This window comes from Phascolarctos cinereus, unplaced genomic scaffold, assembly GCF_003287225.1.
Source record: "Phascolarctos cinereus isolate Bilbo 61053 unplaced genomic scaffold, phaCin_HiC Scaffold_5;HRSCAF=322, whole genome shotgun sequence".
Taxonomy (NCBI): domain Eukaryota; kingdom Metazoa; phylum Chordata; class Mammalia; order Diprotodontia; family Phascolarctidae; genus Phascolarctos; species Phascolarctos cinereus.
In genome coordinates this window covers 178,648,030-178,936,387 of record NW_027555958.1, presented here as the reverse complement: position 1 = coordinate 178,936,387, position 288,358 = coordinate 178,648,030, and the positions used below count along the sequence as shown (strand labels likewise).

General features: G+C 37.7%; 3 protein-coding genes, 1 long non-coding RNA gene and 1 pseudogene across 5 annotated transcripts; 1 reads left to right on the top strand and 4 right to left on the bottom strand.

Moving 5' to 3' along the window:
• Window positions 1-65,083: 65,083 nt before the first annotated feature.
• On the bottom strand, window positions 65,084-87,229 carry CGA (glycoprotein hormones, alpha polypeptide). The gene is made up of 4 exons (XM_020976296.2): window positions 87,021-87,229; window positions 68,472-68,578; window positions 67,004-67,188; window positions 65,084-65,439 (listed from the first exon to the last, which is right to left on the bottom strand). The coding sequence occupies exons 1-4, from the start codon at window positions 87,128-87,130 to the stop codon at window positions 65,362-65,364; spliced, it is 480 nt and encodes a 159-aa protein (XP_020831955.1). The 5' UTR covers window positions 87,131-87,229; the 3' UTR covers window positions 65,084-65,361.
• Window positions 87,230-138,196: 50,967 nt separating this feature from the next.
• Window positions 138,197-250,822, top strand: ZNF292 (zinc finger protein 292). 2 transcript variants are annotated; one of them, XM_020976310.2, is made up of 8 exons: window positions 138,197-138,414; window positions 214,928-215,082; window positions 215,248-215,326; window positions 217,707-217,842; window positions 227,101-227,303; window positions 236,543-236,679; window positions 239,726-239,867; window positions 242,596-250,822. In XM_020976310.2, the coding sequence occupies exons 1-8, from the start codon at window positions 138,247-138,249 to the stop codon at window positions 249,859-249,861; spliced, it is 8,286 nt and encodes a 2,761-aa protein (XP_020831969.1). In that variant the 5' UTR covers window positions 138,197-138,246; the 3' UTR covers window positions 249,862-250,822. The 2 variants fall into 2 exon arrangements, 1 of the variants encoding a protein (XP_020831969.1); XR_002322331.2 differs by lacking the exons at window positions 214,928-215,082; window positions 215,248-215,326; window positions 217,707-217,842; ... (2 more) ...; window positions 239,726-239,867; window positions 242,596-250,822 and adding exons at window positions 183,186-183,257; window positions 186,191-186,770 and having other exon boundaries at window positions 138,323-138,414.
• Window positions 169,159-170,570, bottom strand: LOC110200903 (elongation factor 1-alpha 1 pseudogene; annotated as a pseudogene).
• LOC144457571 (uncharacterized) lies at window positions 236,790-287,915 on the bottom strand. Its single transcript, XR_013486993.1, has 3 exons — window positions 287,811-287,915; window positions 238,839-238,917; window positions 236,790-237,114 (listed from the first exon to the last, which is right to left on the bottom strand). It is a non-coding gene; the product is annotated as an uncharacterized LOC144457571 (long non-coding RNA).
• Window positions 269,373-270,236, bottom strand: GJB7 (gap junction protein beta 7). Its single transcript, XM_020976289.2, is given in 1 exon segment — window positions 269,373-270,236. A coding segment is annotated over 1 exon segment (864 nt).
• Window positions 287,916-288,358: the final 443 nt, after the last annotated feature.

Sequence of the window (288,358 nt, the reverse complement as noted above, 5' to 3'; positions counted from 1 at the left end):
TCATTCATGCTGCCTCCTTCTACCCTTCAAAAGAGTATTCATACTAACTATACTTGATATGACAAAAAAATGCCCATCTAAGCAGGGGCACTGATTCTAAACAGAGGCTTGTTAGCTATGGGACCACTCCTCAGGAATATTTGTAGAGGGATTCCTTCATCAAGAGAATACTTGTTATAATAGATGACCTCTTCATTCAGTCTTTCAACAAATATTTATATCTACTTTGTGTAGAGAGCACCATGGTAGAAATTGGGAGTGATACAAAATTTAGGTAAGACATGGTATCTACTTGAATAGAACTCATAGCCTAGGAGCACATAAGACATAAACACTGATAGCCTTAACAGAAAATACTTACAACTCCAAGATTCTGGGGTTTTATTAACCAGGATGCTAATTTACATCACTGGTGCATTGCTGTAAGATTTAAAATAGCCACAAAACATTGACTCAATTGTATAAGAGATCTTTACATAGTGGAAAGAAAAGAGTGATAGATGTGGAGTCCAGAAAAACTAGTTTTAAATCTTGCATCTGATATTTACTATGTGTGAGTTTTTCTTAGAGTCTGTTCCGCCCCCCCTGTAAAATAAAGATTAATGTTTTTATATATATTTATATATATATATATATATATATATATATATATATATATATATATATATATATATATGTATGTATATAAACACCTAACTTACTAAGACTCAAATCAATCAATCAACATTTATTAAGCACCTACAAAGTGCCAGGCACTGTGTTAAATTCTGGGGATACAAAAAGGGTCAAAAGATAGTTCTCATATCAATAACCATTTATTGCATTAGGACTAAGGTGTTCCCCTCTTCTGTTTTCTTATTCCATGTAAGCTATTCAGTCAGGCTCTGAAAGTCAGAGATGACAAAAAGATGAAATCTTGGGCAGATGTACCCCACTAGGAAAATTCAGATCTGATCAAAAGATAAAGAAATTTTAGTTTAGGTGAACTGGTGGGTTCCAGCCCAGTGTGTTTTAGTCAGACAGGTCTTAATGGAAATGGATTCCCCCTTTTGCCTAGATTGCCCTAAACTGGGGTGGTATAGGAAGAGATAAGTCTCCTCCAAGACTGAGTGATTAGAGTCCTATCCCCCAGGCCTTCATTGGAATAAGTCCATCTCTCGTTATAATATTCATTTTCTCTTACTTGTTAACCAAGCAGAGTTGATTTCCATCCTCAGGGACACTCACTCTTCCAAGGGCATATAAATGTTGAGTGGGTTCCATGAGATGTCTTTGGCATTCAAGAGTGCCAATGATTAGTTATCCAGAAACTATGTCTCTCAAACTTTTTATACATCACACTAATGAGTTAATAGTATAAAACACTTTGCAGTTTTGAAGCACTCTATAAACACAAGGAGAGCAGCTTGATGGACAGTAAATAGAGTGTTGGGCCTGAAGTCAGGAAGACTTATCTTCCTGAGTTTAAATCTGGCCTCAGACAGCTGTGTGACCCTGGGCAAGTCACTTAACCCTGTTTGCCTCAGTTCTTCATCTGTAAAATCAGCCAGAGAAGGAAATGGCAAAACCACTCCAGTGTCTTTGCCAAGAAAACCCAATATGGTGTCACAAAGAGTACGACACAAATGAAACTACAGAATGATAACAAGAACAACAAATACGAAGCATTATTTATTATCAAGAGTTAGAAGAGCTAGGTCCCAATCCCAACTCTAGGCCAGACTTACCAAAGAGTGGCACTAACTGGGTTAATTTCCTAAACACTGAAGATTGATCCCAGAGACTTCTCTTTTTCCTAAGATTCAATGAGAATAGAAACACTATACTTCCTAAGTCTAAACATGTTCATGCAGACCAAATGAATCTGGATACAGAATCCCACAGGTTATGGCAAGTAACTGAGTAAGAAGTAGGAACAATTTTCAATATCCTCAGTTGGACACCACTGAACTACAAAAAGATTTAGAGCTAAGATAATTCACACCTCATCCAACCCTCTCATTTTACAGTCAAGGGAACTGAGGCCCAGAAAGGTTAAATAATTTGCCCAAGGTCACCCAGGTAGTAAGTGACAAAGGTGTTGAACTTAATTCCTCTGACTAAAGATCCATGTTACCTGCCCCTGAGAATGATTCATAGTATCCTAGAGAGCTATTAAAAGTCATATAGTACTACTCTCTCATTTTACACATGAGGAAATTTAAGTCCAGAGAGATAAAGAATCAAAGGTCACATTGTAGCAGAGGCAGGGTTTGAATTTTTGTTTTTGTTCAGTCATTTTTAGTCATGTCTGACTCTTCGCAAACCCATTTGGGGTTTTCTTGGCAAAGATACTAGAGTGGTTTGCTGTTTCCTTCTCCAGCTCATCTTACAGATGAGGAAACTGAGGCAAACAGGGTTAGGTGACTTGCTCGGGGATACACAGTTAATCAGTGTCTCAGGCCAGATCTGAACTCAAGTCTTCCTGACTCCAGGCCCAGCACTCTATCCACTGGGCCACTTAGCTGCCCTATTTGAATTTTGAATTACAAGATTTTAATCTTGTAAATACAGGTCTTTAGTCTCCAAAGGCAGGGCTCTTTCTACTGTATAATACTGCCTGTCTGGGGCTTTCTAACATAAATTGTGATTGGAGAATAGAACATTCTTTAAAAATAAGATAACAAAGAAAGTACAGGATGGCCTTACAGCCTTAATACCAATCCAGAAAAACCATTACCAATTAATTTGGGGTACTTGAGTCTCTGTATTCAACTAAAATGGACAGAGCATGAGAGGCCCCAGTTGTAATCACCTTGCTAGATTGGGGTTATAACCTAAAGCAGCCTTCTAAAGCCCCTTTGATGAAGCTATTGTTTGTTCCTAGAGAAGACTTAAAGATGTCCTGTGACTCTTCCCACCAATTCTCCCGTTAAAGGACATTTTAGCTGAAAAGAAATAAAGTATTGGATGATATAAGTAATAGTGATGGCAAAGACAGAATCAGGCTAGAGTTGAATAAAGGAAGGGCAACTCTCAGAAGATGGAAGCAATAGAATTCATTTGGGTTTTCATGTTTCAGTGGATCTATGATCATGTAAATGTAGGTCCCCCTTCCATGAGAACAAGCCACAAACCTTCCAGCACACCTTATCTTGTCCAGATCTTATCCACAAGTGTTCTACCCAATGTACTAATGGCCTTTGTAAATAAAGACAGATAGGTAAATAGACTGATACACAATAGCAAGATAGATGATAAACAGACATTGATTAGATAGACTGGTAGAGAGAAAGATTAGATAGATGATGGATATAGATACATGATAGAAAGATTAGATAGAAAGAAAGAATAGCGTGAGGCAAATTAAATAACAAATAGGTGTTAGATTAGATAGATGATACACTAATTAACAGAAAGATTAGACAGATGATAAATATACTGATAGACTAGAGATAGGAGAGAGGGAGGGGAGAGAGAGAGAGAGAGAGAGAGAGAATGCATCATTAAGCACCTACTATGTTCCAAGTCTCTAAAAGTTGTCTTTGTGGAGGTGAAAGGGAGCAAGACAGTTGGAGAGGAGGTTGAACAGATGATGGAGTAAGCAGGAAGTGAAAAGAACAGTATGGCTGGAGTTCTTCATGATATGGTGGTCTTGGCCAAGAACTAACCAATCCAACCAATGAAGACTCCTTAGAACCAAATCATCCTTAACTCAACAAGGCAGCTGCCTTGGAGGTGGAGCAGATTGGAGAATGAGCAGGAAGTGAAATGGCTTCTCTGTTATTGTTGGGTTTGGTTTTTGGGGGTTTTTTTAGTAACTATACCATAGGGACGAGTGCAGCAATGAGATCTCCATCTGTTATTCCTCACACGATTAGCCCATTTCCATTTCTAGTCATATATATCTTTTGAGAATGTCCTTTATGCCACTTTGAGCACATAAAGCATCATTAGTGATATATCACTGTCTTCTTACCTGGGCTTCTTGCCATTGAACTTTGTTTGGGTCAGCTGAAATTCTGATTTCTTCTGATATCATGATGTTCAATAATTCCCAACAATTTAGAATCTCTGAAAAACCTGAGTTGGAGAGGGATGTAGGGCAATGTTGATGGATCCTATAATTTCACTGATACAGGCAATTCTCAAGGAGACAATTTCCTCTCCAAAATATCCCCTACCCTCAAGCAGCTTACATTCTACCAATGTGCATATACAAGTATACTGGACGGTTTGGCACATGTGAATGCATCAATTTTAGTAAATTGCTGGCCCCCATTACAGAATTATGCACAAAGTATATATATATATACATATATATAAAATATAATAAGTAGGCAACTGGCCTGCTCTATAATTAAAAGCAGTAGATGGTAAAGTGGATAAAGCTAGGCCTTCAGTCAGAAAGACCTGAGTTCAAATCTGGCCTCAGGCACTACAGACAATTCTCACTATGGAGATGGAGAAGGGAGAAAAGGAGGGTAGAAAGGAGGAAGGGGGTTGTGGGCCAGTGGAGGAAGGAGGCAGGCACACTGGTTCAAGAACACATGGAGGCCAGGGAAACAGAAGTGAGATTAGAAGGAGGAACAGGTTATGGCAGGGCCAGCCTCTTGAAGGCCTGGCCAGAACTGAGGGACAAGAAACATGAGGGGGCTGGGGACAGACATGCCACACAGAACCTATGGATAGAGAAGACAGAACACACAGATGGGTAGGCAGAGCAGGACAAAGGTCTCCTCTCTCACCAGTGGAGGTCTCAAAGCAAGCCCCCAATCTGGCAACTTGGTCTCTCTAGGCCTTTGTTCTGCTGCGTTCACTTGGAGTCTTTCCTTAAAGCGGTTTTTTCTTTTTTAAGTTGCTTGGGTTTTGTTTGTTTTTTGGTTTTTTTGGAGGGGGTGTGTGGCAGTACTAAATGATTTCATATTGCTGGTTTTTGTCCTGGTTTGGTTTTAAGTCTGGGATTTTGTGTTTTTGCAGATGTTTTTTGATCTCTTTCTTTTCTGCAAGACTTTTTTTTTAACGCTTGTTACCAACTTAAGGTGCTGGACACAGGGCCTATGGTGAAAGGATATAGCTGGATCAATGCAAATCTATCCTCACAATGGGAAAAATCACAACCTGCCAGTGGGGCCTGGAGTCATCTTTTAGATAAAGAGGTATGGCAGGAAGAATATGCATGCTAGCCAGGGCTCTATCCAACAACATTCATGCAAAAAACGCCTGAACAAAGTACAAAAAAAGCAAATAACCATGCTTGTTAAGAGTAGGAGCATCTGGGCAAAGTGAGTTTTAATGAAATCTGATCTAACGTTTCAGTAAATGTCTGTGTTGTGTGGTGGATTTTTTTTTTCATTTTTATTTTTTTAAGGTCAGGCTGTTTGTCTGAAGGTCATCATTACATAGCAACTGTCAGCTTAATTTGTCTCATTCAGAGAAAGTGTCAGTAATCTGGTCTTCCTAGACACAAGTGTTTTGGTTTGGTTTTTCGTTGGTTTTTTTAGGGGGGAGGGCTTTCTTTTCTAGTTCTCATATCTATCAGTCATTCTTAATTAAATTCACATTTCTGAAAGGTGAAAGCATTTGTTCTGGTTTGGTCTTGCATTTCTATCTCTTTCTGAAATTTTAAAAAATGAATGAGAAGTTTCCACATGTAGAAATTGAGAGCAGTGGTGTCAAACTCCAAGAGGAACGGGGGCCATTAAACTGTACAGAAGGATCCCTTCTTCTTCTTCTTCTTCTTCTTCTTCTTCTTCTTCTTCTTCTTCTTCTTCTTCTTCTTCTTCTTCTTCTTCTACTTCTCCTTCTTCTTCTTTTTCTTCTTCTTCTTGTTATTGTTGTTGTTCAGGCATTTTTCAGTCACATCTGATTATTCGTGAGCCCATTTGGGGTTTTTTTGGCAAAGATACTGGAGTGGTTTGCCAATTCCTTCTCCAGCTCATTTTACAGATGAGGAAATTGAGGCAAACAGGGTTAAGTGACTTGCCCAGGGTCACACAGCTAGTAAGTGCCTGAGGCCAGATTTGGTCTCAGGAAGATAAGTATTCCTGATTCCAGGCCCAACACTCTACTGCACCACCTATAGGTTGCATATTGGCTTAGTTTTAAAATGTAAAGTCTCTTTTCATCGTACTTTAAATTTACATCATTAAAATTTCCCAATTACATTTTAATCTGGTTCTGCCACACTCAGATGTGTTGTTGGCTACACAAGCAGCCATCTGGGCCATGTGTTCAACACCTCTGATACCCCTAATCCACTCCCAAGGTTTTAGCCTCCTTTTGGTTTATGTTTTGCCCCCATTAGATTGTAGTTCCTTGAGGGCAGGGACTGTCTCTTTTTCTTTTTTGTATCTTCAGCATTTAGCACAGTGACTAGCACATAGCAGATACTTCATAATTGTTAATCAAATTGAATTAAATCTGATATAGTGGAAAGAATATTGGATTTGCAGTTAAAGGACCTGGCTTCAGATCCTCATTTTGCCACTTATTATGTAAGCAAACACCTTCACACTTTGGGGCTCAGATTCCTTATCTGCAAAATGAAAGGATTAAATTAGAAGACCTCTGAGTTGTCTTCTAGATCTAAATTCATGACCCTGTGACTATAAGTTGTTAGCAGTTTGAAAATACCGTGTGCCAACTCACACATAGATAGCAGTTCCTTACAGTTTACAAAACACTTTCACATTCATTATCTCCTTTTATCCTTTCTCAGAGAAATCACAAAATGTTAGAACTGGAAGGCACCATAGAAATTACTTATTCCAAATCCCTCACTTTACAGACAAAAAAACTGAGCCTCTGAAAGGTTAAATAAAATATATCTTTGCATAGCAGAAAAATAATTTAATTTAGAGTCCAGAGCCTAGGACTGAGTCCCAGGTTTTCTACATACTCTTAGTATGAGGCAGCTAGTGGATAGAGTCAGGAAGACATGGGTTCAACTCTTAGACATTTAACTAGCTGTAAGTCACTTAATTTATGTTTGCCTCAGTTTCCTCATCTTTAAAATGGGGATAATAATAGAACCTACTTCCCAGGGTTGTTATGAGGATCAAATGAAATAATATTTATAAAGTACCTGGCACATAGTAGGCACTATATAAATTCTAGCTTTTAACAGTATGACCTCATGGCGGAGCCAAGATGGCGGAGTGAAAGCAGTGACTTGCTTGAGCTCACCCCCAAACCCTTCCAAATACCTATAAAAATGGCTCTAAACAAATTCTAAAGCAGCAGAACCCACAAAAAGACAAAGTGAAACAAATTTCCAGCCCAAGACAGCCTGGAGGGTTGATCGGAAAGGCATATCGCGCTGGGCGGGTAAAGGAGCACAGTTCGGCATGGGCGTGCAGGCCACAGGGAACCTGGAGTAGGCCTCAGAGGAATGAATCACAGGCAGCTGTGGCAGTTTCCAGACTCCTCAATCTACTCACACTGAAGACAACTTAGAAGGTCAGTGGGAAAAGTCTGTTTCTGTGGTACTGAGAGAGGAGCTAGGTCAAAGCTAGCTCTAGAGGGCAGAGCACAGGCGCCGGGGCAGTGGCTACATTCTGAGCTTCCTGCCCACAGACTGAGGGGGAATCAAGTGGCTGATCAGAGGGGGACTGCAGGGATCTCTTTGCTGGTGCTGAGGCAGGAATCTATTGCTTTACCCGTGCTTGGATCTGGGTCACAGTTATAGGTGGCGGTCCTGGGGCAAGGAGGAGCGCTGGCACAGTAGAAAAGAGGAAACACCTCGACCCTTATCATATCACCTTGGAAGAACTGAAAATTTACAGGTCCCTACAAGTATCTCTGAAAACAGCTATACAAACCCCCGAAGTTTGGGACAGTAAGTTCTCCACATTGGAAGCAGACTCTTACCTTAGCAAAGAGTTTAAAACTCAAGGAGTTTGCTGGGATCATGAGCAAACCTCGCAAAAAGAGTCAGACTATATTATCTTACTTTGGTGACAAAGAAGATCAAAACATACAACCAGAGGAAGACAACAAAGTCAAAGCTCCCACATCCAAAGCCTCCAAGAAAAATATGAATCCCTTCCAGGCCTTGGAAGAGCTCAAAAGGGATTTTGAGAAGCAAGTAAGAGAAGTAGAGGTAAAACTGGGAAGAGAAATGAAAGTGATGCAAGAAAATCATGAAAAACAAGTCAACAGCTTGCTAAAGGAGACCCAAAAAATACTGAAGAAAATAACACCTTAAAAAATAGCCTAACCCAAATGGCAAAAGAGGTCCAAAAAGCCAATGAGGAGAAGAATGCCCTAAAAGAAAAATTAGCCAAATGGAAAAGGGAGTCCAAAAGCTTACTGAAGAAAATACTTCCTTAAAAATTAGAATAGAGCAATTGGAAGATAGTGACTTTATGAGAAATCAACACAGTAGAACAAATCCAAAAGAATGAAAAATTAGAAAACAATGTGAAATATCTCATTGGAAAAACAACTGACCTGGAAAATAGATCCAGGAGAGAGAATTTAAAAATTATTGGACTATCTGAAAGCCATGATCAAAAAAAGAGCCTAGACATCATCTTTCAAGAAATTATCAAGGAAAACTGCCCTGATATTTTAGAACCAGAGGGCAAAATAGAAATTGAAAGAATCCAATCTCCTCTGAAAGAGATCCCCAAAGGAAAACTCCTAGGAATATTGTAGCCAAATTCCAGAGTTCCCAGGTCAAGGAGAAAATATTGCAAGCAGCCAGAAAGAAACAATTCAAGTATGGTGGAAACACAATCAGGATAACACAAGATTTAGCAGCTTCTACATTAAGGGACCGCAGGGCATGGAATATAATATTCCAGAGGGCAAAGGAGATAGGATTACAACCAAGAATCACCTACCCAGCAAAACTGAGTATAATCCTTCAGGGGAAAAAATGGTCATTCAGTGAAATAGAGGACTTTCAAGCATTCTTGATGAAAAGACCAGAGCTGAATAGAAAATTTGACTTTCAAATACAAGACTCAAGTGGAACATGAAGAGGTAAACAGGAAAGAGAAATCATAAGAGACTTATTAAGGTTGAACTGTTTACATTCCTGCATGGAAAGATGATATTTATAACTCATGAGACCTTTGTCAGTATTAGGGTAGTGGGAGGGGAAAAATTATATGTATGTATAGATAGATAGATAGATAGATAGATAGATAGATAGATAGATAGATAGAGGGCACAGGGTGAGTTGAAGATGAAGGGTGATATCTGGAGAATAAAATTAAGGGGTGAGAGAGGATTATACTAGGAGAAGGAGAAAGGGAGAGGTAGAATGGGTACATTATCTGCAAAAAACAGACAAGAAAAGGTTCTTACAGTAGAGGGGAAACAGGAGAAGGTGAGAGGAAATGAGGGAATCTTATTCTCATGGGATTTGGCTTAAGGAGGGAACAACATACACATTCAATTGGGTACGGAAATCTGTCTTACCCTACAGGAAAATAGGGGGAGAAGGGGACAAGAGAGCAGGGGGATGATAGAAGGGTAGATTGGGAAAGGGGTAATCAGAAGGAAGTACTTCTGAGGAGGGACAGAGTCAAAAGAAAGAATAGAATAAGGACTAAGGGAAATAGAGTTAGTTTTTCACAACATGTCTATTATGGAAGTGTTTTGCATAACTGCACACGTATGGCCTGTATTAACTTGCTTGCCTTTTCAATGAGGGTGGGTGGGGTGGGAGGAAGGGAGAAAATTTGGAACCCAAAGTTTTAAAAACACATTAAAAAAAATACATTTCCACATGCAGCTGGGAAATAAGAAATACAGGAAATGAGGTACAGAAATCTATCCTGCCCTACAGGAAAATAGAAGGGGAAGGGGATAAGAGAAGGGGGGGAGATAGAAGGGAGGGCAGACTAGGGGAAAGGGTATTCAGAATGCATGCCATCTTGGGTGGGGGAGGGCAAGATGGGGTGAAAATTTGGAATTCAAAATCTTGTGTAAATAAATGTTGAAAACTAAAAATAAATAAATTTAAATAAAATAAATAAATAAATGAATGAATGAATAAAAACCAAAAAAAAAAACAGTATGACCTCATGCACATCACTCTTTATTTATAAAATGAAGGAGCTGGCCCTCGGTAGTCTGCAAAGTCCCTTCCAGTATTAAATCCTGTCACTGCACTAAGACATCATAGAGCTGGGAAGTAGCAAAACCATCGTTTGAAAGCATTTGAACACTCCTTCCACTACCCTACATTATTCACAAGAACCTTATGGATTAAGCTAAGCATTTTTACAAATGAAGAAACTGAGGCCTGGAAGGATTAGGTAACTTGCCCAGGGTTACACAGGTAGTAAGTTGCCTTTAGGACTCTTAAACAAGGAGTATTCAGGTAAATGTTTAACAACTGACTTTGGGGGTGAAATTGGGGGTTGCTCTATGTCCACTCGTTAATTATTAGACAAAGATCTCTCATACAAGGAATCAGCAGTCAGTGTGTCAACCAGTAAATACTTACTAAGCATCTACTATGTGATATTGAATGCAAATTGAATACAAAGACCTTTTTGTTTTTGAAACCCCACATACTGTTACATAGAAGTACATAGTGCCTGGCACATAGAAGTTGCTGAGTAAATGTTCGTTGAATTGAATTTCTTCTGATCTTAATCGGCATAGGAGGAATGAAGGTGGGGAGAATATTTTCTGGGAAGACCAGACCTGCAATTTCATTGGCATAAGAAACTCTCAATAAGGAAATTCTCTGTACCAATGTAGATCAGAACCTGCTCTGCTACTTATGAATGAAAAATGATGAGTGATGAAGCATTTAAGTGCTTACTTTGTGTGTTATGCTACATTGAGTATTGTAGTTAAAAATATCAAAAGACAGCCCCAGTCCTCAAGGAGTTTACATTTTAATGGAGAAGACAACACATAAAGAGAGGTTGAAAAGGGGGGGGAAGGGTCCAAGTTTCAGGAGAAAAAGGATGAAGAGGATGAGGATAAATGGCTGGGCTGTTGGCTCCAGAGGTCTGATTGTGGGCAACATAAGGCAAAAGCTTACCTTCCATATCCTAGGATGGTTCCAGGAGCAGAGTCTAAGTTTCCAGTGAGAGGAGAGTGAGGATAATTAAGAAAATGGGTGAAGAGCTGGAAATGTGATTTGGCAATGGTGGCCAGGAAGTTTATGAGCCTGATCGTCTTAGAGAGTTGGCTGAGGCGTTGAGAGGTTAAATTACTTGCCCTGGGTCATTCCAGCAGAACATGCCAGAAGTACCACTTGAACCCATGGTTTTCCTGACTCTGAGGCAATCTCACTAGTCACTACTTCCCTGCTGCCCCTAGGAAGGATACACAAATTGAATTGTTACCAGATTACCTAGAAACGAGTTCAGACATGGCCAGGAACAAGTGAGAAGTCCTAACTATACCATAGTGTAGAAGGGTTATGCTAGAAGGTCTTTTTCTAACAAGGCTAGCTCACCCTAAGTCAAGGGCATATAAAAGGATATATCTCCTGTCTCAGTATATAGCAGAAAGAAACCTATGGGGAGTTGGAAGTGTGATCTTGGGTGACATCGTGAAGGTTTACTCTAAGGTCCTAAAATAGTTGCTTTTTAAAAGGAACCATACAAGCCCCTGGTTGTTACTGAATGGGATCAACAGGAACTCAGGTGATTGGTTGGTTGTTATCCTTCATTCTCGAAGAGTACCAAAACGACATCACTATGCTAGAGTCAAGTTACAGTGTGTCCAACTGTGGCTGACCAGACCAGTACGAGCTTGGAATGCTATACCACAGGTCAGGCACTGTGTTCTAGAATCAATCAACACACACAAATTTCAGTACCTACTGTTTTCCAAGCAGTGTGGATTTAAAAAAAGAAATCCCTGCCCTCAGAGAATTTACTTCTTATAGGGGAAACAACACTTACACAAATAAGTAAATAGCAAATATATGCAGTCATTTCAGAAGGGGCACTAGCCACTGGAGGGAATCAGGAAAAGCTTCATGTAGGAGGTAACAGTTTAGCTAACCCTGGAAGGGAGCTCAGGAGTCTAAGAAGTAGAGATGAAGGGGGTACATGTGGCAGCCAAGTGACATGGTGGATAAAGCACAGAACTTAGGGTCAGGAAGACTTGAGTTCAAAATCCATCTCAGATATTACTAGCTGTAAGCTAATCGCTTCTCAAAGTTTGTTTCCTCACCTATAAAACAGGTATAATGATAGAGCCTACTTCAGGGAATTGTTGTGAGGATCAATGAGATAACGCATGCAAATGCTTTGCAAACTGTAAAGTGTTAGAAAAATGTTCATTATTGTTGTTGTTGTTGTTGTTGTTGTTGTTGTTGTTATATTCCAGGCATGGTGGATAGCCCAGGAGAAGGCAAGAAGTCAGGAGAATTCAGGAAGAGGAATTGTGTAACTAGTCTGGAAACGTTGGCTGGAATCACAAGCTATCTCCAAGTCAAATGTGGAAGAGAGAGTTATTCAGAAGATCAACCAGTAGCATTCTGGAAGAGCAGCTAAAAGTTTAGGGATCACAACCAGCAGATTCTAAAAATGTTGCTAATGCCCAGGACCCCAGAAGCACTGGTAAGAGCCCCTAAGAAAATGCCAGGCTGAGGGCTTTCCTAATTTTACACCTCCAAAACCCTATATCTCTTCCACGACACCTTTTTTGGGGGTGGAGGTGGGGGTGGACAGCATGGGCACAGAGAGGAAGCAAGAATTAAAACTGTTTTTATCCAAGAAAGTTCTATAAGGCAGAGAGAATATTGATTTACCACCAGGTGATGTGATAGGATTGCAATCTCAGAAATCTTTGATAAGGGTTGTTGCAAACCTGGCCCCCAGGTTCCCAAAGGAAGCAGGTTGTAGGTTGGGAATTAGAACCATGTTTGAGTGCTCTGAGGCAAGTCTGACTCCTGTGGTTTTTTTTTAATAAAAACTTAAAAATTATTAACATAAATAATTTATTATCAACCAGAGAAAAAAGAGGATTGCATATGTAACTGTAAAGTTCTTCCCTTTTTTTTTTTTGCATATCTATCACAACCAACTCCCCCCTCTGAAGTCTTACCTTATTAAAAAAAAAAAAAGGTAAGTATAGTCATCCAAAATGAATCAAAACACTGGCCACATCTGAAAATGTGGCTAAGTTGGCACCTCTAATCCATCATTTCTGCATGAGGTGAGTGGCTTGTTTCATTATCGGGCCTGATAAAGCAGGTCACTTTGCCCTCTTTCTGGTTCATCCGTCTGTTACAAAGAGATGATAGTATCTTAGAGGCAGCTATTTTGCAGCCCAGTGTTTATAAAACACATGGACCTTGAAGAATAATATAAACTTGGAATGGACCTGCCAGACCGCATACTTCAATATTTCAAGGAGATGTAATTTCATCAGTGTGGGTACTCCCTCTGCTGATTCAGATCAAAGCCCTTCTATAAATTAAGGAGTAAGTCTTCTAGAGTGGCTACCCCCACCAAAGAAAAAAAAAAAGTGTCACCCTGTGGCCAACAAGGTGGTGAAACTCTCTAAACAGATAAGCAGATTTAGTAACAAGCATACTATCCATCGCCAGGATGAAACTCAAAGCCTATCCAGTTAGAATTCCTGTGGGTCAAGGGTCACCTCCATGCCTTGGTGAGGGATCTGTATAATAACAATAATAGTTTAAAATTTATAGAACACTTCAAGGTCTGCAAAAAAGCTTTATGTATATTATTTTATTTGATCTTCATAACAATAACATAACATAGGAGGTAGATACTACAGTTATCCCCATTTTACAAATGAGGGAACTGAGACTGAAAGAGATTAAATGCCTTCTCTAGCTAATATACATCTGAGGCAAGAGTCAAACTCAGATCTCCCTGACTCCAAAACAATCTCTATTTCATCATCTGGCTGCCTCCTAAGACATTAGTCAAGGCCAGAGCACATAAAGATAAGAAAAATGAGAGAAAATATTCTCTTCTCCAAACCCCACCTTTTCCTACTCAACAAGGACCTATCCTTATTCAACAAGACGGGGGTAGGGAGAGAATGGCGCTTTCTTGTCATCAGTTCGGTATTAACATTTCAGATATGACTAATGAAGTAAGACACAAAGTTGAATCTTACATCCGGAATCAGTAAGATAGGAAGAAAGGAGGGGTCATGGAGGAGAGGTTATTCTTTGATAGAGTTACAGATGTGTTTTGTTTGGAAAGTTCAACCCAGGAAAGGGTGATATAACCAGAGAATATATGGTCATGCCTAGAATGAACGACAGCTTAGAACCCACCTGGAAATTCTTTGAGGAAGAGAAAATGGAACACTCATTATTTAATGAGTAAATATGGTTCTCAATGAACAAATGGGAGGGGTGGCATGAAAAAACTACATCAGAATAGAAAAAGGAAGAGAAAGGAAAAGTTTAAAAATTGAGAGAAATTAAATGAGAAGCTGATAGAAGTCAGTGAATACATTGCTTGCTTTGAAGTCAGGAAGATCTGAGTTCAAATCCTACCTCAGATACTTCCTAACAATATGGCCCTCGATAAGTCATTTAACCTTTCTCAGCTTCAGCTCCCTTCTCTGTAAAAAGGGGATAGTAATAGCACCTACTTCACAGAACTATTATGTGATTAAAAAAAAGTAACATATGTAAACTGCTTTGTAAATTTTAAAGCACTATATAAAGGCTAGCTATTATTATTACCCTTGCTATGATTATTATGCCAGACTTTCAGAAGAGACAAGAAGAAACAGGTGAAATAGAAAGAATGCTAGATTTGGAATCAGAGGACCTGAATTCAAACCTCAACTTTGTATAAATATATCCCTAGGCATCTGCAAAATGAAGGGATTAGACTACACATGAACTCTAAGATCTCTTGCAGCACTAAATACAATAATCATCCTGTGATCTGTCCATTTTAAGAGAGGCTAGTTAGCTCAGGAACCTGTGCTTATCACTTGGCTCCTTTAGGACTATCTTAGGATAAGATTCCAATGTTTGGTAAACTCAGGGCTCTATACTCTGAAAGTTTGTTTTCATTGACCTTATTCCACTTGGTTGCTAGTAAAATCCTTTTTTTTAAAAAAAAAAGCAAATCTCTGTCTTGGGAGCATTTCAGAGAACAAAGAAGTGGCCAAGGGTAGGTGAGCAACAGAGAACCAGAAGGGGGTCACTATCCCAACAGCTTTGGGATACCAGCTTATATGTATGAGTATACGTACAGGAAAGTCCCCTCCCACATGGGATAGATTTGCTCACTGGGACTTGGCCTAAGAGATGAAAGAGAAAATAGCAGTCCATGCTATACATCCCCAATCCTTATAGAGTACCCTTGTCCTTTCCCAAGTTGAATACGGGGATATAATGGGTGATGGTTGTTGTTTGTCCTTCATTCTCAAAGAGGACCACAACATCAGGGAGGTGATGCTGTGACATGCAAATGAATTGGATTTAAGTGAGAGAGGGATAGGCTAAGTCACCAGCCTCACTTTCTCCTCCAAAGCCGTCTGGGTCCAATGGGGAGGTATAGATCAGGATGATTGGAGATGGCCCTGGATGCAGTGGAAGAGCACAATGGGATATAGACTGGGAAGGGAAGCAAATGAAAGAATACCAGGGTGATAGAAAAATTAGGCAGGGCCAAATAGCTGGAGGTCAGATGAGAATGAAGAACACTTTCAATGGGCATGAGAAAGTGGGAGAATTGTAAAGTTAAGAGCTGGGGTCTGAGAAGGTGCTCCAGCAACCAACAAATATCTTTTCATACCCATAGCAAGTATGTTACAGGAAAAAGAGCATTGACTCTGGTTCAAAATCTCTATCTACTATTTACTGTCATTATGGTCTAGGACAAGTCACTTAATTTCCCTGGGCCTCAGTTTCCTCATCTGTAAAATAAAGAGGTTGGACTAGACGGCCCTAAGGTCCCTTCCAATCTATGGTCCTATCATCTCCATACCTCCCTGACTGGAGGTTAGACGTGTTCAGTGAGGGGTAATTAACAACTCATATTTCTTTATCAATTTAAGGTTGACAAATGTGATAAATAGCTCAGAGAGTTCCTTATATGCAGATGAGGAGATTAAGACTGAGAGCAGTCATGGAGTTAGGAAGTTGCAGAGCCTGTACTCAAGACTAAGTCTTTTGACACCGAGCCCAGAGTTCTTTCCTCTTTCTCAATTATGCAATTAAGAAGTTAACTGAGTCAGCTGGCATTCCTTCTTTCTATAACTCATAATTAACTCAAGCCTAAATCACAGAGTTTTATTCATCAAATTTTACAGCTATTTGTAAACAATCTCTTTCTGCAAATTCCTTATAATTTTCGGTGTTGCAATGTCAAAGACCCATAATCTTCTGATTAAGAATGGGCCAGGGGGAAGGAAGAGGGAATAACAAATAAACAAAAAACTTAATGGAAGTCACAATTAGCTCACTCCTGCAACTAAAGCAATTGTAATGGGACTGTTGGCATCATGAGACAGTTTCTGATAGCCTTGTAGCATAGTCATAACTAGACTTGTAGTATATTTTGTACCATATCTAGTCATACCTAGATAACTAGCATGGAGCAATAAGGGTTTTGCCCAAAGTCATCAAAATTCAGAGGGAGATGCTAGCACTTAAAGGCCTTCAGAAGCATAGACAAATAAGCTTAGAATTTAATTTTCAAGATTAGAGATAGGGACCAGATCAGTGATTCCTTTAATATAGTGAATTCCCTAATTAGGAAACTTTCTGTCTACCTCCAGAGAGAGACTTGATGAACTCTGAATGCAGATTGAAGCATTCTTTTTTTTAAACTTTCTTTATTTTTATGTTTTCTTGTGGTTGTGTCTTCTTTTGTAACATGGCTAGTATGGAATGTTTTTGCATGACTTCACATGTATAATTGATATCAAAGTACTTGCCTTCTCAAGGAGGGAGGAGAGACAAGAGGGAGGGAGAGTTTGGAACTCAAAATTTTTAAAAATGATTGTTAAAAAAATTTTTCATATGTAATTGGGAAATATTTAACAAAATAAATAAAAATAATTTTTAAAAAGAAAATCAATGGTAGAGCTAGGATGGCCACAGTCAACTGAATCCTAGAGTTTCTTCTGTCATATTACTTTGTCACTCCAGTAGAGAAATGGAGTTACAGTATAATAATAATGATGATATTAGTAGTAATTACAGTAACAGTAACATGCATCTTTCAAAGTAGTACTTTAAGGCTTGCAAAACACTTTACATATGTTAACTCATCTGATCTTCACAAAAATCCTTTGAATTAGGTGTTACTATTATTTCCATTTTACAATTAAAGAAACTGAGCCACAGAGAAATTAAGTGACTCGCCCAGGTCCATACATCTATGGGAAGCCAAGTCTTCTTGATTCCAACTCCCAAACCTAGCTGGAATAGCAAATATGGTTGGAAAAACTCACTGAAACACTAGAAGGATTACTTAAAGGTAAAGGTCACCGTAGATCACAAGAAGGTGATATACTGACAGAGCTATAATTAATAATTTTGGCACCTGGGACAAGTTTTGCAAACTATTCCTTGGCCTAACAGTTCTCTGAGAATGAAGATCAGCAATTCATCTGGGCCTTATAGTCACAAAGAGTTGCCTGGGGAATTGAGGGTGAAGTGATTTGTCCATGGTCACATAGCTAGTAGATGTTATAATCAGGACTTGAACCCTGGTTGTCCTGACTTCGAGGCTGGCCCTCTGTTCTATGACACTACCTCTCAGTTGATCCTTATTTCCATTTTGAGAATGAAGGATAACAACCAATTATTCTTGCTGATAAGAGGAACAACAAAGCACAGTGGTAAAAACCTGGCCTCAAAACCAAGAAGATCTGAGTTCAATTCTTACCTTTGACACATTGATTCAGTGACCCTGGACAAGTCTCTTAACCTGTCAGTGTGCTAGGCAAAATTACAAGTTTCAGAGAAGGTGTTCTTCCTTGAGTACCTCTGTAATGTGAGATAATTTTCCCTATTCTTTCTTTCCCTTGCCTTTTCTCCCAAGGCATCTCTCCCACCCGTCCATTTTTTCTTTTTTTTGCATTACCTCAACATAGTCAACTCACTCACTCCTGTACCTTCTTTCTATATAGGATCCTTCTAACTGCCCTAATAATGGTGAAGTTCTTAGAAGACACATGTATCATCTCCCCATATAGAAAGGTAAATAGTTTAACCTTATTGAGTTCCTTATGATTTCTCTTTCATATTTCTCTTTTTATGTTTCTCTTGAGTCTTATATTTCAAAATCAGATTTTCTATTCAGCTCTTCTCTTTTCGTCATGAATGTTTGAAGGTCCTCTATTTCATTAAATACCTATTTTTCCCCTTTCAAGGATTAGACTCAGTTTTATTTAGGTAGATTATTCTTGGTTGTAATCCTAGCTCCTTTGCTGTCTTTCCAACCTCCTGTGTTGTCTTGGACTGGAAGAATGTTTCACTCTGACCTTTTGTTGGCTCTGCCATTCCAAAATTTAATTTGAGGCATTATTTTAAAGTTATTTGGAGGGGGAATGTTGGTAGAGTTCAGCTGAGCACTTTCTCTTCTCTGCCAGGTTGCTCTACATTGATTTTCTACATGTCCCTGGGCAACCAACTTTACCTGTCTAGACCTCATTTTCCTTACCTGTAAAGTAAAGAGGAAGAACTAGATGATTTCCAAGGTTCGTCTATCTCTACATTGACATTTTGATTCTGTTTTTAATAATGAATCTAAAAGCCAGGAAGATGATTTTTATAGTTTTGTGATCAAAGGTTACTAGATGATTATTTTTTTTAAAAAGGATATAACCAGGGGTATTATGAGGCTCAAATGAGATAATTAATGTAAAGCATTTAAAGCACTATATAAATGCCAGTTATTGTGATTATCATTAGCCTAGAATCCAGCCTGGTGATGATATAATTCCTGAGCCTTCTATACTCCTACCGAACTCAAGCAATGTTTATAAAGCAGTATAGGAGTCTGCTGGTAAATGCTTAACAATTTGACTCTCAGCACACACTTTTAAATTCAATCTGCATTATTAACACTTTCTTAAGTCTAGACAATCATAAAAACAATCAATCAAGCCTTGATTTGTAACATTTGCTGATTTTTTAAGTATAAATGCTCATGCTAAAAATTGACCAATGGAGCTCTCCCAAGTAGATTGCAATTGACTCCACCACACCCTTAGATAACATCAAGGAGGTTAGATAATGTGAATTTACAATGGGCTCAAGCAGAAAATATATGACTGCAAGAATACAATTTTAAAAAGAGCTCTAAAATAAAGCCAAATATTGAGTAATTGTAATGACACATCTTAGGCTCAGAGAAGAGATGAGAAAGCATCTTCCTCAGCACAGAGATGGGAGACTACAGGTGCATAATGCTGCAGTCATTGTTAAATCCTGGAGTATCAATTGGTTTTACTTAATGATTTGTCTTTGTCACAAAGAAGGGCTTGGGGCAGGAAAGGGTGGGGGTTGGAGCAGGGCATATATCTAGAAATTACTGTGATTTTTTTTAAAAAGCACTCAAAAAACTACCTTTTTAAAAAAATGTTAAATATTATTTCAAAACTCCAGGGAAGCTGTAATGAAAGCCTGAATTATTATGATGGCAATGATTACTTCAAAATAATAGGATATTGGAGCTGACAAAGACCTTCAAGATCCAAAATGCCAAAGCGTAAATTGTTTTCAAAGGTTCAAGCCTTAAATAAACAAAAGGCATAGATTTTTCTTTGCCTTTGGGGGTAAATTTAGGCAAACTCAATATAGCTATGCCTTAATTTCTCTATTTGCAAAACAGAAATACTGAGGGATCAGCTGTCCTTAACCCTCCCACCAATTCTATAGGGATTAATTATGAAGCAAACTATAAGCTTGGAGTCAAAAGTCACTAAAGGAAACATCAGTTCCATTATAGTCCAGCATAAAATATGAAACAAAAGACATGTTCTTACATCCTGAAAAAGAGCCAGTGGGTAGTCCTTAAAAAAAAAATTCTAAATAACTCATTTTGCATAACAGCTACAGGACTCAAGAACAATAAAACATTGAACAAAATGTATTTTTAAAAACTCAGTCATCAGCAATAATGAACAAGATCCATTAAAATAACATGAGGGAAAATCACTCCACCACTCTAAGCCTCAGTTTCCTCATTAGTAAAACAAGAAGGTTGGACCAGAAAAGACAAAGTCCTTTCTTTGACTAATACTGACTCTGATAACTTGGAAGCATAGATCTATACCTGGAAGGCACCTCAAAGGCCAACTGGTCCAGTCCCCTAATTTTACAGATGAGGAAACTGAGGCCCAAGAAAGATAAGTGACACTTAAGGTTATGCAAGTGATAAGTTTCAGCAAAACTACATGCTTCCAGACCCTCTGACTCCACAGCCAATATGTGATTTTTCCATCACATGTGATTCTTTAGCTTCTTTTTCCAACGAATAGCTAAATGACAGCTTTTCTTATAAGCTTCTCTCAGTATCCTTTGACAACTAAAAGAAAACAATCGTCCTTCCAGTTTGGTTTTCCTGTGACTAAGTCTCACCTTGACCACTAGATGGTGCTCCAAACCTGTGAAAGCACCACTACAATGATAGGTCTGAGTACATGAAGAACCTTGTTTTCAATGGTACAGAGAATATTTTAAATATTTCCCCTCTAGTATTTACATGTAAAAAAAGCACAAACACAGGAGAGATGGAAGTGGCCATCTTTAAAAAGAGAGGCGTGGCCATCTGTAGAAAGACAGCATCTTTCTTCTTCTGAGGAAGAACAACGTACAACCCTGGAACAGATAACCAAAGCTGTTTTTCAGGGATCAATAATTTGCCATTTTCCTTTGTGGAGGGTGTGATTACCGATTCGCAGCAGTGAACTGAGGTCAGAGGGCTTGGCACGATGGGATTTTGTTTCGGTTTAGAGCTTTCTTTGATTGTAAGTGGCTGCTTGCCTTTCCAACATATAAGGAAAGAGTGACAAGGAGAAAAAATCAGTCTATGTCTCTATCTACAATGCTACCTTTTCATCTTCATCTCTATGTATTTCTTTTTCTAGTTCCCTATCTTTCCATCTCTATTTCTCACTGCCTCCATCTTTATCTCCATTCCCTGACTCCATTTCTCCCTCTAAATGACCATCTGTATCTCTCCCTCTCTCCTCAAATGTGTGTATTTATGTGCGTATATTTCTATCCTTACCTATCTCTAATTCTCTTTCTCTATCTCTAGTTCTATCTTTAGCTCAATCTCTTCATCTTCATTTTTCTCCCTTCGTCTTTTTTCTCTTTGTGTTTGTTTCCATTTATATCCCTAGCCCCATTTCTATATCATCCCCCTCCCAAAACATTTGCCTGACCAGGAAGCCAGAGTCCAGGCTTACAATTAGAGACCAGCAACCCACCCCCTAGGGAAATCAGATACCAAATGTCCATCAGAACACTAATTATTTCCCTGATTGGAATAAGGCCCCTTGAATTTTTGCCCCCTTTGACAAGTTCCTGAAAGGTTAGGAAAGCACTGCAAAGCAGAGTAATGAGCTTTTCATTATCTGTAGAGACTGTGCTAACAGCCCCTTCACAAAGAGAAAAGTAACACAGGGTGTATCTGCACTAGCCCTAAACTGAAAGACTTTTTTTTTCCTATCCAGCTTTATTAGCATTTTTCCCATGTGCAGGTTCTTTTACAAACCACAGCTTATAAAAATGAATATTTAACAGTAAAATGTACTGACATGGCTGTATAAAGACATGAGGGAATTTAAGTGAGCTCTTAGGGAGCTAGAAACAGAACTATTCAAGGAAATCATTATTGCAGGAAGCATCTGAATTACCAGCCATTTTTCTTCAGGCCATTGCTGAGTTGACAAAGAAGAAATATCACCCTACTACTAAAAAAATAGTCAATAGCTCCTTGTTTCATCTAAGATAACATACAAAATCCTGCATCTGGCCTCCACAGTTTGGTTCTCATCTATCATCTAAACCTAATTTCATATTATTCCCCTTCATATAGTCTCCTCTGTTGTAGTCAAATTGGCCAGCTCATTGTTCACAACATCCCACCTCCCACCTCTGTGTCTTTGCATGTGACCAGAATGAAATTCTTCCTTACCTCTGCCTCTTGGAGTCCTAGCTTTCTTCAAGATATAGCTCAGATGCTCCCTACTACAGAGGCCTTTCCTAAATATCCATTGTTAACATTTTCCCTCCTGCAATTACATACACACACACACACACACACACACACACACACACACACACATATACATATATGCCAAATATATGTACCATATACATACATATATACATATATAAATACATACATACATATAATTTACTTCTCTAGGCATATATTATATACCCCAACCTCAGTACATTATAAGTACATTGAGGGCAGGGATTGTTTCATTTTTATATCCTCATCAAATAGCATAGGATTTTACAAGTACTAGTTACCTAATAAATGTTTGCTGAATTAAATTCAATTAAGTTTCCTAATACTGATCTGTAGATCTATCACATTTCCAAAGCATCTGATTTCCCAAAGTCAGAGACTTAGCGACTAAGAAAATAGAGAGAAAAGATGTGTGTGTGTGTATATATGTGTGTATATATACATATATATGTATATATACATATACATATATATGTATATATACACACATATATATATATATATATATATATACATATATATGTATATGTATTTGAGAGAAAGAGACAGAGAAAGATGGAGAGACAGTCACACATGAGGTTATCTGCTCCAAAGATAGAGGACAAAGCAAGGGAATTCTAATTTCACTCCCAAAATTTCTGACTTCTCTTTCTTTAACAAACTTTATTCATACCATCTAAAAAAATCAGCTCCTAACTTCTCAAAGGGACTCCATCTGACTCTGCACCAGACACAATGGGGAGGAGAGACTTTGTCTCCTGCAGAGATAGCATTGAGATTCTTGAAAAAATGTAAAGCAAGTATGTGCAAAATCCTCTACCTACCCTTCCCTCTCTCACTCTCTCTCTCTCTCTCTCTCTCTCTCTCTCTCTCTCTCTCTCTCTCTCTCTCTCTCTCTCTCTCTTTCTCTCTCTATCTATCTCTGTCTCTGTCTCTGTCTCTGTCTCTCCAGCTGAGACGTCTTGTTCTTCAATCCACTCATCCCAGGGATCAACTAGGTATGGAAAAGGAAGAGTCTGCTCCCAGTTTAAAAGATTATTGTACTTCAGTTCATATTTTATCTTCTCAATAAATATCCCTGTGTAAAAACTAATTAATGCCTCTGCTTCCTCCCACTGCCAAAGACCTCTCATGCTGGGGAAACAAGATGTTACCCATGGTATCTTGAAGAAGAAGTAGCTAGCTGAGCTCTAATGGTCCAACCTGTTAGCCCAAGTACAGTTTGAGAGAGCACAGAACATATGTTCTGGATATGTAAAAAGTTTTGTAAGCACTAAAATTCTATACAAATGTTAACTCTTATTACCATGAATTTATGTTTTGATATGATTCTTGTCCTTCCTACTTTGAATTACTGAATTATTTAATTCAATTCAACAAATATTTATCAAACCCTTATGACATAACAGGTACATAGGTCCATCTAGCAAATGGGAAAACAAAGACAAAAAAACTCTGCCCTCAAGGAACTTACATGGGTGAGGAGGGTATCCAATATATAGATAGATAGTACCATTCAACTTCCATTTAACTCCCTAATAAGCCTAGAACCTGTGATCAGCCACTTCAGTGCTCTCTTCACTAATACCATAGTCTTACTCACCTCAATCTTCTAGACTGTTTGTACTAATCCCCAACATTGCATCACTCTCATTATCTGCTTTTATTCTTCTCAAGTTGCAGTGTTAGAAAGCCATGTAGCCATCTTGACTAAACCCACTACTAATTCACTAATTCCCACCAAATCCTTACTGTTGCATAACGGTGCCTAAAATCTTTTCTTACTGATCTCCTACTATACTCTCCACATAAGGTTATTTTAATCCTTGTCCACTCACACAACCTACCTCACTCACATTCTCAGCAAATGTTTCTTAATTTACTGAGAAGATTATGTTATGATGGTCATACAAAGTTATAATGAAGAGTAAGCATACCCGGACAGGAATCCGCTCAAACCCAAGGATGCAAAAATCTAATAAAAGCATCCAAGGAATCTGTGAGGACTGTTCTTCAATTCTCTTCCCAGCTTTCAAGGAACTTGTATTCTATTGTAATCTGGAAATTTTGTTCTTAAGCAAAAACATATTCTCTACCCCTGCTGGGCTCTTAAAAATGTGCTGCTCTGTTAGCTTTATCCTCATTGCACATCAATATACACATGTCTTTCACGTGTGTGAGAGAGAAGAATGTGAGAAACTGCACTATATTAGAAATGTAACTGACTGTCTTCAAATGATATTTTCATCACAAATTCAACCTTTAATGGAATATTGACACCTACATGAACAATGCATAAGACAAGACACCAGGCGTATGGAGAGGGACACACAGGCACACAAACTCTCCCTGAAAGTTAGTGAACAACAAAAAAGACATAGAGACTTATTTATATCAAGAAAATTTCTCCTTGAGAAATCCAGAGAAAAGGCAGCATGATACAATAGAAAAGAACTCTAAATTTGGAGTTAAAGGATGTATGTAAAGGATATAATAACAGCTAACATTTAGATAGTGCTTTAAAGCTTGCGCTTTACTTAGGACTATAGATCTGGAGCTGAAAGGGTCCTCAGAGACCATATAGTCCAACTCCACCATTTTATTTTGATGAAGAACCAGAGAGACAGTGGGAGGCAATGTGACTTGACCAAGGTCATATAGGTAGCAAGAATCAGCAGTAGTATCTGAGCCCAGGTCTTTTGACTCCAGAGCCAGTGTTCTTTCCATGGTACCTAGTGATTCCCTACAAATTGTCTCATTTTATTTGATCCTCACAACAGCCTTATGAAACAGGTACTATATTTTACAAATGAAGAAACTGAAACTGAGAGGTCAAATGATTTTCCCAGGTCACACAGTTACTAAATGTCTGAAGTAAGATTCTAACTCAGGTCTTCTTAAATTCCAAATATTAACACTCAAACTGCTATCCCACCTAGATGCCTCAAACACTGCCTCTATCAGCTTGTGACCTTCCCCTAATCTGTCTCAGACTCAGATTTTTCATCTATATAATGAAGGGTTTGCACTACATGGTCTCCAAGCTCCCTTTCAGTTTTTTATCTGTGAGCCTATTGGTAGCAACCCTTCCCACACCCTCAAAGCTAATCTCTATTCTGATCTTCCTCTGTGAACAATTCAGAGTCCTAAAAGGCACAAGAATGAGGTTCCTTAATAAACTTCACGCCTTTCTTCTGCCTTATCTATCCCAGTAACATTGTTCTCTGTAAGTCAAGCAAAGGTACAATGATGCAGTCTCTCAGAAGCAAGGTGCTTGGTACTGTCCATGTCCTCAGTGCTGAACCACTCAGAACTACTGTTTTACTGCCTCCACTGCAAGTTCTCCTGTAGAGGAACCCAGGGACTGCAATACTGCTTTGGGAATGCCACAAGGCCAGCTATGCCCTGAGGAGCATTCACAGACTTTCAGAAAACAAACTAGTGGTTCAGAAGGTGAATGGGGTCAGCTTCCTGGTCTACCAAGAAAGCATTTAGTTCCCAGATTCTTTCATCCATGAAGTAGAAGACACATCAAGGTAACTACCTCAATACTAATTGTTGAAGGACTTCCATCCCATGCTTATGGATGCCCCATAACCTAAGGTAGCTTTTCTGGTGGTATAAGCTTCCACCTGGACCACTCTCAACCTCACCAACCCCCTACTAGGCAACACGAAGGAATTTATTCATTTGACATGCCCCTGGCCTGGAATTGACAACTTATGTATTTATCACCTCTTGCAGAGGCAAGGAACTATGGAAGAATATATCAACCCTTTCTGGAATCTGTCAAGATTTTGTATAAGATATACCTGCCCTGATTGACCAATTTTTGGAGGGTTTGTCTATGTTTTTGTGTGATGAATTAGCACAAATAGAGGTTTCCATCAACCTGCCTGAGGTTTTCCAGGAATATGATCACAAGTCTAGATCTACAATCCAGGAAACCAAAACTCTGAGGGTCTTAGTGGGAAATTAAAGCAAATACTCGGCCTGTAAATAACTATCTCAACAACAATAACAACAACACTATGATACTAGAACTCTGGCATTTTGTAATGTCAAGGAATGGGACTCTGAAAAGGACATATTCTACTTCAGCACTGTGGGAAGCATTATATAGAGGTAAATGGTTGCTATATGCAGCCATAAATGTTTGTCCAGCTCCAACTATAGCACTTCTCACCCCTACTAGCAGGACTATCAAAATAGGTCTTGAGTGGCTGAGACTGAGAATTTATCCACACTTATGCAATTAATTGACTTAGGGGCACACAAAATTCTACTTGCTGGCTCTAATGACTAACTACTGTTCTATCTTTCACTTTGCTTCCCCTGAATTGTATATAATAGGAGCTTAATAAATACAAGTTTAATTGCATTGAATCAAATTGACCAAGCCAAAGATGGTGACTTCATAAAAATAGTCTAGGGAAAAAAACCTTCACCTCCCCTACCATAGCCCCTGTAGTATTTGCGAAGAAGAATAGGAGTTATTGCTTTACTGTGACCACAGAGCCCTGAATTGAACCATAATCCTGGACCAGTTTCCTTGCCAATTTATGCCATCTAAAACATTTTGTTCTGTTCCTGGCATTACAGTTTCAGAAGGGAATTTACAAACAAGAATATCCACAGTAGGACAACCAAGATGGCAAATGGTAAAGGGCCTTAATTACATGTCAAATGAGAATTAATTGAAGGAAATGATGGCGGTTAACTGGAAAGAGAAATTTGAGAGGAGAGACATGGTAGCTATACTCAAGTACTTGAAAGATGGTCATGTGAAATAGAGATTAGACTTTTTCTTCTGGAGCCAGAGAGTAGAAATAGAAGCAGAAGTTACAAAAAGGTAAATCTAGATTTGATGTCAGGAAAAACTTCCTAAAAATTCAATCTATCCATAAGCAAAATGAGCTACCTTATAAGGTATTGGATTTCTTCTCAGTAGAGCTCTTCAAACAGGTATGTTACAGTGGGGTTCCCTTTTTGAATATAGGTTGTGCTAGTGGTCCATATATGTCCCTTCCAACTTTGAAATTTCATAATTTTATGATATGCAACATGATATACCCAAAGGCAATAAGACATTAGCCATTCCAGCTGGCCCTCCTACAGATCTTATTCTTTGTCAAAATTCAGTTTTATTTTTTTCAGGTCATCTTATTTTTTCCACTTAATAGAGACTTTTTTTTTTTTGGCTAGGCAATGGGGTTAAGTGACTTACCCAGGGTCACACAGCTAGTAAGTGTTATGTGTCTGAGGTCCGATTTGAACTCAGGTCCTCCTGAATCCAGGGCCAGTGCTCTATCCACTGAGCCACCTAGCTGCCCCTGCTTAATAGAGATTTTAATCAGACCTTCTTGACCTGATCTACCAGAAGAAGGCAGGCTAGTTGGGGTGACAAAGACTGAACGTGACTGAACATGACTGCAAAAATTGAACAACAACAAAGATTGCCTTCACATAATTCATCACTTCCTATCTTATGGACAAACAGAATATTCAAACTGGACTCTTAAATAGTATCTCGTGTTATAAATTTCCTATCCTCAAAATTGCTGGGCCTGCCAATCACTTCAGAATCTTGCTATAATAATTTGGTTCACTTAATCGATCTTAAATAAGTTCTTTAACTCAAACAGTGGTTTCTATTCCTCATTTTTTCACATATACATCCCATGTACCACCATCCTTGAAGGCACTGACTACCTGGGCAAACTGAAGATTTAAGAACTGAAGAACTAAGCCAGTTTGCTTTGTTATAGAAAAACAAACAGGCAAAGAAACACTTGAATACTGGGATCACACTCCATTCTAAAACTTCTTTTCTCCATACTAACAATCCTCCTTTCTACTAACAATACTCATATGACATGAACCCAAGGCCCTTTATCATTCTGGTTGTCTTCCTTTACACACTTACAGTTTTTCAGTGTCCTTCCTAAAATATGCTTTCTGAAGGAAGGCTGAACACAATATTTCAGTGTACCTCCTCAGTTCTGGACACTATGCCTTTTTAAATGCCAACTCAGATTATATTGACTTGTATAGACGCCATATCACACTATTTACACATATTGAGCTTGTACTAAAACCCCCAGATTTTGTTCAGACAAATTGTTGTCTACCCATGCCTCCCCCACGTGCTGCTGTTTCACTAGCAAAGTTGATCTTTAAAGTATAAGGCTTTACGTTCATTCCTACTAAATTTTGTTTTGTTTAATTTTGCCAAGCATTTAGGATGTCCAATTCTTTTTGGATCATTTCTCTGTCATCTTGTGTTACTTATCTCCTCCAACATTGTGTCATCTGCAAATGTGATGAGCTCATTATCTATGCCTTAAAATAGGATTAAAAGAAAATTGACCCAGAAAAAAATATGCAAAGATAGCCTAAAATTCCCAGAGCAAATTTGCAGTAGGTTCCCATAGGTGTTTTCCCTACACAGCCCTTCCATAGCAAATTAAGCTGTTCCTTGATGAAGATACTGAAGTGCTCCCATCTAATTTAGAGAAAAGAAACAAAATACTTGAAGGACAGACTTATAGAGAAAGAGACATGATAGAATAAAGTACACATCCATAAATTCCCACATGGGAAAACAAGAAATACTAATGATAACTATGTATTATTCAACAGTTTGAAAAAACATATGTAGTCTGTAAATTAAAAAGTTTCTCTCTCTCTTTATCTCTCTCTCTCTGTGTCTCTCTCTACCTCTTTCTCTCCATCTCCCTCTCTCCATCCCTCCCCTCCTCTCCTTTCCATTCCCCTCTGTCCTCCTTCCCTCTCTAATTCTGTCTCTCTTTCTTTCCCTGTCTTTGTCTGTTTCTGTATTTCTGTATCTGTCTCTCTCTCTTCCTCCCTTTCTCCCCCTCTCTCTGTCTCTGTCTCTCTCTCTGTCTCTGTCTCTCTCTCTCTCTCTCTCTCTCTCTCTCTCTCTCTCTCTCCCTCTTTCTCTCTCCCCTTGCCCTCTACTCACCACCTTTTTTCTCACTCAGAGCCTCTTGCTTATCCTAATAACTTAGATGTTCAGAAACTGTCTTGGCTTTTCAGCTTACCAGGTATCTCCAATGCAACACAGCAAAAAAAAAAAAAAAAGGTCCAATGAGACACTGGTAAAGATATTATTGTTCTATGCTGTCTTCCCATCAGTACTTCTATTATAGATTGTAGCTTCCAGTTTTATCCCCTATATACTATCTATGCCTGTGTTTGTGTATATTTTCTTCTTCTCATTAACTTTAACCCTATTCATTGCACGTCTGTGTATGTGTCTATTCTGCTTGACTAAAGTGAGTATAATTTACTATGAGAAGTTGTTAAAGCTAAGTTTCTAACACAAAAGTGTTAGCTGATTGAGCAAATTCTCTTTTTCATGAAAAACAATTTGCATGTTTTGTGAGCTAAAATTTCTCTCGATGTGACAAGTGTACATTTGAATTCTGTATGCCTCGTAAGAGGAGCAGACTATTATTGTTCAAATTGGACAGTAGTTTATCTATTTTATTGTTTTATCTTTAAATGGCTTCTAATTTTATTTTAATTTTTTTGCTTTTAATTTTCTTAATTTCTCCTTTGATTCTTAGAATTTCTATTTTAATATTTAATTAAAGGTTTTCAAATGGTGTTTTATAGTAAGATTTATATAGCCCCTGAATCAATTTTAAGACATGTTCCCAAGTATTTTATAGCTTCCATTTTGTTTAAGCAATTTATCAGGTTTACTTTCCAGCATAATATTCATAGAATATCCAAGTACTATAATGGGAAAGATGTAGTATGTTTGCTTTTACTAATTCCATTTAAATACTTAAAATCTAAAATTTTTATAACCAGGATTTACAGAGCTGATAGGAATTTGATTCCTACAAAGCAAGTATTTCTTTACTATTATCATTAATCCAGTCAACAGTATGACTGATGACCAATAATGCTAAGCAACATTTTAATTAAATTTTTAAAAGACACTTTAAATAATACATTTTGTCAGTCAATCTGAAAGTGTAGTTTTATTGTGCTGTGCAAAATTTCTTCCTTCTGGTTCTGGTTCAGGAGAATTGGGGGCCATATAGTGCAACCAGATTAAAATATAATTAGGAAATATTTAACAAAATAAATGAAAATACAATAAAACAGGTAATATAAATGTATGGGTTTTTAAGTCAATATATCTACATGGATCCTTATGTATGTTTTAGTGGCCCCCATTTATATTTGAGTTCAATGAACCATTATAAGTGATATGTTAGATGTTTTGCTCATACAAATTGTATTTTTCTCTGCTGGACTCACACGATTAAAGCAGATAAACTTGAACTAAGGTTCCTTTTCAGATCCTGATATTCTTTTGTTGATGTTGTATTGTTCACAAATGTCAGATGTTAATATTCTAGATTGTTCAATAATGCCTCCTCCCTAACCACTTCTTTTTGCAAGCTCATCCACTTATTAGCTGTCACTTTTGTATATATGATTCCCAAATCTATATCTTCCACCTAGATATTCTACCATTGCTTTGCACACAGAACATGTAAAACTGAATTCATCTCCCTCCTAAAACCAGGGCCTCAGGCTTACCTCCATTCCTCCGTTTCTCAAACTCAGAATCTTTGAGCCAATCAATCAGTCAATAAGCATTTATTAAGTACATATTATGTTCCAGGCACTATGCTAAGTATTAAGGCACAAAAACAAAAGACAAAAATGAGACAGTTCCTATCTTCAAGAAGCTTATATTCAATCAGGGAGACAACAAATATACATAAAACTGTATGCAAAATATATGCAACAAACATACAATGTAATTTGGAGGACTCACTAGCAGTTAGGTGGATCGGAAAGGGTTCATGTAGGAGGTGGCCTCTGAGTTGAGCTTTGGAGAAAACTAGGACTTCTAAGAAAATGGAAAGGCAGGACAACATCTTAGGCATGGAGAATAGCCAGGCTAAGTTATGAAATGGGAGTCTGAATGTTCTGTGTGAGGAACAGAACAGATTGGTTGAATCATATAATGTGGGAAAGCGTAATGATGTAATTAAGGCTGGAACAGGAGGTCGAAGCCAAGTTAAGAAAGGCTTCAAATAGCAAATAGAGTAGTGTGCACTTGATCTTTTAGGTAATAAGGAGCCATTTAAGCATATTGAGCAGGAGAGTGACCCTATACCTTAGGAAAAACCACTTCTATAGGAGTGGATTGCTTGGAGAGGAGGAACTTTTAAGACAAAGAGACCAATTAAGAGGCTATTGCAACAGCCCAAGAAAGAGGTGATAATAGCCTCAGCTAGGTTGGTGGTCATGAAAGTAAAGGGAAGAGAATGAGTGGTAGCGATGGTATGAAAGTAGAAATGGCAATATTTGGCAACAGATTGAATTGAGGAACAGAAATTACTCCAAGATAATAACTTGTGTGTCATTCCACTTCTCCCTCTGCCTTGCAACTCCAAATCCTGTTCTTCATCATATTTAACAAAATATGTTTTTTAAGGAATCCTCCAATCACGCGTCCCTTCAGTTCTTTTCCATGACATTATTTCTCCATTAGCTATGCCCTTCTCCTTTTCCCATCTTGACCCCTTGGTGAACCAGTTCAACTCTTCACTCTCTTCTCTTGACTCTGTTATCATATTGGCAATCTTGCCTTGCCTTGCACTGACAAGCCTTAGCTTAGAATCACCCCTACCATCTGCTATTTTGGCAAAAAATACAGTATCTCTTCCAAAGCATTCTACGCCTCCTCAAATCTCCAATGGCTCCCCATTCTGCCACTATTTCCTCCTTCACGCCTATCTCAAATGAAGAGGTAGCTCTTCTCCTTGCCTAGGCAAACACTTCTGCATGTACAAGCTATTCCATTTCATCCCATTTCTGTGAGAGATTGCTACCTCTATAGTCCCCTCTCTCTCACTTACCTTCAATCTCTGTCTGCCTACTGAATACTTCTCTACTTCCTACAGACATGCCCTTGCCTCTTCCATTCTCAAAAAATCTCCACTTAATTCATCTATCCTCACTAGCTACTTTCCCATATCTCTCCTCCCTTTTTTGGCTAAGCTCCTTGAAAAGCCTATCTATGATAAGGGGCCTGCTATTTTCTCAACTCTCCACAGTCAGTTTCAGACCATCATGCAACTGAAAGTGTTCTCTGTAAAGTTGCTAATAATTGCAAAATTGTAAAATCAGATAGTCTTTCCTCGATACTCGTACTTTGTGACTTCTCTGCAGCCTTTGACGCTGTTATCATCCTCTTCTCTTTGATAGTATTTTCTTTCTAGGATTTCAATGCACTATTCTCTCCTGGTTCTCTTTCTACCTCTCTAGCTGCCCCTTCACAGCCTCATTTGCTAGATCTTCACCCAGGTCACACCCCCTAACCATGGGTATCCCATAGATCTACGTCCTAGGCCCTCTTTTCTTCTTCCTCTATGCTGTTTCATTCAGTGATCTCATGAGGTCCCATGGATTCAATTATCATCTAAATGCTGGTGATTCTCAAATATACTTATCTAGCCCACATCCTATTTATCCAGAGGCAACTAGTTGGTCCAGTGAATAGAGTGCTTAACTTGAAGTCAGGAAGACCTGAGTTCAAATCTTGCTTCAGATGCTTCCTAGTTATGTGACTCTGAGCAAGTCTCTTAACTTGCTTCCTTCAATTTCCTCAGCTGTAAAATGGAGATCATAATAGCACCTATCTCCGTGGGTTGCCATGAGGATCAAATGATATAATATTTGCAAAGCACTTAGTGCAGCATCTGGCATATTACAGGAGGCTAATAAATACTTATTTTCTTCCTTCCTAGCCTTTCTGATGACCTCCAGTCCCACATCTCCAACTGCCTATTAGTTATCTCCTACTGGATGCCCTGTAGACATCTTAAACTCAGCATGTCCAAAATTGAACTCATTATCTTTCCCCAAAAACTCTCTGCCTCTTCCAAAATTCCCTATTACTGCTGAGGGCACCACCACCACCCTCCCAGTCACCCAGGCTCATAACCTAGGTGTCATCCTCAACTTCTCACTCCCTCACTCCCATATTCAATCTGTTGCTAAGACCTATTGATTTTATCTTTGTAACATCTCTTACATAGTCCACCCTCTCTCTTCTGATGCTGTCTCACTGCCCTGGTAGAGGCCCTAATTATCTCACACCTGAACTATAGCCTGCTGCTTGGTTTCCCTGATGCAAGTCTCTCCCTCCTCCAGAACAACCTCCACTCACCAGCTGAGAAAATCAAATATTGATTTAGTATTTTATATTTGATTCTATTCTGTAACTGCCTAAGCCATGTTTCTTTGTCTCTGTGTTAAATTCAGAAGTTCTGAAGTCCAGAAGTTCAGTTTTCCTCTCTGCATTAAGTTTAAAAGTTGTTTCCCTGTAAATCACTTTAATTGAAAGAAAACTGTTATCACCGTCCACTAGCTGCCCTCCAACAATTAGGAGAAATCTGTTATGCTTGAAGGGTACAGGTGGATGCCAAGGAGTCTTGCCTATTATCTCTGCAACACTGACTATCCTTCAAGAAAGTCTGGTCTGGTATCACCATGACACTAACTAGCCATGCAGGTGGACACCACCAATGAGCTTTCCCTAACAACAAGATGGAAGGAGGGTTGCTGCTAGTCCTGTGTCCTGGACTTTAATCCAATCAAATTGTTTTCCATCTATGATACTTCCTGTTCTTCATTCTTTTGTATTTCCCAAAACTATATGAAGGCTAGTAAGTCCCCACCTCATGGTCTTTTTTGGCTTACTGAGGAGCTGAGAGACCTCATTTGTTGGTAATTGCTAGCCTTACCAATATATTAATAGTGCTGGAACTTTGTGCCTCGGTCTACCTTATTTTCAGTTGTGACGCTGTCAAAGATTTCTTCCAAAAGCACAAGTCTGACCCCGTCATCCTCCTATTCAATAAATTCCAGTGGTTCCCTATCACCTCCAGGATCAAATATAAAATCCTCTGTTTGGCTTTCAAATCTTTTCATAAACTATCCCTCCTCTACCTTTCCAATCATCTTAACACCTCACATCTTAATTCCTGTCACATATTCTATAATCCAGTAGCCCTGGTCTCCTTGCTGTTCTATGAACAAGACATTCCAACTCCTGTCATCCTGAATTTTTACTGGCTGTCCCTCATGCCCAGAATGTTCTTCCTCCTTATCTTCACATTCTGGTTTCCCTGGCTTCCTTTAAGTCCTAGCTAAAAGCCCACCTTCTACAGAAAATCTTTCTTGATCCTTTTTAATCCTAGTGCCTTCCCTCTGGTGATCATTTACCTTGTATGTAGTTTGTTTGTACATGGATGTTTGCATGTTGCATCCCCCATTAGTTTGTGAACTCCTTGAAAGCAGGGACTAGCATCCCTGTCTCCTATCTTCCTCCATCCTCCAATTCATTTTGCATACTGCCACTTGCTTTTCTACAAAAAAAAAAACCACCTTATCAATTTACCCTTCTGCTCAGAAACCTTCACTAATTCCTTGTTAGCTATAGGACAAAGCCTGAACTCCTGAGTCTGACATTCCATCCATAATCATTACTCATATCTTTAATTTTAACTTCCACTACTCCCCACCTCAAATTCTCAGTTTCAACAAAGGAATTTACTTCACATTCCCTGAGCATACTTTGTACTTTAGTGCTGCTGTCCTTCACTCAGATCATCCCATCTCTTTCTTCTCCATCTGTGCAGGTGGTATACATTCTTGAAGATCCTACTCCCTTCATAAAGGCTTCTCTGACACATTGTCATTGTTTCAGGCATATCTGATGCTTCATGACCCTATTTAGGGTTTTCCTGGCAAAGATACTGGAGTGCTTTACCATTCCTTTCACCAGCTCATTTGACAGATGAGGAAACTGAGGCAAACAGGGTTAAGTGGCTTGCCCAGGGTCACATAGCTTGTAAGTGTTTGAGGTCAGATTTGAACTCGGGAAGATGAGTCTTCCTGACTCCAGGCCTAGCACTCTGTCCATTGTACCTTAATTTCCACTTCTTATCTCCTCCTTATTGGTCAGAATCAGGTCTGGAGTAGTAATACCTTTCCTGTCTTCCTCTCCCTCAAAGTTGAAATCATCAACGAGCCAAGAATTGCTTTTTAAGACCCTACAGCTTTATACAAACATAAAAAAGACTATCTTGAGTAGAAAGAAAGAAAAGCTTAGTGAAGCAGCGACTTGACATCATCCATAAAGAATCTCAGTATAGCCACTCTGGAATATGTGATCTTAAAACTTCACCCTGATGAGCCATCCAAATTCAGTTAGCTTAAAATGACCCCCAAAAGGAACTAAATTAATTTACCTAGAAAATAATGTCTAATATTTACCTAGCAACTTAACCTTTATATATGTATATATTTATAGCTAGAAGGCACCCTGTAGGCAATTTAGCCCAACCTTTTTTTTTTACAGATGAGGAAACTGAGGCCCAGAGTTAAGTGACTTGCTGAAGGTCACACAAGGATTAGGGGAGATTTGGGCCCTGGTCCTCTAACTCTAAATCTATTTCTCTTTCCACTATACCACACTGCCTTCTGTTGTATGGGGTTACTTGAGTGTCCTTTTTCTTCATTTAACTCTTCATTTTCTTCATTTAATTAACAAATATTTAATTATTCATAATACTCATTTAAAAAAGCTGTATCATATGCTGTAGTGGATATACCAAGAACTGAGTCATGGTTTCCCCTCCCCAAAAAAGGTTCTAGTCTAGTCAAAAAGAAAAAATATACATGCAAGTAAACTCTGATCCAGCATGTGAAAGGTTGATATTTGATGAGAGATTCACAAGAAAGTGAAATACGAGATACACAAATAAAATGTTGTGGTAGTCCTGAGGAGGGAGAGGTCGCTCCTTGCTCAAATGAAGTGAAAAGAGAGATACGGTTAATGAAGGATGAATATGATTTCCACAGAGAAGGCATTTCTGGCAAAGAGAATGGCATGAGAAAAGACATGGAGGTATGAAGGCATGTGACATGTTTAGGAAACATCAAATAGCCCAGTTTGACTGGAGTATAGGATGCATGAGGGGAAATTGCTTAAGGACAGAAAGGCTTTGTATTGTCACCCTTGGGTCCCCATTGCACTGCTATCCCTCTCCCTTGTCATCCCATTCTAGGATCCAAAGCAAGTTCAATTGGGTAGCAATTGAGGATGGCCCAGTGTATAACTCACCCTCAGTAAAATAAAATATATCTTTTACAGGTTAGTAAAAAAAAAAAACCTTATTAACTCATCTCCATTCTCTAGTCTAACCCACATATTGTTCTTAAATTAATGTGCCTAAAGCATAGATCTGATCATGTAATTTATCTGCCTTTAAAAAAAATCTTTTAATGGCTCCCCATTCCTACTGAATAAAACTCAAACTCTTTACAACTCTGATATAGCAGGTGAAAGTACAGTATTTAATAAGATACATAAAAGGGAAAGTTTAATGAAAGAGACACAACCATGAGAGTACAGAAAAGGGAGAGGAAACTTTCTTCTGTGGGGAAGAAGAAAAATCAGAGCAGATTAAAAAACTAGGAAAAGGAATCTGGGTTTTATTCAGTAGGAAATGGGGAGCTATTAAAAGTTTAAGGGGTTTTTTTAATCGAATAAGTGACATCAGATCTATGCTTGAAGAAAATTAATTTGATAACACTACATAGAATAGACTAGAGAAAGAAAACCAATTGGTAGGCTATTGTCTTAGAACCCCCTGTCTAGGGATATGTTGGAGCCAACTTGAATCAGTAGAGCCAATACTGATTTTTTTGGGTGAGCGTTTGTACCTTAAAAACTGGCAAATGTTTCAAATAAGGGCTTTATTTATTGTTTTGTTATTGTTTAGGAAAGTGATTAATAAAATTCTAATAATGGAGAATAAATTTAAAAGTATGCCATGCATACATTCCTCCACTCCCCCCAGAGTTCCAGTTGTTAAGCATTTACCAGCACACCCCTAATCTGCTGACTATATTTTTGCAATGTCTTTTGCATTCATCCTCTTCCTTTCCATTTTCACTACTACAAACCTACTTCATACCCTACTCATTTTTGAGACAGTTCTAAATTGCTTTCCAGAATAGCTGGATCAGTTCATAGTTTGATCAACACTACATTAATATACCTGCTTTCCTATAGTCCCTCCAACATTTGTAATTTGCCTTTTTTTTTTTTTGCCAACTTTGCAACTCTGATGGGTATAAGGTAGAATCTTAGAGTTGCATTAATATGCATTTCTCTAATTATAAGTTATATGGAGAATGTTTTTAATTTGTTTTTGTTACTCAATCATGTCTGACTCTTTTCCCATTTGGGATTTTCTTGGCACACTTACTAAAGTGGTTTGCCATTTGCCTCTCCACCTCATTTTGCAGATGAGGAAACTGAGGGAAACGGTTAAGTGACATGCCGAGGGTCACACAACTAGTAGTTGTATTTGAGGTAGAATTTGAACTCAGGTCTTCCTGACTCCAGGCCTGTACCACCTAGAGACCTTATGCTAATATGCATAAAAAATGTCTTCTAAAAATTGAAAACATTAACAGGAACCCAAAAGTTGTAAAGGATAAAGAGTGAGCCTTAAAGTCAGAAACATCTGGGTTCTAGCTCCAATTTCTGATATATACTGGCTGGATAACACTGGGCAGATCAATTAATCTCAGTGTCTCCAGGGAAATTAAGGCTATAATCTGCAGAGTGCCTGCTGACCTATATTGATAGAGGGAGTTTCCTCAATGGAAGTTACTAACACCAATGAAATTACGAGTCTGTCCCATCTTTCCCCCAACCAAAAAAAGAAATCAACAAAATGAGAAAGGTGCAAGGTACACAATCATTCCTGCAGAGAAGAATGCATAGGAAATCCATATCAAGCAAAAAGAAATCCTTATCCTTCCTAGGCCCAGGTGGATCTCAGATATACAGGGGTTTTAATTGCCCAAACTGCAAGAAAAACCACTGAGGCAGAGCGTTAAGCCAATGGTACTTTATTAAAGGGCCCATGGTCCCTTCTAATGAAGTAGACCTCAGATCTTCCTCATGGGCCTTATTTTTATAAAGTTTTAACCAGATTTGATACCTGAACACTCTAGAGGGGCTACACAAAATACAGAATCCCATTGGTTGATAGACCTTGCTTTAAGGGCCAAAAGTTAAGATGGCAAGGTCAGAGTCATCTCCAGTGACTTATGAGATGGCTATAAGTTGGTCACCTGCTCACGTTAAACAAGAGAGGGTGGTCTAAAGGCTCAAAAATATGTGGGGGTATCAGACTGGCTAATACAACAGAAAAGGAAAAATGATAAATGTTGGAGAAGATGTGGGAAAATTGGTACACTAATGCATTGTTCATGGAGTTGTGAACTGATCCATCCATTCCGGAGAACAATTTGGAACTATGCCCAAAGGGCAATCAAAATGTGCATACTCTTTGATCCAGCAATATCACTACTAGATCTGTAAACCAAAGAAATCATAAAAAAAGGGGGAAAGGGCTTACATGTACAAAAATATTTATAGTAGCTCTTTTTGTGGTGGCAAAGAATTGGAAATTGAGTGGATGCCCATCAATTGGGGAATGGCTGAGCAAGTTGTGGTACATGAATATAATGGAATACTACTGGGCTATTAGAAATGATCAGCAGGTGGATTTCAGAAAAACTTGGAAAGAAGTATATGAACTGATGTTGAATGAAGTGAGCAGAACCAGAAGAACATTGTACACAGTAATAGCAATATTGTGCAATGATCAACTATTTTGGCTTAGCTATTCTTAGCAATACAATGATCCAAGACAATTCCAAAAGACTGAGGCTGCACACATCCAGAGAAAGAACTATAAAGGCTGAATGCAGATTAAAGCATACTATTTTGGTTTTTGGTTTTTGGTTTTTGTAGCTTTTCCCTTTTGTTCTGTTTCTTCCTTCACAACATCACTAATATTTTCACATGATTGCACATGTGTAACCTATATTAGACAGTTCGTCATCTTGGGGAGGGAGAATAGGAGAGGAGGGAGAAAAAATTTGAAACTCAAAATCTTATAAAAGATTCATGTTGAAAACTATCTTTACATGTAATTGGAAAAAACAAAATACTATTTCCCCCCTAAAAATTTTAATTATATAATATCATTATAAGAATATTGAGGCTAAAAAGATGATGTTTTGTTTCACAAATGATGATTGAAAATAGTTAGAAATAGTACAATTTCTAACTAAAATTCATTGGCTTTGTAATGTGTTCAGAAGCAGCAAGAACATTATTTCATGGGGATACTTGGACATCTTATTTTAAATTACTTACGATGTATGACTTTTAAATGTCATAAAGTTAATTGTGGCTCATACAAAATAAAAATCTGTTGAAGAAAGAAAAAAATAAGTTAGGGAACTTCCCAAAGTATCAAGGCATCCCACCACACTGGGTTTGGACATGGAATTTGAGCAAAACAGGGTGGAGATATCTTTGTTATCATTCTTGTGGTTGTGCAAGTGAGCTCCATAACTGGTAAACAAGTAGTGAACATTACATTAAAGTTTGAGGTCTACCATATGACTTTATCTTATCTAATTGTTCCTATATATTTATGTAAAGTATCAACCTGATTAATAGTAATTAGAATAAAGTAGAGGTCCTAATGAATCATAACTCACACCATCAAAGAAAACCTGAAGAAGAAAGGACAGGAGTACTACCATCAGCATTGCTTTGTCTGACTCCATGCCTATCCTTCCACATGCACAGTTAGGGAGAGAAAGAAAGAAGACAGTTGTTGCCAGCAAGTAATATAGTAAGAAGAAAGAACTCAGAAGCCTTGTCCATCTTTATGCAGGCACTTCCTATTACATCCAGTCTTATTAATTCCTATGTACTCATCCTCCATTTTACTATCCTCCCCCTACTCCTTAGTAAATCCTTGGGTCTGGAGGCAAAATCACACCTTCTGCTTTCCCATATCTACGGCAGATCTGAGGGTCACTGAATGTACCACTCCCTTTCAAAGGGCAATTCAGCTCTGAATTATGGTCTTTCTCTGTTGAGTCAAAGGTTGATGAAAGATCAGTGAATGTTATGGAAAGCCTTAAATTCTTTTCAGCTGTTTTATTAGCAAGCTAACAGAAGGCAGGATAGTGTTCAGTAGTTGAATAATTGTTCCTGAAATCTTCTTACTCCTGATTCAATCTGTTAGCTTCTAAAATTTTACCCTATGTTTTATTGAGGTGCAAAGGGAGGGAAGAAAAGCAGTTACATAGACTTTTAAAGGAATATCCAAAAGATTGATGGATCTATAATCTGTATGAGGAGACTACTGCCTGCTTAGCCATTCTTGGCAGTTTTGTAATTACCAACTCGCGCCTAATTAATCACCTTATTTTGTTGTTCAGTTGTCTTTCAGTGGTATCTGACTCTTCATGACTCCATTTGGGGTTTTCGTGGCAAAGATAGTGGAGTGGTTTACCATTTCCTTCTCCAGCTCATTTTACAGATGAGGAACTGAGGCAAACAGGGTTAAGCGGCTTGCCTGGGGTAACACAGCTAAATAAGTGTCTGAAGCCAGATTTGAACTCATGAAAATGAATCTTCCTAACTCTAAGCCTAGTGCTCTATCCACTGTACCAACCAGCTGACTGAATTACCTTATAGAAGTTTGGAATTAGGGGGAAGGGTATAATGACTCACCCTTCCCTAACTGGGTTGTCACAATAATAGTACTCAGGAAAGTAAGCCCCAGGAGTCATGTGATTCCTTTGAAAAGGCAACTTTCTATTTTTTTTGTAAGCCAGCAATCAATTTATTTGTTTGTTTTTAAATAATATTTTATTTTCCCCCAATTACATATTAAAATAATTTTTAAACTTTTTTCTAAGTTTTGAGTTCCAAATTCTATTCTTACTTCCCTCCCTCCCCTCCCCCCTCCTGAGAAGGTAAGCAATCTGATATAGGTTATATATGTGTAAACATGCAAAACATTTCCATATTAGTCATTTTGTACAAGAAGATGAAAGAAAAAGAGAGAGAGAGAAATAACATGCTTCAGTCTGTGTTCAGACACTATCAGTTCTTTCTCTGGAGGTGGATAGCATGTTTCATCATGAATTCTTTCGGATTGTCTTGGATCTTTGTATTACTGAGAATAACTAAGTAATTCACATTTCTTCATCGTACAGTATTGTTATTACTGTATACAACATTCTCCTGGTTCTGTTCACTTCACTTGCGTCAGTTCATGTAAGTCTTTCCAGATTTTTCTGAAATCATCTGCTTGTCTTTTCCTATAGCACAATAATATTCTATCACAATCATACACTACCACTTGTTCATCCATTCCCCAGTTGATAGGCATCCCTTCAATGTCCAATCCTTAGCCACTACAAAAAGAGCTGTTATAAATATTTTTGTACAAGTAGGTCCTTTTCCCTTTTTTAAAAAAATCTCTTTGGATCCCAAAGAGATCATGCAAATGGGAAAAGGACCCACATGTACAAAAATATTCATAGCAGCTCTTTTTGTGGTGGCAAAGAATTGGAAATTGAGAGGATGCCCATCAATTGGGGAATGGCTGAGCAAGTTGTGGTATATGAATGTAATGGAATACTATTGTGCTATAAGAAATGATGAACAGACTGACTTCAGAAAAACCTGGAAAGACTTGTATAGTCTGATGCTGAGTGAAGTGAGCAGAACCAAGAGAACGTTGTACACAATAACAGCCAAGTTGTGCAATGACTAATATTGATAAACTTAACCTTTCCCAGCTATACAAGGATCTAAGACATCTCCAGAGGCCTTGTGATGGAAAATGCTATCCACATCCAAAGAAAGAACTATGGAAGTTGAATTGCTATTTCTTTTCTCTTCTGTTGAGTTTTGTTTCCTCTTTCTGATGGTTCCTCCTATTGGTTTTAATTTTTACTTACAACATCATTAATGTGAAAATACGTTTAATAGTATTGTAAATGTATAGCCTATATCAGATTGTGTGCCCTCTTGGGGAGGGTGGGGGGGAGGAACGGGCAGAAAAATTTTAAACTCAAAAGCATATGGAAGTGATTATTGACAAATCAAAATAAATTAATAAATTTTTTTTTAAATCTCTTTGGGATATAAACCTAGCAGTGGTATTGCTGGATCAAAGGATATGCACAATTTTATAGTCCTTTGGTGATAGTTCCAAATTGCTCACCAGAATGGATGGATCAAGTCACAACTCTACCAATAATGCATTAGTATCTCAGCAACTTTCTATTATTAAGAGAGTTGAACCTCTACGATCAAAAATGACCCTTAAATAAAGGATAGAATATACCCCATTCAGTTTTAGCCAAAAAACAGAGGGCCTCAAGTTTTTTGCTGCTAATAGGGCAGGATCTGCTTGATTTAAAAACGACTTGCCTGTGTGAGGTGGGAGAAGAAACTGTCTCTGTTGGCCCTCAAAACTCGAAATATATGGTTTTTCCAGTGCTTAACACAGTACCTGGCACATAGAAAGTATTTAATACATGCTTGTTAACTGACATTGGGTTTGCTTCCAACCAAGAAGACCTGGGTTCTCTAGCAAGCAACTTAGAATGGAAGGAGACTAAGAATTGTCTTGAGAGGACTCTGGTCTCTTCTAATCTCTCTGCTTCTCCTTAGATGAAGGAGCAATTCTTGCCTCATTTGATTGTTTCAGATGGCTGCACAAGTGTACTGTTGCACCTAGGACAGGTTATTGATTAGTATTCCCCTTTCTATTCTCTTTCTCAGAAATTTTTATATTTCACATATTTTAGGAGTTACTCTTATGTATTAAATTCTTAATCTATGGAACTAATTTTTATGGGCTTATATATTCATTACTAAGACTGAAATTTCCTGGTGCTTGATAATCCAAATTAAATCTCAATCTCAATATCTCTCTCCCTCTCTTTTTCACCTCCCCACCTTGCCCTGGCTTTTTTTTTTTCAACAATCTGGTGGAGGCTGCAAGGACAGAATTTATTAAATATCTCCCATCTCTTGTTGCTCAGAATGTCTTAAGGAGAAAAAGAGATTTTTCATTTGAAAGACTAAATTATGCTTTGTGTTCATCCTGAAGGAACCTGTAAAGTTAATTGCAGCAAATAGTTTAGCAAATATCAGGGTCTACTTCCCAGCAAGAGCAACAATTATTCTTCTCCTGGAGCTTTTTTTTATTTTAAGTGATTTATCAAATATTGTAGGGTGGATCTTGGCTTCCATAAAATTTGAAGAGATCGTAGAGGTAAGGAATATAACTTGGCAGTTATAGTTTCCTTTTCACTGACTACAAGGGAGGAAATAATCTCAGCTGACCTTTTCAGGTGTGTGTAAATAAGCCAAGTCTGGCATGAGGGCATGCTCGCTTCTCTGAAAACAGATCTTAAGAACTGAAACAGGAGGAGTCCCAGAAAACTCATTATCAGCCATGTGTTCACTGGAAGAGTCTGAAATTTGTTTCATCACCACCCAAGTAAATCATGGCTAACTCCAAGTAGTCCCTAGAATTTCCCTTTGACCACAAATTAATGCAGACCAACAGACCCTCAAACAGAGTATTCAGGGCAGGTGGAATGATAAATAGTGGGAAAAGTAAGGGCTCTTGGGGCAGCTAGGTGGCACAGTGGATAGAGCACTGGCCCTGAAACCAGGAGGACCTGAGTTCAAATCTGGCCTTAGACACATAACACTCACTAGCTGTGTGACTCTGGGCAAGTCACTTAACCCCAATTGCCTCACCCAAAAAAAAGAAAAGTATAGGCTCTGGTGTCAGAAGACCTGTATTTAAATTCCAGTTCTTCCACTTCTGGCCTCATGACCTTCATTTCTCCATACCTCAGTTTCTTCATCTATAAAATGAGGGAGTTAGATTAAATGGCTTTTTAAGTCTATTTTAGCTTTAAGCCTAGGAACTTTGAATTAAAATCTTAACTGAGGCCAGTATGAGTAGCATGGGTCACTATGGCGATACACATAAGGGCCAGAAGAAAAGAGCGCTCCTTGACACTTTAAGCAACAGAGATTACCCAAGGGCTGTCTTTTATAATGATTTCCCCACAAGCCGAACTCACATCAGTCACACAGCAAATAACTCCCCAGAGAGTGGCCAAACTGATCACATGATAACCATGAAAAGAAAGGTTCTCAGCTGGCATTTGGACATCCAAGACATGTGTAAATAAGTGAGAGAGATGACAGCTACCCTAAACTGTTGTATGCTTGCATTTCTCTCTCTCTGTCTCTCTCTCTCTCTCTCTCTCTCTCTCTCTCTCTCTCTCTCTCTCTCTCTCTCTCTCTCTCTGTTTCTCTCTCCCTCCCCCTTCTGTCTGCCATTTCTGATTATGAAATTAAGCAAGATTTGCCGTTGCTCCATTTATGGGTCTGCCCTTCCCAGTCCCAGTAACTGCTGGAATGGATCTATTATGAGATAATTTCCATAATGATTGTAACCAATGCAGGTCTCCCATCTAGCTTACATCCACAACCCACAGATCCTCTAGGGGTATAATTACCATTATTTGACACACCAGTCTGCTGACATGCATTTTTCCGTACCTCTATACTCAGTCACATTGACAAGTCCTAAGCTTATTCACCATTTCTAACTCTATCTGCAGCTCTGTTTTCTGACATTTTCAGTCACAAACATAATTTTCATGTGATCACAGGATTTAAAGATGGTAGGAAATTTAATGATCAAATAGTACCACCTCCTTATTTTATAGATGAGAAAATTCAGTCCCAGAGAACTTAAGTGACTTGCCCAAGATTACACAAGTAATAAATAGCCAGGATTTGAACCTGGTTCAAATGCTTGCACTGACATAATGACTCTTGAAAAAGCCACATCTTAGAAAACAACATCTCCAAAGCTGAGCCCCAAATCTTCAACTGGTATCTTTTGTCATCCAGAATTTTGTTATTAGTGGAGATTAGTTTTTGACTGTTTTTTCCCCTAAACGGATCCAGTCCATTAGAAATAAATGTCTGAAGAAGCTCTTATTGGCCAAGGAACAATGGAAAGCTTCATGGAGGAGGTGACATTTGAGCTGAAACAACTAGGAATTTTTCAGATAAAGAGGGATAAGGGGGCATAGTGAACAATCAATCAATAAACAAATAGATGGATATGAAAAATAGGAGTTTCAAATTCAAATCCTTATCCTCTATTGGAGATGAACTTGACTTCTGTCAGTAATTATTTTAATACCCCAATGGATCTGTGATCTCATCAGTGTTGCTATTCCCTCCAATTTGCTGATTGCAACCCACTCCCACATGCTGGCCTATCCTGTGCAAATCTTGCCCTTGTCATTTTATAAGTACAGGGGTGGGAGAGAGGTCTAAACTAGATAAGAGGGGCTTCCTCAAGTAATCTAAATGTCAATAGGAAATCAATGGAGCACATGGGCTATCCATTTGGTACCCCTCATTTTAATAATATGACCAGCCTGTCTTCTGTTTTAATAGCATATGTATTTGATGAAATACTTTTCAACCTCTTCTGCCAAATAATTTTTTTTATTTCTTATATGTTAGAGCCTGTTCACACCTACCTTAAACATCTCTATTGTCCTTGGCAAAATTCTCAAATTAAATTCTTCAGAAACTGAAGCATTCTGTGACCATGGGTAATACCTGATGAGGAAGCTCTCTCTAGCTATTCAAATCAACATCTGTTTCACAGTTTATGATTTTAGAGTTGCCTGGGGCATTGAGAGGCTAGGTGAGTTGTCCAGTACATGCCAGAGGAAAGATTTGAACTCAGGTCTTCCTGACTCTAAGACTGGCTCACTATCAGCTGTGCCACATAGGCATTTAATTAATATTAAAGGGAGGGAGAGAAGGGAGGAGGGAGGGAGAGAGAGAGAGAGAGAGAGAGAGAGAGAGAGAGAGAGAGAGAGAGAGAGAGAGAGAGAGAGAGAGAGAGGCAGAAAGACACAGAGAGAGACAGAGACACAGAGAGAGACAGAAAGAGACAAAGAGAGACAGAGAGAGAGAGAGAGAAGAAGAAGGGAGAAATTTCTAAAAGTGACTTCCAAATTCAGGAAAGTCAGAATAGGATCAGAGAAGTAATCACCCAAGGGAGTAGTAGGAGTAGACAAAATGATGCTTTTTTTCCTCATATTTCTCCATCAAAGATGGACCCCTTTTATGTTGCAGGCATTATAGCTATGTCCTCTCCTCATTCTCTGTCAAAGGCATTATGTTGGTTTGCTCTTCAAGAAGGTGTTTAAGTGATGTCAGCTCCCTTGAATTTGCCATACTGTCTTGACCACTAAGTCAGGTAGATTTGTGGGTTTGTTTTTGGGGTTTGCTTTTAAAAAACCTTTATTAAATGAAGATATAGAATTATCAGTTCTTTCTCTGCCCAGGCTAAAAACAGTCAAAGCAGGCCTCAGACTGTTTACTAATCACTGGTACCCGGTTAAAGGAAAAGCATTTCCCAAAATATAATGTGATCTACAGTCTATAAAATCCTTGTGTCTCAGAGATTAATCAAGGAATTGGAGAGATCATCACCTTACCTTTTCTAGTTCTGTTTGTAAAGACTCAAGGTCTAAAATACTTATTGAATGTCAGAATAATCTTCGGGAAGAGACAACCCATTTTGACAAAGTCTAGGGGAACAATAGGATGATATATAAACATATATGAATTGTCCCATCACCCCTCCAACTTCCTTGACTTATCCTAATAGCTGCCATTTAACAATGTGTTAGACTTGGGATCTGCTCACCACTGCGACGGGATGACTTGCCTGAGCTTTTATCTTTTATGTCCTGTTGCTTTCACAGATAAGTTAGGGAACAGGTAAGTTTTTAGCACTTCCAAAGTGGGATGATCCAAGAAAAGATCTGTTCATTGCTCTCTCAGTCCACACTTTTCTCCTTACCCAGATAAGACCCCTGCTCCCTTGTGACTATGACTGCTCCCCTACATCCTGGAACTGTGACCTGTAACTGGGTAATGAGTGACAGAGCTGCTAAATGGTACCCATTCCTATTACCAATTCTAGTATAGGGGTCCCCTCAGATCTCTTTCTGCCAGGTATCCAGTCTCCTTACTGTTGGGGGGGGGGGGCGGCTGCCTGCTACTGCTGCTGCCATCACAACCTGGTGTCACTTTCACTGTGCTCCTGGCTAACCCTCATGCCCGGATCTGCAGGTCTGTTTATCTTCCTAAGCTGCCTTGGGCTGGAAAAATGACTCACTGTGATTTTTTTTTAATTGGCTTTCCTACTCTGAATTGTTTGGTACATTTTCTAGGTCATTGTGGAAGAAGTTCTGGGGGAGCTGAGCCAAAGGTTGCTAGTTCTTACTCTACCATCTTGATTCTGCCAAAAACCATCTTTCAGGTATTTTCCACTTAATATTGTGATAAATGAAATTGACCATATGCCTTTCTTCATGGATAAAATAGTTATTGCCAAAATGATGGGCCTAATATTATTTCTGGTACAAGGTAAACCCTCAAGAAATGCTTATTGAGTTTAATTAGATGGGCCATGGAAAAAAAATTAATAATGGTTCTCATTTGGGTCTCCACAACAACCATGTGAGGTAAACACCAGGGGATAAAGTTAAACCTGGATTTGTGATTTTACTAACATAGGAAAAAAAACTCCCTCTATTACACAGGTCAGCACTTTCTCTGCAACTTACAGTCTTAGAGTTGCCTAAAGTACTGGGATGTTAAGTAACTTGCCTACAATAACCAGTCAGTACGTGTTAGAGGCAGAATTTGGATCCAGGTTTTTCAAGCTCTGAGGCCATCTCGCTATCCATTATAACTATACTTCTTCTCAAAATAGGTACTATAGTTATTATTGTCCCCATTTTACAGGTGAGAAAGCTCAGTCTCTGAGAGGTTAAGTGGCTCAATTATTGCCACACAGGTGACACATTTCAGAGGTGGGAATTCAAACCTAGATCTGCCTGATTCCAAGTCTAGCATTTCAGACATAGCACAAGAATTCCTATAGCAAAAACCACAACAAAGTCATTGGCAGGGCTGGAGTTTAAGTCTCCCAAAATTGTAATGCCATTTTCTAGTAATGGGAGAATAAAGTATTCAAAACACCATCAAATAGGAAAAATCATAGTATAATAAGAGGGTCTTCTAAGGTCAAGTACATTTTGACATCGAGGTTAAAAACTTCAGGAGTTAATGCAGCTAGCTTGTGCCCTAGGGTTACTTAGAGATTTGATGCTGGAATTTGGAGAGCATGGAAGATATGAGGGTCAACTCTCAATTCAGTCATTGGAAATCCACAACAGTCTGGTTCATAAGCTCCCTGGGCAGAAAGCCATTAGCAGTGAACCCTTAGGCTCATGCCTCAGGTTAAAAAAATAAAAAGATTCTGAAATTACACCTGGTAATGGGGAGGAGATAAACTACAGTCAGTTGAGGAGATGTCCAGGTGCAAGCCACCTCATACAAAGCACAAGCAAATCATACATAATACCCCTCTTTCCTTGGTCCCTTCTGTGTTCTGTTGATATCCAGCATTATTAAAATTCACTTGGCTACTTGCAGAAAACATAAGCTGAAAAACTGAAGAAATAAGTTCAAGTTCTGTGTTGAGAAAAGTCATTGGCCTCTCTATTGAGCTATTCTAATTATTCCTGCCTCCCAAAGTATCCAGGACAATTCTCTCTGACCCAGGCCCAAGGCCTCTTCTAAGCAAAGACTTCCAATCATTTAGCAGTTTTAAGATGTGAAGGAAAAGTCTGCCAAGGATTAACCCAAGTTTAGAAAATTAATTTCTATTTATGAGCTACACCAAACCCAAAGCCCATACTCTCCAAAAAAGAAAAAGATCATAGAGCAGGAAAAACTCATCTCACTGTCTACCTCTGTCTTTCCAATCTCAAACTTTTGCATCTCTGCTGCTGGGAGCCTGGTGGGACAAATCCACTGCTGAGCTCCTTGACCCATCAATCCATGGCTAGAATTATATTGACAAAGGTCCCATCTCAGGCCTTTTCCAAGATGATTACATGCTGTCATGCTCTGCCTGCCTTCTGACTGAGAAAATAAAGGGAAGCAAAACTCAGTACCCATATCTCAAAATATTCTTGCCCAACTGAGGTTTGGCAGAGAGAAGGAAGGAGTTCTAACAATGCAGAGTTAGTAGTTTCCTATAGATGAGCAATACCTCAGATCCTGTTGCTATGTGCTTTTCTGACTTACTGACTAGGACAGTAGATAATGTTAATGAGGCAGCTATGATATACTAAAAAGCCCTAGGCTTGGAGTCAGAAGACTTGGGTTCAAATTCTGGTTATACCATTTACTAAATTAGGGCCACTCATTATAACAATTTGAATGGGAGCTATTTGTGTGAATTCTATGAATTTTAAAATGAGAATTGATATGTTTCCCCTTTCTATTTCAATTCCTACATGTAGAGATAAAGGCAACTTCATATAAGTGATTCTGTGTTGACTCTAGGAAAGGGAAAAGGAAACAAACTCATGCACAAGATTTGCATGTCCAATAGAGGATGATCAGTAATAGACTGTCCTCAACGAGGTTAGAGACATGGAGGAGTGCTGTGGTTCTCCAAATCTGAGCCCAGATGGGGTGGAGATATGAAAGCAGCACCAAAAAAAAGGTTTCCCAGATTTTCTCTTTCGCATAGGAAAAGGCCCATGTTTTAGGAATATTCCCTTGATCTGTTGGGGGGGGGGAGTGGAAATTTACCAAGGTGGGGAAACAATGTTACCTTCAATTCCAGATCTATACTTTGGGATTTGTGAGCACTGTCATTGATTAAAAGGACAAAGCATGGACAAAAGGAAATGAGAAGAGAATCCGACTCACTCCATGGCTGACTCTGGGCCTATTCTCATAGAGATAGGAGCTAGATCTTCATAGCCTTGGCTAGACTTCTGAGAAACTCTCCCCTGAACAGGTGGTCATGACCTCATACAAAGAACAAAGGTGCCATTAAGTTTGTTCATGAACTGAATTTCTGACTTAACTCTTTTGTGCCTGTCCCCAGATTCTAAAGCATAGAGTAGGCAAAGTGAACAAGTAAAACATTCACTGAAGTCCTTTTGTTCAGTACTTCCTATAGCAAAACAGTCCCTTTCTAAAAGGACCTATGTATACCTATATCTCTTTTCATGGTAGCCAAAAATTGTATAGTAACGGGGTGCCCACCTATTAAGAAATAGATAAACAAATTGTGATGTGTGGATATGTAAGGGAATATAATTGTGTTATAAGAAATAATGAAATGAATTTTTCTGAAATACAATAAAGGAAGCAGAATTAGAAGAACAATTTACACAATGATAACATTACAGAGAAAAGCAACTTGGAAAGACTTTAGAACTCTGATCAATGTAATGATAAACTATGAATCCAAAAGAATGAAGATGAAATACACTACTCAGCTCTTGATGAGGTGATGAACATAAAATGCAGAAAAGAACATACATTTTCAGACATGAAACATGCAGAATTTTGTTTTGTCCTCCTATAAAGTTATGCATTGAGGACTTTCTTTCTCAGGGATTTTTCAGGTATAATTTGCTCAATGAGAGATAGCTGGAGGAATGAATTAATTTTTTAAAAGAATAAAGTATGTTTATGCTGTAATATACCACATTTATTTCAATATAATTTATTCCTGTACAGTGGCATTGCTCTAAATTAAAACTCAGACCCTGAACCACACTACCAAAGGGGATTGTTGAAAATATGCTGTATCATCTTGCTAACTAAAAGACAATATTTCAATGTACCATTTTAATAAGGTAGGACCTGCTATTTATGTTACTATTAATGTGGGTGAATACAGGGTATTTATTGAAAAAATGTGTTAATTGTACAGGATTTAAAGTGGACACAATTCATATTTTTAAATCATTGTATTGCTAAGACTCATATTCTGTGTAATAAGATTTTTTTTAAAAACCTGTCCTCAAAGAGTTTACTTAACAACAACAGCTAATATTTATATAGTGCTTTAAGGTTTGCAAAGCACTTTACATGTATCATCTCATTTGAGGCTCACAAAAACCTTGTGAGGTATATGCTAGTATTATCTCCTTTTGATATGAAGAAGCTATGTTGGAGAAAAGTGGAGTGATTTGCCCAAAGTCATATACCTAACAAGTGTCTGAGGTGGGATTAGAGTTTGGGTCTTCTTCATTCTAAGTTCAATATTAATAACAGATGGAACCAAGTTCTATCCACAATAACAGGCTCCTTTCAGAAGGAGCTGGAAGTGAAGGCAGGATAAGATTAAATTATAAATCCTTAGACCTAATTCTGATCTGTAAGTTTCTAAATCCCTCTGAGTCTGATCCCTCTATGGTCTGACTCTAATTTAGAATGCCAGTGTTTCTGCATTCTATATTAGAGCCAATACAGAATTGGACAACTAGACGTTTCCTGATCTTTTCCTATTCTCTTCTACCCCCGTACATTCATGCAATTTGACCCTAGACCTGGAACATATATTCTCTTTATCTACCCTAGTTGAAATCTTTCTTCTTTATAGATTAGAGCATGTCCCACCTTCTCTTTTTTTTGGGGGGTGGAGTGGTGAGGCAATAGGGGTTAAGTGACTTGCCTAGGGTCACATAGCTAGTAAGTGTCAAGGGTCTGAGGCCAGATTTGAACTCAGGTCCTCCTGACTCCAGAGCTGGTGCTCTATCCACTGCGCCACCGAACTGTTCCCAGGTCCCACTTTCTCCCAGAAGCCTTCTCTACTCCACCCCTAACAGAGACTTACAACTTCCTTCTCAAATTTTCTAAAGCCACTTTGAATGTCTTCCTTCACCCTTATCACATCCTATTCTGTAACATATTCCTTTCTGACACAAATCATAGCATATAAAACCTAGCAAAGTCTTCAGAGAGTTGCCTAATCAGAGAAATAAAGTGACTCATCCATGGTCACATAAGTAGTAACCTAGGACTTGACACCAGATATAGCAACAGACCACTGACTCTCAGTCCTGAAGCCAAATGTAGAGGGAAAATCACTTAACAATCCTAGTGTGTTCTCTCTTTAAAGCAGTAGAGGATACTACTGTACCAGGTACAGAAACCATGCAGATACCTCCCTGGTGTTCCTTCAAATACAAGAGGTCTGAAATATTGTCCTACCTTGCCCCATGACAAGTTGGGGCTAGGGAACTGTCCAGATGCTGAACCATTAAATTTCCATGTAAATCATGTAAACCAGGTAAATTTCCAATCTAAAGAAAGTGCTACATTAAAATGAGTACTGAAAAAATGAGCACATTTAAATGGCAGAGAAATTATTCTGGATTCCTAAAGTCTCTTCCACTGGAGCACAAGTTCTGACAGGACTTACTAAGATGGAAAGCTACTGAGTCTGGTGACATACTCTATATGCTACCTATAGAGAAGCCTGGCTAAGAAAAGGCTCATTTCCAGAAGGTTGGCCACCAGATAATTTATTTTTTTGTCCTCAGTGAGCCACAAAATGAACAGAAATATAATAGATAAGTTAATCTAATTAATAGGATAATCGAGTTAGAGCTAAATGGGAGGTCATCTAGTCTAGCCACTCATTTCACAGATGAGAAAGCAGAGATCTAGAGAGGACAAGTCACTTGCCCAGGATCACATAGTAAGTGGAAGAGCCAGGATTTGAACCCATTTCCTCTGACTGTAAATCTAGTACCTTTTCCATTGCACTCAAGGTACCTCAAATTAAACTATGTTTTCTTAAACAGTAATCTTTGATAGACGTGGTTGTTTTCCTGTCAGAAAGGTTTTTACTTTTACCTGGGATTTTAAACCATGCCTTCCACTTAAATCTCCAGCTTTATCTAAACATATTATAAATCTTACAAACAAAACAAGGTATTTCTGAGGCAGTCTTTGATATGAAGTTCCCTGATGTGAAGGATATTGTTTACACTTCCTGCTTAGAGAGAATCTTGACTGCTTCCCGAGCAACCTGACCCCTCCTTTTCTTCCTCTATTTTTCCTCTTCCTACTCCCTCTCTACACTTCTGCTTTCAGATCCTTGTGACTTGTGAGTCCTGGGAATCAGGTTCAATAGGCCAGCATTCATCAGAACATATGCTTTTCTGGAGCTCAGAAGAGGAATATATTAAGAACATTTGCATTTACTTCCTTTTCATGTCTCCTGTTTTGAAGTCCAATGCGATAATTAAGTTTCCTCTTTGCTCTAAGGAGACTCTGAGAGTGTATCAGCCCTTTGTAAAAAGAGCATTTAACATTTACAGTTCAATGTACTGCACTATTTTGAGGAGAAGAAAATGGAAATTAAACAAAGCACTAGGGAGAGTGCTTCTTTTGTGGCTTGGAGGATGGGAGGAGGGGGTGCCAATTAAGTCCAAAATTGAATGTGTATAAAGTTGTCAAATGAATTAAGAAAAGCTACACAATGAAGCTGAAGTCCTATCATGCTGCCACACAATAAAATCATAACATCAGGATAAATATTTATCATCTCAGACTGCATTTCCCCTCAATACAGTGGCCAGATCATCATCCACCGTTGTAGCGGTGGTGATTTAGTTGTGCCTGACTCCTCATGACATTTGTCCATGGGGGTTGGTTTTTTTTTTTTGCAAAGTTAATGGAGTGGTTTGCCATTTCCTTCTCCAGTGGGTCCTCATTTTACAGATGAGAAACTAAGACAAGAGTTGAGTGACTTATTCAGGGTCACACAGCTGTAGGTGTTCCTCCTTCATTTCAGTGAGGACCAATAACATCACCCAATGAGCTGGATTTAAGTGAGGCAGAGCTGCACAAAGTCATCAGCCTCATTCTCTCTTCCAGAGTCATCAAAGTCGAGCAGCAAGACAAAAGTCAGAACAACTGGCAATGGCCCAGGATGCAATGGATGACCTTGGCATTGAAGATGCCTGACCATGCTTTAAGCCACCTTCATGGCCATTGGAACAAATTGTTCCTCATCTACCCATTCCACTGGAGGAAGTATTCACATGCTTAAGGTAGACATCCCTCTAACTCAATGACAGGTGTGAGGCCTGTAAGTTATCTTCAACCTGGTTTAGCCCAATTGCTGAGACAGTTTAGCTGGGTGTGTCCACTGCACATGCTACAGCTTCTTGGAGCCACAGGTGACAGCTGGGTGAGAGAGGGACACCAAAAGTGTGAGCAGCCCTGAAAAGGACTTGGCAAGCCCTCATACCAGAGGTGCTAGTCCTCCCTGAACATCCCATATACCCCTAATAAGTGTCAGAATCCAGATTTGAACTCAAGTCTTCCTGACTCCAAGCCTGGTGCTCTCTCCACTTCACCATCTATTTGCCCCCTTCATCCTATACAGCTTTCTAGAAAAATGTCTTGATTCTGTTTCTATGAGGAAATGGGACCATTGTATGAAAGGTAACGTTCTTTACTCTATCCAAGAAAATTTGGGAGGAATACGGGACTGAGAGTTTTCATCCTATGTCTGAAATTAATTCATTGTGGAACCTTAGACAAGTCACTAACTTTTCTGGACCTCATACACATATCTGTCATCCATTTATTCATTCATTCACTTATTTGTGCATTCTTTTGATAACAGTTAAGTGCTTACTAGATACTATAGAAGATACAAAATTAAATAAGACACAATAATGACCCTAATGGAATGATAAAAAATATATACAAAATAAGTAGGAGTTATGCAAGATATATAACTATAGGGGCAGCTAAGTGGCACAGTGGATAGAGCGCCAGCCCTGGAGTCAGGAGGACCTGAGTTCAAATCTGGCGTCAGATACTTACTAGCTGTGTGACCCTAGGCAAGTCACTTAACCACATTGCCTAGCCACTATATATATATATATATATATATATATATATATATATATATATATATATATATATATATATATATATATATAATAACTATAAATGAATATCACTTCATCTAGATCTAGAAGGAACTTCAGAGGCCATAAAGTCCAATTCCTTCATTTTATAGTTGAGGAAACTGAGGCCCAAGGAGTTAATGACTTTAAAAGGTCATATAAGAAGTATGTGGAAGTCCAAGGAAGGATTTTAATCCAGAGCCTCAGATTCCAGAGACTATCCCATGCTGCCTCTTATACTTGGGTTGAAAAACAAAATCATGTGGGGAAAAACTGAGGTTTTAGTAGATTGCAAACTCAATATGAGACAACAGTGTGACTTAGTATTCAAAAAAGTCAATATAGTCTTGGGCTACAAATTAAAGGAATCATATTGTTTCAGACTAGGGAGGTGATGGTTGCTCTTTACTTCTCTCAAGTCAGGCCACATCAGGAATGTTATGTTCACTTCTGCATACCACATTTTAGGGAGGTTATTGACAAGCTGGAACATGTCCACAAGAGGGCAATCAGGATGCCAAGGGGCCTTGAAACCATGCCCACCAGGAGACTGACAGACAGAAATTAAAATAGTAAGCTTTAAGAAAAGAATATAAGGAGTACATAAAAGCTTTATTCAAATATTTGAAAAGCTGTCATATAGAAGGATTAGACTTTATCTTCTTGGTCTCACTTAGAGAAAGAAGTAAGAACTGCAAAGAGGTAGACTTGAAGTATATGAAAGGAAAAATTCCCTAATATTTAGAATTACCCAAAAGAGGAATGGGCTCCTTTGGGAAGTAAAAGTTTCCTCCTTCTTGGAGGTCTTCAAATGGAGTCTGTATGGCTGGTCATAGGTAGTATACCTGTTCAGGTACCTTTGAAAAAAAATAGTATGCTCCAAGATTCTATGAATCCATTGTAAACAAAGTACCAAGAAGCAATTGGTGTTGCCCAAGACTTTTTATTCTATTGCCTTGAAATTACTACCTAATGACTCAGGATATGGGTCAAAAGAGAATTGCAGAGCTTTTACAAAACTGATTCAACAATTCTACTAGCCCAAGGTGTTGGCAGATGTCTATAAAAAGTGTGAAATTTGTGCTTAATATGTTTGAAAGAAAGTGTTACCAACACATGCATATTTGTGGAAGGAAGTAGTAGCAACGCTGTTGAGTGAGTGTGTTTAGGGTTGTTTTTTTTTTAATTTCTGTAAGGAAATGGGAAAATATAAGCAAAATTCTAATAACTGAAAATTTCACCCAAAACATATAATCAAAGCCAACCAGAAGGATGGAGGGCAAGAAAAAGGGAAAGAGACAGAGGGCGGGAAGATAGAAAAGAAGGAAGAAGGGAGGAAATGAAGGGTGGAAGGAGGGAAGGAAAGAGGAGAGGAAAGAGGGAGAGAAGGAAGGAAGGAGAGAGGGAAGAAAAAAGGAAAGAGAAGGAAGAAAAAGAGGAAGGAAAGAGGGAAGGAAAGAGGGAAGTGGAGAAAGGGAAAGAAGAAAGGCAAGAGAGAAGGACAGACAGAGAAGGAATAAGGAAACAAGCACTATGATGCACCCACTATGTGCCAGGCATTGCGCTAAGCACCTTACAAATATTACCTCATTTGATCCTCATAACAACCCTCAGAACTAGATCCTATTATTATCCCCATTTTACTGTTGAGAAAACTGAGGCAGACAGAGATTAAGTGACTTGGCCAGAGTTGTACAATTAGCATCTGATGTCAAATATGAACTCAGGTCTTCCTAATTTCAGACCTAGCACTCTATCTACTGTACCAACTAGCTTCTATGAAATGCTTCACAATTTACAAAGCACCTTACAAGTATTATTTCATATTATCCTCACAATGACTCTGGAAGGTAGAGTGCTATTTTGCAGATGAGGAAACTGAGACAGACAAAGGTTGAATGATTTGCTCAGGGTCATACGACAAGTAAGTATCTGAGGCAGTATTTGAACTCATCTTCCTGACTCCAGATCCAATGTTCTACTCAGTGTACCACCTAGCTGCCTTAAGATAACAGAAGGCTTCATGGCAGAAGTAGCATTTAAGGGCCCTGAAAGAAATGAAGGGGAGAGCATTCTAAATATATGAAAAGATGCGAGCAAAGATTTGGAAGTGGGGAAAGTTTAGGTTGTGTTTAGAAGACAGCAAAGTGCTATTTGGTTAGAGCATAGGATGTATATATCACGTTGGGCAAATCACTTAACCTTTCAGTGCCCCAGGCAATTCTAAATTGCAGAGCAATTACTGATCTGCATTGTTGAAGAGTTTCCTTAACCTATATGAGTGAAATCACAGATGCAGTCTAAAAGTATATGTATTCAAGAACAGTGAGAGGATCACTTTGGGTTAACATGCTGACAAGAAAGGTTAGAGTGAAGCCAGCTTTCCCCCATATACTCCAGGAATGAGAATACTCCCTCTCTCTCTGTCCATTCTAACCTGACCAAATAATGATTAAGAAAAACAAGAGAAGTAAGAGTACACTCCTTCAGTCCAGCCCAGGACTATACAAAAAAAAAAAACAGCCAGAAAAGGGGTCGTGTCAGGCAAGCCAGCGCTAACTCAGCTAAACAGACCTAAAGCCCACAGTACCCTAACCAAAGATGTCCCAGGAGAGAAGGGGCAAGGCAAAAGAATACAGCATCTTAAGTGGGAATGAAAAGTAGTCTACATTCTCTGTCTCCATTTCCTCAATGCCCACTTATTCCATATTGTTGTTCATTTTCAGTTGCATCCAATTCTTTGTGACCCCATTGGAGTTTTCTTGGCAAAGATATTAAAGTAGTTTGCCATTTTCTTCTCCAACTCATTTTACAGATGAGGAAACAGAGGCAAACAGGGTTAGTCACAGAGCTGTAAGTGTATGAGTCTACATTTGGACTCAGAAGAATGAGCCTTCCTGACTCTGGGTCTAGCACTCTAACAACTGTGCTGTCTTGCTGCCCTTGACCCTTTGCAATTTGGTTTCTGCTTCTCCAATTCTACTGAAACTGCTTCCCAAGGCAATATAAGATTCCCGGTAAGATTCATGTATGATTTTTCCTATGAAAAAATAGCTTACGTCAGTCTTTGGCATACTAAGGCTCATGATTAGAATACATGCAAGGCTTTGTCTTTTCCTAAAGTTCTAAATTGGGGTTTCTTTTTATGTTCTATGCTGACATTCCATTGTGAAACAGTTCTAATCACTCACTAACACGTTCTTCCTTATGCTGAGCCAAAATCAACACCTCTCCCCTCTTCAACAACCTCCACCCACAGGTCTTAGTTTTGCCCTCTAGCAGTCCCCAGAACACGTGTAATCTCCCTTTATGCATGACAGCCCTTTAAGTATTTGAAGACAGCTGTCAAGTCTCCCTAAATAGTCTCTTTCTCTGGCTAAAAACCCCCAATTCCTTCAATCATTTCTCATATCACAGAATACTCAGACCACTTACCAGGCCCTTCTTTGGATAGGCTTCAATTAATTCAAAGTCTTTCTTAAAATAACATGCCCAGAATCAGAACCCATTTGCACTTTAACAGATTGTCATTCTGTGAGTTGTTGTGATCAAAATCACTCAGTACCTGGTGGCCAATAAGCCAATAGAAAGACCTTCTCCAGGTAGTTCAGCTGGTTCTCAAGTTAGTACACAGTCCGTTGTTGGGATATACTCAAAGCCTTCTCATCTGGTTGGGACCTGCCAGAGTTAGGCTTCCCTTTGAGAACCCAGGTAATGCTTCTTCAGGAAGCATTGAAGCAAGACTCTCAGTAGAGGATATAAGGAAAGTCAGCTAACCATGCACGCCCCACCTAAGAGCTTCCCAGTCTGGCTGTAAGGATCAAATGAGGCAATGGGTGTAAAGCTTCTTAGAGTCTTCTTAGTGCGTGTCAGCTATTATTATCTAAGATAATAGATTTTAAAGCTCTCTTTAAATGTTCAAGTCCTATTCAAATATAGGACGGTTTTGTCATTCTGATTTAACTTTTGTCAACTGGGTGAGCCTGGCTTCCTATGCCCTCCGGAGGTTTGTGGTCTTAACAGATTCCTTTAGGTTACTAGTAGCAGGGAGTAACACCTGTCATTTTGGTTTTACCTTCCTGTGGGGAAAGATTCTTGGGAGAAGCTGAGACTTTCACCATAAGTAGCAGAAAAGAAACCAAACTATGTTTGAAGTGATGTTTGCTCTGTGATGCTCAAGCAGCATGGGGGAAGGTAATATAATGCCTTTGCACAGGCTGTCCCCACACTCTTGTGCCCAGAAATCACTCCCTCCTCCCCTCCACCTCTTCACATCCTGAGCATCCTTTAAAGTTCAGTTATTGTACCATCTCCTTTATGAAATCCTTCCTGATCCCCTCAGCCACTAGTATCCCATCTCCCCACACAACCGCCCCTTGCCGTTACATCCTATCTATTTTCCCATTGAAGTTTTGATGATTAGGTTCTATGAATAAAGAGGGTTAATTGATGGGGGGGGGGGATAAGCTAAGATGACTCTGTTTTTCTCAGTGAAATAAGGGAATATGGTGAATTCCAGGCTGAATGTGCCTCTGAATTCTACCAAGGCCTCTGTAGCTTCAATGGGCAACTATTGTCCCACCAACAAGGAGATTTGGCTTCTCCTCCCTTCAACAAGGGAAGAAGTGAATTCCAGAAAAAACAAACCCTGGGAGATCAAAACAGGAAGACAGTCTGACAAATTTACACACTTCTGTGTGAACCTCACTCAGGGGCCAGATTTGGACAAAGGTGTTAAATCAGTTAAGAGAAGAAAGCAGCCAGCATCAAAACCTAGTTTCCACTGTATTTGCATGGAAGACCAGGTTTCTCTGCAAAACCATAACTTCAGTGGAGGGAATTATTCCATTTGAAGATTCCTCATCTTGAAGTCCTAACTCGCTCAAACCTTGCATCCAAGATTTTGTTTTTCAGTCATTTTTCAGTCATGTCTAACTCTTCATGACCCCATTTGGGATTTTCTTAGCAAAGACACTAAAGTGGCTTGCCATTTCCTTTTCTAGCTCATTTTACAGATGAGGTAACTGAGGCAAACAGGGTTAAGTGACTTGCCCAGGGTCACATAGTTAGTAAATGGCTGAGGCTGAATTTGAACTCAGGTCTTCCTGCCTCTGGTGCTCTAGCCACTGTGCAATCCACTGCCCCTATATCCAAGATGGTGCATTTTAACTGCCCTATAACTATTTCTAGGGCCCATTATAAAATTGTAACAAGGGTGAGGCAAGAGAAGCACTTGCCCCAGAAGCACAAAGCTTGAAGGAGTAGAAAATATGTCAAATGTACATCTACCGTTCTGAGAGGTAACCTGCTCTAGCGGATGGACAGATGGCCTCAGAGTCAGGAAGACCTAGATTTAAGTCCTGCCTCTGCCATATACTGGCTCTGTCACGATAGGCAAGTCAATTAAACTCTCAGTGACCTAAAGTAACTCTCTGAGACTATAAATTGCAAAGAAGTTATGGACTATCACTGGCAAAAATAAATTCCTCACTGGTAGCTCTCTATGCATATCTAGTACAAGAAAAAAAAAACCCACTATCCCCAGGATGTCTTCATATAATGAAAAGGGGTGCGATTTTATAATCTTATCTGGGAGCATAATTAGCAGTTATGGTTCTGCACACTGGTACAAAAGTCCTGCAAGCAGTCCTGATTAATTGCTAAGGCACCTGTAACTTCACACTCGATCTTTTTGATACTTTAGCCCTACGTTGTATATGATAGTAGCAACCTTTTTTTTAAAAAACAAAAACCACTTACAATGGGTTGTATGTTGTTTTTGAGCTAGAAAACCTGAGTTAAACTCCTGAGTGTCTTTCTTACTCACTACTGAACTTGGTGGGCACATTATTTCACCTCTCTTGGCCTCAGTTTACTCATTTGGAGAATGATGAAATAGAAAGAAGCAGGGGCAGCTAGGTGGCACATTGGATATAGTACTGTCCCTGGAGTCAGGAGGACCTGAATTCAAATCCAGCCTCAGACATTTACTACATTTACTGCCTGTGTGACCCTGGGTAAGTCATTTAACTCCAATTGCCTCCAAGCAAGCAAGAAAGAAAGATAGCCTTCTAGCTAATCCATGAGATCTGCTGACATAAAAGGAGAGTGAGAGAGAGTGGGGGAGGTCAGTAGGCCCCCGGCACCATAATAATAATGGTGGAATGAAGTATATCATCAAAATATTTTGTTTCATAAGTATGAACAAAAATGTCATAAACATATTGTTAGAGATGAGAATTGTACACTTGAACATCATGACAAGCATGTGTAGTCATGTATTATGGGTAAATAATGTCTGTTTTAAAAAGAGAGAGAGAATTCACCTTATTTGTTGGCTAACTGTCCCATTCTGAGTGCAACAGTCTGATTCTGGCATATTATAAGTCTGTAAGGATTTTGTGGGCTGACCTAAGAATCTAACTATCATATACATGATTTCTATGGGGGGAAAAATGTATCCTGAATTCCAGATAACCTTTTGAAACACAGATGTGCTTATTGGTAGGATGGAGACTGTAGTCCTGTTAAGACCTTTCCTGCCTACCTCACAGGCTAATAGGATCAAAGGATTTAGAACTAGGAGGGATCTTAAAGGTCAAGATTCTAATTTTATAGATGAGGAACCAAGATCATACAGTCAGCAAGCAGCAGATCTGGGACCCACCACAGGTCCTTTGTATCTAAATTCAGTGCTCTTTCCACTTGCAAAAAGAAACAGAATTATATAAAGATATAAATGTTCTGAAAACTGTAAAATACCATATAACAATAAGGTGCAGTAATCATTATCCTTGTAACCTATTTCAGCACTTCTGACAAGCTAGGACTTTGGAAGAAAGGAAGGAAGGAAGGAAGGAAGGAAAAGGAAGGAAGGAAGGAAGGAAGGAAGGAAGGAAGGAAGGAAGGAAGGAAGGAAGGAAGGAAAAGAAGGCAGAAGGAAGAAAGGAAAAGAAGGAGGAAGGAAGGAAGGAAAAAAAGGAAGGAAGGAGGAAGGAAGGAAAGAAAGAAGGAAGGAAACAATTGTTGAAAGCCTATTATGTGCCAGGAAGTGGGCTAAGCAATTTACAAATATTATTTCATTTGATCCTCACAGCAACCTGGGAGGTCAGTGCTATTATTATCCCCATTTTGTGATTGAGGAAACTGAGGCAGACAGCATTTAAGAGACTTGTCCAGGGCCACACAACTAGTAAGTGACTGATACAAAGTGAATCTGAACTCATATCTTCCTGAAAAAAGCCAAGAAAAATTTCCCTGTAGGAAAGCTAACCCTCATCCTCCATGTCCCCTTATCAGGATCCCCTTTCTATATGTTTGAGTTTTTTTAATCAATAGCACCCATCCCTTCTTCCAGACCATGGACTGGTTTAAGCCACATCCAGGCCTCAGGACACAAGGAAATCCTTGTAGTAATTTACTGACTTGTCTACTAGGAAAGTGAGGATCACTTAGACTTTGGGGAAGAAGTAGCAAGAAAAATTAAGTAAGGGATGGGAGGAAGATAGGGTATAGAAATGAGGAGTGGAAGAAAGGGGGATAAAAGAGTCCTGGAAGCAGCCTGGAACAGGGCAATGTGGTGAAAAGAATGTTGTATTTGGCATCAGACAACCTTGGGGAAGTCACTCAAATCCTCCAAGCCTCAATTTTTCTTCTATAAAAGAAGAAAGATGGATTAGATGATCTCTAAAGTTCCTTGTTATGCTAAACTCTATGATCTTACACTTCTCTTTTCCATCAAGAACTATGAATCCCTGTATGGTTCTCCTTGTTCCTACTTCAAGGTTGAGGAGAGCTATCCACACCAAGGGTTCCAACACAGGTTGTATGTTTTTTAATACTTCCAGGTCAAAATCATCCTTGGAAAGTCTTGCCTGCTTATCAATCTGATAAGAAATTAAATTCTATCAATCAGCATTGTCACTCCACACTGCATTTGCTGCCCAACTCATCACCTCTAATCTCATTACTATGCTGCTAAAGCCTTGACTGACACTACTTTAGCCACCTCCTCTCTAAATGGAGGGCTGGAGGGTAGAATACCAAACTTCTTCCAATGCCTTTCTTTAGAGAGGACAGAAACTGGACTCTCAGATCACTACACTCTGCATTTGCTGCTCTGCCTGGTTTCAACTCTGTTAAACAAGATGCTCCTTGGTCTCCCTTCCCCGCCTTTCCTACCTCCTTTGTGCATTATCTCCTCCCAGTAGATTATATGTGCCTGGCACATAATGGGTACTTATTGGATTGCATTATTGGATTTAGAAATGAATTCTAAGAGTCTGGGGTTGATAGAAATGAAAAGGCTCATTTATTTGCCTTGTGATAAATATATACATATATAACAACATATACGTATATATTTATTCTTGTGCTCTTTAGAAATAGAAAACTTTATGTTATCTTTGATTTCTTATTTTCAAACCTCCATGTTTATAAAGTTCCTGAGTGTCTAGGCCCCACTATCCAGTTATTTGGTTTTTAAATAATAGTAATATTTTCATTCCATCTCTCATCTCTGTGCTTTTGAACTCCTTTAATGCCTTCCCCCTCATGTCCACCTCTTCCTTAAAAGCTTAATTGAAGCACCATGAGGTGTTTTACTGATTTCCCACACCTACCCCAGTTGCTAGTACCTACTCTCGCAAAATGCCTTGCATTTTTCAAAACATACTTATTTGTGCATATGATGACTTTGCCCATAGAATGAGAACTCCATAAAGGCAAAGACTTTATTTTTCATTTTATATCCTCAGCACCTAGAACAGTGCCTGGCACATAGTAGGCACTTAATAAATGTTTGTTGATTGATTGCTAAATGTACAATGTCTGTTGACTAGCAAAGTGACGAATACAAAGTTTTTGAGAATGAGCTGGGGAATTATGTAAGCATGAAGATGCTATCCACTGCCACCCTCAACAACCTTCATAATTCTTTGAGATCCTTGTGTCTTCCCCTCTCCATTTATTGAGGCATATGAAGAACAATTAATAAATAACATAATTCATTGGAATCCAAATAGCCTAAGTATTTAAGACTGCTAAGTATTTCTCAACTTGTATGGCCCTACAGGAAAGGCAGTCCACAGAGGAACAAAAGCAAAACAGGATACACATAATTTTAATAGTCATATCTCTGGTTCTTCTGTTGCTTTTGGCCCTTTGTGGCTAGATTCAACTTAAGGTGAGTGTAACTGGACGCTTCTCTCCTGAAAACCATCCACCCATATCATGATTGCCAACAATTAATGAAATATTTTTCCTTTCAGTTAGGTACATGGGACACATTAGGAAAATGGGTGTCTCACAGGGAAGTAGAAGACATAAGACATGTGCTATCAGGAAAATGAAAACATAGCAAGTGGAAGACATCAGCAACAGACAATGTACTCCCTTGCTTCATGAATTTAAAAGTCCTTTAAAGAGACTTTGAAAAAGACACCATGCTCCCCCTCCCCAATACACAGGATGTTGGGTGGACCCCCAGTGGTAGTTATGGATGGGTTGCAATCTTCATTAGAGGAAAAACTCACCTCAGTAAAAGCACAGATCTGTTGGGATCTATTAGAATTGACACATCAGGGATGTAGCCTAGTATAATAGAAAGAACAGAAGCTTCGGGGTGCTGGCCCTACCACTTGCTACTTGTGTGGCTATGGGCAAGTCAATTCATCTTTCTGGGCCTTTGTTCCTGGACAGATTTCTCCAACATTCCTTCTAGTTCTGATTCCAATGGTTCTATGACATGTACGTTGAAATTATTTCTCTCTTTCATAGTAACTACCCTATCAGGCTTCAAGTGAAAATATATTATCAAATAACCAAACAGAATAGGGATTAGAACTGTGATTTATTTCATTGATTAAGGAACTGGAACAACCAATGCAGGTTGCACTGCAACTTATCATATTAGAGAATTACCTTGAGGATTTGAACCCAGATCTACCTGGTGCTGAAGCTGGCTATCAGGGACTATGCTGCCTCTCAAAGAAATATAATGGTATATAGGGGTTATTTTGTTTTGGTTGGTTGATTCCTGTCAGTCAACCTTGGCAAAGCCATTGCTTTTAAAACTTTGAGAAAGACGAATGAATCAATTATTTCATGATCATTTAACACATACTTTATTTTCAATGGAACCATCTTTTGGTTATGATGTTAAATTCTGTTTTTCATTTCAAATGAAAAGAGCTAAAATGTTGTTCGTCTATGAGGAAAAGGACAGAGGCAATCAACTGGCACATGTAATTGCAGTACATTAAACTAGTCCAGAAAGAAAACCAGGCTTTTCATATAGCAGGACTATAAAAGCTGAACAACTTGATTTTTCATTGAGTGAGATCAAGAATCATCCACAAAGTTCTTGGCAAAATAGCTAAGATTTGTGATAATAACAGGTACTGCAGTGGCATTCTGTGTGGTTCTCCACTTTTGCATTGCCCATCACCGTGGCCTTAAAAGAAGGAAAAAAATATACAAGGTGATAAACATTGCTGAGTCAAGTTGTTTCTACTAAAGAAAGAGTGAGTTGTGTATTGGTTTAAAACTTTGAAGCTAGGAATGAAACAGGTGTTTGCTAATCATACACACAAAACATCTTCCTATCTTTCTCCTGATATTTTTGCTACGTATGGGTTGGGGTTTTGAGCATGTATTAAGGAATTGTATAAACATAAAGATGTTACTCCACTGCCTGCCTCTCTATCTCTCTGTCTCTCTCTCTGTATATATTTATGCACATGTATATTGTATTTGTACATGCATATGTATATACATATGTATGTGTTTATGTGTCTATATGTATATACATGTGCATGTATATGGGAGAGAGAATGAAAGAGAGAGAGAGAGAGAGAGAGAGAGTGCCTATAGGCTCCCTAAGGGATGGATATGGAAATAAGTACAGTGATTCCAACAAACCACATAAGGTCCATTCTTTTAGGCATGTCCCTGAACTACCTATATAGATGAAGAGGTGTAAGTGGAGTGATCAAAAGGAAATCTATTCCACAAGTAAACACTTTATAGTAAACAGCCCAAATTTCCTTCTGATGGCCACTCCCATCTGAAGGCAGGTGCTTAAATTTCTGCCTTTTTGCAATCTAGACCCTATGAATAAAGTGGTTCTGTAAATCTAGCATTTTAAGGCTAAGAGGCAGATAATAACACAGTGAATAGAGCAGTGGGCCTGGAGTCAGGAAGACATAAGTTCAAATCTGACCTCAGACACTTTCTAGCTATGTGACACTGTGTCATTTAATGTCTCTTTGCCTTAGTTTCTACAAATGTAAAATGGATATAAAATTTGCACCTACCTCACAGGGTCGTTGTGAAGATCAAATGAGATAATATTTGTAGCAGTGTCTAGCACATAGTAAACACTATATAAATAAATGCTCATTCCCTTCCTTTCACCCTAAGGAAAGGGTCCCTGTTACAAAGGTCTTATTAGTAATGCCTGAGGTACAAAATCCCACAGGAAGGAGATTTCTGTATAATAGTAAACTACAAAAACAGAGGTGATTATAGGTGGGTGATGGGAGACAAACCAATTTTTACGGACATTCGCTGGACACACTCTCTGTCCTCAGCAGTCTCTTTCTGATGTTGAACATTTCCCAGGAAGCTTAGTGCTGCACAATCCAGTCCTTATACAGCTGATTGCTGCTGCCACTTTAGGCACTCCTGGGTGAGACCTGTCCTTAGTCTCCTTTTCTCTACCCTAAATGCAATCGTGTCTCTCCTATAATACCTCTTACTCTCCTAGTCAATGGGAATTACATGTCTATTAAGGGCCCACCCATAAGAAGTGGCCAAGGATGTGTCATTTAGACACACACACACACACACACACACACACACACACACACACACACACACACTCACCTGCCACTATAATGGCATCCAGCAAGCTAGAAATTCAGAGATTGATCGTATGGACAATGTTTGGTTTCCATTTAAATGCCATAGGATCCTGCTAACTTAAAAGGACTCATCTTTGTGAACTTGGGGCTCACCTTTGTAAATGCTTTGGCCACACAGCATGTGGCTTCTGATGTGATATTTTTTGGGACCAACATGGTCTTCTTTGATCTTGCTGGAGTAGGATATGCTCTTGAGAAACAGCATCCCATGCATTGGTAAATGGGAGCTCCTAGCTTGGAGAAGTATTTGTTTTCCTTCAGCTTGCATTCTGGACAACCTGTCACAATGACATAGGAACATTGCAGAATATGATGAAGAAAAAAGCTACTAATTTTTTTTCTGATGCATCTGATTTTAACAGCTTCTTTTTTCCCATTGAGAGAACCATAATCAGTCCACCTTAGGATATAGCTTCATCTCCACGCTTGTACATAACATCCTATTAACACTGATTAGAATGACACACATGGGAAAAACAATTCCAACAGATGTGCATGCTGAAGTCTCAATTGTGACAGTTCCTTTCTCTACAAACATGGATTCCCCAATCTGATGATAATAGGATGCCTATAGGGAGAGCAAAATATGAAGGCTGAAAATACCATGCTGGTATGAAAAACAGAACTTTACCCAGAAGCAAAATTTTCTTTCCTTTGGAGTCTGCTATTCTATTCTCCTAAAGGGGGAGGCATCAAAAGAAAGATGAATATGTTGTTAAGAAAGCTTGGTGGATGGAGAAAGAGCTTGATATTAGGTCCAGCATCAGAGGCAGCATAGGACAGAGTGTAGAAGGTTGAGCTTGGACTCCAGAAGACCTAGGTTCAGGTCCTCTGACACACAGTGGCTATGTGACCAAAGACAAGTAATTAACCCCCAATGTTACAAGGACACTCATTAAAACCATCTGTATGGTGGCAGGGAATTTGCATACACTGGGATATTTGCCCATGGATGAAACCTCAGGTCCAAACAAATAAAAAACAAAGTAGCTCTATTGAAGACCTGATATACCACTTATCTAGAAGAAAAATTGAGTCCAATCATGGTTTACAATTTTACAGCAGATGGAAGTAAACCAGCTGTAAGATGTGATTGTTCAAACAATACAGCAAAGCAAATTTATTGCATAAAAATGTTGGATAGAAACAAAAATAGTTTTTCTCACTCTATAACTGATGTGAAAATTCCTCTTCAAATAGAATTTTACAATTTCCCTAACTCTTTTGGGAGATGAAAAAAGATAATAAGACAACTGAACATGGAGAATTTTCTATTTGTAAGGCTGTGAAATAAATGAAGAATAACAACAGATTTCTCCATTCGAGATGAAAATGTCCTTGCTGGAATATAAATGGAGATGTAAAATATCACTAGTGCTTTACATTTTCTAAAGCTATTTTCATTTTATGTTCACAACCCCAAAGTGCCTAGATATTTATCTGGGAGCAACGATTGATGACCACATTAAGCAAGGTGGTGGAAATGTAATTAATGTGGTTATTGATGTATGTCTAACAGTGTGTTGTCCCCATTGCTGAATACTGAAGTTAGCTCACCCACCCTGCATGATAAACTCCCCATCTGGGAAGGAGTGGAGCATATGCAGAAATACAGACAAGGTGGCCAGAATGACAGCTGCATACTTTCTATAGTAATCCATGGCTGTCCTGCAAAGACAGAAAAAACAAATGATTAATATGACATGTGTAGTAATAATGATCTTTTCAATAATAACTGTCCTGATTTATTACCAGTCTACAGAATGCAGCAGAGCATAAACTGAAGCTATATTGGTCACTTCTATTGGAAGGAAGCAAGAATAGAGCTGGATTCTCTTGTCCCTATACAAATCTGCAAAGATGGTTGCCTTTGAAAATTTATAACACTCCAGCCTTTAATCTATAAATTAAAGAACTGGCATCAATAAAAAGGTGAGCATCATTAACATCATCAACAGCAACAACAAGAAGCTCATTGTGCAGTGGAAAGAGTGCTATCTCTGGGATCAGAGATCCTGGGTCCAAAGCCTACTTCTGATGTTTGCTTCTTCTGCAACATTGAGGAAGTCTAGGTGGCCTCTGTTGTCCCTTCCTGCTCTAGATCTAGCTTGACTGCTGGGTGTGACTTTTTCTGACTATGTTAGCTCATGAACCCCATCTAACAAGTCACAGAGGTATTGAGCTCATAAGCAAAAAGACTATCCCCACCAACAAATTCACAGATTATTTGAAGTATTCAAGTCAGAAGTATATAATATCTCAGTGTATGAATTATATATGAAAATAAAAACAGAATTTGTTATGTATGAATAGATACATTAAGTAAAAAATCATGATGCATATTTTTGTTTTAGCCACAGCTTCTTATTTTAATACCTTGATGTATCCTCAATCTAACTGGGGTGGGTACTCCATCCACCAGCAAAAATCCCATCCCTTCTATGCCTTTTCATCCTATGTAATTCTTGTCCATATCTTTCTTTAAAAAATAAAAATGTTGTATTGACTTTTTAAAATGTATATCACTATCATTTCCAAACACCATCCCTTCCCCAATCTCAAAAAACCCTGCCTTATAACAAGGAGAAACATGAGTAGGCTACAAAAGATAATGAGAAATGAGAGAGAGAAAGAGACAGAGAGAGACAGAGACAGAGAGACACACAGAGAGACAGAGAGAGAAGAGGACATCACCCAGGACCTGTATGATGGGAAGAAAAGATGATAATACCGATAATTTGTTATCAAGGGATAACAGGCAGATAAACAGAGGGATATGAGCAGAAATCAAGGAAAACCTTAAGCATGGTGGGTGGATCCTCTCTGGTGAAATTTGGGGAGGAAGATCATCAACAAGAGTCACACAGGATGGGCAGGCATTGAGAGGTTGCTGTTTCATTAAAGAGAGCAACTGATTTGATGAGATCACAGATCTGTTTGAATAGTTGAGTACTGGGAGCCTCTGGCAAAGCTTTTCTTCTCCACAAATTTGTTTATATCATACTCTCTTCTTGGCCATCTTAAGTGTCATTGTCACCTTCTCACATAGCACATTAATCACTAGAGCCACCATGTAGCAGTTCCACTATCATTGCTGGTAAGAATAGATTACTACAGAAATGCTTAGGAATCTCTTTCATTTTACATCAGTTTCTTTTTCTTCTTTCAGTTTCCTCTGCTAATGTTTTCAGGATGAACTGGCTTAGTTGGACCTCACTCCAAACTAATTTTATCCTCAAATACTTTGTGCTGTTATGTGAGTTATCACCACTCTTAATCTTATGTTATCCTCCTATGTAATATTTTCTAAATGTCATTGTATACTAAGTTGCCACTGTACATGAACGTCCTCTCTATTTGGCAAGGTTAAATGTTTTTTGGCTAAAATGATTTCTGTCTATCCTACCCTACAGGAAAACTGAAGGGGAAGGGGACAAGAGAAGGGGGTGGGGAGATAGAAGGGAAGGCAGATTAGAGGAAGGAGTATTCAGAATACATGCCATCTTGGGGTGGGGGGAGGGACGAGATGGGGAGAAAATTTGGAGCTCAAAATCTTCTGGAAGTGAATGTTGAAAACTAAAAATAAATAAATTAATAATTAAAAAATAAAAATAGAATGGTTTCTGAGCTTTCCCTATCTCTCATTTTAGTGGCTGTTTTACAACAGTTAAACATCTCCAAGAATTGGTAATATTTTGAGTTAGTATTTTTACTTTGATCTATTTCTCACTTTTTGGAGTTGAAAGCTTGCTTAACCTGGTCAGGTTGGAGCTGTTATAATCTCCTCTATCAATGCCATCATTATCTTCTCATTTCCATCCTTTCTTCTAATTTAACCTCTCCTCTAAACTGTTTGCATGAAAACAGATGATTCTGAAATAACTTTTACATTGGTAACCAATTGTTGGTATCTTTTTAGAAATAATGAGTCATTCAACCAGCATTTATTAAACTCCTGCTAGATTTGGAGAGGCTATTGGACATTCCCAACATTACACAGATAGTAAGGAGCAGATCTGGAATTTGAATCTAGTGCCAGCTCCAGATTCACTCACTGCTTTTTCTACTGCAATAAAAGAACCACAAGTAAATATGCTTTTTAGTCCAAGCCCTTCAGTAGCTTTTATTTGAGGGAGAACTAGAGTGTTGTGGATAATATAGTTCAATATCAGAGAATAAAATGTACCAATATTGTGTTTTCCTTCTTCTGAAAAATCTGTTTCCTCCCCTGTGGTCATGAAAAGTAGGCTCAGCATATAGATTGGGAAGTGGCTACCATATCTATAATGTAAAAGGTACTGGCCAACAAGAGCCTTGCCTTTAAGAGCATGAGCAATATACTCAGATTGTTGCTGTTGTTCAGTCATGCCCGATTCTTCATGACCCAGGTTTTCTTGGCAAAGATCCTGGGGTGGTTTGCCATTTCCTTCTTCAACTCATTTTGCAGAGGAGGAAACCCAGGCAAACAAGATGAAGTGACTTGTCCAGGATCACACAGCCAGTAAGTGTCTGAGGCTGGATTTGAACTTAGGTCTTCCTGACTCCAGGGCAAGCATTCTATCTAATGTGCAACCTAGCTCGAGGCTACCCTTATGTGAACTTTGGAACGTGGGCAGGTATTCCATTTTCTGTCTGCTAACTACATAGTGAAGAAATTGACTTTTGATTGGCTGCTAAACTAGAATTGGAAGTGGACACAAAAGACTCCCTGGTGACAACCTGCCCCTTTCCTTTTCTGGTGGTGAGCAGAGCAGGGAGGATGAGGTACTATGGGCCTCCTCCAGATACAAGATACAAGACAGATCTCAAGCTTTCTTTCATCTGAAGTCACCATTGAACTAAGAACACATGGCCCTGATCTTGTTGAGAGATATAGTTGTAGTAACAGCAATGACCTGATGCCAGCTGCTTGTCTCCCCACCATATGGCCTGGAAACACATGGCCCTTCTGTTGCTTCTGACTCTATTTCTGTTATATCTTCACTATATATCCATATATTTATATATGTGTGTAAACATACAAATGTTATCTCTGTTGTATCTCTAATGTCTTCTGCTTTTAGATGACAGAGTATCTGAATAGTCTATGAACTTGAAAGCTTCAAAAGGGGGGGGAGAAGGGGGAGAGAGAGAGAGAGAGAGAGAGAGAGAGAGGAGAGAGAGAGAGAGAGAGAGAGAGAGAGAGAGAGAGAAACACTGTCCAAGGTCTGGAAACCATAGTTCAAGGCAGACTTTGTGATCTACAAATAGTCTAGCAAGGATCTACTAGGACCCAGAAAGGCTAGGAATAGACCTGAAGGCCAAGATGCTGAGTCATGAGAGAGAGAGAGAGAGAGAGAGAGAGAGAGAGAGAGACTTGCCCATTGGTTATGCCTAGTAGGGCAAAAGTTTTATGGTAACTGCTATTAAGCTTGAATCCACTCTCTGAGGTGGTATGGGGGTGTTCCCCTAAGTGTTGGGAGGAAATGTTTGCTCTTTTGTTCTTGATATATCTTCTCCGTAAATATCCTTTTGTAAGACTCATTGGTATTAAATGCGTAGGAGAAACTGGGGCCCTGATCGCTGATTACTGATTTGGGGTAGAATACACTGAAATAGAGGCACAGGCTTAATTAATTAATTAATCCCTTGAGCTACTCCTAGAATCCGAGGGGGGAGATGTAACTTGCTCAGGGACCTAACTTGACTGTGGGAATAGGAGTTAGACTAAAAATCTTCTGAATTTTAAAGGCCACATATATAAAAATGCATGGCCAGGGCATACAGTAGAGCGCTGGGCTTATAATCAGCATGATTTGAATTCAAACCACACTCTTGACTATGCAGCCCTGGGCAAGTCACTTAATCTTTATGTGTCTCAGAAAACTCTCTAGGACTTGTATTCTAAGTTGAGATCTCTGTTAGTGGAAAGAGTTCCCACAATGGAATTTCCCAATACTGATGACATCACAAATCATTTGCATTTTTAACTTATGTGTGCATCTGACAGGACAAGCATTTTTCTCTGTACATTTACATAAACTATGACCCTTATAAGAATAGTTGAGTTGAATACACAGACACCAAAGTACTTTGCCTAATATGACCTAAATGTACTTCCTGGGTTCATTGTGGTCTAGGATACTTGGATATCACTTGGGTAATCATAACTTATGATTCTATAGCATTTCATGATTTACAAATTGCATCTTAATGACAGCCATATGAGGTTGGCTATACAATTATTATTATCCCCATTTTACAGATGAGGAAGCTAAGGACCAGAGAGGTTAATGACTCTCCCAGATTCACATCACATTTTAAGTTCTAAGACAAGGATTCAAACCTAAGTCTCCTACCTCCAAATCCAGCCCTCTTTCCACTACAGCCCAAAAGTCACTGAGAATTTTGAAGGCAATGAATCAAGTGGATTACTTATGTGCAAATCCTAAAAATATCCTTAACACCCTGGGTTAGAAAAGCAAGATTTAAAAGCTGGCCGAAGGTCCTCTCTGACAACACATTTGAAAAGTGCCTTAAAGGTTTGCAAATCCTTTATTTCCAACACTTCTATCAGGTAGGCAAGGAAAGTATTATAATCCCCATTTGATAGATGAGAAAACTGAGGCTCATAGAGGTGACATAAGATGTCCATGGTCACACAGGTGGCAAGTATCAGAGCCATTATTTGAAACCAGAACACCTGACACTAAGATCAGTGTACTTTTCACTATACCTGTGTTGCTTTCCCCACCAAACGGCAATCTAGAGCTGAGATTTTAAAATACCAATAGCTCAAAATTGGCATTCATTTTTCATCCAGGCTAACAGAATAAAATGTGCATAGGCATATACCAGCATATAACATGACGCTTATAAGTGATTTAATTGACCAGTACAACTAACGGGTTGAAAATCCAGCAAACTAGAGAATTTATAAGCATAGCTGTGGCTAAAATAAATATATAGGTCATGATTTTTACTTAATGCATATATTCATGCATAGCTAATTTGGTTTTTATGTTCATACATAATTAATGCCCCAAATCCCATGTGAATTAATGTCCCGAGTAGCACATAAAATCATGAGAAAAATTCATAGTTGAAACTGATTCTCCTTTTTAGCTCATATTGTTTTTGTGCCTTGGCTTCACAGCCCATATATTATGGAAATTCACACATTATTCAGAGACCCATTACTTAGAGATTAATTCAGAGACAGACATTCATAACAGGGTTGGGGAGGAACAATCCAGTGCAGATTTTTAAATACATTTTATAACGTACTAAATGAGAGGTCGAAAAATCCAGAGCGATCCTAGAAATTAGAGTTGGAAAGAATCTTGGAGATCATCTAGCTTGCCCCTTCACTTTACAGATGAGGAAATTATGGCCCAGAGAGGGTCATCCATGATGGAATAAATAACAAAACACAGAGATGGTATTCAAAGCCACATCCTTCAGTAGGGAGGGTGAGAGAGATAAGGTCTTTCTCAAACATTATGTATTTTCAAAGGGATTTCTCATTTTCTTTTTTTGGAATTTGGATTAAATTGGTACTGTACATGTTCCAGATATTTTTCACCTAAATGGCATGCAGGTCCTCCAAGCAGGTTGGATTTGTTTTACTATTTCAGCAGGGGGTGGGGGTGTGGAGGTTCAAGGATCAGCAAAATAACTATTTGGGGATATGGGTACTATATTTCTTATAATTTTTAAATATCCATCACTTTATTAGAAAAATTAAACAGGAGGGAACAAGAAGGGGGGGGAAGACAAGGTAGGAAAATATGACTTAGATCAACTGGAATGTGTTTGTTTTGTGCTATTTCTGGTTTGAATTGCGTGTTTATGCTAAAACCCCAAATTTGAAATAATAATAAAGAAAAGATCAAACATAAAAGTGCAAATACAGAACTATGTTTTATACTGCAGAAAAATTGAGAAGGGAAGAGGGAGAGGAAGGAGACTATAAAACTCAAAATAGAATAAAATCTCCAAAGATTATAATTCACCAGGAGACGATTTCTCAATCCGTTCTGCTGCAGGAGTCTTAGCTGGCTGCCATGGGAATTTACAAGTGTTAAATGTGCCATAGGCAAGAGCCATTCCTGTGTTGACTATAAAATTCATACACTACAAATTACAAAAAACACATGTAAAAGAATTACGTAGATGAGTTCCAAGAGTTGAGCTGGGTATTTCCTAATTCATAGTAGAGTATGTATGTGCATAAATACAGATCTATGTCTATCTACTTCCTTCAATATAATATGTGGGGGAAATGGAAGAAAAAAAGCTATTCAGAGTAAATTTGTTTCAAAAATGCCAAAATACTGAGGATTTTGGAGTTCTAATGACCTGCTTTAATTAAACATATACTAAAATACAATAAAGTTAAGTAATTTATAGAACATTAGAGTTAGATACAGGGCTATTACCTTAGTGAATTTAACATACATGTTAAATAGCAAATGATGGTCTCTGGCATTCACATACAAAGAAGATGCTACTTACCCAATACGTGAGGAATTCATAGAGTTCTTTTTCCAGTAGCTATGATGATTATACTGAACCATCAACACTTTCCCACTTGGTGACCCATTTGACCTACGGAACCCATTTGAGGGAAGGTATGATGGTAGTAAAGGGATGCAGTAAGTAGCCAAACAGTTCCATGGGAATTGAACCTGCAGTATTATCCTTATTCAAATGATGAACATATCAACAAGGGAATAAAAAGTGAGTTGGACTTCAGTAAATGATAACTAACAAAAGGAAAGATCAGTGTATGTCAGAATTTTACCCATCAATAGTCATCTTAAAGAGTTATGCAGAGATGATAACCCAGAAGCAGTCTTAGGGATCAAAGATAGTCATTTAGGAAAAGGGGACAAGATTAACCTTACTCATAGGCCAAGTAATTACCTACATGGTGGTATTGGAAGGCATCCTCAGTAAGGCCCTTCACCCAAAAAATATATCAGGCATACTGCCTGATATTCCATAAATTAGGAATACATTTAGGTTTTTTTATTCCTCTTTTGAAATTCAAATATTCCAGTAAAGTTAAGGAGACTATCAGTCATTTATGCCTGAATATGAATTATTTTAGCAACTTTCTTTCTTCCTAACACCTCAGTAATACCAGAAGAAAAAAAGGAGTCTAATATAGGAAAGAGATGAGGGAACATTTCAGGGGAGAACAGACTTTACAGGGTAGTGGAGAAAAATGTCTATGATTTGAAAGGGACATAGAAGGTTTTGCCAGACAAATTTTATCTATCTCCAAATTTTTCCAAGGTCCTTAAGGGCCTGAATTGTTGAAATAGAAAAGCAAGCATTTTAAATGTACTGTGCCAGGATGATTTAGTTCTGGTTCCAATGTAAAAGAAATGAAATTTAATATCCAAGCTGATTGCCTGAAAGATAGGAAGACTCCTGGGAATATTAACAGAGACCAAAGGAGGTAGAGAAATAGAAGAGTGAGTAAGATTCATTTGATCAGTAAACATTTGCACATCTCTTATAAATTTATATTCTCATCTATTTATTTATCTGTGTATATTTTATCTCCACCTACCAGCTTCTCATCTTTTTGAGAGCAGATTATTCCTGTATCTCCCTAAGTGCCTAGCATGGGGCAGTATACATAATAGGTGGCTAATAAATCTTTGCTAAATGGGGGAAAAAGGGGAGCAAACATCATTTAGGTACAGAAATAGGAAACTCAGCCATTAAGAAAATTTTAAAATAATTTTGAAATTACACAGGATTCCAAATGCCAATATCATTTAAAGTATCTTTTTCTCTAGCTTCTTTCCAGGTCTTCCCCACAGGTAGGGGATGAAAAGGGGAGAGTTCCTTGATTAGTTCAATGAGCACATAGTAAGGTAACTGGGATTTTTGAAAGTGTCTCCCTATAGAGAATGTGGATATGCTCATAAATATCTTGTTGAGAGCACAAAAGACATTCCCTTGTTAAGATTCTGTGACTGGCACTGTCCTCACAATGTATTGTTTGGCCCAAACTGAGGAGCATGGTGTCTTGTAGAACTCTACAAGGACTATAGTCCTTGCTGGACTATAAAGGGGAATTAACAGTCCTATTCTACCTTAATTCTTTTGCTTTCCACCATTCTTGTGGAAACATCTTGAAATCATAACAGATGGGAAGAGTTCCCCCCAAGAACCTTTAATAAGGGAAGAGCACCAGCACACACACACACACACACCCCACAAAAAGTAATTAATGGACACCTTTGTGGGCATGGGTACATGTGGCCCAGGAGGGGAGCTCCTGGATGATGTCATCCACAAATCCTAGTATCTGAATTAAAAGATAGGGGATTTCCTGGGCAACTTAACACTTGCCTCACAGGAAACCCCAACTTTGTGAGTTTAGGGAATCAACCTTCAATAGAGAGAAGAGGAGTTTCCTGAGAAAAACTCTTAGAAAGAAAAGAGGATTGTACACATGGCCCACTGCTGGGAGAAATAGCAATGAGAGCTGGTCTAGGCATTCTGTTATTACATGAATTATTCAGATGATAGGGGTCCATTGGGAGTGTTCTTTGTCTAGCCGTCCCAAGTGTGCTTCTCTTCTGGGACAGTCTAAGACCTCAGAGTAGTACCATAAAGCTGATCATTTGTATGGATCTCAGCAGTCTAACAGGAATTCACCAGAATACAGGGTATTGTTGGTCTAGCAGCCTGAAGTTCAGTTCTCTTCTAAAGGAAATCTAAATAACAGCATGCTGAGCCAGGAATACTTTAAGATCTTGGTAGAAAAGTGGGACCCAATGGAGAGGGAGGAGGGTGTGCTGTTTGTTTACAAGCTATTGTGAGTGCCTTTTGTTGTTGTTTTCTGCATTTGTTTGTGAACTCTTATGAGCCCTTTACATGTTCTGTGGGGTGAGATAAGTCTGTCCTGTCCATGATATTTACACTCAAGTTACCCTGAGTGCTCAAGCCGGAGGTCCTTTTTACTCCCATACATGAAAATCTAAACACAAATTATATTCAATGGTTTTCCCAGAGTAAACTCTGAATGGGGGCATAAAGAGCCAAAGAGAGAACAATATTTAGCAAGTACCCCACCCCAAGACCAGATCTAATCTCTCTAAGTCCAGGGCTTGAGGTGTTGGCACATGGGTTATATAAACCTTTGTCTTTATGATGTTCAATTTTGAGGTTAGACTTGAATTATCAAAAAGAAACCCAAATAATAGAGAAGCCTAAAAGATAGGATTGAACAGAAGAATAGAAGCAAAAACCTGAAAAGTAGAGGCAGCCAGGTGGTGCAATGGATAGAGAATTGGCCCTGGAGTCAGGAGGACCTGAGTTCAAGTCCTGCCTCAGACACTCACTAGCTGTGTGACTCTGGGCAAGTCACTTAATCCCAATTGCCTCACACAGACACACACACACACACATATACACATACAACTGGAAAAGTAGCACTGGAATGGACAACATAAAGCAAAACAGAATCTTTAACTCAGCTAAAATATCAGGTCTTACAGCAACTGCCAGGGCTATTCTACCTAATAACAGCCGTGGTGAGCCTAGGTCATGGCCACTTCTACTGGCTATTGTTACTGCCTCAACAGGTAGAAGATAGAAAGTCATCATCGAGAAACCATTATCAGGTATTTTTCCTGACTATACAAGGTCACTGTGCATAAGCCCAACCCTGATCAAGTTGCAGGGAGCATATTGCACAACTTCACTCATTCCTTCCTTCATTTAATTGTTATTAAGCACCTACTCTAGGGAAGCTAGGTGGCACAGTGGATAAAGCTCCAGGCCTGGAGTCAGGTAGACCTGAGTTCAAATTCAGCCTCAGATAGTTACTAGCTGTGTGACCCTGGGCAAGTCATTCAACTCTGTTTGCCTCAGTTTCCTCATCTGTAAAAATGAGCTGGAGAAAGAAATGGCAAACCACTCCAGTATCTTTGCCAAGAAAACCTCAATGGGGTTACAAAGAGTTGAACACAGCTGAAACAACCAAACAATAATGGACAAAAAAACAGAGCTAAGAACTTTGATGGTGAGAGAAGAGAGGAGAGGAATGCAAAAATGAATGAGATATTCTCTGCCCTTTAGGAGATTATAATTTATTTCCACCAATATTTGAATGGATGAGGCTTCAAATTGCCATTCCATTCTCTAAAACTAAAATCAACAGTGGGCCTGTTATCCTAAGGCACTCAAGTTGTGAGCAGGAAGAATGACTACTTTAGGAGATATATAACCTTTGCCTTGTTCACCATTTTTTTTCCCTTTCCTCCTTATCCCTCCCTAGTTTGCAAGGGTCATTGTGACCTTCATGAGATAAACATAAATGCTACATTCAAACAGCATGCAGTCTCTGTTAATAAAAAAATGAAAGACTTTGTGTTCAACTTTATCAGCTTTAAAATCAGCCAGCATCACTTAGTAACAACCAGGGATAGAGTACTGAACTGAGTAAAGTATTTGGCAAACTTTAAGATATTGTATAAATGTCAAGGATTAGCATGATTAATAACAGAGCCATCATTATCAATTTTGTACCCAAAACAAATGGCAAAAAACCACCCTTAATTGTATTTGGGAGGTGGAGAAGAGACCTTCAGGTACTGCATGAATACTGCTAGGGATGGGAGATAGGTCAGAACGGGGACAAGAGAGGAGTTCGTCTGGAGTGCAGCCACAAAGCAGCTTCCTGTTTGGACAAATTATCCTTGATAACTAGGTACTAAGCCCAATTATTTCTCTGCTGTTGAAGAATTGAAATCACCATCAGTACCTCCTCCAGATTTCAGCACTGATTGCCCTATCCTTATTATACGTTGGTTAAGTCTTATTTTTGAAAGGAAGTGGGCATAGATAAAACAGAAGAAAGAAATATTAGGTGCTTGCCTTACACGGTCTCTTTCATCTAATGGAAAGTCAAAAGGCATGAAACCACAAATGATAGTAAAAAGCACATAATCCATCCCAGCTGTGCCACAATATAGCCAATAGCTAAGGAGGATCCTATCATGGAAAACCTGGTAAGAGCCAGATACAATTCCACCCCTCCCCACACAAACACACCAGGACTATCTTGATGTTTTCTTACAGCCAGTCCTTTTTTTTTTTGCCCTCTCCTTTTTAGTCAAATTTCTCCTCACCTTTGAAGCCAGTGTGAGAGCAGTAATATCTCATATATACATAATAGTTTTAAGGTTTATAAGCCATTCTGCTCACAGCAGAAATGAGAGGGTAGAAGTATAACTGTATCCATTTTACAGATAAGAAAACAAGGGCAAAAAGGTTAAACATCTTGCTTAGGGTCACAGAGCTAGTACATTTCAGAACTAGGGCTCCAATCCAGGTCTTTCGACTCCAAAACCTCTCACCACTCTACTATGCTATTCTTGGAATTATTTGCAAATGTTAAATGAAGAAACATAGGATTTATTTTACTTTTAATTTTTTCCTAATGAATAACACACTTGGAATTTCATGGATAGGCTTAAGACTCATCAACCTTCCAAGCTAGGGCCAAAGTCTAATTAGCAGCAGATTTAGCCTGATGTCCAACTCTCACTTGCTGTTCCACCATTTTCCCAGAGCCTCTCCCCATGGTGACTCACACTAGGAATCCACCCTCAGGCACTTTTTCTTCCTTCTTTCCCACTAATGTCTTGCATAGAAGCATAGATTCAGAACTGAAAGGAACTTCAAAGACTGAGTTCAACCCCTCATTTCTAAAGATGAGACTTTTCTCTGCACTAGTCCTGGAGATGAACCTCTCTCTGGCTCATTTCCTGACATATTTTTTTCTGATGCCTGCATTTTCCTTCATCTCTTTTAAGTGTTTTCCTCTGACGCTTATTTTTCCTTTCCACTCCTATGCGTTTTTGTTTCCTCTTTGTCTCTCTCCCTCCTTCCTTCTTGCTGCCTCAGTCTTAGCTGCTCACCTACAAACTCCTTCCCTACCTCAAAAGCTTGCATACTAGACTCTCCTCCAACAGATTTCCAGGGTTCTTCTTACCCTCTGGCTAGGGATATGGGGAGAGATGACTATGCCAATGACAGTATCAGTGAATGAGGTTAAAGAGTCCACCTGAAGGTATTCGAAGTAGTGCTAGACAGACAGTTCCAATGTCATGTATGTCAATGATTCCTTCTTCTACCAACCCTTCCATTCAGTGAAGCCACCTACACTTAGCCATTGGGTCTGAGTACCCAGTGCCTTCTAAGGAAATCCCATCCAAGAAAAGTAATTTAAAAATACATGCTAATTCAGATGTATGGTTCTAATTCTCATTGCTTTCTGGGCCTCTGGAGTTCAGAAAACCTTCACTAAGTAAAAAATACAGAAAGCACTATGTTACTGGCGTGACTAGGGAGATTAGAATCAGGTCATTGTGTAGAAGATTAGAGTTGAAAGAACAGATCCTGAAAGGAGTCTAGCGGTCTGGTAGTCCAGCAACATGAAGGAAACAGCACAGTAAAGAAGACAAAGGCAAAAATAGATGGTTTCAACTTAAAAAGTAGAAAGAAACAGCTGATCCAGAGGCCAAAAACTCTGGGAATGAGTCAATGACCTGTTCATTTGGACAAATATGGAAGTGAGGTGTGCAAAACCATCGATTCTATTGTTTGGTGGATTAGTGTTCATATCAATCTAGTAGTGACTAAAATGAAATAGACAAATTTAAAGCAATAAAGAATCGGATGGGAAAAGACACAAATGTGATAGAAGGGTACATGAGTGAAATAATGATATTTATCCAAAGAGTTCCAAACAGCCATTAATTCTCACACCTTCCCCAAAGAATATTAAATCTGGAGTCAGAAAATATGGGTTCAGTTCCTAGCTCTACCACTTATTACCTGTGTGTCCTTGGGAAGTTTGCTTAACCTCTCTGGGCATCAGTTGCCTGATCTCTAAAAAGAGGAAAATGTACTATAGACCAGAGGTGTCAAACACTCAGCCACCTACAGCATTGGGGGCTGCAATATTCCTGAGTACAGATTAAAATGTAATTGGGAAATATTTAACAAAATAAATAAAAATAAAATAGAATGCAGATAATGTTAATACATGGTTTTCTAAATCACCATGAAGCCTGCCTGGATGCTTATGTATGGTTTAGTGGCTCCTGTTTCTATTAGAGTTTTACACTGCTATTGATAACCTCTAAATTCCCTTCCAACTACTCCAAAGTATTTTGAAGTCCTCCTCCATTGTCATCCCTAAAACAGACAGTCAGATAAGGAAAGGAGATCACCAATCATTGTGACCGTATGAGGAATAATAGTCACATTTCCTGATTTAGGGACCCAGGCTTTTTGTTCTGCATACTTTGAATGGATCAACAATTTGGTTTTGTTTTTGCTTTCTTCAGGCAGTCTAGAGGGGGTAGTGGTGAAGATGATGAAACGATGGAAATGTTGTAGCTCTAGAGCTGAGGTCATCAAATCCAATCCCCTCATTTTACAGATGAGGTAACTGAGATCCAGAAAGGGTTAGGTGATTTTTCCAAGGTCACAAAAGTACTAACTGGCAGAACCTAGATTCAGACTTGGGCCATATAATGTCAAGCTCAGTGTACTTTCTATTTCATAATGCTAAATTGGTAAGACCCTGAGGACTAGGGTTTTAACAAGTAAGCAGGGGAAAGGGGAACAAAAGAAAAATTGTAGCCATGTCTAGCAGGAAACTAAAGAGGTTGTGGAAAGCAGAGATGATTTAAAATGCCTCTTCTGACTGTTCTTATAAAGATCACAAATGTTTACAGGATTTTTTTTTCTAATTTAACTCAATTTAAGCAGATCCCATTACTGCTGGTACTTTAATTATTACTTAAGGCCGATTTGTGATGCTGACATAATTATATAATTAGAAGACTGGTTCTTTCATTACTCTCCTGGTTTTACTAGCTCAGCAGCCGTTCTTATGCAGTCTATGAACAATGCATCCAGGAGCTAAAAATCAATATGAGATGTTGATGTGGAAGAAAACCATGCATTATAAGGTACAGTCCTCAGTCCTCATTAATGAACATTTACAATGTGTGTTGTTCCAGAATACCCAGTGAACAGAATACCTGAATGTACTAAGTGCTTCTGGTAATAAAGCATGATATAGTTTCAGTGCAGCCCACCATCATCTAAGAGCCAAAAGCCACATGTAGGTGTTATTATTATTATTATTAATGATAAGTGGCCTTCTTTCCCATTTTTTAAATATTTGCCCAGCACTTTATTATAATTTTAGCTCTCCTGAAGCAAATGAGTAGTTTAAAAAATTGAGTCATGGAAAAAGTTGTGTGTTTGTCCAAGGTCACTCACCAACCTAGCAGCTGAAATTATATTATGAATAGAGCTATATTCACATTTCCATTTGCAGTGCTTTTGTCTCCATGATGAAATCAAAGTAAGATGCTCCTAGTGTGAAGTTCCCTGGCTTTGTCACTGGAAACTTTTCATTGTTATCTCCTAATAGGATGGATTTCTCAACGTGGAGAAGGAAAAAGGAATACTGGATTTCGAGACAGAGACTCACAGATTTAGAGCTGGGAGGGGCACTGGAGATCATCTAGCCCAAATTCCTCATTTTCCAAATGAGGAAGTAGGAAGTAAAGTGACTTGCCCAAGATCACATATAGAGCAAGTAGCAGAGTTGAAATCTGAAACCAAATTTTCTGACTCCAATTCCAGTATTCTTTCCACTATACCACACTGAGCTACTTCACCTGGGTTCAAATCCCATCTCTGCTTCTTACACCTTGTATAAACTTGTATAAACAAGGTCCTTAACCTCTCTGGATCTCAGTTTCTTCATCAGTAAACTGAAGGTGCTTGGATTAGGTGATCTCCAAAGTCTTTTATACCTTCAAATATATAATGATATGGGTCCCTTGGGTCTCCCACCTTTGCTCTTTACTTTTTCCCCTGTTCCTTTCTGTAGTTTTGGGTTGCCAGCAACATATATGCTGTTAGCCTCTTAGGTTGCAACGCTGTTTTCCTATGCTTACGAGGAAACCTCAATATGCACACTTTATACAACTCATTGGAGGTGGTGTGGTATTGTAGAGGGGTCACTGGTCTTGGAATCAGGAGCGATCTATCTTTGAATCCAACCTCCACTACTGTGTAGCTTTGTGTCACTAGACAAGTTGCTTAACCTACTAAGCCTCAATTTTCTCTTCTATAAGATGAGGATAATAATAATAGCATCTACCTCACGGGGTTGCTGTAAGGCTCAAATGATTATTTATTCTAAGTACTTTGCACACATCAAGATGCTATATAAATGTCAGCTGTTATTTTTACTGGATTTTAGTGGCTTCCTATAATAATCAGCCTCTACATTAGTCTGATTTCATCTCACGAGAGTTTCATCTATAAGATCATAGATTTAGAGCTGGCAGAGACATTAAATGCCACCTAGCCCAAACCATTCAATTTATAAGATGAGGAAAATGAGGCCCAGAGAGGTTAAGTGACTTGCCCAAGGTCAGAATTCAGGTTTCTATTCCAAAACCAGCATTCTTTTCATTGTACCATGGTGTTCATTTTGTTTCCATCTACAGCCTAAGTTAGAACCCTTTGTTCAGCTCTCTCAGGCTATGAGGAGGTAAAATCATTTTTGTCTGGTCCCTACAGGTCTTACCCTTCAGTTGAATCCATACAAGACTCAGGGATGAACTGAATTGTTTGTCATTCAGCTGTGGAATTCAAGGATTTTTACAAAGGATTACTCTTCTGGAACAAAACAGTGGGCTCCCCTGGTATGGTACCCCAAAAAATTAAAATTTAAAAATTTAAACACAGAATGCATAAGGAAAGTAGACTAATATTCATTATTAGGAGTGACTGTAGTTAGTATGCTATGCCATGCTGTTTCCAGTGGAAATATTAATTGATTGATATTAAAGTTTCCAACTGTGAAGGTTTGTGTTATAACATAGAGTCTAGGATATCTTGTATTTTTTCCTGAACAAGATTCATATTTCTCTTTCTCTCAGAGCTTTCATGTAAATTAGAGCTCCACACTATTAAAAAAAACACATTACTGAGGATTTACTCTGAAACATAATCAATTCCTTTCCTAGCATTTTAAAAAATCTGACCTTTTAAAAATAATAACAATAGTAGCTAGCATTTATATGTCACCTTTAGGTTTTCAAAGTGCATCACCTAATATTATCTCATTTGATATTCACAATAACTCTGTGAGGTAAGTATAACCTTCATTTTACAGTTGAGGAAGCAGAGGCTTCAAGAAGTTAAGTGATTTGTCCAAGGTCACACAGCTAATAAGGCTGGGTCTGAGTTCAGGAACTCTGATTCTAAACCCTGTCCTCTGTCCACTATGCCATGCTGCTGCTAAAGTAGGAAGAAACAGGAAATATTACTCTCTTAAAAACTATCTGATTACTAGATAAAAATACATTTCAGAAAACTTAAACCTGAAGTTAGAATAAAAATTAGTAAGCCATTGACAATGGAAAAAGATGCTTATTTCTTAAAAGGAAATATTAAGGTGACAGCAAAGTACAGTATAATGCGGTATCTTGAACAACTGACCAGAGATGCACTAAAATAAATTATCTGCTAATTCCTTTTTAAAACCACATACAGATGCTTAAAAGAAATACTCTGTGTTAAGAAATGATATGTATTTCACGTAAAGCATCTTCCTTTGGGGTTTGTAGAGGGCTTTTTAAATTGACAGGAAACATCACAATTGAAACATATTTTCTTCATTTACCAAAAACAAAATATATGGGCAGCTCATGATATTTTCCATGCTTCCCTACTTATGTTCTTCAAAACTAATTAGATAGGGGAAAAGAGAACTTTTGAATGTCTGCTTTCAAATCCCCAGCTCTCTAAAGGGATTTTTTCAACCAAAGTTATAGAGATGTAATAATGATTTTTTTTATGAGAACAGTTATTTAGTAAAAATTTAAATGAGACCAGCATTAACTTCAAACCATAGGCCAACTAACTATTTAATCCCTGATGAAAAGAGTATAACTAGGGCAAAACCATCAGAGATTTTCTCTAGGTGCTGATATCTGGCACAAGATGGGGGGAAGGGAGAAACCCATTCTACCCATGGAGCCTGGAACATAGTAGGTGCTTAATAAATACTTATTGACTGGCCAGTTGACTGTCTCCATGCCATAAGGCATTTAAATCCCCATTGGCAGGCTCAGAAAGAGGGTAATGGAGTCAGGTCATGGGCCAATCAAAATGGATGAGGAGTGGGTAAAAGAACCTTCTCTTTCTCCATTCAGTTGAACTGTCTCTATCTCTCTCCTCTGAGGCCATACCTGTGCTATCCCACACCCAACACCACCTCGTCCCGCAACCAAATTTACCGACAATGTCAGGAATCATGATTATGCCTCTATTGCTGACCAAGGTTTGACTTTAAAAAGTAATTTATCAAGGAAAGGCTCTATGTCAGTATTAGTCACTAACCCCCAAGGAAATATTGGTCACTCAGAGATATTTTAAGAATTTCATAAAACTAGCAAGAGAAACAGATAATATTCAGAAACTTTCTAATCCACTCATCAAGTCCAGCCTGGAATTCTGGCTCATAAATTATTAGAAGCTCCTGTTCTCAATGCTGAAATTATGGTCTGTTCTTCCACTGGTCAGTGTTAAGGCCTTTCCACTAGTTTGGAGCCTGACAATCTACAAAGGATCGTAGTTTCAATTTAATTTTTTCTCCTCTGCTTGACCCTTAGAAGCTATGACCAAATGAAGGCCTTCTAGCTGACATCAAAGAATCTTCCAGGAATGAGTTCTGAGACCAAAGAACACACTTACATCCCAGCAGAGAGGGAAGCTAAACTGCTGGCTTCCTCCACGTTAGACTCTGTGACATAATGTCATCTTTGACTGTGATCACAGATCCCAGCTTTCCAGACTTCACTTGGGAGTTCAACTGTAAGTGTGTTAGAGAGTCTGAGTAAATGCTTCAACCTAACTCCCTTCCTCTTTCCATTTATCTTGCCCTGACAGCTTTCAGAGAAGAAAAAAAATTCTGTTTTCCTTCTAGTCTCAAGCTTTTCACCTCTACCACCCCCCAATTCAATGAGAATTTTAAAAGACATTTCATTCATGTTACCTTGCTTTGGTCTTTTTTGCAGGATGAAGACAGGACAGCTGATTCAGAATTTGAAAAGGGAGTTTAGATTCTGCCTGGGATTCTGACAGCAAAGGCTTTCCCTTCAGCATCTGTAGCTAATAAAGTTCTTTCCTGCCTTTTATACAAGCAATGTTCAATCCCATATGCTCACCTACATCTAAGCCCTAGGATCAACTGTAAAATCTTCCCAGCAATTGAATGGTCCTTGATGTAATTACTGGCATATCAATTTGGCCTTATCTCTTGTTTTTGACTCAAATCACTTTTTATTTTGAAATTTGTCAAGGTGTCCATGACATCAAGGTCAGTTTGTGAATACTGCTGATCTCTATCCTCTAACCCCCACCATCCGGTCCCCATTTTATCAAGACTTACGTGGAGCATCTGGGAACTGGATACTTTCCTATAAACAAGGCCCTAAAAGCATCTAGCTTAATTAAATATCTTCTATTTATTTAAAGCAATAGGAAGTTTGCAAATTTCAGATAATTGAATTAAAAAAATAGTTCCTAAATTATGATATTATTCCAATAGGGAATAAAAAAAAGTACAAACACAAAACTCTGAAAGGTTTTGATGAGGGAGGTGGTAATGGTGATGATAATAACAATAAACATTTATATGCTATTTTAAAGTTTGCAAAGTTTGTTACATGCACTGTCTCATTTGAAATAATGGGATCCATTACCCAAATGAAATTTCACCCCTGATGCTTAGTATACCTGTGTGACAGGCAAATCATCTAAACTTTCTAGGCCTCAGTTTCCTCATCTGTAAGCTGAGGGAGTTGGATTAGATGGCCTATGAATTCTCTAACTCTAAATCTGTGATGCTGTGATCCAAAATAAGTCATTTTTGTTTTTGTTTTGATAAGTTAAAATAATTTCTTTTTATTTTTAAGGGAAATGCACATTGATTCATACCAGCAAGTTTCAATTGGATCTGCCCTCTGACATCTAAGATAGAAAAGAAATGGGACAACTTTATTAATTGTAGATATTGAAGGAGACACTCCTACTTTGAGGATCACAAGTCAAATCTAAATTCTTTCTTCAGACACCTGGAGGTACAAGGAAAGAGCTTGGAATGGATTTGACTTAGGACTTGTTTGTGCCTTTTTTTTTTCCCATTTTGTATTTATAGAGAGATTTGGTTATCCTGAAACTCAAAACAGTACGTGAAACATAGTTCACTTCTACAAAAGCCATGCATATCATCAAGAGTCACAGGTTCTAAAATCCTAAAACTTTGCAGAAGGAATTTGAGTTGTTAGAGATTTTCTTCAACTGTTTTAAAAGAATAAGTATTATGCTTCCAAATCTCAACCCATCTTTTGCAAAGCTTCCTTCTGAAGTTTTGAGATACAATGATCTACGGGCCAGGATAGGAAATGAAGTACTTATTTCATACTCCTCACTTATAATAAATCTGCCCTGGCTACCAGTTTCCTCCATATTCAAACTGTTGCTTTGGTTTCTTTCCTTCTTTCCACTGTAGAGATCACTATCCACCCTACCCACACCTCACACTCCACCAAATTGCCCCCTCTCATTGAGCATTATGAAAATTGATATTTGATGACATGAAAATTGATGTCATAACAATCATATCCTGTCCTCCACCTCTGAGTGCCTCATCCTCTTGCCCTTTCAATGTTCCTGTCCTGCTAATCCCTAACCCTGCGTCATCCCCAACATCTGTTTTCAGTGATTGCACTTGGAAGCCAGTGAAGGCTGTTTGAGAAAGTCATGAAACCTTACTGACTGCGTCCATTAAAAAAAAAAAAGCCATGTTTCCTAACCTCAACTATGCCCTCACCAGTGCAAGGCACTTCTTTTATTCATTTCTGGTTGACTCTCTATCACAATCCCTCTTGTGAGTGACAACTTCAAACTTTCCCCTCTATCCTAAAGCCTCTAATACCATCCTCATCCATGGTAGTCTCTCAGCAAATAGCATGGGTCCTACTTTACTGAGAAGATTAAGCCATCTATCCTGAGATCTCTCATCTCCATTTCTCCATAATGAAAACTTGTTAACCCATTCTTTCTTCTTTACTGCCTATCTCAGAGGATGAGGTAATCTTCCTCTTAGCAAAGGCTGAACCCTCTGCTAATACCCTTGATCCCAGTTTGTTTCTCCTATCTCCTCTTCTGAGATCTTGTTATATCATGGAATCATAGAGACAACAAAGTGTCAGCATTGGACAGGATCTTTAAGATCATCTAATCCAATTCCTTCCTTTTTCAAATGAGGAAATTGAAATCCAGGAATATTAAATGACTTGCTCCAGGTAACATAGCCGGGAAGTAACAGAACCAGAACTCTGAACTCAAAATCAGTTCTTCTGAGTCCAAGTCTAATGTCTTTGTATGATATTTTTTACCACATTGTCTTCCTTTCCACAACCCCTTCCAGGTACCATCATCTATTGATCCTCCTCTTAGCTACTAAGCATGTCGAATAAGTATTTACACCAAGCAATATTCTTTGCCTCTACTTCCCTCATTGCCCTTCAACTTGTCAGTTTCTTACAATCTATCATCCCCATAATTTCACTGAAGCAATTCTTTCAAAAGTCACTAAAGATTTCCTTATCACCAAATCCCTTTTATAATTCTCAACACTTGGAGCTTTTTCCAGTATTTGATAATATTTGTCACACTTTATTCTTGATACTCTCTCCTCTCTTAGCTTCTACAGCCTTTCTCCTGGTTCTAGTCTACACCTCTTACAATTCACCGTTGATCTCCTTTGCTTGTTCTTCTTTCCAATTCCTAAGTATTGGTGACCGCTACAACTTTTCTATCTCTACACTCTCTCCTTTGATGATCTCATCTGCTCCCTGTAGTTTCTATGACCATCTCTATGTAGATGTTCCCTGCCCAACTCCAACCAGCAGTCTTGGATCTCCAATTGCCTACTGAACTTTTCTATTTGGATGTTGCACTAGTGCCTCAAACTCAACACCCCTGAAATTAAACACAACATCTTTCCTTCAAAAACCTGCCCTTTTCCCCAGCTTCCAGTTTCTGTTGATGGTGCCATCATACTCCCAGTCATCCAAGCTCAAGCTTCAGTCATCAATCAATCAACAAGTATTTACTGAGTACCTACTATGTGCCAGTCTCTGTACTCAGCATTGAGGATACAAATACACTAATGAAAACAATCCCTGTTCACAAGGAGCTTACATTCTTTGGCTTCTCTTTCTTTCATTTGTCCCTATTCATTTAGTTGTCAAGTACTATCTCCACAATATCTATTCCAAATATCATCTACTCACATTGCCACTACATCCTCACCTTTCACTTAGACCATTTTACTAGCCTCCAAACTAGTTTTTCTGACTTTATTCTCTCTCCCTTTGTATGTGTACAGATACACAGCTACCAAAATAATGATAGAATTGAATTTGAAAGGACTTTAGAGGTCATAGGACCATAGATTTAGAACTATAAACAAGGAAATTTAGAGGTTATCTAATCTAATCACCTAATCACAGGAGAGGAAACTCACATCCAGAGCATTAAGTGATGTGCCAAGGTCACACAATTAGTAAGTGGCAGAGCCAGGATTACAACCAAGGTCCTCTGTCTCCAAATCTCATGTACTTTCCACTGTACCTCATCTGGCAAACCCCCCGTAATTTTACAGATGAGGAAATCAAAGATTAGTAATTTGCTATAAATAGTGCAGATAATAAGTAACAAAGCAAGGATTAAAACACAGGTCAAATCCAAACCCAGTATCTTTTTACTACACCACATTCCCTTCCTAATAAAAGCTCTGACCATGTTACTTCCTACTGTCAAAAACTTTTATTATTTGTAGGGAAAAAATGCGGACTTGTTAAGAATCTCCAAAATCTAATACCAAACTATTACCAATCTTATTTCATACCAGACCTTTTGACATCAAGATTTCAGCCAAACTGTACTGCTTGCTGCTCCCAGCTTTGTCCTGCATTCTCCTGCCTCCCTGCATTCCCATGGTAGTCCCTCCGCATGCAAGTCTAATATAGAGGCTCTGCAGCTGATCCCAAAAAGGCTGTAGTAGTATGCCATTTCATGTGCCAGGTTCAATATTGAAGAACCCTGACCTTTCTTTCCTTAAAGGGATTGAATTCACCATCCTCAGATTCTTTGGCTCATTAATAAACCCTGCACTTGACTACTAGGGAGATAGTTCTTCTTATAGCTCAAGTCTAGACCTAAAATGTGCTCAGTGTACAATGCGAATCAGATATGTGATGCAGCTTTTATTCCTATACAGAAAGAGAAGTAATAAATGTAAAATAATCGTTGTTGTTGTTCAGTCTTATCCTATTCTTCATAGCACACCAGGCTTTTCTATCTTCCACTGTCTCTCAAAGTCTGTCCAAGTTCATGTTCATTGTTTCCATGATACTATCTATAATCATGGCACACAGTAATGATTAGAATGAAATTGAATTAACTTATCACTACATTTTCAATCAGTTGCAAGGCTAATATTTAAGACTCATTAGGACAGAAAACAGTTGGGGTGGGGGTGGTAGGAGGTGGGAAGTGGGAAGACAATACAGAAATGAGTGAGGAACTTCTCAAGGTCTTTCATTTCATATCAAAACACAAAGTCTTATCAGTCCTGGGACATTACTAGCCAGGAGCAGCCAAGCCAGCAAGTTCATCATCAAACACCTAAGCAATGATTCACCATGTCTTTAGAGTCCTCAGAAGTTTTTAGGAGAGCTCTGAGCACACGTTCCCCATGATGGCCCCTTCAGTCTCCTTCAGTCTTGCTATACCAGGAACATGGGCCATCCTCATCTCTGCTTATTCAAATCTTTCTTTCAAGGCCTGGTTCAGGTTCTAACTCCTTTAAGAAGCTTTCCTTAATTTTCTACCAACTGAATGTTATTTCTCCTCTTCAAAATTTCTTATCTCTCTTTGCCTAGATCTCTTGTGTTCCTACCACACTGTACCTGCTAACATACTTGTCTGTATCTTAATCTTACTTATCTTATCTTAATCTCTATGTTAGACTAGTAGCACTTTGAAGGAAAGGACTATGTAGTATTTGTATCCCCCAGCATCTATCACTGTGCCTTGTACGGATTTTGTTGTTTTGTTTCATTTTGGCCTGGACTTGTTATTTCATCACAGAAGTCCTAATGAAGAAATTCCTTTTCCCAATGCAGACTGGCAACTTATTCTGCAACTTACAATCTCAGAAAGTTTGGGAGTCATTGAGAGAGGTTAAGTATTTCACCCAGGATCATACAGCCAGTGTGAGTCAGAAACTAGAATTGAACTCAAGCCTTCCTGATTCCAAGGCTGGTTCTCTGTCCACTATGCGACAGTAACTCTATATAGTAGATGCTTAATAAATATTCATTCAATTGACTATCAGTTAATTACTCTTATCTGCTTATATTCGAGTTTCAGAGTACTGATGGCAGGGCACCTTTTTGTTTTTTTAATGTAAGCTCCTTATTTCTGAAATTCTATTGCTCTACTGTTCTGATGAAACTTCTTTGTAACCTTTAAGACCTTAAAGAAAGTTATGCCTTTTCTCACCTTTCCTCATTTTCTTTCCTTTCCTCTTTCATTCCATCTCTCCTTTTTATCTTTTCTACTTTCCCTTCTCCTCTCCTCTCGTTTCTTCTTTTTTGGGGCAGCTAAGTGGTGCAGTAGATAGAATACTGGCCCTGGAGTCAGGAGGACCTGAGTTCAAATTTGGTCTCAGACACATAACATTTATTAGCTGTGTGACCCTGGGCAAGTGACTTAACCCCCATTGCCCAACCAAAAAAATTCTCTTTTCTTCTTTTTTTTTTTTTTTAAAAAAAGAGGTAAATAAATAGTCCATTGCTCCTAGTGATGCCCTCTGGAGGGAAACAGGTTGGCATTTCAAATACCTGAAGAAGCTATCATCATTCTCCCCATTTCCATCAAAGTCTTTTCTTCTCTAGCCTAAAGAGCGCTGGTTCCTTCAAGGAATTTTTGTATGATATGGTCTCAAGATGTTCCACCATCTATTGCCTCTTTTCTGGACACTGTGAGGCTTGCCAGCACCCTTCCTATGTGACATTCTTTCAACAATCACAGACAGTGGTTGAGCAATCACACCTCATGATTTTTTCAGAACATCTACATCACAGAGTTATTGTGAGGATCAAAGGAGGCAACGTCCATGTGCAAGGAAACTTGTAAACTTTGAGTTGTTACATATGCATGAGCTATTATTATCATGTCAGTTATCTGGGCTTGATGACTTGAACTCTACAAGAGCAGCTGTCTCCTCTCATCTCCTTACCACTCCTAGGTTTCTCTGTGCTCTCTGATCATCTCTCTTCTCTTTCCTTTGGCTCCTTTTCTCTACACTCCAGGCAAGAAACTACACAATTATATGACACTGCATATAATATTGTATAGTGTTGCATGGCTTTCTAGAAAGCTTATTTAGAGTGGCAGGAGCTTTTCTGGGATGAATGAAAAACAGTTTGGCAGAAATGAGACTTTCACCAACCAAATGACCTCCAAATGGATGGTCACCTGAACTAAAAAGGTCACATCATAAAAAATAATAAGTAAAAATGGAAAGAGATAGTTTCCAGATGTATACCTAAGGAAAAATTTTTGGATTTCTGGCAAAGATGGTGATGCGAAATGTTTTAGCAAGTACAAATCCATGCGAACCACCCAAGCAAAGGCAAGAAATGGTGCCATATTCAGCAATGACTGATTGAAGAGAAAGGAAAACACAAAAGAATTCCTCCATATAGTTACAGGGGTGGGAAATCTGTGGCTCTGGTTCCTTCAACAAATCCTCTTAATAAAAGGATTTGTTCTGTGAAATTTGGATTCAGTCAAAGGGCTTCACTTGAGTACCTAGAGGACCACATGTGTCCTGGAGGCCAGAGGTTCTCCATCCCTGTAAACTATACTAGAAGACTGGTGCAGTCAGTATGCGCCAGGGTGGGGCCTAAAGGCAGTGCAACTGCTATTAAAATGAGTCTGAAATAAGTGGAATCCTAGGTCCTAATATGTCCAGATTATAGCAGAACGTAAAGCCAGCTCCCAATAAGTAACTACTCAAGGAGACAGATCAAGAATAGGCACCTGGGCAGCTCACACCTCCAGGTCCTCCAGAAGGCCTGAAACCAGAGAGTGCTCTAATATCCTGCCAAGACTGCATTGGTGACAAAGCCACCTCCTAGTAGGTGACTGTTCAGAGGGACATAGGTGAAAAAAGCACCCAGCATGTGCCTTCCAGAAGACCTGAATCCAATATAATCTGGTATATTCAGTCAGAGCCTTGTAGGGTCACATGAGAGGAGAAAGCCCACTAACTGCCAGCTGGTGACTAGCAAGGAGAAAGAGATGAATACTAAGCAAAACTGGTACCCACATTGGGCCATCAAGAAATGGAGGGAGGCAGGCAAAAGCCAGAGAATGAGGCAGAGAATTTTACCAAGGCTCAATTCTAGGCCTAGCTCCCTGTTCCAGGCCATGGTTGGAGAGGAAGGTAGAAAGAAGTACCAGAACCCAATCATCCTGTTTAGAATTGTGGTAGCATGCTGCCAATAGCCTCCAAAATTCAGCAAGGATAGGATCCTGACTATACCATCCAAGAGTGTGGATTGAGGCAGAAGCTGGCCTAAGCACAAAGTCTCAATTGAAGAAATGAGGTTGGAGAAATGAATAAGCAGAAGAAAAATAATATAATGAACAAATACTATGTGTTAAAAGAAACCAAAAAGGTAATCCCAGAAGAATCAACCAATCAACAAGAATTAAGTTCCTCCTATATGCCAGGACCTATGTTAGGCACTGAGGACACACATCCAAAGAATAGGGAAGACAACAAGTGTGAAGTTAAGTACAAAGTAAATATATATCAATAAAAACAAAATAGTGACATACAGTGTAGGTCGGGAAGGAGGGTACTTAGGGTGTATCTTGAGTGGAGATAAAGTAGAGATGAAGAGGGAAGGCATTCCAGGCATAGGGGAAAACCCTTGCAAAGGCAAGGAAAAGATAAAGGTATTGTATGTAAAGAGCAGAGAAAAGACCAGTTTGGTTGGACTGAGAATGCAGGAGCAGAAATGTCAAAAGAGGCTATAAAAATAAGTTGAGGCCAGGTTGTATAGCTGTTCTTAAAGGGAATAGGAAACTGCTGGAGTTGATTGATTAGGGGACTTACAAAGTCTTAAGGAAAATTATTTTATTAGATAGGATAGACTGGAATGGGGAGAGATTTGAGGCAGAGAAATGAATTGAGGCTATTGTAATAATCTAGGCAAGAAATCATGAGAGCTTGAACGAAGGTGGTAGCCAGCTGAATGACAAGCAGGGGTCAGGTAAAAGAGATGTTATGAGGATAGACACAGCAACTGATCAGATACATGGGATGAAGAAGAGTGAAGAGTCAAGGATAATGCTAAAATTACAAACATAGCTAAATGGAAGGATGGCAGTGCCTTTGACAGAAATAAGGAGCTTTAGGGGATAACGAACATATCGCATTTGAGATGTCTCTGGGACATCACATTTATAATATCCAGTAGGTAATTAATGATGCAGAATTAAAGTTCAGGGAAAGATTATATAAATATACATATGTACATATAATATAGTATAGAATAACATGGTAGAGTTATGTTCTGTTATGTTACATTATATTACATTGATCTTATTATATTCTGTTACATTATATATTGTGTTATATCATGTCATATATTACATTCTATTGTAATATATCATACATGTATATCATATATCATATCATAATGTTGTGTTATGTTGTACCGTGTCATGTCATATCATGTCATATTATATTTTAATCATCTCCATAGAAATAATAGTTAAACTAGTTAAATGACAGTTAAACTAATGAGGAGAGAGAGAGAAGATGGGGAAGAAAAGAGGGCATAGAATAGGACAGAACCTTGGGGAACAGCCACAGTTCAGTTAAAGAGTAATTTTAGAAGAAATGCAAGTATAGGTTTTTTTAAATGGTTTCTCCACATAGACTCCATGAAAAACATACCATTTGCCTACAGCCACTCCTTGGGTGTATATCTCAAAGAGGTCAAAGGTTAAAAGGTACCATAAAAATAAAAGCATTTATAGCACCATCCTTTGTGGTAGAAATAAACTGGGCATCAAAGCTGAAAGAGACCTCAAAGTCATCTAGTACAACTCCCTCATTTTACATATGAGGAAACTGAGGCCTAAGAGGTTAAGTGAGTAGTTCAAAATCACACAGGTAATAAGAATCATAAGTGGGATTTGACCCTGACTCCAGAGGCAACACTCTTTCCACTCTACCATATTGCCACTAATTGGGTAATAGCTGAACAAAGTGTTATATATGAATGTAATCGACTATCACTGGATGGTAAAAAAAAAAAAAAAAGAATATAAAGAAACTTTGGAAGAGTTATATGAACTGAAACAGAAAGAAGTAAGCAGAACCAGAACAATTTACACAATGATGTAAAGGAGAACAATACTGAAAAATACAAGAACTAATCAGTACAATGACCAATCTTGACATCAAAGGAATAACAAGAAGTATATGCATATGTGAACTATGGATGTGTAATGATGTATACGTTGTCAGATATGGTGATGAGTCTGGAATTTTTTTTTGCTTACTTATACTTCTATATTACAAGCAAAGCATCTGTGGCATTTGGATATAACATTAATATTAAAAAACATTTTTTAAAAGAAAGAAAGGGGTAGTGTAACATAGTAGATAGAGAGCTGCTCTCAGAATCAAGACAAACTGAGTTCATCACCTGCCTTTGATACATACAGGTTGTGTGACCCTGGACAAGTCATTTAATCTCTCAGTGGCCCTAAGCAATTCTCTAAGACTAAAAATATCACAGAACAGCTACTCATTTGCATTGAGAAAGAAAATCTCCTTACTGGAGAGCTCACTAAAACAATTAATTCAAATGAAAGGGAATGAAAATAAAATGAAATCAGAAGGAGAGAAGGAAGGAAGAAAAGAGAGGGAGGGAGAGAGGGAAGAAGGAAGGAAGGAAGGAAGGAAGGAAGGAAGGAAGGAAGGAAGGAAGGAAGGAAGGAAGGAAGGAAGGAGGGATGTAGGGAGGTAAGGAGAAAGGAAGGTAAATAATCAAGGGAGAATGTAGAGTATTTTCATCTCAGGACACCTCTGTGGCCCAACCAAATTGTGATAGTCATTTTTCTCTGTAGTTGTAATAATAGCTTCAGCACAAACAAATCAGCCACACAGCAATCTGTACCTACTGCTAAGATCATCTGGAACACTCAATTATACCATGGCCACAACACCTAAAGTATACAATTATTTATCCATCATAGAGACATAGTTTTAATCAGCATCACAGGTAAAGAGGTTAATCGTAGAAGAAGGCTCCAAGCCTTAATGTTTTTTTTTCAAGACACCAACTTAGTTGTTCTCACAAACTTAATATAATGAAAAACTCATGAAGAGGAACAATGTGACATGTAAATCAGAATAGAAAATTTTCTGTTATTTCAGTCAAAATCATAGGCCCTGATAAATCCTGCAAACATCCTGTTTTTCAAGCTAACAATCTCTGTCACTTTAACCCACACAAAGAGAGGAACTGCTGTTCCAATTATATATAATCTGCCTGAAGTCTAAAATGTCAGTAGCCTAGGCAAATAAGACTGGGAGAAGACAAAGAAAACTCTTGAGTTAAAAATAATTTACTCAGCCTTTTCCAGTTTCTTTTTTCCCCCCCTGATATAGATACACATCTCTTCCTACTTCCACTTCATAGAGTGTTCAGTAGTGGAATCTCAATGAATGGCTTCGCAGAAGAAATGGGTTTTCTGGAAGAACAAAAAGGGAAGCAGGCTCATAGATGGAACAATTCCGATGTGTGGTACTACATAACAGGGAGACAAAGATGATCTCACCTCCAATGTGGTAAGAAAAGTGCTGTGAGAGGTTAGTCCCAGGGTTAGAGACATCAAATGCCTCTCCTTTCTCAAAGGGGAATGTCTGGTCACTTTGAAGTGGGAAGTAAAGATACTATCATAAGGAAACTCCATGTGTTTTTCCTTTATGTCTATATAGTGAAAAGATTGGACTAGGAGTGTGAAAGTTAGGCAGCTGCCTGGGGAAGGGAGAAGAGAAGTAAAACAAGGAACATTTTTTAATACTGTAGTTTGTATCTGTATGTATTCTTAATACCACAAAACTCTATTTCCCAGGGCATGTGGCTATTTATTTTGTAATAATTAGCATGTGTTACAGTGACAATCTAAAGCCTCCCATATGGCTAGAAGCACAATTTTCAAATGCAGAAGGAGTCACCATTTTCTAACCTTACCCAAGGTATACAAACATCTTCTCTGGGCTCTGGTATAAAGAGTTACAGTTTTGAATTTTATAAAAATCTTCTCTACCCGCAAAATTTCAACAGTAACTCCATCACTCCCAGGGCTTATAAAATAACTCCCTTTCTCTTTCTTTTCCTTCTTGATTTGTACATATCCTTTCTGCTCATTCCTAAGATCCTCCAGTGCCATCCAGTGATGTCACAAACATATCTTGTTATGAAGGGGAAAGAATAATTCTGACTATAATAGCTAGCATATATACAGAGCTTTAAGATTTGCAAGGTGCTTTACAAATATTAGCTCATTTTATCCTCACAACAAGGCTATCCTCATTTTATAGATGAGGAAATTGAGGAAGAAGAGATTGAGTGATTTGCCCAGAGTCAAGGAGTTAATACATGTCTGAATATGGACTTGACTAAGTATAGTAATATCCCTGGTATCATGGAAAGAGTAATGGCTCTGGAGTCAAAGGACCCAAATTCAAATTCTGTCTGTAACACTCTTTGTCACCTCAGGTAAGTCACTTAATCTCTCTGGACCTCACTTTCCTCATCTGTAGAAATGAGGTGTGGTGAACTAAGTGACCTCAGATTTTTTGTACCTTTAGAGCTATATTTCTATAAATTCCTTAATGAAGAGCCATATCCCCTGATCTCCTGTTCTCAATATTCTGTTTGTTGTTTATATAGTGGGGAGACCCCACCCCTCACAAAGATGCTACCAGTCCTTTCCCAGTATTATGGAGATGGTATGAATTTCCAACCCTTGAATAGATCCCAAATCCTATTCCTAATGTAAAAGCACGGTAATTCTCTTAATGTCTCTGAGTTTCCTTTTCCTCAACTGTCAAATGGGAGTGATAACAGCACTTATGTCACAGGGCATTTGTGAAGGTTGTATGAGAGAATGTACCTAAAATGCTTTGCAAGCTTCAAAGAGCTATAGTAATATGAGCCATTATTATTATTACTATTTATCATTATTTTCATTTCATACTTCCTTATTTATAGTCATATCATCTTTTGCAGAATTCAGATCTAGAAGTAATCTTCAACTATAAAAATCAACTCCATTCAGCTGCCAAAGTGATTTTCCTAAAGCACAGGTCTGACCATGTCACACAAACACACACACACACACACACACACACACACACACACACACACACACACACACACTAAATACCCATGACTCATTATTTCCGGGATCCAATTGGATTTTAAAACCCTGGGAGTGTATGGAATGTTTAAGGACAACTAGCACCTATGGTATGAGGCCTTGAGAAGCCCTTTTCAGGGCTGCTCATCGACCTTTGATGTTCATCTGCATTCAACTTTTACCTATGGCTCCAAGGAGTTGTAGCACGTGCAGCAGCCGCACCCTAGTAAATCATCTTGACAGAGGGGCTAAACCAGGTTGAGGGTAATGGAGAAGTCTCAAACCTATTGGGGAGTTAAGGAGAAGTCTACCCCCAAGCATGTGAAGACTTCGCCTGGTGAAATGGGTGTATGAGAACAATTTGTTCCAATAGCTATGAAGGTGGCTGAAGCAGGTATTGTAGAGTGCTTAGAGATTGGTCAGACATCAAAGATGCCAAGGCCATCCACTGCATCCCAAGACATCAATTGTCCTGACTTTTGTCTTGCCACTGGACTTCAATGACACGGGAAGACAGAGTGAAGCTGAAGACTTTGTACAATTGTACATCACTTGAATCCAATTCACACACAAATCAAGACATCACCCATGATGTCACTGGTCATCTTCAAAAATGAAGGACAAATAACAACAAAGACATTCAACTGCACGAGACCCTTCCTAGTCCATCCCAAATCCTAACTGCTAATGCCTTCCCTCTGAGATTACATCCCATTTCTTCTGTACATACCTCATATGTACATAGGCAGTTAAATGTTTTTTCTTCCATTGAACTGTGAGCTCCTTGAGGACAGGGCCTGTGTTTTTGCACTCATCACAGTACCAGGCCCATAATAAAAACTTAATAGAAGCTTATTGATGATGATAATGATGATGAGACTTAAAAAGTTTAAGTAACTTGCCCAAGGTCATATTCCATACTAGCTCCAGGATTGAAATCCAGGTCCTCTGACTCCTTATTAGAGTTTTGTCATTGCTCATCACCTTGTCTACCACGTCTAATATTTACAAATTATTCTCCTCTATGTTATGGTAGCTGCAAAATTAAATCAGATGGAAGGCTGGGATGAGATAGGTAGACCTAGGAAAGTGAAGACTTGTACTCAAGGATAGAAAGCCTGATAATAAATAGCTTAAGGGAAGACTATTCTGCTTCCTCCTTTATTTTTGCTTGGTGTAGAATGTAGCAACATCCCAGGTATAGATTACTGGTTTTCTAGGACTAAAATGAATTGACTTAGCAAAGTCTTGAAGGAAGTCTCAGACAAAGACTGTAATGATTAAGAATCAAAGCTACTGCTAAGAAATACATGGAATTTGAAATCCAGTGTGAAGAATAGTAACTGAAAAATGTACTATAATAACCCTGTGGTTTAAGGTGTGTGTGTGTGATAAGGGTGTTGTCCAACACAACCTTTGGTGGGTATCTTACTACCATAAGGGGCTTCTAAACACAGGATGGAAAAATACTATAGAGAGGAGCTGAATGAGAAGATGCTTGTGTTCATGATAAGGAAAGAGGGTTAGAGAGGTTGTCAGGGCTTCTCTAGACTTTTGTATCTGGCTCAGTTGCCATTGATACTATTGGCCAGTCAGAATAGTGGGGCTTACCAGTCACAGATATAGACATTGTGAGGATAATCAATAAAATCCTGAACCTACCGTCTAAATCCAATACTCTGTCTCTGTCTCAGTGGCCATGGTAGTCAAAGCTATTCAGGTGCAGTTCACAAGGTTTACAATATTTTGGTATGGTAAACAGTATTAAAAAAAAAAAAAAGAGGAGCCCCAAGCTCCATTCCCAGAAAGGATGTCCTGGGGGATATGTAGGCAAATACATGCTGATCTCGTTTAAGGGGAAAAAAAGATAGATAAGGAGGTCATTTTGGGTTCTTGGCCTGACATGAAAGGATCTTAAGAGATAGACATAGAATTCCTGCTTCCCTAAGAAGGAGCACACTCCAAAAGGAAGAAAAGGGGTCCTGGTTGCCCGGCTAATGTTTTGTCTTTGGAGACTTTTGATCTCTGAGAGTCAAAAGTATAGTCTGGAAGATCTTAGGGAATAAGTTATGTAGGCTTGCTTCCCTAACAAGAAACCTCAAAGAGAAAAGGAAGAGTATTCTAGTTGGGGGAATCAGTGAGGCAGATGGCTGTGGGCAATTATTTTGAAATTCAGAGGTTGCAAGAACTGTCTAGAGGGTATGTATGGTAAGGATGCAGATAGCAAGAATATTAGGAAATAGACAGAGGGATTGTCTACCCATATAAAAAGCAATCCCAAAGGAAATGACAATTGAATTGCTTTATAGGTTCTATCAGGGACAGGGATCTTCTATTTCTTTATCATTCATTCATCCACCTCTGAGAGCACAAGTACAGGCTGTTGGATCATAGCAAAGAGGCAGATTCTATGAACCTCTCACATAGGTGACAGCAAACCCCAAAGGGAAAAGGAAGAGAATTCTCTTAGAGATCCTCATAGGGAATTATTGTTTAGAGAGTAGAGATATTTATTCCACAAGAACTGCAGGTGTAGGCTGAAGCACCTTAGGTAATGGATGGAGGAAATCTTCTCCAAAGGGAAGAATAAAGGAGTTTCCTTACCAGCCCTGATAAGTGGAGGGTTTGAAGAAGAGGCCAGTGCTTTGTGGCAACAGATCTGGATGAATCCCTGAGAGTATAGCATAGTCACAGGTTGGAGGACACGAGTGAGCAACAACATAGTCTCACATATCACTGGGTTATAGAGATCATAGTGAACTCTGGGTACTATCAGAAATTGACCCAGGTGGAAGAGAAAAGTGAACTAGAGTTTATTAAGGGTGGCGCAATTGCCCTGAGACCCAGAAAGTCTTATATATTGTGCTATAAAATTCAAACAGCTAACTAAAAGAAGAGGGGTCTAGAGTGCTGAGAGAAATCTTGGAAACCTGCAGTCTATCTTTAAATAGACATAACTGGGATAGTGGTTAGAATCCTAGGGAAAAATGCTGATGGATATATCTTGGTTTCCAGGGACCAATATATCCCTGAAAAAAGGGAAGTACCTAATTCTTAAATAAGATAATGTAGGTAAAGTGCTTTGCAAATTGTAAAGTGCTTAGCACAATGCCTGGCACATAGTAAGTATTCAATAAATGTTTGTTGACTGACTGTCTAAAGTGGTATGTGAATGTCAGCAATTATTCGCATTAAATGATATGAATGGTAGGGATGGTAGTGATGGTGGTAGAACTCTGTTTCATAGGTTATAGAAGGCTGATATAGACTTGGGAGAGAGCTCCCTGGACAAGAAAACTCTCTACCAATTCAAGTTAGAATTTTCTCTGCAGCTTCCAGACTTTGAGAGTGACTCAGAACACTGGGAAGTTAAATGACTTGCTCAAGTTAAGATAGCCAAGGTGTGTCAGAGGCTTGAACTCAGGGGCTTCTAGGTTGTGAGGCTAGCTCTCTAACCACTACACCATACTGCCCCAAAGATTTGGAAGAAGTGACTAAATTAATCTCAAGCTATTGCTATGAAATTTAATTCTTTCCTTAAGCAAGTGGTTTATTCTGAAAGTTTTTTTTGTGGTTAAATGTTAAATCTTTTTATGTGTTTATTTATCCACATTTTGCTACCGCCTAAATGTGTATACATAACGTTGATCTATCCAGGGTTAATGTGGTTTGGAGAGAGCTTTTTGTTTTGCTTTAGCAATGACAAACTAGGAGTGAACTTGGGGGAGTTAGAAATCATATCAGGCTCTCTGTGAAGGGTGGAGGAGAGTGAATAATGCTGACGCTTTCAGCGTCAGCAAAATCTATCATGAAATTCCAGCAGGTGTAGTTGGGGAGCAGGGGGACAAAAATGACCATCTATTTAAATTGAAATTCATGGTTCCTGTGAATTTAGTAATGGTGGAATTGGCTTTTAATTATAAAAGTTTCAGTCAATTTGCCTTTTTCTGTCTGACCCATATAGTATTCTGTTTCAGACTCCATGAATTAAGTGAATGTCACAATACGTTTGTCTGTGGGGAGAATTTCTCTTTCTAGAATAGGTCACAGTTGTGGGGAACCTGCAGCCTCAGGGCCACATGTAGCCTCAAGACTGCAGGTTCCCCACTCCTGGATAGGAGAATAAGGAATACCTGAACCTTTTTTTTTCTGATGAGAGGAAAGTTTGGCAAATGGCATAATGATTCTTTAATCTTTATTTTATATTTTATACTTTGTTTTTGATTAATTGGATCTCTTTACAGACTAAATTTGGTTGAATTTGTACTTAGAGGATTACAAATTATAATGAGATAAGCATTGGGCTGTAATGTGATTTTAATTGAATGTATTTCATCATTGGTGACTGAAACTGATTATCAGGGGCACATTTGGTAGGCTGTCATTGATGGAGAAGGAGGAGTCCACACTGAATTTTTGGTCAGTCTTTGAAGTAGGTTTCTAGACCATCAATTTGGGGAATACAGGCATGGAGCAGTTATTGCATGTGAATAACCTATACATTTGATATTGAAATGCAACATAACTGAAGCAATAAATTGGGAATCTGGAAAGAAAGAGAAAGATTAAAGTGCCTGCTGCCTATTAATGAATTCTGCATTGTCTACTAACATGCTAGTTACTCATCAGGGAATGGCTAAACAAGTTGTGTTAGGTGAATGAAATAGAATGTGCTTTAAGAAATGATGAATATAAAGAATTCAGAGAAACATATATGAACTGATGTATAATGAAGTAAACAGAACTGGGGAAACAACATACGCAATGACTGAAGTAATGTAATTGATAAGCACTATTTTTAAAAGCCAAATGTTATATGATTATAATTATCACACTTGGTCCTAAAGAGGAAATGAAGAAATGTATCTTTTTTTGTTAGATAAGTGGTGGACTATGGATGTGGAATGTCACATACACTGCCATGCAGTTACTGTGTTGATTGGTTTTACTTATACGTTTTACTTTGTCAAAAGGAAAGGCTCGCTGTGTGGCGGGGGCTAATAATGATAGTGTTACATATCTAGAAATAGCTGGAATGAAAACAATCAACAAAACCTTAAAATAAAATAAAATAAAACATGCATTTAAAATATTAGTTAAGCCAAATCAGGAGGCAGTGGTAGAAATTATCAAGTAAATGGGATTTTAAATAACTTGTATGCTCCAGCTAAATTAGGGTATCAGGAGGATAGATTGAGGACCATTTCTGAGATGGGCTGAGACTTGGGTAGTCCAGGCCTGAAGCGATATTCTGGAGATGTAGGCATTACCAGATAGAATACCAAATAAGTAAATATGGTAGGAAAACATTGAAAAATAATAGACAAGAGTCATTTGATCATGACCATAATAGGATCCCCACCCCCTCCCCAAGCTAGAGAGCAATGAAGATTCACATAGACCTATGATGGCTTAAAGGCTGGTCTAATGAACTGTGAGTTATCAGTAGAGAGACCTCATTTTTTGGCTAAGGGCTAAGAAGGTACTATTGGGTAACAGGCAAGAACATGTGGATATAGATACCAGGTTGAACCAGATGGGCAGGAGAAAGGGTACTGGTCCTTACAGAGTTGAATGTATGGATTCAAAGTGGCTGGCCGTCACCAAAGGAAGAAAGAATTTCATGCAGCCCTTAAATTATTTTGGTGGCCATACTTGAAAAGGACTATGAGGACCGGTTTTAACATTTGAAGTGTGCTCAGTATACGCACAAACATCCAAATTCATTTGGACCTTGGAAGAGGCAAACATAGAAAAGGCCTTGAAAGTAGTTACAAATGACCTGAACTGTGAAGTTTGTGAAGGGGAATAATAAGAAACAAGGCTGGAGAGATGGGGAGGGGGGCAGACTATGGGAAGTCACTAAAAGCTTTTGAGCAAGAGTAGCAGACTATAACAAATGGGTAGGACTCCAATAGGCATATATGTGAGGGAGATGGTATCTGAGTATGGGGAAAAAACACAGGTATAAAGGAAAGGGGAAGCAGGTAGCAAAGAGAATGTCAGGTATTTATTCCCATTTGTTTGGGGCTTTGAATAAATAAAGGGAAGTAGGATCAAATTCCCAGAGCTGGAAGTGACCTCAGGGCCTATGTATTCCAACCTTTACCTTCCCTCATTCTCATTTTACAGATGAGGAAACTGAGACCCAGGGAAATTGAATAACTTGCCCAAAGGGGCACAGGTGGTAAGCATGAAGCAGGATTTAAGCACTGGTTTCAGTCAGTGCTCTTTCCACCGCATCACACCATTTCATGTGCTGCTTGGTACATGGTAAGTGCTTGATAAATGCTTATTTCCTCCTTTCTTCCCTTCTTTCTGTATGGAATAGAAGTATGAAGGTAGCACAGGACACCATATTGTACATGACTATAGCACTTTGAGGAGAGCACTGTCAGGACCACAACTATACCTTTTGGAATCCTTACCTCCCTTCCAGTCCCAAGGACCATCTCCTGAAAGAGACATTTTCTGTTAGGGATGGAGATGGAGATATTTATCTTCATATTCTATTGAAAGGCAATATGGCATAGTAGACAGAGAGCTGGCCACAGACGGAGGAAAGGGTGTTTCATTTTCTGCTTCTGTTACATACAGTCCAAGTACACCTAAGCAATTTGCTCAGTGTACTAGGCAATTCTCAAAGATTATAAATTGAAGAAAATTACTCATTTTTAAAAATAAGTTTTGGTGACGTCTTCTGCTTCTTACATCATAGTTATCCCCAGTATCTTTCTCCCTTCTCCTCCCAGAGAACCATCCCACATAATAAATAGTATTTTTTGAAGAGGAAAAATAATTAGCAAAGATGATTGATTCAATCAATAAGCAATTTATTGACACCTACTATGTGCCAGCCACTGTGCTCAGTGCTAGAGATACAAAAATAGGCAAAAGATAGTCGACCTCGAGGAGCTTACAATCTAATGGGAGAGACAGCATGCAAACAAATATATAAAAAGCAAGATATATGTATGTGTGTATGTATGTGTGTGCATAGATGAATGTGTGTGTGTATACACACACTATATATGCACGTATATATGTGTATGTATACACACATACATACATATATACACACACACATATAGGATAAATAAGAAATAATTAACAGAGGGAGGGCACTGAAGTTAAAAGGGATTAGTGGAGGCTTCCTGTAGAAGGTGAGATTTTACTTAAGACTTAAAGGAAGCAGGAAGGTTAGTAGTTGATGCAGAGGAAGGAAACCATCCCAGACTTAGGAGCTGGCCAGAGAAAATGCTCATAGCAGAGAGATAGAGTACCTTGTTGGAATAGCCAGGAAGCCAGTGTCCTTGGATCAAAGAGTACATGTTGGAGAGTAGGATATAAGAAAACCGGAAGGGTAGGAAGGGGCTAGGATATGAAGGGCTTTGAATGCCAGAGTATTTTGTATTTGATCCCAGAAGCAATAGGAATCCACTGCAGTTTATTGAATAGCAGAGTGACACGATCCGACCTGTGCTTTGAGGAAAGTTTAATGGAGGAAGAATTGGAGAGGCAAGAGGCTTGAGACAGGCACCCAGGTGTGAGGTACATTTAAGAAGTCTGAAAGCAGGTGCAGTATGTGACATCTGTGGACCTCCCACTTCCACGAAGTGGTGGGTTGGGAATGTGTTCTCATATCTCTTCACTCGAGTCATGTTTGATCTTTATAATTTTTGTCAAATTCACTTTGGATTCTTTGGTGTGTGGCTTTTCTTTCCATTGCATTGTTGTAGGGGTGTGTAGGGTGTCCAGAGAGGACTAGCACCTCTGATCTGAGGGCTTGCTAAGCCCTTTTTGGGTCTGCTCATCCACCTGCACTCAACTCTCACCTGTGGCTCCAAGAAGCTATAGCATGAGCAACAGCCATGCCCTAATAAAACTGTCTCAGCAGAGGGGCTAAACCAGGTTGAACCAACAGGCCTCAAATCTGTTGGTGAATAAGGGTGATGTCTGTCCCAAGCTCATGAAGACGTTCCCAGTCAGAATGGGCAGATGAAAACAATTTGTTCCAACAGCCATGAAGGTGGTCAAAAGCAGGTGCTATGGAGTACTTAAATCTTGGTCAGATATCATAGACACCAAGATTATCCACTGAATCCCAGGCCATCTCCAATCATCTTGACTTTTGTCTTGCCACTGGACTTCAATGACTCTGGAAGAGAGAGTGAGGCTGATGACTTTGTGCAACTCTGCCTCACTTAAATCCAATTCACTCATGAATCAAGATGTTATTGGTGTGATATTATCGGTCCTCTTCAAAAACAAAGGACAAACAACAACACTGTTGTAGCTATTATATGGGGCAGCGAAGTAGTGCAGTGGATAGAGCACCAGGCCTGGAGTCAGGAAGTTATGAGTTCAAATCTATTAGCTGTGTAGCCCTGGGCAAGTCATTTAACCACTACGTGCCTCATTTCCTCATCTGTAAAATGAGTTGGAGAAGGAAAGGGAAAACCACTCCAGTATCTTTGCCAAGAAAATCCTGTGAATAAAAGTCCACGGAAGCATAGAGAGTCAGACACAACTGAACAAGTTATTATGTAGACTGTCTTGTTGGCTCTGCTAACTTCATTCTGCATCAGTTCCTGTAGATCTTACAATGCTTAAATGCATAATTTCTTATAGCAAAGAAATATTCCATTACATTCATATACCACAATTTGTTTAGCCATTTGCCAAATCCATTTCCTCATTTGGAAAATGAGAGGGTTGGGTTAGAGGAGTCTCCTTCTAGCTCTAAAGCTATGGACTCCAAATCTAGCATTCTTTCCACTACATCACACTATTTCCCTTCTGTAAGGTAATGTAGCTAGTGAGTGGCAGACCCAAGATGTGAAGTAAGATCTGCTGGCTCCAAATCGTAAGATCATGAGCCTAGGGGTAGTTGTTCTTGGCCCAGAGGCAAAAAAAATGTCAGTAGTCAAGGTTTGAAGGACTGTGGAATATTGGGAATGTTGATGGAACTGTGAGATAGATGGTACAACCATTTGGAAAGCCATTTTTGAATCATGGAAATAAAGCCACTAAGATGTCCATACCATTTGAACCAGAGACTCTATTACTGAGTCCCAGAGAAAAAGGTAACGTGCCCAAGGTCACGTGGATAGTAAATAGCAGAACTATGATTCAAACTCAGGTCCCCAACCTCCAAATCCAGTGTCCTTTCCAAATCACAGCTATCTCTGGATGCTTATATGACTGGGAATCACATAGGAAATAAGAAAGTAGTAAAGAATAAAAAAGAGGCAATTACTAGGGCAGCATCCATTCCACAAAGTGGGGCAGCAGCTAATGCCTCCAAAGCTAGGGCAACCTATTTATATTCCTCACTACAATAAACAGCATGGGAGAATTCTAGACACAATGGTCTTCAGACCGAGGTAGAAGAGAGTCCTTCACAGTCTTTTGAAAGGCTGATCCCAGAACCAGATGCATTATTACATACTCTCCTAAAACTCCTGGGTCCTTTTTCGTGTCATGGCTCAGGGAAACTGAGGGAGTAAACAACTCAGGGATCAGGACAGGACAGGTGTTTCATATGGAAAGATAAAGTTCCTCTCTGGCAGGTCTCATTGGTTTCCTACCACAGAAGTCAAAGGCAAGTAAGCAGCAATCGGTTAAGAAGCTGGAAACTTCTAGGTTGGAAAGTCTCAAACATGAAAGTTTTGAGATGGGGTGGGGAGGGGTATCAAAAAAGCACAAGGCAGGAAGGTGATACCAAGTAGGAGGAAGGAGTATGGCTAGGACACAGAGGGCTTTTGTTGAACAGAAAGAACTTAAAAGTGAAATTAAGAAAGAATTTAAATGTAAAAAAAAAAAAAACCCTAAAATGGCAGAGGAATCTGGATTCATAGGATCATAAACGTATAGCTGGAAGGGACTTCAGACATTATTTACCTAGCCCTCTCATTTTACAAATGAAGAAACCAAGGGTCAATGAGGTTGAGTGTGTTGCCCAAGGTCACACAGGTAGTGAGTAGCAGGTCCTTTGATTTCATGCTTGTGATATTTCTACTGTGTATTTGATGCAATCACATAATTAAAAATGTGTTATTTTTTCTTACATGTATGCCTAATATATCCAACTAGATTGTATGTTGCTTGTGGGTGAGAACCAAGTCTTAGCCTCTTTTTTTTTATCTCTGCAGGGTCTGATACAATTAAGTGAATAAATGAAAAGGAAGAGTAGGGTCATTGGCATAAGACTGGATTGCTATATAACAGTAGGATCTTTCCTCAAATTGACAAGTGCAGCTTGCATTACATCCTTGCCTCTAGGGAAGATTTTCATGCATTTACCAAAGGGCACAATTTTACCTAAGCAGCCAGCCCAGCAAACCAACAATAAGCTCACAGCTGGGAAGCTCCACTCTCAGCACTTACATGTTGCCATTGCTGCTGTTAGAGCTGCCTGTGTGGGAGAGCAGACTGCTGGGTAAAATAGCGAGTTAAAAAAGCATTTATGCATATTTTTAGAGAAAAAGAACAATTAGGACTAAATGTAACTCAAAATCTAGTTAGTAGAGTTGGCATTTAAATTGGCTGTTTAATTAGTCAAATTCTATATGAATAAAGTAGTCACTTCAGAACATTTTTTTAAAAGTTAGGAATTTGAATATGCTCCAGTTCTTAGATGAACCAAATAACTTAATCCTTCTGTTTCCCCCTGGAATTGCCTTGCATGCAGTTCCAGTTAACAAGCCCCTGAGCCAGGACACTGAAAGAAGCTTATTCTGTCAGAATAAGGACAACAGATGACTATTGAGGGTTGTTAGTAGTTTAAAAGAAAATAATAGGTACCTATGTATATTCATATACATTTGTGTGTATTATGTATGTGTGCACATATATAACGTACTGTATGTATATACATGCATATTATTTTAATGTTTTATTGATGCTTTTTGGTTTTTGTAAGTCATTTTCTAATAATCTCCCCTCCCCACACATTGTTTATTCCCATACTTGTCTATAAAATATGACAGAGAAGCAGAAAAAATCCTGGAAACAAAGAGGACATCCACACACATTGAACCCTCTCTCCTAACAAAGAAAAGCAATTAGTAAGCAAAATAAACCACCAGAATGACATCTGTAGCACATAAAACATTCTGCACCCATAATCCCTCACATCCTCCCAAAATTCTCAAAAGGTCGGTTACCAAGAAACAGAAGCACTATGATGTATATAGGTGGAGGACAAAAATCACTGATCTTTCTACCTATTGATATAGATTAAGTCTGGTCCCACCTAAAGGCAAAAGATGGACTAGACAACCTAACCCATATATGTCTATATGCTATATGTCTACAGTTATCAAAAGGGATTCTATATTGGAAAACCCATAGTGGAAAACATGGGAAAATAATCCCAAAAGGTTCTTAAATTCTTTGTGGCCCTCAAGGGTAATTATGAAGTCAGTGACTCAAAATAAATAGATGCAAGATTGGAGTTCCAGACTTCAACTTGAGAGGTTGTTCATTCCCATACTTGGCTGTCAAATATAACATAGCAGCTACAAAAACCTAGAAGCTAAGTGGGTATCCATTGAATAAGTAATGGTTGAATAAATTGTAACATATGAATGTAATACAATATTATTGTGTCATAAGAAATAATCATGGATTTAGAGCTAGAAGAATCATAAAAGCTATCAAGTCCATTTTACTTTTGAGGAAACTGAGGCACAAAGAGGCTAAGTGACTTGCAGAAGGTCTCATAGTTAATATGGAGGGCAGGATTTGAATCTACACCTTCCTGACTCCAAGTACAGTGCACTATCTACTATATCATGCTGCCCTTCATGAAGAATGCAGAGAAACATGGAAAGACTTACATGAAGTGATGTAGAATGAAGAAAGCAGGACCATGTGAACAAGCCGCACAATGATCTCAGTAATGTAGAAGAAAACAATACTAAATGACTCCAGAAAAGTCATTGGATTTAGCAATAAAGCTCAACTCAAGAGCAAACTCTTGCAAGAGTCCTTCTTTCCTGATTTCTCCCAATTGGTCATGCTCCTTCCCACACCTAAAATTATATTGTATGTATTTTGGATTTATTTATCTGTGAATTTTTCATTTCTTCCAGCAGAATGTAAGCTCCTTGAGAGCAGTGACTTTCATTTTTGTCACTGAGTCTTTGGCACCTAGCATAGCAGCTGGTAGTAAGTATGTGATAAATTGAATTGAATTGAATTTTGTGCCAATTTCCTCTTAACCATGTTTGTTCTACCCTTTTCATTTTATAGATTATTCTCCTTGATACAGAAGATGAAAGAAAAAAAGGGACTCAGATAGTTTTGCTTTCTTTCTGTGATGTGTATTTCTGAATGATAGGACATTCATCCTCAGCCATGTTATTGATGTTACAGCTTCATTTCCTCTTGTTCTGGTCATCAATCCTGTATGCAATTTGTGTCCTAGAAATAATTGTTCCCTGCCTAAGCATTCAAAACTCTCTCCTTTCTTTGATATACTCCCCTGCCCAATGGGAATTATGAAACCATCCATACATTTTTGTCCTTTAGGGAAAAATAGCAAAATATTTAGCTTTCCCTCCTCTGCTTTTCATTTTCAAAGCAAAGTTGCTAACATTTCCTGGAAACAAATGGACTCCTAGTTGTCTTCAGCCCTTCCCCTTTTTTTCTACATGAAACAATAAGACCAAACAGAGTTACAAATAAGATCTTATTTTCCCGGGGGGGGGGGGGGGGGGCAAGAAAGGGTTGGGGGCACAGAGTAGGGAGGAAAAGGGGTGGGGCTTGATTCTTTTTTCCTCTATGCAAATCAAGGACTTCATTTTCTTGTCAGGATTTTAGAGGGGAAACAATTAAGTGTAGGGATAATAAATGCATAGACCATTTTAGGTCCTCAATGCAATCATAAGCCCTCACACACCCAAGGTGGTTCTATCTGCTTTAGTTCTTCATCTGCATGCCACACATCACACACACACACACACACACACACACACACACACACACACACACACGCACTTTTCAAAGGTACAATATTGTTTCAATTTCAATCCTTCAAAAATCCAATGATTTCACAACAGGGAGTAGACTCACCATAGATGTGGATCATAACCCTATCTTCATTCATAGCTATCTGATGGTCAACCTTGTAAGAAGTCCTTCTAAACTTAGTGAGGTTGGTGCTCAGAAATCAGAGGCACAGACTATATTGCCCAAAGCCTACACTTGAAGTCTTTTCAGTTTAGTGACATCTGCCAGTTCTTGAGCTCCATTGGAATAGTCTTTGAGAACCTATGAGAGTTTTCTGCTTTAAAACAAAAATTTAAAGCATTGCCTCACTTGACCTGCAAATTTTGTGAGATATTGCCAAATTTAAACTGCGAAGTTGCTTAAGGAAAAAGTTTTTTTCCCCCCACCTGTCTGAAAGCCCTATTTCTATCATGTGTAAATATAAAGCAGGGAAATTGGTTTTTAAACCAACATACTAGAATTTATACATAAAAATGCATATAAAGGCTATGCCTTTCAAAGTAGTCACCCTAGAAGGCTATACATAAATCTCAATGATGCTGCCGTTGCTCAGAAGGTCTGGGGGAATCCTGATTTATGATTGCCTTCGGTGTCAATTTATGATCTACAAACTCTTGCTTCATTACGCTAATTAACTGTATAGTTACATTGCATTTTCAACCCAAGCTTGATTGAATCTATTTAGCAGATTCACTTCAAACAGTTTTTGTCTCTCCAAAAATCAAATTCACTTTCAAAAGAAGATTAGCATGCTATTGATATTTTTATTTTCTTTTTTATTTTGATCTTAAAAATCATCAACACAAACATTTCAATATATGAACAAGAAAGGGAATTGTATAAGGAACTGTGGACTTCTGTTACTTGTAGTTTGTTTTTTTAAGTCTATTTATATATTACATTTAATAAGATGATAACAAGACCATTTTGTGTCTCCTGTACTTTTTTGTCTTCTGTGGATTTTGAAAAGTTTTATTAATGTTCTTTTTTTACATATTTATCACTACCCACTAATCTACCACTACCAATGGATCCCTCTTTAGAAATAGTACCTTGCACCAAATATGTGTGAAACACATACTCTAGAGCTGCTACTCCAAATCACATTCATATTGCAAAATCAGGTCTTCAGACTGGGCTATTACATCCCTTCAGGGCTCTTGGGATGCCTTTGACAGATACGTCTTTTCTAGTGATCACAAAGCCCCAGCAGTGTACTTCCCCAAGATTGTTGGTTGAGAATCCATTTATTCAGCTAACCATAAGTGGCTTTTAGAAAGGGGTATTACTAAATCGATAAAATAATAACAGTTAATACAAAACATCCCCCTAAAGTCTATGATGTATTCTCTTATAAGTATATACTGAGTCCAGGAGAAAGTGGGATCAAGCATAAAGAACATATGTAGCAAAGGGATAACTCATAGCTCCTGGTTTCTGGAAGTGTTTTTTTCTCCTTTACGGGATATTCAAGAAGTTCCCTTCTTTGGGCATGGTATAGTTTGGATTTTTGTTTTGTTTGTTTGTTTGTTTGTTTTTGCTGATCTCTTTGTAGAGCTGTGCATCTAAAACCAGACTGTCTTTGGCTCCAGACTACTGCCAGCCATTATTGTCCAATGCTAGGACATTGATGGGAACATGAGACATCCAAAATCCTCTGTACCCTTTGAAACTCATAAGGCTCCTCTAGGCTTACTTTAAAGGTAAAGTGGAGGGACAGGCACATAGGACCAGACCCAAGACCTCTCCTTGCTTCCCAACATGATTATTCCTCAGGAGCTATACCAGAATGCCACACTTGCTCTGGAATGGCTCAGGTTATAACTAGCTTGAAATTTATAGATGATCCCTGAGGCACGGACAAGTTTTTTCAGCCTATCCAAATATTCTTCCATTGGAAGGTCATTCTGGTTCCAAGTGCGAAAACATATGATTGGTTGATTGATTGATTGAGACTTGTCCTCATCTCCATTGTTGTCTGTCTTTCATTCTTGAAGATGATCACAAGGGATTTTGATTTTCAAGTAAATTGAATTTAAGTGAGGTAGATCTGAACAAAGTTCTCAGCCTCACTCTCTCCAGAGTCATCAAAGTCCAGTGACAAGACAAAAGTCAACATTGACTGGCAATGTCCCAGGATGAGGTTGGTGACCTGGACCTTTCTAAAGTAAGGTCTTTCCCAGGTCTATTTGTCCGAGGCAATGCCCATTTAAGACCAAGGGCTAGGTAAGAATTGAGACAAAATATGGCCTAGTTTATACCATGACAAAAGTATCAATCTAAGGGAAGACCCTCAGAGTTTCTGGCCAAAACAGAAAGGAATTACTATTTACACTCATTCTAAGCCATCGAAATCTAAATAATGAGCAGAGGAGACTTGGGCTGAGGCTATTATTGACCATTCAATGAAAGCCAGAGTGATTTTGGTTTAAAGGTACAATCAAGTAACTTCATTTGAATCACAATGTACTTTTTTAGAGCCTGTTTTTTCAAAGCTATATTTCAAGAAATCATAAATAAAAAATGTGCAGGACAAAAAAGTAAATTGTCCCAGCTTTTTATTTGTTTTTTGGGTTTTTTTAGGTAATTGGGGTTAAGTGACTTGCCCTGAGTCACACAGCTAGTAAGTGTCAAGTGTTTGGTCTGAGGCTAGATTTGAACTGGGGTCCTACTGACTTCAGGGCCGGTACTCTATCCACTGCACCACCTACCTGCCCCTGTCCCAGCTTTTTAAAAACAAAATAACAAATATTTTTTTAAATCTAGCCCCCAAACTCCAAAATATCTTACAAAATATAATTAACCAAAAATTACATTCCTATGGAGAGAACGCCTTTATGTAAGGGTATGGCACCCCAAGTGGAGAGAGGGAACACATGGGATAAGAGGAGGAGGAAGAGGAGGAGAAGGAGTGGAAAGAAGAGGAGAAAAAAATAGTAACATTCCCCAGTTCCAACTTGAATTGGCAGGCTGGGTCCCTAGTATGCACTACCACTACTCACAGATAACATGGCTTCATTCTTAAAGATTATGACCAATGACATTATGTTGTGATAGGTGATGTCTTCACTTGGAAGTGAATTGGATTTAAGTGAGGCAGAGTTGCACGAAGTCATCAGCTTCATACCCCAAGAGTCATCAAAGTCCAGTGATAGGACAAAAAGCAAGACAACTGGCTATGGCCTGGGATGTAGTGGGTGACCATATTGTTTTCAATGATTGACCAAGCACTAAGCACTCCACAGAACCTGTGGCAGTTGAAACAAATTGTTCTCATCTGTCCATTCCACCTGGGGAAGTCTTCACATGCTTGGGGTAGACATCCCCCTAACTCCCCATTGGGTTTGAGGCCTGTAGGTTACCCTCGACCTGGTTTAGCCCCTCTGTTGAGATGGGTTTTACCAGGGTGAGCCACTGTACATGCTACAACTTCTTGGAGCCATGAGTGAGAGTTGGGTGCAGGTGGATGAGCAGCCCTGAAAAGGGCTGGGCAAGCCCTCACACCAGAGGTGCTAGACCTCCCTAAGAATCTTATAGACTCCTATTAAGTACTCTAAGCATTATAGCATTTAATCACCTAACTTTAAGTAGGGTGGGGTGACTTGACCAAGTGAATCATTTTTACTAGAATTTAAGTGCCTAAAGGAAACTAATATGAAACAAAAGCTAGAAAAATAGCATGGAGAATAGCAGACTGAGGAATTTGCATTTTATTCTAGAGGCAATAGGAAGGTTTTTTAAATAGGTGTTTTAAGCATTGTGTTCAGGGTTGAGCCTGACTCAAGCTAGTCTCCTGACAACTTATGATCAATATTGGACACCTCTAGGGCGTTCAACAATTAATAAAAGTAATTTATTTAGCCACAGTAGGAGGAGATTCAACAAAGATATGCAGTGCAGATAGTCTACATTGGTTCAGCTGAGCATAGCCCTTTTGCCAGAGTTTCTAATTGTGGTCTGCTAGTCAAGCATCAGGGAGCATCTGGGGCTCTCCATGGATACTTCATATTCAGGTGACCAGGAAGTGATGTCAATGGTCTGAGACTTTAGCCTCATGAACAAATCAGATCTTCAGTATGCTTTCATCACCTACACTGTGAAAGTCACTGAGCTTGGTGGTAGGAATATAAAGATGAAAATAAATTACAACACTCCTACCCTCAAGCAATTTACAATTTAGTGGAAGGAGAAAAGACAATAAATAATTATCATACAAACGTGAATGTGGTTAAGCATACAGGAGAGGGCCAAGCAGTCCTCTGAGGGTTTATGTTGGAGAGGTCACTTCTAGCTCGAAGATTAAGAGACTTCATAGAGAAGGTTCTACCTGAGCTAGATGTTGAGAGACTGTTAAATTTTAGCAGGTGGAGATGAGCATATTGGATATAATATGTGATGACAGTATTAATGGAATGAAGGTAGAATTCAGTATAAGTCTGAACATTCTGACTTAATTGAAATGTATCAAATCAATATTTAGTGGTATTGTATATGTGGCATTCCTCCAACAGAATCTAAGCTCTTTGAGAGTAGTGATTCGGTTTTTTTTAAAAAAAAAAAATTGTGTCCCCAGGGTCATTACATAGTAGACACTTGCGAAATTGAATGATTTTTTTAAAAATTGGATTATTCAATGGGGTATTAAATACAGAGGATATTTTATGCAGGGTGGCATTAGGAATTTTGAAGCAGGAACTCAGAACTGGATTGAGAGAGGATGTGAAAAGAAAAACAAAGTGAAGTTTCAGCATTACTTTTTAGTGAAGAGAGAAGGGGACATTGGAGACTTACAGGTACTGTAATAATAAAGGAACATTGATTTGGGGAGAGTGAACTTTAAATAGAAAAATATCAAAGAAGTCCAAGAAATTTAGCTAAATATCAAAGAAGTTTCATGATAAATTTAAAAAAAAACTAAAAGAATCAATGGGATACATTTAAGAGCTATCTGGAATATCAAAATAAATTTCATTGGTTTCAAAAATATTTTTCATTTCAACAAACTCATTTCTCCTTTTTTTCTCTTTAATCCCTTTCTCCCAGTCCACCCCTATGCCACCCCCACCTTCCACACACACACACATACAATGAAAAGCCATTAAAAAAAACTTTGCCTGTGGTATGAAATTTTGGACATTTGATTGCTCTGCAAAGCACAAATTTGCTTTCAGCAATGGTGACATTTTGCCCCTAATCAAATGTAAGAATAGCTGTATTAGGAGCTGTTATCTCAGTGTTAAAAAAAAAAAAAGATATTGAAGCTGTATGCCTCTGACAAAGAATATGTTTTGTGAGTTGTTAGTCTCAGGAGGAATATAAAGAAGGAAGTTAATATTTCCTTACAAGACTCTCCATCACTGTAATGCCAGTAGATTAATTGCAAATAATGCCAGGTTTTGTGCAAGAGAAAATTGGCCACATAATGAGAGGCAAAGGAAAGTAAAAGTTTGCTGCTAAAAGAGGTATATGTTATGATGCATTTTATTAAGCAACAGTTAATGTAATAGTCTTTTTTTTCATTCTCACCATTATTCTTCAATTTTATGTTACACAAGAAATTTACTCTTTGTTACATAATATTCCCATAAATCTTTTTTAAATCAAAATTTTTATTGCTTTTCCATTTTTTCATTTTGACTGCTAGTGTTTGTGCTTTCCCCTCCCCCATGCAATGATTTTATCATATGACTGAAATCAATATTCTAGTAACAGGGAGTATATATATCATTTCTCATCAGTCAGAACAGAAAAGACTAACACAACACTTAGGAAAATTGAGCCTGAAAGCCATCTTTGCTGCTGTGTTTGCTAAACAGTTTTTGTTTGGGGGTTTTGTTTTTTTCTTTTTGTGTTTTCAAGAGACACTAATATTTCATCAATTTCAAGAGTGTCATGTAATTTTCAATACTAATATGCCAAACATTTCTAGGGTAACATCATGTTGGTGGTAAATAAGTATTCTGAAGCTATTTTGCCCCTGCACTAATCTTTATGGGCCACTGATTCACCTAATATTGTAGTGCATTCAATTGTTTGGGCAAGATCATGCTTAAATTTTCAAGTACTCAGATGGAATTGTAGTGATCTCATTAATGTGAGTATTCCTATCAGTAATGTAGATTACACACTTGCCTTGCCTGGGGGAGGTTCTAATCCTTGTCCTCCCATAAATTTACAACAGTGTTTCCAATATTTTTGGGGCCATCCTAGCTTTCTCATTACATAAGAGGCAGCAGCATCATAGCTAATATTTATGTAGCATTTACTGTGCACTAGGTGCTGTGTTAAACACACGATAATTACTATCTCATTTGATCCTCACAACAACTATGGGAGGTAGGTGTTATTATTAGCATCCCCATTTTACAGATGAGGAAACTGAGACAAACCAAGGTTAAATGACTTGCCCAAGGTCACACAGCTAATAAAAGTCTGAGGCTGGTTTTTAATTCAGAGCTGCCTGACCCCCAAGCTGGCACCTAGTTCCCATCTTCCTGGTTAAACAGAGCCAGTGCAAATCCATCTGGATCTCTGAAATACATAGCACACTTAAAATTTCTCCAGTATTTTCCTACAATACTTTGGGCATTCCAAATGGAGATTTAAACCCACCCATTTCTAGGATAAGTAGGCTAGCTTTTAAAGAATTTAAACAAATTCAAAAGAGTTTAGAAGTCTCAAACAGTTTTCTAGATTCTCTTAGAGGGATTAAGCACTTGGGGTTGATTATTCAAGATTTCTAGGCCATAAGGCAAACCTTATCCTATAAACCTATAGTTCATATGAACCTATAGACCTATGAACCTTAAAGCTCTGAGATAAGCTGTCTAGATTGAGACTCCAATAAGGCAAACAGTCTAGATCTGTTCAAAAGAAGTTTTTTTAGAAAATGAACATGGATGAGCTCTCGCAGTATTCTCTAGATATATTATTAGGCACTAGAATTCTAGGAATGTGGCATCTGAACTACTTATATAGGCTTCCATTCTTCTAGTGAGCTTTCTCAATTGAAAAACTGATTGTCCAACTACAATCTGAAAACAAAACTACTAATTTTTCCAAGGGTTCCCCGCAAATACATAAAGCATCCACCTGGATGAACCTCCACAATGTAGCACCATCCCTGAATGACTGGACTCCTCACCCCACAATTCATACTCACAAGTTGGATCCTCCAAGGGGATGGATCATGACTTAAAAAGTTCTCTGTTAAGATCTATCATAATTAAAATTAGGGTAAACTGAGGCACAGAGTTCTGAACATTACCACTTATGAATTTATGAATATAATACAAGCATGAATTTATGAATAAAATGTCTATTAATTGTCTGCCTCAGCTATGCCAGAGACATTGAGTGAGGGCTAAGGGGGTCTTTTATAACAATCAGCAAGACGACAGAGCAAAATCTTGAGCCACATAGGTATCTTCTTCAGATTGGCTCTCAATGACATAGAACAGAAATTATATCATTTGGATCTCCCCTTCTAAAACCCCCTTAACCACAGCCAAGAATGTGATTCAAGTCACAAGAGGAAGGTTCCCTTGAGGTGATGGGAGTTGTCATCAGATGACAGGAGTTGCTGCAATAATTTAAATTGATGAGATTTGACTTTTTAGATTAATCAAGTTTCCCTGGAAAGAGGATGGTGGGGTTACAAAAGTGAAGGTGGTGGTGTTTTTGAAGAAGATCAATAACATCACAGGATAAAGTCTTGACTCATGCTGAATTGATTTACATGAGGCAGAGTTGCACAGAGTCATCAGCCTCACTCTCTTTTTTAGAGTCATTGAAGTCCAGTGACAAGACAAAAGTTAGGACAACTAATGGTGGCCTGGGGTGCAGTGGATGACCTTGGCTGCTTTGATGTCTGACTGAGCTCTAAGTACTCCACAGTCCCTGCTTCAGCTGCCTTCATGGCAGTTGAAACAAAGTGTTCTCATCTGCCCATCCCACGAGGGGAAGTCTTTACGAACTTGGAGTAGACATCTCCCTAATTCACCAATGGTTTTTGAGGCCTGTAGGTTGCCCTCAATGTGGCTTGGCCCCTCTGCCAAGATGATTTACTGGAGTGTGGCCACTGCACATGCTACAACTTTTTTTTTTTAGGCAATTGGGGTTAAGTGACTTGCTCACGGTCACACAGCTAGTAAATGTGAAGTGTTTGGTCTAAGGCTGGATTTGAATCCAGATCCTCCTGACTTCAGGGCCAGGGCTCTTCCACTGCATCACCTAGTTGCCTGTCATGCTACAACTTCTTGGAGCCACAGGTAAGAGTTGAGTGCAGGTGGACACCAAAGGTGGATGAGCAGCACTGAAAAGGGCTTGGCAAGCCCTCACACCAGAGGTGCTAGTCCTCCTGATCACCCATACACCCCAAGGCATAGGTAATCACAAGAGAAAAGCTTGACAATTAAAAGGGGAAGGAACCTTGAGAGGGAATATTAAATCTAGCTTGACTAAGCCTTAAAAACAGAATTAAAATCAATTTTCACTTTAACGAGTCTATACTCCTAAAACTATAGCTCACTAGTTCCACTGGTGTTTTTACCGTTTTTACCTTTAATAGATAATCAGTTGACACAATTAACTCAAAGCAAAGGAATTCAATAAAATGAAATGATAAGAAGGATAGAAATACAAAACATTCTGCCATGACTCTCCAGTAGCCTGCTCAACTCCTGGCATTCAGGGCTAATTCTGCCTTGATTCCTCTCATCAGTTTTCTTTACTCATACATGGATTCTGCTCTTTCAATAATATCTCCCACTCCCAAATTCTGCTAGAAATACTGAGCTGCTCTTCAAGAGCTGCCATCTTGACTCTCTAGAGAGTAGCTGATTCTTAAGCCAGCTAGCCATCCTATTATTCCATCAAATTTGATGGAAGGATTTCTTCACACATCCTAAATGAGTGACGAAAAGGTAACGCCCAATAATGGTAACTAGGAAAACATGGAGGTCTACTTCTAGGCAAGATATGGTAAAAGCTCATCTATCTGATTTCAGGAAAATTTTAGAAGCGGAGCTCAGAAATTACTTCACCCTGGAAGCTCACTCAACCCCTGGACTATATACACTGGAAGTACCTTTTGCCCCTAGGGCCTCTCCCTTTGGCTAATTCCTCCTAGAATCCCCATTTTAAGAAGGGAGCCCAGCCCAGTCATGCCTTCATTTCTCTCCAGGCTGTACTCATTGACCTCCCTGGACTTTATCTACAAATATCCCTTCACTAGGTACCTTCACTGCCTTCTTTTCAGCTTCTTTTATGTATTATCCTCTCCCTTTGGAATACAAGTTCCTGGAGTGCAGGGTCTGTCTTTCTTTCTGCTTATATTTGTATTCCCAGCATTTAGCACAAAGCCTACTTGACTTGGTTCCAGTGAAAGGAGGGTGAGATTTCTGACACATATCAAATTTTTTCCTGTCAGCTCCAAGATAATCAATTGCATTTTTGGTGATATGATTCAGTGCTTACCATGTCCTGTGACTTTCTTTTGTCAAAGAAAGTATTATGATGTATGCAGGAGGCCTTTGGAATGTATACAAGCTTTGGGCCCCCCGCATTTTTACTTCTGAATCATATTTTCCAACATTTTCACCAACCTAGTCAATTCTCATCTTTGTACAGAAATCACCAAGGATCAAATTGTATATTAATTTAATTTGAAGAGTCATATACGGTTCTTGATAAAATTTCTCCAACTTTTGTCTTCTGCATCAGAAATAGGGATATAAGCTGCAACTATGTCCATGTTATCTTTTTGCAAATACATATCATGAACATTCCAACATGAGATGACCAAATGTCTCATGAAGTTATACGTCTTATTATCTTTGGACATATCATAAATCCAACTCTGCCAGCTCCTTTATTTGCTTCTTCAAGGATAATTTTCTTTCCATTCAGCTTCATTCTTTTTCATTTACAACAACAATGTCAACGCTGATACAATTCAGTTTCTCTAGTAGCATGTTTGCTTGGTTTAATATCACATTTAGAGTACAAACAGTTGTCAATATTTGTAGGGGGTGAAAAAAAGGGATAATCCTTAGCACCTGCTATCCTCTTTTCTAAACTCTGCCACCATCACTACAGAAGTAGCAGGAGGTCACATAGTCCTGAAGTCCAATGTATATATTTCATTTTTTAAAGGTTGCTATGTACAAAAAAATCATCACCAAATTACCAATCTCCTAGTCATGAGCCTTTCCCTATGCGGTAAAGCTGCTCCTCACAAAGTAGTCTGTTGCTGGACTGTATTCTAAGCCTTTCTAGCATGATAGAATCTGCTAGAGCAGGTGTGCCATTGGCTTAGACTTTAAGGACCCAAAATTACTACCTGAGAAGTACATAGCATGACAAATTTATAGTTGAAAAGAAACCTAGAGACCGTTTAGTCCAACTCCCTCATTTTACAGATAAGGAAAAATGAGGTCCAGAGGGGAATAAGTGACTTGCCCAAAGTCACACAAGTAGAAAGGAATAGTCAGAATTTGAATGAACTCATGTCCTCTGACTACAAAGTCAGCATTCTCTCAAGACTACTTTATCTTTGGTACATTTTTACAAACAAAAGTGATACTTAAAAAGGCAACATGTAGCCTTAAGTGGATGGTTGCAGATGTTCCCTTGAGACACACACATAATAAAGAAATATTTTAAAAACTCTTAGGCCAAACTGTTACAGCAAATACCGTAGCTAGGTCAGCTTGTGCAGCTAATCATTTCTGGAAGCAATTGGTCATGGTCAGGGAGAGCAAAGCCATATGCCATGGTGCAAAATTAAATAGATAGGATCCTCTTCTGTGCTGGTCAGATTGTGGAAGTATATGTAGTGTTGGGGTTTAAAGCAGGAGGATATGGCCTATGAGAGGCTACACTGAGCTGTTTCAGCAGTTCAGCAGTTAAGATACGGGCAGAGGGAAACCAGTTCTTCAGATAATTAAATGTGTCTTTTCTGTCTGTTTATTACTGAAAAGTCTTGGAGTGTTCCAGCAGATCATTGAGAGGTCTATCAGGGCACAAGTCTTGCATATAAAGTGAACTCAGTGCCTGGCAAAGGAATCACTACAAGTCTTTCACAGAGGTGGGAGTCCCTGTAGTGCTGTGATACCTGCCCTTGGGTATATTCATGCAGACACCCTGTGACATGGAATTTGGCCTAGAAATTCTGCTTCCTTCTTCTCAGATTAGCATTTCTCCACTTTATCAAATAATTAGTGTTGGCATAAGTCTTGGGAGATTGTTCTAAAAAAAGGAAGACGTGCATTCCAGACATTCAGGACAGTCTGTACAAAGGGGCAGAGATGGGAGATGGAATGCCAAGTACATAGAACAGCTAGTAGGCCAGTTTGATTGAAACAGGAAGTACATGAAGGAGAATGATAAAATAAGACTGGACTAGAGGGAGATGACAGGCAGAAGACTTAATATGTTTTTCTAGAAGCAATGGGAAGCTACAGAACATTTTTAAGTAGAGGATTAATTTGGTCATATATGTGTTTAAGGAGTATCAGTTTGATGGCTATGTGGATGGAAATGACAAAAAGTGGAGAAAAAATTGAGAGCCTACTGCAATAGTTCAGCCCTGAGAAATTGCATTTAGGTAACGTCTATGTGAGTGGAGAGATGTAAGGATGAAATCAATTAAGACTTACCAATTTATTGGATATAGGGGGAGGATGAAATTAAATATTATGAGGGAGAAGTAAGAGTCCAAGATGACTCTGAGATTAGTCTGAGAACATTTCTAGATGACCCTGGAAGAAAAGCTAATAAGTCTAAAATGGAATTGATTGTTAGAATGTATATAGTGATCTACTTTCACCATTAATGATGTTGCATTAACCACAATTGGATTCTACCACCTCAGAGCTAGAGGCAGGGACCAGGATTGCCTGGGATGCTGTGGAGTGTAGAGCTGGGCGTGGGAGTAGGGAGGGAGAGAGAAGTATGATATAGTAGGGAAAGAACTGTGGAGACTTGGGATCTGCAGCTAACTGAATGTGTAGCTTTGGCCTCTCTGAGCCTCAGTTTGCTCCTTTGTAAAATAAGGGAGATGGAATTAGTTGATCTTTCAAGTTCCTTCAAGCTTTGACATTCTCTAATTTCAAGTGAGTATCAGGTACCCTAGGTTCCTCACCTTGGCCCCACTGTGAAAGAAGCTATGGGAGAAAGGCTAAATCAGAAAGTATGAGGAAAGAAAGTGAGGCTGAGGTACAGAGGCAGTTCTGCTTGCAATTCATGGACCAGTTCAATCCAGGGAGCTAGATCTCAGTTGGGGACTGGACTCCAGGAGCATTTCCAATGAAATGGATGAGACTCAAGATTGCCAAGGTGCCTAAAAAGGTAGAGTGAGAAGAAGAAGGCAAAAGCAAAGACCCACTTCATCACTTTCCAAGGCACCAGTGTTTCAGCCCCTTTTGCCTGGATCCTCGGTGTACTGATTCCCAACACCTACCTCCTTCCTTTGCCTCTATTCCCATTGTCTCATCCTGGTCTTCAGCTTCCTGGTTCTCTACCTGGTCTCTCAGGTCCCCTGCCTTAATCTAGAATTTCAATAATCACCTCTAAATAGAATAATGTAATGAAAAGAGCAGGATATTTGAAATCAGGACACCAGAATTTGAGTAACCAGTTCTGATAGCTTTATGATCATGGACAAGTTATTAATCATTCTAAGATTGAGTTTTTTCATCTGTAAAATGTAAATAATAACATTACTACTTACTCTACAACATTGCTGTGGAGAAAGTGTTTCATAAAACTTTAGGCTGTAGTTAAACATGAATTATTATTATTATCATCTATTTTTGCTGTCCTTGAGATTCCAAAAACTCATAAAACATCTCCACTTGGATGTCTTGCCAACCCCTGAAACTCTACTTGTACAAAATGAAACTCATCTTCCCTCTAACCCCTGACCTTATTACTAACTTTCCAGCTTCTGATGATGACACCACCATTTCTCCATGCACTTATTTGCAGATAGCCAATCTGTTTTCAAGTCTTTTCAATCCTTTCTCCATATCAGATTTTTCATCAGCCCCTCCTTTCTACGTCAAAGCAATCACCCTAGTTCAGGACCTCATCTCTCTTTTCCTAGAGTAGAGTTTCTTTACCTGGGATCCTTGAACTTGTTTTGTTAAAAAAAAAATATTATTGGTTTCTTCTGTTATCCTATGTATCTTATTTCATGTAATTAAAGGCAATATTCTGAGAAGTCCATAAGCTTTACCAGACTGTCATAAGAGTTTATGATACAAAAAAAAATTTAAGAATCCCTCACCTAGAGTATTGTAATAATTTTCTAATTAGTTTTCTCCCTCTATTCCTCCTGCCTCTCCCCCCTCCACCACAGACTTTAATAAAATTCAACACCTTGCCAAGGTGACCTTAATTTCACCACTTTGATCACATTTGATCATTTACTAAAAAATCTTAAATTATTCCTAAATATCAATTGATTAAAATTTGTACTCCCAACCCAGGAATTAAAATTCTTTTAACAATCTGGCTCCAAACTACTTTTCTAGCCTTTTATCACATCATACCCTATACATACTCTATATAATACACTGTCTCTTTAAGGGTTATTGATGAGTTGAGCCTGCTCAGAGTTCTAAGAAAAACAGTTTTTGAAGCAGTTACTCTATCTCATATTTTTGAATCAGTTGTTAGTGAATTTTGAATATGACAAGCAGCTATAAACTAGGGAGATATGGACACCAAAATTATGATTATAGGATAAAAGGGTGATTATAGGACAAATAAAATTTATCTGATTATAGTTTAAACCCAGCAACAGAACAGTATTGTTAGAGGTGAAAGGACAAATATCAGAACTTTATCAACTAAGTCTGAAATTGGAAAGATGGATCCTATTGCTTTTAAAGAGTAAATTAAATGAGCAGAAAATCAGAGAAGCTGACCAGAGTATTGACTAGTCTACTTTCAATGTCATGACCAGTAAGGTGTTATTCAAATACAGCATAGATCAATTCATCTTGGAAGTGGAAGCATTTATTCAACAAACAAGCCACATTCATCAACGAATCTTTATGAACAATTCTTAAAACAGAGAGAGGATAATGAAACTGATAGTTCCAGAGTTGTGAGCTACCCTGAACACATGACTTTTCCTCCTTGTGTACTTCCCAGTCAAGTTTCTGTCAATGTGTTCCCTCTTTCCTTCAAAAATACTGAATGCATTAGTAGAAGAGTGAGGACAAGATTTGTATGTAAACTGAGATGTATTTACTGTTGATTCATTTCCCATTAACATATGAGTAGTTGCAATATCATTTCTTTTGCTTTATTATTAAGTAAATGGTTATGTTTAAGATATAAAAATGTCATAATTGTGAGTGGGTGGTGGTGTAAATAGAAACATGTCAGTGGGGGTTCAAAAATCTAAAATGACAAATAGAGGAAATATATTTTCTCATGACAAAGTTACCTCTAGGACACTGAGATAAATTGAATATAATTGTTTCCTGGTTCTTCTACGGCAATCAACCTGCTAGTGTGAGAGGAAATTGGAATGAGCAAAAACCAACCTAGAAAGTAAGAGATATCCACGAACCCCAGTGAAAGGTGCAAAATGGTGCAGTATGGATGTCCGCCCATGTACCCATTATATCCATAATCCAACCAATCTGTATTATGCAATTGTCTCCATTCACATTCTATCTTCTTCTAGGCTGATTTAAAAAAAAAATTTCTCTCATGGCTAGGGTGGACCCCACCCTATTTCTGCCTATTGAAATCCTTTTCTTCCTCCAAGGTCCAGTTCAGTTGCCAATTTGTCCTTGAAGTCTCCAATGACTGGCACAGCTAGAAATGATCCTTCTTTCCTCTGATTCCTCTTGCTACTTTCTTTGATGTTCCTATGCATTTACATTCTAATGAGTACTATAGCTATATGTGAATTTTTTTAATCAAATCAATTCCATAAATATTTATTTTGTCTACTATGTATTAGGCTATACAGAGACAAAAAGGGCAAAGATGAAACTGCATCTACCCTCATGAAGCTTTTGTTCTATTCTTACTATTTAATTATGAAGGCAGGGTCTGTGTCATTTATTTTCCATCTTTGTATCCCCAACTCCTAGATACGTTAATAGTTGCTACACATTATGAAATGCTTAACATTTATTTAATTTAAAAGTTCAAATCTATACATCAAATGCAGATGAGCTACAAGAATCCATGAATCTCAACTCTTGAACCCTCATCGGTTCCAAGGTAACTGTACATTCCTACTTACCAGAGACCCTTTTCTTGCACATAGATGGGCACCTGTCCTTTAGCCTTATCATCACCTTCTAAATAAGTCACCTTGTCCTCTTGTTTTGGGTTCTGTGGCCCTTAATAGATCTCTCTGTCAAGTAGAACTATAAGGTTGGGTTTGTACTAAAGGATTACATTCTGCCAGGACAGCACTCCACAGGGATGGAGAACTTCTCTCCATCCTAAATAAACTTGCAGAGGTCTTTCCTCTTAATGGTGACCTACAATCAATTGGAGTTCAATATCATTTGAAATAACAAATACTGCATGGACATAAATAAAGAAATAAACTTTTGGGAAACCTTTAAAAGAATAGAAGAATTGGAAAGAAAAAAAGAAACACAATAGAATCAAATTAAATTAGGCATATTTTAAATCAATCCTATTTTAGCTCTACAGGACTAACATCTGGAGATACAGATGAGAGAAGGCTCTTTCTCTAGTATTCTGGCAAAAGGAGAGAGAAAATCTTCTTGTATTTCCATGTAAACTCTGAGAGGGCTTCTGGCTATGGGTTTACAACAGCCTGCACTCTAACCTCTGGTCAATAGGAATAGAACTAAAAAACAATGTGGAACCCTTGAAATATGTGGCATGTGAAAGGATAAAAATTGTCGTAAGGAGTTTTTTAAAATTAATATGTGTGCAAAATATGAGCTAGCTTAAACTTACAATTTTTAGGTGACATTAAATGCAAAATTTGAGGGAAAATTATCACACAATGTTATTTCATATTATTCTCTTTGAGGGAGGTGGTTTTTAGAGCTTTAAATGGTAGCAAAAGAATACAGCTTTTTATGAATAAAAATAAGATGGATTCTTACCAGATCAATACTTTGTTTTCAAGAGGCCAGGTTCTCATTCTGTGTAACTATGGAAATCAAATTACATAAGGAGACAATCTGCCCCAGGGGGAGCTGGTTACACAGTTGAAATTTTTGATATTGCCAGTGAAATTGGAATTCTGTATGCAACTGTGTCGATCGAAGTCCACAGAAGCTAATGCACACACATACACTCACACAATTTTAGTAAGTTGTGCACTCACAGAAGGAACTGAAGCATAAATGATAGGTTTGAAAAAGGCTTACTGAATCTGTTAGCATATACCAAACCCTAGTGCAAAAATGGTTCTCTACCCCAATAACCTCTTTTCTGTTTAATAAAACCTTCAAATGCTTTTAACATTGACACTTTAACAACTATTTTTGATAAATTCTTCCATTATCTGAATTTCCTTACTGATATATTTTCTTCTAATGTGAACCTTAAATTTAAATGTTTTTAAAGTTACAAGTATTAGTCCTTACTATGCCATCTTTGAATCGCTCAAATAATTATTTTCGCCCTTTCATGATGTTACTAATTCAAGTATTTATAGTCTCTTATCATTTCCCTCTTTTATCTTTGGTTTCATCTGTTTATCAAGGTTTTTTTTAAAAAAAACACCATTTCATAGCGCTCACCCTCTAATCTTTTGGGTTTTTTTAACTTCTTCATTGCCATTTTTGGGACCCTTTCCAAATCATCAGGGTCTCAAAGGATACACAGCCATAACCCAAAGGGTTTCTTACCAAAGCTGCAATAATATGCCTTGCCACTTTTTCTCAGTTCCCTTGTATAGAAGGATTCTCAAGAATTGCTCTTTCTTTGGCAAAATATTCCAGCACATTGTGAATGCTTGTCTAGTTTTTGTCAAGCATGGATCATTCTCTGCAGACTGAGGAGATTGTAAATTAACCTTCACAGCTGATATCAGCCTTATTTTCTAGCGATCTCCCATTTAAAAATATTTAGATCATTTTACTGTCTCTAATTTCCATTATCTTATAATTCAATTGAAACTTTGGTGTCCAAGAAAAAAAGAACAAAAAATCAAAATAAAAAATTATTATTGCTTGTCCTCTACATGTACTGTGACAGAAGATTATATAAGATATGGTCCCTATCCTAAGCAAGCTTACAATTTAGTATGCGTGCACAAAAACATTACATGACAACATGAGACTTAAGCAAGATAATAATAGGGACATTGCACAAATAACTGTATGATTAATAGGCAAATGACTTGTAGACAATAATTGCTACAGGGGATTAGAAGAGGGAGAGTTCATTTCCAGCTAGTTTGATGAGAAAAGGAATGAATCGTGATAACACCGATGTTGTAGATTTTTCTGACAGTACCATAGTGAGAGAGGTGCCTTATTTAGCCCAGAGGACATGGTTTGATCATCAGTATAATCTAATCCATGGTACCACGAGACATGAATTTACAAAAGGAATTAACTATGATTTTGTTGTTGGCCTTGGAAGGAGCAGTGGGAAGTGTGTATAGCTATAAGTTAGAAGGAGAAAAGATCCTGGAAATGGGGGCCAAGCAGTGGTGTGTTGGAGCCAACTCAAACTGTGTCACAAGAGCTGATTGCTAAATTTTCAGTTTATCACAATTTGTCACAAATTGACAAATGCTATAAACCAGGCCTTCACTTATTGTTTGTTGATTATGTAGTCTTAAAAAAGTGAAGGGGAAAAAGTTAATAATGCACATCTAATTAAAAAGTGTGTCCAGAATCCACTCCCCCTGCCCCTCCCCAGTCAGTTGTTAAACATTTGCTAGCACATCCCTGGGGTCAAGGAGGGTGTGCCAGTCTTGCTATTTAATACTTGAGCAACCTTGGACAACTTATATAACTAGCCCACAGTTTCCTCATCTGTAGAATCAGGTGTTTATATATAAGACAAGAGCTCTTAACTTTTTATGTATGTATTGTGGGTACCACTCCTTTGGTAGTCTGGTGAAGCCTATGGATTCCTTCTCAGAATAATGTGTTTATATGCATAAAATAAAACACACAGAACAACATTTATACTGAAATAGTTATTGAAATAATTTTCTAAACAAATTTGTTGACCTACAATTAAGAACCCCTGCTAATGTTCCCTTCGCTTCTAAATCTGCGTTCCTGTGAGTAATAGTTACCCTTTTGCTTAACCATTAAACCTTTATAAAAGTAATGGCAAACATATAAAATAACAAAAATATTCTATAAGGTTGAATATGTCAGAAACTGACCTTCACAGTCAGGATCAATCTTGTTAACTGAAACAGACAATTTCATAATTTACTGATAGTAAATTCTATGAAAAGCATAACTACATGGATCATTTATAGGGGCTTTTTGTGAATTGTTTTTCTTTTACCCTCAAGGTTTCACTAGCCCTTTTTAAAGCAACATTTAATTAGTTTCCAAATATTTGATTCATTTAAAGTTCTAAGACTTTGGGCATTTGACAGGGAAAAAAACCCCCATAAATCCCATGGTTTTTCTTTTAGCATTTCTCTCCTGCTGGGTTGTACCACTTAGTGCTTTCCAGAGATAGAATTCTTGCTTTCTAAATGATGCACCAAGGCTGCAGACAGTTGAGTGCTTATAAACATTGTTACTGTTACCACATGAAGCACACAGCAAGGGTGAGAAAAAAAGGAAATTCTCCAACGGAATAGAAATGACATAGAGACATAGGGAGTTTTCCTGTTCCAAACAAGAAGGAAGTCTTTCTCTATCTCCCTCCTGTGGTTCATTGTATCCTCACTGAGCAAAAAAACTAAAACAAAACCAAAAACAAAACCATTAAAATATTAGAAATCTACTCATTTTGTAGGCTCTCCCCTCCATCAGAGGAAAAAGGTATTACTAGAAAGACATTTTATAAACAGAAGCCTCAATTAAATAGAAATAACCAGCTTTAAAGCCAGGGTTCCTTTTCCTTTCCCTTCCCCTAACTCCTCCCCCCATACTCATACTTTAATTTGAATTTTAAGAACACACATGTTAAAAAAATTTTTTTTCTTAAATCTCATTAGTTCCAGTTGCACATCTCCAACTATATCTCGGACATTTCCCATTGAATGGCCTGTAAGCATCTCAAACTCAAACTCCAAAATGGAACTCATCTTTCTTCCCCAAACCTGCCCTTCTTTCTGTTGAGAACACCCATTATCCTTCTAGTCATCCAGGTTCAAAACCTGAGTCATATTCCATTTGTAACCCTCCCTCAACCTAACCATATATCTGGTCAGTTGCCAAGTCTTCTCAATTCTATATTTACCATATTCCTCACATTTGTCCCCTTTTCCCCACTCACATAGCTACCATGCTACTTCAGGCCCTCAACACCTCTCAGCTGGACTCTTCAATAACTTTCTAATTCCTAACTGTCTCCAGTCTCTCCCCATGCAATCCATCTTCCTCATATCTGCCAAAAGTTATTTGCCTAAAGTGCTGGTTTAATCATATTTCCCTTCTCAACAAGCACCAATTATTGCTTCCCTATTGCTTCTAGAATAAAATATCAGTTTAGCATTTAAAGCCTCATAAATTAGACCCCAGCCTACCTTTTGGGCTTATTCCATATTGTACCTCCTACCGCATTCAAGTTCCAGTCAAACAGGCCTATTTACTGTTCCTGATACTGGACATCCCAGATCCAATTCCTATGCCTTTCCACAGGCTGTCCTCCAAACCTAGAAAACACTCCCTCCTGACCTTTACCCTTTAGAATCTCTAATTTCCTTTAAAGGTCATCTTAAATGCCACCTTCAGGAGTTCTTTCCTGATTCCCCCTAGTTGCTAATTCTTCACCCCACAAAAAATTACCTTGCATTTATTTTGAATAAATGTTGTACTTATGCATATTTGTACATGTTATTTTTCCTGACAGAATATAAGTTCCTCAAGGGCAGTAACTCATTCATTTTTGCCTTTGTGTCTACAGTACTTAGCATGATCCTGGCAAATAGTGGGTGCTTAATAAGTGCTTATCAGTTGAGTGATCTGTAAGGTTAAGTATAAATTGAGGTGACACATGATTTCAATTATGGTATTATAAGAAAGAAGAAAGAGAAGGGAAAAAAGAGGAAAATGAACTTATAAGAAATAGAGAACCAACCCTATAATTCTTGGAGAACATTGCGGTGTCCATATTCCTATTTTTTTTCTTTTCCCATAACTATTTTCACCTTGGATAATTCAGAAACTTAGATAATTAGGCTTAGAAATTTAGATTCTATTAAATATAGTTTCTCTGAAAGTACTATTGCTCTTGGCTTCTAATTGTTCTCAATAATGTTTGCTTTTGCATGATGATTTTCAAATGGAAATTGAAGAAACCTATTTTCCATGAGGCTAAGTGGCAATGAATGACAATATCTCATCTTATTTTCCTAGGCATGTGTATATGCCATGGAGTCTGTTCAGATAACTTAAGGACTCAAATTTAGCCTCTAGAAATTAAGAACTTTTCAAAATCCCCTAGTGCTATTTGAATATACATCAAGACATTTCTGTTGGTGAGAGGAAGGAGGCCATATAACTTTTACCATTCAACATTTTATTTATCACCCTTTACTTTTCCCTTTAGTTTCCTTCTTTCTCAGAAAAGCATAGCACAGTGTTTCTTTGCTATGAAACCAGATCCAAGATCTTCATTCAACATGTGCCTCCCTCTTCGATCAAGTAGGCAAAACACTGATTCCTTAATCTCTTTGGTGGCCCTCTTCAGGACTCCAGAGCATTATTTTCACCAGAAGGGGACAGGTGGAGTAACAAGGATTTAGATCGTCTTTCCTTTGGAAGGTTGGACGATCATGCCTCCCCAAGAAGATGAGGTAGCTGAGTGCCTCGGCCCCAGTTTGCTACTGGGCCAACTTTGGAACGCTGTCAGCCCCAGTCGCTCTCACTCTGCCTGGGACCAAGAACGGATCTCGAGACTAGGGGCCGAGGAAACCCTTGTTTGATCCAGAGCCATCCTCTCATTTCGGCTTTCAGATTCGATTCCAGGTTTTAGGAAAGACGCTTTATTGGAACGAGATTGCCGCGAGCGTAGAACGCTCTGCAGTCGGTGCCTTGTGCCAGCATCTGCATCCTGGGTGTGTGGACCTCTGCTAGAGCCGCGGTTGCTGTGAGCTGTTGGGCGAGGCCCACTCAGGCCAGTCTAGGGCCGCTGGTGCTGCAGGGACTCCGAGACAGCCGCGGGACTATGGACAGACAGCTACCTGAGCATCCTCCTAACCTGGAGCTTTCGGCTTTGCTTGCTGGTGGAGGGACACTAAGGGCCCGGGGAATGGAAAGGCCAGCGAATTCTGGAACACCATTCTCTTGCCTCTCTGACACCTGTTACCCTGGGGGCAACTCCCACACTCGAGCAGTTGGCGAAGGAGCTCTGTCTCCTGCCTACCCCTCCCTTCCAGGACAATATTAATCCCCCATCCCACCTCCAACCTTAACCCCGCCCGGTTTCTCCGGTGCAGGACGGATCTTCTGCCGCCTATAGCTAGGTGCGGAAGAATATACCTGGTCCTATTTTAGCTTGAGCTGCAGTTATCTTTGCAGGTCAATTGTTATCATCGGCTTTCTGCACTGCATTGTATTTGGAAACCGTGCTTGCTGCTTTCAAGGCACCTCGCCAAGCTATAGGGCCTTCTTTGGCAAGCAAACATTCAGATTGAGCTACTTTCTTGCCCTATTATTTGAACCCGTTCCTCTCCTTATGTAAGAAAGAAAGGGTTAGAGGAAAATTCCTGGGATCAACTCCATCTTGCACTTGGGAAAGCAGGCGCTGTCCGAGGTGCAACAGCTTTTTCCTTTTCTCCCTGCCATACTTCCACCCCCTACTGCCACACACTTAGCTCTCCTAATTCATCTTTAATGCAGTGGATACCTTTAGAATTGGTGGAGGAGAAGGCTCAGTGTTTCCTTCTGCTTGGTAGAGTCGGTGATGGATGCCATCCATGGAAAGGCATCTTGACATTCTTGAGGAACATGACAATAGGTAGGTGTCTGCCTGTGTTTATTAACAATTTGATATTAAACAACAGGGTTTCAACTGGGGCACAGGTGTGACAGGTGCAGCATACCTGATTATCCACCTTTATTGTGAATGGAGGTCTGTTTCATATGATTATCAAATAAAAGGTTAGATAACCAATTACAAAGTCATGGGGTTGGTCATAGATTTAAAGCTGAGGAGTCTTAGTGACATTGGACAAATCACTTCAACTTTCTGAAAGCCTGATTCCAAATCAGTACTTTTCACACTTCTAACCACTTCCTCCTAAATTTCTTCTGGAGGTTAAGCTGTACTGTAATGTTCTCATTGGGTTCCCAACCAATTAGAAAATCCTCTGCATCTTGTGGATCTCTGGTTGGCATGCTTAGTCACATGCTTCATCCAAGTTTATTTGCTTGTTCTGATTAAAAGCGATCTCTTTTTTTCCCCAGACCCTGGTATGTTCTTAATTACATGAGAGAGCAGAGGAGTTAGTACATGGTTGGCAAAATTTTTAAAAAGCAGCACAAAGTTGTGGAAAGATTGCTGCATTTGGAGTCAGAAAACCTGGGTTAGGACAGACTAACATTTACTAGCTATATGACCTTAAAAAGTCACTTTGCCCCTTTGAGCCTCAGTTATTTCATCTTTAAAATGGGAACAATATCACTTGGACTACCTACCTAAATGCTGTTTTGAGGATCAAATGAGATATCCTATGTAAAGCTCTTTATGAAAGGAAGCTATCATTAAATCCTTTGGATGTCCACCAGTCTATATGTTGGTTCAACATTCTCATTTTACTAAGAAAAGTCTGTTTACAAATAACCCTAATGAAAATAAGGAGAGACTTAGATGTAGTGATTTCTTGCTAGGCCAAAAGACCATAGATTTAGAATTGCAAGGGACCTTAGATGCCACAAAGTCCAACTCCTTAATTTTACAGATAAGGAAATTCAAAAGGTTACGTGACTTGCTCAGAGGCAGGATTTGAACCTAGATCTTCCTGATCATAAGTCCATCACTTTAGCCACTACACAGTACTACACTATCTTTCTATATCATTGATTTAAAACAGAAATTTGAATTATCACCCAATTATCACTCTCTGGGGCCTTTGATTTATTTATAGATTTGGCATTTGACAATTACATTTGTCACTAGATCTCTAGACAGATGAAACAATTTGGAAGAACTTATTCTGGTTAGGAAACTGAATGGCTAACAAAGGTCATTAGCTGTATTAGTAACTTCTAACTTTTGAATTTCCAAACGGACACCATAATTTTTGCTCTAAACTTGTACTCCCTACCAAACCATTTGCTTGAATCAACATTGAATTTGTAGTCTTGTTAGTGACATCTATTTGTAATATGCTAATCATACTTCCTTGTTATTCTACAGGTAATTGATGTTTAGCTGGTATTAAGCCTGTACTTTGTTCCCAGAAATGGTTTGTGTCTTCCAGTCTATATATGGTGATTCATGACAATGTAGTGACTTGGTGACTTCTCTTCAGTATCTAATCATACTGTGCTATGATTTCCCAGTTGTTTGAAATAACAGTAGTTAATCCAGGGTATTATTGACTCTGAACACTTCTGACAGCTATCAGAAACCAGAAACTTCTTAGGATCCAATGGAATTAATTTTTATTTTAGACATTTGTGTTGAAATAATGGTTGGCATTTGAAAAAATGAACATAAAAAACTTTTTCTAGATAGCTTGATCAAACATTTTGCTAATGAACCATTTGACAAATGAAATTGAAGTCTAGAGGTGAATTGACTTGCCCAAGGTCACTTTAGAACTCAGGCGTCCTCTCAAATTTGTGTTGCATCCAATACACTACAACTCTTCTGTGGTTCCCTCCTCTTGAGAAACTTGCTTTCTTATTATCTGATGGCACAGTGCCAATTAAATTAGTTTATCATAATTTAAACAGTAGAATTGTAAATCAAGATTTTTGGAATATTACTTTGTGAAAATACAGAATATCGTTGGGGGGTAGTGTTGTTAATATTTCCCTTCAATAATGAATTTCTTTTACCTTCTCCATAATTCCATTCTCATCACTGTTTTACACTATAATAGTGCCGTTGTTGATGGGTTTTCCTAAATTTTCTTTGTATTCAAGAGATTCCTTTATAGTCTATTTTCAGTGTCAAGATCAATTTTGTGTAACCTGATGAAATTTAAAGGGCCATAGCAGTGTACACACTATAATTGTTATTTCTTAAAATGACCAAGAAAAGATTTACTACTCTCACTAATTCTGGGAAGGCATGTTTTTCAAGTCACACCTCTTTGTGATCTTGGAGATTTGACCTTGAGTCTACCATTCACTCTTTTGCTTAGTTTATTCCTTTTAACTTGGTTTCCTTCTTCCTTTGCCTATCAGGGGTGGGGAACCTTCTGCGTCCACTGAGAAAAAATTTTACCTTGTATTAAGGGGATTTGTTCTTCGAAGTAGGACCAAACTTGAGGACCTAGAGGACTACATGTGGCCTGTAGGCCGAAGGTTCCCCACCCCTGCTAGATACCAAATTGTGATCATGCCCTTTGGATTTGTGGTCAGAGTGTTTTTAAAGGATACCTGTGTATTTTTGGAAGGTGGCAGAGATAATGAGCCTGAGCCAATTCCAACTTGTTTCTGAGAATTGACTAAGTTTTCAGTATAAGCATTTATACCTCTGAGTATTTGAATGCTACAAATCAGAGTTCGATCTATTGTTTTATTATGTCTAGACTTAGAAAAGTAAAGGAGAAAATTAATTATGTAGATTAGACTTAAAGGTGTTTCCAGCATACGGAAGGCCAGTTGTTAAAAATTTATATACCTGAAGTAGGATAGCACCTAGAATTTTTATCCCAGTTCATTCCACCTCCTGTCCTAGAACAACGTATGGTTGGTATGGTCTGACATGGGGCAAGTCACTTAACCTGCCTGGGCCTCAGTTCTCTCCTCTGTAAAATGGGACGCTTGGGCTAGATGGCCCCCAAGGGCCCTGCCAACTCTACACCTGTGCTTCTGGGACTTGTGCACCACGTGGCTCCCACCCTTGGGTGCCAGCCAGGGGCTGTTTTACTCTCTTTTTCTTGCCATGCCTCTGGCCTGCGCGTAGTTAAACAGAAGCCGGCGGCTGCACACACAAGCCTCACGGATCTCAGTGGCGGCCCGGCCTTCGGGAGAAAAAGAAATCAAGGCCTAGCTCGTGGAGCAGGCGAGGTAGGCTCTTTCCCCCTTGGGGCGATCACGTGGTGGAGGCGCGCGCCAGGCCCAGCTCTGCCCCTCCCCATTCTGGCCCCCGGGCCCATCCGCTAGCGGAGCGCGGGGTAAGTCAACCGCCATCCTCCGCCTTCTCCCCCGCCCTTTCCCTTTCCCCTTCTCTTCACCTCCCGGCTCCTCCGCAGCTCCCCCGCCTCCTTGCAGCCAGTGTACGTGCTCGGCGGCGTGCAAGCGCGCCCGGCACGTGACCCCGCCGAACGTGGCATTGTGTTATCACGTGACCCAGGTGCGTACGCGACGGAGCGGGGTGTGAAGATGGCGGACGAGGAGGCCGACCAGGAGAGCCTCAGCCGAGGCGGCGGGGGCTGCGCCGCGGAGTTGCAGCGCCTCGGCGAGCGGCTCCAGGAGCTGGAGCGGCAGCTGCGGGAGAGCCGCGGGACGGCCGTGGAGGCAGCCACCGAGTACTGTCAGCAGCTGTGCCAGGTGAGAGCGCCCCGATGGCCCCCTCCCCCTTCTCCCCGCCCACTCCCCGGGCTGGTGGGGAAGCGGGTGAGCGAGAGGCGGGCTTGGAGCGATCCGCGCTGCCCGGGGATCTCCGTGGCCGCCTTCGCGGCGAGGGGGGAGGTGAGGCGGGAGCGAAGCTGCGGGGAGAGCGCCTTTGTGTGGCGGCGGCGGTGGCAGTGAGGGCTCGCGGCCGTGTACTGGTGCCCGAGGGGGAAGGGGGCTGTGGTCCAAGCGGAAAACGTCCCCCGCTCCCTCCCCCCATGGGTTGGGGACTGCGCGGCGGGCTAGGCGGGAGGGAGCCGGACCGCGGCTGCGGAGCCCTCTCCGCTTTGCCTCGGAAAAGGGATAAAGAGAGCCGGGGAGAACGGGCTGGGATGCCTCCGCCGCCGCCTTCTCTCCCGCGACCACTATAGCGCTGCTCTTATTGTGCTCCTGGGATTACCGCGCCCCCCGTTTCGGTTTCCCTCCCTCCCAGGCCTCCGCCCCCTCGGTCATGGGCGCCTCCACCGCCCCCCTCCCCGGCCCTAATCCGACCCGCCCCCCGGGCCGGTCCTCGCCCGCCGTCTCGGGGGCCTTTGTTGTGGGAGTTTCGCCTGCGGACTGAAGGGGCCTTTGTTGCTGGTCGGAGAAGCTGTCCCCACCGACCCTTTTCAGCTCGGCCTCCCGTTGGGTGAGCCGGTGAGAGGGGCGGGGGTTAGCCCTCCCGCCCTGGCTGGCTGTGCTGCTGCTGCTGCTGCTGCTGTTGCTGCTGCTGCATCCCCGCTCCAGTACTGGGGCGCGTAGGGGAATGGAGCTGTCCCGGAATGGGTTCTCTACCCGGGGGGGAGGGGGGAAATCCCCCTGCGGGTTTTACCCTTGGAATAAGTAGTCCGTTTTCCCGGCCATTCCCTTATGGATTCTGCTAGAGGCTCTTTCCCATTAGGCTCCTGGTAGAGTGGAAGACCGTTGTTGTGTACTTTTTATCCTGGGCAGTTTATACCTTTATGCCTGAAAAACTGCTCTCCAGTAACTGCTTTCTAACCAGGACTGGAAATGCAGCAGCATTGTGTGTTTATGCTAGTTACCAATGCAGGGACAGAATTCTCGATTAAGGAAAGGGTTTCCAAACATAGGCTTTCCTTGTCATCTCTGTGAAATATTTAAAAACTCGATGTGTATTAATAGTGTACTAGATCGAGATATTTAATTTTAAAAGAAAAAAATTAGAAGTCAAGTCACATGTAAAATGGATGACTTTGTGAAAATGTTTCTGGAATTTTTTAGATTTTCTAATATAATGGAAAATTATTATGAATGAAAGTCTTCATTAAATTTAAGGTCCTCATTATTTCTGTCATTGGAAGCCTTTGTATTCAATATTTAAAATAGATACCATGTTCACTTTTTCATGTGGTAAATGGAAGAGTCTAAACGTGTTCAAGCCCACAAGCATTTACTAAACACCTACTGTGTGCCAGAAATTGTGCCAAGTGCTGGGGATACAAAGAAAGGCAAAAACAGGAAACAGTTCCTGACCTCAGAGAGTTCATAATCTCGTGGGTAAGACTACATTTAAACAACTAGGTTCAAACAAGACATAAACAGGACAAATTGAAAGTAATCATAGAAGGAATGCTCTGGTATTAAGGAAAACTAGCAAAGTCTTGCAGAAAGTTGGATGTCCAAAACCAATGTTACTGTATATGCTGTAATGTCACAAAATAGTTGGATTGCGAAATCTTTGATAAAGCATTCTGAGCTTAACTTGCATTGTGCCTAGATATCCAAAGATGTCACCCTCCACCCAAAATTTAGCCTTACATGCCAGATGTTGGCATAAGTTAATGATAAAGTCAGAGATTAAACCTAGGATTTAAATGTGTGTGTGTATGTGTGTTTGTGTGTTTGTATTCCTTTTGCTGAACTTGCCAGTTTTACTTAACTGTATTACTTATTTTAGTGTTAATTTGGAAGAAAATTACTAAGAGGAATAAACTTTATAAGTAGACTTACAGCTGAAAGGGACCTTAAATGGTAATCTAGTCCATCCCACACATACATCCCTCAAAAAAGGTTAAATAACTAGTGATGGAGACAGGATTTGAAGTCATCTGACTCTAAATCCAGTCCTTTCCCCTACTGGATCACTGCTTCTATAGTATGTTATTTATTTATTCTCTGTATTTAAAAAGTTAAAGGTATTGACAACTTTACTGGATGGTATCTTTACCAAGTAGTGTCTTCCTCTTTGTGCACCTGTTAGGTAACACAATTTGCTATAAAACTGGAAAAAGAATGTAAGCATGAAAATTGAGTGAGAATTTTTTTAATTCTGCCTTACAAATAAATAAACAAGAGTGAAACAAAACTCTTTGCTTTTCTGAGAACTTTTTCCTCAGCAGAAGAAACTTTAATCCCTAACTCTAAGGTGTAGTATATATATAATTAGCCCAGTATCCCAACTAAATTACTTAGGTTTGATTTTTCCAGTGTTGGAGTTTGGATTGTACCATCCATTCTAATCCCTGTTTTAAGATAAAGGAAGCTGTTCAGAGAGGTTAAGTACTGTATCCAGGGTCACAACTGTAACTAGAACTACTCTCTAGACTCCCATCTAAGTAGCCATTAAACATTTGAGGTTCCTTAATAGTTTGTGGGTTAAACAAAAATGGACTCTTGTATGCCATACCTTTTTCCCAGTGTACTTAATGGTCACCTACATTAAAGTCAAAAAGTGTGTCTGATTCTTGATTCCACCTCGAATATTTTCAAGGTTAGATCTAGAATAAAAATTGCTGGGTTGGTCTTTATTGATCCCATTAAATGAATGGAAATAATACAATAAATTTCATAGTTGCCTCTAATCATTATTAAATGGCTATTTGGCTATGAAATTAAGCAATGTGGTGATTAACAGGTCTTGAATTTGTTGGAGAGTAAGAATAAGGAAATGACTTGGAATATTAAAGACTACTGGTGTCTTGGTTTCTAATCTTGAGAGTTTCATTTAAATTTTCTAGTTGAGCTTTCTCTGTTAAACCAAGGTATTTTGTGATGTTAAAAATGAATGTTTTTTAAAGTGGACTACTGAGCTAACACCTTATTCCTTGCCATTTGACGCTCAGTGCTATTGTGTAATTGTTATCCTTACACTGACAAATTATTAATTTTTTTTCTGGATTTTTTTTGTCTATATATTTTACTTCAGTGAAAAGGGAGATTCTGGGAAAAATAGGGAAAAAAAAACAACTCAGAGGAAATCCCTAATGTTTAAATTTTCTTATCAGGGTAACAGATCAGTAGTGATGATTCTTTCTTCTCTGAAGTAATAGAAAAGAACTTCACTATATTCCATAGATATTAAAGGTTTTTTTGGTTCTCCAGTTATCATTTGACAGCTAATCCTATGTTTTCACACTAAAGACTTGTCCTACTTTTTCTTGATTTAGATGATGGCTTAAGATGCCTTAAACTTGGTGAGGGGATTGGGAGGGAGGGGAAGAAGATGGGCACAAGTGCTCATTTCTGAGAAATGAACAGCTTATATTTCTATTTAAAGATAGCTTGGCTGAGTACCTAGGGTTTAGAGCTGAAAGAGACATTCCTTACAGTATGTGCTCAATAAATATTTGTTAAAGTTAATTTAACCATGTTACTGATGCCATTAAAAATGAATCGTATGAGGAGGATAAGGTAGAGCATCTTATGACCATGAGTCTGTGCTGTAACCTGGAGAAATGAGAAAGTTGACTCTTATAAAATCATACCTTCTAATATTAAGTAGTTAAACTTTCCTTTAAAGCAAACTAATTCCTAAGTCAATAATTAATACAGAACAAAATGGGGTATCAATTTACAGTTTCACATTTCCTCCCTCTGGTTCCATGGAGCCAACTTTATTGAATCATCATCTATAGACCAAATTGAGGTGGTCAGGCATATTCAGCATCTATCAGAATTAAATTAGTAATGGAGCAATGGAAAGCAATAATTACAGAGTTCAACATTTTATACAAGGCTAACCATGATTATTACTGGTGCTGGTTGACTGTTACAAATGGCCCAGCAAAAGATGTTGTCTCTCATGCCTTCTCCATCTGCATGTTGTGATTGTTAGACAGGAATAGGGTCCATAGCGTTGATAAAAATACTTTGATGGCAGCCCGCTTCAGTAAGCTAGCTTTACAGGGAGATTGGCACATGGGAAAGGCAGAATGTGTATGTCCTCAAGGTAATAATACAATGATCGAGAGTCTTTGTACCTAGTAGCCTACTCTCAATGTCCATTTAATCTCCAGTTGAGTTTCAGATGTCTCAGGTATGTGTGTGGTCCTTGGAAACAACTTCTCTCAGTCTCGTTCTGGATTAGGTCTCAGTTAATGGAAACTCTGAAAGTGGACCTTGATAGAAGGGCTGGTTACTTACAAAGATTCCTAGGTATTTTCTACCATAATCCTTTTGCAAAATAGATTTTAATACAATTTTGTAACTAGTTGAGATGGTCAACTATAGAACATCAAATCAGGAACCCACACTTGAAACTTCAGGGAAGTTGCATCCTAAAGGAAAATAGACCAATGTATGTTCCATGAAAATCAAGTATCTTCTTGTTCCTCAAAAAAGTGTGCTCCATTTAATTTCAAAAACTTCAAAAAATTTTACATTCATCTTCATTTATCTTTTTCTTTCTTTACCTAAATCTGAACCAAATTCATTCCCTCCCTCAAGAGGATATTATGATCATATTAACATAATGAAAGGGTGTTATGGTATCACTGTTCTATAAATTAAATACCCAATCAAATGGTCTCTTTTATTTGTAATTCAAATGACAATATAAATTTGATTCCTCACTATGTAGTACTATACTAGCATATTATTCAATCAGAAGTCACCCATAGGGTTTATGTCATATTTATTACAGTGAAAAAATGAGATCATTATACACTTGCCCTTATCAATGGAATTTGCTATGTGAGGAAAAAGGGAGGGAGTATCACTACTGTTCCTCAATTCTGTTTGATTTCAGGTATAGGTTCTGGTCAACAGCCAATCCACACATAAAGGCTCACTATGAGCCACAGGATATTATAGCCAAGGATATGTATACCTAGGAGGGAACATGTCTTGTTTACCAAGGTGGGGAAACGAAGTCAAGAGACTCCTGGACCTTCAGTTTCAAAAGGTTGTTCTCTCACTTTCAAAAAGTCATTCTCTCAACTTTCCCAGAGACAGATATCCGCCTGTAACAGTCCTTACACTGTAGGAGCACATGGCATTTCTGGTGAATGATGGACTATTGAAAAGTATTAGACACTTCTTGTTGTTTAATTGTTTCAGTCATGTCCAACTCTTCATGTACCCATTTGGTTTTTTGTTTGTTTTCTTGACAAAGACACTGGAGGAGTTTACTATTTCCTTCTCCAGCTTATTTTACAGATGAGGAAACTTAGGCAAATAAGAGTTAAGTGACTTGCCTAGGGTCACACAGCTAGTAATGTGTCTGAGGCCAAATTTGAGCTCAGGAAAATGAGTCTTTTCTGACTCCAGGTCCAGTAGTCTTATCTACTGTGCCACCTAGATGCCCTCATCAGAGATATTAGAATAGCAGCAGGTTAAAATCCCAAGAAACTTCTCAAACAGCGAAATCTCACTAATTACAGTTTAGAGCTAGGTTATTGTTATTTTTCTCATATCTTAGTCTCAGGATATCCTATTGATCTTTTATATAAAAATAATCAAATTCTAGACTTGTACTCTTATACAGTAAATGCCAGTTCACACATACAGTCAATAATTGGTTCAGAAATGTAGCTTTGCTACATACTAGTTATTAACAGACACAATTTCATGATTTTTTCCAAATGATCTTAAATGAAAGTCACTTATTATTTAAAGTTTAACTTGTAAATTTCTCAGCTTTGGCTGGGAGAGGTCCTAGTTCCTTAAACTGCAGCACTACAGTTTCACAACATGCTATCAGCAGAGCTGGTGAGATCTTATCCCTCACAGAGAAAGATCTAAGAGGATGTGACTACTCTCTTCTCCCAACAGTGAGTTGTTATTAATATTTTCTAATTTAAGTACCTTATTATTAATATTTTCTAATTTAAGTACCTTATTAAACAATTAGCAGTTTTCAACCATAGTAATATTATATAACAGATATATTTGTAATCTAACAGCATTGAGATTAAAAGAGAAAGGAAAATAACTTGTCTTAACAGTTTTTATCAGCTTTGATAATACAAGAGAAAATTCTGCATTCCCGATATCATGTATTTAAAACATGAAACTTATTACTAGTCAGATGGCAGTAATTCATTGGAATGCATTTTTAAATTATCTTGCAGAGAAAATCACTCATCTTATCTCTTTTGGTATTTTACTAATCATATCCAATGACATCTATGATCCAGTATAGAGCTATCCAGTAGGGAGTTAATTAAAGTCAATTAAAGGAGTAACAGTAATTCATTTACATAGTGCTTACCACATTCAAGGTTTTTTTCGAGTTCTTGAAGATTAAGGAATTTCAGAACCTGTTTTCTGTAGTATTTTATAATGTTTAGATTTTGATTTCTCAGTTATTACTTGAGGCACTTCCTGACTTAAATCACAGAACAGTTGTAAATATAATAAGACTGAAATCTTTCCCTTTAAGAGCCTAGTTTAGGGGAAACTATAACCCAATAAATATTTAATGGTTTTTAAACAATCTTGCTGTCTCTTAGCAGACCAATTCATGAAGACAAAACTTATTTTAGCCAAATGACATCAATTTAGTCAATTTCAAAGTAACTGCAGTTAATCCTTCTACATGGCAACTTTCCCCCTTTCGGTTTCAGCATATCTCAGCATAAGAAATTAAATGGGAATTTTTTGGGAGTTTTGCAGAAGGTGAAGATGACACAAGAAAGCCAGCAGATGACACAGAAAAAGTTTAGAAACTCAGAAATGCATAACATCTATGTATAGTATTGAATAAGATCAGCATCATTTAATGCCATAATAATTCAGACTTTCAGACTTCTTCTCTGGTATGAAGGGAGGGCCAAAAAACTTTATTAGGATTTTCCAGATTTGAGGCCCCCTAGCCCCTGTAATGGGGAAGAGATAGCTGTATTTTCATTCTGTTTTAGACTTTCTCCCATTTGATTGGCAAGATTTTATAACTTTACCCAAGCAAGGTTACGAAATTTAGATCACAGCTCTGGTTTAGGGGGGAGGGGTTCTCAAACCTTTTATTAATCACAAGAATTCTACATTTTAAGGCAAAAGATACTTCATTGTTGTAATTTTCAGAGACTATAACATTCATTTTAATAATGCAGTAGGGAAGTGGTCTCTCTAAAAGTATTTCACAGTAATTTATAAATTTTTCATATAACAGTATGTAATCAAAAACTTATTCTCCTAATTAAAAGAAAATTCACATTTTTAATCACATCTGATATTCTCCCAAATTCCACCATGCAAGAAAAACTAGAAGCCTAAGGAATATCATGTGTTATTTGTTTTCTTTTTTAAACATAATACTACTCAGATTTCATCTATGCAGTTGTGTAAAACCTTAACTTATCTTTTTTAGAAAATCATTCATGTTATTAGTGTTGATATGTTATTTTGGTCCAAAAACCAATAACAGTAGTTAACATTTATACAGTGCTCACTATGCTAAACATTTTAGATCATTTCATTTTTCCTAATAAACCACAGTTATGTTATCTCAGAACAAAATTTTCAACCAAATCAATTCTTGATGTATTATTACTAATGGCAACATTTAAATATCATTTTCCCAAAGGTCCACTATTTTTAGTTTAGCTTGTGTTCATAAATTTGTACGGGTACTCCCAGCTCTGCTCCCCATAACTGTTTATTTCTTTAAATCATTCAGAGAGCCAAATCAATTCTTTTTATTTTTCCAAACTTAATCCTACCAGTGTACCATAATAGGGCAGATAAAGGGCACATTTCTCCTTACCCAGAGGTTTTTTGGCTGTAACCCTGGCCAGAAAAGCTGCTAATTTTTTTTTTACAAAGGCCCTTAACATAACTATTTAAACCAGATCAAAGAAACAATCTTTTCTCTATCAATCAATTAATATGTATTTGTTAAACTTCTATTTAACCCTTCAAAATCTTAGGAAATTTCTTTTGTAATCTTACATTGATTGGGGAAGGGAGACATGCAGTACTTGTCAAAGAGGCACTTCTCTAAAAATTACTCGCATCTTTTTTTTTTTATTCCAGTGAGATCAAAACCCTCATACTTCAGCTTGCTTAATTCTTCTAGTCTTTATTTCCCAATCATATCCAACACTGTCAATGCACTTAATCTTCATTCTAGTGAATTTTCCTTTACACTTTAGTATAGGTTTTTATTACACAGAAACAGTTATCACAATACTGTCAAATTTTTGTTTCTTAAAGGCTTATAAATATATAGTTTATTCTGATTTCTTTCAGGTCTTTTGGGCAATTAGAATTGGTTACAGTCACATAGTTTTTCTATTAGATAAACCCAAATAAAACTCACTCAACAGAACTTTAGAGTTTAAGGTCCCTCTTAATACCTCATTGTAGAGTGTCACAGATTTCTGTAAGCAGACTGACTTTGGAGAAGAAGGCATCCATCTCCTCACAGGTAACGTCTTTTATTCTAGAAATGCATTCATCTACTCATTTCACAAAGGAGTTTATTTGGCAGTGACCAGGGAAAACAGCTAGAGTCCAACTATATCTTATTGTATAAAAGCAACTTTCACTTTGATGCTGATATTTAAATGTGTAAAGAAATGGGTAAGCATTTTTTAATTTGACTTTGAAAGTTCTTGGTTCCTAATTGTGTCCTCCTTTAACAAAGCTTGTGATATTTTCTAATACCACAGGTTATTAAGTTATTGTATATTACTGAGCAATTAAAAGTTTTAGGTTTGTTTCTCATCAAGAGTTAATTTTCTAATGATTTTAAATTAACAGAAATCCTCATCACCACTCATGTAATTTTTGGATTCATTGAAATGAAATGTAGGTATATGATCACTAATGTTAACAATTTAAAATCTCAAGTTTTCACAATGACCATTACCTGCTAGGATTTTAAGTTTCAGAGCCCACTGCTTTCAATTGGCTTGTGCTTTAATTTTTAAAATTTAACTCATGTTGAAAAGTAATGCTGAGACTAATTGTGAGCATCCCATTGATTCAATTAAATGTAAATTAAACAATAGTACCTTTTGACAGTACACTTATATAAATCTTTTGATGTTTGAAGAGACTGATATAGCTTTCCTTAATGACTTCATGCCACTTTCACTAACTGATAGTACAATAAATTATTATCCTTCATAATCTATAATAAAATTTGCCTCATTGTCAAATGGTCAACAGTGATTTGCATTAGGAATATCCTTTGATTTGTAGCATAATAATTTCTTGATTTAAATTATCTGCTTTTACTAAAAACACCAACAGGAATATTTGTTATAGGTGACAGGAATTGCAGTCCTGAAAAAAAATGGTGTCTGGAGACTAATTTTCTGAAGATTTCTAGATGTAACTTTTTGTTCATTTCTGTTAAATAACAGAACACTAAGTCCATTTCTTCTGCTTTCTTACCCTAAGCTTTTATAGCCTTCACAAGAAAACATTAAATTTTACTTACTTTTCAATTGCTTCCTGATTTTGAAACAAGCTTTTCTCTTTCTGGTAACACTTTGGAGAATCATTCTATCTGGGAGTCCCAGTGTAGGGGCTGATAACAGGGCTTGCTTGGTGTCTTCAGATTGGTTATTTAAAAGCAGTAAGAAACCAAGGGGTAAATAAATTCCAACTTTACTTACTTTTATTCCTTTGACGACTGAAAGTGGTCTAAAAATTTTTCAGTTCTACCTTCTAATAAAAAAAAAATCACATTTCCATCCTGCAAAAAATTTGTCATTCCCTTTAAGTGTAGTTTTTAAGTCTTCCTTGTAATCTACACTAAAGTTAAAACTAGTTCCACAGAGTGGCACCCATAAACTTCAAACTCAGAGACCAACAGACTGAAATTGCTTTGGAATTATTTTGCTGACCAAGAAGTAGAAGTGACTGCTCTTGTTGAGTTGCTGAGACTTTGAGCAGTTAGAGACCTAATCTCAATTCTTAATTCTCTAACATATTACTTTAGTTTTAAATTAGCAAATTTATTTAACTTTAATCTCTGAGTTGTGGGATTATTTAAACTCAGAATTTTATTCTAATTTCTCCTGTACTATTTTCCTAAATTTTATCTTAATGCTTCTCTAAATTTTACTGAATCTTTTTCACCAAGTCTCTCTTGAACAGATTTCATGAATAATAAACCAGTTCTTAAAATTCAAACTGCAACTTTAAAAGCAGTCACAAGTCCAACTTCATAGATCTGCCAATTTTTGTTTTCATCAAACTTTACAAAGTTTACTGGTACTCCAGGAACTCATAAAAATGGCTCATTAAAACATTCAAATCCTAATTTAGAAAATTTCTTTAAAGAAATTAATCTTTTTTGTTTTCTACAGATTTTGTCTCTAGTTTTTGTATTTGTATTTCATCTCTGCAACTTCGAACTTGACTGGTGTTAGAAATATAGAGAGGAGAAAAGAGAGATTTGTCTTTTCTAAAGTCTTTGGAAACTTTCATTTTTTTACAGTCTTCTCCTGACTGATCAGAACTGGAGAAAAAGCTAGGTTGAATTATCAGGACAACACAAACTCTTGGAAACACCTACTAGCATGGATTAGCACAAGGGACAGATGAGACCGCACAGATAACACAGACCACACTCCCATCCCCTCAGGAAAACCATCATCAACTGGTCCCTCTTGTTTTAAGGGGTTAGCTGTCTCTCCATAGAAGAGGAATAGGGTGGAATAAGAAAAGAGGAGGGTACAGTCAAGACAAAATAATCAGAAGTGGGCCCTTTAAGGAGCAGTGAGCATGTCCATAGTTCATTTGTTTTGGGTGAGATTCTTTCTCTAATATGAAGAGAAAGGAGAAATTAGAGCTGACAGTTTTTTTTACCAAAGAGAAAATTGGTAGTATTACGTTTTCTTCAGTCTTCATCCCTTGAATTGTGCTTTCTTTTTTAAACTTTTTGCTCAAACAAAACAAAACTAGTACACAGAGTTTTAAAACCCAAATAGAAATAGATATACTTTAGCAAAATCTTCCCTAGTTTATACCGAAAATATGAAAGCTAAGTCACTGCTAGATAGAAGAACTAGTTAAAGCTCCATTCCATTTTTGCTAAGAAAAGGAAAAAAAGAGCTGAAACTGACAAAAACTGAAATTTAAGGTACCTTTCACCAAAAAAAACCTTACCTTACCATCTTGAAGGCCTTACCTTGACTGAGAAGGGCAAAAGGGAATTAATTTATCCCCAGAAAAGTGGAGGCTAACTTAAATCATCCCCAGCAAAGAGGAGACTTACCTTTGCTCAGAGAAAATTTAACTCTGAGCCTGAAAAGGGGGAAGTCCTGGCCACTGGAGACCTTTGCTCAGGTCCCATCTGTGTTGCCTCTTGGCCTAATAAAAATCTTTGATGAGAAACTGAGGCACAAAAGTTCCAAGCACAATCCATTTGTTGACTAGGCTAGCAGTTGCCACTGATACAGGTCTGTGGTCCCTCAGTGACCAGAGACACATTACTGCAGGCAGAGCAGTCTTTTATATGGTTGGTTATATAAGGTTCAGTGATACGCAGTTAAGATTGTGATTGGTCTATAGCACACTTCTTAAATTGTGGATCATAACCCCCAAAATTTGGCAACATTAAATAAGGTTTCTGAACACATAATGACCAAAAATTGAATCAAAATCATATGCATGATGAATCAGAGGTGTTTGTGACTGCATTTGCCTGTGTTGCATCACACAATTTCACTGTAGCCTGGGTTCTGAACTCTCAACATGTGTACTTTGTACTGCACATGTCATCATGCCATACAGCATCAAAAACACTGCTAGAAACACCTTAGCTCAGATTCAGGACTATTGTCTTAATGTTAAAATTATGTGTATGCCAAAGAATTGTTTTAAAAGAAATTTCTTTATGATTTATCTTCAGTAAATGTTTAATCTGCATGCCTATTTTATATGACTTATATACCTGGAGTCGCATAAAATTATGAGGCAAAAAATGGGTCACAAGTGAAAAAAGTTTAAGAAGCACTGGTCTATAGTAGAGGTAGAGTAAAGGTATAGGGTGGGCTTACATTTGACATAATCCTGCTAATTTCAAAAGGTGTTTCCAAAGTCCTGGATAAGGGGAAAACACAGAGTCATCATTGTCTGAAAAGTATGTGTCAGTGACCACATACACTAGAGTGGCCTGTAGGTTTATGGCCAGGCAAAGCATCTTATGACCATTAGCCTGGGCTGTAACCCAGAGAAATGGGAAAGTTAACTGTTATAAAAGAAACCAGACCTTCTAATGTTAAGTAGCCAAACTGTCCTTTAAAGCAAATTAATTACTAAGTCTTAATCAATAATTAATGTAGAACAGAGTGGGGTATTAGTTTTCAATTTCATGGTCTTTGAGGTTATAAATGTCATTGAACTTTATTGAAACTTCAAAAGAGGCTTAGAACATTTTGAACTGGATATGGTGTTCAAATGTGGGGTGCCATTGGAACCACTTACTTCGTTTTATTAAAGCTAGTGATGTGTTCATACTCATCTACCTGTGGAGAAAAAAAATAGATGCTATGTTTAAAAAGAATTCATAGTGATTCAGAGTTCAAGAAATTTTTGTTTTAAGGAGTATATGGCTTACTACAATTAAGAGTTCCACTGAAAACGACAGCATTTTAGTTCAGAGAATTTTTAAAATATTTCATTTTTTACTTTAGTAGGTAAAAGGCCACACTGAAGCCAGATGACCTAATTTAATGTTTCATTTAAACCAGATATTTAAACCTTTTAATATTATGGATGCAAATATAGTATATCTTCTGTTTAAAACAAAATTAACAAATCCTTAAGCATTTGCCACATATAAATTACTATGTAAAATATAAAAATATGATAGTTCATGCATTAAGGAGCATATGCTGTAGTTAAGGAATACAAAAGCATGAAAAGTTCATTTGAGATTAAAATGCTCTAAGAAACGACAAGTAGGATGATTTCAGAAAAACCTGGAAAGATTTACATGAACTGATGCAAAGTGAAGTGAGCAAAACCAGGAGAACATTGTACACAGTGATATCAATATTGTATGATAAAGAACTGTGAAAGACTTAGCTATTCCCAGCAATACAGTGATCCAAGACAATCTGAAAGGACTCATGCTATCCACTTTCAGAGAAAGAACTGATATTTTCTGAATGCAGACTGAATACTTGACTGAGGCATACTATTTTTCACTTTTTTCTTTCTTTTCTCAACTCTTCTTTGTGTAAAATGATTAATATGGAAATGTTTTACATGATTGCAAATGTGTAAACTATATCAGATTGCTTACTGCCTCAAGGAGGAGAGGGAGGGAGGGATAGAATTTGGAACTAAAATTTTTTTTTAATATTAAAAATTGTTTTAACATGTAATTGGGGAAAAATAAAATACTATTTGGGGGGGGTTAGGCAGTGGGGTTAAGAGACTTGCCCAGAGTCACAAAGCTATTTCAGTGTTGTGTTTAAGGCTGGATTTGAACTCAGGTCCTCCTGAATCCAGGGCCAGTGCCGTATCCACTGTGCCACCTAGCTGCCCCAATATACTTTTTTTTTTTTAAAGGCAATTGGGGTTGACTTGCCAAGGGTCACACAGCTAGTAAGTGTCAAGTGTTTGGTCTGATGCCGATTTGAGCTTGGGTCCTCCTGACTTCAGGGCTGGTGCTCTATCCACTGTGCCACCTAGCTGCCCTTAATAAAATACTATTTTAAAAGAAGAAAGTAGGTGCAAGACAACAGTAGAGGAGATGTCATAAGGTAGTTTTACGAAATTCAGCCTACTATATAGTCCAGAGATATAAAGGTGAATGAAAAAGTATTAAGCACTTGCACTGAGGATACAAATACAAAAGCAAAACAAGCGTTACCTTTTAGGAGCTTACATTCTACTAGGGCAGGAGTTTATAACCTATCACCTATTAACTTGTTTTAAAAAATATTTCGATAACTATATTTCAGTATAATTGGTTTTCTTGTAATCCTATGTAGTTTTTTTTATACACTTAAAAATACTGTTCCAAGAAGGAGTCCATAGATTTCATCAGACTGCTGAAGGAGTCTATGATGCAAAAAAAAAAGGGTTATAATTCCCTTTAATAGGACATGACAACACATACAGATTAGTGGTGGTCAGGGAGGGGTGTTCTGGTTAAAGAAGTTTTAGGAAAGGTGAGTAGTCTTAAAGGCAATTGATTAACACTTCCTTTCTAGGATTGGTAATGTTGATTTGGTTACTATTCTCAGTCTAAAAGGGGAGGAGAGTGAGGTAGCCTGGCATGAAGATAATGGGGGAGCAGTGCGGAGACTTTAGATCAGGCTAGATATGGTGTACTCAGACACCTAGGATACCAGAGTGGGAGCTGGAGTATGTGCCAGGAAGATGGCAAGGGAACAACCTGCTGGGTCCTCTTTATATAGTGATTGCTCTAGTTAGAGAAGGGAAGAGTTAATATTTAAGTTGAGTCTTAATGTCTAACTATCATTAGCTTCTTGGCATAGAAAGAGTGGCATAAGGTGGGCTGGTTGTGTCAAGAACAAGGAATAACATGTTGATAGAGAGCAATGGATGTGTTAAATGTTAAAATAAAAGAAAATCACCAGCATACTGGGTAGATTCTTTGTGGAAGATTTATGGGCAGATCTTGACAAGAATGTGACTGGATGAGAAAGCTTAGATATATTTTTATCTGTCCAATCCAGTAAACATTTATTAAGAGCCTACTTTGTGCTAGGCACAGTGGTAAGCTCTGGGATATAATTTATAGAAAGAAAGACAGTCCCTCCCCTTGAGAAGCTTATAATATAATGGGGGGAGACAATACACAAAAGGGGGCAGGAAAGCTGGGAGCAGTGCAGAGAACAGGACGCTAATAGGTATCTTGTTCCAAAGAGTTGAAATCAGGGAGAAAAACAGATGCAAAGTGACATGAGGTAAGCCCTGGTTTTTTGCCCTTTATAAAGGAAGGCATTGGGAGGAGTTTGATTAATGGAATTCTCTACTTTACGTCTGCTGCTCTGCCCTAAAGCCATGTGTAAGCTAAGAATCTCAGACTCTCTTAGCTTGTTTTCTCATTTAAAAATGAAGCTTAATACTACATGCTCTACCTAAGTCATAGGGTTGCTATTGGGTTTAAATGAAAGCAGATAAGTGCTTCTACATACTGTTTCATGTATTGCTATGTGAAATAAGTTGTCAGTAAGAATAGAGACTGGGCCTATGATTTCATTAAAACACCAAATTCCAAGAAGAGAAAACTCCCTCTACCAACCTGACCCAGTTTGGAAAATGAGTGGGTCAAGACTTTCCGTGCCAAGTCTGCACAAGATAGAGAAACCCAATCCTCCCCCCTCCTCAAATTAACATTTAATTCTTACTGTATACCCTTTTCCTAATCTAGATATTCAATATTCAATAATTAGTCAACAAACTTTTATGCTTTGTGTACCTTACAATGCTTAACATATTGCTTTGCACATGGTATTTAGTAAATATTTGATGGATTCTACATAGAACCTTGAGAATTTGATAAATCTGCTTTGAATCTAGAAACCAGACAAAAAAATTAAGAGCCAGGTAATTTTAAAACATTTTAACTGCTTTCCGTATAGAGTTGTGATTTCTTCAGCTTAGGGAATGCCTAAGGCAAGAACTCTTTACAAAAATAAGTTGGCAATCACAAAGAGCTGTCATGCCAGATTTAACCATATTTTCATTTTTAACAGGATTTTTACACTGATAGACCTGGAGAGTGGTGTAGGCGTGATTTACCTAAATTTTAGCAAAGGATTTTATAAAGTTTCTCATACTGTTCTTGTGGAAAATAAAATCTCCAGAACCGTTGGATGGATTTGGGATTAGTTGACTAGCCAGGCTCAAATAATACTCATTGATAGTTCAGTGCCATTTTGAAATAATTTGTTTCCAAACTTTATGTGGCAGTGCACTTTTTTTAAAAATTGCCGTTTCTCAATACACATATACACTTTTCATAAAGCAACAAACAAATAATTTTCAGCACTTCTATTTTACTTAATAAATTTAGGAACTTATTTTTTATTGTTTAAGGAAATCTTAAATACACATTAAATTGCTGCTATTCATTCACTGTCATAGGATCATAGATTTAGTGATAGAAAGGATCTTCAGGATCATCTAGTCCAAACCCTCCAAGGAAACTGAGGTCTTCAATGAGTAAGTGATTAACCCAGAGCCAATATTTTGAACCCCAAGTATTCTGACTTTAAATCCCACACTTTCAGTTGTACTGCTCTGCCTCTCAAAGGTGAAGGGGAATTGTACAGTGCCTCCTCCCCTTCAAATGCTTGCACTTCCCCCCCCTTTCAAACTTTTCCCCTCCCCACCACCACCATTCCCCAACTTTGAACCTTGCTATATCATCTTGTTTGCCAGTGATTGTGTACTGGTTGGATCAAGACCTGGGACACTGCAGGGCCACTTTTAGCAGATTTGTACCCACTCAAAAGTTTGACCTGATCATTGACATGGAAAAGACTAAGTATCAGAATATCTGTTGTCCAGATTATGATAGCACTTTGGTTGGACAGCCTGTAAAGCATCTGCATCAGCATGTATTTCTGAGACAGACAGTGTAGGTGGATTAGTGGAACCTGAAGTCAAAGAGGAAGAGTGTAGCAGTAGATTGTCTAAGGGAAATTGAAAAGTTCCTTTAATGATCTCAAACTTCCATTAAAAAAAGGTCCGTCTTTTTAACATTGGCATTCTACCATTGTTGTATGGTAGTAAGATATAGAATATAACAGTCTCTGAAGATTTAAAAATAATTATCAAACTGAGGGCAATGGAAAGGCTTATGGTAAATATGAATACAATGTGTTTTTTAACCAGTGGAGAACTTTGAAGAACAGAACATCAAGGAAATGCATGTTAGCAAGAAGAGATCTTAGTGGCAAAACTAAGGCGTGATAGGTGGACAGTCAGGGGTCTTCTAGTAATCTGAAGGTGTTGGGACAGAGAAAAGCAACCATTATGTTAGGTGGACCTCGTGTGGTGAACTTAATGGAAGGACTAGGACAAGAGCTACACACTGGATGGGCAGACATGAGTGATTTGTGATCTGCATCACAGAACGTCCAAATCAGTGAGTTCATAGAGCAAGTTTTGGCATGTCGTAGTTGGACATTTAAGTACCTGAGTACAGGGGCGAGGGAAAAGTTGCCTTATTGTTGACCTGCTTTCAAGTGATGATAGGGATTTGGCCTAGCTTTGTGCCATAAGCTTAGCTCTTTTTCCTCCTATTCCCTTGTAACTCGGAGCCAGAGAAAAGGCAGAAGAGAGAGTTGTGAGTGAGAAAAGCCACGGATGCCCCTGTCCCTTGTCTTTCATGCTAAGGCCCACCACCCAGGGCCACAATATGATCTTTTTGCCACTCCCCAGCAGGTGGACTAAATTCACTGAAATACTACCCTTTGTTGAATTTTATAGCAGCTGTTTCATTGAAAAAAGTATGTTTATGAATTATTTATACTTAAAGCTGGCAAGTAGTTTTGGCCTTTGCTTTTGTGTCTTCCTTCAATGCCCCACAATTAGGAAAACTGTCTTGGAAGTATCCAAGGGAGTGTGCCAGGGTTCTATCCTGAATCCTTTTCTGTTTAACCACAACATTTATCAGTGGCTTGGATAGAGGCATATAGTAATGTCCTAATTACTTAGGACATAAAATAATTTGATATGTTGCATTTTGTGACAGTAATGGTAATGCATGTGTGTTTCTAATATTAGACTAATTCAGAGCTTCTTACTTTAACCAGATGAAACTGGATTGAGCTGATTTCCCACCCTTAGCTCTCTGGTTTTTTTAGTGCTAGATATCATGCCATACATGTATGTCGTTACTCTCTTTTGTTATGTTTTTAAAGAATGAGCATTCCTCTATAGAAATGTATAAAAGTTCTCAAAGAATACTTTAATTACTGTTAGAGTCATTTTGGTGAATATTATTAGCATGGGGAAGTCAGTCTTTTCAAGGATCATTCAAGCTCACTATAATACAGGATTTCATAGTGAATGTCCTTCAGAAAAGAAAATACCAAGAAGAGACAAACTATTTGCTGTAGCATAGCCTAATAAATCATTAGAAAACAAAGACTTTAAGAACTACCTGGAAACTGGAGAGGCTTGATATTGATTCTTCCACAGTAAAGCCAACACTTCTTGATGTTGGAAGAAGAGTACACAGACAGGTAAAAACAAAACACCTTGGTGCTTATGATGAAAAGATGTTTGTCATAGGCAAGATATTACAAAGATTGGAATATTGAAGATTGGAAAAAGGTAATTTTTATTAATGAAATTAATTTTTGGAAGTTCCAATGAGCCTATTAAGATCTGCATATCTTCCTCAGATTGTAATATATCAACCAAAAAACTATTTGGGAGGATTTTTTTTTTTTAATATTCAGTGAGCTTGGAAGTCTTATCCCTGTTAGGAAGAATGATGAACACCTATAAATATATTGATATGCTGAGAAGCAGAATTGTTCTGGAATTACAGAAACTCCCAAATGAAAATGGAATAATGTAATACTACTTTGTACCATGCCACATGACATTTTACTATAACCACAAGACCTTGTACCATGCTACAGAAGACATGAAAATTTAAGAAATTCATCCAGAGGTGAAGATAAACATTTATCAAAGGGGGCTCACCTGATTTTTAAACCCCATTGAAAACTACAGGGTGTAATCAGGGATAGACTTGTAAAAATGGACTATTTGGTCTAATGTGTGCTTAACATCCGAGGTAATCAACGTATAGTTTCGTGGTCAGTAATTAAGAATGTGTCAAAATCTCATAAACTCAATTCAAAATCATACAAAACAAGTGATTGCAGCAAAAGAAGGACATAGTGCATATTTTTAAAAAAATGTTTTGAAGATGCAAAAAGTTGTAAGGTTTAATTTTAATTACTTTACTTTGTTTCAAGTAATTTACATACTACTCTAGCTGGCATGCTTATTATTTGCAGGTCACATGAAGATATAAGGAAAAGCAAATATTCTAGGTGATTGTAGGATTGAACATTGGGCCAAATTTAATAATAATAACTCACATTTATATAATGCTTTGAGGTTTGCAAAGCATTTTATATATATTCTTAATTTGATCTTCAGAACATCCGTATGAGGTAGGTGCTATTATCCTCATTTTGCAGGTAAGGAAACTTAGACTTATAGAGGCTTAGTAGCTTGCTCAGATGTACACAGAGTTAGAGTTGTTGTTTCCTGGTGGTGATGGTGGTGGTGGTGTTCATAGTTTTTAGTCATTTTCAACTCTTTGTGGCTGCATTTGGGGTTTTCTTTGCAAAGATACAGGAGTGCTTTGCCATTTCCTTTTCCATCTCATTTTACAGAATGGGAAACTGAGGCAAACGGAGTTAAGTGACTTGCCCAGGGTCACACAGCTAGTAAGATTTGAACTCAGGAGGAATCGTCTTCCTAATTCCAGGTCCAGCCCTCTAATCACTGTGCCACCCACCTGCCCTTTTTTCCTGATACATAAATTCAATTGAGAAGGAAAAGAAGGGGGAGTTACATCAGGTTTCCATTGACACCGAAACTCAATCCCAAATATAACCTCACAAAAAGGAAAAGATTTTCCTTCTTAGGCATATATGATAAGTTAGGGCACCAGGAAGATTGGATTTTATTGCATGAAATAAATGATAGGAAAATGGGACAGAATGGGAAGGAACAGGAGAAGAAGGCTGAGATATGATTTGTAATTGGCCATGGTGCATATGTGATTGAAAAGAAGAGTGTTACGAATTTGTAAAAAATCACTTTTCTTTTTCCCTTTTCTCCAAGTGAGGTGGTTACTCAGTGAATAAATAGGAATGGCCCCATTGTTATACACATACATAGTAAGCACTTAATAGTTGAATTTATTTGATTCAAACTCAAAAAACCCACCACTGAGCAGAAAAACTTCCTCTTTGGCTAGAATTATAGATGGATGAATGGATTCTGTCTAGAACAACCAAGCCAATAACAAATTGGTAGAGGGGGTATTTGGGATAAGAGTTAGTTTTGTTTCAGGGTCAGGCTTGAATGTGGTCTTCTGGGGCCCTAAGTATGCTAAATTAGTAAACTTAAGTTCATCCCATAATTTACTAGGTAAATACAGTTAGGTTTTCTTTAACCTAGTATACATACACATTTACTTTGTCCTTCTGAAGCTATAAACCCTCTGAAACTATGCACAGTATCAATAGTGTGTCAAAAAGGGAAGCTACTGGAAAGGTGGTGTGGGTTGCTGGTGGCAAGCCTTGAAAAAGTATGGTGGCAGTAGCAGAGATAGGTTATCAGATCCACCAAGGTGGATGGCTCAGTTTCTCAACCCAGGACATATAGATCACCAAGTTGGTCCAGATTAAGAGGGCTGCTGATTATTTTTGTGATCTTCAGTGAATCACTTAATCTCTCTGGGCCTCAGTTTCCTTATCTGTAAAATGAGATGGTTCAGCTAAATGAGTTCTAAAGTCTCTTCCATCTCTACCATTGTGTGATTCTGGAAATCTGGTTAGTGGGCAAAATAATGCATTGAGATCTAGTGCATTCACTATGATCCCCACCCCCTTTTAAATCAGGATGTCCAATTATATATTTTCTCATCCCTGAAATGGTTATAATACTCACCTGCCCTTTTGGATGGTTTAGTGCCATTTTTTTCAGCTCATAATAGGCTTTTTTGGTAGTGGTTCTTTTCTAGGAGTTGTACTCTTATGTATTGATTGAGAAAATATATGCTGATAGCTACTTTGTGTTAGTAAGACTTTTTGAGTGAATGTGTAATTTTATCATTTACAATGGCATCCAATACATTTGAAAAAATGGAAGCTTGGTTGATGAGATAAAAATTTCTATTTTAGATTTGATTTCCTCCAGATTGCTTCATTATTTAGATGCCAGTGCAACAAGTGCAAAAAATCCCACTTTCTGCAAATATATGTTGTGGGAAGAGGCAAGGGGTTTTTCACAACTTTATTGGACAAGTTCTAGGTACTCAGAACAAATATGTAGCCAGGAGTCAGCCAGGAAATTCACAATTTTTTTTTTAGTACCTGTTGAAACACCAGCAAAGCCTTTAAAAGACTAAAACCATCAGTACTGTGCTTGATGTGAACATGTATTTACAAATTCCTTGAAATAACTACACAGCTTCCTCATGGGAAGCACGCTGATTGGGAGCCCCTCTGCTGTTATTATAAAGTAACGTTTTTCAGAACTTTCTTTGGAAAGGCTATTGGTAGTAATTTCTAAGCTTCTTTAGAATTATCCTAAAAACCTCTAAAGCTAAACCGAATAAAGACATCAGCTTGTTGCTCTTTTATCAGTTTTTATGGTTTTTTTTATATAGTATGAAACTGAATCTTGTTAGACAAGATATTTTAAAATTGTCAGTATTTGGGAAAATATTTTTGGTCATGTGTAGTTATGCTCTTAGGTCCTTAGCTTTTCAGCTAAAGTAAAATTTCTCACGGGAAGGTGGAGGGGCCAGTGTTTCACTTCTTGAAGCAGTGTATTTCACTTTAAGACAGCTTAAATTGTTAAGAAGTTTTTTCCTAACATCGAGTTTAATTAGACTTGATGCCTCTCCATTGTTTTTGTTTCTGTCCTGGGGCCAATCAGAACAAGTCTGATCCTTCTTCCACATGACAGCACTTGAAGATGTCTCATATCCCTAAGTTTTTCTTTTCTTAGGGCTAAATAAAGATCCTCAGCTCCTTCCCAGACTTGGGGCCCTTTATTATCAGTTTTGCCTTATTTTGGACACTCTCCAAATGTCTTATCGAATGTCCTTCTTTAAAACTTTGTTGACAAGTACCAAATAAAATATGTCATATGAAGTCTGATGAGGGCAGAGCATAGTCACCTCACTTCCTAGAAACTGTCTTCCTTTACACAGGCCCAAGATGGAGCCCTGAGTGCCTGTAAAATAGTGTCATCTATAAGGTAAATTTTAACTGTGTATTTTTTTAAAATCAGGTCTAGCCATTTCTCCTGACTTTATATTTCAATTTAGTTTTATTGTATTTTCAGGTCCAAATTGTCTCATAACCACCTCCTTCCTTGTTCATTCAATATCCCCTCCAAAAAATCCCATTACAAATATGTATAGTCAAGCAAAACACATTCCTACATTGGCCATATTCAGAAATCAAAGACAGCAACAAAAAGCCTAAGCCTCAGTCTATGCTCCACGTCCATCACCTCTCTATCTGGATATGGATAGCTTGTTTCATCATCAGTCCTGGATTTATGATTTGTCATTATGTTAATCAGAATTCCTGAGACTTTCAAAGTTGTTTGCCTTTACAGTTTTGTTGTTATTATATAAATTGTTCTCCTAGTTCTGATCACTTCCTACAAGTTCATGGAAGTTTTCCTGGGTTTCTCTGAAACCATCCCCATAATCATTTCTTACTACACAATAGTATTCCATCATATTTATATACCATAATTTATTCAGCCATTTTCCAATTGATGGGTACCCCTTCAGCTTCCAATTCTTTAACATCACAAAAAGGCTATTAATAATTTTGTATATGTGAATCCTTTAACTTTTTTTTAATCTCTAAGGTATACACATAGGGTATGTACAGTTTACTGGCTTTTTGAGCATAGTTTCATACTGCTTTCCAGAATGATTGGACTAGTTCACAGTTCTACCAACAGTACATTAGTGTACCTATTTTTCCACATCCTCTCTAGCATTTGCCATTTTCCTTTCCTGTCACTTTAGCCAGGAGGTGGTACCTCAGAGTTGTTTTCATTTGCATTTTTCTGATTATCAATAATTTAGAGCATTTTTTTCAGTCCAGGTAGTTTATTAAAACACCATTTGGGGTGGGTGAGATTCCTAGTGAGTCTGTGTTATTTGTGAAGCCAATACAAGTGGGCCAGATTTTAAGAATCTGAACAATTTAATTGGGGGCAAGATTGATATTTTTTTATGTGAGATTGACACTTGTATACAGAAAGAGTGTGGGAAGATGTGGATGTGATCTAGGAGCGGCAAGTAACCTGGGGTGGGCCAGGTGCAAAAAATGAGGGCCACAATGAAAGGGTAGTTTAAAGGATTATTGATTCGGATGGGCCAGGTGCCTCAGATAAACACCAGGTATCTGGGTTCAGGGGCTTTGGAGTCCACGTCCCAAAGACATGGTATTTTCCTTTTAGGGATCCAGCTTGAATCCCATCCCCCATCATTCCTCCCTCAAGTGGGACCCAAAATCTTTTAGGGTGAGGGGTGAAGGTCTTAACTTCTGAAACTGCTTCCTGCTGGCCAGGGGCAAGACCTGTCCCTGCCTCAAAGGGGTCTCGGAGAGGAAGCTGACTGGAACTGAGCATAGGTTGCATCCAGGAGGCAATGAGGGGACATTGGCTGGTATCCACTGTTTGCTACCAATTGTAGGTGAGTAGCCTGTAGTCTGGAAGACACAAATCTGACAAGCAGGTCTGACAAGCTGGTTCAATATATAGGGCCCAAATATAGAGAGAAATAAAAGTGATGTCAGAATGGGGGGAAACAAAGAAAGAAAGCAAGAGCCCCATTAGAATAATTTCCTTTGACAGTACAGGATTATTTAATCTTGTTGCTTCCCCAAGTTTCCACTATGTTTCCAATTCTTTTAGGAGGATCAGATGCTATTGGGAAGTAACAACACTTTTGTAGGTAGAGGTTTTCTACCTCTGGGTTCAGTGAATTTGCCAGAGACTGACTTTTAATCCAATTATAACAAAAAATTTGGGAGGATACTTAAGTAATGACTAGGTCAAATAGGTTATCTCCCTCTAAAAAAATTGATTGCACTGAAATTCTCTTCCCCAAACTAAACTGAAGATGTTTCTGATTTAATTTCAGTAATTTGGATTATGGAATGACTACACATTTGGGTCAAAACAGTAAGGTCTCACACAATTGCATTGTGCTTATCTTTTACTGACCATTTGCTCTGATTATAGAAATGTGCTGTAGAAGGATAAAAAAGCAGGAACAAGATTAATCCCAAGTATGACAGGATAAAATGTCCTTAGAATTAAGATAATTCACAGTTTTCCAACCATACAGTATCAGTTCTACCTATGGCCAGATGGGTAACCTTCCTTTTCTTTTTTTCCCCTTCATCATTTATTTATTTATTTATTTTAGTTTTCAGCATTCATTTTCACAAGATTTTGAGTTCCAAATTTTTTCCCCATCTCGCCCCTTCCCCTACCCCAAGACAGTGTGCATTCTGAATACTTCTTCCCCTAATCTGCTCTTCCTTCTATCACCCCCACCTCCTTCTCTTATCCCATTCCCCTTCTATTTTCCTGTAGGGCAGGATTTCTATACCCCATTGCCTGTATATCTTATTTCCCAGTTGCATGTGAAAACAATTTTTAACATTTGTTTTTAAAGCTTTGGGTTCCAAATTTTCTCCCTTCCTCCCTCCCCGCCCACCCTCATTGAGAAGTCAAGCAACTTGATACAGGTTATACATGTGTAGTCTTGCAAAACACTTCCATAATAGTCATGTTGTTAAAAACTATATTTCCCTTCATCTTATCCCCCCCTGCCTCCCACCCCACCCCCCGTTTATTCTATTTTCTCTTTTGACCCTGTCCTTCCTTAGAAGTGTTTGCTTCTAATTACCCCTTCCCCCTTTCTGTCCTTCCCTTCTTATCCCCTTTCTCCCTATTTTCCTGTAGGGTAAAATAGATTTCCATACCCAGTTAAATGTTATTCCCTCCTTAAGCCAAATCTGATGAGAGTAAGATTCGCTCATTCCCTCTCACCTTCTCCCATTCCCCCTCCACACCAAAAACTTTTTCTTGTCTGTTTTATATGAGATAATTTATCCCATTCTGCCTTCCCTTTCTCCTTCTCCCAGTATAATCCTCTCTCACCACTTAATTTTATTTTTTAGATATCACCTCTCCATCTTCAGCTCACCATGTGCCCTCTATCTATTTATCCATATTTTTTTTTCCCTCCAGCTACCCTAATACTGACAAAGGTCTCATGAGTTACAAATATCATCTTTCTATCTAGAAATGTAAACAGTTCAACTTTAATAAGTCCTTTAAGATTTCTCTTTCCTGTTTAACCTTTTCATGCTTCTTGTAACCTTCCTTTTCAAAGGAACACAATGGAGAAACTGAATCAGGAGGATCCTATCTTAGGCTGAGGCTAAAATTGTCCTCTCAGCTTTTCTCTATGCAGACCTCCATGTAAGTCACATTCTCACTGAGTAGCTTGTGGCATTTCTCTCAGATGGTGGATATTGACTATTGATTATGGATTGATTTTTATGATCCACCAGACAACTCAAAATAAAATCAGTTATGGTCCTATGAGCTTTTACCTCAAACAGCAAGTTTCACTGATCAGCTGAGGGAAAAATTTTCCAGGCTTAACATCTTAAATTTGAATTTCCCCTGGTATAAAAGCCAAACGTTAGAGATCATTTCTGTGTACTTGCAAATTCTCAGCAACCAAAGTTCATTGTTTAGGAACTCCATAACCCAAACTAGCTTTTTGGCAAGCTTACAAAATAAAGGGGGATCTACAGGGACCCCAGAAGAGGAGCTTCCTGTCTATTCTTAGAGCTGCTTTGGGCTGTGGCCTTTTAACTAGCCCAGAGGGTTGCTCTGAATGGGCAAAACCAATCTGGATAAGGCTTTCACCTCATCCCCTCCTTTCCATACACATACTAATCAATTACCAGTTTTAGGTTTTAGCATTGAAACAATAACCAAAAGTCTTACAATTTTAGCTGTAATCTTCAGATGACATCAATTACATTTCCACATCATATAAAAATTATTGATAGAAGGATGGACTGGCATACCAAGTGTGGAAGACTCGGACTGGCTTCTTTACCTTGACCCATCCCCCTTCTCTTTCTCCCCACTGGTGCTAGGGGAGGTGTGAGCAGGATGTGCTGGACCAGGCTTTCTGGTTGGTCTACAAGTTGCCCCAGGGCCCAGGTACATTGCCCATAACTACTGCCTCTCCCCTCCTCTTTCCTTTTGCCAGGTGGGGGAGAAAGAGTGAAACTCTTCTCTAATCTGAGGTGGGATGAGAGGGGTTAACAGAAAAACCTGAGGCTGTTTGCAGTCCCCACAATGAGATACCCTCTTGACTCAAGGGAAGGGAGTGACTGGGATTATAAGGAGATGTTCCAAAACTCCTCAATGATCAGTGACAAAACCTTCAGAATCTGCTAAGATGTTTTTAGCTGTTCTAACTTTTCACTGTAGCCTTAGCCTGGTCAGAGCCACAACTACAGGAAGAAGTATCTTAAGAAATTTTCTTGGTCCTCTAGCTTTTCTTTTCAAGGTCTTGGAAACCTAGCTTTTTCCAATTCTAACCTAGGGACAAATCTCAGGGAAGTTGTGTGATCATCCAGTGACCATAAGGCCAGAAGGGAAGGGGGATCCTTCAGGCATGGGCATGGGGACAGGAAGTCCCTCCATGAAGGGTGTAGAGGGAGGGAGGAAGCCTCAAGAAACCAAAAGGGCACCTGCAGTTATCCCAATTCTGTAGCGTCCTAGAGAGTTGAGAGAATTGAACTTGTGCTACCAGAAAGGACGTCCATCCCCTATGCAGCAAAAGGTGTGCTCAGGTCCGTGGTCTTGAACTGAACTGCTGGATCGAGAGCATTGGTCAGGGTCTGAGACAGCTTTCTAACTGTCTGACCCAAATGGAATCTTAAGAGCTTCAGGCCTGAAAAGTACCTCCAAGCCCTCCCAGGTACTTGGAGAGTGACCCCAACTGCAGAGTGAGAAAAGGATAGAAAGGCAAGGCTTACATACCTTCCAGTCTTGGCTGGAGAAGAGCTTGAGATTACATGCTTTTCCCTGGTCAGGGAACCATGTGTTGTGGTCTAGGGAACCCCAAACTGCAAGGGCAAAGGGTGCATGTCTGCCTCAAAAGAATTCTACCACTCAAGCCTTCTTTCAGTCCAGATAGTTTATTAAAATTCCAGTTGGGGTGGGCAAGATTCTTAATGAGTCTGTGCTATTTGTGATGCTAAACAGACCAGATTTTGAGAACCTGGGCAATTTAGAGCATTTTTTTACATGACTATTGATAGCTTGGATTATTTGCTCTGAAAACCTATCAGGGAATGGCTTTCATAAATTTGAATCCGTTTCCTATATATCTTTGAATTAAGACCTTTATCAGAGAAAATACCTGCAAAGATTTTTTTAAGTGAATAAAAAAAGTTGTTAAAATATGAAAGAGAATGAATAAAATGAAAAAAGTTTCCTATTTCTCTTCTAATGTTAGCTAATTGATTTTTCTTGTACACAAACTTTTTAGTTGTATATAATCAAAATTGTCCATTTTATCTCCTATAAAATTCTCTCTGATTTTGTGAATTCTTTCCCATCCATCGATCTAACAGTTAATTTCTTCCACGCTCTTCTAATTTGTTTATAATGTCATCCTTTGTTCTAAATCGTGGACCCACTTGGAACTTATCTTGCACATGGGACATTGGTTTATATCTAGTTTTAGCTGGGCTGCTTTTCAGTTTTCCCAACAATTTGGTCAAATAGTGAATTCTTAACCCCAGTAGCTGTAATATTTGGATTTGTCAAACACTGGACCACAGAACTCATTTGTTCTGCATATTGTGCCTAATCTATACCATTTTCCTCTCTATTTCTTACTCAGTGTCAAATTGTTTTGATGATAATGACTTTGTAGTATAAGTTGAGATCTGGTACTAAACCCCTTTCTTTCTCTTCTTTTTTTCGTTGATTATCTTGATATTGTTGACCTTTTGTTCCTCTAGATGAATGTTGTTAATATTTTTTTCTAGCTATATAAAGTAATCTTTTGGTAGTTTGACTGGTATATCACTGAATAAGCAAATTAATTTTTGGTGGTATTGTTATTTTTGTCATAGTGACTCGACCTACTCATGAGTCTCATTTCTTCAATTATATAAATCTGCATTTATTTGTATAGTGTTTTGTAAATATATTTATTTAGTTCCTGTATATATTTTGACAGATAGCCTCCCAAGTATTTTATGTTATCTGTAGTTATTTTAAATGGGATTTTTCTGTCTCTTCCTACTGGATGTTGTTTGCTAATAAACAGAAATGCTAATAATTTGTGTGGATTTATTTTATAGCCTGCAACTTGACCAGCATTGTTAATTCTTTTAATTAGTTTTTAGTTGACTCTGAGTTTTCTGAGTTAACCATTGTATCATCTACAAAAAATGATCATTTTGTTTCCTCTTTGCCTGTGCTTTTTCCCATTCATTTCTTTTTCTTGTCTCATTGCTATAGCTAGGATTTCTAGCACTGTATTGAATAATAATGGGGATGATGAACATCATTGCTTTGACTCCCAATCTTATAGGAAAGAGCTGTAAGCTTTTCCCTGTTACAGATAATATTTGATTTTGGTTTTAGATGGATTCTACTCATCATTTTAAGGAAAGCTCCATTTTATTCCTGTGCATCTTGGTGTTTTTTCCCCTTTAAACAGGAGTCAGTGTTTCATCTTCAAAAGCTTTTTTCTGCATCTATTGATGTAATTATACAGGTTTGATTGGATTTATTCTTAATATGGTCACTTAGGTTTATAATTTCCCTAATGTTGAACCAGTCTTGCATTCCTGGTATAAATCCAGCCAGGTTATAATGTATCATCTTTATGTTATGTTTCTGTAGTCTCCATGCTAATGTTTTCTTTCTTTCTTTCTTTCTTTTTTTTTGCATCATTCATTAGGTTTATTAATCAATAGTTTTTCCTTGTTTTGACCCTCATTTTAGACATGGGTAGGGCTCCTTCTTTTCCAATTTTTTTCACATAGTTTATGTTGGAATTAGTTGTTCTTTAACTGTTTCATACATTTGCTTGATTAGTTCCTCCTCCCTTACACTGTCTTTAGGAGTTCATTTATGGCTTGTTCAATTTCTTTTTCAAAAATAGGATTATTTCTCTGTTCTTTCTGGTTCTATTCATCTGGGCAATTTATATTTTTGTGAACAATCATCTATTTCATTTAGTTTGTCAGTTTTAGTGGCATATATTGGGTGAAATAGCTGCTAATAATTTATTTCTTCTTTATTGTGGATTTACCTTTTCCATTTTTTATACTAGCAATTTGGGGGGGGGGGGTTGTTTTGGCAAGGCAGTTGGAGTTAAGTGACTTGCCCAGGGTCGAGCAGCTAGTAAGTATCAAGTGCCTGAGGCCAAATTTGAACACAAGTCCTCCTAACTGCAGTGCTGGTGCTCTATCCACTGTTCCACCTAGCTGCCCTGGATTTTTTTTTAAAAATCAAGTTAGCTATTGGCTTATTATGTATTTTTATTATTGTTTTTTTTTCCCAAAAACAGGATCCTAATTTTATTTACCCAATGGGTTTCTTTCTCTCTCTCTCTCTCTCTCTCTCTCTCTCTCTCTCTCTCTCACTCTCTCTCTCTATTTCTCTCTTGCTTTTTTTCTTTAAATTTTGTTAATCCTTTTGGTATTTGTTAGTTTTCTAGTTTTGGGGGTTTTTTTTAGTTGTATGCCCAATTTGTTAATCTATTCCTTCTCTCTTTTATTGGTGAAGGGATAGTTTCACCCTAAGTACTGTTATAGCTGCATTCTAAAATTTTTGGTATAATGGTCTCATTATCTTTAATGAAATTATTAATTGATTCTGTAATTTATTCTTTGATCTACCCATTCTCTAGAATTAAGTTAGTTTTGAAATCTTTGCTTCAAAGGCCCTTTATTGAATATCTTTTGTTACATTATGATTGGTAAAAGATTCATTTAACATAGAAAGCTTTAATGTCTTAGTACATGGTGAGTTTTTTGTGAAGATATCATGCAAACTGAGCAATAGGTTTATTCTTTCTATTCCCATTCAGTATTCTCCAGGGGTTTATCATATCTAACTTTTCCAAATTTCTCTTCAGGACCTTCATTTCTTTTTTGTTTTTGTTTTTATTTTGTTGTTGTTGTTGTTAGATTTATCTAGGTCTGAGAGGTAAATTGAGGCCCCCACTATTATAGTTTTACTATTTCTCCCAGTAACTCTTTTGACTTTTCCTTAAAGAATTTAGATGCTGTGCCATTTCAGGGCCTACGTACTTGGTATTGATATTAGTTCATTGTCTATGATACCTTTTAGCAAACTGTAATTTCCCTTTTTATCTCTTCGTTAGGCCTATTTTTGCTTAGTGCTTTGTCTGAGATTGATTGCTCCTTTTTTGTGTTTGTTTTGGGTTTTTTTGGGGGGGTTGCATTAAATTGTTTTAATGGTCTCAAAATTCTGTGACAGATTTTTGATCAAGTTGTTTGCATTTAAAATTTACTGATTTTAAGAACTAGTAACTTAAAACTGCCATGAAACATATGATCCACAAAAACATTCCTTTTCTCCTGAAGCTTTTACAATGCATTGTAATCATTAACCAGTCTTTTACTATTAAACTTAAATGGCCAGTTGAGATAAACAGTTCTGCAACTGTTCTTCCACCATTGATTAAGACGGGGTGGCAGGTATTGTACAGAATATTCATTTAGCCTTCTGGGCAGATTTTTGTGACCTTGGCAGCTCCAGCAGCCTTCTTGTCAACTACCTTGATGACACCAACTACAACAATCTGCCTCATATCACAAACAGCAAAACAACCCAGAGGCAGATAATCAGAGAAGCTCTCCACACCCACGGGCTTGTCTGGAACCATGTTCAAGGATGGCAGTGTCACCAGATTTCAGGAATTTAGGGTCATCTTCCAGCTTCTTACCTCAACAATCAATCTCCTTCAGTTCAGCAAACTTGCAAGCAGTGTGAGCAGTGTGACAATCCAGAACAGTGTAACCAGCACTGATCTGGCTTGGATGGTTCAGGATAATGACCTGTGCAGTGAAGCCAGCTGCCTCCACAGGTGGGTCATTCTTGTTATCACCAGCCACATTACCATGGCAGACATCTTTGACAAACATGTTCTTGACGTTGAAACCAATGTTATCCCCAACAGAGCCTCACTCAAAGCTTCATGTTGCATTTCAACAGACTTTACTTCAGTTGTAACATCAACTGGGGCAAAGGTGACCACCTTGCCTGGTTTTAGAACACAGTTTCCACTTGCCCAGTAGGTACAGTATCAATACCACCAATCTTGTAGACATCTTGGAGGGGTAGATAAAGGGGGTTTGTCAGTTGGACAAGTTGGTGGCTGGATGCAGTGCAGAGCTTCAAGTAATGTAGTTCCATTAGCATTGCCATCCTTACAAGTGACTTTCCATCCCTTGAACCAAAGTATATTAGAGCTTGGCTCCAGCATGTTGTTACCGTTCCAACCTGAAATTGCCACAAAAGCTACTGTGTCACGGTTGTAACCTCTTTTCTTAATATGGTACTGACTTCCTTCACAATTTCTTCATATCTCTTCTGGCTGTAGGGGGGCTCAGTGGAATCCATTTTGTTTATACCAACAATCAGTTGTTTTACACCAAGTATGTATGCTAGAAGGGCATGCTTATGGGTCTGCCCATTTTTTGAGATACCAGCTGCAAATTCACCAACACCAGCAGCAACAATCAGGACTGCACAGTCAGCCTGATATGTGCCTGTAGTCAAGTTCTTGATAAAATCTCTGTATCCTGGAGCATCAGTAATGGTCACATAGTACTGGCTGGTCTCAGATTTCCACATTCTCACGTTCAGCCTTCAGCTTATCCCATATCCAGGTATATTTAAAGGAGCCCTTTCTCATCAGCAGCCTCCTTCTCAAACTTCTCAATGGTTCTCTTATCAATTCTACTGCATTTTTAGATGTGGTGGTCAGTAGTGGTAGATTTACCAGAGTCTATATATCCAATGATGACAACGTGAGTCTTTTCCTTGTCCATTTTTGTGGAGGTTTAGTGATGGTTTTCACAACACCTGTGTTCTGGAGGCAGACCCGTTGGCAGGGTGTGGGTGGGGGGAAACAGACCTCTCTCTTCCTTTTTTACTTCAGCTGAAGCATAATATTCTGTTCTAGCCTCTTATTTTGACTCTGTGTATAGCTTTGTTTCATGTGTTTTTTGTAAACAGCGTATTGTTGGATTTCCAGTACTGTTTAATGCTGTCTGTATCCGTTTTATGAGTGAGTTCATCTCATTCACATTTACAGTTGTGATTGTTCATCGTGTATTTCCCTACATTCTTATCATTTCCTTTTTTTTCTCCACCCCGTCATTAGGTTCCTCACACACATGTCTGACTGCTCCTTCCCTCTTTCTTATTCTTCTCTTTACCTTTACCTACTATTTCCCTATTGAATGAAATATATTTCTGTACCCAGTGTGTTTATGTATATATATGCATTCTTCTCTCTTTCAACCAGTTCAGATGAGAATGAGATTTCAAGTGTTCTTATACATATCTCTACTTCCTTATCCTTATTGTATAAACTTCTACTTGTGTACCCCATTTGTGAAATAATTTCCCCAATTCTTCTTCTTCTCTCCCTGCAACAAGCATATTATTCCCTTTCCCCTCCCTTTATATTCTCTACACGTTGTCGAAATATAACATTTATTCCAAGACACTCATTCTAATTATAGTCCTTCCCTGATCCCTGATTATGATAGAGTTCTTAGGGGATACATGTATTATTTCCCCATATGAGAATGTAAGCAATTTATCTATGTTCAGTCTCTTGGGATTGCACTCTCATATTTATCTTTTTATGTGTCTCTTGATTCCTAGGTTTCTATATCCAATTTTCTGTTCAACTCTGGTTTTTGTTTTTGTTTTTAAGAGTGCATAGAATCCCACTATTGTGTGAAAAGTCCCTTTTTCATCCTCTGGGATTATACTCAGTTTTTGCTTGGTAAGTTATTCTTGTAGTAAACCTGGATCTTTTGCCTTCTGGAATATAGTATTACAAGTTCTCTGATCCCTTATAATGGAAGCTGCTAAATCTTGTGTGATTCTGACTGAAGCTTGAATCCTTTTTGTCTTTTGAGGCATTTTTCCTTTGATCTGGGAAATCTAGATTGTAGCTTTAATATTCCTGGGAATTACCTGTTTTCCAAGTTAACTGTTTTTTACTATGATATAGCTTATATTTTCTTGGAATTTTTTTTTCTTTCGACTCTGTTTTGATTTTTTTTTTTTAAATATTGAGTCATTAGCCACTCTACTTGATTGATTCTAATGGTCAGGTTGTTATTTTCTTAGATCAGGTTTTGTACCTGTTCCAAGCTGCTAATTCTCTTTTCATATGTTTCTTCCATAGCTTCATTTGTTTAGCCATTTTTTTCCCTCAGCTGTTCTCATTTTGTTTTAAAAATCATTTTTAAACAATTTAAAAAAAAAACCCTGGCTTTATTTCTTCTAGGATTTATGATTGGGTTTGTGTTCAAGCTATGATTTTTCTTTAAGGCTTTGCTCGTAGATGTTTTGAAGTCATTTTCTTTTTTCTGAGATTGTGTCTTCAGCTTCTCTGGTATCATAATTCCTCTTTTTGGTAGGAATCTTGCTTAGTTTTGTTTTTTGCTCATTCTTTTGGCCTACTTCTTGACTTTAGACTTTCCATTAAGCGTGGAGTCTACAAACATTTGGGGAGATTTCGAGGTTGAACTTCTGTCCTCTGGGTCCTTTTGCTACTTTCTTGAGTATTGAATATAATATTATTCCTGGATTTCAGGGGCAGCTCCTGCTAGGCCCTGCAGACTTCCAGTACTCTGAAAGTGATATGATCTGGTACAGATTCTGTTCACTGCACTTGTGGTCTGAGGTCTTCAGGTTCCTGACTCAGGTTTAGGTCTGAGCAAGAACTCTTTGCCTTTTCTTTGATTGGGACTTCCAGTATACTTTTGGTCTGGGACTCCTGTCCATGTTATTTCACTGAATGCTTGATCCAGGGCTAGAGACTAGAACTAAGGCCATTCTCTGCTTCTGGGGTCAGAGCTTCACAATTCCTCTTGGCTTCTGAACTTATTCATTATTCAGTATATAACTGGACCTCACAAGCATGGCTATTCTAATCCCCTACCTCTAGGCCCCCTCCTCAGTCTACCCCGGACTTATGACCTGTGCCTGGGTATTAAGTGACAGAGCTGCCAGGTGGCACCGATTCTGGCACCATGTGCTAGTTCAGGGACTCCTGGGACCTTTTCCTGCTCCACTGTGTAGCTCTGACTTCTTTCAGTCCCTGTGCACTGAGACAATCCTTTACAGACTCCTGACCATACCACATCTCCAGTATCAATAGTAGGTCTTTCTGACTCTTTCCCTCTGTTGATCTGGGCTGGGGAAATGACTTACTAATTTTTTTTTCCCTTGGATTTCCTGATTAGTATTTGGTGTGGTATATTTTTTATATCTTTGTTAGAGAGGTAGAGGTAGGGGGCATGGAGCTGGGATGTCTGTACTTTTTCCTGTTATTTTGCTGTATTGATTCCATCCCTTTCTCCTAATATTAGTTTTCCTGTGTGTGCCATTGCCTCTTTTTCTCACAGTAGGGAAATATGATAATTTAGCTACAATCTCCAGTGTAGATTGATGGCCTCAAAATGCCAATTGATCTGTTCCATTTTGCATTCATTTCTGCTCCATCTACATAGGGTTTCAGGATGATCTGTGTTAACTAAATCTCTTGCTAATAATCAGTCTCTCTGTACTCCTCCCCCTCCCCCCCAACTACTTTTCAGTTTATGAGGCAGTAGTGCTATTCAGTCATCCAACTAACCTTTTCAAACTTATTTCCTATTATTCTCCTTTCACACACTTTATATCCTAGTCAAATTCTACTCCTGGGTGTTCTCTTTTCTTGTGACTTTCTACTATAGTTAGTGACATAGTGCTTAATAAGCCAGTGCTTTTTTCATTCATTCTGTGCTTAGGCTGATTCTCAGAAGTCAAGCCTTCTATTGTCTAGACAGTTTCTAATATTGTAGGACCTGCCAGAAGACTTGCATGCATTTTACTACCGTAGCCTTCAAGAACTTGTTAAGATGAGGCATCAGTGACTTTTTGTGTTATATGACAGTCAAAAAAGCTAATACAACTTGAGGATTCATTTCAAAAAATATTCAAAAGGAAAGAGGTTATTTCTACTTTTTCCCAGATTATACCACATTTGGAATATCATGTGTAGTTCTGGGTGCCTCATACTGGGAAGGTCATTGACAAGCTAAAATATATTCTGAGAAGAATGACCAGGATGGTGGAGGGGTCTTGAAGCTATCATATAAATAGGTTGAAGAAACGCGGACTTTTTTATTTGGATGGTGGAGGGGTCTTGAAACTATCATATAAATAGGTTGAAGAAACTCAGACTTTTTTATCTGGAGAAGAATTAGGAGTTCATGATAACTCTCTTCAAGTATTTGGGGAATTTTCCTTTGAAAGAAGGATTTTGCTCAAGATCATTTAAAACTGAAATAAACCCTAAAGATCACCTAGGATAATTCCTTCATTTTACCGATAAGGAAACTAAGGCCCAATGAGATTAAGTGATATGTCTAGCATGTCACAATTAAGAAAAAGAGCTGGTGTTTGAACTCGTTTTTCTTAAAATTCAGTATTTCCACAACACCAATTTTTTTTTAACTCCAGATTTCAGTGTTAGTAGCATTGGGTGGAAGGCAGAAGAAAATTTTAGCTTCTTAGTAGTTAAATAAGGTAATCATAATAAGAGGCTGCCAAAAAAGATCTCCAACATTGGAGATCTTCAAGTGGAGGTTTGATGAATGTGTATGTCAGAGTGTTGTACAAGGGATTCCACAGATAGTTGTTCAACTAAATGATCTCTGAGGTCCCTTACAAATTTGAGATTCTCTATGTGTTCCATTCTCTTTTTCAGCAAAGAAGGTACATATTAAGATTATTTCATAAGGAAAGTTACCCAACCTTATTTTGGGGGATGGATGGGGTGGAGAGGGTTCATAAGAAAGTATTTCAGAAGAAGGGGCCCAAGTTATGGAGAGATTTATAAGCCAGGCGGAGTATTTTATATTTGATCTTAGAGGCAATAGGGAGTCACTGGAGTTGGTTGAATGGAGGGTATCATGATCAGACTTGCACTATACGATCAGTTCCATTAGATGATATCTAACCAGGAGCTTGCTGTGCACTAGGGCAAAAAGACATCCCAGCAGAGGGGGGCTGACTTGACACACTGAAACTTGTAGGTCCTCTGATATCCATGAGTAACACACACTCAACCAGGAGAAAGCAGCAAGACCCAAGAAAATTACCTAGAATACCTAACAGGACCCAGACATTCCTTGAAAAAATGTTCATCAGAGTCTGGTCCTAACACAAAGCTTGAAGTTGGAAAGTAACACTGGAAGAATGAACAAACCAGAAACTTCCATCATGATTCTTATAGCGTGAAAGTTGCACCCAAGACACAAACCTAGAAGGTAATATCTCCAAAACATCCAACAGCAAAGCCTCAAAGAAAAATTACAGTTTGGACACTAGAATTCCTGGAAGTAACACAGCAAAGTTTTGTTGTTGTTGTTGTTGTTGTTGTTGTTTCTTATTTTAAGTGTTAATGTCTCATGAAAAAACAAAAAATATTAAAACAAAGCCAAAGATTGGAGGGGTGTGGGGGAATAGAAGTAAGGTATCTCCAAAAAAAAAACCTCATCTGGAAAAAAAAAATTCAAGGAGAGATAATTTTAAAAATCATTGGTCTACCTGGTGCTGCAGTGGACAGGGTTATTGGGCTTGGAGTCATTAAGACTGAAGTTCAGATCCTACCTAGCAGTGTGACCCTAAGCAAGTCACTTAACCTGTGGTTGTCTCAGTTTCCTTATCTGTAAAATGAGGATAATAGTAGCATCTACTTCCCTGGGTGTTTATGAAGATTAGAAGAGATTATATTTGTGAAGTGCTCAGCACAGTGACTGGCACACAGTAAGCACTACATAAATGTTCATTGTTATTAAGATTATTGCCAGTAAACTATGACCACCACCACTCCCCTAAAAAAAAAACTGACATCATATTCACAGAAATCATAAAAATGTGCATATCTCATAGAAACAAACGGCACAGTAGAAATAGAATCCACAAGTCATTTTCTGAAACCCCAAAATGAAAACCCCCAGGAATTGTATAACCAAAGTCCAGAACTTTCAGATCAAAGGAAAAATATGCAGGCCAGAAAGAAGGAATTCAAGTACTGAGGATCACACAAGATTTAGGAATTTGTGGAATTTAGAATATATCCCCTAAATCAAAAGATACAGGTTTACATTGAAGAGTAACTTAGCTTGCCAAACTGAATATGATCCTATGGGGGGGGGGGAATATACCTTTAATGAAAAAAAGGACTTTCAAGGATTCCTTATTTATGGAAAAAACTTTAAACACTGGAGTCAAGAGAAACATAAAAAGATAAGATAGAGAATGAGGCACTTACATTCTAATAGGGGAAACATTTGTAAACTGATAGTGAAGTAAACAAAACCAGAAGAACAATTTATACTGTACAACATTGTAAAAACAAACAGCTTCAAAATACTTAAGAATTCCAATTAAAATAATGATCAACTATGACAGAGACTTAATGGACTCAGGGTACAAATCAAGACACATTTTTTGGATGGGGTAGATGTGAGAATTTGATCTTGCATATTTGTTACAAGGATTTTCCTTTTCTTTTTCAATGGGAGGTTGGGGCTGAAGTGGAAGGGAGAGAAAGTGCATTTTATTAATTGAAAAAAAGTAAATTTTTTAAAAAGGCACTGCTGCCTGAGTTTAAAAAGTACATTAGAAAGATGATCAATCAGTAAGAGGCCACTTCAGATTGTCTTCACAAATTTATAGAAAGTGAAATAACATTTCATGATTTTCCAGAGAAATCAGATAGGGTAGGAGTACCCAGCATTTAGGCAAGCCAGAGACTGAAGAGGGTTGTAGGACCGACATGTTCTTGGGTGCATTGTAAGTTGAATCTTAGTGAATGGCTGAAGTGGCAGACTGGGCTAGAAGTTGGGGTATGGATATAGGTTGAATCAAAGTAAAGGTGATAAGGGATGACTACAGTGGACTTGGTGAGTAATAATAGCTTACGTTTATATAGCTCAACTTTGAACTCCCTGAAACCTTGCAACCTCATTTTAACTAGATCTATCCATTTTTTACCTTGCTGCTTTCTACCTTGACTTCCAAACTGGAACTTCACACACCATGCTTAGGAATTGCTAAGCCAGTAAGCTCTGAATTTCTTGTTAACTATGCATTTCCAGCTTTATCCAGCTGTTTTCTACCCTGTCACCTTCTACTTACCCACTCCCCTCACCCTTTTATTTTCTCAGAGGACTGTAATCAAATCAGCACTAATATTGCCTCTTGAAAGGGTGATATTAGTAGACTTCCCTTTTGTTCTGCTCACAACCCATTGATTTCCCAGCCTTTCCTTAGCTGTTAATCCTCTATATGTGCTGTCTCCCCCATTAAAATGTAAGCTTCTTGGAGCAGGGACTCTTATATTTTTATCTCCAATATTTGACTCATAAAAATGGCTCAATTAATGTGACATGTGTATATATATGTGTATGAATATATATGTGTGTGTGTGTGTGTGTGTGTCCCTTTCCTCAAAGTAGGCCTGTGAAGTAAGTTGTGAAAGTTGTATTTCTATTTTACAGGTAAGGCTGAGTGCATTGCCCACCATTACACAGGTAGTAAATATTGGAATCTTGCTTAACTCAGAGTCCAGCACTCTTTCCACTATGCCATGCTGCTTTACAGGCTTAGAGAGCACTGTAAGTAGACAAATAGGATGGTGTGCTTCAGAAGTGGAATTTCCAAGTTAATTGTGAAGGTGGTTGGTGATGTTTTGTGAGATAGTGCAGTCTAAGGCAGAAGTCTCTGCTGCCCTAGATTAAAATGTAATTGGGAAGTATGAGTTTGATACAGCTGGTCTAAGGTGTGACTTTACTGGTATGTAGCTGAAGTGGAATAAAAGATGATTACATTAAGGAAATTGAAGAATATCTGTTCAGAATGTTGGAGAGTTCAAAAACATGAATATTGAAAGTCCCATGGATGATGTAGGGCTTATGAAGAAAACCTGAGACCCAGGAGAAAGTTGGAAGAGTGACCTTGGAGGTTGTCAGGTGATAACTAGAGTGGAGAAAATGTCCGATGTACATAGCATGGCCTTCAAAGGAAGAATGGTTTGGCAATGGGGAACCTCTCCTTTTGGCTTTGTATATTGAGGTTAGTGGGAGGAAAGGTCTCCTGTGGAGACGTTTATAGGGAATATTGTGTCCTCAGGAGAAATACAGGCTTATTGGAAGAAAAATTTCAACTGGCTTGTTATCTCATTTGATCCTTGTGAAAACCTTTTGAAGCCGGGGCTATTACTATTCTCATTTTACAGTGAAACAGACTGAGACAGTTTAAGTAACTTACCCAGGGTCACACTGCTAGCAAAATGAATCTGGATTTTAACTCAGGTCTTTCTAATTTGGAGTCCTGTTCTCACTAGGTTACATCTAAGATAATGAGATAAGATGCCCTTAAGGAAACTAATACAGTGGAGGAAGAGGGGAAAATGAGATCAGTTGAATTGTAGGCAGTAGGGAAGGGTGATGGCACAGTAAGTAGAGCTTAGATTGTAGAGAAACTGGCTGCAGAGTTTGAAATGGAATCTGTAATACTGTTTTGGAGTGTGTGTCCACAGAGAATTTCACCCTGAGAGATTCTTTTGATCCTAATGACTATGGTAGCAGCTTGGATTCTAACGTAAGTGAGTAAGCTTAATGCAGTACTTGTAAAATATTTCTGCAAATATACTTAATACTAGTTTGGATTGATTTTTCTACTATCTATGAAGTATCTCAATGAACCTGTGATCTTATTAAATACAACAAGTACTCTTTCCAGATGATGAGTCCGGATTGTAACTTATCCATGCCTTCTCATCGTATGCAGCTCTTATTCATATCTGCCCTGTAAGTCTTCCGAAGGAGATCTAACCAAAATCCTAAGGAGCTTCCTCTAAGGCTTTTAATCATATTGAGGATATTAACATAATACAAAGGCTGTCCATCTATATGGCCACGATTCACTACATTTTCTAGCCATACATCTCTTTGTTGTCCTTTACTCAGCTTCTTGAAGTCTGTTTTCTTTAGTAATGTACTCACCCTACTTTTGTGCACTGGCGGTGGGTTCTCTACATTTTCATTTGCAGTAACCCACAATTTTGATTTTTGTAAAGATTTCTTGGTTTATAGCATTACCAGAAGAATGTTGGTGTTGGGGCTGATAGGTGGCGCAGTGGATTCAGGAGGACGTGAGCTCAAATCCAGCCTCAGACACGTAACACCAGCTGTGTGACCCTGGGCAAGTCACTTAACCCCATTGTGTAGCCCCCCCCCCAAAAAAAAAGAATGTTGGTGTTGAAAAGATAGTTTTATGGAACAACTGTTAAGACGTCTCTGTTTTTCGTAAATTTGAATATAAAGACAGGAATACCCCAATATTAATAGGATAAATTATACTTTTGCAGGATTATTAGTCACTGAAATTTTCTTTACATTAATCTGTGCAACTGGCTGAAATTCTTATCCTGTCTCAATTCTAAAATGCAATATCTACATCCTGGTCCTACTATTTAAGCAACTTTCTCTCGATTCTTTTAAAGTATAAATGAATCAGTAGCTGGTTATTAGCTGGAGTGGTTTTAAAACTGATTGGAAGGGGGAGAGAGTTAAAGTTTTATTTTGCCTTTTTATGGTACAGTAGGAATTTTCAGTTTCAAAGGACTGGAAATTGCAACTTTGAACTTCTCTGTAAGAGAAAGAAAAGAATATAGGAACTTGGCTTTTGTGTTATTGAGTTTTAGCTTTAACAGTCAAAGGACTGAGGGTTTATATTACACTCTGTTAAAAATGTTGTTTGAATAGATGCTAAAGGGAATTTTCTTAAGTTTCTAAAGGGACTGATAAATCTAGTCCATAAATGAATAATCTGCTCAGATTTTAAACTTACACTTTAAACAGTCTGTTAGTGAATGCATTTGCTCCATAGTCTGTAGCATTTTGAATTTACTGTAGAGAGAATTGTAATAAGGAGATCAGTAACAAGGTAGTTATGTGGGATATGACCAAATATGAACGTAGCTGATACATGATTTTTTTAAACAAAGGAATGCATTTTGTAAGAGTCTTAGTAAAAAACCAACAGGGTTTAATTATAAGAAGAAAGTAAAAACTCACAGCACCCTATGGATGTCAACTTTAAGGAAAACAAGGCCCTGTTCCCAGCAGTGGCAAATACTGGTGTAGTATGAAGTAGAAGAGTTCAACAAAGATGAAATTTGTTTTCTTAAAATTATTTTTATGTGTTAGTGGTGTCAGCAGGCAATCACGTCACAAGACTTCTGTGAAAAGCAGGTTTATTTCAAGAGAAGTGAGCATGCATGTGGAACCCAAAGGGTTCCTGGTCTTTACAGAAGTTTATATTTTTATAATAAATAGCAGGACAAAGGGAGGAGGGGCTACCAAGAAGGGGCATGACATGGGAGGGGGAACTGTGCAGAAAAGGTGGGAAAAGAGACAAGACCACTCCCCACATGGAAGAGCAAGGTGATAGTAAAAGCCTCATTCTTTTCTCATGGGAACTGCTAGACCAGGCCTGTACAATACGCAGTCTACTTGGCAGCCTGCAAAAAAAATGTAGAGTATGTAAAAGAAGTGTTCTGCTTAACCCGCCTTCTACTGGTCACTATTGTACTCATGATGTAACTTGGCAGGTGGATTGCTGCTGCATGCACTCTCCTGTTTGTTATATGGCCCTTGGCAACCAACCATCGTGAGTCTTGTCTTTAGTGACTAGACTGTCTGTGGCCCAAAGAAGTTAAGCCTATTTTAATTTTGGTCCCTACCTACTGCCACGTTGTTCAGGTCTGTGCTAGACTTTGAAGATAGGAGGGTCTGCTTATCTGCAAAGGACCCCAGCTGCACAGGCATTATCCCAGCCTGGCACAGACTAGCTGGTGCCTATCTGGCCTCCCAGGGACACACAAGGAGTCCAGCTTGGGCTGCAACAACAAATTATGTTAGCTCAGGGAAAGCTTCATCCTTGACACATTCAGGGCCTCCTGCGTGTTTTGGGTCCAGTGTTTCTGGAAAATATGGCAGCTCAAAAAGACAAATTCAGGGGACTCTTAAATAGCCTTTAACAATAAGATAATCTGAAAAGAATTTTGCAGCACAGTAAAACACAATAATCCCAAAGATAAGCCTAAAAAAATTGCTTTTTTGTAGATGGGATTAAAAAGTGTTGGAAGTGAAGCATGTCATCCAGGAAAATAAAATATTCCAAATAAAATACTGAAGGAGCATTAGAAAGTGATTTCAAGGACACCTTGTTCAAAGAATAATTTCCTGTCTCAAAAGAAGTGGAAACAGCAAGACTTTTTCATTGGTATAGATTTTTTTTCAAGGGATATATATTATCCACCATGGCCAGCCTCTGTATGGTGATTAATAAATGAAAATTCAACAGTCATTTATTAATCATATACTTTGTGCTAAGAGTTGAAAGTAAATCCCCTGAACTAATTTCTCTGAGAAAAAAATATGTCTCGAGTATTTGCTTTGGTGAGTGAAACGGTGATTTGAACAAACAAAAAAGCTCATGACAAATTTAATTTAATTGAGCTCTTTTTTTCTACTCACCTGTCTCAAGTTCTTCATTGTGTGGTAATGGTAGTAATACACGAGTGTATTGTTGAGTCTTTGAAGAAAGTGTGCTACAGCATTATCTTTTATAAGTTTGTTTTAACTTGATCAACAAAGTACTACTATTATTTTAGCTTAGTTGATTAGTACAAAGTGCAGAGGAGGTCAGGATAGTGGTTTGTTTCCTACATGGTCCAGCCTGCTTATCTCTTTCTACATTGCCACAGCTTTGATTTCTAATGTGGCAGTTAGCCTTCCAAATGTGTGCTGTTGGTCCCAAAAAACCCCAGATAAGAGGATGGTTAGGTCACTAGAGGAATTTTCATATGTGAAGGATAGAATGTTCATGTATTAGCTTGAAAATCTTGAAAATGCATCAAGGTATATAAAGATAAAAAGATAACCTTTTATATAAGGAGGAATTTCTAAATGAAGTGAAAGCTCAGGTGTGATATAAGGTGAATGTCTGCAAAAAGTCCAAGTTGCTTGTTTGAGGCTTGCCATCAGATAACATTTCTTAGTTTAATCTCTCAGTCTTCAGACTTCTCAGAGTGCACAGGAGGAGAATGACAACAATCTGGTCTTTCTAGACACAGCTGCTTTTCTGGCTTTCTTTTATTGTTTTCATATCTGTCAGTCATTGTTAATTAAATTCACATTTCCCATGGAAAAAGCATTGGTTTGATTTGGTCCTGCTCTATTTTTAAGGTCCCTGAGTATTATGTTAAAATAAGTTAAAATATGTCCTGCATTCCATTTTATATGCAAGAGATAGTGTCGTTTTAATAGAGGAGCCATTATTAGTATGGCTAATCTGCTGGCTGCTCATGAACGTAGTCTTAATGTAAAAAAAAAAACGCTTTATTTTAGTGGGATTTTATCTGTAGAGCTAGTGATTTTTAGGAAATACTAATAAGATTTTGAATACGTATATTTGGCTTGAAGAAATATGTAACAAATAATATCTGACATTTTGAATAATTATCCATTGTATTCTAATTTTAGTAGTCAGGAAATACAGAACTAAAATTTCTCAGAAACAGTCTTATTTCTTTTGTCTACTTATTACTAAGACTATTGCTTTGAAAAGTTCCATTTTAGCTTGAGTAAATTTGCACATGACACAACAAAGTACTACTTTTACATTTTCCTGAGGGGAGAAGGCTGAAAAAAACAAAAAAAGTTGCAAACTGGTATTACATTCCATGATTAATTTAATCAACATTGCTAACTTACCTAACTGCCTACTTAACCATCTTGATTTACTTGTATTTTTGTCATTTTGATATTTTGCTTTCCTATTGTTTCCTGTTATTAAATTAATATCCTTAATAACCAGTTGAAAATATTGTAGGATTCCTTTAACAAACCTGAATATATTCTCCACATAAGTTATTTCTAAACAGCAAACATTACAGTGTTCTGTTAATACCCGGGTAATCCCTGGTAAGATTTCAGATTCAGCAATTACTGGATTTATTTCTTCCACTTATTTTAGTGTTCCCTACTTTAAACTTTTTCTACAAGGATAAATGTCATAAAAAACCTAGCTTTGTCATCTTAATATGAAGAATTAGAATTCAAGAGAATCATTTCACCACCAGAAATGCATTGAGATTTTAGGCCTTGATGGATTGATGAGAACAGACTTCCTTCAGAATAGTAGTAGATAAATTTCAGTTAACTTTGTTCCCATTTACTTTATCCTCAAACCTCATGATACAGTAGAAATATATGAAGGAGTAAAGCAAATCTGCCTACTTAATTTTTTAAGACAGTTTTACATAATATTTGGGGGGACAAAAATAGCCTATACTGTATTGCTTTACATTATTAGATGCTCAGATATAACATTGCTAAGTTTTGCTTTAGTCGAAGAGGAGAGGAACCTGGAGCCAGAGGCTAGTGAAGAGAGTCATCTGAAAGCCCATTCATTATCTGAAGGTATTGTACTTAATACAGATCCTATATTTACTTTAACATTTTGGGGGGCAAAGATCTGTGATTTTGATTTTCTTTTAATGGAATAGCATTTGGTATTACTATGTTTTATATCAACAGTTGCTATATCAGGGTTATAGAAATGATAGAGACATTTTGAACTAATGACTAATGTTATTGAACTGGCTGATATCCCTAAAATTAGTGAATGGGTAGAATATGTCTGTATTGATATTTAGCAGAGTAGTTTTTAGCCTATCAAGATGATATTAAATTTTGGTGATAAATTTTGCCTATTTACTTACCTTTTCCCAAAGTAAATCTTACACATTTTAGTTATACTTAATCCTTGCTTGGTTAGGAGGCTTGTAGATTCCTAACAGAGAAGTATCAGAACAGCCAAAATATTTTTTATTTGTTAATCATTGATGAAGATTAGCAGTGACACACTTCATGATATTTTTGAACTTGAGTCAAGGTCCAAAAAACAACCATTAATAAATTCATTAGGGTTTGTTGTGGAAAATACCGATTTGTTAGCTTTCAGACGTGTACCTTACAGAGAACTGTCATTTGGGGGGGGGGGGAGATTACTCCTGTTAGAAATTCAAGCATAAGGTCTCTTACTAAGAGGCTGTGATGTCTAATAAACTAAAGACATTTCCATTAGAGACAGCTGGTACTGAAAAGAACTCTGAGCCTGGGACTCCAGAGACCTGGGTTTGAATTCTGGTTGTGTTTACTAGTCTTGTGATCTTGGGCAGTTCATTTAACCTGTGTAGCCTCAGTTATAAGATGAAGAGGTTGGACTAGGTAATAAGTCTCTTCCAGTTTTTGTTGTTGTTCAGGCATTTCAGTTGTGTCTGACTGTTTGTGTCCCTGTTTGGGGTTTTCTTGCAAAGATACTGGAGTGGTTTTCCATTTCCTTCTCTAGCTCATTTTACGGATGAGGAAACTGAGGCAAGCAGGATTAAGTGACCTGCCCAGGATCACACAGCTGATAAGTGTCTGAGATCAAATTTGAACTGAGGAAGAGGAGTCTTCCTGACTCCAGGTCTGGCACTCTATACTCTGCGCCACCTACCTGCCCTCTTCTAGTTCTACAGTAATGTAAATATCTATGAAATAGGATTATAGTTGACAAAATGACCAGGGCCCAAAATGAATTTGCTAAGAGAAATATCCCTCAGCTTGCAGTTTGTGTTTCAAAAGTTTGTATTATAAGTTGATTTTTGTAGCCTAGAACACAATTTCTCTGTAGGAATGGTATTTGAAATCATTAGGTGACCTGGCCAAATCTCAAAAATCTATCCAATCTATAATATACCAGAACTAACTCAAATTCTGAATCCCTTAAAACAGTCATGGAGTATAAGAATACAAAAGATTTTTTTACACTCCATTCCTGGTTGAAGGGTCAAAATTACAAGTAGGTGAAATTTCTTTTTAGCATCTTTCCGCTTCCCTTTCTAAACCACTGTTGCTGCTACTAAGTCCAGTAGGACCGCTAGTTGTTTCATACTTCCTCCTCTCCCACTATAACATTTTACCTAGGCCTGCCCTACTCTATATAAAGTAGCGATCTTAGCCCAATTGTCATATTTGTTTTAAGTTTATAGCACTTTTGATACAAAGTTAAAGGTTCCACAAGCTGTCCCTGTGGCCCAGTTTGAGATTTTATTTCTGTAGACTTCTAAAGGACTTCAGTTAAAGTTTCTTTTTTTCTTTCTTTCTCTTTCTTTCCCCATTTCTGGTGAGGCTTTCTCATTTTCAGGAGGGAAACGGCCTGAACTGTTTTAAATTAATGTGTGAATGACTGACCCTTAACCAAAGGGTTATTATATTTTACTTTGTTTTTAAGATACTTGTCAATCTAAATGAATTTTAACTGGTAGAATTTCAAATACTATAACAAAGTTCCTTATTTTTGCATTTCATTTTAGGGGAAATTTTATTTGGGTATGATGCCAGTAGGCCAGCCCTCTGTAATCTGAGCTATATGTACTTTTCACATCTTTCTTCCATTTCCAAACTCAGAGATTCTCCAGGTTTTTTCACCGTAACTCCCACAACAGAAACTCCGACAGTGAAGGGGGTGGAGCAAAGAAAAAAATGAGACATTTATAATGAATGGGTTGAGTGAGTGAGTGGGCTGCTTCTATTTCCAGTTTATAGGGATATTAACCTATTAGTAGTATAACCCAAGCTTCTATTGCAATAGCAATAGGCTATCACAGTGAATGCCTTTAATCCACTCAGTAAAAAGTTTTTTGACCAAATTATTCAAACAAATAAACCTGTGCTTCATTAAACATCAGTTAAGTTCCATCCGATTTCTTAACTTTAACCTTAGAAAGTCTGTTAATTGTGGCCGCTGATCAAGCAAGGGTTTTGTTGTTGTTGTTGTTTTCCAATACTTTACCAGTGTCTCAGTCTAGTAAATTATGGCAGCTGTGCTGTCTGTTAACCCAAGAACTCACCTGGCCACATGTAGCTCCAGATCTAGTAACCTTGCTACTCAATCCCTTTAAATATAATATATAATATTGTATTTATGTTGTAGCAGGTCATCTGGAAGTGTTTGTATAAAGAATAAATTTCATGTTGAGTGTGTTGGGATTTTTTGGGGTGAGCTTTTCTTGAGTTTATCTCACAATACACATTATTAAATCTTCCCTTGATTTTCTCTTCTTCTACCAAATTCTTAATATTGAAATAAATTGCCTACTGTTTTTCATTGATGACTTCATTTTCTATTGTTTGTGGAATGCCTCACAACTATTTCTTAGGGATCAAGAATCTTTGAATAGCTTGAACCCCTAAAGGATAGTTATTTAATACTCCATCATCTAATATCTATAATGCTTAAGTTTTTATACCTTAAGTAAACATAATTGGTATCCTAGTAATTTGGTTTTCTTTTTCTGTCTTTGCAGGATTCATTGTGATCCACAACCCAAAGGAGAGGCTTCATCCATTAAGTTGCTAGTCATAGCATTAATAAGATCATAGTGTACACTCCAGAATCAACTTTCTGCAGCGCCAACAGAAAAGACTATTCCCACCTTTAGGGTTATCTGGAAAAGGTTAAGGAGGAATAACTTTTAGGAGGCAATGTAATTTTGCCAGTAGAATGATAATGACTAGAAAAAGCCAATAGCTTTTTTGCAATATTACAAAAAGAACAAAGAGGTTAAGTAGGATTGTAAGAATTCAATTTAAAATAATTTTTCCTATTTGTTTGCTCTAAAACTTGACAGAATCATAATGGCCAGAATACTTTGAAGTTCTAAGTCCTTTCCAGGATAATAACACTTAAGATTTTGCTTGTGCAGCATACTAATTGAGTTACCTTCAGTGAGAAAGGATTATATTATTTGTTAAACTCTGCCTCTTAGTTGAGAAACAACTGCTTTTGTGATGTTGGGGAAATGGCATCTATTTCATAAAAAAAAAATTTACATATGCCTCATTTATTTTGTCTTTCAATAAAGCATTAATTTACAAATAACTAAATTTTGTGTTCAAGTTTATCTTTAAATGTTTCTCGTAACATGTGTGTATTGACACGTTTGGGAAGCTCTTAGACTTAGTGTTAGAGGTGGTAGAGATCTTGGAAATCATGTAGCTTCATCCTTCATTTTGCAGACAGAATGAGGTACAAGGGTAAAGAGACTTACCCAGAGTTATAAAGCAAGACAGTGCTAGCCAAGACTTGTGGCCACCAATCCAGTGCGTTCTCTTGTTATGTAGCTGTATGAGGTAGTAGAGAGAGACAGGAATGGTGAATATCTTTAATGCATGTAAATATATCCCTGCCCAAATGATGAAAAGTCGCTATTCTTTTTGCTCAGGTTTGTGGAGTATGAACATAATGTCTTTCCCTTCCTTTGCCTCAAGAGATATCTTGAGTTCTGTCACTGAAAGTGTTCATTTAAGGTTTCTGCAAGTACTTATCGTATGTCATTTAAGTGATTCACATATTAAATAGAAGTTGGACTTGACCTCAAGGATGCCTTCTGACTGAGGTTATGGTGCTTTGAATACCTCAAAGTACTCCTGTGTTGCTTGACTACCATTCCCATCCTCCATACTTAAACACTACATATGTAAGCATCTGGACCATGGCTCTTGCTCCACTCAGAAATTGTGAACAAAAATGAAAAAAAAAATGCTAAAGGGCTAGGTGTACAAAGCATGTATTTCCATTTAAATATTATTGTATCTTTGATTAGAATTTAAAACTGCTACCCTAGTACTATTTTAAAGGATTAAGGGTTATTTTAAGGGCTAAAGTAGAGAAAAAAATTTAAAAGAATCATTTCCTTCATAAAGCAATTTTAAAATATGGTATTTTTGAAAGAAAGAGATTAGAGTTGTGGCCTCTGTTGGGTTAAATTGACTTTGGGTTATGGGAATGATTCTGTTTATTTGTTTGTATTTTCTTGCCTTTTCCTTGATGGGAAGTGAAGTCCAAGATCTAGTTAAGTAAGTTTATGGTATTGTAGATCACTAACTGTAAGGTTATTATACCATTAGGAGACTTTCTGGTTGGCTGAGAGGAAATTTAGATTTGGAGTCAAGTCACCAAGCATTTATTAAGCACCTAATATATGCCAGGCGTTTGGAGATACAGAAATGAAAGAACTCCTGTCCTTTTGGAGCTTATGTTCTGTATATGCAGAATAAATAAAAGGGAAAAAAATTATAGATTTGGAATGAGTGAGTTCTGCTGAGATAATCTTGTTCATCTGGAGCTGTTACAAGGAGGAAGACCCAGTTGGACTGTTACTTCTGAGGGGAATATTGGATACAAAGGCTTATAACCTAATTTGGGACCAGACAAATTTCTCCATTCTCCTTACCTGTTCCCTTTGTTTGGAAAGTGCTCCCTCCTTCTGTCACATTTAAGCTTGGCTTAAAGACCACCTTCTATATTAGGCCTTTCCTAATCCACTCATCTCTTCTTTCCCCACCCCTTCCCCTAGTACTGCCAGCCCCCAGCCCCCATACTCAAATCACATTGTATACATATATATGTAGAGGAGTGTGTGTGTGTACATGTATATTTTGAGTGCTTATATTAGCATATTACATATTTTCCTCTGATAAAATGTAAGCTCCTCGAGGACAAATGCTGTTTTTGTCTTTTTATCCCTAGACTCTAGCATGATGTCTAACACAAAATTAGTGCTTAATAAATATATGTTGATTGATTTTACTGATACTTAGGAGGACTCTGCCCCTATACTGTTTCTGAATGGTATATACTTTTTTCCCTTGTAAATATACCCTGGAGTATATTGTATATAGATGACATAAAAGGAGAAAGAAAAAGAAGCTAGGAAATGGCACTGAGGCTGTGAAAATGACAGAAAGTGCACAAGGGAAATGAATTGTTTGGTTTCTGGTACTGTGCGTCTTTGAACTTTGAGTGCTACGTCAGCTCAGAGTCAGAAAAGTCCAATAGGATTTATACCTCAGATTGGGGACCAAGGATCAGGGAAGTAAAAAGAGTGCAGGCAAGAGAGCTTGGACCTGAAGGGAAAGTTCCCTAGGTAACCATAGGTTAATGTGGCCTAAGGTACACTTTAATACTGAATAAACTATTTGCCACCTCCACTTTTTCACCCCCCTCTCATTCAACCCTTCATAATTTGCCTTCCAATTCCACTGCTGTCCTGGAACTGCCTTTTAAACTCATGTAATTAGCAGCACTGGCACCTGGGCAAGCAAGAAAATGTGCCTTCGGATCAACTTTTTAAGACAAGTACAGTTAAGGATGAAGTAGTTAAAAGACACAAAATCTTCCCTGGGGGAAGAGACCCTGCGTTTTATTCCATAGTTTACTGGCTGCCCTCAGAGAGGGATATTATAATGTAAAGGAAAGCCAAGCCAAGCCAGGGACCTTTCCTAGATTCAAAAATGATCCTTCAACTCTCAGTTTCAGTGGCCCTTTCTCAGCCTTGATTATCCTTGGCCCCTTGTAGCTTTTACCACAGTTGACTATCCTCTTAGATACTCTCTCTTCCCTGTAACACTATTCTGTGCTACTTCTCCTACCAATCTCACTGTACTTTCTCAGATGCCTTTATTGCTGCAGCCATCTTTCACCCTCAAGCCTCTGCCCTGAGCCCCCTTCTTTCTATTTTCTGCCTTTGTAAACTTATCCTCTTTTGTGGGTTTACTTTTCATCTTTCCATCTTCACAATCTAGATATTCATTCCTAATCTCCTGAACTCCACTCCCAGACATCCAACTACTTGTTATAGAGCTCCATCTGGGTGTCCCACCTGCATCTCAAGTTCAACATATCTAACACAAGTCATTATCCTCCTACTTAAACATTTGCCTCTACCATACTTCTCTATTTCTCTCAAAGGGATCAGTTTTGATCTTGGTATCATGCTTGGAAGGTAGTATAGTTCAGTGAATAGAGGGTTGGACTTGGATTTTGGAAGATCTGGGTTCAAATCCTGCCTCTGGCTATGTGACCCTTAGTCACTTAACTTCTCTGTGTCTCAGTCTCCTCATCTTTGAAATAGGGATGATAATATCTCAGGGTTGTTAGAATACAATTCAATAATATATATAAATACCAGCTACCACCACCAACTATCATCATCCTTAACTTTCTCCCTCACTCTCCAAAACAAGTTTGTTCCCAAGGCTTGTTAATTCTGCCTCTACAAATGAAGGGATTGGGCTGGATGCCTTCTCAGGTCCTTTCTAGTCCTAAAAAGCTATATTCTGTGCTACATCTCTTGTATCTGTCTCTTTCTTTCCACTCACAGCAATCACCCTGCTTCATGTTCTTTTTGAATTTCTCCTAGACTAGTATTAGCTACCTTTCTCTCACCTCAACAATCTATCATACACATAGCTGTCAAAATAATTTTAAGGTGCAGATCTGACCTTGTGCCTCTCCTCAAAAACCTTCAGTGGCTCCCTTTTCTTGCCTCTGTAATTTTATAATAAAAGGTGAGTTATATATGTTTTAGGGTTTGTAAAGTGCATTTTGTACATCTTCATTTGATTAAATATGCATTCCTGAGCCCCATCATTTAAATCCTTCCATAATGTGTTGCCAACCTACCTTTCCAGCTTTATTTCATATCATTCCCTATCACACTGTTCCAGCTTAACTAGACTACAAACCTGTTCCCCAAAATTGATATGCAGTCTCCTGTCTCAGCATTTGTAAGAGGTCCCTTCCCCTCAGACCCCCCAGTGCTGTGAATGAATTCCCTGTATTCTACTTTTCAGAATCCTTGTGTTACTTTCTCTTTTTTTGTTTTGTTAATGTTTTGAGTGGATGGTCCTGTATTCATAACTGAATTTTTAAAAACTAATTTATTTTAAACTTAAATACAAAATAAGAAAAAAAAGATTGCCATGTGCACAGCAGAATATGAGAGGATTCAAAATATAAAGCAATAAATTTCCATTTCAAGAAAGCTTATATAATAAATACTTCACATTGTGTTCAGAGGTATCCATCTTTGTGGGCTTGTAGGTTTTCTTTGTTCTCTACTGTGCACTTTTTACTTTGTTCTTTTTTTCTCTTCCTCAAGGTTACAATTAAATGTGGGGACACACACACACACACACACATATACACATATATATACACATCTGTGATTATTTGGCTTCTGTTTCTTCTTCCATAAGTCCAAGTCTTTCCATATTGTTCTAAATCCACCAATTCATCATTTCCTACACCACAGTAGTATTCCAAACTTGTCCTGTCTAGCTATTTTAAATAGTCTAAAACAGTATTGATTGATATGGCTGACATAGTGTAGTTTCTGTATTTTTCTCTTTTGATTAAATCTAGTTTAGCATTAACTTTGAGATCATGATTACTACTCGTACTTTTTTTTTTTGCACAGTAAATTCTATTCCTGATCTTCATTTTATGTTTGTATGTATCTCTTATTCCTTATCTCTTCTGACTCCTTTGCTTCACTTCTACCCGCTACCTTGCCCTGTTACTTAATTTACCCTGCCTCCCAGGATCCTTCCCTTATCCTCTCTTCCCATCCTTTTCCCTTGCACCAAAGATCTTCTCTACCTCACTCTAAAATCCTTCCCATATCCTTTTCCCTTCCTTATCCCCTTAGCTTTTTATTTCTGAATTTAGAAGACAAGACTTTTATGCCTTTCTATATAACTATGTATTGTTCCCTCTTTAACCCATTCCCCATGGGAGCAGAGTTCCAAAACTACCATCTAATTCCTCTGTCAGTTCTTCCTCTTGCACCTCATTTGTATAATTATTCCTTTTACCTTTTCCTATACCATTTACTTTTTAGTATTACATCATACTCAGCTCTACCCAGATCTTTCTTTTGAACTACCCATTTGCTAATGATAATCTTGGCATACAATTTACATTTCCTCATATAAAAAGTAAACAGTTTGTCTTTATTGAGGCCCTTGTAATTCGTCTTGGAATATATTTCTATATTCATAGTTTTCAGGTAGTCCAGTTATTCTTGATCTGTTCTCCAGATCATTTTTTTAAATGAGATGTTTCACTTCCTTTTCTATATATTCTATGTTTCTCTTGTATCTTGTTTGTCAAATTTTCTATTGATTTAAGGTCTTTTTGCAACAAAATCCTGAAAGTCTGGCAATTCATTGAATATTGGATTTTTTTCATTCAGAGTTATGTTTAACTTTGCTGGACATGATATTTTCAGCTGCAACTCCAGTTCTTTTGCTCTTTGATATATATAGTGTTCCAAGACCTGCAGTCTTTTATTTTTTTGTCAAATAAACTTTTTTTTTAATTTTGCTTTATCAGCAATCACTTCCATAAGCTTTTGAGTTTTAAATCTTTCTTCCCCAGATGGTGCGCAATCTGATATAGGCTATATGTGCATTCCTATTAAACATATTTTCACGTTAGTCATGTTGTAAAGAAGAATTAGGACCAATAGGAGGAACCACCAGAAAGAGGAAACAAAACAAAACAGAAGGGAAAAAAATAGCAAATAGTATGCTTCGATCTGCATTCAAACTCCATAGTTCTTTCTTTGGAGGTGGATAGCATTTTCCATTAGGAGACCTTTGGATGGTCTTTTAGTGTAGCCATTGATAGGTCTTGTGTGATTCTAATTGTGACTGCACCATATTTGAATTGTTTTTTCCTTGTTGCTGTTAATATTTTCTTCTTGAGCTGGGGTTTTGTGGTGTTCCTGTAGGCTTTCCTTCTAAGATCTCTTTCAGGTGGTGATAGGTGGATTTTTTCTATTTCTACTTTCCCCTCTTGTTCTAACATTTCTGGATGATTTTCTGTAATTATTCATTGTATTATTGTATCAAGATTCTTTTTTTTGATCATAGCTTTCAGGTAGTCCGATTATTATCTTCTCGTTCTGTTCTCCAGATCAGTTTTTTTAATGAGATGTTTCACTTTCTCTTCTATTTTTCATTCTTTATATTTTGTTTTGTTATTTCTTGGTCTCTCATAACTTCATTGGCTTGCCCAGTTCTAGTTGGTTGACTTTCTTCATATAATCTTGTTTTTCTTAGATTGTTCCTTTTTTTCCCCTCAGTTTTTTCTCAGTCTTTCTCATTTAATTTTTAAAGTCTTTTTTTTTTAAAGTTTTTCTATGAGTTCTTTTTGGGTGGGTGACCATTTGATGTTACTCTGGGGTAGGAGAGGCTTTTTTGCTTCTTCTTTTTTTTTTGCGTCAGTTTCCTCCTCTGAAGACAAACCCCAATCTTCTCTATTCCCAAAGTAATTTTCTATGGTTAGGTTCTTTCTCTTTTGCCTACTTTTTTTTCCTTTTTTTTTAAATAGCAGCTTATTTATTGTAATCACCTCTAGCTAGGTATGGGAGATGGTGTTTCTGGCCTCAGATTCTCTTTCAGTTCTTTCCTATAGCCTGGAACTGAAGCCACAAACTCTGCCCTCTTGTAAGTGCCCACAGCCAATGCAGTCTCCCCCACTGCTTCTGGACTCACTGGTGAACTGGGGCTACCTCCCAACCCAGCTTGCCTGGAGATGTTTACACTTCACAGAGACCAAATATCTGGATCTTCTCAGATTGTCCCAAGAGGACCACTGTTCTGCCCCAACTCTTGTTTATTTTTACCCTTCTACACTTGCCCTGAGGTGCTATTTTATCCTATTTGTGAAGGAAGTCTGGAGAGCTTGGAATTGTCTGACCTACTCCACTAGCTTCCCAGAATCCTTTCCCTTTTGTGACTTTCAAAGCTTGGCTCAGGTTTCATCTATAAAACCTGCCACTTGCTAGTCTTCTCTTCTTGCTCAGATTACCTTGCACTGTACTTATCTGTGTATATGTTTTATTTTGTCGATAAAAATGTCTCCGGAACACAAGGAATTCTTATTTTCAGTCATTGTAGACCCACTGCCTTACACAGTGTGACAGTGTGTGTTTAATAAGCATTTGTTTGCATTTTTAGTGTGGAAGTTTGTGGGAAGGCTTTCCATATTCTTACAAATGTCATATAAACTGTTTCCATGGTCTCTCCTCAGTAGAAGTATCTCTTTCCCCCTGTGGCCATAGCAACAGGAGTCAAACTAGCTATGTGACCCTGGGCAAGTCACTTAACCCCAATTGCCTCACCAAAAAAGCAAGGGGAAAAAAAAGTCAAAACATGTTCTCTAGGTGATGCTTCTTACTTGAAAGTTTCTCTGCCAGTTATATCTTGGTGGAACACCTTAGGGATCTGTAACCATAGGATAAAAAGCAACCAAGACTCCACTGGCCATTAGAACATCTCATTGGGTAGACGGATCATGTGGTATGGTAGGAAGAACATTTCGTTTAGAGACCTTCGTTGTCATGGTTCTCCCACTGTCTACCTATGTGACCTCAGGCAAGTCATTTAGCCAGTTAGTGCCTGAGTTTCTTTATCAAATGAGGTTGGACTATAGGACCTTCTAGCTTTAGAAATATGACTATTAATATTTTGTGTCACTTGTAAATGCTTTGACATACAATCTATGGATTGACAACCTGTTTTTTAAATTATTTAATAAAATCTCTTTAAGTTAATTAAAAGTTTGATTCTGAATATCCTGAATCTTCTGTTTCTGTTCACCAAAGCCGCCTCTATCCTATCTTATCTAGTTCCATTTATCACTGTAACTGTAAGTATGTTATATAACATATCAGGACTGCTTCTGATCTCTGCATTCCTTGCAAACCATGACACCAAAAACCCCCAGCATTTCTATTGATATTTGAATAGATGCCAATGATAGTATAACTTTTGTTTTACTTTAGAAGTATTCAAGTTTTGACCATACTGCTTCATCTCAAGCATCAGCATTTATTTGGTTCATTGATTTTACATTGTTTTGCATATAGACTGCATCCATAAAATGAGGTCTTTAAAAAAAATGCTTACTGAAACACAGCACTGATTATAGATTATATACAGGCAGAAAAAAATGCCTGTACTTGGACTAGCACAGAATAAAAATAATTTGTATACTCCTGTGGAATTCATTTTAATTATATCACTATAATAAAAATAAGATGTTTCGTTTCTGAAGGTGTAGATGACTACTCACAGAATAAATAAATGCCATAAATAAAAAACAATTTCCATCTCTGCATTTTTCAGAGGTAGCCTGAGTAATATGGGCAAATCATTTCTAAATCTCGAATTAAATCAAATATAAACTAGAGGTACATTAGCCATCCTGTCCCACAAGGTTGTTGTGAGTCTTAAATAAGATGTGAATGGACTTTGTAAGCCTTAACAAAGTTAGTTGTGAGGACCTTTATCTACTTAAGAATCTATAATAGTTATCTGTTTCCTATTGCATCAAGTCCATTTGGACCTAATCCGAGATGTCTTCTATCTTAGTCACAAATGCTTTTTGAGCATACGTTTTCCCATCTTATGGTTCATTTTTCTTCTTAATCATGGTATCATTGAATAGTACCTCTTTTTGCATTTATTCAGAAATAAAACAGAAAATTAACAGTCACAAAAGATCCCTTTTTGGAAGGAAGCTTCTAAAACAGTGGTTCTTAACCTTTTTTTTGTGCTATAGATGATACTTTTGGTAGTCTCTTGTCCCCTTCTCAGAATAATGTTTGTTGCCTGCATTAATAATTAAAGAAAATTCCATATTTCAATTAGTTCTTACTAAAAACAAAGTTGGATTTTTCCCCAACAGATTTCATGACCCTCTGAAATCTATTCACAAATCCTTTTGGGGTCTGTGGACCCTACCTAGGTTAGGAATCCTTGCTCTAAGACTATTTAAAATTTTTTCCACACTGTAAAGCCATAGTCTTCTGTAGAGAATCATTTGCAAAGACTTGCCTTATTCTCTAATTTTCCTAGAGGATGCCCTCAATAAGCATGTAAATCTTCCTCATGAAGATTTCATTAAAGTAAGAATGGGTCATATGGATTAGTACTTAGGTATTACCTATGTACAAGGAATTGCATAAGAATCATTGAGGAAATGTATGATTGGAAAAGGAAGTGGGCTAGGCATGAAATGAAAACTAGTGATTAAACAAACGGACAGGCTGAGTGTTTCACTAGAACATGTGAAATATAAAAGACCAAGAGAAAGGCCTCCATCATGTTGTGTATATCCTCTGTGAAGTCTATAGAAAAATTTAGGCAGTACAGTATAACAAGGCATCATGGGTTTTTAGTCTTCACTGAAAGAAAGAATATGTTTCTATTGATGAGATCGTATCCACTGAAGTGTCAAATCTAAAATCCTCAACTTAATATTCAGGAACCTTTAAGAACTGGTACTTTCTCACTCAATTGAAGAACTTCATCTCCCACTATATACTACTATTAATATTGGCTATTTTATTATCTTTAGCAAAAGTTGAGTGCATTTCTGCCTGTGCCCTCATTCATGGTATCCACTACTCACCCCTACCCCCATTTTACGTTCCCTATTAAAACAAATCTTACTTATGCCTCATTTCCAACTATGAAAGCTTCTCTGGCTACTGTGGACCATGGTGATTACTTTTTTCATTGAATTCTTATAACATGTAATCTTTTTTTATCTACTTAGTGAAGAAAATTTATTTAACATGTAGCATGTGCATTGTACTACTGTAAGCCATGAAGATACAAGGACAAAAGTAGAACAGTCCTTTTAAGGAGCTTACATTATAATAGGGAAAATGTGTACACATATAAATGTGTTATGTGTTATGTATACAATAAATAAAAGATAGTTTGGAAGAGTACACTAGCATCTGGGGGAATCGGGCTTCATGTAAAAGTTGGGAAATTAAGCTGAGTCTTGAAGGAAACCAAGGATTCCAAGAGGTATAAGTGAGGGGGGAGTGCATTCTAAGGATGGGAAACAGTGCAAAGACGTGGAGATGGGTATTAGACTATTGTGGCTAGATCATAGAGTGCAAGGAAGGAAGTAATATATGGGAAAGGTGGGAAGGGGCCAGGTAATGAAAAGTTTAAATGTCAACCAGAGAAGTTTATGTTTTATTCTGGGGGTAATAAGGAGCTGGAGGAGGAGGTGGGGAGAGGTGTGACATGATCACACCTGAGTTACAGGAAAATTACTTTAGTGGCTGTGTAGAGGATGGATTGGCGTGGAGAGAAACTTGAGGGAGGGAGAGCAGAAAGGTTGTTGCAAGTCCAGGCAAAAAGTGATACGATGGTGACCATATGAGTATAAAGGAGGGAGGTGTGTGTGAGAGATATGGAGAGAAATAAGATTTGGTGGTTGATTGGTAAGTAAAGAATGATGGATGATAACACTGTTGCAAACCTGGATGGCAGGAAGGATGTTGGTGCCCAAGACAGTAATAGAGAATTTTGGAGGGAGGGATTTGAGGGGAAAGATGAGTTTGGCTTTGTACATCTTTAGTTTGAGGTATCTATGGGACATTCAGGTAGAAATGTTCTGATGGGCCATTTGTCTTCCTGGACTGGAGCACAAGAGGAAGGCTAAGGCTGGATATATAGCTCTCAGAGTCATCTGCACAGAGATTGTCATTGAAACCACAGTGGCTGATGAAGTCGTGGAGCTAGTGTAAAGAGAAAAGAAAAAATGGCGCAAGACAGAGTCTTGTGTTGCACCCACAAGGTGACATGGATGATGAATTAGCAAAGAAGAACCCGGAGAGCAAAGTGGCATAATAACCCAAGAGAGGAGAGGATAGTCAACAATGTCAAATTCTCCAGAGAAGTGAAGGAGGATGAGGATCGAGAAGGGATTGAGATTTGGTGATTGAGATCATTGTTAACTGGAGAGAGCAATTTTAGTTCAGTGACGAAGTTAGAAGAGAGATTGTAGGGAATTCAGAAGAGGAAGAAATAGAGGCAGTAAGTAGAGGTGGGTTATAAAGTTTCACGTGAGAAGGTGGGGAGAAAGAATGTTGTTGGAATCTTTCAGAGAGGGGAGAATGTTTGAAATGTTCATTGTGGAGAGTGGTATAAAGAATAATTTGGAAGAAATTAAAGGATTGCTTTGTTGAAGTGAGGGCCTAGTTGAAATATACTTTCAGATATTACAAGGAAAGGAAATGAAAATAATATGATAAATTCCATGCAAAAGCACAAAGAAATTGCTGTTGGAATTCTAAAGGAGATGGCGGGGGGGGAGGGCACGGAGGTAGTAATGGCAATATTGATAAAGAGAGAATTCCATGTAAAGACTACATGCAAATAATGTCATTTGAGCTAACTCTGAGGATAAGAACTATCTTAACCTAAATTTTGTATCCTACCCAGCTTTTAGAATAATGCTCTGTATGTTCCAGGCTCTTAATAAATGGCTGTTGGATTCTTTGTTGACTTTTTTAATTCTGTGGTTTTTGAATATATAGACGTATACCTCACCTAGTCAGAACAGAAGCAACATTCGAAGAGCCATTATTATGATAACAACTTTATAAATAGGGGATATATTTATAGACAGCTGCAATTCCAACAAATCTTTTCTTTTTTTTGAGTTCCAAATTCTATCCCTTCCTACTTCCCCCCCCCACCCCACAGTCAAATATAGGTTATACATTTGCAGTTATGCAAAACATTTCCAAATTGGTCATTTTATACAAGAAAACTCAAGTAAAAGGGAAAAAATGAAAGAAAATGAAAAATAGCATGCTTCAGTCTGTATTCAATCAATATCACTAACCTAAATCTTAAAGTTGATCTTTACAAGCACCTTAGATAGTAATCAGGAATGGTTAGGGAACCTGGGCTGGGCTTGGTGAGACTTCTTGGATATACTAATTGACTGGAGGTATGGAAGCTTAAAATCCAAATCATCCAAAAGATTCCTTTGAGGTATATAGCTTAGTGGGCAGTACCATAGAGCAAACTCAAACAGAAATGCAGGACATTTTTACTCTGAAAGCCAAAAATTAACCATATCTATGTTGTACTTATTTGTTAAACATTTCCCAATAACAATTTATTTTAGGCCACATTTGGGAGTTTTGTAGCTGCTGGCCCCCAAGTTTGACATCTCTGCTATAGAGGACCTAGAATTTCTGATGTGTAGCAGAGGGTGGGGGTGGAGGTGGGGGTGGCTAGGGCAGCAACTGGTCTGAACATACCTTTCTAGATTTGTTGGGCATTACATCCAGCTAAACTAGCCATCATTGTTCCTCACCGGCAACACTCCATCTCCCACCTCTGTGCTTTTGCACTGGTTGTCCATTGTACTTAGAATGCATCCCCTCCTTACATCTGACTCATATACTCCCCTGTCATCAAGTTGCAGCTCAGGTACCGTCTCCTGCATGAAACCTTTCCACACACACACACGCAGCGCACGCGCATGTGTGTGTAATAATCCTTAACCTTTGGGGTAGTTGCTATCACCATCTCATCACAATTGATAAGTGTCTGAGATGAGATTTGAACTTGGCTCTTCCTAATTCTTAATTCTGGTGTTATATCCCTTACAGTAGGCTGCATCTCCAGAGACTTAAGGGGAGTTGTAAATAATCTGTTGTCAACTTGAAAGCATTTAGGAAGAGAAACTAACCTTTTCCTATTCAGGAATCCTCACAGAATCTAGTGTTGGGAAGTACCTCAGTGGTGGCTATGCAACCCACACCCCAGGAGTAATCCCCTGAGAGATGGTCATCTAGCTTCTTTCTACTTAGGAAGTTTTTCCTGACAAGTTCAAGTTGGCTTCTTAGCAGCTTTGGACTATTCTTCCTGGTTTTGCCCTTAGGTGAGTCTAAAACCAAGTGTACTTGAGAGCCTTAAACATCTATCTTGTCACCCTGAGTCTTGTCTTCTGTAGGTTAAATGACACCATTTCCTTCTATCAATTCTTACATAATAGGGACTCAAAGACCTTCACCTTTTTGGTTGTCCTTCTCGACACCCTTCAGACTTATCAGTCTTTGCTATACTGTGGCAATTAGAATCCTTCTATAACTATGTTTCAGTATAATTGGTTTCCATTGTAACTACATATTTTATTTTATGCATTTTTAAACAATATTTTGAGGAGTCCATAAGCTTCACTGAACTACTAAAGGGATCTGTGACACACAAAAAAGGTTAAGAACTACTCTAGACTGTTTAAAAAAAAATCTGGATCCCAACCAATCATCTGTTTTAACTGTCCCTCTCAGATTTGTATAATGTGGAAATCTAATAAGCTTCCATCTTACTTTTATTCACACTAATGAAAAAATTCTGGACAGCAAAGGACAGATCCATGGTGTACTCTACTGCAGAGAGATCTGCCAGTTTGACTTTGGACCACTTGAATCTGGCTCTTCAGCTAGTTCTAAAACCATGTAATTTTATTGTTATCTAGAGAGCATCTCAATCTTTTCCACAGGAATAGTATGGAATAGTTTATTAAATGGTTTGCTAATATTCAGGCCTATTCAGGCTAATATTAAAAAAAAAAAAGGTCAGGCACCCCAGTTTAAGAACCTCTTATGTAGGCAAGCTAAGGAGGTAGGGGTGGAATTGGCACATTTAAGATCCTGCAATACCTCTTCTGTTTTCTCCCACCTTAGCTAATCCAATGGCTCAGTGATCACATCCACATCTACCACTTTTTCCAGTGCCTTCTGGACTGAGTCAAGGACACTTTTTCATTATCCCTTTTCTGGGGTATCAGCTTGCTGTTAGCTGTTTTTGTTCTGTTATTGTTCCTGACAAAGAAAACAAAACAAAAAAAAGTAAGAATTGAATCCTAGATTGAGAGCTAGAAGGAACCTCAAACCGTTCAGCACAGGTCCCTTGTTTGAGGGATGAGGAAACTGCAGCTCAAAGCTCTGTTTAAGTTATTATTGTACACACCAAGCACTGGTCTTACTTATTTACGTACTTCCCTGATGTAAAACAAGCAAACTCTTTTCAATTTATTTTTTATCAATTTATTTTACTTAGCTTTTATATTTTAAAAACAAGTTCCTCGACCCCAAGTTAAGAACACCTACTCTAAAGGAAAGTTTAGGCCTTTGTCTTCCAAACGGAAACAGAACAATTAACTTTATGTCTGTCTCTCTCATTCTTTTTCCCAGAATGGGGCTATTAATTTTAAATTTGTTTCCCTTATTAGTGAACTTTATATTTTATATCAAGATCCTTTTGAAGAAAATAAAACCCAGACTGAGCTGAAGTAGCTGGTCTTTGGGGGTTTCACAAAAGGCCTTAGCACTATAAATCCTTGTCTTTAAGGATGAGGCTATCTCGTTTTTATTTATTACTAAAGTACATTGGAGCAACAAATATGGGGAGATGCCTTTATCTGTAACCCTTGTATCTGGCACCTTGTAGCACAATGAGGGTGGGAAATGGGGATGGTGTAGGATCACACTTCATTTGAACTTCCACCTAGAAACCTGGGAGAATCCTTTCTATTGTGTAGCCCCACCAAAGCTGCTTTGATCACATTTTTGCCAGAATGCTGGCTGCATATGTTTATTAAAGTTTTATTAAAAGAGAAAAGAAAAAGAAGCAAACAGCATTGGTAACCCCATATCCAAAAGGGCACAGCATGGTTATTCCTTATTGTCCCAGTTCCAGCACTAAGAACCTTTCCATACCCAGACCCTCCCCTTGTCATTTCCGTGCATAGTGTATGCCTGTTGTCATATCCTCCGTGCAAAGTGTCTTTACACTTCAGCTGATGAGCCACGGATGAAGTCTTCTAGCTTGGATCTTCATTCAGTTATTCAGGGTCCTGAGCAGTCTTTGGGACAAGCCTTAAGGAAAGTCCAATATTTTTCTTCCTAATTTGATTAATTCTGTACACAGTTCACAGTTCTGGTGATGAGATAGTAGAACAAGGATTTCTTCATTAAGAATTAACTGGTATGTCTACTGACCTGTGTATACCCATTTTATTTCTGTATAACTTTGTTGTAGTTTTGTCACTGACCCATACAGCAATAGAATCTTAATATTACCTTCACATAACAAAATGTTTTCACTACCTTGGAATTTAACTTTGATACCAGGTTGTTTTCCTAATACTTAGTCACCTAATGCCCCTGTGCTGGAACATTCATGATTCAGCTCAGGTTCTGTTTTGGGATATGTTAATAGTCATCCACTAGAAAATAATCTCTTTAAGAACCAGAACTGTTTCATTTTTGTTATATCCCTAGTACTTGAGATGTATGTCACTAGCATGTCTTAGTGCCATGAGTAGCCTTTGCCAGCCTTAGAGTCAAGAAGATCAACTGGGGTTAAAGTTCTTCCTGTAATTCATATTGCCTGTTTGGGTACAGCAAGCCACTTAACTTCTTAGTGCCTTGCCATCTCCCTGGGATTTGGATCCTACTTTTCCTTATCTGTGAAATGAGGAAGTTGAACTACATGGCCTTTGATCGTTCAGCAGTCAACACACATTTAGCAAATACTTACTATTTGCCAGGTATATATTTATGACAGTATGAATAAACTTGTAAGACAGCCCCTTCCCTCAAGGAGCTTACATTCCAGGGATCAGTTGAGACAGATAAATAAATATACCATGATTTAGGGTAGTAGGGCTTGGAAAAGCCTCTTAAAGAAAGTGTTATTTTAACTAAACCCTGAAGGAAGCTGGAGGTTTCATGAGGTAGAGAATAGGAAAGGAGAGCATCATAGGCTTGAGGAACAGCCTGTTGAAAAGATACAGAACAGGACATGGAGTCTTGTATTGCCTCTTTGGATGAAGCCTAGACTGCCAAAGGGAAAGTAATAGGTGTTCAGCCTGGAAAGACAGGCAGGGAGCCAGGTTTTAAATGCCAAAGAGACAAGTTTATGTTTTATCTTGAAGTCATTGGACAATCAGTGAATATTCTTAAGCAGAAGAGTGGAGTTAGGCAGACTTGTATTTTAGAAGTACAGTTTGGGAACTGTATAGACAGATTGGAGAGGAGAACAAACTGGATGCAGGGAGTCCACTTAAGAGGCTGTTGCATTCGTCTAAACAGGAATGTATGACCAAACTATGAGGTGAATTAAGAGAAGGGCTAGATGTTAGAACATTAAGGAGACTATTGGATGTGAGGGATGAGGGAAAGGAAAGAATAAAGGACTGTTAAGATGTGAAACAGGATGTGCCCTCCTCAATTTTAGTGGGGAAATTGGGAGGGTTGGGTTTAGGGGGAAAGATGAAGAGTTCTATTTTGAATATGCTGAGTTTGAGATGCCTTTGAGATGTCCAGGTAAAGTGCTGGATTTGTAGTCAGAGAACTAGGCTTCAATTCCCTGCTCTGCCACCTCCTGTCTATAGGACCTTAGACTTTTAGCCTCGCTGGGCTTCAGTTTTCTCACCTGTAAAATGAGGAAATTGGATCTAAGATCCTGTGTCTTCCAGGTTTTTGGAGATTGAGGATTTAACTTTAGGAGAGAGGTGAAGGCTAGCTATGTAAAAAGTCATATGTAGGGGCAGCGAGGTGGCACAGTGGATAGAGCACCGGTCCTGGATTCAGGAGGACCTGAGTTCAAATCCGGCCTCAGACACATAACACTTACTAGCTGTATGACCCTGAGCGAGTCACTTAATCCCATTGCCTAGCCAAAAAAAAGTAGTATGTATAGAGTTAGTTAGCAATTAACAAGCATTTATTAGGTCCTTCTATGTACTAGGGATAGTTGACTTGATGGAAATTGGTAAGATCATCAAGGAAATATAGAGAAGGGTAGGCCCAGGATAGAGCTTTGGGTTATACTCATGTATAGCAGAAAGGATATGGGTAATGGTCCTACAAAGGAGACCTTTCCACAGGTATGGAGAGGACTCCAACAGAGTAGTAACCTGAAAACCCAGAAGTAGGGGGATAATCAACAGTGTCAAATGTTGTAGAAAGGTCAAAAAGGATGAAGACTCAGAGGTCTGTAGGTAGCTTCTCTTAATCTTTAAGTTAGAGAGTTCCCAATGTTCTTGATGGAAGAAGTTTATACAACAATTCTCATGAAATCACAGATGTACCAAAAGGAAAAAAAATTCCTAGTACTTTGTGCACTTCCTTGAAGATAGTAGGCACTTACTGAATGTTTAACAAAGAATATTAATAGATTAATTCAGTCTCTTAAAAACTATTAGTTTGTTGTTTTTTTTCAACTGGTGCCCATCTTATCCCTTTTTGCCCCACAGTTATTAGAAATATCTATTTTTTGGACTGGACCTGTGATTTCATTGTTGTAGGAAACTCGTAGTGAGGATAGTCCCTCTGCCAGTGCAGATCACTGGCTGTTCTGCTTTTTATAGTCTTAGAAAGCTGCCTGGTATGCTGATAGATCGTAATGTTCTCAGGGTCATATGTCAGAGTCTAGACTTGTACCCAAATCTTACTGATACTGAGAACGGTTTTCTGTCTGTTAACACCAACATGCCATACTGCCTAATTTAGGAACAATAGAAATTAATAGCTTGTATTATGCTTTTATATATACTTACATCCTGATGGTGCATATATACGAAAAGGGATGTCCCCAAGTCTCAAAATCCTTGTCTTGAACTTCAAAGGGCTCACTTGTCACCTCAGTAATTTACCTTTCCCATCTTCCATTTGTCAGTGCTATCCTCAGTTTACTTTCTATTGCTCTTACATATATACGTTTTCCCATCATCCTTTGTACAATAGGACTGCTTAATTTTTTTCTCTTTTTACTTGTAGGCCTTGAATGTAATACGTGGTTATTAATATGTGTTGATATGGATTAAGGACCAGAATTTAGGTTGTGACAAGCTAAATTAAGAGGGACATAGACCTGCCATAGTTTAGCAGTTTAATAGCCAGGCCCTCTGGTGAGCTCTGGGAATACAAAGAAAGGGGATAGGGGAACAATCCTTGTCCCCAAGGAATTTACTTACAACTCAGAACACACATGTACATAAATAAGTACATACACAGTAGTTAAAGTAGGAAGTTAACCTTTGAGGGGAAAACTTGGGTCTAGAAATGACTCCTACAGAAGTGACATCTGAGCTCCCTTGAAAGAGGGTAAGGATTGTCGAGAGAGATGGAGGTGATGAGGGAAAGCATTGCAGCCATGGAGGACAGCCAGTGAAAAAGTGTGCAGGCAGAAGATGGAGGAACAGCAAGTAAGCCTGTATTGTCAAACTGTAGGTCCATGAGGAGGAGTAAAGTGCAAAAAAAAAAATAAAATAAAATAAAACCTGGAAAAGTATGAAGGGGCTAGGTGGTCTTAAAAAACCAGAGTGCATTATGTTTAATCCTCTGGGTAATAGTGGATAATGAAAAGATGAGTAACAAGGTCAGATCTGTCTTAAAATACATTTTTATTGATATCTTCTGTTTTTACATTGTCTAGATTTTCCTATGTCCCTCCTTCCCCGTATTTCAAAGAGCTGTCACTTATAACCAAGAAATTTTTAAAGAAAGAAAAAGATGGAAAAATTCAGCAAAAAACAATCTATGTTCAAATAACTAACATGTAGAACCTTTCTTTTTTTGTCAGTAACTTCCTTGGGGTATATGCCTATCTTTGGGTCAAAGATACAGACAGTTCAGACACTTTTTAAAATGTTGTATTCATTTTGAACTTAAATACAAATAGAAAAAGATAATTTACACATATGTAGTACAACATAAAAAGAAGATTCAGTATAAAACAATGGATTTCCATTTCATACATTTACCTTTTTTAACTATGTAACAAATACTACACATTGCTTTCAAAGCCATTTCTGTGATTCCGTCTGTTTTTTGTTCTATGCTGTGCGCTTCTAATTTTTTTCTCCCTCCCGACCCCACCTTAGAGAAAGCTACCCTTCAACACAAATAAGTGTGTGTATGTATATACATACACACGTGTGTGTGTGTGTGTGTGTGTATGTGTGTGTGTGAGAAACTATACAGTATATCTGTTCATCAGTTCTTTCTTTGGATGTGGATAACACCTTCCTTCATAGGTCCTTTATATATAGTTTATTTGAGTATAATAATCAAAATGACTTAGTCATTCGAAGTTGTTCTTAGAACAATATTGCTTTTACTGTTTACAAGATTCTCTTGGTTCTACTTATTTCACTCTTCATTATTTCCTGCAAGTCTTTCCATGTTTTTCTAAAATCCACCAGCTCATCATTTCTTATAGCACAGTAGTAGACCATCACAGTCATATGCCACAGCTTGTTTAGCATTCACTAGTTGACAGGCATCCCCTTAATTTCCAGTTATTCGCCACTACAAAGAACTGCTATAAATATTTTAGAACGTATGAGTTCATTTCCTTTTACCCCTATCACTTGGAAAACAGAGCTAATAGTGGTATTGCTGTGTCAAAGGGTGTAACTGTTTGGGCATAATTCCAGATTTCTCTGCAATTCCACCAACGGTGTATTAGTGGCCCAATTTTTTTCACATTCCCTCTAACATTTGTCACTTTCCCTTCTATCATTTTAGCTCATCTGATAGGTGTAAGATGGTATCTCAGAGTAGTTTTAATTAGCATTTTTCTCATCAATAGTGATTTAGAGCATTTTCTTCAAATGACTCTATATAGTTTGGATTTCTTCATCAAAAAACTACCTGTTCATATCTTTTGACCATTTATCAATTGGGGAATGAATCATGTTCTTATAAATTTGACAAAGTTCTTTATATTACTAAAATATGAGATCTTTCTCTGAGAAACTGCGTTCCTTTTAATTTTGGCTACATTGGTTTTATTTGTACAAATATTTTTTAATTAGATGTGATAGAAACTGTCTATTTTATACCTCACAATGCTATCTCTTGTTTATTCATAAATTGTTCTCCTATCCATAAGTCTGATTGGTAATATGTTTCATATTCTTCTAATTTTCTTCTGATATCTCCCTTTATATCTGGGTCAAGTATGCATTTTGACCTTTTCTTGGTAAATGAGATAAGATATTGATCTATACCCAATTTCTACCAGACTGCTGTCCAACTTTTCCAACAATTTTTAACAAATAAATTCTTATCCCAAAAGCTTTAATCTTTGTGTTTGTCAAACACGAGGTTACTGTAATAATTTGCTGCTCTATATTGTATGTCAACTCTGTTCCACTGATCTATATTCCTATTTCTTTTTTTATTTTAAATTTATTTATTTTTAGTTTTCAACATTTACTTCCACAAGATTTTGAGTTCCAAACTTTCACCCCATCTTGCCCCTCCCCCCACCCCAAGATGGCATGCATTCTGAATATCTCTTCCCCCAGGCTGCCCTCCCTTCTATCTCTCCCCCCCTTCTCTTATCCCCTTCCCCTTCATTTCCTGTAGGCAGATAGATTTCTGTACCCCATTTCTTGTATTACTTATTTCCCAGTTGCATGTGAAAACATTTTTTTTTAAACATGTGTTTTTAAAACTTTGGGTTCCAAATTTTCTCCCTTCCTCCCTCTCTACCCACCCTCATTGAAAAGGCAAGCAGCTCAATATAGGTTATACATGTGCAATTATGCAAAGCACTTCCATAGTAGTCATGTTGTGAAAAACTAACTCTATTTCCCTTAATCCTATCCCACCTCCCCATTTATTCTATTCTTTCTTTTGATCCTGTCCCTCCTCAGAAGTGTTTGCTTCTGATTACCCCCTTTCCCAATCTGCCCTCCTCTCTATCATTCCCCTGCTCTCTTGTCCCCTTCTCCCCTATTTTCCAGTAGGATAAGACATATTTCCATACCCAACTGAGTGTGTATGTTATTCCCTCCTTAAGCCAAATCCTATGGGAATAAGATACACTCATTCCCTCTCACCTTCCCCTGTTTCCCCTCCACTGTAAGAGCCTTTTCTGTTGTTTGGTTTTTTTTTTTTAGATAAATTAGCCTGTTCTACCTCTCCCTTTCTCCTTCTCCTGGTATAATCCTCTTTCACCCCTTAATTTTACTCTCCAGATATAACCCCTTCATCTTCAACTCACCTTGTGCCTTCTATCTATCTGTCTATCTATCTGTCTTATCTATACATATAAATAATTTTTCCCTCCGATGCTGACAAAGGTCTCATGAGTTATAAATATCATCTTTCCATGCAGGAATGTAAACAGTTCAACCTTAATAAGTCTCTTATGATGTCAAAAGTCACATTTTCTGTTCAGTTCTGGTCTTTTCATCAAGAATGCTCAAAAATCCTCTATTTCACTGAATGACCATTTTTTCCCCTGAAGGATTATACTCAGTTTTGCTGGGTAGGTGATTCTTGGTTGTAATCCTGTGTCCTTTGCCCTCCAGAATATTTTATTCCAAGCCCTGCGGTCAGTTAATGTAGAAGCTGCTAAATCTTGTGTTATCCTGATTGTGTTTCCACAATACTTGAATTGTTTCTTTCTGGTTGCTTGTAATATTTTCTCCTTGACCTGGGAACTCTGGAATTTGGCTACAATATTCCTAGGAGTTTTCCTTTGGGGATCTCTTTCAGGGGGGAGATCAGTGGATTCTTTCAATTTCTGTTTTGCCCTCTGGTTCTAAAACATCAGAGCAGTTTTCCTTGATAATTTCTTGAAAGATGATGTCTAAGCTCTTTTTTTGATCATGGCTTTCAGATAGTCCAATAATTTGTAAATTATCACTCCTGGATCTGTTTTCCACGTCAGTTGTTTCTCCAGTGAGATATTTAACATTGTTTTCTAATCTTTCGTTCTTTTGGATTTTTACAGTGTCTTGATTTCTCATAAAGTCACTAGCTTCTGATTGCTCTATTCTAATTTTTAAGGAAGTATTTTCTTCAGTAAGCTTTTGGACTTCCTTTTCCATTTGGCCAATTTTTCTTTTTAGGGCATTCTTCTCCTCATTGGCTTTTTGGACCTCTTTTGCCATTTGGGTTAGGCTATTTTTTAAGGTGTTATTTTCTTCAGTATTTAATTTGGGTCTCCTTTAGCAAGCTGTTGACTTGTTTTTCATGATTTCTTGCATCACTCATTTCTCTTCCCAGTTTTTCCTCTACTTCTCTTACTTGCTTCTCAAAATCCTTGTTGAGCTCTTCCAAGGCTTGGGACTGATTCATATTTTTCTTGGAGGCTTTGGATGTGGGAGCTTTGACTTTGTTGTCTTCTTCTGGTTGTATGTTTTGACCTTCTTTGTTAGCAAAAAAAGGTTCTATGGTCTGACACTTATGGTGAGATTGTTCATGATCCCAGCCAGTTACTTGAGTTACAGACTCTTTATTAAGGTAGAGGTCTGCTTCCAATGTGGAGAATGTATTGTCCCAAGCTTCGGGGGTTTGTACAGCTGTTTTCAGAGATATTTGTAGGGACCTGTAAATTTTCAGTTCTTCCAAGGTGGTATGATAAGGGTCTAGGTGTTTACTCCTTTCCTGGCCTGTGCTCTGGTCGATGAGTGACCACAAGCCCTCTTTTCTGTCTTGGAGCTGTGAGGAGAATTTCTTCTTCACCGCCACTACAAGCTCCACCACCACGCCAGCACTCCTCCTCACCCCAGGACTGCCACCCAGAACTGTGACTCAGACCCAAGCATGGGCAAAGCAAGAGATTCCTGCCTCAGTACTGGCAAAGAGATCCCTGCAATCCCTCTCTGATCAGCCTACTCAATTCTTCCTCAGTCTGTGGGCTGGAAGTTCAGGAAATAGCCACTGTACCAGGCCATGCTCGGGGTCTGGGAGGCTGAAACCTAGCTTCTCTCTCACTGCAGAAACAGACTTTTCCCGCTGACCTTCTAGGTTGCCTTTGGCGTTTGTGGGTTGAGAGGTCTGGAAACTGCCCGAGATTCAGCTGCGCTCCTCCCCCAGCCCGGCACGATATACCTTTCTGATCAACCATCCAGGTTATCTTGGGTTGGAAATGTGTTTCACTCTGCTTTTTGGGGGTCCTGCTGCTTTAGAATTTATTTAGAGCTATTTTTTATAGGTATTTGGAGGGGTTCGGGGGAAAGCTCAAGCAAGTCACTACTTTCACACTGCCATCTTGGCTCTGCCCCCCTCTGTCTTCCTATTTCTTAACCAGTACCAGATAGTTTTGAAAAGTACTACCTTATAATATAGTTTTAAGATCTCATACTGCTGAAAATTTTTTTAATTTAAAAAAAATTTAAATTAAAACATTTTCTTTATACTATTTTTACATCATCTAAATAAGTCCATGCTTCTCTGTTCATCATATTCATAATTTCCTATAGCACAGTAATGTTGCATTATGTTCACGTATCATCATTTGTTTTACACATTCCTCAATTAATGGGCATCCACTTTGCTTCCAGTTCTTTGCTACCCCTCAAAAGATCTACTATAAGTATTTTGGAGTATATATAAGGCCTTTCTTTGCATCAGTGACTTCTTTGGGGTATGTGCCTAGCAGTGGGATCTCTGGGTCAAAGGGTAGGAATATTTTATCCATTTCCTTACCATAATTCCAAATTGTTTTCTAGAGTAGTAGTATATACTAATTCACACCTCCACCAATTTGCATTAGCAATCTTATCTTCACATCTCACCCCCAACATTGACACTTCCATCTTTTGTCATCTTTGCCAATTTGTTCAGTGTGAGATAAAACCTCAAGGTTGGGTTTTGTTTTTGTTTTTGTTTGTTTTTGTTTTTAGGGAATTGGGGTTAAGTGACTTGCCCAGGGTCACACAGCTAGTAAGTGTCAAGTGTTTGGTCTGAGGCCAGATTTTGAACTCAGGTCCTCCTGATTTCAAGGCCGGTGCTCTATCCACTGCACCACCTAGCTGCCCCCCAGGTTGTTTTGATTTGCATTTCTCTTGTTAGTGATTTGGAACATTCTTTCTTATGGTTTTCAATAGCATATAATTTTTTACCTGGAAAATATTTGTCCAGATCCTTTGACCAGTAGTCTGTTGGGGAATGGCTTTTGGCCTTCTATCTTTTTGTTAGTTGTCTATGTTATCTTGGATAGCAAACCATTATCAAGAGTATTTTATACAAAAGTGTTTTTTCCCACTTGCTTTCCTTATCCAGTATGCGTGTGTGTGTGTGTGTGTGTGTGTGTGTGTGTGTGCGTGTGCGTGCGCGCACACGCACACTTGCACATGCATGCACACCTTGTGGAAGCTTTTCAATTTCATGTAGCTGAAATTACTCTTTTAGATGGCTTAAACTGCATACAGTGAAATGATAACAACTATACTTGGCTGCAAAGAAGAGCTCTGAGAAAGTACCTCTTCCCCCATTTCTTTGCAGAGGAAAGGGACTAAGAATCCCAGTGCAACACTACATATGTCAGACATATTTAAGAAAGTGGCCATTGTGTTCTTTCCATTTACATTGTTGTAGTTATTATATATTTTATTTTCATAGTTCTGCTTATTACTTCAATTTATATTCACCATGTTTATTATTTATTATAGCATACTAAATTCTCTTACATTTCCTGTACTACAACTTAACCCTATTATCTACTTAACCTGGTATCTACTTTGTTTCCAGTTCTTTGCAACGACAAAAAAGAAATCTGTAAGTATACTGGGACCTATAAATGTTATGGAACCTTTCGTTTTATTATTGACCTCTTTGGGGTAAATTCCTAGCCGTGGAATCTCTGGATCAAAGGATGTGGATATTTTACTCACTTTACATAATTTCAATTTACTTTCTAATGGTTTGACCGATTCACAAGTCTACAGTGTGTTAGCCCTCCATTGTTTCTACAACCTCTCGAAGATTTACTATTTTATACTTTTTTTCATCTTTGCTGATTTGTTGGATATGAGGTGAAACTTCAGAGTTGTTTTGATTTTCATTTCTTGATTATTAGTAATCTGGAACATTCTTTCATATTATTAACAGTTTACAGTTCTTTTGAGGACTGTTTCTTCACATAATTTGACATTTATCTGTTGGGGAATGGCTTTTACTGGCTGCAGTCATTCTTAACCTTGAGTACACAATTTGATGGTTGTAAAAAGCAAGCTTACCCTTTCCTATTTTCTTAAGTAATACATGGCTAATATCTTTAAAATGAAGAGCTTTTTCTTAAAAAAAAAAAAAGGTTTAGTTATAAACCAAATTCATTTCAATTCAACAGGCCTCTGGGGTCCAGTTCTACATCTAAGATCCTTAGCATCTTCTATACGATGGGTCCAGTCACCGTGCTACAAGCTGGAAGTACAAACACAAAAATTAATCACTCCCTTCTCTTAGGGAACTTACATTTCACAGAAAAAATAGCCCACTCTACCCAAGTTTATCTTCTTTGTTCATATTAAAAAGAGGACTTAAATCAAAGTTTAGAGTTGACATTTTCATTTAATCTTGTCAAGGCAAGTTGTATGTTAATAAGAACTATAACATAGCCTTTATTTTCAGTGTATAGTTCATTTTGTGGAGTTTTGCCTTTGTTACTTTTATAAGTCATAGAACTTAATAGAATTAATTTCACTTTTACACCTAGCTTTTGGACATTTATGTCTTTTAAGTGCTTTGCTCATTTTAAAACTTCAAACTGAAAACTTAATGCTGTTACAATTTAATGCAAATTGTAATCTTTGCAACTTCATTGCCATACTGTAGTTTGAAAGCCAATCTAAAACTAAACAATTAAGGTTTTATGTGTGTTCTTATTATGGCTTTGTGAAAACTTATTAATAATATTTAACTTAAGTTTCTAATTAAGTATAATTGATTGATGTCTCTAGAGGATGAAACTATACTTAGCAGCCAAAACTGATAGAGCAGTACAAATTTATCCTACTGACTATTGCTATTTTTTGGGTTAAAAGTGTAATTTAGCTTATGCATGCATAAAATTTTAAATCCTAGTGACTTTAATCTTCCATCTTTTCCTCTTTATTATTCCTTCAGGGAAATAAGTAATGTGGCTTGAGCCTAATTTGTCATATTTTCTTGCTCCAGAGGATGTATATTCAGTTCTCTGCTTTAGTCAGTAAAAAACCAAATATATAGTGAATTTATTACAGGTTTCCGGGAGGGCATTTGTCAGATGTCCTTTGCTTTCTGTTTGTCTTTTGATTCTTTCTGTTACAACCTTCTTTGTATAAGGTGTCCTAGGAAGAATATGGGACTAGGTATCAGAAGACTTGACTTTTCCAGTTCTGGCTCCACCATTACTTACTGTGCATTCTTGGGAAATCATCCCATCAGCAGACAGTTATTAAAATAATCTCTTAGATTCACAGGGAGAAGGAAAGGGGATACAAAGATAAAGAGTGACAGCCTTTAAGTACAGCGAGCTTACATTCTTTTAAGGAGATAAGAACAGCATGTCTGATTATTAGGATACAACAGCAGTGAAAATGTAATCTCATATTTGCCACCAGTGCACCTATTTTCTTGGGAATGTACAATTTAGGTTGGACCTTGATGAGTCCTTGACCAGTAGTCTGCCAAGCACACTTGTGGGTGACTGCTTTCAGTCATTACCATATAAGAATATGTATATAGAGCCCCAATGTATTCAAAATAAACGATGGAACCTTAAAAATAGTAATTGCAGGAGAATTAATAACATCTGTAAGTTTACATCTACCATTACCAATTCCTTCATTTAATCAGTCTCTGAAAATCATAGTATATTTTCCTTGGCTCTAGTATAACTTCTCTACATATTTGTAACACTTTTATGCTTAATATTTTTTAAAAGTCAGTTTGGATGTTTAAAAAGCTTGGAAATTTCCAAGAAATGCCTTAACTCGGTAAAGAGTTGTTTAAAATTTTTGACTGATTTCTGTATAATGGAAACTTGTTATATAACTGAAGATTATAGATTTAACTAAATGATAGACTTAGAGCTAGAAGGTATCTCAAAGAGCATCTTATCCAACCTTTTCAGATGAAGAAATTCAGATTTTGAGAATGTAAGTGATTTATGGAAGGTTACACAGCTACAGGATTTGACATCTGGTCGTCCTGACCCCAAGTCCAGCAGACTGTTCTCCCTAACCTCTGCATTTTTTTTCTTGCACAATATCTTTCGTTTTTTGAGCTGCAACTTATGACCATAAGCAGTTCATTTTAGTGGAATTATTAGTTCAGTGTCAGAAGAGTTCATATCCTGATTCGCCTGTGTAACACTTGACCCCTTGGGGCTTTAGTTTCCTCATCTGTGTAATAAGGAGGTTTAATTGCATTAGCTCAAAAGGCTCTTCCAGCTATACTGAATCTTAAAAATTTTCATTTTATCTCATAACAAATATTAAATTTAGTCATTGGAATTTTAAAGTAGCATGGACAAATAGAACACTAGAATCACCCCCATTTTCTGCCTTTTGTAATAATATGTTTGAAATTATTGAGAGGAAGAGTGGATTAGAGAATTGAGAGCCAGGAAAGACCTGGCTTCTAGTCCTGCCGTGGACACATCCTGGCTGTATAACCCTAGGCAAGGGGCTTAATTTCTCAGTGTCCTAAGGCACCTCTCTAGGTTACAGAGAAGGTGCTGCTTACCTGCACTGGCAGAGAGAGTTCTCTGCACAAATGAAATCACAGAACAGTCTATGTCCTTATCCTTGAGATTATTAGATCAAAGGTGCTATTTAGCTTAAAAGTATTCTAATTAGGCTAAAAATAAGTTATTTAAACATCTTGCATTTTGAAACAACTCCGCCTTAAATTAGCTGAGACATTATTTCATCGGTAGCTTCTTTTAACCAGGAGAGGTAAACCATGGCTATTCATATACCAACAGTGATGACAATTTACTTCTTTCAATTGAATTAACAATAAGGCATTTATCTAAAATACTAAATTAAAGAGAATCATTTAAGAGAACCCATTTCTTTCCAGTTTTCAGACAGTTCAGTCTACTTTTCATTTTTTTTAATTTTCTATTTTTTTTTAAAGGCAGTTGTGGTTAAATGACTTGCCCAGGGTCACACATCTAGTAAGTGTCAAGTGTTTGGTCTGAGGCTGGATTTGAACTCAGGTCCTCCTGACTTCAAGGCTGGTGCTGAATCCACTGCGTCACCTGGCTGCCGCTCACTATGCTTAATTAGTCTCAGAGAAAGAGCAAAACTAGGAGCAGCTGTCCAGTAGCGGGATAAGCTGCCTGTGGAGGTAATAGGTTATTCATCAAGGGAGATCTTCAAACGGAAGTTGAATGGTCACCGTGAGTTGGAATATTGTAAAAGGCATTCCTATTCTGGGATAAGTTGTACTTTTAGTCCTCTTCCTACTCTGAGATTTTGTGAATTACTTGAATTTTCAAGTGATTTCCCTCCCTCTGATGAATGAAATTTCCCTTTTAGGTAACAAACTGCAAAATTTCTTTGTTTGTTTTCAGCTTTAAGGTTTATTTTATTTTTAGCATTGTTTATTATTTCTTTTGAATAGACACTCCTTGAATATGCTGAGAAATGGAAAACCTCAGAAGATCCTTTACCTTTGTTGGAGGTTTACACAGTGGCTATTCAAAGCTATGCTAAAGCACGACCTTATCTTACCTCTGAGTGTGAAAATGTAGCATTGGTGCTGGAACGATTGGCATTGTAAGTGTATTCTTCAGTAAATGAAATCCTAGATTTAGATTTTTATGACCTTTTAGAAATTCTCATAAAAAATTTTAACATTAAATAGATTAAGTCTGTCAATTCAAGAATCACTCAGTTTTACTTGACTTATCTGTATATCCTTTCCAACTTTGTGCTTTTCAGAAGCTGTGTCGAGCTTTTACTGTGTCTGCCCTTTGAATTATCAGATAATCAATGGAAAGAGTTTCAGGCGTTGGTGCAGGTAAGAATTTGCAGTAGTTGTGTCCTAAATGGTTTTGCCTCATATTTTAAAATACAAAACTTCAATTTGTACTAGGCAGCAGAAAGAAGCACATACATTTCAATAGGCTCCTTAGCTCTTGCACTGTTCTTTGATGATCAGTCAGCTTGGGTTTTTCACAGGAAGGCAACTACCTATGTCTGAATTCAGAAATATCCAATTTATTATCCAATTTTGTTAAGCCAGTTAATTTAAACTTTTCTAAAGAAGGTATTATATTTAATTGATTTATTCAACAGATATCTCTTAAGTGCTTATTACGTTCAGGAACTATTCTAAACACTGGGGATTAAAGACAAAATAAAAAACAGTACCTGCGCTCAAGAAGTCTATATTCTACTGGAAAGAAACTACAAATGTACCAGAAAGTATATATAGAATCTATGTAATGGTTTCCTGTTTACTAAAGTATATTTGAAAAATATATACAACATATGCAAAGAAAATGAAAAGTAATTTCAGAGATGAAAAAAGGACAACAGTAGCTAGGGGAAATGCCCTACAGGAAGGGGCATGTCAGCTGATCCTTGAAGGAAGCTAGGGATTCCCATTTAGTTTTCGTATTGCACTTAAGGTCATTATATCGTTAAGGCAGTACTTAATTTTCTCTAATTTTTGTCTTGTTTGTTAGCTTTGACTTAGGAAAAAGAGATAAAGTCTTTTAGGGCAGAACGAGATCTTATACTCCCTTATATCTTCCTCAGAACCAAACACAGAACTGAGTACATTGTAGATAATTTAAAAATATATTGGTTGTGTGATTTAGTTAATTGAGTTAGTAATACATATTTCTAATGATGGGGTAGAATCTTCCCTACAAGCTATCATAGTATGTGTCTGTGAAGGGTTCTAAGAATACCTTTTTAGCTTTATCAGTTTTTATAATGGTATAAGCCTTATTAGGGAATGGCAGACTTAAAAATAGTGAGAAAGTAAAAAAAAATTAGTTGGCCTGAGAAATTTATTTTTAAAATTTGCTTATAAGTTTATCTTTGCCTAAAATAAAATAAAATGTTACATTATTTGATACTAAAATTCACATTTATGCATCTGTTTTTTCCCCTGTTTTAGAATTTCAGAAAATCATGGAGCTTAGATTGTAATGAATATTATATTTTTCAAATATGCTTTACTAACAAAAGATGTGTAGATTTTTATATGCAAATGTAATATTGAACTGCTTTGCACATTTTGCTAATTATTACCTAGTTGAACCTTTTGTACAAAGGTGAATGATAAAGAAAAGTATCCTATTTGTTTTGTTATCTTTCTAAAACTCTTAAGCTATTCTATTTAGTCTTCTTTAATAGAGAATTATTATGTACTATTAACAAAGCTGCCTTATATTTCTTAAAAAAAGATGTATGTGTACACTTCAGAATTTAATTTGTAATTTCTGGGCAAAGTAAAATAAGCAACATTTGAAAACATTTGTAAAAAATAATTTCAATATAAAACTTGAGGGGCAGCTAGGTGGCGCAGTGGATAGAGCACTGGCCCTGAAGTCAGGAGGACCTAAGTTCAAATCTGGCCTCAGACCAAATACTTGACACTTACTAGCTGTGTGACCCTGGGCAAGTCACTTAACCCCAATTGCCAAATAAATAAATAAAATTTGAAATGAAAATGCAAAAGATATATCATTTATAAATTAAAGCGTGCCTCTTCGTTTTTCCTTTGTGAAATTTTTGTGAATATTTTATACAAAAACTATACCTGTATGGGCCATCAATATACATTGGCTTAAAAAATTTTTTTTCCATCTAAATTGATTTTAAAGGCAGTGTTGTAGAGTGGCAATACTGATGTCTTCCATGAGATACAGATTTGATGAAATGTATTCAGATTTTTTTGTATTTGTTCTATAATATTAATTCTCTCTGTAAATGATAGAAATTAAGTTTCAAAATTGCTTTATTGCTCTTTAGATTTTTTAAAATCTGAAATGAAAGCATTAACCATCTTGTAATATAAGATATTAGATATTAGATAAATATTAGATAAAACTTTATAAGTTATTTCAAAAGATGTGTTTAGTCATTCAGTCATGTACAACTCTTCATGACCCTGTTATAGGGTTTTCTTCACAAATATCCTGGAGTGGTTTGTCATTTTCTTCTCTAGTAGATTAAGGCAAATAGAGGTTAAGTGACTTGCCCTGGGTCGCACACCTAGTAAGTGTCTGAAGCAGCATTTGAACTCAGCTCTTTCTGACTCTAGGCCCAGTGCTCTATCTACTGAGCCACTTAGCTGTTTTTATTTTAAAATTACAAATTTCAAAATACTTTGGTATTGATTTTAAGAATGTAATCATAATTCTTCTGGTTTCTGATGTTTATAGGTAGCTCATAAAAAGCTGATGGAGAGTGGAAGCTGTGAATTGCATTTTTTAGCTACTCTTGCTCAAGAAACTGGGGTATGGAAAAACCCAGTATTGCATGCAATTCTTTCCCAGGAACCATTGGATAAAGAAAAAGGTAAAATTTTTAGAAAAAGAAAAAATATATCTGTTGAAATACAAAAATAAGTATGTAATATTTTGTGAAATCTTATTTTAAAATATCACTTTTTAAAGCTCTAAGTAAAATTTCCTCTGAAGTGCTCAAAGCATTTGTGTTTGATCTCATTCATCCTCAAGGCTCTTTCTTACCTGTCAAGAAGGTCAGGAGAGGGTGCATTCAGAGAACCTTACAGTTGGAAGTGACCTTTAAGGTCTTCTACTTCTACAGGAGTGGTCAGTTTTTGCTTGAATGCTTTGAGGGATGGACAGCTTATTTTACAGATTGGGAAACTTAAACAGAATGAAAAATGACTTCACCAGACTCTCACAGTAAGTCATTGATAGAGCTGATAATAAAAACTTAGGTCTTAATTCATATTTTAGTACTCTTAATATTAGAGCCCATTGCCCTATTTCTTGCTAATTTATGATCATAGCATTTTGTAGATATAGTGTTAGAAAGGAACCTTAGAGGTCTTATAGTTTAACCCTCTTATTTTACAAATGAGAAAACTGAGACCCAGAGGAGAAGTGACTAACCCAAGGTTGTACAGGTAGTAAGTGGCAAACCTGGAAATTGTACACAGGTCTGCTAACTCCAAACCTAGTACTCCACTACCTCCGTTTTCAGTGTTACTTGCTTTAAAGATGTCCCATCTGGGTTTAAGTAATAATGAACATATTTTCAAGAAAACTAGTTGGTATTATACTGAAAGTATATTGCAAAGTTACTCTGTTAATATGAGCGATTTAGCCATCCCACAAATTGCAAAGAAGTTACTGATCAACTTTGATAAAGGAAGTTCCTCTGAGAGTACCCTACATGCATGAAATTAATGTCTAGTCAGAATAATATGAATGACACTATATCAAATTATTGTGAACACATAACATTCATGTTTATATGCAGACTGTATAAAGCATGTAGTTGTGTCCTTAAGGGTTTTGCATTTTAGTAAGTTTAGTGCAACTTTTCTCAAAGGTTGGGGAAGAGTAGTGCCCAGATCCCTCTCTGGGTAGTGGAACCATGCAGAATCTGGGCAGAAAAGTTTTTGTTTTCTGAAGGATGGGATTTTTTTTTTTTGCCTTCTTTAGGATTCAGCGTAATAAATGTTGGTTTCAGTATAATATTCAAATATTTGAATGACAAACCTTCTGTTAACAAAAATTAAGAAATGAGTCTCTTTTGACTATCAGAGATAAATAAAGAACTGCTGCAAAGTCTATTCTTTATACATATGGAAAATCTTCAGAATCCTGAAGCTTTTAATTTTAAAAAACAAAGCAACATTTGTGAAATTTGAGAGCGAAACTAGAAACACTTTTTTCCTACTTGAGGAAACGACAGTGAATGGAGCAAGGTTCGAAGGGCAAATTATAATTGACTGTGATACTCCTAAATTAGGGTATCCATATTTCCTAAAATCTAGTCACTTGGTGTGAATGAAAAAAAAAAGAGAGATCTCCTTTTTGCAAAGCCTCATTACAAAGTACACTTTATTTTACATATTTATTTTCCCAAATTCCGAAATGTTCAAGAAAATTTGGGACATAGATTCACCTAAGAGGGTGAGGTAGTGAAATGACCCCTGAATTGTACTTAGAGGTCCTGGGCTGAAATCCTGGGTCTGTCTCTTAATACATATGACCTTGGGCAAGTGACTTTAAACCCTCTGAGAGGGTTTAAACCCCTTTAGTTTTTTCATTTGAAAAATTAATGGGTTGGAGTAGATGATTTCTGAAGTCCTTTCTAGCTCTAAATCTGGACCAAAGCAATTTAGTTTACACACTCACCTCAACATATTATCTTTCAGTTTCTTTCCCTTGTTTTTTGCTCTTTTATCTCTGTGTGTATATTTGCCTCTATTGAATGTAAAGTCAGTGTAGTGTCTTTTTGGAACCTTTGGTACTCAATTCAGCCTAGTTGGGGAAATCTGTTTCCTGGAGCAGTCACCCCAAAGAGCACCTGATATATTATCCCCTCCTAGTTCTTATATCCTCCAAACTGAATGTGTAAATGCCATATAATTCTAAATGGAACAGCATATTTTGGAACCCTGTGGTTGTATTTTAACTGTATAGTAGCATTAAGAGAATTACTAGTTATTGTCATTCAAATGTTGATTTCCCTTCTTTTTCCTTGTTTCTTGCCCTCTTTTTGTCTCCCCTGTAGACTGTAATATAGAATTGAGTATTTTTTGTTGTGTTTCTTAAATTTCATAGTTCCTCTTCTTTATAACAGCTGTTATTTATATAGCATTTAAAGTTTTACCAAATATTTTTGCGTATATTGTCTTTTGAGCCTCACAAAAGCTTTGTGAAGTAGGTGTTATAGATATTATTATCCTCATTTTACAGATGAGAAAGCTGAAGATGAAGTGGCTTATCCATGGTAACATAATTCTTTAGGTCTTTCATAATTCCTAGTCCAGAGTCCTGTTTCAGTATACCACATTGCTTTGTTATGTTAAAAAAAAATGATGACCTGAACATCTCATTAAATTAAGTTAAATTTATTTTTATTGTGTATGTCTTGAATTAATTTTTTTGTGATTCATTGACTTTGGATAGAAAAAAGATCCCCATCATGATGATAGAGCCACTTAGTTAAACTAAATAAATGAAAATATCCTACCTCTTCCATGTATTTTTGAGTCTGTTTTTATTATTATTATTATTTTGCATATTATGGATATGAATAGTACTTAAATATTTTAGTATTATATGAATACTGTGTTGGAGATTTAATTCAGTTAAAAAAACAGTCTGAAATATCCCTTAAAAAAGTTCCCTGCATTCTCTAAGTATGTATTTAATGATATATATTCCAGTAAGGAAAAGGTTTTGTTAAAATTAGATTTAAATATTTTATTTAAATTCCTCTATACCAAACTTTATTTTAAGGTAATCATTTTAATAAAGCATACGTTGTCGGTCCATGACTCAGCAATTTAATATTCTATTAAATATCTTCTTTTAGATAAATTAGTTGATATCTCTGTACTTATTCGTTAGACTAGCTGAAACACCATGCACATAGTTCAAAAAATAATGGGACCTATGTGTAGGAATAAGATGTCATTGAATCCCTCTTTCCTTAAACAAAAAAATAACCCCGGAGGTATTTTAGGGATTGATGTATAGGAAATTGTTTTATAAATTGGAATTTAAGGACACCAGATAATCAACAAGTAGTTTTTAGAATGCCTACTATGGGTCAGGTACCTCTTTATATGCGTGGGGATACAAAGAATGAAAATTAAACAGCCTCTGATCTTAAGGAGTTTGCATTTTATCAAAATATATATTAAGAAAATATTACAACATAAGAAATAAAATATGTATATATTATATATCTGTATGTGTAAATGAGTTTTGTGAAATGCATTAACTCCTGATAATGTAACTTTCCACTTGTGATTTCCTTCTCTAGGAGATTAGCAATTAAACCTATGTTTTTGGTAGAAACAGAAAAAAAGTAATAATAAAGTGTCCTTATAAATTAGTGGGTTTTTTAAATTTTCAGTGTTGGTGGTATTGAATAAAATACTGTTTAGAAGCTAATTTTAAATTAAAGAACCAAATCATGCAAATACTTCTACCAGCTGTAATCATTTAGAGAAAGCAAAATCTTATAAGAAATGTGAATCACATTAATTTGACTTAAGATTTTAGTTAGTTAGGGGCATCTAGGTGGCACAGCAGCCCTGAAGTCAGGAGGACCAGAGTTCCAATGTGGCCTCAGACACATAACACTCATTTAGCTGTGTGACGCTGGGAAGGTCACGTAACCCTGGTTGTCTCACCAAAAAAAAAAAAAAGATTTTAGTTAGTTGTATTTCCAGTTTAAAAAAAAAAAACATCTATAAGAGTAATTTGGAACTTCTGCCTACGTTTGTCTTGTTAACAAACAGTTACATACCACTATTTAAAATACTGAATTTTTTTAAGTGGCTGAAACAGTGAAATTAATGGTGGCGCCAAAAGAAGCCCACAAAAAATGTCCATACTAAATGTAAGCAAGCTTTAGTCCCAATAGTTTCTATTGTTGCTTCTTCCTTTTATTTAGGCACAACAGATACAGATATTATGTTGACCAACTATAAGCCACACCCCATATCTGTCTTGTCTGTATAAGAACTGTAACTTGGTTTTATTTTTTAATCCTCATAGCTATCTTCCTGACAAGTTGCAATGAGAAACATGACAGTCTAAAAAAAAACCTTAATTTGAATTGAAGTATTTTTTCTTACTCTCTGAAATAAATATTTCAAAATAATACAGTAATTTGATGTAATTATTTTCAATATAAGGCTACCTATGGTTATTTTTCTTTCAGAACTCATTTTAGGGGAGAGTGCCCTCTATTCTGAGCAATACAGTAATTCTACTCAGCTAGTTTCTAGTAAACAAAGATAAAACAAATTGAGTTTTTTAATTGGCCTGGTTAGCTAGGAATACACAGTTAAACCATCTCAGGATTCTAAAAATAGACTACTAAAAAACCTAGGCACTTTCCTTCACACTTACAGTACAAGACCTTTGGAATTGCATGAGGAAATAAAATTTTGTTTTAAATGAACTTCTGAAGTTCAGAAAGAGACCTCCCTAAAAACCATTACTGAAAACACTTAAAAATCAACTAAAGGTATTTTGAAATAGACTTCTGGAGAACTCATCAGATTTGGCAAGGACTATAAAAACTATTTCCCTAAATTTCAGTTCCATACAAGTATAGGTTTGAAATAGCTTTGATGAAGAGAATCTGTGCCTTCATCATAAATTTTTTATAGAAATTGTGAAACTTAGTTTCTTTTCTACAAAAAAAGTAAATTATTGTCAGTTATTTTTTGGGGAATACAGGAACACTGTTGATCTGATCTAATCTTGGGGAAATGGACTGGAACTGGTTCAATGTACCATTGACATGAATTCAGCATAAATTACAAATGATTCCCATTGCCTATTGGTTACAAAATAATTGAATATTAATTGTTGGAAGTCAGGTAGCTTCCCCCCCACTCTTAACGTGATAGCAAATATTGCAATGATGACAGCCCACATTTATATATCACTTGAAGGTTGTTAGTAAAGCATTTTTCTCACAAGCCCATATAGCTCATAAGCAACCCTTATAAAAGTATGTAGTATAAGCATTGTTATTCCCATTTTACAAATGAGGAAACTGAGCTTAAGAGAGGTAACATGACTTGTCCAAAGTCACATAGCTACTAATTTAATTCAAAAGACATTTTGGCATTGGGGGTACAAAGACACAAAAATGAAAAACAGTCTCTGTTGACTTTCTTACAGAGCTGTCTCAAAACCAGAATTAGAGCCTAGGCCTCTTGATCCCAAGTCCGTTGTTCTACCAATCGACAAATATCAGAGTCTGATATATAAAGTGGTAAATGCTAATTATTATCACTTTGAGCCAACTAAATCTTGTTCCCCAAACAGAATTCTTCTTTCTTCAAATTTGATCAAATAAAATCATAACTGCCAGTACTGCAAAGGCTGTGATAAAAACTATTTTCTTTAAATATGTTTTAAAAAAAACCGACCTTCATTTATTGAAGGGTTAAAATGATCCCAAGTAGTAATGAATGAATGAAATTTAACCCTTAAAATTTCAGCTTTAGTTGGTATGCAATTAATCTTTTTCAGTAGTAAGAAAATTAATATTCCATGTTTCTCTGTATCATTAAAGTTTTATGGATTAATAGAGGTGAGTAAAATAAAAACTGTCTTTCCATTAATTCGAATGCTAGTTTTAAAGCTTAATAAGATACACTTTATGATATCTATCAGGCTTTTTTTTTTCAAGTGGCTAAAATAGGTCACAAAAGTTTCTTCCTTAGTAGAGCAGATAGGATGTTGAAAGTCAGAACGACTTTTAAGTTCAAATCTCACATTTGATATTTTGTAACTATGTGTTCAAAAACACATCACTTAACCTCTCTCAGCCTGTTTCCTCATCTGAAAAATGGGGCTAATGTTGCAGCACTTCCACAAGGTTTATGCGAAGCTCAAAATTAATACTTGTAAAACTCTGCAGACAAGTGTTCTTAATATTCTGTTGTCATTTGCTCCAGAGAAAAGGGCTGAGAGGTCTCAATGTAAAAGCCAATTTAATTTTTTAGGAAACTTATTTTTGTGATATGTGACATATTCAACTTTCTTACCTTAATTTTAAGATTTTTTATCATGAAATATGAGGCATCCGTCTTACAGTTTGAATGGGTTTTTTTAATTAGTTTTTATTTGACAGACATCAAACATGATCATTTCCATTTACACAAAGAAAACAAAGGACTTTACATGAATCCATGATTATTTAATACAGTTCAGCTCACTTTTAAAATAGGAGCAAGGAGCACAAAACCATTTTGAAAATGTTTAGAAAAAACTATAAAATACTTAAGTCCCATTTTATAGCCAGTTAAAGAAAAGAGAATGAGGATTGAGGAAACAGAGTAAGGTGATAACTCCTGAACAAGGGAGTAAAGAAAGAAAGGGACAGAGAATAGAGAGACAGAGGTAAGTACTGTTAGTTTTATCATGCACACCCTTATAGTTTATTTGGGCCGAGGTTATCACTTTTTATCTCTCCTCTTTGAAAAATGATTACTTGCTTAATAGCTTAGTACCTCCTTAACTGCTTAATCTTGAAAAAGATAACAATCTGTATAATATTTTTTGACAGCTTACGTCCAGGATGAACTTTACCATTATCCTGAGGGTTAGATTTGTCCTAGCCCAAAGGTTCTTTTTTTCCCTTTTCTTCAAAACCTTTAATTAATAACTTTAATTTTGCCTTCATATTTAAATCCACTTTTCGTGAGATTAATTTTTCATTGTAACACTTTCTCTTTGCCCATTTTCCCAATCTAATTTCCTTTTTTTCGATTTGGGATGTTAGGAAATCCAACCATCTGTTTGGTTGACATGTTTGCCATCTCTCAAAATAACTTCTTTAACGATGATCTCATCTTGAGCCTTTGAAGGATTATTTTGAAATAATTGCTTTCTTTTGTGCGTCTCTAGCTTACCTTTCCAGAGAAGATAGATTTAGAAAGTAGAAGCTAGTATAGTAACTTTGACTTGTTTACAGTCAGAATAATGATCATTTTTGTTTCATTATTTTCTTTACACTTAGATTTAAAATCACATATTGTATTCCCCATATGACACTCAACACAACACAAAAATTGCTGACAGTTTTCCTCTTATTGACATTTGAAAAAATCTTGCCCTGTATATCAGCGTTTTTTTTTTATCAAACTAGATGTTGTTAACATTTATTTTATGTATTTAATCTTTTACTTTCTTGAGTTAGTTTGATATGGAGAAGAGTAGAAGAGAAATGGGGTCAAAAAATTTAGAAGAGGAATAGAAGAAAGGACACCAGAAAAATAACAAATTATGTGATATCTATGTAGTTTGACTTTTATATATTGGCATTGTTTATTAAGAACTATTTGAATGTTTGGACTTAAGGAATAATCAGTTAGTGACTAATGGACCTGACCTTGACTTGTGCTACTTAATATTTTTATCAGTGTTGTAGATGAAACCATATATTGGATTGTTATCAAATTTAAAGTTGACACAAAACTAGAATAGGTTATATATTGTGTTATGTAGTTAGGTTACAGAAAGATCTTGTTGGACCTGAGAAATTGGCCATATTTATATATATAAGATTAAACTGAAAAGAGAAAAATGTAAAATGGGATTTATTTTAGAGGAAATTCTTATTAAGGTACAGCTTGGACCTGATAGCCATTGAAGTACTTTCTTGGTCCAAGATTCTTTTATTCTTTGTAATTGCTAATCATACAGAGGAAAAAATGAGAAAACTAAATGCATGAAAAATGCCCATTGTCCAAACCAAAACAGAGAGTTGAGTGGTCAGTCCCCTAAATTATTATATTATTGCATGCACCTGGGAAGATGACTGCAAATAAACAATGTTAGCCTCAGAACTGAATAAAAGGAAGAAAACAGTGGTTGGCATTTGGTAAATTGCACAGTGCTTTCAACAATCCCAAGGTGTGCCGAGTACAAAACCACATCTTTTTTTTAAACACAAATGTTCTCCAGGTCATATGCTGTAGGTGACAAATCTTGGAACACCACAATCTTTAAAGAATCAAAGTTGCAGGTTGCCCAAAGGACATTGGAGAGCTGCCTAGTGTTGCCGGGTATGTTGTAGAGGGGATTCTCACTCTGGTACTTTTGTATACAGATTGGACTAGAGAGCCTCAGTGGTACCTTCCAAACCTGAGATTTCTGTGAGTCATTTAGTTTTAAAGCTGAGAAACTATGTTAAGTAATCAAGACATTCAGAACTTAGTCATTATATTAGAGTATTATAAGTAGTTCACAAAATACTAAGAAAAAGTAAAGAATAAATACCTAAAGGGAAAAAAAACAATTAGTAGTAGGTAAGTATTGTACTCCATTTGTAAATAGGAAAAACACTATTATTTATGGGATATTGTCATTAGCTAAAAAGAAAAACTAGTTCATGTTATCACCATATAAAATTTTATATTTTAAGCCAGAAGTTCCTCTTTGTAGGTGATTAACACACCACTGTGAAACCAGAGGGTTAGAAAGGGACTTCAAATAGTTTGTCACTTGAGAAACAAAATATACAAAGATTAACAGTTTATAGGCTCTACTTTTCAGGAAATATGACTTGTCCAGACAAACTGCACAAATGAAATAGGGCTTGAATTCTTGGGAAGAAAAACATTTCATATATGTAAATTAAAACCACAGTTTAAAACCTTCTGCAATACCATGTCCACATTTATGTGACCATTAGGAATCTCCAAGGATTCCAACCTATAATGTTATTACTTAGAGTTAACTATCATGTAAAAGAATTTAGTATGTTTTTGGACAATTTTAATGTAGAATTATTTCTATCCCTGTTAAATTTAAAGTATTTCAGAATTTATTACAGTGTTTCTTCTAATATGTTACTTTAGTGGACAGAAATTATTAATAACTCTTTGAAAATATAAACTCTTTTTAAGGTCAGGAACTTTATGGAAAAAAAAAAGAAAAAACAGCCTAACGATACAATGGCAGTTACAAAATGTTTTTAGTGCTGTCTGCCCTTTTGGCTTTTTTAATTCCTTTGGAATATTTATATTTCAAATATAGTATTATCACATATAGTATTTTCTGTTAATAATGTGTTATGTTTTGTCTTTCAAAGTGAATGAATTTTTAGCCTTTGAGGGACCCATCTTGTTGGATATGAGAATTAAACATCTAATCAAAGCCAATCAGTTAAGCCAAGCTACGGCTTTAGCAAAGCTGTGTTCCGACCATCCAGAGCTTGGTACAAAGGGCAGTTTTAAGCAAACCTACCTTGTCTGTCTCAGCACAGCATCACCAAATGACAAATTAATTGAAGAGGTAAGTATATTTTCTTTACTGAGATTGCTTCTAAAACTTATAGGCATGAATTTTTAGGGATTATTAATTCAAGGTCGGGGGGAGGTCATAAGGTTTTTGTTTCTCATCCTTCAAGTTAGTCTTGGGTAATTAACTGTTTATAGACTCTTGGTTTGCTTATTGATTTTAAATAGAGGGAATTCTCTTAGTCCATTCTACTGTCTGTAAATTTTTTGAGCTGCTATATTTTAGCTGATACTGTTCTCTTAAAGAATGCAGTTAAATTATAGGAAAGATGTGATAGTTAAAAAATCATTATTTTGTGTCAGATTTTGAAGTTATCTTCAGTTTGTATAGTTTCAAGACACTTAACTTGTCATGAATTTAACATTCAAAAATGTTTATTAAATGTCTTCTGTATGCAATGCAATATGTTCGTACTGAGAAGGGTGAAGAGGTAATTAAAATACAATTCCTGACCTCCTAGGACCTTACACTTTAGTTTTTACATATCTTTCTATTTTTTAATACTTCCAAAGTCATTGTACAGAATTTAAATGACCATTTCCCCCATGAAGGATATTTTTCTTTTTAAATAAAAAAGATAATAATTTGTACCTCATCTGAATCTTCTTTGAGTTTTATCATCCTGATATAAATTATTATTAACTTCCCATTGGAACAAAAATTACTTTAAGCAAGTCATCATTTTAATTCTCTATAACTCCATCTGTAAAATGAAGGGGTTGGACTAGATAATCTGTTCTCTTCAATCTCTAAATCCTGTAATCCTGTGATCCAATGATAATTAAAAGCTTAAAGTAGAAAAAAAGTGATTTTTCAAAATAATTAGGACCTCTGTTTGAGGTAAGAATTTTTTTTCTATCATCAGATAATGTACGTAATTCTTAGGTGAAGTTGGAGGAAGTAAAAATTTGGAGAGTTCCAACACTTGAAAAATTACTATCTAAACAATAGGGAAAACATTAAAGCAATTACTAAATGGTAATGAGAAGTATTGTGGCATAGTGGGTAGAGAGCCTGCCTCAGAACCAAGAAGACTTGTTTTAAATTCTGCCTTTTCAGTTGTCATTCCTGGCTTATCATCCTTATCACACTCTTTCTCTAACTGTGGGTGTTCCCCAAGATTTTGTCCTTGTCTTCCCTCTGTTGGTACCTAATTGGGTCTCACAGTCCTGAGCCATTTTGAGGCCCACATCACAATTGCTACCTAATCAGATATTCCAAACTGAATATATTTTAGACATCTCAAACTTAGTATGTCCAAAATTGAATTCATTACTTTTCCCCTAAATTTCTTCCCCTCTTATAATTTCTCTGTTTCCGTTGACAGCCCAACCAACCTTTCAGTGTCTTAGGTTTGTGATTTGGGCATTGTCCTGTACTCCCCATTCTCACTTGCCTCATATATCTAATCAGTTGCCAAATCTTGCCATTTCTACCTCCATGTCTGACCCCTTCTTTCCATGCCCACAAGTACCAGGCTCTCATTACCATTGCCTTGTTAATTGCAGCCTTCTCGTTAGTCCCCTTGTGTCACATCCATATTTCACACTGCTGCCCAAATAATTTTCTTTAAGCACATATCTGACCGTGTGGCTTCTCTACTCAGTAAACTCCAGTAGCTTCTTGTTGCTGTTAGGATATAATGTAGGACTTTGGACACAATAGCAGCCACGTTATGCAATGACTAAGAATGTTAAACTGAACCCTTCTCAGCATTACGAGGATCTAAGACATCTCCAGAGGCCTCGGGATGGAAAAGGCTGTCCACATCCAAACAAAGAACTATGGAAGTCGAATCGCTCTCACTTATTTTTACCTTCTGTTGAGTTTTGTTTCATCTTTCTGATGGTTCCTCCTGTTGGTTTTAATTTTTACTTACAACTTCACTAATGTGAAAATATGTTTAATGGGTATGTAAATGTAAAACCTATGTCAGATTGTGCGCCGTCTTGGGGAGGGTGGGGTGGGAGAAAAAGGGAGAAAAATTTTCAACTCAAAAGCATATGGAAAAAATAAAAAATAAAAATAAATAAAATAAAGGATATAATATAAATTCTTTCATTTAACTTTTTCCTCATAACCCTATTTCTAACCTTTCTAGTCTTACTAGACATTACTCCTTCTGCTGCATTCTGCTGTTCAGCCAAACTGGCCTTTTCTCTATTCTACACATGTGACACTCCCATCTCCCATGCCACAACCTATCCCACTTGCCTTGAAATGTGCTCCTTCCTTTAACTCTGCCTTAGAGAGTCTCATTTGCCTTTGAAGATGCAGCTCCAGTACCATCTTCTGCATGAAGCCTTTTCTTAATTCCCCCGAACTTCTAGTGTGCTCCACCTTTAACTACTTTGTATGTATTGGTATTTATATTGTATATATTAATATATGTTCTTGTCCCTTTCATTAGAATGTTAACTTCTTGGGAGTAAGGATTATTTCATTTTTGTCCTTATATCCCTGGTATCTAGCCTATAGTAGGCAGTTAAATAAATGCTTGCTGATTGCTTCTGTGATCCTAGGCAGATAGTTTAGCTTTTCAGTGCTACAGGCAGAGAAAGTGCCCACCTGCATTGATGGAAGGAATTTCCTGCTGCTGAGATTCTCTGTACCACTGAAATCACAGGTCCTATTTTTACCTTCTAAAGGGTCCAAAAGTAATTTAAATGGTACCACTCTGACCAGATTCTACACTTTCATTTATTTACATAGGTTTCTTAAGCATCTCCAGGTTCCTAAATAACCATTCTTTCTCACTTATTCATAGAAATGAATTCTTGTCTAATAACTCTTCCTTTATGAAAAGTAATTGTAAACCTTTTTGAGTGGACAACTCTTTTTAAGAACTTCAAATTGGTTTATTTTTGCAGGAGACATAAAAGCATTTTAATTCTTATGCAAAGAAATGTTTCCATAAATAATTTTTATTAGTTTATTTATTTTTAGTTTTCAACATTCACTTCCATAAGATTTTGAGTTTTAAATTTTCTCTGCCTCCCTCTCCACCCCCTTCCCCAAGACAGTATGCTGTCTGATATAGGCTGTACATATACATTGTTATTAAACATATTTTTACATTAGTCATGTTGTGAAGAAGAATTAGAACAAATGGGAGGAACCACAAGAAAGAAAAAACAAAACAAAAAAGAGAGAGAGAGAGGGTAAATAGTATGCTTCAATCTGCATCCAGACTCCATGGTTCTTTCTCTGGATATGGATAGCATTTTCCATCATGAGTCTTTTGGAGTTGTCGTAGATCCTTGTATTGCTGAGAAGAACTAAGTCTGTCAAAGTCAGTCATCATACGATGTGGCTATTACTGTGTACAGTGTTCTCCTGGTTCTGCCCATTTCACTCAGCATCAGTTCATATAAGTCTTTCCAGGTTCTGAAATCTGCCTGCTCATCATTTCTTATAGCCCAGTAGTATTCCATTACATTCACATATCACAGCTTGTTCAGCCATTCCACAGTTGATGGGCATCCTCTCAATTTCTAATTCTTTGCCACCGCAAAAAGAGCTGCTAGAAATATTTTTGTACATGGCGGTCCTTTTCCCATTTTTATGCTCTCTTTTCCCAGAAATCATCAGTAATGCTGTTTATCTTCAGCAGAAAGTGTAATTGTAATTTATTGTCTTGTCTTTAAGTCTGAAAATGGAAAGGTAACTCCATCTTTGAATCCCTTGTCCTCTTGACCTTCTACCATTCCCTCCTGATTTTCCGTCCAGTCAATACACCTTCTCTGCTACTTTTCCCAAACTCATTGAATGCATTATCCAAACATTATTTCTCCGTTATCTCATAAATACTTCATTAGACCACGTGACCACCTTATCTCTGGCACTGTCATTCATTCTTTTTACCTTCAAGTAGAAATCTAGTGGACTAGGTCCACTAAAAATGTATGCAATTTAACTTCAACTAGGTCCTTATCACTGCATGAAAATGTTTTATTAACTCTGTATGATTTCACCTATAGCAGCTTTACTAGGGGTTCTCTTCCGTCATGCTCCCAATTGTACTTCCTCTGTTCTCACTTTGAACACATTGTTTCACTTCCTACTTTACCAAGAAAATGAAGACTACCTGATGTGAACTTCTTCCACTCCTTCCTTCTAAATCTCTCTGTGTCTTAGGTCTCCTTTCCTTTGGTCTCATAGAAAGAGATGGCTATCCTCATTTTCATTGATTCTGTCCCCACCCTTCTCTTCCTTTACTTTGGTCCTTTGTTAGTCTAATCGTGATGCTCTCCTTCTCTATTAACTCCTTCCCCCTGCCATCTGAATCCTGCTGTTTTTGTCTCACTTATCTCCCACTAAGTCTTCCCTGGATGCCCACCATCCAGCTCAGGGAACTAAGTTCCAGCTTCATCATACCATTTTCTTCTACTGCCAAACTTCTATGAAGAATAGTTCTACTCACTACCATTATATCTGCCTATCTACCTACTCTCCGCTGTTTTTTTTTTTTAAGGCAATTGGGGTTAAGTGACTTGCCCAGAGTCACACAGCTAGTAAGTATCATGTGTTTGGTCTGAGGCTGGATTTGAACTCAGGTCCTCCTGACTTCAGGGCCGGTGCTCTATCCACTGCACCACCTAGCTGCCCCTCCCCACTCTTTTAAAGTCTGGTTTCTGTCTTCTCTCACTAAAATGAAACAACTCTTTTTAAGGTCACAACTCCTGATCTCTAAATCTCATGACTTTTGCTTTTTCAGCCCTCATTTTCCTTGACCTCTCTGGAGCTTTACTCTCATCATTTTTTTTCTGACTACTTCTCTGTTTCCTATCTCGGTTCCTTATGTTCTTCATATGTCTTAAATGAGGATGTTCCCCAAGGATTTGTCTTTGACCCTCTTCTCTTTCTCTACATTATCTCCCTTGGTGATCTCTTCTATTCCCATGCTTTCAGTTACACTTTTATCCTATGACTCAAAAATTTGGGACTTTACCCCCAACCTCACCCTAAAACAGCAATCCAGTATCTCCAGCTGCCTATTGGAGAGATAAGATATAAAACTACGTAGATAGGCATTTCAAACTCAACATTTTAAAAACAAGAGTTCAGTATCTCCTTAAAAATTCTCCTCTCAAACTTTCCTATTTCTTTCAAAGGCACTAGCATCTTCCTAGTCATCCAGATTAGAAGATGACACATTAGAAGATGTCATCTTCTATTCTTCACCCTCATCCACACATCATCTTACACCTGGACTATCACAGTAGCCTGTTGCTTGGCTTCGAGTCTCTCGCCACTTCATTTACATCCAATCACCTATCAAAGTGATCTTCCTAAATTTCAGGTCTGACTGTGTTTCGCAAGCACACGCATACATGTACACACACACACACACACGTTCAGTAAACTTCATTGGATTCCTTTTGCCTCCAGGATCAAATATAAATCATCTGTTTGGCTTTTAAAACCCTCCATAACCTGAAACCTCTTATCTTTGCAGTCTTGTAACTTGCTCCCTTTCCTATAGTCTGTGCCTGCTTGTTCCTCAAACAAAACAATGTATTTAGACTAGGCCTTTTCAGTGGCTATCCATCATGCCTAGAATTCTCTCTGTTCATCTATTTCCTGACTTCTCTTCGCTTCCTCCAAATCCCAGCCAAATTACCTTCTGTGAGAAACCTTTCCCATTCCTACTCTTATTAGTGCTTTCCCTCAGATTTTATCTTCAGTTTTTCCTATACATATTTTATTTGTTCAAAGTTGTTTGTATGGTTCCTCCTATTAGATTGTGAGCTCCTTGAGGATGGGGACTGTTTTTGCTTTTCTTGGTCCCCCCCATCACTTAGCACACAGTACATCGAACATAATAAAGTCTTAATAAATGTTTGTTGACTAATATATTCACTCAGTTGCCATATCTCCTTGTCTTTACTTCAGTGGCATCTCACACTTCCCTCACCTTCTTTCCATCTATAAAGCTACCGTGATTCCAGTCTTCATCACCTCTGGCCCAGATATTGTAATAGCCTCCTAATACTTCCCTGCTTCAAACCTTTCCCCACACCAATCTGTTCTTCACACAACTGCCAAAATTATTGTCCTAAAATGCAAATCTGGCCATCTCTGTCCTTTGCTTGATAAGCACTAGTTGTTCCCTCTTATGTGTTGGATCAGATATAAATTCCTTTTTCTGGCATTTAAACCACTTTACTACTTGGCACCAATTACCCTTTCCAGCCTTTTATATGTTTCTCCCTTTCATTCACCCTAGTCAGACTGACCTTCTTACTTTTACTTATATACTGTGCTCTATTTCTCATCTCTGTCCCTTAGTACTAGCTGCCCCTCAGTTTCTCTTTCCAGCCTTTTATAGTGTTCTCCCTTTCATTCACCCTAGTAAACTGATCTTCTTACTGTTACTTAATGTATTACACTCCATTTATCATCCCTGGCCCTTTGTACTTGCTACTTCTCATGTATGAAATGCCCTCTTTCCTCACCTTCACCTCTTAGGACCCCAGTTTCCTTCAAGATTTAGCTCAAACACCATATTCCACATGAAGCCTTTCCTGATAATGTCTGCTGCTAGCGCCCTCCCTTGAGAAAATCACTGTGTATCTATTTTGCATATAACATGTTGTATTTTCTGATAGAATTTAAGCTCCTTCACAGTAGGAATTGTTTCATATCCCCAGTGTCTTGCACAGTACCTAGTACGTAGTATGTACATAGTAAAGGTTTGATGAGTGATTGATTGTCATGGTTTTTTCCCGTTAACTGCAGTATCCTCTCCTTCTTTGTCTTTTGAGTCCCTACCCCTTAAAGCCTAATTCAAATGTACTTTTTGCACAACTTCCTTGAATATATAGGTTTTCCTACCACATAAACCTTTATGAAATTTGTGACATACCTCCCTGGTATGTTACTGTGTATTATTATATACCCCAGTTAATGTAATATGTGCTTTAAATTTCACAAAGATATGCTTTTTTTTTTCTTCAAACCTACCCTGCACCCTGTGAACAGCCAGAGAATTATAGCATCCTATGATCCAGAGCTGAAAGAGAATTTTGAGATAGTCTAGTCCCTAATTTTTGTAGGTCATGAAAATGATTGGCTTTATTACAAATTATCTGTCAGCTTCATTATATTCCCCCAACCTTTTTTATTTCATGGTAGACGATTTGTGAATTTATCTACACGTTGCAGTATTCCGTCTAACATACTTAGCAACCTCACTCCCATTCCAGTTAACCATCTGTCTTATCCACAACCACATCACATGTTAGTGTTTATACGTACTTGATCCTGTTTCTCCTATCAAGAATTGGCAAAAAGAAGAAAGGAAATCAAAGATGTCATAATACAGCAGGTACACTTTGGTGATGATTCGGGGTGTCAAAGCAGTAGTTGAATTTTAGTAGTGTATTTTCTATAGGGCTTCCAGAATCTCTCCCCTCCTTTTATTCTTTAGAAATAATGCAAAAGTATTTTTTTCTGTCCTTTGATTAAGTCACTACTGTACCTTGTGTAAGGCTCTAATTTCTTGCCTCTTCTTGTATAAGGATGGAATTCTTGTCTGTCAAATCCCTTAATTTACACCTTGCCTAATTTCATTTTTGTTCATCTACTTTCAGCCTTTTCCTTCTACTTTCTTAGTTATCCCTATTCATCACCGCCGTTGACTCTCATATTTTTTGAGCTTTGTCTCAGTGTACCCCTTTTTCTCATCTGTTTACCAGTCACTTCTCCCTTCAATATTCAGACATTTCTTGAATTTATGCCTTCTTCATGAACTGGCCTCAACCTTTGGATGTATAACTACTTAGGTCTCACATACTATTCTCAATTGATACTTATATAAGAGAAACAGATGGATGGAGGATATAAAGAAATTCTAGCTTATGTATTATGGAATATATGAAAATCCTTCTATACCCTACAGCATAGTGCAGGAGGAGGGAGGTGGGAAAGACACAGGCAGGGGAAACAATGGTATAACAGCTCTAACACGGCCTTCATTTCCTCCTTCTACAGTTAGCTACCTCTTTCTTGGGTAGCCTTTCTCTGTCCAAATTTTGCCACCGCAGCCCTCTAGAACCACAGTAGTATCTAGTGATAGTTCTTGTTTTCTCCTTTCACCTGCCTAATTGCTGCTAGGGAATTCAGCAGCTGCTTCCTTTTAAGCAGGCAGGAGGACATGTAAACCACCCTCATTCTTATGCTTGCTTCTTCCTGCCCAGAGGTAGCAGAAGTTAAGAGGAGAAAAGATCTGGCTGATAATAAGAGGAAGGAGGTTCTAGGGGATCAGTTACTTCAGAAACCTGAAATTGCTGGGTCTACCATGGGGAAAAAATGTTTTCTCCACAAATCGTTTGCAATGACCACAACCCAAGTGGCATTGTGTTCTCCATGGTAATACTAGTTATCTATGTGGCTATCTGTTATCTTATTTCATAAACTTCTAACAAGTAGGATTACATATATTTAACTGATTTTGAATAGTGGCCAATATAGTGCCATATATGTCCAGAATAAAAAGGATTTGTTGGCTAAATCCTTTGCAGACCTTAAAGACTATATAACTGCCATTTGTCATCATCTTGTCATCGTTATCATTATTTAGATTTGAATCTGATAATGCATTCTGTCTGAACCCTCAGGATGTGTGTTCATGAATATTAACTGGCTTTGAAATGGGGTGAGGGGGAACCAATGAAGATCTTTTGGAAACTGTCAGCAGAACCCCAGAAAAGTTTTTTCATCACTCCTTGTCCTTTCCACTAATAAGTAGACAACTTGTTAGAAAACTTCCTGAGTTTCTAATTTTTGAGTTTTTATTTTGCACATCATAATTACTCAGGTACTTAATGACTTAAAATCCTTTGACATATATGATTCAAAGAAAATACTGTTAACTTGTTTTTAAGTGTATGTATTTTCTTTCAAATTATTACCTACTAGGTAATTACCTACTAGGTCCTTAATGGACCTGTTTCAATGAGGATATAAGTATATAATTAGAATGTTACTTGTTCACTTTTGAAGGCCTTGAAAATAACTTATTTTTCTTAAGTGTTTATAATGTTGGCTTCAAGATCAATAAATTAAGTTCAGTGCTTACTTCCATGGTTCTAATTAGTGGCATCCGAGTTAATGAGATTTTACTATTGGATCCTAAGCCATAAATTTCTAATAGAAATTCCAAAATGATAGATTAGGTCAACATGTACCCAAATATAAAATCTGTTATGTGTATATTTTTGTTCCCTTAGATCTCAGCAGTTGATTGCAAAGATGCACTAGAAATGATATGTAACTTAGAATCTGATGGAGATGAAAAAAGTGCTCTGGTTTTATGTACTGCGTTTTTGTCCCGCCAGCTGCAACAAGGAGACATGTATTGTGCCTGGTGAGTTAATTATTTTTTTAAAGACCAATTTAATTCATAAAAACAGAATAGTAGCAGTGATTTAAAAGAAGTATTAACCACTATTAACTAAAATTCCTTTAGATTTTTTCAGTAGTGATGACTTACAGACAGTTATTACATACTTCTTTGATGTTTATTAAGTGCTTCATTTTAAAATTGCTTAAGTTTTGTTTCATTTTAGTAAATATTTATTACATGTCTACTTCAGAGTACTGTGCAAGGATGCAGAGGCAAATACAAAGATTAATAGGAGCTATTCTTGACCTCACAAAGCTTACAGTTTGCTGGAAAGGAATTTTTATTCAGAAAGGCACCCAGGATTGTTAGCATGATGACCTGTTTCTCCTCCTGCCAGAAGTCCTTGTCTTTTCTCTTGGCATCCTAGATTTTCTCCAGCCTCTACTGGCTTTGTTGCTATAGGGAAAACAGAATAAATAAGAAGACATATTTTCCTTCAAGGCCTTTAAAATAATAGCATATAATGAAATTTTCATAATATTTATAACATAGATTTGAATATATATAATATAAATGTAAGGAAAAATTAATAATCAGACCATATCAAACATAGCAAATAGTCAGTAAATAAGCTTCCCTAAATGGATCATTTCACCCCAGATCTTTAAGGACTAGAGAGGAGGCATGGTTTTGACATATAGGAAACAATGCATTTAGGAGAATGAGTTCTGCTAGGGCAGTAAAAGGAAACTGAATAAGCTCTGGCCAGAACAGATAAAAAGATTTGCTAATGCTGAAGCAGTGTACTTCTGACAGAAAGTATTAAGATCTTAGGATGATGTGATGTTTAATTTGTAAAAGACCTTGAAACCAGATTTTGAATTTGATATCCAAAGAGACACACTTTGTAAATTCCTGTGTAGGAGAATGACATGATGCGAATGATGTTTGAGGAAAATTATCTTAGTAGTACAAAATGAATTGAAGAATGGAGAAATTAGAGATGGAGGAGGAAGCTACATGGCAAATAGAACAACTAAAGTAGAATTATAGGATCTTAGAGTTGGAAAGGTCATTAGAGACCTAGCTCAAGCTTCCACCCAAAAGCGTATTTGTGAGGTTATAAGGCCTTTCTGGTGCTTGTCATAAATGAACAGATCAAAAAGATGTTGCCGAAGCAGAAGTGACAGCCTTGATGTAATAGAGTGTAAAGGCTAGTGATGTCAAACTCATATAGAATCAGGGGCCACTAATCCATAAAAAAGGATCTCTATCAGCAGCATATTTACTTAGGTTTAAAATGTAATCTTATCTATGTTTTATTGTATTTTTATTTATTTTGTTAAGTATTTCCCAGTTACATTTTAATCTGGTTCCTGCCACACTTGCTATGGGCTGCATAGCATGTTTGGTACCTTTGGTTTAGTATACACAAGAGAGGTAGCTAGATGTTGCAGTGTATAGAGCACCAGCCCTGGAGTCAGGAGGACCTGAGTTCAAATGTGGTCTCAGACACTTAGCTGTGTGACCCTGGGCAAGTCACTTCACCCCAATTGCCTTTAAGAAAGAAAGAAAGAAAGAGGAAAAGGATACATGAGAGAATAGGATTTAGAGAGAGTAGGTGGAAAAAAGTATCAAATGATTTCAACCAGTAGGAAGAGAATGCCATTGATAGCAGTGGATAAATTAGGAAGTGAGTATGGTGACTGCAAACATTTTCATTTTCTGGTGGAAAAGGACACCCAAAATGAAGGCAGACAGTAGAAAAAATAGAGGTTGGGAACTAAGAAGAAATCAGAACCAGAAATGTAGATTTTAGAGTTATCCATTTATACATTGAAACATATTAGTGGATCTTTAAGGGAATGAATTTAGAGGGAAATGAGAAGAGAATCTGGAACTGAACCTTGTGAAAATACCAACAAGTAATGTATAGTTGTGGGTAGAATACCTGGCAAGGAAATGGAGACAGGGAGATAGACCATTCATTGCAGAAGTTAGCCTTGCGGGGGGGGGGGGGGGAGACATAAAGCAGTAGCCCCAGGTGGGAAGGAAAATAGCACTCAGAACCAAAGCCCAACCGAGAACTGCACAACTTTTCCTTACTTTTCTCTAAGTAGGCCTTCCCTGCACAGTCATTAGCATAGCTGCCTCTTTCTACCACTGCTACTAGTCCTTACCTGGCTTCTGAGGATGCTTGATTTCCCCAGATAATCCTGGCTCTGGCACAGACACAGACCTTTCATTTTGTTTTTTCACCTAAGACAAAAGTTGAGGTGTCAAAGATAGCTTTATTAACAACTGAAGGGAAAGGGTGAAATAAAACAACTTTATTATCAATTGACTAGTTACAGAACACAGAAATATTTACCCTAATCTAGCCTTAGCAAGCTTTCCTACTGTGAGTCATTGCTCTTACAGGAGAAAAAATGAGACAATAGTTTAGAGAGGGAAGTGTGAGAACTCTGCCTTCAGAAGAATTAATTTGCTTCTGACAAATGTAAGTATTTTATTTGAGATGAAATTAAGTGAAGCCAGAACTCTATTTCAATTTTTTTAGCATTAAATTTAATTTTCTCATTTTGTGGCATATTTCTTTATAAAATTGTTTTATTTTTGTGTTCTAAATTATTACTGGTTCTTCTCATAAAGGTGCCTAATAATAATAGATCTAATGAAATAGTCTATTTCTACTTTAAAATGTAAGCATTTAAAAAAAAAAACAACATGGCCATTGATGACTGTCACCATCTTTTATATTGCCAGTTCAGATATGGATTATGTATTATCATTGGTTTTATTTGTCCAAGTAAGTGGCAAATGTTTCTTTGTATGGTACCTCATTGTCTAAATTGAAAAACTATTAAGGAAAGTAGGTTGTTCACTGCTTACAAATATATCATTTCTTTAAAAATAATAGAGACTCTTCAAATATTAATTTCACATAGAGGAAGTGAAAGGTGAAACCAGTTTTATATTTGATTTCACAAACTGGATTAGCATGGCCTTTGATTGCTATGTTCTTGCATCATCTTAGTAGTGTTGTTGTTTTTTAACTTCCTTTTAGGGAACTGACTCTTTTTTGGAGTAAATTACAACAAAGAGTAGAACCATCTGTGCAAGTTTATCTAGAGAGGTGTCGTCAACTTTCTTTGTTAACCAAGACGGTCTATCACATTTTCTTCCTGATTAAAGTTATTAATTCAGAGGTAAGAATAATCAACTGTGTTCAAATTTAATAGATGACTTTTTTTATTGGCACCTATTTTTCTTGTTCATATTTTTAAGATACTTTGGCTAATGATTGTGTTCTCAGCATCCTAGTAAGGCAGTATGTTCTCTTATTTGACACTTGAAAACTTGGATATACAGAGGAAAAATACTATGAGTGAATTGCTCATAGCTTTAAAAAGCAGTTCATATGAAAGCCATATTTTATTGCTTTTCTCATTGGGTGCTTCTAGGCTTTTTTTAATAAAACAGAAGGAGTAAGGAAGATTATGCTTGTTCTTTCATTTAAGAATATTCAAGATAGAAATTTTCTAACTAGAAATAATTAAATAATTTGAAGCCAAAAAGAAATATAATAAAAATTTATTTTAAGGATTACCCAGAGTGCACCTTTTATGAAACCAGTTTATTTTAGATTATTTTGTAGAATACTATTCTAGTCAAGAATGCAGTTGCTTTTAGGGTTTGGTTTTGTTTTTATAAATAGGGAGACAGTCTTTTAGAAATGCTAACATTGCATAGAATCAGTAACCAGAGTATAAGAAGATTGACTTTTCTAAATTGTATATGTTGTTTGTAATTTATTTGAAACGGGAAAATAAGAAAGTCCATCCTAGCCTCATTCAACATGTCACCTCTCCCCTTCCTTCATCTCCCCCCAAGGAAAAAAACTTAATTCTCGTTCTTAAAACTTTGATTGAGGGGCAGCTAGGTGGCACAATGGGTAGAATACTGGCCCTGGAGTCAGGAGGACCTGAGTCCAGCCTCAGACATTTGACACTTACTAGCTGTGTGACCCTGGACAAGTCACTTAACCCTATTGCCTAGCCAAAAGACAAAAACAAAAAAATTTTTGATTAATCAGGGGAATAGATCTTCATTTTTCAATCCTAGTATCATCTAACTTCCTTTTAAGGAACAAAGAGAGAGAGAAATTAAGATTTCTATTTCTTTTAAATTATCATCATATAAGGTAATAGTCTTCATGCTTGGGGCAGCTTATGTTATTCTTTAACTTGTTCCCACTTTTTCCTCCATAAAGTTTGTAGCATCATGTTTTGTAATACTCTTTCTTTTAGTTGATGTAATAGCCAAATTAGATTAATTTCTTAAACATTAACATGCTGTTTTAATTTTTAGTCCATCTCCAGCTCATAAAATATCTGACTTACAAGCAGCATGCATAGTAAAAATAGAGGAAGAACACTGGTTCAGCCACTCAGAAGTAATTTTACTTCCCGGCCCTCGATTTCTTCACTCATAAAATGAGTGTTGGGCAAGTGATACCTAAGGTCTCTTCTACTCTGATATTCTCTTAGCTATAATTTAGAAGTGATCTACATGTAGAAACAGCTATTACTCTGTCTGCCCCTTCATTTTCATTTCTTCCCTCTTCCCCCAAAAGAAAAAATAAAAACACTGTAACTGGAGAAAGAAGCAAATATGGTACTGATAATGATCCTAGAGAAATGTAGCAATACCAAGGAAGGTGGTCAGCAAAAGGAAGGAAAAAAGACAGAAGAATTAAAAGATGGCTAAGAGAATAGCTAAGAGAGAAGTCCAGTTAGTTGGTTTATAAATATCATGCATCATCTGGGCAGTACTGTTTTTGTTGTTGCGAATTTGTTGTTTTTTATTTGAAGAACCTCTAAATAGGCTTGTTTGCTTTTGTGACATCTTTAAGAGAGGACTGTGTCAAATGGCTTTTGCACTAACAGTGGGTCTTTGGCACTCATTCTGTATACATACAATTTTGTCAGTCTTTATAAATACTGAGATCAGTGGAAGGCAATCATGCATGTTCCCAAGATAAATTAATTGAAACCAGAGTATAGGCACACTCACGGTTATATAGCACCTACTATGTGCCAGGCACTATTCTAAGCACTTGACAGTTTTTATCTCCTTTGATCCTCTTAACAGTCTTTGAGGTAGGTACTATTATTGTCATGCCCATTTTACAACTGACAAAACTGTAAGTGAGGTTAAGTGAAATACCTACTTTGTTCCAAGCACTGTGATAAGTTCTGGGTTTACAGAAACAAAAACAAAAGTCATATCTGTCCTTTAGGAGCTTGGTGTGGTTGAGGGAAAAGTGTGGAATAAGAAATTGGAAATTTTAAATAAAGGAATACAGCTATCTTAGATAATTTAGAAAAAATACATGTAGAGAATGTCTTGGGGATAATTAAATGTAGAAGTAAATTTAAGGAACGATAGAAATAACAGAAGAGTCAACAAAGTGAAGTCTCAGGATATCTGTAAAGCATGAAAGAGTTCTGCCCAAATCCCGATAAGTCCCAGAGATCTTCTCCCAACTATCTTTTAGCCAGACACCCTATATCCTCTCAACTAGAAAACAGCCTAAGTTTCACTGGCCTATTTTCTACTTCTTTATCCACCAAAATCTACATTTCCCTTGTCAGACTTTGCGTATGTCTTTCCTACCTTTCTTTTGCTTCTGTGCCATACTGTCTCTTTCTCTCAACTGCTTGCTTTTTGTTTTTTGTTTTTTGGGTTTTTTTGGCTGGTGTGGCTATATCCTTTTGCCCTTTTATAATTCCATGGATCCCACTCTTATATTCTTTCCTCATTTATCCTCCCTTCCAGCTTTTACAGCTGACCTCTTTTAAAATAGCATTTACTTTGCAAATTACTATTACTGTAGATCACTAAGTGTTTACATTTATTCTTTGGTTTTCACAGACAGAAGGAGCTGGGCTTGCTACCTGCATTGAACTCTGTGTGAAAGCTCTTCGATTGGACTCTGCTGAAAACACTGAAGTGAAGATATCTATTTGCAAAACCATATCATGCTTGTTGCCTGAAGATCTGGAGGTCAAGCGTGCTTGTCAGCTGAGTGAATTTCTTCTTGAACCCACAGTTGATGCATACTATGCTGTTGAAATGTTGTATAACCAGCCTGACCAGAAATATGATGAAGAGAATCTCCCAATACCCAATTCACTGCGCTGTGAGCTCTTACTTGTGTTAAAAACGCAATGGCCCTTTGATCCAGAGTTCTGGGACTGGAAAACCTTAAAGCGACAGTGTCTTGCTTTAATGGGAGAGGAGGCATCTATTGTGTCTTCAATTGATGAACTAAATGACAGTGAAGTGTATGAAAAGGTAGAAGACTACCAAGGAGAAAGAAAAGAAACTTCTGTGAATGGACTTTCTGGCTGTTTTGATGAAGCCACAAGCCTTCTTAAAGGTATACGAGATGAGAAAGAAAAGAAGAAAGAAATTAAAAAGTTAAGAGAGAGAGGATTTATATCAGCGAGGTTTAGAAATTGGCAGGCCTACATGCAGTATTGTGTTCTTTGTGACAAAGAGTTCCTGGGTCATAGAATAGTAAGACATGCACAGAAGCATTATAAAGATGGGGTTTACAGTTGCCCGATCTGTGCAAAAAATTTTAATTCTAAAGAAACTTTTGTTCCTCATGTGACTTTACATGTTAAACAGTCTAGTAAGGAGAGACTGGCTGCTATGAAACCATTGAGGAGATTAGGAAGACCTCCTAAAGTACCAGCCACCAGTCAGAATCCAAAGACTGTTACTGTAACCAAACAAGAACAACGACCCATAAAGAAGAATAGTCTTTATTCTGCTGATTTCATTTTGTTCAATGACAATGATGGTTCAGATGATGAAAATGATGACAAAGATAAATCTTATGAACCTGATGCAATTCCCGTTCAAAAGCCAATACCTGTCAATGAATTCACTTGCCCTGTAGCTTTCTGTAAGAAGGGTTTTAAATACTTTAAAAATTTAATTGCTCATGTCAAGGGACACAAAGATAATGAAGAAGCTAAGCGTTTCCTTGAAATGCAAAGCAAAAAAGTTATTTGCCAGTATTGTCGGAGGCATTTTGTAAGTGTTACTCATCTCAATGATCATTTACAAATGCACTGTGGCAGTAAACCCTATATTTGCATACAGATAAAATGTAAGGCAGGTTTTAACAGTTATGCAGAGCTTTTAACACACAGAAAAGAGCACCAGGTCTTTAGAGCAAAATGTATGTTTCCTAAGTGTGGCAGAATATTTTCAGAAGCCTATCTACTTTATGATCATGAAGCACAGCACTATAATACCTATACCTGCAAATTCACAAGTTGTGGGAAAGTTTATCGTTCTCAGAGTGAGCTCGAAAAGCATTTGGATGATCACAATACTGAAAAAGTGCTGCCTCCTGAAGTCCAAAACAATACAGCTGGTGAGTCAGTTCAGCCTTCAAAAATGAGTGAAAACACAGATGAAAATATAAAAAATGAGAAATCTGTGCTTCCTTCAGAAAATAACACTAGTAACAACTTAGCAGTAGATGGAAACAGTGCTTGGGATCAAAACAAAACAGAATCAGTTGTGATTGAGCAAACCAAAATTTCTGCCACTGAGCTTGGGCAGGCTGATACACTTCTGTCTAATGGTTCAGAAAACCCTGCTATTCCTTTTCTTCCAGCAAATGAAGCAACTGCATTAACCCATAATGTTAAGGTGTCCCTCAGCCAAGGACTCCAGGATAATATTGTGAAGCAGGAAAAATTGGCTGCTGCAGGCTGTATGATGAATATTAATAAATCTGTCAGTACAAAATTATGTACAAATGTTAAAGATGCTAGTAATGATTCTTGTCTTCCAGGTTTGCAGGAAAGAAAAGAGAGTAATAGTAATTGTTTGAATCAAGGTCAGCATGTTCAGAATACTTCAGCAAATTCTGATCCTCTTAAAATAGGTGATCTTGCACCTCAAAATTTAGAAAGACAAGTTAACAACCTGATGACCTTTACCTTGCAAAATCAGGCAGTATTTCAAAACAATTTACCTATTTCCAAACTTGACTTTGAAGGTAATGCTAAAACTACATCTAGTCTTTATAACTTGCCACTTAAGACATTAGAAGGTATCACATTTGTTCCACCACAATCCAGTCTGAGCAGTCCTTTAGTGACTCCACCTGTTCCCCCACCTGTTCCACCACCACCTGTACCACCACCACCTGTACCACCACCACCTGTTCTGCCAACTGTTCCACCACCAGTTCCACCACCTGTTCCCCCAACAGCTCCAGTTCAGAAATTCTGTTGTCAGGTTGAAGGATGTACTCGATCTTATAATTCTTCACAGAGTATTGGAAAACATATGAAAACAGCACATCCTGACCAGTACGCTGCATTTAAAATGCAGCGTAAAAGCAAAGGAAGACAGAGATCCAACAACTTAAATATGCCAAATGATGGGAAGTGTGTATATTTTATGCCGTCACAGGTGAGCAGTTCCAGTAATGCTGTTTTTACGCCGCAGACCAAAACCAGCGTGAAACCTACTTGTTCAGCCCAGTTGCCACATGTTTCAACTCCTCTTTTTCCAACTCATCTAGAAAATTTATCAAACCCATTGTTGCCCTCTGTGGAAAGTGTCATAAGTACAAATATACCTTCTCATGTTAAAAGTGAACCTGGTGCTGTATTATGTTCCCCAATGGAAAATTTGTCAAGTGCAGCATTGCCATCACAGTTGGAAGATATAGCAAAAACAGTTTTGCCATTAAATATTGACAGTGGTTCAGATCCTTTCCTTCCTTTGCCTGCCGAAAGCAATTCAATATCTCTTTTTCCTTCACCAGCAGACAATGGAACTAATTCAGTCTTTTCCCAGCTGGAAAACAATACAAATCACTTCTCACAAATTGAAGGAAATAATTCTGCCTTCATAAAGGAAGAAAATGCTCAGAATAGAGTTTTTACTTCAGAAGTAAACACTACAAACAGCTTCAGTGCCACCACCCCTCAACATCCAGCACCAGAAAAAAATAAAAAAGACCGTGCACGGGGCCCAAATGGTAAAGAAAGAAAACCAAAACATAACAAAAGGGCTAAGTGGCCAGCAATAATTAGAGATGGTAAATTTATCTGTAGCAGGTGTTACAGGGTTTTTACCAATCCCAGATCGCTAGGTGGACACTTATCAAAACGGTCCTACTGTAAGCCACTGGAAGGATCAGAAATTTCTCAAGAAGCTTTGCAGAGTAACAGCCAGCCCTCTCTTCTTGCCAACATGATACTCTCTACAAATGCAATAAATGTCCAGCAACCACAACAGCCTACCTTCAATTCAGAAACATGTTTTAAAGATCCATCATTTCTTCAGCTGCTTACATCTGAAAGTCGACCATCAACATTTTTACAAAATACATTTCCTCGTGCTAGTGTGACTAATTTTAATACCACTGTGAATGAGGAAGGAAGTGAAATTATTAAACAAGCCTTGGAGACTGCTGGCATTACCAGTACATTTGAGAATACAGATATTCTTTCACATATGGTTCCAGCAACTTGTGTCACTGATTCAACTCAAGTAAATGCAGCAGTTCTACCCAATCCAGATGTTTCTCCTTTATTGCAGACTGTCTGTCACCCAAATACTCTGCTAACAGACCAAAACAGGACACTGAGCACCAAAGCTCCTTCCGTAGATGACTGCAGCAACTTACCAGTGTTTCCACCAGATGAATTACTACTGAAGACTGTTGAAAATGGTTTGTGCTCTGGTTCATTTCCCAGTTCTGTTGGATCTTCACAAAATTTTGCCACTAATAATTCACGTGCTTCAGTGATAAATAGTCCCCAGAATGCAAGAGCTAGTCATTTAAATAAAAAGGGGAACTGTGCTTCTAAGAGAAAAAGAAAAGCTGCTCCACCATTACTTGAGAATAGTCCTCAAAACTTAGTAACAAATGATTTAACAGCAATGGGATTATTAGCAAAGAGTATTGAAGGAAATGCACAGATACCAACTGATAATCTTCAGCCTCAGGCATTAGTGGAAAATCTCACACAGAAGTTAAATAATGTTGACAATCAATTGTTTATGGCCAGTATCAAAGAAAACTTCAAAGCAAATCTTGAGTCCCATGCTGCATTAACTCCTTTAACAATAAAAACTGAAAATGGAGATTCCCAAATGATGGCTATGAATTCATGCACTGCCTCAGTAAACTCTGACTTGCAGATTTCTGAAGACAGTGTTATACAAAACTTTGAAAAGACTCTTGAAATTATTAAAACTGCTATGAGTTCTCAAATACTCGAAGTTAAAAGTGAAATACAAGATGTTATTGGAGCATCACAAAATTCACAGATCAGTTATAACACCCAGACCCCTCCTTCAGTAAATGTAATGCAAAATTCTAAAATGTCTGATGTGTCTCAGTTTTCATTGCACAGAGATATCACCACTGCAAGTGACAACTCTCCTAAGCCTGAAATGCCACCTAAGGATGATTTTCAAGTATTAGAAATTTTGGAAGGCTTACAGAAATTAAAGTTAGAAAATGATGAGTCTGTTCCTCTTTCTGATAAGGTTCCCTCATGTCTACCAGTGAATGCATCTGCTGCTTTGGCTTCCATACCAGTTAAAGCAACCTCAAATACTGTAGTCATTCAACAAACTTCTGAAATGGGAAACAACATTCAGTTTAATGATAAAGTTAATAAACCTTTTGTATGCCAAGACCCAGGCTGTAGCTACAGTGCCATGACAAAGGATGCCTTATTTAAACACTATGGTAAAATTCATCACTATACTGCAGAGATGATTATGGAAATAAAGAAACACCAACTGAAGTACGCTCCATTCAAATGTGTAGTAACTACCTGTCCAAAAACATTTACAAGAAATTCTAATCTCCGGGCACACTGTCAATTGGTACATCACTTCACAACAGAAGAAATGGTCAAATTGAAAATTAAAAGGCCTTATGGAAAAAAATCTCAGAATGAAAATGTAACAGCAGCCCCACAAGTTGTGGAAATAAAAAAACAGACCACTTCGACAGTGGAAAATAAAAGTGAAGTACAGGCTCCAATAGAAGTTGAGGCACAAAAGGAAATTGCCATAAATAATGTGGCAATGACTGCGGAAACACACCTTATAGAAAAAAAAAATCCTGAAAAAACAGGAAGTTCTCCACCAATGAGTACAGCCACTCCAGAGCAATGTGACACACCTTCTTGCAATAATATACAGACAAAAGGACGAAAAAATAGGAGGCATAAAAAAGAAAAGGAGGAGATAAAGCGCAAGAAACCAGAAACTCAGTCTCCTGAGGTGCCAACAAGATATAGTCCCTATAGACCATATAGGTGTGTCCATCAGGGTTGTTTTGCAGCTTTTACAATACAGCAAAACTTGATTCTTCATTACCAGGCTGTGCATAAATCAGATCTACCTGTATTCCCTGTGGAGATTGAAGAAGAAAGTGAGGCTTGTAAAGAAAGTGAAGAAACTGAAACTAAGCAAACTGTGAAAGAATTCCGATGTCAAGTGAGTGACTGCTCTCGAATTTTTCAAGAGATCACTAGTTTGATACAGCACTACATGAAACTTCATGAGATGACTGCTGAAGAAATTGGAAGTATGCCTTCCTCCTTAGATTGTGGAAGATTTCCATGTGATCAGTCCCATTGCAAATCTTCATTTACTACATGTTTGAACTATATTCTTCATCTTGAGATGGACCATGGAATCAAGTTCAGGCCCAAAAAAATGGAGGATGATGGTATATACAAATGTGATTGTGAAGGCTGTGATCGAATTTATGCAACTAGATCTAATCTACTAAGACATATCTTTAATAAACATAATGACAAACATAAAGCTCACTTAATTAGGCCAAGAAGATTGACACCTGGTCAGGAAAACATGTCAAGTAAAGCAAACCAAGAGAAATCAAGATCTAAACATCGAGGGGCAAAACACAACAGGTCTGGAAAAGAGGGAAGCAAAGCTAAAAACAAACGAAAGAAAAATGTTATTTCAGAAAATAAAAATTCAAAAGCTGAGCAGATTGAAGAAAATAAACCTTATTCTTTGAAACGTGGAAAGCATGTATATTCCATAAAAGCTAGGAACGATGCTTTATCAGAGTGTACGAGCAGATTTGTAACACAATACCCATGTATGATAAAAGGATGTACATCAGTTGTTACAAGTGAGAACAATATAATTAGACATTATAAATGCCACAAGTTATCAAAATCATTTACTTCTCAACACCGTGATCTTCTCATTGTCTTCAAACAGTGTTGTCCCTCACAAGTGAAAGATACTTCTGAACAAGAAGTTGATAAAAAAAGCGATGTGAAAGAATCTGATACATGTATATCAGAGAGCAGTAATGACTCAAGTACAACAACAGTTCCACAGAGTGAGACTGAAAAAGATGAAATGGATGAACTAACAGAATTGTTTATTACAAAACTGATTAATGAAGACAGCGCAACTGTGGAGAACCAAGAAGATAATTCAACTTCATGTGTAAGTAATGATCTTCAGGAAAATACCACCTGCCAGTCTGAAAAACAACAGTCAAATAACTTAAAGAGAGCAAATAAAGAAAAAACTGTCTCACAAAACAAAAAGAAGAAAGTTGAAAAACCTGAAGAAATTTTGGCAGTTGAAGTAAGTAGCATGCATAAAGAAGAAGAAACAGCAGTTGCAATTCAAACTACAGAGGAGCAACCTACAACTTTTGACTGGAGTTCATTTAAACCAATGGGATTTGAAGTATCGTTTCTCAAGTTTCTTGAGGAGTCTGCAGTGAAGCAAAAGAAAAATGCTGACAAGGACCATCAAAACAATGGAACTAAAAAAGGCTCTCACTCAAACTCAAAAAAATCCACTGACAAGACATCTTTGGCAAGTGGTGATCACATATGGACATGTTCTGAAAGTGAGACTTTTGTCCAGTTTGCCAATCCATCACAGCTTCAGTGCAGTGAAAATGTAAAAATTGTTTTAGACAAGACTCTTAAAGATTGCACTGAGCTTGTGTTAAAGCAGCTTCAGGAAATGAAACCTACCGTCAGTTTGAAAAAACTTGAAGTACATTCAAATGATACAGATCTTTCAGTCACAAAAGAAATAAGTAGGGGTAATGACAATGGAGAATTGCAGAACTGATAACTACTATACTCTGAATATAACCTATACATTTTTATTTTGAATAGGAAGCCATCAAGCATGCTAGTAATTGTGAAGACTTTTTTAATTGTTTTTTGTTGGTGTTGTTGTTGTTGTTGTTGATGTGAATTAACCTGGAAAAAAAATCATGACATTAGTCATGTAAAATTTTTTGGTTTTATCCCTATGGGACTTGAGGAACATAATCATTGCTTCAGTTTTTGTAAATAGTTGAGCTAAACCTCAAATTTCTATAAAAACAAAACAACAAAACTGTCCTTTCCGTGAATTAAATCTTTGTGAATTGTCTGTGATTGGTATCTTTCACCAGGTCACTGCTCATGTATAACAGTACTCTTTATTTGTAGATACCTTTTTTGTATATATTTATTATTGTAAATCATTTGCTGCCACCAGCAGTCTGTAAGTCTAAACTATTAAATGACACATTTATATTCGGAATTTTAATTTGTAATTAAGTGATCAAGTTTTTAAAATTGTCTTTGTTTTAAATTAAGAACTTTTTGAACTAAAGCTAGAAAATCTGCCATATCCAGTTTATTTTGCATATAGCATTTATTTACCAGAGGAATTTGATGAAATCACATTTCATAGGGTAAACATATTATACTGACAACATGCTCATATTTCTAAGTTTACCATCCAATATCTTTGGATGGATGGCATTCATGTATAGTGAGCTCATTCTTTTAACAGTTTCCTAAAGCTATACTTTTTTTTTCCCCTCATGCTTCTACCTGGACATAGAATTAAATAAATACAATTGAAATGTGAATAAAGAATTTACATCAGAGATTTTTAAACAATTGGTATTAAAGAATCCATTGTGAATGTGATAGAAAATTTAGTAGTGTGGAGCAGTGTATATATATTTGAGGTGGTAAATTGTGAAGTAGCCCAGTATTGCCTTAAATAAAATCACATTTCATTTCTTGTTTTATACATGTTATCTTATAAAGGTTTTTTTTTTAATTTTCTGAATTTACAGATTGGTGTATAGCTTTAAAATTTATAAACTCCTATGGGAAAATATTTTTCAGACATTTTTATAGACCTTAAAATAGGTAAAATAAAAATAAATCCATCTTGAATCTATAAAATGTAAGAGTCCTAACATTTAAAATATTAAAAAAAAACCATTTCCTATAAAGGAAATAGAATGCTGTGATTTTACAGTTTAAATTCTTACATTCTATATTCTGTCTATTTTTCTACCATATTCACAGAGTTGGGTTTTTTTTCCTTTCTAGAGTGGATCTCAGAAGCAGTATTAACAATAATTTTTGGTTTCAATGAATACAGTATTCATTTATCATTTAACTTAACTTTATATTACATTCACTGGTATTGTTTTAAAGTAATTTGTACCTTACAGGTACTAGGTAAAAGTGGTTTTAAAATATTGATTTCACTTTTACTCAAAAGTCAACTGTAATTTTTTTTTAAAAACCTTTTGACTTTCTCATAAAGCTAATTTCCTCATTTAAAATTGTACTTGTCTTTGTCATAAATAATAAGATTGATTTCTATTCTTCAACTGTCTTATGACAGATTAACTGAATAGTGATATCACTAGCTAGGATACTTTGATGATATGAAGGTATCATCCGCTTTGTATTATAACGTTCATAAACAAAAAGCACATTAAGCGTCAACTAGATAGTATTCTGAGCAGTCATGATCAACCAGTGAATAGTTTTCTTTTTAAAACTTTAAAAGGACATTTTATCTTTAAAGTACTGTAGTTTTATTTTTATGAAGCTGTGGGACATAATGAACAATTCATTTGTCTCCTGAAAATTCGTTTCCAGAATGCATAAAATGTGACACAAATTAAAATTCTTATACTTTGTAAAGTCACTGTTATTTATTAAATCATAATTTTTCTTTTATGGATGATTAAAACATGGTGTGTTTTAGATTAGCAAAAGCTTAGGTAGCTTTGAATAATTTTAATATTAAAATTTTGTTAACTGGATTTTTTCATACAGTTTTCTTAGAAGTTTGCCAAGTCTTTGACAACAGGAAATTCTGTCTAAGTGGCTCTGTATAGTGCCTAGCACAGCATCATGTGCAAGTAAGTGCTTAATAAATTATTTTTTATAAATATACCATGGTGATGGCCCTTAAGTTATAGAGTTAGAGTACCTGGGTTCCTCTCTTCCCCCAAAAAAATTAGATTAGGAAAATTGACAAATTGCTATTAACTATTACGCTACATATCACTTAAAAGAGTTTAATGCCAGTCACTAAATGTAATAGAATGAGGCAATGTTCTAAAATTTAGTTAGGGAATTAAAGTCTGTTTCTTAGTAACAGAGATGTTTTTATCATGCATAATCAAAATGTTATTTTACTACATCCTAATTTTTCCAAATGTAATGATCTTGGAAATTTATAAATGGGAAATCATGTCATTCATCACCAGTATGCATTATCATAAGTTTTGGTAATTTTAAGCAATATTTTCATAGCATTACACCTTGTTATTTTGAATACAAGGGACAGAATAAAATAGACTTGGAATAAACAAGACTTGGATTATCCTATATTTTTATTAGAGGAATAGGGTACTCAGTCTCATCTGGGAAATAGCAGCTGATTTCAGTTATACCCTGCTTGCAAAGGTATTTGCCAGTTTATGGCCAACTTTTAAAATAAGCACTGCTTTTATACAAAAAGGAAGGAATTTAGTTGAGAAAAGTGAAATGTGACCAGTGAGCTAATTTTTGCATGGAATATTGTCAAACTTTTCTAAGCAGGTTGTTCTTATTTAACTGTCAGTGCCACATTGAATTATTAATCAAATCTATTAGAGAAAAGCACTTGCAAATTATATCACTAGTTGTCAGGTCAATTCTTTATAGTTTCCTAGGATTTGAATTATGTCTTTGAGTTATGTTGGTTTTTTACCAACTCTTACATTGTAGCCTAAGCCTTTCAATTTTTTCCTTTTAAAAATCACCTCAGCAAAGAGTTTAATTTAATTATTATGAATGCATTTTAACATTTATAAATAATTATAAAATAGAAAAGGATCTTTAAAAAGGAAAAACTAAAAGATTGCAGTTTCTCTAGATTGCATGTTTTACCTCACTTGTGTACTTGCTTTAAGTATTGTTCCTTCTCTCTGTCAGGGAAGACATTTATATGTTTATTTACTAATGTCTTACTAGGCTAAAACCCTAAGAAATTTCTGAATTAAGTAATCCCTTTATCAACTTGAATTACCACCACCAAGAAAACAGGAGAAAGAGGGATTCAGAATGACAGGATTTTTAAATATGTAGGTACTGTAGAATTTACTATAAAAAATACTTGTAAAACTTTTTAGCGAGAAGAAAATGTGGAGGTAATGAAATATTAAAATTCTATATAGATTTTTGTTTTCAGTGGATTGTACTTCTACCCCACCCCTAAATCCTCAGATAATTGAAAGGTGGGTATGGAAACTACAAAAGATGGTATAAATTTCTTCATACTTTATAATGATTAGATCTGAATGCATTTGAATATAGCATATTTTTACTGATGCTTTCACTGTTTAAAAAAAGAAGGGGGGGGATAAAGAGAGGAGGAGGGAGGCATAGATAGAGATTAAGTAAACATCCATATCCATGTCCAGTTCCACCCTTGACAGACTTCATTATGCTTTAAGGGCTTCACTCCCTTCTTATTAAAGAACAGTGACAGGCCTAAGTGGAATTTCCTAAAATTTTTCTCCTCAACTCATTCTTTGCATTCCTGAAGGTCCTACAAAGGGCAAAATACTTCAAGTATGCTTTGATATTTGCTGGCTACATGTGTTACTGAGAAAGTATAGGGAGGAGATGATTTACAGATGCTTGTAATTCGATGTATATGTTTAGGATTTGCTTTACTTTTGAGTTTCAGGTTTAGGGTTTAATTACCCTAGTTCTAAGAGGGAAAACACCAGGCAGGTATTATAACCAAACTCACTGCCTGGATCTTCATAGGACTGGAAAAGGATTTGGGGAATCTAACAACTCATACATCCTCAGCCACAGAAAGATAGGAAGGAAACATGAGAAACAGGAATGATTATGGTTGTTTCTATGTTCTGTCTCCACAGCCTATGACAAGCAAATGAATACTCCTCTGACCTTGTGTTTTTATAACAACTTATATTTTTCAGACAAGATTTATAACATTACATAATTTGAGGCTCACAACAAAACCTGTTGGACAGATATACCAGTTTCAAAGATAATGGGTATTGATTTATCAGACAACTTGCCAAGGGAAGGTCTTGCAGCAGGCCAGTGAAATAGTAAAATAGAACCACATCTCTTAACTGTCAGTCAGTATTCTTTTCATATATCCTGCTGTTCAGTGTGAATTGTTGACAGCAGAAAAATAGAGACTATATAGTGAAACTTTCTGCATTTTTCATCTCAGGTATAACCATGGGAATGGGAGGGTGGGAAGCCCCTAAATGCATGCATAAATGCAGTATACCTCGTATGACCTAATTTCTTAACATGAAATAATATTGCATTAGCTAAGTAAACCCATATGCAATTCTGGGTCCAAGACAACAAAGGAGTATGTAATTATAGGATTTTTTTTTAAATGGGATTAATTTCTCACAGTAAAATGAGAAAATTACTAATCCTGGTACCTTCCAACTATCCCCATAAAATAAATAAAGGAACAGGTGACCTGAGCCCAATTTCCTATTAGTGAAAACAGATAAGCCCAAAGTAAGGGAGGACAAAGCTACTTCCCAGCCTGAAGTGAAGCAAAGCACTAGTAACAGCCATCATTGTGTTTTAAATGGCTGTTGTGTAAGAATTTCAAATAAAAAATGTATAGTTTTGATAGAATATTGTGTGCGTGTGATTATGGGTCTTTGGAGTTTTTTGTTTTTGTATTTTTCCTATACAAAGTCAGCATACCCCACTGCCACTGAAAGAAAACCAGAGGTTATTGGAAGCAGGTAATCTGTGTTAGGATTTTTAAAACCTATAGACTGCCTGGTCCCTCAGGCACCCCTCCCCCTTAACTGATCTGTCAGTGTTATCTATTACAGTCTGTCTTGATCCTAATTTCATTTCTCTGTTGAGGTGATAATGTGTATGTACTGTATTATCCTAGTTGTTTAATTTTTATTCTTTATGGTAAGTTATGGCAAGTACTTTATCAATTATCCTTAAATTTGGTCATTGTTTTGCATGGTTAAGGAATTCACCATAACTGGGAGATAAGGAGGAGTAGGAAGCTAGAGTGGAGTTAACATCTTTCTCAGTCCTGGTCTGGACATGTATTTGCTTTCATATTTATAACTTGACCAGTGTACATTCAGGGCACCAACTTGGGTTCTTGCTAGGTTCAGGTTATACATCCAAAATACTGTTTAAAATATACTATCAGACCTGAGTGACCTATCTGCCTGTTGGTTTTGCTGAACTGCTGTTTTTCTTTGGCATAAAGGATGACTCACTGGGTAGGAGAGAGTAGAGGGATATGTTCATAAATGAAGGTAATGTGCAAATAAAATCAATAAAATATTTCAAGAATTTAAGCATGATGAGTTAAAAAAAGCACGGTCATTGGAGTTTGAATACAACTTTGCTATTTACTAAGGTGTGTGATGACCATGTCACTTAATCTCTCTATGCCTCATTTCTTAATCTGTAAAATGAGAGGGTTTGACTAGCTGGTGACTTCTAAGATCCCTTCTAATTCTTAGTCAAGAGTACTTCCATGCTTTGATACAATACTTACGTACTTACAATACAATAGAATAAAGAGCACTTAGTTATCATCAGTAGAAGGTAGCCTGCCATAAGATAACTATTTATCAGTGAAGAATAGAAAGGAAAGCAGGACACCTGGGAAGCTAAAACCAAATATGCATTTGGAACAAAATGAAGTCCAAAATTTTTATCCTTTTGTCTACTGGAACCCCTTTCTCCAGTCTTGTTTTTACTAGACTTGTACTGATTTGCCCCCCACCCAAAAAAGGAAATGAAGTCCCCTTTTGAACAGCAATCAATCAGTAAACATTTATTAAGCACCTACTTGTGCTCTCTTAAAATATGCTAAGCTATAGGGATACAAAAAGAGGCCAAAAAAAAAGTCCCTGCCCTCAAGGAACTTACAGTCTAATGGGGAAGAAAACATGCATATAGATATCTAGAAAGCAAACTATATATAGGGTAAATAGGAAATAACAGTGGGAAGGCATGGAATTGAGAGGGATTGGGGAAGCCTTCTTATAAAAGGAGGGATTTTAGTTGGAACTTAAAGGAAGCCAGGGTAGTCAGAGAAGAGAAGCTTAGGGTCTTAGCATATAATACAGAATGTTAGAGATGGAATGGACCTTTAAGATTATTTAGTCTGATTGCCCCTTTTATAATCAAGGTAACAGACCAAGAATGATCAAGGTTGCAGCAAGTGGCCAAGACTGCCATATGCTTTCTATTATGTTATCCTGACTGATCTTTACATGGTGCTGTTAGGGTAGCATTAACTCATTGTTGGAATTGTAGCTCTATTTTTTATCTATCTTTATTGGTGAAGTATAGAATCAAATTTTGGAGGAAACCAACCTGTATGCTGAATTGACTTGATGTGATTTTCTTTGTTACGGTATGTACTGGGAAGTGGCCACTAGGTGGCAAAATAACATTGAAAATACACTTCATTTAAATTGAATTAATCTTATTTAATTACAGAGATTTTCACAAATCCCTGGTTTAAGGGACATGCACAATTCATTTTTTAATAACTTTCAGCACTGGCGTTTTAGGATAACATGAGAAGTAAGAAGGCATAGTACATAAACAACTGCATTATTAGCTTTGTGACCTTGGGCCAGTGCTTAACCTCTCAGTGCCCTAAGCAGCTCTCAGATTCTAAGTTGCTACAAAGGTATCACCCTGAGCTGGTAGTTTCTTCACCTGGGTTTGCCTAAACTAATGAAATTACAGGTCCAGTCCCTATCCCTTTTGGGATAAATTGAACACGTTCAGTTTTCAAGAGTACTGTCCTAAATGAATTAAGGTCATTAGTTGTTGGTCTGTTTCAAGATGCATAGGCCAGTAACCGTGGGTACATATGACAAAGGAGTGGAATGTTGGGTAGATTTTTATGCAGTAGTTTGTGTATCTTACCAACATGCTAAGTGGGACCCTACTTTAGTAGAATCCTACTTCATAGGATTGAAAGCTGAGCAGAATCTTAGAGATAGAATCTAGTACAATTTCATTCTACAAATGCAGTTACAGACTACAGTCAGAATGTCAGTGTGACTTCCTTAAAGCCACACAGGTAGTAAGAGTTGGAATTTGAAACCAGATCCCCACTTCTCCAAATCCAGTCATCTTACCACTTTGCCATGCAACTTCCCTATAAATTTAGCCCAGTAGTAATTTCTGCCCTGTGGAGCCATGCAAAATAAGTCTCATGACAGTCCTTCAAATAGTGACAGTTAAGTGATATCTCCTTAAGTGTTTTCCAGGATAAATATCCTTAATGCTTTCAGGAAGAGAAAAAGAAGAAACCACTGTTCATATAAGTGTTAAACTTCTCAATTAAGTATTTATTAAGCACCTAGTATGTTCCAGATGTTGTGCTAAGCACTAGGGATATAGAGAAAGGCAAAAGACAACCCCTGCTCTTGTGGAGTTCCATCTAATGGGGGATTAAAATGCAAACAAGTACAAACAAGATATATACAGGATAAATTGGTGTTAAGAGGGAAAGAACTAGAATTAAGGCAGCTCAGAAAAGATTTCTCAGCAGATGTGATTTTAGCTGAGACCTGAAGCTAAGGAAGCTTAGAGACAGATGAGGAGGGAAAGAATTCCAGGCATGAGAAAGCCAAAATGCCCAAGATTGGGAAATGGAATATCTTTGAGGAATGGTAAAAAGGAAGCCAGTGTCACATTAAATGGAGGCAGTAAGGTGTAAGAGGACTGGAAAGATAGGAGAGGGCCAGGTAATAAAGAGTTTTCATGCTAGATTTTATATTTGATCCTGGGGGCCATAGGTAGCGCTGGAGTTTGTTGAAAAGGGAGTAGAGGGGCAGCTAGGTGGCACAGTGGATAGAGCACTGGCCCTGGATTCAGGAGGACTTGAGTTCAAATCTGGCTCAGACACAAAGAAAAGGGAGTAGCAGTAAACCTGTGTTTTAGGAAGATCAATTGGATATCTAGGTGGAAGAATGGTCTGAAGTGGAAAGAGACTTAAGGCAAAGAGGTCAACCAGAAAGTTATTGCAATAATCCATGATTTTGAGGGCCTGTATTACAGAGCTGTCAGTGTCAGATAATAGGTGTTACGAAGATAAAATCGACAGGACTTAGCAACAGAATATGTGGGGGTGAAAGGAGTTAAGGATGACTCATAGGTTACAAACCTGTGTGACTAGGAAGATAGTGAATAAGAGGGCAGGATTTGGGGATGGGAGAAGACATAACAAGTTCGGCTTTAGATATAGGGGTTTTGAGATGTGTATGGGATGTCCAGTTCAAGGTGTCCAGTAGGCAGTTGTGAATGTGAGAAGGTTAGAAAAGAGTTTAGGGCTGGACAAGTAGATCCGAAAATCAGCATTGAAACTATAATTGAATCCATGGAGGCTGAAGAGATTACCAAGCAAAATGGTATAGAAGAAGAAAAGGACTTCAGTATACCTACAGTTAGCAATTATGACCTGGATGAAGCTCTAGCAAAGGAGACTGAGAAAGAGCAACCACACAGGTAGGTGAACTAGGATAGAGGAGTGTCTTGGAATCCTAGAGAGAAGATAATATCAAGGAGAAGAGCATGCACCCAGAAAGGTCAAGAAGGATGAAGATAGAGAAAAGTCCATTTGACTTGGCAATTGGTAGATCAAGTAGCTTTGGAGAGAGCACTTTAAGCTCAATAACAAGGTCTGATGCAGACTGTAGAGAGTTGAAAAGACATAAATTGTAGATAGCCTACTCAAGGAGTTTCCTCTCCCTCCTCCCCCCACCATACACAAGAGTTATAGGATGATTCCTAGGCAGAGATGAACAGATCAAGTGACTGAATATGAGAAGACATGGGCATTTTGTAGGCAGTAGAGAAGATAGAGATTGAAATGAGTGGGAATAGAAGGGGCGTAATCTACTGGAAATGATGGGATGGAATAGGATCACCTGTGGTCATGTAGAGTGAATTGATGGGAGAAGGGCCACCTCTTTATATGAAGTAGATGAAGGAGGAGATATTGGCAAAAGGCATCTGAGTGAGATGAGGAGAGAAGAAGAAGGAGCTGATTCAGTGAAGAGTGAGGCAAGGACTTCATCTGAGAGGAGAGCTGTGGGAAACATGAGAAAGGATTTTTAAAAATTTGGAAAAAGTCACTATGGTGAGTGAGATGATCAGTGTTGTAAAAGGATTATCCACATGCTTTCATGATTTTCTTCAGTTTCATTCAGAAACACAGGAGGAAAGCCAGTGGTGAGAATAATTCAAGGCTGAGGGTTGGCAGGGCAAGATTGGCAATTGAATAAGTGGGCAAAAGCCAAGAAAGAAGAGGACAGTGTAGAGTTGAAGTTGAGTCTAGGGTTCAAGATAAGGGGAAGAAAGTATAGCCAGTGCAGGATTGATGGCATAGGAAAGTGCTGAGGAATGAAAGGATTGGAGGTTAACAGTGAGGATAAATAGAGCTTGCAGTTGCAAAGCAGAGGGAGGGGTCAAATGACAATACTGTTGATAAACATAGAAGTGGACATTTGAAGGTAGTGACAAGACTGGAGATATGACCATCTCTGTAACTGGCATGAGGTCATGGGAATTGAGTAAGTTAAGAAACTGGGAAGTTAGGGTCTTTCAACATTTGGATGTTGAAGCATCAGGGCAGGAGATGGGGAAGATGAAAATGCTGAGTGAGGCACCTGAACTCTGAACAAAGAGGGCAGGAAGGAAACAAGCATTAAGTGCCCACTATATGCCAGGCACTGTGTTAAGTACCTTACAAATATCTCATTTGATCCTCACAACTGTGGGAGGTAGGTGTTATTTTCCTTTTTACAGTTGAGAATATTGAAGCAAAGTTTAATTTATCCCAAGTCATAACTAGTCTTCCTGACTGCAGGCAGAGTACTCTATCCACCATATCACCTAGCTATCTGAAAGAAGGGGAGTATTCTGGAAGTTGGTAGACAACAGCCACTACAGTTTTGATTGAATAGTAAATATGGAGTGTTGGTAGTAGAGAGAGAGCCTGAAAGTGGCAAAGTTTGCAAATAGTATTGGAACTCTCCCACTACAAGCAGTGAGTCTAGGGGTATGGGTGAAAGTGTAACTAGTAGTGGAAAAGGTAGCCGGAGAAGCTGTGTTATCAGGAGGGAGCCAGGTCTCAGAGATTGCAGAGAGCACATTGGAAGGGGTGGGTAGCTTTAGAGTAAGACATTGGGTGGGTGAAGGTCCCTCCTTGCTCCCTCCCCCCAGCTAGGTTGATGGGAATGGTAATAAGGGAACTGGCAGTTGGAGATGGAGAAGTGTTTGAATAATGACAATGGGGAGTGGAGGATGAAGAGGTCATGTTGAGATAGGAGTTTATCTTTAAGAATGCATTCCTGTAGATTGTCACCATCACTAGGGTGGTTCTTCAGGGTGGAGTCCTCTCCTGGTGTTAGACAGCAATGTAGAGCTAGAATGGAAGAGCAGAGAGGTGCCCATGTCAGGGCAGACTCGGGCAGATTATCTGTGGAAGTAGCTCAGTAGAGTGGGTATGGAAATCTATCTTACCCTACAGGAAAATAGGGGGGGAAGGGGATAAGAGAGCAGGGGGATGATAGAGGGGAGGGCAGATGGGGGAGAGGGTAATCAGAAGCAAACGCTTCTAAGGAAGGACAGGGTCAAAAGAGAGAATAGAATAAATGAGAGGCAGGATAAGATGAAGGGAAATAGAGTTCATTTTTCATAACATGACTACTATGGAAGTGTTTTGCATGACTACAGATACATAACCTGTATCAAGTTGCTTGCCTTCTCAATGAAGGTGGGTGGGGAGGGATGAAGAGAGAAAATTTGGAACCCAAAGTTTTGAAAACAAATGTAAAAAAAAATTGTTTTTACATGCAAGTGGGAAATAAGATATACAGGACATTGGGGAATAGAAATTTATCCTGGCCTACAGGAAAATAGAAGGGGATGGGGGGGTGGTGATAAAAGGAAGGGCAGATTAGGGGAAGGGGTATGCAGAATTCATGCCATCTTGGGGTGGAGGGAGGGACGAGATGGGGAGAAAATTTGGAACTCAAAATCTTGTGGAAATGAATGTTGAAAACTAAAAATAAACTAATAAAAAAAACACTGAAGGACACAAAGGATTGGGACACAACCCCATAAACAATCAAAATTATTCTCCTTTCCTCTCAGGTGGGAAAATTGTCTTCCTCAAGAGCCTAGAAAATATTCCAGATTTATAGTACTAACCTGGAGTTGAAGCTCCATTGCAAATTTTTTTTTTTAATGAGAAATTAAGAGCCCACCTTCTCTCTTCTGTGGTAGGTACTATCTTCCCTTGTGACTTGCATAGTCTGTGAGACTCATGATACCAAGGAAAAGGATAAATTCAAATCTCCTATATTATGTTGTTCAGTTGTGTCCAACTCTTCATAGACCATAGAACAGTAATACTGTCCATGAGGTTTTTCTTGGCAAAGATATTGGAATGGTTTGCCATTTCCTTCTCCAATGGATTAAAGCAGAGGTTAAGTGACTTGCCCAGGGTCACACAGCTAGTGTCTGAGGTTGGATTTGAATCCAGATCTTCCTGACTGCAAGCCTAGTGCTCTGCCCAGTACTCTATCCACTGAGGCTGCCTCTCCCTTATTATGGATCCCTGCTATACTGATCCTTTTGAGATCTGTTTGTCAATAGTTCCTGCTCTCTTTCCCTTCCATTTAGCTCTCTTTATGTCTCTTTTGTGTGTCATCTCTACTTGACTGTGGTGTGTGTATGTGTGTGTGGTTTACTATTAGAATTTGTTAAAATTAATGCAAATTAGTCATCTGATTGAGCAGATTCTAATTTGGTGAATACTTGTTTGCATAATTGTGAGCTAAAATTTCTCAGACTGACCAATATGTAGTTCAATTCTGAATGCTTAATTCATATGTACTCCTGTTTTCAAGAAAGTTGTGTAAATTGTTGGGTACCATCTGTTGATATTTTGACTAAAAGGCCACCAGGTTACAAAACTCTCGGAATTTATGTAAAAGAAGTACATGCCTTGAAAGCAATCTTGATGAGGGGAAAGGAAGTGTTTTTATTTTTTTTGTTGGTCCAAAAGAAGATATTTTTAGGTATCTCCTAGATAATGGAAAACTAAGCTGCTGTCTACTTTAAACATCAACCTAACTATATAAAAAAATAACATTTCAGGCAACTAGTTTTTTCTTTTTGCTTACACAATGCGACATCTACTTTCATTGATTTTTCCCATGATAAATTGAATTTTTTGTGGATTTAATCATCAATGTAGAAATCACCTGAAATACTATGTTTATACAGGAGTAGGTACTGAGTTGATTTTGCCATTCATCTCCTTTTTCTTGCGTAATGCAGCTGTTAATCTTTAAACAAAATTAATTTAATTGGGAGCAATGTGTTCTAGCCAAGAAGCTTAGTTTATTTGGAGCTGCCTTTAATTTTCCACGAAAAAGCAAATCTCAAGTTACTCCACTTTAGCTTAGAAAATTAAACAAATGCCAATTTAATGAAAGCAACCTTGACAATTCAGGGATTTAGTGTTTCTTTTGGTCAGAGGGGATTGATAGTTATCAGTTTAGTTAATAACATATTTAAGGCTGTGGAAATTGCATTGTTGATATGGCCAGCATTCTGGTTCTTTCAACTTTTGCCCAACCACTTTCCTGATCTATAAAGCTTAGTGGTGACCTTTCCGTAGGCAGTGAAAGTCTTTACAGTAACTTCATCATCCTTTTAACATTGTCCAGGTCAACCAAGTAGTTGGGATCCCAAAATCTGCCCATCTGCCTTACTGCCCATTTCCCCTGTGATATTTTGATAATGAAATCCAGAAAGAAAAAGGCTCTTAGGAAAAGTGACATTTAATTTTTTTTTCTGCATTTGGAGTTTTTCCCTTTTCCATTTCTACTTACACTGTCACGTTGTCTTCCTCAATGCAGAAAGTTCTGTCTCCATGGCTAGAGAAGAAACCATTGCCTCATTGTTAAAGAGGTTAAGGTTTGTTAACCTTAACCAAAGTAAGGATCACACTGTATTGTCACTCAAAAGCTTATTTTCTAACAGGGTACATGTTCATAGCATGATATTTTAAAAGATTAATATAAATATTCATATACAACAAAGCATTTGCCTTTGAGAGCAGGAACTGTTTCATTTTCATCTTTATATCTCATGCCTAGCACAGCACATGGCACATGGGAGGCACTTACTAAATGTTTGTTAATTAACTGATTGGTCTATCACGTTATAGGTAAGTTTGTGAAGGAATTTTCATTAGGATTATAATGCAGCCTATCACCTATAGTCATTTCTTGCTGATTGATCACAGAGTTATGGAACCTCATATTCAGAGGTCATCTAATTCAACCAAGCCCCTGCCCAATGAACAAAAAGTATTTGGTTTCTGATATTGCCATGACCTCATCAAACTACCAAAATAACACGATAATAACAAAGTAAAAAGTCCAGGTCTCTTGCATCCCATGGTCAGACTTTAAGTCTCTTACCACTTGGGGCCATGTCCAAAATCCTGTGTTCCAAAAAGGTAGCATTGCTTCTAAGGAAAAAAGGAAAAAAAAGGAATTCTCACTACACAGACTGCATGGTTCTCCTGTCCGTGGCTTTCTGGTTAAAAGCATGTGTTCTCTTGCTACTCCAGGGCTGGGTCCAGGAATTTTCAGTACTGCGTCACTGCTTATTGCAATCTCTAGGCATTTGGCTACCTAGTTTAGTGTTACTGTCTCTCCAAGGCTGGCATGTCGTTAAGATCTTGAGGTTCACATATGCAGGATCCTTGAGGCAGGATATAACCCCCACCTCAATTTGTTCCAATTAGAGTAGAGGATGACAAGGAAGCAAACTATGGGTCTTACGAGCAGCCAGCACTGCGAGACATTTTAGAATCTGCAGCTCTTTTAGTATTGTCTTAACTTGGGGGGCAACCTGCTATGAAAACTTCATAGGTATGTTCAACTTGGGATCCCACGGACTTTTTTCCACCTGCTACCCTGATCCTGTTGGGAGTATATTGAAGTATACTGAGAACCGGTCCAGTTGAAGACTAGGGAGAAATCATCTCATACTTTATCCTTCAGGGACCTGCCTCATACAGAACTAAGTGCCCAAATGGGCTTGGGCGATTGTTCCCAGTGTAAAAGTGTATGTACTTCCTTGTTGCTCAGTAATCAAAAGAAACTTTTAAGTTGTCAGTTCTGTTTGATGCTGTGCACAAGTCCTAAAAGCTATGCAGAAATAAGAAAATTTGAACCAAATGAAATACTTGCCTTAAATAACTGATATAAGCATGCTAAGAAAAGTGGTAAAGATGTACTTTTTGTGGGTTAGTGAGAAATTTAAACAGATTCATTATGTTTAGAACAAATGAGTCGAAGGATAATTTGCTACTTTTTTTCCCTAATTATTAAGGGAAAGCTAATGGAGAAAGTGAGATTTCAAGAGCTGTTTGAATGAAGAAAGGAATTGTAATGGGGTTTCAAATCTAACCCTGGATCCTTTATTTCTGATAGTTTAAGTTTCTTGAGGCTAGTATATGATGTCGTATATGATACAAAGTATCTAGCAGAAATTCAATAAATATTTGTTGAGTGATAAAAACACAATAAGGATGAGAAGTGAGTCGGGTTGTTTTTTTTTTTTTCTAGTCTATCTTTATCCATTGAATCCTTCTCATGTGCTAACTCCTATTTAGCTATGGAAACAAAACTGAACCACAATCCACACTACCCAGCAATCTTTTAAATACTGTCTAATGTCTTATTCTTAGACTATATTTCTCTTGACTTTTCTTCATCCCTGACACTGTTAACCAGCCTGCTCACCTAGATACTCTGTCCTTCCTCAGCTTTCATGGCTTTTATCTCCTGGTTCTTGTCTTTTGGTTCTCCTCCTGCATGTACAACTTGTACTTTCCCAGACTCTTTAGCTGAATCATCATCAATTTCATGCTTCCTGTATTATTGTGGTTGTCCTCTCAAGCATCTGACCTGGGGCTTCTTCCCCTCTCCCTTACTCCCTATATCCAATCATTTGCCTGGTCTTGTAAATTCTACTGCAACAACATCTCTTCCCTCTGTCCGCTTATGCCTACCACAGCAGTTCAGGCCCTCATCACCCTTCACTTAAGACTATTGAAATAGCATTCCATCTCCCTTCCCCATTCTTTGCACAGGCTTGTCCCTAATACCTTTAATGTACTCAGAATTACAGGTTTAAATCTGGAGGGGATATTAAAGGTCATCTAATCCAACCCTCCTCATGTAACAGAGGAGAAAAAAACTAAGGCTCAGAAAGGCTGTCAGTGAACATGTAGTAAGCATTTACTATGTGCCAGGCACTGTACTAAGAGCACTGAGAGCTGGGCACACTAAGAAGTATGAGGGGAAGGTCCCTGCCCTCAAGGAGCTCACATTCTAATAGGAGAAAGGACATATAAATAGATACATGTAAGGGGTATGTGTGTGCGTGTGCGTGTGTGTGTGCGTGCGCACATCACCTAAATGGCAGGTAATCTCAAAGGGATAACAGTGGAGGAGAAAAGAAAGGGAAGAGGCAAAAAAGGCCTGCAGAAAGTGGGATTTGAACTTAGTTTTGAAGGAAGCCCAGAGCCAGAGGTTAATGACAGGTTAAAGACAGAGGTTAATGGTGATGGTAACCAGTATTTATATAGCATCTACTATGTGCCAGGCACTGTACTAAACACTTTACAAATATCTTATCTGATCTTAACAGCAGCACTGAAGGAAAACACTTCAGGCATGGGGAATAGCCAGTAAAAGGACAGGTGAACAAATTCTCTGAGGGAAGAGCAAGGCAGTGTTGCTACATCATTGAGTGTGTAGAGTAGGATAGTTACAAGAACACTGGAAAGGTAGGAAGGAGCCAGGTTGTGAAGGGTTTTAAAAAGAAAAGAGGATTTTTTTTTATATTTCTAGAGGCAGTAAAGGATCCTCGAGGTAATAGGGAGCCACTGGAATTAGTGAGTATGTGAATGATGTGGTCAGACATACCACTTAGAAAAATTACATTGACAGCTGAGAGGAGGATGAATTAAATGGTGGAAAGATGAAGCAGAGAGACCAGCCAAAAGGCTATTGTAATAGTTCACATGAAAAGCGATTAAGGCCTGCACCAGGTGAAGACTGTGTGAATAAGAAACAGTCATAATATACAAGAGATGTGGAGGTAGGAATGACAAAATTTGGCAATGGGTTGAATATGTGGGATGAGTACAAGTAAGCTGAGGATGACACCTACAGTATGAGCCTTCGTAACTGGGAAGATGATGAATGTCCTAACAGTATTAGGGACATTTGTAAGAAGGAAGAGGTTTAGGGGAGAAAACATAGGGAGTCCTGTTTTGGACACGTTGAAATGGGACATCTAGTTCAGTATATCCAAGTGGCTGTTGGTGATGAAAGACTGGAGGTCAGGAGAAATGTTAGTCCTGGAAGCATAGATCTAGGAATTATCTTCATAGAGATAATTGAACCAATGTGAGTTTATGAAATCATGAGGCAATACAGTGTAGGGAAAAGAGAGAACTGAAGACAGTGCCTTGGGAAGACTCCCATCATTGGGTGAAAATCCAGGAAATCATTAAAAGAGCAGGGTGACACAGCTAGAAAATGTCAGAAGTGAGATTGGAACCTAAATCTTCCAACTCTAGATCTATCACTCTAGCTTCTCTATACTATACTCCTTCAACCATTTTCTCTCATCTTTTCTGTAAAATTAGTAGCTTCCTTCATTTCTTAGCTCCGGTATTATCTTGTATGGAGCCTTTTCCCAGTTCCCCTAGTTCTCTCTCCCTCCTCAGTTGTTTTCCTTGTCTTTTTATATGTTGTATCCCCCAGTAAAATGTAAGCACCATAAGGGCAGCATCTTTTTCAATTTCATTTTTCTGTCTCCAGTACCTAGCATACTGCTTATTGAATGAATGAAACCCAAAGAGCGTTTGGGAGATATGTGACAGTGTAGCAATAAAAGCACACTTCATTGAAGACAAAGTCAGCTACTGCTCTGATGGCAAATTTTTCAACTTGAAAAGGCTACAAGCCAAGACTAAAGTAGAGGAAGAGTTGGTGCATGATTTTTTGTTCGCAGATGATTGTGCACTCAGGGCAGCCTCTGAAGCTGAGATGCAACAAAGTATGGATTGTTTCTCTGCTGCTTGTGTTAATTTTGGCCTAACAGTTAACACCAAGAAAAATAGGTACTCCATCAGCCAGCACTACACCACCCATATGTGGTTACACTGGTTTAAGCAAGTAGAAAAGTTTTTTTTTTTAAGCTGTGGACGTTTGCTTGCCTTGGCAGTATACTTTCCAGGGTGGTACACGTTGATAATTAGGTTGATGCATGCATTGCCAGAGCTAGCTCAGTGTTTGGGAAGCTCTGAAGGAAAGTATTAGAGAGAAGAGGTATTAGACTGACTTCCAAATTGAAGGTCTTTTGTACTGACCTGTTGTTGTATGTCTATGAAAACTGGATAGTATACCAGTGCCAGGCCAGGAAATTGAATTACTTCCATTTGAATTGTCTTAAGAAGATTCTGAAGATCACCTGGCAGGATAAGACCAGACACTGAGGTCCTTTCTCAAACTAAACTGGCAGGCATTCAAACTCTACTGCAACTATGATGGGCTGGCCACATTGTTTGAATTCCAAATGTATGCTTGCCTAAAAGACTATTTTATGGAGAACTCACACAGGACAAGTGCTCACATCATGGTCAAAACAAGCAATACAAGGACACTCTCCAAGTCTCAAGAGCTTTGGGATTGGTTGTGTGACATGGGACACACTGGCATAGGACTGCCCAGCATGGTGTGCTGTGCTCTATGAGCAAAGCAGAATTGAAGTAGCTCAGAAGAAACACAAGATGTACACATTTAGAGAATCCACTCCAAATGTTCACATGGACTATTTGTACCCGACCTGTGGTAGAGCATTCCAAGCTTGTATTGGTCTGATCAGCCACAGCTGATGCATTATAACTTGACTATAACATCTTAATGTCATTTTGGTCCTTCTCAAGAATGAAGGACGAGGGGCAGCTAGGTGGCACAGTGGATAGAGCTCTGACCTTGGAGTCATAAGGACCTGAGTTCAGATCCAGCCTCAGATCAAACACTTGACACTAAGTTGTGTGACCCTGGGCAAGTCACTTAACCCCAATTGCCTCACAAAAAAAAAAAAAGAAAAGAAAAGAAGAAAGGACGACAACCAACCAACAATTTAACCACTTTGTCCATAGTAGTTGTTGGCTACTAAGCCTAAATGCACTATAATTTGTAATGGCCCAACCACCAGGATTAAAAAAAAAAGCCCTAAAAAAACTTGTAAAGTAGGTAAATTTCGTCCTTGGAGAATTTTCATCACCCATATCCAATATTCCTTTGCTCCCCCTTGTTGACTTTTCCTTGAGTACATCTTTGTTCTGTTCCTGCTAATAGAATACTATTATTTGCTGATAAGGACTTGAGTTGTGATTCCTCCCAACCCTTCTGTTCTTACCTTGTGTCCATGATCGCCTAGACTTTGGGTGTCCCCACTCATCTTTGCCAAATGGTTTGGCTGGGCCAGGTGAGTGGCTTTGACCTAACTTCCATCAAACATTGTGTAAGAGGAATAAATAAATGTAGACCTAGCAAGCTACTTTGAAAAAGTTGCTAACCCGTAATTTATCACACAATAAGAGATTATAGTGAATACCTCTTCTTATCTTCTCCCTACCCACTATGCTACATTGATCATTTACTTCAACAATTTTTAATCACCTATGGGGTAGCTAGGTGGTGCAGTGGATAGAGCACTGGCCCTGAAGTCAGAAGGACCTGAGTTCAAATCCGGCCTCAGATCAAACACTTGACACTTACTAAGTTGTGTGACCCCGGGCAAGTCACTTAACCCCAATTGCCTAAAAGCAAAAAAAAAATTGTAATCACCTACTAATGTGCAAGGCATTGTAAGAAGCATGATCATGATACTTAAATGCTAAAATTTGGAACTAGGGGTATATAGCACATTTGCTTTCAATTTCTTCAGATTACTTGGTAAAAAGTGAGTATTAATGTATAGATAAATAAGAATGAACAAAAGAGTAGCAATATAATTATTATATTCACAACTGAAGATACACTTCACATATCCTTTTCTTTCTCATGTCACCAAATAGAGGCACTTTAGCTGAGATACTCTGGGTTGCAACACAACTTAAATCCTGCTTATGAACATCCTGCAATTCTTTTTGTTTTTTCACTCCTCTTGCAAACCACTTTCTTCAAGTTTCTGAGGGATGCTTCTGGAACAGTCAGAATGGTGCTTCTGGAGCAGATTGGGGGCATTGATCTCATTCCGTGTGACATAGTTAAAGTTGTGACACTAACAAGCTGAGGACCTAAAATTTTGAGTGTATCGTTGAAGACGACATTTAACAAAACTCTTGAAAACCAAATAGCCAGGCTCAGTGATATTCAGCACAATGCACAGACATGATGTGACTAGCAAGAAGTAAAGGAAGATTTTCTTCTCAGTGGGCTTGGAAACAAAGCAGTCCACAGTGTTGGGACAAGGCCTTACATCACATTTCACAAGGTAGGGTACTCTAAATCCATCATACAGATTGTAAAACAAAAGCATGAAGCCAAGTTCAAATCCAGTTTTGAAAACAAGGCTGATGATGTAAGTATACCACAGGCTTCCATCCATGCTACCTGGACTAATGTAAAACTTCTTATTGTGACTAAATTTTTCCCAGCCCTCACAGTAGGCCACATGTAAAACAACCAGAAGAGAAGGGGTGGAGACCATGATCAGCTGTAAGGCCCAAAGCCTAAGCTGGGAGACGGGGAAAAAGTAGTCAAAACAGACATTTTCACAACCAGGCTGCCTAATGTTGCATTGAAACTCCTTCTCTTCATCTTTCCAAATATGTTCTGCAGCTACCCTGTAGGCCAGCAAATGGAATATAAAGACAGCAGCCAGCCAGATTCGATTAACTCCAGTTGAATATTTATTTACTCCATTTAGGAGATCTCTGAGGAACATACATCCAACTCGTGGCTTTTGGTCAAGAAAGGCAAGACTTCTGTGAAAGAAAACAAATTCATTAAGATACATTTATTTCTCTCCTTTTATCCACTACTATTGGAGAAAAGCTGTGAAAGAAAACCCTAACTTCTGCCATTATCTATCTCTGGATGTGGAGAGAGTATTATTGGGGGGGGGGCAATTGGGGTTAAGTGACAGCTAGTAAGTGTCAAGTGTTTGGTCTGAGGCCAGATTTGAACTCAGGTCCTCCTGACTTCAGGGCCAGTGCTCTATCCACTGCACCACCTAGCTCCCCCAAGAGCATTATTTTTTAGAGAACTTTTAGAAAGTAATAGATGATGTCCTGTCTTGCATTGAAGAATGTGGCGGTTGACCCACATGGGTAGTGCCCATGTATAACCTGGCCCGTCTGCTTGAATTTGGTTGGTTGGTTTATTCCAAAGTGCATGTTACCCTTACCTCAACAATTAGTAAAAAGCCTTTCTAATTACTGCCTCTAAAGAAGGAAGTGCTGTGCACATAGACATTAGTGATCCTTATTACCTTCTCATTGCAGATTCTTAACCTCAGACTTCTATGTCCTTTAAGATACTGATCTGGCTGCTCAGAAGTCATAAAGTGATTCAGCAGGACTGAGAAACGCAGAGTTATTTTTTAAATCGTTTTGAGTATTTAAAACTAGTTGTTACTTGGAAGTTGGCGTGACATATTACATTTTAAAATGTATTTATATGAATTTTCATGTTTATCAATGTAACAATTTACACCATAAACTCGTGAACACTTTTTAGCAGCTGGAAACTATGAAATAACAAGGTTAATATACATATATTTTAAGTGGGTTTTTTTCTACTTGGTATTGATAGAATTACCTAGATTCGTTCTCACACTTTCACATGGTATTCCACTCCCACCTCACTATTATTCCCCCCATTCCACAACTATGATCAACAATAGTATATCTGCAAAACATCTAGCCAGAACTAAGGGTCAGGTTTATGGCTGTGAAAGATGACTAGTTTCTATAGGCGTTGAAGCCACACTTTTGTCTTCTCTAACACAGTACTTGGAACAACTGAATTCCATACCTGAATAATAAATTCAACAATTTTTTATTAAGCACCTACTATGGGCAATGTAACAGGGTAGGCACTATGGATACAGAGGTGAAAAAACAGTATTCCTTCCCCTTCAAATACTTTACAATATTACATGGATATAAAACATAAATATAAACGTCCATGATATAAGGTAGAATGTGATTGGAACAAAGTGGAAACCAAGACAAACTGCTGTAGAAGAATTTGAGAGGGAAAAGACTAAGCCAGGGGTTATCAAGGAAGTATTTATGGAGTAGATTTTACCTTGATATGTAACCTGTGACCCTGCACCAAAGTGCTAGATTCACCATAGGGGGCTTCTTACACAATCCCTTTTTCTCTTTTATTACATTCAGCATTTTCCTGGGATTCTTGGCCCATAAAGGGAAAGAACTGAAGATTCCTAAAGAGTCAAGAAGTCTTCCTTCTCCAGGGAAGTATATACGATTGTCACAAATTAGTACTACTTTTGAGGCCCCTTCAAAAAAAGAGTACCCAGAGTTGCTAAAAAGTTGGCCCCTTTCCCATGGACCTGCTCAGTCCACACTACTTATGTGACTGGTCACAAGCAAGGTTCAGATTTGTTCTTTTATATCACATGCCTTGCTGTTCCTTGGTTTCATCTTCTATTTGCTCCAGAACTTCATCGTTCTTCCTGGTACTCCATTGCTGCTGGCTTACATCCCTGTAGCACCTCTGAGACCATGTGTTCTCTCCCTGGCCACATGGTGCTCTAATACATATGTTTCCCAGAAGGGGCCACATGGTTATGCAGTTTTCCTTTCAGTTAACTATAATCTGTATGTAACCATATTTTTGTGCTACATTTTATTTTTGGTTCTAACTCCATCTGTCTGTTGCCCTACAACCTTTTTGAGGGACAAATCCAAGTTCATAAACCCAGTTGTATGAAGTGGACATATGTTAGTTATCTTTAAGATGATATCAATGGACCAAGGAGTACCCAAAATAAAGCAAGTCTACGTCACATCAATGACATCATCAATGTCTGAATGAAGATCTTATCTCTCGTAACTTGTTAAGAAGGCCTAAAACTTGCCAAGAGAATCTCATACTTCATTTAGGAGACACAAGATGGATTCAAAAGAACTTTACCAGTTTCCTCTTATGTATATAAAGGAAAAAAAAGGATTTGAAGAAAGGAAAAGATTCAACAGATATAAATGAGGAATAAGTGCATGGAGCCACAGTCTGTGGGAATACATGGAAATGAGACATGGCATATTGAATTTAGGAGGCATCTAGTAGTCCATTTTGAGTGGAACATAGAGGGTATGAAGGAGGAATGTAAAATAAGGCTAGAAATATTAGTTGGAGACAGATTGTAGAAGCCTTTTTTTAATTCCTCACCATGGCATGTACATTTTATGGTATATACAATAGGGAACCTATGTAGATTTTGAATAGGAAGTACTATGATCACACTTCAGAACCAGGAACATTATATTGGTAGCTCTGTGAAGGATATATTGAGGATAGGAGATACTAGAATCAAAAGGAACAGTTAAGAGGTTATTTCAAAAATACAGGTGAGAGGTACTGGTGGTCTAAACTAGGGGGGTGGGGATTGGTGTGTTTGAAAGATTTTGAAGGTCTTGATAGCTGATTTGATTTAGAAAGGGAATGATCAAATGTGATTCCAAGTTTTTGAGCCCATATGCCAAGGAAGATGATGTTACCATAACAGATAGAGGTAGAAGTAGAGGTACTATAACAGGTAGAGAGAAGATAATGAATTTTAGACATGTTGATGAGATGCTGGAAGGACACCCAAGTAAAGATGTCCAGAAGGCAGTAGAAATGTGGGAGTATAGCTCAAGATTAAAATTCAGGCTGAATAATAGATATGACAGTTATCATTGGCATGCAGATGATGATTGCAGCAATGGAAATTGGTGAGATCACCAAGAAGAAAAGTGTTACAGAGAGATCTTTGGGGATATTCATGCTTAGGGGCAGGAGGAAGATAAATAATCCAGTGAAGGAGACTGAAAAATGTCATTGAGAAGAGAAAGATGTTGAGACAGTGAAAAATAACAAGAAAGCTTAGTTAGAATCAGGACAATACATTATCTGAGAAGAGAGTGGCCAATAGTACCAGTGCTGCAGGATGGTCAAAGATCTGATGACTGAGAAAAATTAATAGAATTTGAGGTAGAACAATTTACACAATGCCCATAGTAATGTAGAGCATTGAAAGACTTCAGAACTCTGATCTGTGTAATGACCAGCAATGAATGTGGGTGAATGATGAGGCATGCCTCCCATATCTTAAAAGATGATAGATTAGAGATGAAGAACAAAATATATGTTTTCAGACATAGCCAATGAATTGATTTGTTTTAACATACCTGTTAATTATTAAGGAGGGCTTCTATCAATCAACAAGCATTTATTAAGTGAATACTATATGCCAGGGAATGTGATAGATGCTAGGGATACAAAGACCAAAAAAAAAAAAAGGAGTGATCTCTACTTTCAAGGAGCTTACATTGTACTGGAGATGACACGAGTAAGACAACGTGTGTGTCTATACATATACATTTATATGTATGTGTGTGGGTGTGTAATGAGTCCCTCAGTTGTATGTTGCAACCTCCTCCCACTCATCGTTCACCTTTCTATTGATCTCTGTATGATGTTCATATTTAGTTCTTTAGAGGTAGTAGTATTCCAAGTCTTATTGCCACATATCAATACCAGTCAAATATTTTTATTGAAAAAATGGGCCTTTGCTGGTTATAGGAAGCTCAGGGTCAGTAAGAGTGTTTCACAACTTCTGGAAAGTTAGCTCTGTTCTCTTCCTTTTCAATTCTTACCCAACTGGACCACCACTGTCCATATGTATTGTCTGCACCAGATACAGTATATATGCTATATAGAGCTTTCTAAAAAAATTCCCTAGGGTGTCCACTCAGATCCATTTTGAAATCTGAATGGTAGACATATTTTATCCATTCGGTCTTTCCTGCACTGATGAACAGGCCAAACTACTTTGAGTGATTTCAGATCTCTTTCAGGGAGGCTCGTGGTATTTTAGCTCTTGATGGAATCAATACAATGTCATCCACAAACAGAAGTATCTAGAGGACCTTACCATCTGCAGAAAATCCTTTCTTAACTAGAACTCTGTGTAGAATCTCCATCAAGGTAGGGAATAGATAGTTAAATATAAGGTAGTTAGGGAAGATGGGCCCTAGCAATTGGGAAGATCAAAAAGGTAGTGGTGCTTGAGTTGCATCTTGACAGAAGTGAAGGGTTCTAGGAGGCAGCAGTGAGGAGGAAGTTTGTTCTAGACATAGCAAAGTATCAGTGTAAAATCATGGAGATGGAAGATAGAGTATCATGTTGAGGGACAAATAACAAAACCAGTTTGACTAAACCACAGAATGCAGTAAGGAGAATAATGTTAAATAAGGCTAGAAAGATTGATAGACACCACCTTGTAAAGGATTTTAAAAGCTAAACTGAGGAGTTTATGTTTATTCCTAAAGATAATTGGGAGCCATTGGAGTTTATTGAATAGGGAAGTGACATGGTCAGATTTATGCTTAAGGATTTTAGTCATATCACTTCAGAAGCTGTATGAAGGATGAATTGGAGTGGGAAGAGATAAGTCAGGGAGATCAATTAGGAGGCCATGGAAGGAAGGAAGGAAAGAAAGAAAAGAAGGAAGAATGAATTTATTCAGTGCCTACTATGTACTTAGCATTGTGCTAAATGCTTTATACATATTACCTTACTTGATACTCACAATAACCTAGGAGATAGGTCCTGTTATGATCCCCATTTTACATACAGTTACGTAAGCTGAGGCAAAGATTAAATGATTTACCCAGAGTCACACAACTAGTGTCTTGAAACCAAATTTGAACTCAGGTCTTCCTGATTCTAGGCTCAGGGTTCTATCTACTGCACTACCTAACTTCCTAATAATCTGGATAAGGTGACTTGAAGGTCTGAACTAAGATGGTGGTCATGTGAGTAGAGAGAATCAGTCAGATTTAAGAGTTGCTATAGAATTACAAATGCCACAAATGTGATTGGATATAAATACACACATACGTGTGTGTATGTGTGTGTGTGTGTGTATATGTGTATATATATATATATATATATATATATATATATATATATATATATATATATATATATATATATACATATATATATGAAGAATGTAAAGTCAACAAACATGTATTAAGCACCTTCTATGTGCCATGCATTATGCTCAACTCTGGGGGATACGGTGAAAGACAAAAATGCAGTCCCTACCCTTGAGCTTACATTTTAATGAGAGAGAAAACATGCAAGCAACTATGTACACTATATATATACATATACATACACACACACACACATACATATATATATATATAATAAATGGGAAGAAATTTCAGAGAGAAGGAACTACAAATCTATTTCAGAAGAGGAGATTTAAATTGAATCTTGAGAGAAACCAGGAGGTAGAGATGAGAAGGAAAAACATTCCAGGCATGTGGGACAGCCTGTAAAAAGGCATGGAGTTGGTAGATGAAGAAAATTGAGCATGATGCTGAATTTATGAACCTGAACCTGGAGACAAGAAGAATGATGGAGGATTTAAAAAAAAGAAAGAGTTTAAATACATGAAAGAGCAGAAGGAAGTTCAGAAGAGGACACAAGCAAAGCAGTGTTGTGACTTGTGTGTTAAATTTAGTATATTTTTTAAACTGATACAATGTCATAGTTTCATAAACAGGCCTCTTTCCTGTTCTTTGTATATAGAAATGTTCATGTGTGTTAGTGTTTATTAAATTCATAAGAGACATTTTTAAAATGGGATTTGAAAAGTGGTGGTCTTGGAGAGAGATGTTTCAATAGAGTGCTAAGCTTGAAAGCCAGATACTAAGAGGCTGAGGAGGAGTAAATAGGCAGAAAATGAAGTATAAACTACTCTTTTTATAAGTTTAGCAATGAATAATAGAAAAAAATACAATAGTTTGAAAGGATGAAAAAGGTCAAGGGAAAGTTTTTTTCAGTAAAGAAGAGACCTGAGCATTGTTATAGGCCTTATCAAAAGAACCACTGGAGAGGAAAGGTTTACAGATGAGAGAGAATGATCCACAGAGCAAAGTCCTGGAGGGAATGGAGTCAATGGCAGAAGTCAGCCACCTTCTTTTTTGAGACCAGAGCAAAAAAAGAGGATGATTTAGACTATAGAGAAATTTTAGCATGTAGAAGATGGGAAATGAAGAGGGGAGGTCATGACAAAGGCCTTTAATCTCACCATGCTATCAGAACACGAGTAGAGTGATTTGTGACCACATTGTATTTTTCCCTTAGCCTTTCAACCAATAAGAACACATAGGATCTTGTTCTAAGATGGAATGACATTCTGACAACATAGGGTTAAGAAAATTGGGCTAATGTACTAAGAAGGCACCTGTCATGAAGTCTCACAAATAACACACAATAACTTTGGTTTTCTTTTATGAGAGATAAAATGTAATAAGCTGAGACCCTAGTGCTTAGGGCAGATAAACAAAGAGTAACGAATACTTTTCACAGAGAATGAAGACAAGTATATAAAATGTTCCATTCAAAGAGGCATAAACACTTCATTGCTGTTGGTTATCAGAACACAGAAACAAAATGCATTAAATAAAAAGGCTTCTTCAATGTGCCGGAAAGGTTAATATCTGTATAAATAATTCAAATTAATTTCAAAAAGAAAAAAAAAACAAGTATTGTGTTTCCCCATGACATATGGCATTTGGCATGTGTCCATGTTACACAAGAGGAAATCTATATTATGTTACAAAGCAGTAGAAAGAGCCTTATCAGGCCTTTTTGGAAAGAGAAAAGAGGAATTTTATCCACTGTTTTCCCCCCTTGAGGAAAAATAGATAATAGGGAAGCGCTATATATTGAATGGGGTTGAATAGAACTAGAAAACTATGAAAATAGCTGCCTAACAGGCTTTTTCCACTCTGCCTCCTCTAACCTATTCTCCACTACCAGATTATGCCTTGATCTACTTATACCCCTCCTCTGCTCAAAATCCTTCAATGGATCCCTATTGCCTACCAAGGAAAATTTAATTGCAACTAACAGATAGATGGTCTTTTAAGGTTTATAAGTACATTCCTTCCAACAACCCTCTGAGGTAGTTCATACAAGTATAATTTTTCCCATTTTACAGATGAAGAATCTGAGGCTCAAGAGAGGTGAAGAGATGTGTCCATATAAAAGCTAGAATTTGCAGGTCTCCTTGGTCCACAAACAGCTTTCTGTTTACTGTATCACCTTATCCTGGCATTCAAGGCCCTGCACAATCTTTCATGACTAACTTTCCGACTGTATGCATTTGCCTCCATGTACTCCATTTAAATCAACCTGCACAAATTATTGTCCCTCAAACATGCCCTGCAACTGTTCTCTTCTGCACTCTTGCTCAAAATGTTCCTTATGCCTGGAGTTCATGCTGTCCTTGTCCTCCCTGTTGAATGCTATTGAATTCCTACGTATCCTTTGATGTACAACTAAACTCTGCTTCCATTAATCCTTTCTTGATTACTCCAGTTGGTAATGGCCTCCTCAGACCTAGTATGATATATTGGGAAAACACTTAATATATTTATTATTCAGCATTATTACTTTCTCCCTAAACTCAACCATCTTACCAGAATGGGGTCAGAGGGCTCCATTCTGAAAATCACCCAAGTTCACAACCTCAAAGTTATCCTCAGGTTACACTCTTACTCATTACCCCCATATCTAAACACTTCCCAAGCTTTTTTGTTTGTTTTTGTAGGCAATGGGATTAAGTGACTTGCCCAGGGTCACACAGCTAGTAAGTGTCAAGTGTCTGAGGCCAGATTTGAACTCAGGTCCTCCTGACTCCAGGGCCAGTACTCTATCCACTGCCCCACCTAGCTGCCCCCTTGCCAAGTTTTATAGATTCTACCTTTGCATCATCTCTCACATCTGCTCCCTTACCTGTATTCATAGTTTAATTCAGTCCTTCAGCTTCTTGTATTTGGCATTTTATCTTCCATTCCCTTGCCTCTGCACAGGTTACCCCCGCCCCACGGCTGAAATGTTCCTGCTCCTCATCTCCAGCTCTTGGAACTAGTAGCCTTCTTCAAATCTCCCTTCAATTGTTACCTCCTACAAGAGATCTTTGCTAATTCTCCCCAGGTGCTAGTTCTGCCTCAGCTTGAAATTATTTTCTATTTATTTAGCATATTGTTTTTTTTTCCATCTGTGTATATGTTGTTCCCCCAAATAGGATTTAAACTTCTTGAGAAAAAGTGTTTAATAAATGTTTGTGTAATTAAATTATACTGAATTTCACTATGTCTTCCAAGAAGTCCACATAGACCTGAAACAGAGGGTATCAGACTTTCTATGGTGTTCTCTCCTCATCAACAATGGGAGGACCACCACAAATGGGCTGCAATTTGCATCACTGGATGAGTGAAATCACAGACCCATTGACATATTAAAGTGTGAGAATGTGTTCCTTTCCCTTAACAGACTGTGAATTCAATGAGGGCAAGAACCATGTCTTAGCTAAATGCTATCTTTCTTCTAGTACCTATCACAATACTAATACCATAGTAGGTACTTGAGAAATGGTTCTTTGATTTGAATAGAAGGGACTGATGAAGTCATGTGAGTCAGAATTACACCCAAGCCATCAAAAACTAATAGTTGTCTGCCCTTTTATAAAGCTCTTCGTATTGTCAATGGCCTCCCTCATTCCACAGGCTATTACAATAGTAAATCACTTTTCCTGCCAGAATTGTCTTCCTTTTTCTTCTAAGCTAAGCCTCTTGTTTCAATTTTAGTGCATTTTCACCAGTTTTTCTCCTGTGAGGACGTAAGAATTGGTCTCCTCATGATCTCCTCATGATAACAAAGTTATCACTGGGTTTTCTTATCCTTGGCTACAAGGATCCCAACTTGTTTGATTTTTCTTCATGGGATCTACTTTTTCTTTATTCATTTGTCCTGCTTTTCTTTTAATTTCTGGAGACTCCTTTGGATCTGTAAGGAGGTTCTACTTATCAAGTCTAAGGATCTAGTTTTACCAGTGAGTTTCTCCTTTCATTTGAAGAAGCAGCAGTTCATTTCAACAAGATTTTAGCTTTAGTGAGAAATACAAACAGAAGATGAAATTAATCAAATGATTTCTTGAAGTCCAACCTCAAAGGTCCCAACTACTAATAATCACTTTGAAAGGTATATCACATTTTCTAAGCCATTGGAAAATCCAGCAAAAAAAATCTTTAAATTTAATGAAACATCAGTGACCCAATTACTTGTCCATCCTGGAGTCAAGTAGTAAAATAGATACAGAATTACAACTTGTTCTGCTGTTTTTCACAGGAAGTAGAACTTATCATCCAGTCTTGGAAATTGAGCAAAGTTTGGATCTTTCAGGCTAGTCAGATACAAATTCTAGAAATACGTTCCATTACCACCAATCCTACCTACCATCTCTAGGAAATTTATCCAGTGTAGATGGATCATCTTCCTTTCCTCAGTGCGGTTAGCAACTCTTTTTCTTGGAAGTACATAAATTTAAAAAATAACAAAAGTAAAAAAAAAATAGATGTAGATATGTATACACATTTTTATTTGTTAGATTTTTGTGTATATGTATATATATATATGTGTGTATGAGTATATATATTATATATGTATACATATATATACTGATACTAAAAATATGTATGCATATTTTGTTTCCTCTGAGTTCACTTTTGAAGGAAGACGTAGAGGGGAAATGATTGCTATCCTCAAATGTTTGAGGGGCTGTCATGTGAAAGAGGGATTAAACTTATTCTTTATAGCTCCAGACCAATGGTTGGAAGAAAAGTGAAGCAAATGTCACCACAGTATGAAGAAAAACTTTCTTATCAGAGATATCTACCTACTGTACTCCAAATGAAACCAAAATTTATATTTAGTTATATGGTGTGAATATATTTGAAGATGAGTCTTTCTGACTCCAGGCCCAGAGCTCTATCCACCTAGTTGACCCTCTAGCATATAGTAAGCACTTAATAAATGATTACTGACTGACTGACTGATTGAATCATCCTGCTGAGGCCAGTATCCATGCCATGACACTAACATTCAACAACACCCTTATAAAGTATATTATAAAAGAAAAGTGTATTTGTGGCCACCACCATCCACCCTGGGCACTAAAAATGCCTGATATACTCAGAGCCAGACTTACCCCAACCACAGGAGAACTGACACTGGATTTGGAGTCAGGAGACCTGGATTTGAATCCTGACTCTGCCACTTACTTCTTGTTCACTCTTCAGCTAATCAATTCATGTCTTTGGGCGTCCATTTGGATTCTAATGTAATAATAAAAATAATCCTTACTTGATCCTTCCACCTCACTATCATCCTATATGTCATATCTGCCCTTTGTAGCAAAACTCCTTGAAAAGGCAATCTACAATAGGTGCCTCCACTTTCTTTCCTCACTCTCCTCTCAACAATTTGGCTTCCCACCTTCATTGGAACTACTCTCTCTAAAGTTGCTAATGGTCTCTTAGTTGTCAAATCCGATGGCCTTTTCTCAATCCTCACTCTCCTGGAGCTCTCTGCAGCCTTTAACACTGTTGATCACTCTCTCCTTGACAATCTCTTCTCTCTAGGTTTTCTGGACACGACTCTCTCCTGATTTACCTCCTACCTATCTAACCACTCCTTCTCTGTCTCCTTTGCTGAAACTTCTTCCAGATTACACTCTTTAATCATAGGTGTCCATCAGGGTTCTGCCCTATGCCCTCTTCTCTTCTCCCTGTCTACTACTTCACTTAAGGATCTCATCATCACCATGGAATTAATTACCATCTATTGCTGATGATTCTCAAATCTATCTATCCTGCTCCAATCTCACATCTCCAACTACCTTTGAGACAACTAGAAATGGATGTCCTTTAGACATCTTAAACTTAATATGTCCAAAACAGAACCTGTTACCTTTCCCCCTAAACCCATCCCACCTCCTGCCTTCACTATTACTGTAGAGCCCAGTTCTTAGGCTTACAATCTAGGAATCGCCCTATATTCCTCACTGTCTCTCACCCCCATATCCCATCTGTTGCCAAGGCCTGTTGATTTCACCTCTTGAATACATCCCCTTCTCTTCTCTGACACTCTCACCCCTCTAGGGCCTGCCCTTATCACCTCATGCCTGGATCATTGCAATAGCCTGCCAGTGAGTGGATCGGCCTACCTCAAGTCTCTCCCCACTCCAACCCAATGTCCATTTAGCCACTAAAGTGATTTTCCTAAAGCACAAGTCCAATCATGTCACTCTCACCCCTCCAATCAATAAACTCTAGTGACTTCCTATTGTCTCCAGGAGCAAATACAAAATGTTCTATTTGGCATTCCGAACCCTTCATAAACTAGTTCCCTCCTACCTTTCCAGTTATCTCACACCTTACTCCCTACCATATATATATATATATACACACACACACACATATATATACTCATCAATCCAGTGACAGTGGCCTCCTGACTATTCCATATACAAGATACTCCATCTGTCAGCTCAGAACATTCTCTCTGGCTGTCCTCTGTGCCTAAAATGCTCTCCCTTCTCCACCCTAACTATTGACCTCCCTGGCTACCTTTAAACCCAACTAAAATTCCACCTTCTACAGTAAGGTTTCCCCCAACCACACACACCTCTTTTTGGAGACAACTGGGATTAAGTGAATTGCCCAAGGTCACAGGGCTGGTAAGTGTCTGAGGCTAGATTTACACTTAGGTCCTCCTGACTCCAGAACGAGTGCTGTATTCACTGTATCACCTTGCTGCACCCTCCCTAAGCCCTCTTAATTCCAGTACCTTGCCTCTGTTAATTATTTCCTATTTATCCTGTATATAGCTTGCTTTGTGTATATTTGTTTGCATGTTGTCTCCCCCAATATTATATTCTCCTTAAAGGCAGGGGCTGTTGTTTGCTTTTTTTGTATCTCCAAAACTTAGCATGGTACCTGGAAGGTGCTTAATAAATGCTTATTTACTAATATTAGTAATAATAACTATCATCTCAATAGCACATTAAGGTTTGCAAAGAGCTTTACAAATATTATCTCATTTGATCCTCACGACAATCCTAGGATGTAGGTGTTATTATTATTATCGCCATTTTACATTTGAGGAAACTGAATCAGACAGAGGCTAAATAAAGTGCCTGAGGCCACACAGCTAGTAAGTGTATGAGAGTAGATTTGAACTCAGTTCTTCCTGAGTCCAGGCCCAGAGCTCTATCTACTATGCCACAGAAAAGATTTTTGCTCTTCCCTATTCCATTTCCTGCCTCTAGTTGACCTCAAAACTAATTGATCTGGCTACATATGAATTAAATTAATTTATCTGAACTGTTTATGTCTAATGATCTGTAACAAAATAGTGATTATGTAAAACTTTAAATATGTCAGGTTAACTTTTTAAGGTTATTTTATTATACTTATTTATTTTTATTATTTATTATATTTCATGTTTACAATACTCTGCCAAAGTCCTACACTGAAGCTTTGTCATGTCCTGGGGGTGACCCTGGGTTCTGGAAGGCTATTCCAATGGAATATAATGTCTGGCTGGAGAGGCTTTGAATGTGAATCTTTTGACAGATTGTATGTTTTCCAAGTTTGGAAGGCTCATCCTCAAGTTATAATAATAGAATCATTGTTTTATAGCTAGAAGAGACCTTAGATTTCATTGATCAAATCCTTCTCCCTCATTTTACAGATGAAGAAACTGAGGCTTAGAGAGGTTAAGTGGCTTGTCCAAAGTCACACAGGAAGTGATAGAGGAGGGATTTGAATCCATGTCCTCTGGCTTTAAACTTAGTACTCTTTTCTCTGCACCATGCCACATGGTGATAAATTTTTCAGCCACAGAAATTCTTTTTATTTTTTTTAAGTGAGGCAGTCAGGGTTAAGTGACTTGCCCAAGATCACACAGCTAATACATGTCAAGTGTTTGGTCTGAGGTCGAATTTGAACTCAGGTCCTCCTGACTTCAGGGCTGGTGCTCTATCCACTGCGCCACCTAGCTGCCCCTCAGCCACAGAAATTCTTGAAGGCCTGCTTGCTAAGAGTTGGAGGAATTATGATATGGAACTTCCATCAAGAGGAATCAAGAGATCACAGACCCTTGAAATCCTGAAGCACTACAACACTATACCCATTTCTTATATGGTCAGTCTTCAGAGTCAGTTGCTGGTCATTCATCCAAAATTTTCTGAAAATTAGGGGGAACTTTGGCCTCAAGACAGGTACTAAAAGTGGAGATGGCAGTGAGGGAAAATACCCACAAATGAATGCAAAAAGCATTTATTAGCATTTACTATATGCTAGTCACCGTGCTAAGCCCTGGGGATAGAAATATTTTTTAAAAAGTGATACAATACAAATAAGGACAACATATGTACTCAATAAATTCCAGTGGTTCTCTATTGTGTCTAGGATGCAATATAAACTCCTGTTTGGCTTAGTCTTTTACAAACCGGCTTCCACCTACCTGCCCAGCCTTGTGAGACATTACTTCCCTTTCTGCACTGTAAGGTAGAGCCTAACTGGCTCCATGCCTCTGTGCAAATACTTCTCCACGCTGCAACGCTCTCTCTACTTGCTGCCATTTCTTGATCTTCCTGGCTTCTTCCTTCAAGAGCAGGGACTGCTTTTTTTTTTTTGCCGTTTTTGTGTATTGTGTGTAGTGACAGTAAATGCTTGTGGTTTGATGACTACCTCCCAGTCTCACTATTCATCTACTTTTCAACTCAAAAAGTCTGTCACTTACCTTTGCATCTTCTCATCCTCTGTATTCCATCATTTGAAAAATTCTGTCATTTTTCCTTTGAAAAATGTTTCTTAGATTCTTCCCTGCTACAGTTCCACTGCCATTTCTCTAGTTTAGACTCACACCACCACCTTTCTGGTTTCCTACAGTTTTTCCTTGATTGGCCTTCTTGTTTCCACAATATCCCTATTCCAATTCATCCTGCATGCCACTGCCATATTATCTTCCTAAAATACTGTTTTCATCATATCATTTCCTGCTCAGGAATTTTCAATGACTTCTCACTCCTGGTCAGATAATGCCTGACATTCAAGATCCGCTGTAATCTGTAATCTGCTATCCTTACCTATTCCAGTTGATTGTTACTGCTCTCTGGCCTGAATCCTTCACCCTAGCCTAACCATCTCATTCTTCTCTCACACCTTCCCTGTACCAAGTTTTGTTGTTTTTTAACTTGTGCTGTTACTCATTCCTGGAATCCTTTCTCCCCCTTTTTCCATCTGTTCACATTCTTCCCACTCTTCAAAGATAATCCTAAATCCCAAATCCTCCATGAAACCTTTCTTGACCACTCTGACTCTCATTCACCTTTCTTTGATAAGTACTCCTATACCACCCAGTTTCGTACTTATATACTAGCACCTACTTCACTTCAGGAATATGCCAGATGTAGTGGTACACCTATAGTAACTGCTGCTGGAAAGGCTGAGGCTGACAAATCCCTTAAACACAAGAGTTCTGAGCTGCAGTAAAGCTAAATCTAGTCATTTATCCACACTAAGCTGGGCACTAATATGGAGAGCCCCTCAGAGCAGAGGACCACCAGGCAACCTAACACAGGGCAAACCTACCCCAGTCAGAAAAACAGAGCAAGATTAAAGCTTCTGTGCCAGCCAGTATTAGGATCTGGCCATGACTAGCTGCTACACTTTCCCTGGCCAAGAGAGGGAAACCTGGTCTCCAAAACAAAAGAAAACTTTCAAGGATCTGTATTTTGTTAGTATGGGTACTCACTCCAATAACAGCTCACAACTTCTTATCACTCTGTTCCTGTGGATGAATAATTAATTCACCATCCTGAAACCAATCTGATTGATAACCTTCTCCAAATTTAGCTAGGCTGGTTCTTGGACAAAAGACATACAATCCATTACTAAACCCATATTCAAACCCTTTTCAGCTTGATAGGGTATGCCGAAGGCTATGCGTTGCTGACCTACCTTTGATAACCAGGTCACAGCCATGCAGTGACGAGGTATTGGAATCAAAGTTTAGCGGTGGATACTACCTCATACTGTTCTTGAAACAGGTAATCTTCCCCCCCCCCAAGAAGATTAAGTTTATCAAGAAAAGGAATATAGTGTTTTCCATTTCACTTGTGTGTCTGCAGAGTTGTCTGTGAAGTGTTCTTATAGAGTAAGTAATAGATGAAGATGTGTTCAAGAAATACTTTCTTGGTTTGTAACCTCCCAATCACTAAATCAAGTAGCAAACGTTTATTAAGCATGTATACTAAGTGTCAAGATAAATATAAAGAGAATAAATACAAATAGATACAATGCAGTTAAATACAAGATGGTTAGGGATGCTGGGCGCTAATGGGTGGGGGAGGGGTGCTTGATTAAAAAAGGGCAAGTAAATACTTGGAGAAAAACCCTGTCTCTGTTGCCAGAGAAGATGATAATATTAGTGGGTAGGAAACTCCCCTTCATTCCTATTTAGTTAATCACTCTTCCCTGTGTGTTTACAGAAACAATAACAGCTTTGTTTTTTGTGGAGACATAAATGCACATTGCATGAATGTTAAATGAACTAAATATTTCAAATGAAACCCATTTCTAAAGGTTTACCAAAAAGGTTTTTTTTAAACCAGCACAAAACAGCCATAAGTAAATTCTGTTTTGAAAGGTCTCAACATGTGTATTTCAGAACAAAATCTTAACCATAAAATAAGCAGTTCTGGGGAGCTAGGATCTCTTCAAATTTATCTTTCCTTTTTTTTAATTTTTTATTTATTTATTTGGGCAATTGGGGTTAAGTGACTTGCCCAGGGTCACACAGCTAGTCAAATTTATCTTTTCTGTAGTTAGAATATACCTCAGCTATCATACTTTAGATATTTTCTTGAGGTGATGATACAAAGTCTAAGTCTGTATATATGTGAATATTTTCCTATAGTAATTTCTGAACGAGAATAGTGAACCTAATCATGGAAATGGGGATGAGAAAGAAGAGGAGAGAACCTGATGAATTTATAACTCACTGGTTTAACTAACCCTTCTTTGTATAACACATATTCAGAACTCATAATAAAACAAAAATCCAAAAGTCATAAAATAGAATAACCAAGGTCATCTGCAACCATGCATTTCCCATTTCCTAGCTAAGCTTTGCCGAGGTGCTAAGACTGGTGGTGATACTTGCAATGGTATAGCTGTGACCCAAGCAGCCCTTACAAAATTAGAGGGTCCCTTGTTGAAGAAACCCCAAAAGATCCACCTACAAGTCTCAAAGTGGTTACTAAAGCTCTAGGCTCCAACAACTATCCTAAGACTCTGCCATGTTAATTCAGTGGGGGATATTGGAGACTGCTAAAGTTCCACAAATATTATCTGTACATACAATGTCTCGTTCAACAAAACCCTTTCATGTTTCAGGAGACTATTGAAGATCTGTCACTCAGCTTGCTGAAGGTTAATTCTTCTGGTTCTTGATTTGCATGGGACTAATGCAAAAAAAAAAAGTGGTGGAGAACAAGCTAGTTCAAGTACAAAGAAGATAGCTCCTGTTCATCTTAATTTCCTCTCTCCAAGGTTGCAAATATATTATGAAGAGCTCCTTACATCTAGGGTCCTCAAGATCTACTTGTTTATTAGCAAATTGTAATTAATAAAATCACAGAGACAACTTTTGAAATTTTGGGGATTTGAGGGAGAGAATAAGGGGGCACATGAACCTCAGGAAGTGTTCTGTTAGCACTAATAAAGCTATCCACCTGATTTCCTTTTATCTCTTGAGATCAGGTCTCCAGTCTCAAATCTTGAATGATTCACCTAATCTCTCCTCACCATAGTTTCCTCTACTTCAGTTTCCCAATATATAATATTATAACTCAACCTAGGATTATAGGATCACAGAACTAGAGATGGAAGAGCCCTCAGACCCCCAACTCTGATGGGAATGGCAAAAAATTAATTGAATTGTTACCTCCTCTCCCCTACCAACATACAAAGACCTGGTTTCCTGTGAAGATATAAGATGTTATTTGATGAACCCTTATTTGAAAAAGCACTGTGACAATCTTCAGTCCTCCTAACACAATGCCACTGAAAAATAACAAAATTTTCCTATAAAGTACCATTAGCAAGAAGCCAACATTAGAAGAACGTATGCTTTTAGGCGTCAGTCAAGAACTCTAATTCTGGTGGATCATGTAAAAATACTCATGTTAACCAGATAGTCTAAAGGATGGTCTTACCCCAGGGTAGCTTGTTAAGTAAAGACATTGAGGATGAAGGGACAACAAGGGATAGCAAGTCCATTCATTTTACCAAGGTTTTATAATCTCTCAAAAGTTCCAAAGGGACTGTTTCCCTGAGGTAGTTGCCCTCCCCCATTTAATACAAATGCAGGCTTTTCCCCGACAAAATAAATACATCTTATCATAACAGGAATAAGCTTGATTTACCTGCACAGCACAGATGTAGAGATTAAGGAGAGATCCAGGCATTAGCTCAGGCCATTAAAAAATCATAAGCAGGTCATGTCCTTTCCTTGAAAAGGAGTTATGGCTTTAAAGCTGAGAAATGAATACTAGTGGTTTCCAAGGTAGTATAAACTAAACAGGTGTAACCCGAGTGTTTGTTTTGGCTCATAATTTAAGTTATAATAATCCTGTCTCTGGTGTGAATAATACATGCTAAGGGGGAAACGAAGTTGGAATCAATATCTTAAAGCTATCTGTACATATGTAGTTGATTGAATGTATGTTCTTTTAAAAAATTATGTTTTGATCACCCACTTAAGGCAATTAGAACAGTGCTGTATCTCCTTTAAGATTATCAAAAGCTTATTTGCTCATGACTATCTATTGGTAAATCTTATCATTTCTACTTTTACAACATCTCTCTTATACACCCCCTTCTCTCCACTCACAACCACACCCCTGGTGCAAGCTTTTAATACCTCATATCTGAATTATAGCAATAACTTTCTGAATGATCTCCCTGCCTCAAG

Bases quoted from the DNA above. Each gene is read 5' to 3' on its own strand.
- CGA (XM_020976296.2), bottom strand. From the start codon at position 87,130: ATGCTGAAGGGAAAGCCTTTGCTGTCAGAATCCCAGGCAGAATCTAAA. The intron at 67,189-68,471 runs GTGGGTGAGCTA...TCATTGTGACAG, and splicing joins TGGGGAGTTTATCATGCAGG to GTTGTCCAGAATGCAAGCTG. The intron at 65,440-67,003 runs GTGAGCCCCAAG...CCTTCTTTTAAG, and splicing joins TGGCCAAAGCATTTACAAAG to GCCACGGTGATGGGCAATGC.
- ZNF292 (XM_020976310.2), top strand. From the start codon at position 138,247: ATGGCGGACGAGGAGGCCGACCAGGAGAGCCTCAGCCGAGGCGGCGGG. The intron at 217,843-227,100 runs GTAAAATTTTTA...TGTCTTTCAAAG, and splicing joins ACCATTGGATAAAGAAAAAG to TGAATGAATTTTTAGCCTTT. The intron at 239,868-242,595 runs GTAAGAATAATC...TGGTTTTCACAG, and splicing joins TTAAAGTTATTAATTCAGAG to ACAGAAGGAGCTGGGCTTGC.